The sequence below is a fragment of the Myzus persicae genome, unplaced genomic scaffold (assembly GCF_001856785.1).
Source record: "Myzus persicae strain clone G006 unplaced genomic scaffold, MPER_G0061.0, whole genome shotgun sequence".
NCBI lineage: Eukaryota > Metazoa > Arthropoda > Insecta > Hemiptera > Aphididae > Myzus > Myzus persicae.
Window position 1 is genome coordinate 182,534 of NW_019104289.1, and position 288,358 is coordinate 470,891.

At 31.9% G+C, this 288,358-nt stretch overlaps 10 protein-coding genes across 18 annotated transcripts; 5 read left to right on the plus strand and 5 right to left on the minus strand.

The window, feature by feature from the left end:
- Positions 1–5,487: 5,487 nt before the first annotated feature.
- On the plus strand, positions 5,488–34,453 carry LOC111040904 (calpain-C). 2 transcript variants are annotated; one of them, XR_002605261.1, is made up of 15 exons: positions 5,488–5,684; positions 10,946–11,094; positions 15,487–15,556; positions 20,662–20,920; positions 27,937–28,120; positions 31,046–31,123; positions 31,210–31,379; positions 31,663–31,835; positions 31,926–32,134; positions 32,210–32,328; positions 32,396–32,441; positions 32,561–32,687; positions 32,764–32,822; positions 32,897–33,093; positions 33,493–33,585. XR_002605261.1 is itself a non-coding variant. In XM_022324969.1 (14 exons), the coding sequence occupies exons 2-14, from the start codon at positions 10,957–10,959 to the stop codon at positions 33,841–33,843; spliced, it is 1,983 nt and encodes a 660-aa protein (XP_022180661.1). In that variant the 5' UTR covers positions 5,488–5,684; positions 10,946–10,956; the 3' UTR covers positions 33,844–34,453. The 2 variants fall into 2 exon arrangements, 1 of the variants encoding a protein (XP_022180661.1); XM_022324969.1 differs by lacking the exon at positions 32,897–33,093 and having other exon boundaries at positions 33,493–34,453.
- Positions 34,454–36,995: 2,542 nt separating this feature from the next.
- Positions 36,996–45,721, minus strand: LOC111040905. 2 transcript variants are annotated; one of them, XM_022324970.1, is made up of 2 exons: positions 45,348–45,721; positions 36,996–38,707 (listed from the first exon to the last, which is right to left on the minus strand). In XM_022324970.1, exons 1-2 carry the CDS (start codon positions 45,368–45,370, stop codon positions 37,429–37,431), a joined length of 1,302 nt encoding a protein of 433 aa, XP_022180662.1. In that variant the 5' UTR covers positions 45,371–45,721; the 3' UTR covers positions 36,996–37,428. The 2 variants fall into 2 exon arrangements, with proteins under 2 accessions (XP_022180662.1, XP_022180664.1); XM_022324972.1 differs by having other exon boundaries at positions 45,000–45,719.
- A 9,915-nt stretch (positions 45,722–55,636) lies between these two features.
- On the plus strand, positions 55,637–112,682 carry LOC111040902 (laminin subunit gamma-1). Of its 2 annotated transcripts, XM_022324967.1 has the most exons (27): positions 55,637–56,324; positions 65,016–65,280; positions 72,144–72,261; positions 72,691–72,877; positions 73,635–73,765; positions 74,071–74,249; positions 102,161–102,349; positions 102,473–102,698; positions 103,159–103,268; positions 103,422–103,571; positions 103,661–103,833; positions 104,612–104,744; positions 105,423–105,647; positions 106,462–106,647; positions 106,731–106,928; positions 107,297–107,493; positions 108,479–108,694; positions 109,014–109,284; positions 109,393–109,699; positions 109,795–109,905; positions 110,151–110,355; positions 110,451–110,694; positions 110,759–110,961; positions 111,037–111,195; positions 111,327–111,444; positions 111,682–111,794; positions 111,879–112,682. In XM_022324967.1, exons 1-27 carry the CDS (start codon positions 56,178–56,180, stop codon positions 112,005–112,007), a joined length of 4,890 nt encoding a protein of 1,629 aa, XP_022180659.1. In that variant the 5' UTR covers positions 55,637–56,177; the 3' UTR covers positions 112,008–112,682. The 2 variants fall into 2 exon arrangements, with proteins under 2 accessions (XP_022180659.1, XP_022180660.1); XM_022324968.1 differs by lacking the exons at positions 55,637–56,324; positions 65,016–65,280; positions 72,144–72,261; ... (1 more) ...; positions 73,635–73,765; positions 74,071–74,249 and adding an exon at positions 83,913–84,326.
- A 15,641-nt stretch (positions 112,683–128,323) lies between these two features.
- LOC111040911 (neprilysin-2-like) lies at positions 128,324–144,590 on the plus strand. Its single transcript, XM_022324979.1, has 18 exons — positions 128,324–128,453; positions 129,042–129,092; positions 129,476–129,634; positions 131,246–131,329; positions 133,623–133,840; positions 135,351–135,602; positions 136,277–136,375; positions 136,844–136,985; positions 137,487–137,604; positions 137,685–137,781; positions 137,864–138,040; positions 139,894–140,006; positions 140,122–140,180; positions 141,349–141,397; positions 141,545–141,612; positions 142,122–142,249; positions 142,935–143,093; positions 144,163–144,590. The coding sequence occupies exons 1-18, from the start codon at positions 128,324–128,326 to the stop codon at positions 144,343–144,345; spliced, it is 2,286 nt and encodes a 761-aa protein (XP_022180671.1). The 3' UTR covers positions 144,346–144,590.
- A 2,947-nt stretch (positions 144,591–147,537) lies between these two features.
- LOC111040929 (ATP-binding cassette sub-family A member 1) lies at positions 147,538–189,645 on the minus strand. Of its 3 annotated transcripts, none has more exons than XM_022325010.1 (25): positions 189,336–189,645; positions 162,938–163,186; positions 161,659–161,741; positions 161,469–161,596; positions 161,189–161,342; positions 160,835–161,079; positions 160,191–160,425; positions 158,722–159,077; positions 158,249–158,605; positions 157,983–158,138; positions 157,674–157,884; positions 156,940–157,186; positions 156,726–156,862; positions 156,461–156,654; positions 156,223–156,381; positions 155,851–156,063; positions 155,035–155,311; positions 154,610–154,735; positions 153,602–153,778; positions 153,041–153,338; positions 151,750–152,136; positions 150,779–150,949; positions 150,119–150,297; positions 148,784–148,932; positions 147,866–147,910 (listed from the first exon to the last, which is right to left on the minus strand). In XM_022325010.1, the coding sequence occupies exons 2-25, from the start codon at positions 163,159–163,161 to the stop codon at positions 147,866–147,868; spliced, it is 4,908 nt and encodes a 1,635-aa protein (XP_022180702.1). In that variant the 5' UTR covers positions 163,162–163,186; positions 189,336–189,645. The 3 variants fall into 3 exon arrangements, with proteins under 3 accessions (XP_022180700.1, XP_022180702.1, XP_022180703.1); XM_022325011.1 differs by lacking the exon at positions 189,336–189,645 and adding an exon at positions 179,230–179,348; XM_022325008.1 differs by lacking the exon at positions 189,336–189,645 and having other exon boundaries at positions 147,538–147,910; positions 162,938–163,161.
- Positions 189,646–235,026: 45,381 nt separating this feature from the next.
- On the minus strand, positions 235,027–256,744 carry LOC111040917 (xenotropic and polytropic retrovirus receptor 1-like). Its single transcript, XM_022324988.1, has 10 exons — positions 256,518–256,744; positions 256,233–256,386; positions 248,071–248,333; positions 246,194–246,461; positions 244,662–245,032; positions 243,834–243,981; positions 243,136–243,342; positions 241,823–241,992; positions 239,657–239,790; positions 235,027–236,830 (listed from the first exon to the last, which is right to left on the minus strand). Exons 1-10 carry the CDS (start codon positions 256,584–256,586, stop codon positions 236,542–236,544), a joined length of 2,073 nt encoding a protein of 690 aa, XP_022180680.1. The 5' UTR covers positions 256,587–256,744; the 3' UTR covers positions 235,027–236,541.
- Positions 256,745–256,824: 80 nt separating this feature from the next.
- LOC111040918 (methyltransferase-like protein 17, mitochondrial) lies at positions 256,825–264,322 on the plus strand. The gene is made up of 9 exons (XM_022324989.1): positions 256,825–256,975; positions 257,105–257,264; positions 257,353–257,484; positions 258,010–258,277; positions 258,703–258,871; positions 258,965–259,183; positions 259,267–259,405; positions 259,471–259,609; positions 264,208–264,322. Exons 1-9 carry the CDS (start codon positions 256,940–256,942, stop codon positions 264,302–264,304), a joined length of 1,359 nt encoding a protein of 452 aa, XP_022180681.1. The 5' UTR covers positions 256,825–256,939; the 3' UTR covers positions 264,305–264,322.
- On the minus strand, positions 264,290–266,770 carry LOC111040919 (28S ribosomal protein S35, mitochondrial). The gene is made up of 6 exons (XM_022324990.1): positions 266,471–266,770; positions 266,227–266,317; positions 265,778–266,129; positions 264,781–264,960; positions 264,482–264,683; positions 264,290–264,421 (listed from the first exon to the last, which is right to left on the minus strand). Exons 1-6 carry the CDS (start codon positions 266,571–266,573, stop codon positions 264,345–264,347), a joined length of 1,005 nt encoding a protein of 334 aa, XP_022180682.1. The 5' UTR covers positions 266,574–266,770; the 3' UTR covers positions 264,290–264,344.
- An 802-nt stretch (positions 266,771–267,572) lies between these two features.
- Positions 267,573–270,749, plus strand: LOC111040920 (transmembrane protein 41B-like). Of its 2 annotated transcripts, none has more exons than XM_022324992.1 (7): positions 267,573–267,753; positions 267,997–268,052; positions 268,262–268,418; positions 268,500–268,628; positions 268,717–268,915; positions 268,988–269,126; positions 270,411–270,749. In XM_022324992.1, the coding sequence occupies exons 1-7, from the start codon at positions 267,749–267,751 to the stop codon at positions 270,575–270,577; spliced, it is 852 nt and encodes a 283-aa protein (XP_022180684.1). In that variant the 5' UTR covers positions 267,573–267,748; the 3' UTR covers positions 270,578–270,749. The 2 variants fall into 2 exon arrangements, with proteins under 2 accessions (XP_022180684.1, XP_022180685.1); XM_022324993.1 differs by having other exon boundaries at positions 267,576–267,753; positions 267,963–268,052.
- LOC111040915 (spermatogenesis-associated protein 5) lies at positions 267,946–273,783 on the minus strand. Of its 3 annotated transcripts, XM_022324985.1 has the most exons (9): positions 273,349–273,783; positions 273,081–273,254; positions 272,543–272,992; positions 272,104–272,479; positions 271,734–272,016; positions 271,189–271,662; positions 270,964–271,128; positions 270,743–270,903; positions 267,946–268,193 (listed from the first exon to the last, which is right to left on the minus strand). In XM_022324985.1, exons 1-9 carry the CDS (start codon positions 273,539–273,541, stop codon positions 268,190–268,192), a joined length of 2,280 nt encoding a protein of 759 aa, XP_022180677.1. In that variant the 5' UTR covers positions 273,542–273,783; the 3' UTR covers positions 267,946–268,189. The 3 variants fall into 3 exon arrangements, with proteins under 3 accessions (XP_022180677.1, XP_022180678.1, XP_022180679.1); XM_022324986.1 differs by lacking the exon at positions 267,946–268,193 and having other exon boundaries at positions 270,739–270,903; positions 273,349–273,768; XM_022324987.1 differs by lacking the exons at positions 267,946–268,193; positions 270,743–270,903 and having other exon boundaries at positions 270,979–271,128; positions 271,323–271,662; positions 273,349–273,776.
- Positions 273,784–288,358: the final 14,575 nt, after the last annotated feature.

Below are 288,358 nucleotides of genomic sequence, written 5' to 3' on the forward strand. Positions count from 1 at the left end.
ACCTAATCCTATAAGCCAATGCATAATTGATAGTTTCATTACTTTTCACTCAAAACTATGTCATGTAAGTATTAGTAGCTATAGTACCTTTGCTAGTTGTTAATTGTTATGTAGTACATACTACATAGTACATAGTATACCAATTACTACTTAACCCGTTTGCATGAAAATCAGCCCAACGACCATTATGAATTTCCGTAAAATCGCATCCAGTTTGTTAACAAACGGCATCACATAATTATCTTTCTTACACCTCATTGTGAAAAAAAATGTAAATTTCCTGCATATAACGTGTTTATCAGTTATTGTGTATGCTGAACATGGTAATGGAGGAAAAACACTTGTATTAACCAATAGTACCTAACTTGTTTAACTACATATTTTCAATTATGTACCGGCTCCAAAAGTTGAATAGTTGGTGTCTACTGCCTATTAGATTTTTGTAATTTGTAAATAATTTTTTTTTCAACTAAATCTTTTTTGCTTTTTTTTCTATAACATTATATTCAGACTTCCTTGTATTTCCTAAACATAGTAGGTCCTGCATATAATAAATAATGAGTTCAATTCATTTGCAGCACGCCAGAACAAAATAGGTATAAGCTGTGGGAATAATAAAGTATTAGTCAGATATTATATAGTTATTCTAGAAGTGATTTAAATTAAATGAGCTTACGGGAATAATATTATGCACCTAATAATAAATTACAGATATAAATTTTGTACTCGCGTATTTATGATGAACAGTGTTCTGTAAGTATCGAAATCTTTGTCTATAAAATATCGTTTATTGCTATAAGATCTATAACCAAGCACTAGTTGTATACTTGTACACTTGTAGGTATATACGCACGCATAGAATATTGGTTTCAACTTTTTAATTATTTATAAATTATAATATAGTCAATAGTCATAATATCATTACTCATAATGAATTATAGCGTGTCCGCGTGGGTGTTTACGAATTTGTATATTATTTTCTATTTATCTAGTTATTCTATATTGAATTATTATCAATTAAAATTTTCTGATGTTTTAGATAGACTACCCATGGTATTCTCAAATTTGAGAACTTGTCAATTCCATAATAACTGTGTATTACTTTTTTCTTACAAAGATTATTCAATGAAAATGTACAACAATAATTAATTATTGATCTTTTTTTGAATAATATATTATTATGATATACTATTCAGTAGGTATCTACATAATGATGCCGATGCGGTATCTTAAAAAGTTATATCAAATTCACATTAATTTAGGGAGTTGTATTACAAGAAATTTAAGTACAAGATCCAAATTTATAGATCAAAAAAACCATAAATATGTGAAGATGCATTTTATTATAATATTATAATAGTACCTGTCGTAATATAATAATAACAATAATAACAATAGTAATAATAAAAAGTTATAGTTTATTAAGAGAGTGATATATTTTTGAATATTAATTCTTTGATTATAGGTTGTTGTTTTTAGTAGGTATTTTATTTTTAATTTATGTAGAAATTGAATAAAAATATTTTTTTAAGTACATCGTGCCACCTTAAAATATATTCTCCTGATCTCAATGGTCTCAATATTAATAAAAAAAATGGCACGGTGACAAGAAAAAAAATCTGAAGATTACAAAATCTATTTGCCAGCGCTATGTGGTGAACTACAAAGTGAGCTGTGAACGTAGTTCAAAATGACACGGATAGATGGCAGTTGCGTTATATTATGGAACCGTCGATCGAGTAAATAATCATAATCGTGGTCACTGGTCAACCAGCTGAACCAACATGGTATCAGCTGAACGGTGAACACTGATTTGAAAGTTGGTGTGTGTGTGCGTGTGTGTGTGAAACATAATTATTATTTCTATATTTTAGATAAATTTAGGACTAAAACTGTCAGCGAAAAATTTTAATTTCGTTTTTAAATGTTTGCTTATTAATCGATTAATCTATAGGTAGTATCTATATTCTATGATATAACAAATAACAATATGGTTGTAAATCTTAATGCAATTTATTTCTTACTTCGTTTTTTTAGACACAAACGCATACTGACTGTCAATCATCGGTTAAAGCATCGGTGAAGGCGTGACTACAAAGGTGTTATAACTTATAACTTATAACAACTAATAACTAACAAACACCTAACTTATAAGTCGAAGTTCGAATAGTGTAAGCGGCACCTGGAAAGAAACATGTACATTGACAAGACCGATAAGTTAGTTTGAAATAATAAAATGTAATAATTTCGACCCTTAGGGATTTGCGATGGTAGAGTTTTATTGGGCTACGAAATATATTCCACTCCGATGACGTGTACACTAAACATTTAATGAATCAGTAGGTTCTTAAACAACATTTAGTAGCCCATGCGTGGTCCATAAAATTTTAGTGAACTATTAAATGTAATCAATTTTTATGCTACACGGCATTAGATTCTTAATTACCATAACAACCACAAACATCGGTTATTTTGTAATAATAAATGTAAATTTTATGTCGGTAATTTTATTGATATTCACTTTTTAAGCTGACTTCAAAGCTACGTCGTCTGTCGTGTCATCATATGGATTTGATCTTAAGAGGGACTCACAGCTCACTGTGTCATGTAGAGTTGAATATATTCAACTTGTAGGTAACGTGTGACCAGCATTTTGTTACCTATACGGAACAGTACACGACACGACGAGGCGTGAATCCGCTTTTAAGGGGGGTTTTCACTATAAAGGTGAGTGCATACGTGCATACAAATCCTTTACTGTGATTGGTTGTTTAGGTTAGGTTACCACACGATTAACCACGTTACCGTGTTGTTGGGCATAGCTGAACATTTTTCTTATACACGGTACTTGCATATAGTGGAAACCCGCCTTTATCTAAGTGCCCTGGTAATCACGGTATCATTCACTAACCATGGCTAATGATCCTGGATACTAGGATACATAATCAGAATTGGGTCAATCTCAAATTTTCCACACGAAACAAATGATGATGTAGCTGTGAAGCTTGTTTTAGTTTCAAGTAATGATGTAGTATTTTAAATATTATGATTATACAATGTTGACATAATCATATTACTATAATACTGTGTACAAATAGGTAATCAAACTGTACTCAAACCTATAATTTAAAATAAAATTTGACGCTAAGTATCTTTTAAAGTTTACAGTCTAAAATACAAATATTAAATTTAAAACGGCAATGTTAGGTATCTATTGTAAATCCAAGGATTTGAAGTAAAAGTAAATATTTAGCTAATATTTTGTAAAATATTTGGAAGTGTAAATATGTAATAAATAATTTAGATTAAATGATAATATGATATTATTGTTTATTATAAATCATATTGGTTGCTTAATGGTTTTGCAAGTTATTTTCGGTGTAGGTACTTGAAGATAATGTGTTACAAATATTTTGATACCTTTCTTTATTTATAAAAGATATTTACAATCGGTTTACAGAATAATAATACAATTAGTAGATAGGTGGACATTTATTTTGTGTACTAGATAGGGTAACTTGAGGGGAGGGAGCATCCATCGACTTTACTTCCAATCTTTTTGTTTATTTATTATTTATTAACCACCAGAAACATATAGGCCATTGGGTGATTATTTTAGTAGGGTTTTAACTGTTGTAGAAGGTACGTTTGGTTAGAACACGTGTGTTTATGTTGCTAGGATTTGTCACTAGAACCAGGGTGGTCACTCACACGGGAACTATAGGGTCACTGGCTGATACTTGACTTCAGAACACGCCACACCAGACCACCAATTATTTTGATACCTATACATAATATTATATTACATATTATATGGAACTTGATACATTAAAGTTGTAAACGCAACTTGTAATTTATATTTTTCACAATAATTGTTACTAAAATTTGTCCAATAGTAAAATATATATTAATGTGCGAACGATAAGTGTTCCGCGGTCTACAGCTAAACCTTACAGTAATTTTAAATATGCATTCCTGTAGTCCAAAACAGCCTTCATCACTGCGAGATGTTTTTTCATAGATTATCTGTATTATTTTATATTATCATCTTATACATAGCTCTTGAACAGTAGTATAAGATCTATTGTGTCTATACGTTTTTATAGAAAAAAATTATGACAGTCTTCAAAATCCCAAGAAATTTAATTTTTAATTTTGATACTCTAGACTTGAAAATTAAATACAAAATTCTGTATAAAGTATAAATTGTTCTTAATAGAATTAAAGAAAAAATCAGCATTTAGTAACATTAATTTTTTACGAGTGTTTGATGTTCAAAATTTAGTTCAACGCAATTTTCACGAAGTTAAGATTAATTGTAAGTTATTTATAGAATATAGGTAAGTTTAAGTAACGTTACATGAAATAATAGCCAATAGGTATTATTATAATTATTGTATAATATATTATGCGATTAGTTTTTGGCAAAAATTAGTTCAACACTTCAAATTGAATTCAATTTTAATTTTTAACACTTCCATATTAGTGACATACTCAATGACGAATAATTACAGTCGACACCTACTACACGGAGTGATTTACCATGCACGTTCACTCCTTTTTTCCTTACTGTCATAATAAATTATGAAGTTATTCAAAATCTGATTTTTTGAAATTTTGAAATATAATTAAAGACTATATTTTAAAATTCTTGAGATTTTTGATACTACCTACGTAAGAAATGTTGTGTGGCAATATAAACTTATATTTTTCAAATGAGAACCTCTTTTTTCAACTGTTCCGGTTGTGCTTGAATTTAGAGGATAATTTGTTTTCCAAAAGTTTGAATAAATTCATTTAGAGGTACCTATAGGAAAATATTGAAATGAAAATAATTTGTGAATCAATCAGTTTGTACAACAGAGCAACTTCATAGGTTACCACATTTTTGCGATCTTATTATTTATAATTTATAATTTACATATCAATATATACATTATAATATATAATTTATTGGGTGTACCTTTAATTGCCGATCGATATTTTATGATATATCAATCAATGGGTTTTTCGTTTTTCTAGACGTCATTTGTCATAACTTAAGCCTTTAATTTATTTCGGAAATAAATGCTATTGCAAAATGATTATCGACGGCAATTTTATTTTAAGTAATCGCAATGAATATTTTATGCATCAATGCATCGTTATAATTATAATAAACATTTACATGCAATGGTACCTTTTAAACATTTTAACTCTCATTGTATATAATAATATTATAGTTTATTTCTTTTTTTGGCATTTAATACAATAATACCACCCTTTCAAAAATCTAGTATAAGTAATATTGTTACATAGGTACTGGAAGTGCCCGGAGTTTATAAATTATTCAAAAAATAGTTTGGTTGTACGTAAAGTTGCTCGTGTCGTTGAAACCGGGCTCAATAGTTGCATTTTGATTATTTCGTGGTTCGTCGACATCACTTGAGCTACTCTCGGTATGCAGCGCGGTAGCACAACAGGTCTCTCTTGTACAAGTGCGCGCAGTCCTCCGCGCAGAGTCAGTTAACAGGTGTTCATCCTGCGGTGCGGTTGTGTGTCGGTAATCTGCTCTAGTCGTGTTGTTTTTTTTAAGTCTAGTATCAAATAATAGTTATAATCTCGTGATAAGTTTATTTCAAAGTTGGCGAATGCTATTCGAATTCGGTGTAGTGTATTGCAATACAGTTCTGGAAATTGAAAACGTGAGTTTCTATGTACAATTGATTCAATCACATTGTTATTAATCGATATAAACTGTACACAGCATCACAGTATTATGTGCAGCGGGAATGTTGTAAATTTCCCAAGATAAAATACACACAATTTTCCCAGAATATTTATGTTCAGGTCTAAAATGAGATGTGATGCACATTAAATATTATTAATATTATAGAAATATGATGTGAACTATTTTGGAATTCGGTTCAAGTGTATGGTTTACGTTCGTGGCTATGCGATATTTACTCGTATAATTATACATGAGGCTCATAAAAAATAATAATAAAGCAGGCTAGAACAGACATTCACGGGACTAATAGTATTGTGGGACGCAACATTGCGATCTATTTAATAGTTTTAATCTTTACCAGGTTAGGTACAGAGTGCCATCCATCCGTATAGTACACTTTCGTGTGTACTATCGTGGTTTTGTGTAGCCCCCCACATTTTTCATGACTGATAGAATCATTTTTTTTAAATTTATTGCTCCGCTGACCTTATTTTTTTTTATAAAACGAAAGAAAAATGTACCTATTCATTGTTTCTGAAAATATAAACAATATTAAAAATACCTACAAATAATGTAAAATGTTTGTTGAAATAGATTTTCTTATACTTTTGAAGATGAACGATTCTTAACCGTACCCAAAACTCTGAATTGATTCTCATAAGTATAGTAATAATTCAAAATAATTATCCGTTATTACAAAAAAAAAACCATCTCATTGGAACAAAAAAATGTAATTGTTTAATATCATTTTCAAATTTATATTACTAGCATATTAAATAGTTAAAAGAAGAAAACTGTTAGATCACAAATTCTTTTTTATTTTAACAAACGTATCAAAGTATAAATCTGTCTGTTCCGTCATTTTTAAACAAATAGAAAAATTGCGCATTACCTATATGTTTCAATTTAAATTACTCTAGTTAGACACTTATATTTTTATTATATGTATAAGATAAGATTAATACTATACTATATACATATATTTAGAATGAGTTATAGGAGTCACAGAAACATAATATGATAGGTTAAGTATCCCGAAATCTAGTACTATTTACTTCACTATATATAGGTATCCACTAATTACTAAGTATATTTGCACATGCTCATAGTAGGTACTATTACTCTATTTACCTCTAACTTAGTTCGTGGTTGAGTTGCAATGCAGTTATTAACTATAAGATTCTAATTAGAAATTTATCTTTTAAGAAAAAAAGATATATATTATTTTAAAACCACTCTTTTTTAAATCCTTATTGTAATTTGGAACTAACACAGCAATACGTAATCATATTTCCTTCTACTAGGTATAGTTCTATAAATAATTTTTTTGAGGATTAGCTTTTGTTAAAATATTATGGTCTATCTAAGATTGTGCTTAATTTTTTATGAATTGTTTGTATAATAGAAAACTACTAGATTTATAATCTATATATTATTATGTCTAAAAATAGTCTTTCATAATAACTTTAAAATGTACGAATTCGACTTCAAATCAGTGGTTATTATTATAATATTTTATAATTAAGAAAAATATGAATAAACATCATGATGGTTGTCGGTTTTATTGACACAATTTTATTTTTGGCAATTGTTCTATTGCGTTTCCAGGTCATTCCAATATCTCTCCAAAGTGATCTACTCCAATTAAACTAAACTTATTTTTTTAATTCTATGGCTTGTTGTAAGATTGCAAAAGTTTTAAATATACTTTTTCGAAATGATTGAAAGAAAATTGGTATTGCGAAAATACAAATATAAGCATTTATAGTTCAGTGTAATATTACTAGTATTATAATAATACTAAAACTATGTTAATACCTATATTTACAATTACATTGCAAAATAACGTACCTATAGTAAAGACGTGATAATTATTAGGTACTTTGTCCGATTTATCGATTAAGTGTTTATAAAATATGAATGTAATAAGAATTTAACGAAATCGCAGCTATAGATAACTAAAATATTTATTTACATTTAGATAATAGTTACAACATTTAATGAATTAGTTATTATTACCTGCCATAAATACCCGAAAAATATTTTTAAAGTCATAAAAATCAATCTGATAATCAGAAATTTTAAATTTTCACAGTTAATATAAATAATCTTAGGTTGTTATACGTTGTTTTGTAAAATACATTTCCTCGGACCAATTAGCCAAAATTAACAAATTTGTATACAACTTGTGTATTATACAATTTACTTAAGAGGACGCTACACCCGCATGTGCAGTCTCCGTCTTACAAATGTTGAACATAGCAAAACAATGTTTTGCACGGGAAAGAACCGAGAAAGCTACAGTCATAATTAAGAAACAACATTTTCACCACATAAAAAGGAGAACTTTGGCTGTGCAATATCGTTTTTATTTTTTCGATATCACTTATATGAAAAAAGTTATTATTGTTTCAAAATACATTTGTTTTTGTATTTTTCAAACTTGAATAACTTTTTTTGTACTTCCGATATCGAAAATATAAAAACGATATTGCACAGCCAACGTTCTCCTTTTTATGTGGTGAAAATTTCGTTTCTTAATTATGACTGTAGCTTTCTCGGTTCTTTCCCGCGCAAAATATGTTTTTGCTATGTTCTACGTTTGTAAGACGGAGATAACACATGCGGGTGTAGCGTCCTCTTAAGAAAACATATTTTCGCTCTAATAATACTACAGACGAGTTTGTTATCAGTGGGCCCTTCGATATTTCGTCTTTTTTTTTTGATTTTAAACTTCAATATGGTTTTTTTTTATCAAATCGATTCATTAAGAGTTCTGAAAATTGGCAATGTGAACAGCAAACGATTTAAATTTTTAACACTAAATTGCTTTTAAGCTTCGTTAACAAATACCTAATGCATCCATTGTAATATTTGACCAAAATACCACAGTCGAGATTAAGAATTCCGACTATTGATGTATTCACCTCACGTATTTGGCCCCAACATTAGTGTAGGTACACATTATATTCGCAGTGTTCCACGGACGCGCACAAACGTGAAATGACTGTTAACAGGTGACATCATGCTAACACCTATCCAAAATATAATGCTGTTGAGTATGGGACATTGAACCTTTGTGTATTTCTGGTATAGTTTGTATTATATTACCATCATCATTATAAACCGTGAAATTCTTTATAAACTCACATGGCGTAGATATGTTTTATACGATATGGGTAGTGTGAGAGACTGTGATGGTACTATTTTTTTACTGTTATCTATACAACAATCATTGTAAAAATATTAAAAATCTACTAGCGTATAATGTGTTAGTGACACGCCTAAATGAACTTCTTGCAGTTCGTTAGTAAAAAAAATTCAAAATTAAGCGTTTATAAGTATAGGATGGATATGATGTTATAGAAATAGAAATGTCATAGGTTGTGCTCATATAGAATAGGTAGCAATGAAATTTCTCTTAAAAAAACAAATAACAAAATATAATGTGCTATAAACATACTTATCAGATTTTTGAAGACACGATTTACAAGACGAAGATGCTTAATATCATCTGCTCTAAATTCTGCACGAAATGATTTATTTGCAATGTCACAACAACATGACATCCATCTAAATTGTCGTATCATTTATGTACATCTTTCGTTCTTTGTGCAACTCACATAACTACATAAGTGCATTTAAACTTGTTTTTAGGATATCGTAATTTTTGCTTCAATTGCCATGCAGTCCGTGTATTATCGTGTGTTAATCATTTTACCAGAATAATATTTTTACATTTAATTAAAAAATAAAATATTTTATAGCTTAAAGATTTTTAATTCAGACTAAAGAAATTATAGAGGTCGTTGACGTAGACTAAATGACTTCGTGTATCAAATGTAATATTCATATAGATCATGACTAGAGCTTTATTTTTTTCATAAAAACCTGACATTTTTGTGGGGGCTATAAAAATTGTTTCGGGTACTCGGACATACTCTACTAAACTAAGTCAATAAAGCTACCACCTTTAGTTGTACACTTGTGCTTATGGATAGATTACGTAATTATTTATACATTTGATGACCTATTTAAAAAACATACAACGTTTGAATAGAAAAATTAATTCGATATCAATATCGAATATTATATTCCATATATCATATTATACGGGGTAAATTATAACGGGACACGCACAGATAATTTCATATTTTTCTATTCGTATTATAATTTTATTTTTGGTGCCAAACGATTGTTAGCAGAAAAAAAATCTAATACCAAAGAGGAAAATAATTACTGTAAATGATGACCATGTTTATGGTCGCTCGGGTCGTGGGAGGAGGACGATACGTTGACCTTAGACTCCGGTCGATGATGTCAAACTATAGAACAACGTACAGGCTGCACGTGAAACCGAAATAAAAAAATGACAGACCATATATGCGTTATTATAAAGCAGTCGGCGGAGAAAAATGAAGCCGATCAATTAACTACTTTCCCTGCAAAAATTGACTTTTACTTAAGATGCCTTCCGGGGGGCTGGCTGGGGATCGAATAGGTATATTGGGACAGTCGAATGAACCGCATTCCTGATACTCACCTGAATATAATATGTTACGGGCCTTGAATCCGGAAATCCTGCACGTAACCTAATTTTTTATGCAAAAAAAATACATCGATCAACATAGACGTCGGAGGGTTTGACCCTCTAGCTAATTATATTTATTTTAATTACAATCGCGTGTTATTACTGAATGCAAAATAGCATCATAAAACGATTTTTACCTGTTTAATTATTTATGATAAACAACAATTATCGTAAGTTTTATTTCGATGGCAATATCAAAATTAAGTTGTCTACATTAGTATTTTATGTTGAAATAAAATTAATAAAATTAAACCTATTGTATTTAGTTAATCTTAAATAATTATGTCTCAGTATATTTCATTATTGTTGAAATTTTCAGGGCTTATATTTTATCTATATTGACTAAAATGTTTTCTTTTTTGCTACATTAACTTGAATTAATAATTTTGTTAGCTGTTTAGTTCTTACTAGCTATATAATATTACTATGAAATTCAATACTGTAGGTTAATTTGTATATTAATAATTTTAGAATACCTATGTTAATAGCTTATATAAATTTAAATAATAAATAAGTTAGTTCGTGGACTCACTTGTGCGTGCGTGCATAATGCATAGAGACTGTTGGAGTATAATTTTTATATTTTAACCTCATACCTAAATACTGTTATGATGATCACATACAATTATGCTTTTGTTCTACAGAACTCTTCGTGATGGGTGATTACGACAGGATCCACAGAATGTGTCAAAAACGCGGGGAATTATGGGAGGATCCTGATTTCCCGGCCACCCAGTCGTCAGTGTTTTACCACCAAAAGCCACCATTCCAATTCGTGTGGAAAAGACCCAAGGTCAGTAACATTTTAATGATATTACAAAGCTTCGGTGTAAGATAAGTTTTTAACTAAGTCGTATTAATCGATAAGGTAGACAGGTGATGGTGGGCGATCATATAAATATATATGACTAGTAGGATGATCGAGCACCCACACGGTACTTATTAAAGTAGTAGGCACGAGACGACGATGCAACGACCTTTAAAAAATAAAATTACTTTAAATCCGATAAATAAGGTATTATAATGGACGCCTGTGTTATTTAACAGACTACAACAGTGTATATATAAGCCGAGTGAATGACGTGAATCTGTGTAGTTGTAGTTACAACTTATAGCGTGGTACGTTTACCTATATATAGTGTGTATACACGCTAAATGGTATACCCCGCAGTTTTGATGTAATGAATAGGCACTCTGAAAATGTATTTAAAACTCTTATCGAACAATACTATTTTGACTAACGCATTTGAGATAATATAACGAAATACTTTTCGTACACAAAAATAAAATTTCCATTTCAATGCATATAATATAATAATATATTTTATTATCTTATATCATTTTTTAAACTATGACTATACATATAGTTACGCTTTACTTTTTAGTAACCTTTTTTTCTTCAAAATGTTCATCCAATCGTCCACCATTCTAAAGGATTGTTCGTTTTTTAATGTTTACTTGATCCAAATGATAGTTTTAAACCAATCGAAATTCGTCATTGCTATTTACGAAATTACTATCAAAGAAATAACATAAATCAAATCACCTTAATTATACCAATAATCAGTGTTTAAAATACAATTTTCATAGGTACCTTATTAGTAATTACTAATTACACTGTCACGCTGGAAACACCTATAGATTATTCAGAATTGACAGATAAATTCAACCGATGAAAAATTGAGTAACGATAGCTGCAATATTCAAACAGTGTATATTATATCATTTTTTTTCTGTAATAATTTTGATCACGTTTTCTTTACCTACCATCGACTGCGTACAATCGTTTTCTTAAGGACAGGCAATCATTGTTATTATATTGTTTTAATAAAACAATATGACACCATAGCTCGCCCAAAGATCATGTATTCGAATTGGATTCGAGAATTATTGCAATTTTACGGGTCAATAGTGATGCACCAGCTGTTGTTGAATAGTCGGACGATTATTATCAAACAGGTGGGACGAATGAATTAATTTCGCATAATATTAATTTTTACTGCGTGCACACACGCGTGTTATGTAACGTAGGTAGGTACTGTTATAATAAAATATATTATAATATAATAGGTAACGTGCCCTACGCATCTCACGTCGTCGGATATGTCATCGGCAGGGATGGGTTTTGCGTGTACGATTGTCGGACTTGTCGATATAAGGCCACTCCCGCAAAGTTTGCACCCAACGAGTCGCGAACATTATTGTCGCTCACTGCGAGAGGTCTTCAATATTGTTATTATTATTATGCTCTCTCGTCGTGACTATAATAATGTGTAATACCATTGTTCGCATGGCGATATTGAAATCGTATTTATTGTTTTGCCAATACCGCGTACTTGTATTCAATGTTAATTACTATTACTAGGTATTGGCTGTGCCTATATCCTACGTGTTGGAGTCATTATAATACGGTATACATCGACCGTGGTACATGCTCAATATAATAGCCCCTGTAACCGCGTATGAGCATAATATAATATTATTTATACATGCAACTTGTGCCGCTGCCGCCGCCGCCGCATTCTCTAACGTATGACTAATATATTTTCATCGACACCACAGTCCGTTTATACAATGCGACTAATAACCTCCTCCTCCTCCTCCTCCTCCCCTGAAACCATAAGCAATTAACCAAACTAAATATGTTCCAACGAGTTAAAGACTGTCGAGTGGCTTGTTATATTAATCATATATTAATCAAATTCCGCACGCACATCAGTTCGACTCTGATGGCGACGTTCGAGATTTAAACATATTTGCGTATAATAAACTCAAAATCAGCTATACGTTCTCCACATGAGTTGAGACAGTAACTTTTTTTTTTTATTTAGTCATTAAAAATCAATAACAATAACAACAACGCTGAGATTCGTTGTAATTGAAATGGTACATTATTAATCTACGACGGTTTGTAAAAAGTGACCCAACTGTGCCAGCTAAATTTATTTGACGCCATTCTTATAACACTGTGTAATAGATGTTATTTTTCACTCGAATAATTCAACTAAAACACTCATTTAAATGTTATGGTCTTTCTGCTAAAAAATATAGTTATAAATAAAACATTAACATTTAACAGTAATTGTCTTTTCTGACGTGAATAAAAAGAACCCCCCAATTATGATCACCATTTAATCCTGTGATAATGTACCGATATTTAACAATGCTTGGAAAATTACACAAAATATTAAAATCCCACGCATAGGCTGGCAAATTATTTTTGCATTAATGTTTCGTCATGTTCCGGCTCCTTAACTATGTATCGTCGCACAGTGAAGAAATGTAACTGAAACAAATAAATATACGAATGGCCAATTATTACCTTTTTTTTTCTACTAACTATACGTATGTGCATTGTATCATTGAGCGTAATTATTTTCGAGTTTCGGACCGCCGAGTCTGCAGTAAACGCGACGTCTCTGCAGAGTTTGTTCTCAGCACACAATAATATGTAATATAACGACCAAAACGTCGGCCCGACGACCACATTTTTCACCGTATCACGATGTCTGAATGTCTAATTTCATTCGTTTTGCTCGTCATTGATCATTGATAACCGATGAACGTTTATAAATTGAAAAATAAAAACATTTTACAACGATTCGCAGGAATAAAGAATATTAATGTATCGTATATATTATTACTATGATAATAATATGTGCGTGTACGGTATATATATATATATGTAGGTTTAATACATAAATACGTGTTTCTATATTGCTTGGTATATACGCGTACGATGAAGAACCACTGACCATTGTAAGTAGGTTATATGAGTGTGTGAGTGTGTGTAAGTTGCGCCCAGTGAAACCGACCGGCTGTGAATGTTTTAAACGGGAGATGATATCCCTCGGCCGAAAACCTCTATTGAACGGTGTAGCATACATATATTATATTTTTACGTATTATTATTATTTCTTACTGTTTTCCAAATTCCATTCATGTGTATACACTGTACAGCGTACCTACATATTTTACGATATATAATATACGTACATAATAGATATACATTTATGTAGCGTTGCGTGCGAGGATCAGACAATACGAAACTGCATCTGAATCGCTATCCGACTGTCCATTTTGAATTATTAGAAACGATTTCAATGAACTGGAGAACCGGTCGGATTTTGATGAACTAGGGAGATACACTACATTATGGATATCGGAGTGTTAAAAATTACTTTTTGAAGCATATTTAAATATTTAAAAAAAAATAAATATTATAAACTAAACAATAATGTAACTAAAATTTCATAATATTATAAATTTTAAAAATACTAACCATTCAAAATATAAAATTTAAACATTATCTTAAAATTAAAAAACATTTTGGGTGCGTTTTATTATAATCACCAATACATAATAAGACTATTAGGTATAATATAAAAATATGGTTACGAATAATAGGAACGATTTATACACAAATTATACCTACCTAAGTTTTTTTAGAATATTTTATTTAAATTAATTGAAACAAATAGGTACACTGTTTTTAAAGATTTTTAAATATTGAAATTTACATTGGACATACGCGCGTTTAAAGTTTTTTTATTTTCTGTGTTTTATATAGTGAATTAAACTTACTGGCTGCATTATTTTATTGGACATGATTCAATTAAATTTCACCTTTCGCATTTCGTTAACATTAAAATCGTTAAATAGAGTACATTTTGAGTTTTGATTTGTCTAATTCATACATTTCAATATTAGGCTTACAGATAGCCCAAGAAAGTATTCGATTTTTGTCGTTTGAATATGATTTTAAAATCAGGAATGCTTTGGAATGACTAAAACAAATTTTAGAAATACATGAAATAGATAATATAGGTTTTGTTAATATTCATACAAATAGGTTTTTATACATTAGTTGGACCGCATTTTAATTATTTTAAGAACCTATAAATATTGTACAATATGATAACATCTCCTACTTTAACGTTCTCAATAGATAACATTTTTATTTGTTATAATATTATTTATTTATTAATATCAACTTACCTAAATAAGATATTATATACACTTTACTTAGAATATTATTGTAACATTTAATTTAATAAAATTTATATTAAATAAAATTTAATACAACTTCAAATTAATTTTGTAAGTCAACAAATCCCTTAGACCAGACCAACAATTAAATAGATATCCAATAAATTAATTATAATATTATACCTTTTTGTTTTAGGAAATTTGTAATAGACCGGTTTTCGTCAGTGATTCTACGTCTCAATTTGATATCAGTCCAGGAAAAATGGGTAAGTGTCATTTCTCAATTCATGATGTGTTATAAATATTTTTATTATCACTTCGTATTTGTTAAGAATTGGATTGGAAATAAAGTGTTTATTCGTTATAATTACTACTTTTTTCACTCAAATTCTCTACTTTGTTTTTTTGTGCAACTCTATACAGTTATTAGCTAGGTACCATATTTTTGAAAACTCATGCTTTTTGACTTTCACTTCTATGATTTGTTTCTGTGTCTGTTATAGAAGGGCAAAATAAAATCAGAGAGAGTGCCCATGGCTAATTTCTGATACTTAGTGTGCGTGAAAATTGTCGATACATTTATGTTTTCCAATATACATACCATATTCTGGCAAACGCTTTTCTTTATTTACTTGCCTATTTTAAATAACAACATTAATCAGTTAATCATTATCATTCATGTAAAAAAAACTTACTATGGTACCATTTTCAATCGTCACTTCGAAAGACAGTTTTGCTAGCCTTAATTTAAATTATTTTGGCAAGTACTCAAAACTATGTCGATTTCGCACTACAAATTAAACCATTTAAATTACATTATATAATTTTATGGGTACCAAATAAAAACTAAAATCAAGTGTTTACACATAATTTTTACTTCCGACATTTATTAGTTCACTAAACTCAACTCAATATTATAACAGTATTTTATAAACAGTTTTTTTTTTGCTATACAGAATAGTCTATATTATATTGTACATAAGACGCAATTAATTTTCTTTTAAGCATAAGTTAAAATTTGTGAAGTCTAATAGGTGATAGATAATAAATACTTTTTAAAGAAATTATTAGGTACTTACATAATTATTTACTCGAGAATATATATTTATTATTATTGAACAAAATTAAATACCAACCTAGTTTGAAATATATGATATACGTAACTCAAAATATTTTTATTTTTTTTTTACTTTTATTTATTACTTAAGAAAATAATGGGCTCCACTGGCCATGTGTGTATGCTTTAATTTTATGATAATTTTTATGGTAAAATAATTTAGTCCCTAGGTACAGTTTGTTTTATAATGTACTTGGAGTCTTGGAAGTTTGTATTTATATAAATATTCCATAAATAATATTATAATGAAACACTCAACTTATTATAGAAAAATATGTACAAAATGATTTACGCTCTAGTTGCTAAATTAGGAAACACTAATAAAATTACAGCTTTTTTGAATATTGAATAAAATTAAAATTAATTAAAAATACATTTTCTGTAAAATCTTGTTTAACATTTTGAGAAACTGAAAAATAATTTAAATTCTTAGCTAAATAATAATTTGTTAAAAGTTTATGTTATACAATTTTATGAAACAAGATAATATTTCGTTTGTTTAATTTCTTAACAATAAATAGATAGAGAAGAATACGTTTTAAAAACCAAATTATTATTTTTCTTTTAATAATAGCAGTGAGCAACGAGCGTGTGGCATTATACACTTTGAAAACCTTACAACTATGTTTTAAACTCATGTGATACTATACACAATAAATGAAAATTTATTATACATTAAGTATGATTTATGAAACTTATTTCAAAATATTTTGATTTTTTCATCAGTATATTATCATATACATAATATGTAAACATGTCATTATCGTTGTGTGTCACGTTAAATAGCATTGATGAAACTTATCAATTGAGATTACCTTTACTAAACTGCAGTGTCAAATGTTAAATAGTTTATATTATAATGTTAACTTATTAACATTGTCATTTATCGATCATACCTAAATAAATATATTTTTTTTTTATGCGAACCAAACTTTTGCCATGTACGGACTGGTTTTATCAATTTTCTATAAAACACATCTACAGGTAAATACTAAATGTATAGGATTTAAAGAACGTCGTGACGGTCACAGCCTTGTGTAGGTAGTAGCTGGCGATAATTCCGTTTTATTATTATGTTTGTAAAAAGAAAGGAAAATAATAAGTACATACCCATTTGCGTATTGTGTGGTCTTGTTGAATTTATAAAAATATTTTGTAAAAATTTAATTAAAATTTGGATTTCAATTACTACTAACAGTTTTCTGATTAAATCATCAAAATTTCATAAAAAAAAATTCGAACAGGATGTATAAATATCAAGGCTTTTTGTGTTGATTTATAATACCAAGTTTGGTCTTAAATGTAATAGCAGTAGTTTTAAAAATTGATCAAAGACAAGATATTAAACACGCGTTATTGAAGTCACTATCCATTTTTATTTATACATCTTTGCTGCAATGATTTTATATGTACTGCAGTGCCACAGTGGGTATGTAATATAATACAAAAAACGTATAAGGTATTTTATTTAAATAATATTTCATATTTAAATGTTCAAACAGTTAAACATCAATAAAAAGTAATAACTTTATCTTAATGTACTTTTACTTCACAGTTTTATTAATAAACTTCAATCAGTATATATATATCATTTCAATTTTAAACATATTTATGTAGTGACGTTTTATAGAAGGCATATTATGTGGAAACTGGATTTGTTAGGTCCTTTATATGGGAAGGTTATATATGTACAATGTATACTATCAACTAAATATTATGGATTAAATCACTTACTGGATATTATATTCTTTTGGAGCCCACATAAAGAGAATATTTTTGTGATATGCGTTTTTACATAATAATACAGTCTCCTGGACTTAATGCTTTAAATCTACATTATTTTATTATAATATTATAATATTATCTTTAAATATCACTATCCATAATCACACATGTGATAATTAACTATCATTTCAATATTAACTGTTTGTACTATGTTAATTTAAACCACGGTTTAATAGTTTAAATTGATAGCGTTATTTCGACATTATTTTCAGGTGGGAAAATTGTAGTACATGCCTAGTTTATCATTTAATTAGAATAGATCGCCATTGTGCGGAATAATGTCCAAACCGAATGGTGCAGTATAATAGCCCCCCTCTACCCTCTTTCACCATCAGTCAACACGGTCAGTGTGCCGATCCTCTGACATGTCAAATTATCTGTATAGCCGATGAGTAGGTATTTCAACACAACGGAACTGGACGAAATTATATTATTATTTATTATACACGTGGACGTGGATATTGATCAAGCGTATCTGAATTTGGCGGGAACAATGTATATTTTCGTGCGTTTGTAGGACATAAAAATAATATTATATAAAAATATTTTACACCCGATTGAAACCCACGAAAATATAACGTTACACCGCGGGACGAAGATCCGTGTACACGACCTTGTGGGATGATAAAAGTAAACAATATATTTTGGTTTTCGTGATTATAATAATTCAACATGGTCTGTCGGATTTCGTATATTATTATACGTCCTATTATGCACGTGGATGCGGTTTAGTCGGTAGGTACCTATTGTCAGCATAGCATATCTAAACGAGTACGTTTGTGTATAGAATCTGTCAGTGAAAAAGATCCAACAATGTTTCCCGTAATTTTACGACTGTAGTGAAAATTCGAACAGCTCATCAAAGCGATCACCAAAGTCAATAATAATAATTATAACCGGCCGACAGATGCACGTGTGTAGTATATTGTAGTCAACGTTTTTTTATTCGTCTACGACAAACGTTTTGTTCTTCTAAATATTAAGAATACAAATGTGGTAATTTAAACGTCAGTCAAAAGATGTCAAGTGTATCACGGTGCACCGTGTCTCCAGATGTATATCCATGTGTTCACGAAACTGGAACAAATTAGCCTGCAGCACCTTATATTATTGTTGTGATATTCTCAGATCGACAAAAGATTCATCAAGAGATTTTTCCGCGTGTGCATACTTACCTCGCACTATACTTTCAGTTGGTCGACCACCAACCCCGTTACAGTGGGCAGGTACCAACAGTTACTCGGTTACTGTTAGCGCGTTATTTTCGCTACACTAAAAGTGTTTTGGATACATTCAACGCAACTACCGAACGTTTAATATCATAATATTTTAAGTAGGCAAGCTATTCCAACGTACAAACATACGTACTATTATTATAAAACAAGAGAAATTTCATAACCAACAAACTCTTCAGACCATAATATTATGAACAACGAGAACGATCACTCGCTTTATGTTGTAATATCAGTCGAACGTTTTTGCTTGTACCATAATATACCTATTGCAACGCCGAGATTTCAATGGTGTTTGGAAAAACAAAAAACAAAAATAAGAATAATACGATAGTTATATCAATTGAATAAAGCAACAGCGTAAAATATAAACCTTGTTCTTTAGATTTAAAACGGGATACCGTTTAAATTGGATTATTTTTACAAACACTAAATTATTTCGTACCTTCCCAGTAGAAGACCACACAAATATAGGCACCTAGTACAAACACTTAACTGTTTCGAATCGTCTGTAAAAATGTGTCAATACTCAATAGTATAATATAATATCAAATTATACGTACGTAATAGGTTTATTATATTTTGTTTGTTAGCTCTCGTGGAACGGATCCAGTAATAACATTATACATGTAATAATACTACACAGATTAAAAAATATAAAATGTTCAATAAAATTCAGTTATAGCAATAACAACAATCGGTGTATTCCTTAAAATTAAACTCATAGTATGGCGTAGGTAGATACTTTAATTGGAAGGATTATAACTTATTTTTTTGGTTTGGAAACCGAATAGCTGATTTTTCAATGCAGTTGTAAGTAGATTATTATTTTTTACTATACATTTATATTATACGAGCACAATTTATAGTCCTTTTAAAGAGAGTTGAAACTTGAATCTGGGAATAATATGTTTTCTTGTACAATGTACATAATAATACTATAACCGCTAACGAATTATTCCTATATTTCCCTTGTTGGCAATTTTATTTTGTCGAATCATTCGATGTTTCATTAACATAATATTACATAATATATACTTTAAAATACTTTAAAAAAATAATATATATAGTTGGACCTTTTTACAAATGAAAAGCATATACTATATCGTATCGTAATAATTCACCTATATGGTTATAAATAATTATTATAATGTGAAGATTTGTTTATAATAACCTGTTTTAAAAATGAGACGGTTAATCACTACTAATCGGACGTTATGTTATGTTTGTTTTGCAGGTGATAAATGGCTCGTATCTTGTCTGGGCGTGCTGTACCTTTGTAAAGGTTTGTTTTATCGCGTAGTGCCAGCCGACCAGTCGCTTTCCAGCGAAAAGGAGTACAGCGGCGTTTTCCGGTTTCGTCTGTGGTGGTGTGGCGAATGGATGGAAGTGTTGGTCGACGACAGACTTCCAACCGTTAACAACCGGCTGGCGTTTTTGCAATCTACACATACCGATCAGTTTTGGCCGGGACTGCTGGAAAAAGCGTACGCCAAGTAAGCAAGTGCAATTAAAATAATAATCGTTTATAAAATGGGTGTATACGTCGTGTTGGCATAATCAACGTTTTGATCGGATTTTACTGATAATTGATAACATTTTTTAAAATGTTTTTAATTCTTGATTTATTCATCTTATTCAATATAATATTATAGTCAACGCCTGAAAGGCTCGAGTACTGACAAAATGATTGGAAATATAATGACAGTTAAATTAAACATAATATTAATAGCAGTGAATTTGAGAACGACGAATATACAATATAATACAATTAAAATTAAACACCTACTAATAGAAATAAGTCAGCGTTTAAGGGATGGTAGACTATGTAGTTAATATTAGCATATTCAATTTGTTTGCCGTATACGTAAGCCTAAACACCTAAACATTACCCTACATACCAAATCGCTCCGCCCCTAAACATTATAATAAGTATACAATTAAGTTATAGCCTATAGGTGCTATCAAAACATATCATAAATATATTGGCTGTTTCCTAACTGATAAATTTAAATTATTAATGATTAAACCTTATTATTTACCAAGACAGTTTATAATAAATTCAAAATTTAAGACTTCGCCCTTATTTTGCTGACTACATGTATGATTACATGAAAATTGTGTAAAAATGTCATATATTATCACATGTGACCTCGAAAAGTTCTAAGTGCAATAACTAATAAACAGTGTTGAGAAATGATTTACAATTAATATAGGTTGTAGGTACCTATATGACATACCAATAAATACAACTTTTTTTAAATTATTAACTATTATTACTGAAATAAAATATAATATAGGAAGTTAAGTATTCTTAGCACTTATTAATTTTGCTATCTATAGATAATATTATACACAAACTATAGATCTATAATACTGTATTAGGTACTTATAAAATAAATATTATGCATTCATAATAATTGTATAATACACCTAGGTATAAGAAGTTGAATAAAATTTAAATTAAGTGAAATGAAGCGCACTTTAACATGTATCTAGGAGTTCTTAATAATTATATTATTTTATATTTTGATGAAGCTAGCTATGAATAATTTATCAAAATATCATTTGAGTATAAAAAGATTATGCAAAAAATTATCTGAAAAGGTGGAAAAAATTAAACATGACGTTTGTGTACATAAACTATACACCAAAATATATATTATAATTAATTTCATTCGTTTTTACAACAAGTTTCTTTCCAATGAGTACAATATCAATAATTTATTCAATTTTAATAACTTCGTAAAAAAAAAAATTGTACCTATATCCATCTAAGCGATGAATATAATATAGCTAATCCCATTTTTATTAGACTAGCGGAAATACGAGTAGACACAAAATTGAAAACTGGCAATCGTTTGCTCATAAAAATATAATCGTCAATTGTCGTTTTGCTAACAATACGTAATCTCATTTGCAAAATACGTGCACATGCGTGTCCAATAGTTTTTTTTCAGCCTCGTTGAACTTCCTACGCCTCAGATGGTTTATCATATTTTATACTGCACAGGAACGTTTGTAACAAAGGCGACATGCTGACAATTTAACATAATATTATTTCTGATGGTCGAATCATATAGGTACTATAAATGTTATAACGATTCAAGATTTGAAATATTAATAATATTATATAGATTTACGCACTACTGCGAGACAGCAATGAAAAATAATGACTTTGCTTATTTTCGTTTGGTTTTTTTTTTATGTCATTGAAGAATTACATATTTTATTAAGTGAGAGAATAGGTATATATAGTAATAAAAACACGAAACGAGATTTTTTATAAAATTTACTACACGCCGGCCGACCAGACGAAACGCAGCGACAGTGTTTGTGAAAGTGGAATACGCTCAGAATACACCTATGTACTTACCTAGTTTTTATCCCTTATTTCAAAGTAATAATAATTGTTCGCAAAACGCTTTGCCTGATAATTTATAGTTTGCATATCGTTTTCAAACTATGTTACGGATATTAAATTGTGGTTACCTAAAGGGATTGAACGTTGAAATCATGCGCGGGGTGCGGTGTGGTTTTAAATAATATTATTATTTCTTTCTGAAACATATAGTATACTCGTATATGTATAATATTATAATATTATTATAGCCGTCTACATTATACAAAACTGTACACGCGTTTTTCTTTCTCACTAGACGCGGAGATCGGTGTCTGAAAAATAACGTCTCAAACTCGTCTGCAGCTTGAATTATTTAAATTCCGACCGGGCACCTTCCTTCCCCCTCAACGGGCACCGTATAAATTAATTCTTAGCCTCGTTGTATTGCATTTTGATTGATACCAGTTCATATACAATTTTATACACCTGCGGTCATTTTAGAAACCTGTCGGTCGCTCGATATGAGGTCCCGGTGCAGCGCACAATGCGATCGCTTACTGAGAAATTTGTGAAAACTACTAAGACGTGTCGTCGATCATAATAATAATAATATTTATTATTTACTATCAACTCGCGGAGCAGCACAAAAGCTGAGAAAATAATAATTAATGTCGGTATCGTAATAATATAATATTATTATAATAAATATCCGTCGTCGCGAATCTTTTATCAAATCGCTAATTAATTATCACGACAGTTCCACATAATAATAATAATAATAATAATAATATAAATTATGATCCAATATGATAATGATAAATAATGAAAGGCTCGCGGTCACTGGACTAGGACCGATGACCTTGGGTGTTTCCTTTAGCCCACGCCACCGTCAATACTCGCCGAAAATGGAATCGACGAGAATTAAAATAATATACGAATCCTGCCTACCGTTATTATAGTGTCCGCGAGGAAACGTTTTTTACTTACCTATTACTGTAAAATGTGAATTGCAATTATTATGTTGTATCTTTAGACTGTGGGAGATGTGCTGTTCGTCAGTGGCCGTGTGTTAATCGAATACGATATTTATAATTGCGCTTTTTTGGTCATCGATGCAGTCAGTCAGAAAAAAAAATGTAAATATCTATAAGATTCTAAACAAGATACTGGACAATTAATACCGCTCTCGCAGAGGAAATTTAAAACTTAAAGATGATTATTATATTTATTACACTATCAATAATTCAGATATTCCTAAACCAAAGACATTTTAAGAGGTACCTAACAGGCATTGTGTTCCCAAAAAAGATTTTTTTTAATAATCCATAATTAAATAGATGTTTTCTCGAATTGGAAACTAAAATAAACTAATATATATGATTATAATATGATGTACGATTATATATTTTATATACGATAAAGAACATTAATCAAAATTGAAAGTTATTAAGTGCTGAAAATAAGTCCAATTCAGCCTGATATTGATGTTCTGATATTAAAATATTAAGTAATAACAAATTAAATTTTTTTCTTTATACTCGTGTAATTCACATACTTTTTTTATTCATACCCTATAAAAATCATCACAAATACAAAAGAAATATTTAATTACATAAACTAATATTTAAAAAAATGTAATAGTTTGAACAATATTTAAACCTATAATTAAACCTAATCATCCTAATCGAATGTTTTTAAACTCCTCCTAATTATTTAGCTTTTAGGACGGAGGTAGTACACCACCTATTGATCATTAAAATTTCAAGTGATACACGGTGATAAAAATGTCGAGAACCGCTGATCCATGTATTATATGTTATGATTTACAATTATAAATAATGTACGAAGCTTAAGAAATGTTCGATTGCTGCAGTAAAACAGCGACAGTAGTTCATATTATTTTCCTATATATATCATCATATCTGAGAGTGAACTGCTGTGTAATACGCGTATACGTACAGGTAGTAAGATCATGGTTGTTTAATTTTTTTTTTTATCGTACTTCACTGCGATCGACCTAGGGCCGCCAAAATCATGACGTGTTCCAATGCGTCATTGCTTATATTTTATAACAACCGTGCGGACCAAGCGGTATCGTACGACCCTAAACGATCTGATAAATAACGATTTTCGATCCTATAAAAGACACGATATTGTGATGATGATTCTGGAATGTTTCGTTGGACCCAAAAGATTTGTTCGTAGCCAAACCAGTTTCCTGCAGGACTGCGTGTATGATATGCAGTTTGGGATTTGACGCCAGAATCGCACAATCGCACCATAACGTGATCTCTGCGACGGCCGAGTTCATCCGACACAATAATAATATAATATCATTATAACATTTTCGAAAACATAAATTAAAATATAATAATAATGAGCCCGAGGCACGTCTATATGTACGGCACTTGATACGTACACACGAACAATTAACAGTAGGTAGGTTGGTATATAATATTATAACCCGGTACCTATAATTCTGCGGAGATTGTAACGAATTAAAACCTCCGGAAATCGAGTGAACAACTAAATAATTGCTCCGTGAAAAGTCGATTTCGCACAGTAATGTTTACATCTGACAATATATAACGTGTATACCTACACACTGTGCGTTGTACCAACACGATCGCTGACAGTGTAACGAATTATTTAGGTTTTATAATATTATATACCTGCATGATAATAATAATAATAATGTATCGATGATCTACGATTTTTATATCTATTTCAGATCAAAACATGATCTATAGATTTTTGATTACGAATAATAATACAGGTAATCAAATAATTCAGATAACTAGTATTATAGTTGGTTGATGTATAATGGGTTGTTATACGAAAAAAATTGATTGTTTTGTTACATAGAGAGTCAAAATAATTATAATAAGTTCAAATGATGTAGATAAAAATATTTATGAGTGTAGATTTATGTGAAATTTCAATAAAAACGATTTAACCTAATATAAAATATTTAACAAGTACCTACTAGCCTACTAAGTAATAATAACATAATATGCAGGCTTAAGGTTTTTATTACTTCTTATGTGTTGCATTTTATTCTAATTTATCGTGTTCGTCGACAACAATAAACACAATTTAAAGTAATTATTAATAAATAATGACTAACGATCTTGGTATTGGATAGCTCGTTTAAAATCATCTAATTTTTATTTCCGTAAACAGCGAAGTAAAAAAAATTTATTATTAATCGTCATAACTTAAATTTTTTTATTTTGCTGCTGGGAATTTTAATTTATATTATATATTTTTAATAATATAATGATTTTATAAGCTTCAACAAAATAGATTCATACAATTTAAAATCATATAGGCTTTGCTTTAAAAATGTTATTATTTCATTTTATTTTCTACCATTATTGCCTGTATAAAACTATGTCATAAAGTGGCAATTTTTCTTTAGACGTCTAATCACAGTGATTTCGATGTGTGATTGCAATTAAAATAATAGTAACAGTAATAATAACAATGATTAAAATTATACACAGATTATCGGATTATCCTCGTTTCGTCCAAAATTAAAAAGTTATTTATTGCATAAGATTTTGTGATGGCTGTAAATAGTAAAAATAATAACATCTTACGACCATATAAAATCTATTGCATACCGATCGAGACTGGAAAGTGATACAAACGTTTTTTTAAAGCCCGCAATGCGCGTACGGCGGAGTGTTTTACGAATACGAGGTTTTAAACGATCGTGTCCTGTGTATCGTTAATCGATCACTTTCGAATCGTATTCAAAATGGAAAACGAACGACAACGAAACGCGTTTTGCCAATGAACTTGAATCCTGCTCCGTTGACCATCAATAATACTATACAGCGCGAGTGTATTATCGTTCTATTATTTTTATAACCGGCAACTGCTTTTGGCGCTATTTGATATTGACCCGTTTGGGATATTATTGTGAAAGTATTCAAACCACAGTGGTTTAGGTTGAAATTAAGCGTATGTTCGAAATGTAATATTCGCGGTTTAACCATTAAATACGATACACGATATGCGTACCAAACTGTATTTTTATTTCGCGTTCAGTAAAAGTGCATTTGAAAATAACGCACAATAATTTAATATTATATGATACGAATGACTCAGAATTAGCTATGTAGTTTTATTAATTATCTTCCGTATAATATAATGTAATGTAATGATGCAAAAATGTAACATATTTTTTTTGCAATATTTACATGGTTTTACATATTGATATTATATTTGAAAGTACCTAGGTAATACGCTTTACACTTGACATTAACTAATAACCAAATTAGTTAAATGTACAAAAAGCCACAAACATTTTATTGCTGATAACTATATTATCACATTATTTATATTGTGTAATCCATTAAATCACTTAAATGAAACGTCTTATTAAATTCTCTCGTGTTAAATTAATTATTATGGTTTTATTTCGAAAGTGTGTTTTTTTCGATTCTGAATGGTGCGGCGAGGGAGTGTTTGGTATTTTAATGTGATATTTTCGTTTACATGGTTTTGATTTTAGAAAACATTTTCCCGGTACGATGGAAAGAACATAAACAATGTAATAATATTAATACATTTCCAAGTTTAGTTTATAAGTCAACAATTCTTGTCTTAATTACTATGTAGATGCTCGCGTATAGTAAAATGTACAAGTGTGGCTGAACAAACAAAAAATCTTATTATCTGTATTGGATGAGGTCGAAAAAGTTTAGAACTGTTTTTAAAACTCAATATTAATCATTGCTTTCATGTCTAAAGACGTTTAACTTATAGTATCCACTATCCAACACAACTATCGTAACTAATTCACTTTAAGAGTTTATGTGAAGCTAGAGGAAACGTGTATTTAATGTTAAAACAATGATATTTATAAAAATTATGTCACGAACCAAATTTCACTAATTAAAAATTACGAGTGTCTATACATACGTAGTAAATTTACTTATCGTGCCAACTACGTGTGTAAGCAAATAATAATAATACAACGAATTAATAAATTCTAATATTTATAATAAGTATTATTTTCTATGTATTGTCAAAGAGTTCATTATAATCATTTATTTTACAATATTCAAATTGCATATTATAACAAAAGTTTACACTATCATTATATTACGTTGCTATAATAAATGATTTAGCTGGACTCATATCGAATTTTTTACTCAGATTGCATGGTTCGTATGAAGCTCTCAAGTATGGTACTCTTCTGGACGGACTCGCCGATCTAACTGGCGGAATCACGGAAAGCATTAATATCCGACAAGACCAAACCACTTGCGGTAGAATGATTGGAAAAATGTTGGACATGACATCTATTGTCACATGTACAGTACAGCCGGCCTCACCTCAGGTAATAATTGCCGAGTCAATTATAAGACAATTATAAACAATTATATACAAAATAAACGTTTCTGAAAAATATAATATATATGCTACAATAATACGAAAATAATATATTATATATATTTTATACTTATATAATTACCCAACCTATGTATATGGGTAATAGCCAGTTATATATCTGCAACGATGTCGTAGAACCCAAAATATAGAGCCTATCATTACAGTTTATAATAATATTTTCAAATTTCTGTTATATTTTTGACTGGTACAATATATAATTACATCTCGTAGATGAAAACATAAAATTCTGGACGTGTTTAAGATGATAACAGCGTACCTACATACATTATGTATCGTATTATAAATCATTTTTATGTCAAGGTCCCTCGGAATAATATTCTTTTATATAATAACACACTGGCGCGTATGCACTATAAAATATAGAGTAGACGCTTTCGGATATAGTAGATATTCGTGTTCGAGCGTATGTTGCATGTCTTCTGCAGCCACGTTTGAAAAGCGCAGTGTTATTTTCACCACTTATTAATTTTAATTATTTAAGTATAAGTTTATTATTAAAAAATAAATAAAAACGTACACAATGATAAAACTACAAAGTATGGAAAAAAACTAATTTACGTTCGAGTGAAAGCCTTTCACAATTTTCAAATCGTAAACGAGGTACGAATTTTCGTAAATGGTAACAAATGTAATTTAATGTGCGTACAATAGACAATTATTTCTCAAGCCCTCAGAAGGAATGCATAGTTAACTCAAAAACAAACTAAATAATATTAATAAACATATTTATTATTTAATAAATAAGAGCCACTATGACGTGCTACTTATATGGTAGTGTATAATTAATATTTTTACAAAATTAAAAAAATCACTATAAATTATATATCGCTTTGATTTTAACGATACCGTCTATTAATGTAGTTCTGGACGTACAGAGTATCATAATATCGTTTTTGTTTACAACTTGAGAATAATCACACCAAAATATGATAATATTCTAATATCTCAAACTGTGCCAATTTAAAACAATACAAGTTGATTCTCGCTGAAGCCCGAGCACACACGATTCGCCGCGATGCGTCGGGCATACCTCCACGATAATGATCTTCTTAGTCGAATTAACATTTAGTATCATGGATTCTAGTAGTTTCTCTTTCCGACTCGTGTTCATTTAATTACCACTAAGCTAGTTTCGTTTGTTTAATTACAAGTTTCTTCGGATGTTATGATTATTATTATTACTGTTATTATTAATATATTTTTATACTTGTGAAACCCACAAAAATAAAAAAAACAATTCGAATTTCACTAGAAAATGAAATCAAACGCCACTTCCATCCGTTTAAGTTGATAAAACAATATAATTGCGTAAGTAAAAATGATTCTTGTTGAAAAAATTAATAAAATAAACATTACCGCATCACGGTGCGGGATTATCGTTAGGTTTCTAAAATAATTTCTGAAACTTAGCAAAGTACCTATTTAAATAATGACAGTTGGGTACTTACGAGTATATCGTCAAAGCATTTTTAATAGCAAAATAGTTTTAAAATTCAAACATCTAACTATAGGTACCTAATATTATGATAAAATAATATAGATAAATGTGACGTGTATATACAATATTATAATAGAATTATATACATTATATTTAAGATGAAAATTTGAAGATGTCTTCAGAAAGGTGAAATGAACAATTACGTTGAAAATATATTTTACGATTAGTACATTATAATATAGTATTCAGACAAGTCGAAATTATACAATACTATTTGTCAAATGCTAATGGGGGTACCTATCTATTTTATTCATATCACGTCATGTTTCCATATTATAGCCATGTACTCGTTCCTATTAAGTATCAGTAATTAGTATCTCACAGACTTATATTGTAGCCTGTTGCATTTGGATAACTGCAACATATATCTACTCCCTGAAGTTGGCGAGCCTCTTTAGCGAGTTCAAAGCCTCTGAAGACTGTCGTGGTCATATGTTATACAATATAATGGCCTTCGGACATTCCCTTAAAAGGAACCTAGTAATACCGATTTTCAGGATATCTTAGTTCCAATCACGTCCAAGACAATAAAAGAAAACGTGTCAACAAATCACTTTTCATAAGAAGGTTGTTGTAAATATTTATCATCGGCAGATTTTTTATTTTTTTATTTTTTAGTTCGTACAACAAGTAAATATTAAAAAATATAACATTACGATAGTTTCACATATTTTATGATTATTTTGTTCGATAAATCGAACTGCTCAAACGAACATTTAATAATATTCTACGCGCCGTAGTGTTTATAATTATATACGTCAATGTAACGACGATAACACGTCTTGGAGGCGCTACATTATTATTATTATTCATAAAGCCAGTTTTCGTATTGAGTTCGCATCATGAACTTAAATTGATAGTATAACGAATTGTGTTCACCCATATCAATAAGGTGTATTCAAAGCTATATTATTAATAAACAATTACATTGAATACAACAACCTACATTGCAAATTTGCATGCAAACTTAGTCGATATTTACATTTTTTATTTCCGAATATTTGCTCCGTTAAATCGTTTTTCAGCCATACAAATCATTTATATTTGCTTTGCAATAACTTTACACAGATATATACTATTAAAATTGTAGTACAATATTATGCACTTGACAAATTCAATTTTTCAAAGTCAACAGTTATTATTATCTTTATGGTTTTATGGTAGGTAAGTAGGAGGTACTTACTTTATTTTGCTATTAGTTTATGATGTAATTATACAAACATATTTGACCCCAATTTTATATTCTCGTGGCCTGTTTTATACCTTTGTAAATCATCGTGTTCATTGCGTGTACCTGTACAGGCATATAACTATATAGGTACCTAATATAAATTATTAAAATATATTTTTCAGGCTAATAAAAGCGTACCAGAAAAACTAACAAACGGCATTCAGATCGGAATCAATTACAGGCTGTGCACCGTGGAAAGGGTATGTCGATTGATGCACCAACCTATTCATTTTTTTCACCGGAAATATTGTTATTTTTATTGTTCCCTTTGTGATTAAACCGGTAGTTGGAAACGTACAAAAACGAGCCAATACAATTATTCAAGTTGCGACAGCCCGGCGGTAGCGGCTCTGAATATAACGGTCCGTGGTCCAGGGATTCCGACGATTGGGACAATGTTCCGCACAAAGAAAAAGAACGCATAAACGCTATTCATTTGATGGAAGGAGAATTTTGGTATGGCACATCACTTTTATAAACATAATGTAATAATGCAGTGAAACTTCCATAATATAACAAACTTTCATTTAACGACATTTTCTGTTTAACGAAATATTTTTGAAAACCAAACCAAACCAAATTAGAACAATACTTATTTGTTTGTATCATTTGAAATTTTTTTATACTTCGAATTTTTTTTTTTGTTTCCCGTGATTCATCGTAATATGTAAATTTCACTCGACGATACGCTCTTACAACCTGGCTGTTGATGATTAACCGTGGGTTAAATGTTTTTCAGGATGAATTACAATGAATTCGTGAAGACGTTTACGCACGTTGAAATGGTACACTTGGACAGTGACACCAGCCGAGACGAACCGTCTCTGCATCACAAGAGGACGTGGCAAATGCGTCTTCATCAGGGTACTTGGCAAAGAGGTGTGACGGCCGGAGGATGTCGAAATAATCCAGGTAATTGCGGAACATTATTTCACGTGTACCAACTCATTGTACCTCTTACATTCGTATGAGTACGGATTAAAATTTTTTTTTTGTTTTTAGAAACTTTTCACATTAATCCGCAACTACATTTAATCTTGAGCGAAATGGAAGAAGTTGTAATTTCATTGAACCAACACAGCATTATGGAACCTAAAGTGATCGGATTCACGTCGTACTCGTTACCAAAAGCGTGTATGGACTCGACGGGCAAAGATTTTTTCAAAAAAAATAAATCACTAGTTAACTCACAATACACGAACAGCAGACAAGTATGAGAATGATATAATGAGTTTAATTCATTCGCGGGTAGTTAAATACAACAATTGTTTATAATATTTTTCTAGGTAAGTCATCGATGCTTTTTGGACCAGGGCGGATATTTGATAATACCTACCACGTTTGAACCTGGCCAAGAATCGGGGTTCACGTTGAGAGTGTATTCTAGCAAACCATTAAAACTCAAGTACGCGTTTTTAAAGCACTGCAAATATCATAATTATTATCATTATTATCGGATTTTATTTTTTCAGATTACTCGACACTGTCCCTTCGCTATTGAAATCTGCAATAATGAAGGTAGGTACATTATAATATAAATAATCATAGTGTAGGGTGAGGTTGGCAATACCGCCAACATACAATGATTATGGTTAAGTCGGAATGCGAAATAAAACTAATCGCATTAATATATTTAGGCACCAGTAAATTTGGATGGTAAGACGTTTGTCCAATACGAATCAGTGTTCCTACAGTTGGCCGACGAGCACAGGACAGTGAATGCATTCGAACTTCAAGAGCTCCTAGACGCTTGTCTGCCAAATGGTAAATTAAAATAATTGCTATTGTTTTTTCTCGATGGTCAATATAACGATATTTTTTGTGGTGTACATTATTGCAGATTATATAAAAAGTTGTGCTAGCATGGAAGTCTGCCGGCAAGTAGTCATTACCTTGGATGTGAGTTTTCACTTTTGAATATTATTTCGCATTCGTGCAATGTTTGTTAATCATTTGCTTAAATAAATATTTAGGTTTACGACCTGCACTAGGAATAATGGGAATATGTACCTATACTCACTGAATGCGATGTTTATAAGACGAATAAAATATATTAGTGAACATATTATACGTAACAACGCAGGGAAATTTAATTTTAAAACTAATAAAGGGTTCTCATACTCATATAATTAAAACAAATATGTTTTCTCCTCGGCTGCTGTTTCGACAAGTAATTACTAATTAGTATTTAGCACACATATTGTTAGTTGGAATAATTATTTGAGTCGAGTAGATGTCGTTACTCGTTTTGTGCAGTGTAATATTATTACGTATTGACACATCATCAAATGATTTGAAAATGGAACAGGGACAATCGTGTTTCACCTGATGTGCATTTGAAGGGCATCGAAAAAAATTTCAAATCATAGCTTAAGTTGTTTCAGTCTTAATTTAAACAATAACGCATACAAGTAGATAGTGAATATTATGTAGTTTTTTTATAGAAATAAAATGAGGGTCATCAGATCGACGGAATATCTGGAGGGGGGGGGGTGAGTTGGTTATACATGGGTACCTCTAAATAATTCCTCCTCGAGTGTTCCTATTTTAATTTCAATTTTATTCACAGAGCACAGGCAGCGGGCGACTGAAGTTCAATGATTTTAAGGACCTGATGTGCAGCCTCAAGTATTGGCAGACTGTGTTCAAGAATCATTCGAAAGACAAGACTGGCATCCTGAAAGCCGAACGGCTAAAGGACGCGCTGCTCGAGGTGGGCTTTCAGGTGAACACCGAAGTGTTGTCGATCCTCATACTTAGGTACATGCGGAAGGACGGCACCTTGAGGTTCGGCGATTTCGTTTCCGCCATCCTGCACCTGAGCATCGCGTTCAATCTATTCGAGTCGAAGGATCCTCTTCTCAACGGCAACATCAAGCTAAATCTTGCCGAATGGCTCAAATCAGCGTTCGTGTGCTGACACACACGGCGGTAGTATGCTCAATTCATTTTTTTGTTTTTTTTTTGTCTTTTGTTCGACAAAAGCCTAATTGTGATTATATAATTTTGTACACCTTCCTCGACTGTAAACTTTTATTTTATTTCGTTACCTACGAATATTATAATAATCACTTTATCGTTTATATACTTTCTTCGAAGTCAAAACGGACAACAATCCTATAGGTAGTATAATAATATTATTATGATAAAAATGGGTTGCGATTGCCGTTTTAGCTTTTAGTTAAGAGTCAGAGAACTAATGTATAATATTGCATATAGTATAGTAACGTATTATTTTAATTGCGGCGTTACTACCTACACCTATTGTATAAATAGTTTAAAGATATTGGTTTTTTTAAATTATTATTATTATTATAAAATTTAATTTAATTGTTGTTTACGTCATAATTTTTAAGTATTATTTTACTTTATAGACCACTGTTTTGGAAAAAAAAAATCTCATACTATACTTAACATTATTTATTATTATTTAGTTTAATCCTATACATGCTAAGTAAATCAACCTAATCAATTAGGAAATTGTTAAGTTTTTAGATGATTTATTAAAATAAACGTGAACGAGTATTTTATTTTTCTGTCACTTGTAACAAGATTAGAAAAGTATTAAGATTAAGTAAATAATTATACGTACAATAACGTTTTAAAACTATACTTCGACTGACTTGTGATCATTAAAACAAACTTCTCGAAAATGGTAGTACATTAAATTAAGTACAATACTATATAATATTCATTAATATTATACTATTAATAAATACCATGTATCAATATAGGATTTATAATTCAAATGGCTGCACGACATTATCGGGAAATGTATTTTTTCGATACATCCCACCCACTCAATACCTAGTTGTCGATGGTATCAAGAAAAATGAAAACCTCGTGTCGTAGTCTCATCGGTTGGCTCGGAACGAGAAACCGGAAAGTTAATTTAAAAATCAAAAATCACATAATATGACTACCTATGCGAAAACTAGTGATCGTCGTGGACGCGCACTTGTTGAAAAGTCTGAAACGGCAGCGACGGTAGATGGCGCTGACGTTATCGTCCTCCCTCGTTGACTATAGTTCAGCCATACTCAACCTGCGGCCAGCCAATGGTTTATATTATGTGGTAACAGAACTTATTGAATTGAAGAAAAAATGTCAAAATTATTATAAGTATAAAATAGTTATAACAGAACAATCAAAGTGTGTCCTACTCGATTGCGATAAGGATGATTATGTTTTTGGTATTTTCACTATTTATATTTTATAAGGATTTTGATGCATTTTATATTTTTATCTTATAACTAAATTGGCTCGATGTGTAAATTTGGAAGTTATTTCCAAAGAAAAGAGGGAACAAAAAAATACATCGAATTTTTTAATTTAGTGCCATTAAAATACAAAACCATACAATAATGTGCCCACTTGTTGCCAACAATGTTCACATCAACATATCTATGTGAAACTTCATATTCAGAAATGAAATATGCAAAGGATGTTTACAGAAATTGGCTTACTGATTCACAACTTGACGACTTGTTAAGAGTAGCACATAAATATTTAATTTTTTTCCAATACATTTTCAAATGTTATACAAAATATACAAATGTATTTTTAGTTTTTTTTTTAATCTCCGTTCCGTTCATTTCGACTTGCGTCCAGGATAATATTTTAAAATATTCTATGTGACCCAAATCAAAAAAAGGTTGAATATGGCTGCTATTGTTAAACTCTCCTGCCAAACAGCTGCAGCAGTTAACCCACGATGTAGATTTATGTTGTTTTGATTTTGAGTGGTAAGGAGAGTGGTGCCAATTTCCAAATTGAAATTTGAAATTCGAGATAATGGTGACCTAGATATTGACGTAGTTATGAAAAATAACGAAAAGTTAATTTATTTTAAATTTGCAGGCTGCTGGCGAGTGGCAAGACCTGTGACTTGCCATTTGGATATGAAATTTACGTGTTTTTGTTAATTGTGGTGGAAGAAATATAGACCGAACCTCATTTTAGGCTAGAGGGTATACGGGAAAGGTAAGTTAAATTTTCAAAATGTCAAAATGTACAAGGATAGGGAATAATCTGAACACACAAAAATATCGTTATTTAAATCCATAAGTAAGCATTTTGTGACTTCACAATATAAATACATATTAGGCCTTTTTAAGTGCTTCAGGTGAAAAACGCACAAGACTAAATTAAGTTAAATTACGACACCAAGTGACTCATTGAGTAATATTAATTTATCAGTTATCCATAATAAGTTATTGTTTGCCCAATAAACAATAAAGATGTGATTTACAACTATGATTTTTCACAATAATAATATGTTCATTTTTTTGTTGAATCAACACCTATTATGCTTCGCCTTACGAGCTATGTGTATAGGCAATATATTAGGAAATCTTTCAAATTATTTTGTTTTTGTTGTTATTTACGGAGAGAATGTCTCAGATACCTTATAGTATTTCACTATATTCAAACTTATTAAGTGATTTCACAGAGTCAAGAATTCAGAAATGGTCACTGGTACTTAGATGTTTTCAAATATTATTATATTACAATATTCACAGTAATAAATTGCCATAATTATTTTTAGGGAATTACCTACTTTGTTCATTTCAAATGATTATAATACTATTAATGATTTCTCAATAAACATGAAATATTGAAATACCTACTGTGCACAAAACAAAATACATTACAATAATAATTATTCATGAAATAATATAGTATACTTTAAATTTAACAGAAGTATAAAAAGGAGTGTTCTGCCCCCTCATCCACTGGTAGTAATTGAGTCTTTGAGAAAAAAAACTAACCAAATACTTCAAAAAACAACAAACAAAAATCTATCATAATATTGCATTGTGTCATCCTGGCTCCACAACAAAGGCCCCTGGATCAGTTTTTTGTAAATAAAAAAAACAGGCCTGTAAATAAAAATCGTAACTAAAAATTACGTACTGTTAAATATTTCGATAAATACTTTGCGGAGGGCTCCATATTTAAACGCCAAGGAAATAAAAAAAATTACGAGGCCTTAAGAAACGGATATTCAGGTGATGGACACTATATAGGCGTCGTAAACGCAACGTGGGAATTAATCAAAAACGTGTGCAATATTATAAAATTGTTTTGCCATTTAATAACAATTATGTACAGCACACTGACACGAGTATGAAATAAAATTATAAGATTTTCAAGAATAAAAATTCGTTACGTGTCGATAAGGAATAATTGTACCACACCGTGAAGTCTGAGTCCGATACGGCTCGGTAGGTATCGATCGCTCAATAAATTGCAAATCCGAGACGTATCGATACGCTCCGATTTCTTCCTTGAAAATCTCGATATAAATATAAATAAAATAATTTAAAGACTAAAGTTAAGTATAAAATTTACACACAATTAAATGGTAATAAAAAAAATAATAATAATAAAAATAAAATTCGCGTGGTTCGCATATAATGTGATAAGCAAGGGTAGGTAGGTTATAGATCGCGAGGATCGGGTAAAACGTATGATATTTACACGGATAAAAATGTGGGCGGTCCTAGAGCTGTTTGTCGTGCATCTGACGGCTGCTGCACGCGCGGCGGCGGCGGATGTGACGGGGGGCGCGGTGCCGGCCGCTCAGGCACGGCTTGAACAGTTCGGCGACGAGCGCCTCGACCAAGCGGACGGTGGCCCTGAGCACCTGGTCCACGCTGGTCGGCGACTGTTGGTGGTACATGCGGATGGGCGCCCGCCACGGGCTCATGGTGAAGTGGACGAACCTGGCCGCCGTGGACGACGCCGTGGCCACAGCTACTTGGCGTCGCTGCTGCGAGTCCGCGGCCGCGTCGTCCACGCAACCGTGGTTCTTCATGCGCACCGTCGCGCCCACGTCGTCGAGCTCGGCGAGCAGCGACCGCTGGGCGGCCGTCTTCTGTGCGGCCGTCGCCCGGCCGTCGGCGAGCGTCCGCACCGCCGCCCTGATGCACTTGTCCATGACGGCCATCTGGACCACGACGTTGGTCGGGTGGTAGTCGCCGGCCATGACCGTGTCGTAGATGCCCTCGAGCGCGGCGCATATGCGCTTGGCGTACCCGGTGCAGTACAGGTTGGCGAAGTTGGCCGCCTCGTTGATCTCGACCACGAAGTTTTCCACCGAAAACACGGGCCGCGTGCTGCACCGGAGCGCGGCCACGGCTAGCCCAACGGCCCGACACATGCTCTGCCGGCAGCACGCGTCCACCCGGGTGGTCAGCAGCGACCGGGCCGCCGACCTGAGCGTGCCGTACACCCGTGCCGCGTCCACGCGGGCCGGCCGCTGTTGCTGTTGGTGCTGGTCGTCGTTGGCGGGCGGCCGGAGGGACGTGGACAGTCCGACGAGCTGTTCGTACACGGCTTGGCTGACGGCGTGCTCGGGTGTCTGGTACAGTACCAGGTGCGCGATGGCCTCCAGGTGTTCGCTGAGCACCGCGTCCCACGTCTCGACCACGCAGCCACGCACGTACTCCGATTCCAGACACCCGTCCAGCACGGCCACCAGTCGTTCGGCGTCCAACAGGTCCGGCAGGCGCCGGGCGTCCAGCAGGTCGAACGACGTGGCCGCGGCCGCAGCAGTCGTCCTTCCGGAAGTCAGTCGCCGTCGGGTCACGCCGCCGTCATCGTCGTCGTCGGCTTCTGCGGTCGAACAGCTCGAACACGATCCGCTGGTGTCGTCATCGTCGTCTTCGTCTTCTTCGTCTTCTTCTTCGTCGTCGTCATCGTCGTCGTCGCTACAACAGCAACTTCCGGTATTGCGATTCGCCATCGAACCGGTTCGCGTGTTCTTCCGGTCCAGTGGTCTAACCGAGAAAACGCAAAACAAAAAATCGAAATCAATTTACAGTGTGGAAAAAGAATGGTAACCTACATATGTATTATTATATTAAATTGTGCTTTCTTATCCGGCTAGAGAGAGGGGGATCGAAGGATCCATGCCCTCTCCACCATGTACCATTTTTTTATTAACATTTTTCGTATAAGTTCCTACTTTAGAATAAGACAGGTAAAATAGGTACGTACGTTAATTCCTACGTAATATGAGATGCGTAAGTTCAAACGTAGTAAAAAAATGTGCATTTGTATATTCACAGCAGAAACAATTTTTCGGTATTATATATATTATAATTGTTTTTTATTTTCATAGGTACATTTCACTATAGTATTTCATACAATTTGTACAAAAAAAACATTTATTATATTTTATGTGGTTTATATAAAGTGTAATACTTGTTCCAAAATATATACTATTGTTCATAGAGTGAAATTTAATTTTAATATATAATATTTTTTTATGCAATGTCCCACGAAGAAACTTTTTCCTATCGTCTAGGAACTAACATAATATGTATTTTTTTACCTGATAGGTCTCGTGTATTTACATTAGCCTATTTTAACAGTCGGTACAAGGTCAGGGTTCGCAATCGACTGGTCGATTTTTAGAGGAATCGATCGTATTAAAGATTAGTTATCCCCAAAATCGGTCGACCACGTATTCGCGTGTTTACTCAATACACTTTAATGCATTATGTACAAAGTCAATAATAATGTATTTATTAGCAAAAGGAAACGTACAATTTTCCAATGGAGAAATAATAAAAAAACAATATCGTTATATAAATTTACAATTTATTATTATTACACTCCATGAAACAATATAAATAATTGCCTAAATAAACGGTGATAGATACAAAATATTATTCACGTAGCTCACTTATTGTTGTAAAAGTTGACGACATCAGACCGTTACCTCTGAGAAACAATAAACACAAATGTCGGGAGACATCCTAGTCAAAGGCAATCAGTATACGCCCGGTTTAATGAAGGTAGGTTTTAATGAAAACGTTTAATAAAAAGTATATTTACGGCTTAGAACGTATGAAAATATCGAACAAGTTAAAAGTAAAAATGTTTAAAGTCTTTCGAACATATCGGTGCTGACGACACCTGTTGATGGCCGTTTCAATACATATTTTACTTGTTTTCGAATTTCGCCGTGGAAGGATTTTCGAACGGGTTTCGATACTAACCTAGATGGTTTACAATTACAGCATCGGTGAGTTAAATTCTTGCAAACAAAAAAAAAAATGCAAAAATGTTAGTTTTAACTAGGATAGGGATAAAAATAGTTTTTAAAATGAAGTCTATGACACTTAGATATTACAGTAAAAGGAGAGTGTTTTTGTCTTCCGAACTGGGCTCACAGTTCACGTAAACGGCAGTGTACACGTCGATAAAAGAAAAGTAAACCGTTAGTTTAATTAACGTGGTGTTGCAACACCTGTTGATGGCGAATATAGTCGACACGTCGTTTATAAAAAGGTCATACATATTCCTCTCATTCACAATTAGTTTGACAACCCCTGCAACGCGGAGCACGTGTATAGTAGACTCCTAGATTAGTTGAATGTTTATCTTTTACGATTCTCGATGTTCGAAACCGACTTTGAATAAACAATTGTTTCGGTGCAGCTTTACCGATACAAAACTGATTACTGGCATGAATAACGTAATACCATGATTTATGATACGGTTGCCCAACGAGCTTTGATTAGTATACGTCTATTGTATACGTTTGTTCGTTTGATTCTGTTCTGTAGAGTGTATACTGTACAAGGTACAATTAATAATTATTAATTACTCGTGATGGTTAAGTGGTAAGAAAAAAAAAAGTAAATCTTATTGAATAACCCGTGGGCGCTGATACAGTTATTTAGTTTGTATTAAATTACGGTTGGGTATGTTTTTCCGTCATTTCTGAGCACAAATTAGTGTGGTAATAAATAATAATTAATAATAACCAACGGATTACAATTATTAAGAATTTCAATATTTTGAAATGCACCTGTGAGTAAATTTAACACGATGCGATACGCCATTATTAATACCGATATGTGAACTGCGAGACACGAATATAGATTTCCTACATTCCTATACTAATTACTAATTAGAATTAACGTCTGACAGTTTTTGATAAAAATGTAAAAATAAAATTACTCTTGCAACTGAAACTCGTACCATATATCTATGAAATGTATTGCTCTCTTTTAATCGTTTAAAATGTATAAATATATCATGTTAAAGCGTTTCAGTTTATTTGTGCAAACATTTAATAATATTGTTTAGGTGCAATAAAGCACACATTATATATACACACATATATATACCTAGTCAATTGCATAGCAACTCAAACCAGTAGTTAAACCTATCAATTAAATCTGATTTTAAAATTAAAACCATACATTTATTTTATTTTGAAGTTATATAACTCCTAATATGATTAGGTAGTTTTAATCTAGCACGGTCAATATTTTTCTACTTATTTAATGTTGATTAAATTACGAGACCTTCATTTCTCGTATTAATTTAATAGTAAGTACATATATGGACCGTAACTCGTTCAGTTTTTTTTTTTTTTTAATCTTAATAGATTTTTAAATGAATCGGAAAAGCTTAAAGCATAGGATATATATAATACAAGTAATAAACGACAGAGTATTAAATATATTATGTACCACTGCAATGTCTTCGAGTCATTGTAAAAATAATAAAACCTGCACTTGATCTATTCTACCGCGGGACCTATTTTGTTTTTTTTCCTAAACAGAATTATTTTGGTTTAAATCCCATCAATTAATTATAAAATATATAATTTAATATGTAAATATATATTAATATATTGTACAGATATTATATTTTTATTTTGTTTATTTTTATTTATTTATTTATTTATTTATTATTTTTTTTTATTATTAAATAATTTCATCAAAATCATTGTTACTAATCGTATAATTTAGTTGAAATGACTATATTATAATTGATTAATCAAAAGGAATATTTAAGTTTAATATGTATTAGTTGCAGTATTTTCTCAATATAATATTTATCTGTCTTTGTGCTTAAGCAAATAAATTAGGACAAAAGTCCAATGTTGGTGGTTCGGCGACCTTCGGGTCACACAATAGTGTACGTCTGTTTTTATTCATACCACCAATCGTTGTATCAATTTATAACATCTCTAATAAGTACATGACTAAGTGAACTAATGACTGTTAAATATAATAATTAATACCTACACTAATAATTATTGCCAATATTGAGTTAAGTTTTTGAAAAGGGATCTAAAAAAACTTATCTATTAGGTTAGAATGACAAAATGTATGAAAAAATAAGCTTAAGTCACTATATATAATATTACATCAAATTATTTAAATATGACTGTGCGGTGGACAAGGCACTTGTAAGAAAGCTCTTGAAAAAAGAATAAACAGGTGTTTGCGTAGATGTACAGTGGACTCTCGATAATTCGAAGTTGGTGGGACTAATTTTGAAAAATTTCATATTTTTGAGAGTTCGAATTACTAAATGGTTAAAAATATCTAGAGGGAAAAAAACATTTCCAATACTGAGTTATGGAAAAAATGTCGCGCATACGATAATGATGATTTGATAGTTACCGGGATTAATAAGCTAAAATCATACACAATTGCAAGACAAATAATTACGAACAATAAGGTCATAATAAATGCATTTTGGGGAAAATACCCTTCGAGCGTTGAACTTCAAACTGTCGTATATTGGCGTCTAGTTTTCTCTAAAGTTTTTCTACTAATCGTCGAGTGTACTTAAATGTAAATTGTTTTTATGAGAATGGCTGCTAGATTTTTGGGGGTACTAGCAATTACTTCGAACTACCGAAAGTCTTCGATTTATCGAAGGTTTGAATTCTCAAGAATCAACTACTGTGCAAACAATCTTGGCGTATGCAAATTATTCATATGATGTGTATTATGCGAAACCTGGGCATGTTAATGATAATTTTTAATTGAATTGAGTTGAGTTAAGTTGTAGGAAAACATTTTAAAAATTTAAAGTTAATAGTTATCTAAATTTTTCTTCAAATTCAGTTTAGTTTACAGTTGGGAATTTTGGAAATTTACAACTATTAACTTATGAATTTAAGTTAAGTTATTTATTTATCGATATATGAATAGCCAGTTTTATGTTTTAAAATAATAAAAAGTAAATATGTTTAGGCAATATGTATCACCAATAATAATTATATTACATTTATTATTTAATTGTTTATAAATTAACGAGATTGGATTTGATTAAACGTAACTAGTTATTTATTAAGTTTACATCAACAAAATTCAGTTGAGTTAAAAATTAAGTTTTAAAATTAACTTAACATTAACTTTTTAACTCGTTTAAGCCCAGGCTTGGTATTATATGTTTAGTTTATTCCGAAAACGAGTTAAATTGCGTGAAACAGAAAAAGTGCGTCTCGGACTACACAAGATCGAGGTAACCACGTGCGGTTTTTTAGGACAAAAAAACTGTCAATATGACTGTTATCAATATTTTTATCATTATTTATTATTATTTTCCGGTTCGCCAATCGAGTGTTTCATTAGCGGACAACTGCGGAGCTGATGCTCCGGGCCCGATATAGTTCCCATAAAATCTAACACTTGCGTACAATATAATAATATTTTTTAATTTAATTTAATTCAAATATATAATTCATTATGATACTCGACGTGTACGCGACTACACTAGTCGTTAGGTCCCAAATCTCTGGACTACTGGTGCAGGCAGGAAACGGAGGCGCGTATTGGATTTCCGTGACAAACTGGTTTTTTATTTTTATTATTATCTTTTTTTTTTTTTAGTTTGTCGTTTTTTATTTTCCAACAAACAAAAAGGTTACACAAACTCGTTCGGCTTATCGCGTAAGAAGATCGTCGGCTCAACCCCAAACCCTTTTTTCGGGGTTAAGAAAGACGTTTGAATATACTCACGATAACCATAATAAATAATAGTTATTATATTATCATAATATTACACGAGCCAGGCGGCTCTGTTTTTTGGGGATAACTCAATAACTTTATTTCGATTCGGAAAACGACCAGAAATTTATCAATTTATCATACGAGTCTCGCGGGATCAGTTCATTTTCAATACCAACTTTTCGATTTTTAGCAGCTTATTCCCAATAATTTCAATTCAATCACAAATAAACAAAATGTTTGTTTGTTTTTCTATGGGAGATCAATTAAAAAAAAAACATGAATGTAGGTGTGACATGCATTCCTCCATTGTTGTTATCATTCATATTTTAAGTTGTTTACTTCAATAATAAATTGTAATCGATCGATTTCGACAGTGAATAATATTATAATCATTTAATAATACGAGTAATATGTTTATAACCTTCTCGATCACACTAAATATTTTACTAATTAATCAAAACAAATATCTCGCATGGATGTAAAATGTATGTGAGGTTAAATTCAAACATCACATGCGACTTGTTTCATATTGTATTCGACTTTGGCTTTTTTTTTATCTTATGCGCATTGAAATATAAATTATCGTTAATATATGTAATACCCATAATATGTTCATTGGTGTTATATTTTATAGTAATAATAACGAGAACAACAATGACGGTCATTCAAACTTAAATGTACATTTTTACATTTTTTATGATTTTAATAATATTCACACACATAACTTCGTAATATTATGTATGTTTAGTAAAACCGAAAAATCCTAATACTGTTGCAGTTCAAAATATACAAACACGATAATTCGTTTGGAAACCAATTTCCTAACATAATAGGTGGGAACAATGTTATCCCGGTATATTATATTGTTATCAGCAATCAACTGCTACTAATGCGATTATAAGACTTTTTGAAGTCATACAGGTGGGTACTTAAGTCGTCTGACAACCATAGGTGAATTTTAATGTGTATTTCACCAAAACGATCTCGGCTCATCAGCTGGCCGATGAAAAACCAAAATACTATTGTTGACTTGTATAAGAATATTCTCGAAATCAACTCGTGCGGCCGGAAATCGTCGTTATATCGTCAGCGATAACCACTCAAAAGTGGGACGACGGATGTTGTATTTTAACGCTGTCTGCGATATCGACAAAATAATTATTACATCGTCGAAGCGGCGAGTCGAACTCGTCGGTACATAGTTTAGCCGACGATTTAAATCGTAATTATTATTAATATTATTATTACTTAGGCACACTTGCAGTGCCCAATATTATTGTTCAATTGTGCGGGTACGTACCTGTCAGCTGCGGTTGTGTGCGAGGCCGGTTTACTGCACGCGTCGCAGCATTACAATAACAGACACACGTCGGAAAATGAAAAAGTGAACGCCGAAAGCACGCGACACAACAGCTCTCAATTCATTTTAAACAGCAGATAGGTAATAATATATGAGACTTCGCGCGTACATCGATCTGTGCGCAGGACGTGAGTTCGATTGTCGTACAGGCGTATTACAGTGCAACGCTATAGTAATTAATATTTATTGCGCGGGAAACTCGTGTCTCACTTTTGTTCGCTTCTGCGGCGGTACATTACGACTGTGATAATATCATTGTTGTTGTCGTCGTTAATTATTCGTACCTACCTATCTGCGGTCGTCACGATCATCGTTGTCTTATGATATTATTTTCACCGGACGGAAGTAGCTGGTGCAGGCGCACACGGGCACTGTTGTTGACTGTACGGTGGTCGGTGGTTGTACGGAATAATGTCAGTTCGTCCGCCGACTGCTCGACGACACGCAGTCGCAGCGGTGGTTATTGTCGTCTCGGATTGACTGCGAAATGTGTCCGCAAGACGATATAGTGCCTACCCGCCCGCGCGGTGTGTACGACGCGACGCGAGACGTAAACACTCGTCGTGCCTACCCATATCGTCGTAACAATATCGTAACGAATTTATTGTTTATCGGCGGAAAACGTGAATCACACTGATACCGACGGTGATACGCCTCGCCGCCTGTTCCGAACGGGGCTCGACGTTATGCGTTACGGGTGGTCGGGGGGGGGCGGGTAGGGAAGGTTGAGGTCCACCAGCGTTCGGCGATGGGCGCGTGTGCGCGCGCAGAGTGATAACTGATAAGGTTCACGATTATAGAAAAAAAAAAAATAATGTTATAAAGGTGAAAACATAATATTATAATAATATTGTGCTGACACGATAGCATTATAACCGGTGCGGTCATGAGGAGGTACATCATGTAGGTTAGGTATACATCCGTCGGCCATCGGTCTCGTCTCTAAATATTATTAAAGTGGCGGTGCGGTACGAGTGCACAATAAAAAACATAATATCTAATATAGACGTACCTATATAATAGTGTACTAAGTATACCCCCAATATCGCGTACCTATTACGTTACGGTGGATAATAATAGTTATTAAAATATGTCTATAACACATATTTTATACACTGATACACAGGTATAGGACCTACGAAGTATTATGTTCTGTGAGGTCTGGAGAACGGAGACTATACCTGTGGTATATTATAATACCACGACGATACCGCCGCATGGTAAAATACAATACCGGACATAAAAACGTTAACGAGTTAAAGTTAATTATTGATTTTACTTTTCGACTTCATTTTTTAAAAATCTGATTCTCGCTATATTAATTAAATTTTTAACCCTACTGATTTTTACTGATATAATATCAATAAATAACTATAGTTACTTTTATCAAATCCAAGTCACGTCAATATATTATAAATAATTGAGTAATAATTAATGTAATGAGATGCCTATAATTGACGATGCATATTATTGCATAAACATTTACTTTTTATTATTTTAAACCGTATAACAGGCTATATGTGCATTAAAAAAGTAAAATAAAACAGTAACTCGAGTCAGTAAGTTAATTTTATGTTTCCATATAACTTTCAACTTGACCTAGTTAAAACTGAAAACTATTATGGTAACTATTAACTTTAAACTTTTTAAAATATTTTCAATCGATCGAAAATTATCGTTGACCTGCCCAGTATGGTATAGCATCGAATGGAAACGAAAGACCGAGCTCCTCGTGTCCATAATATTATTATTGGTTATTATTATGACGTGATCTACTCGCTCAGGTGTCGTCGGTTTGTTTTTTACGATATACTTTTTTGGTTTCGGGTTAACGGTGTTTGTTACACAGCCCATCATGCCCATACCGCTGTAGCTTTAAAATTAAACCGCCGACGGGAAAATGGTCGAAATGTGTTTGTTAGAAATATATATATTATTATAATATAAAGAGTTATTACTATATCATTAATTATTACACCTCAAGAGGACGCCGCCAAACCAGCGTGTGTTGTCTCCGTCTCACAAGACGTGCGTATCACATGGCGAATTCGAACTTAGCAGATCACTTTTAAATCCGTCATTAGTTTAAAAATCGGACGGAATCGACGTACAATGAAACTTGACGGCAAGAACGAGAAATCGGTGATGCTGTGTTGGTTTTTTACGATGGTACGATTTTTTAGCAAGTCTAGCTCACAATTAAAATTGCTTATATATCACTCGCTCAGAAATATTGAACCATCTCGAAAAACCAACACAGGAACACGGCCATTAACTTTCTTACCGTCAATTTTCATGACAGGTCGATTCGATCTAGTTTTGAAAGTATAACCAAATGAAACGTGATCTGCTGAGCGCAAATGTGCAGCAATGCTTAAACGTAAGGGTCTTCTTTTAATATCTTACGGACAGTCGTCAAAGTCAACAACTATATAGCTAGGACATGTCGGCAAGTCGTGTGCGACAACTTAAACGGTCGATGATCACTCCGTATGATACGATGCAGGTTAGGGCATTATTTTATCGCCATCGAATTCCGATTAAAAATTCTGTTCAGTGTTTACATTTTAAATGGGTACCAATATAGGTACAATACACCAGCTAACCGATAATCGAACGAATATTATAGTCCAACGAAGATAACATATTATTAACAATGTTCGTACAATTCATCCAAGTACATAATAAATAGTTTATCAAACAGGGTAAGAGTTGAGCGAGTTAACAAGGTCGACATAACAATTTGTATTACAACGTGAAGTTACTATGATATGCTAGAGATCATCATTATTAATTTTTTTCTCAATATTAATCATATTGCTTTTTTAAAAGCTGATAAAAAAAATCGTCCACGTCAGAACAAATATTTACTCGAAATTCGTGTGCTCGCAATAAATCATAATAATATAAAGAAATATAATTATTCTAAACAATATTACAGCGGTATTGTATAATAATAGTTTAACGATGATCTTTTATTCAGATAATATTATTATATTAACCTGGCCAGAGCATCGAAAATGAGTAGGTTTTAATAGGTTTTTTCAATCTGTAAAACTCAATGTACGCGATATCGGATATGGGTACCTACCTATCAATTAATCTATTAATTATTTAACTAATCAAAGTTTAGAAATCTGAGTTTGTGTTATACATAAACAGGTACGGACAAAAATAGAACTGTTACCCAACTAATGACAAGAAACTGACGTATTATTCGTCAATCGTCGCTGTTTTGAATAGGTCAGATGCAGGCCCGCATTAAAATATATAAAAACTATTGATTTACATCTTTAAAACAATTATAAATAATAATAATAATTATAATAATGCAGTTAGTAAAATTAAATTGTTGAAATTAATTAAGACTTAAAAACTTATTAAAAAAAAAAAACACTTGTGACTATTATTTATACCGGTTACAATACAATGTATATGAAATGTTGGAAATTGGTAACTAATTGTACCTCTACAATATTGTTAAATTCGAGATTATTTTTTGAGAATTTCATGGGTACAAAATATTGTTTTTATCTGTGCACCGTGTAAGTTGTACTTTTGAAGGAAGTATGATTGTAAAAAATATTAATACACTTGTCGTGATGGGCACACATTACGTGATATCTGTACATGCGTTAAGCGTAATTTTGAAATATTAAGCACCGTCGTTATTAGTCGTGATTTAAATTATGAAGTTGTTAATAATTACATTTAATCATGTAACATAATACAAGACAATTATTTGGGGTGTACCTTTACTGCTCACTCTGCAGGGAAACTGGTTACCTGTTCACGTACGAAGAGATTTTGTTATAATTACGAATTGATAGAAAAATATGTAGGAAACAACACACGCCATCGCTTGTAACTTATAAATAATAAAAAAATTTAATAAATCATGTATACAATATGTCACATTTTTCTCCGTACAATTTTCACCGAAGAGTTAAAAAGTAGTTTTTAAGTCTAAAACGATAGTTTAATGATTGTAAGTCGCACCTGGCATACAATACTTGTATTAATAGCCTCGAGCAAAAATAGACTTCAAGAGTGCGATGCGTGGCTAATAAAAAAAATGTGCGTGGGCATAGACGCATAGTTTAATCAAAAATAGAGCAAGTATAATGATATAATGCTATACGAATAATGTCGATGCACACATTGTTTGGTTTTGTCTAAACAATACCGTTTTGTAAATCTCCATATCGTTTTTATCTCGATGTGCCTATAATGACAAATCATTTATAACCACAGACATGATAGAAATTATTTCCATGTGTTTATAACTTATTCATGCCTCACCTCGTGCCAATAGTTTTAACACCCAAGTCTTCCAGCGAATATCAATTTTATATTTTAGAAGAATGTAAACTATTATAGGTATATATGACTTATTGCTTTATGCCTTTATTTCGATAAACTGGTCTAGGCAACTAATGTTTTAGATACATTATTTTTCAGATCGAAAGTGTATACTAAGTCTACCTATTTTTTATAAAACAACTTGCCCATTGCAATAATAATGGTCTGTGATGGAAAACGAACACTACAACTATGTAGATAAAACTTTGGCTTTTGAAGACAAAACATCCTCATAATAGGTATGTAACTATATAATATATATATATTTTTTTTCATTAAAGAAAAAGGCTTTCAACAGCGCAGGTTTTTAGCCTACAATTAACTAACATATTTTAGACAAAAAGGTATTAATTTACATTACATTTTGGCACAAATATTGATTCATTGTCTACAGGCAGTTTACCTGCAGTTGCGCTTAAAATGACGTTTTCATATACTAATTTTGCGCTCTAAGAATTTCATGGTCGATAGGCCAATTGCTTTCTACACATTTTACAATACCTGAGGACAACTTATCACTTAGTTATAAATGTATAAATGTATAATTATATAATAAATGAATACACTGACCGAATTTTTTGGGAGTATCAGTAAGTATGATGACAAAGTTTATATGACATTATGAAATATTCGAATAGGAAGACCCTCAGTAGTGTCACCTGACCAGAGATCAATAATTTGTTTAGATTAATTTTTACAATAATAATAACACACTGATTAAAAAAAATTCTTTTCTGGTGATTTTGACAGATCTGTATTTCTCAATAATAGAATAATTGACTCACGATTGTTCATTTCTTTGTTAAATTATTTATCTTTATCTGAACTATTTATTGCAATATACGTGCTAGTCCGTGTTTCGATTGTTGCTTTTAAAAACACAAACAAATTTGGATGGGAAATTAACCAATCATAATATTTGATATGAAAATATATTATAACCATAAGCCACTTTAACCAGTAATCAATTGGCCAGTAAATAAGTTTTTAGCGTGTAGATTGTTTATGTTGATGTTGATGGGATTAGATCGAACAACAATATTTTCATATCTGAAGGGAGCCGGTAAGCGCAATTGGTATAATGACCCAAAAATACAAATTTTGTTTTGGGCGCAATTGGTCCATGTCCATTGTTTACAGTGAATGACTTAGGTTTATACTGTAGAAAAATATACTGATTTCAACTGTATTCTCGTCTTTGAGGGTTTGGTGGAGTGAGAGAGGACTTTTGAGTATGTTTATCTCATATAGCCCGATATAGGTGTATTTGGGACAGATAATGACAATGGGCTCTATTGTTAGAAGTATCGCCATATTGGCGCTAGTTCCTTTCTGATGAGATAAGCATGACGTGTTAGGCGAGAGCGGCCTATTTCAGCTCGAGTAATGGTTATTTCCTCTTTTCTTTTTGTGCCAGGAGAATAATTAAGTTTTTTTTGTGCACAATTTTCCGTTTCTCATTTCGTAAACAGGTTAAAATTCTGCCGTTCTTCAATTATTTTCTGATGAATCGTTTTAAAAGTTTCGAATGAGGATGATGTGTTGATATTTGTACATGGGTTATGGAGATGTGTATGTATTATAGGTTAGGCAGAGTGGCCGTATAAGTAGTGTTATAGTGTAGTACCTATATGTACGCAAACAATAATTATGATGTGAGAATTTTATACCGATCGTTAAAAAAAAACATTTATGTAAACATTTTAGGTCTTTGGTATTAGTATACCGTCAGAATATTACACACAGTATACATTATACACAGTTAGCAAAAAATAACTACCTATCTTATGACGGCATCGATAAATCTTCGTGTTAACGATTTCTCTGCAGCAGTATTATACGTACGTACGTTTAACGTCGTTGTAAAAGAGTTGCACCATGATAGATCGATTTTTTAACGGGAAATATGTATCTATACAGACTATAATATACACCTAAATATAATTACTCGATAAATGTTGATTACACGGAGACGTGTATGGTAAAATAGTCCAAAGCCAATTTCGTACCCGAGCCTGTGTTGTATTATAACATAGTATAGGTATATGGCGCGTGTGGTCTATATTTAATACGTATAATATATTTATTTGTACGGTTTTGGAACACACTGTTGTAGTGTTATGTATATTATTATTATTATTATTATTATTATTATTATGCATAGTGCCGATGCGCATTATCCTACACGTATTATAGGTATACCGCCGAATGAAATCAGAAGATCAGATACACCGATACGGATACTGTTATACTATATGTGTGTGTGTAAGGTGGCTGTAAAACAGCTTTCCTCGTGCTATTAAAATGTAAATCGATTTCGACGATCGTGTGTCCGAAAATAATAATATCGATCACGGCTGATATGATCGGGTTGGAAAATTGATGAGATTGTTTCAAAAGCGTATAATAAACGCATTTTTTTTTTGAATACGATCGCGTTCCGATTTCAGAGATTTCCGATCGTTCGCCGATCACATTTTTTGAGATTAGTATGAGAATAACAGACGAAGCACTCAATATTAGAAACGACCGTTGGATTCTAAAGAACAATAACGATAATACTGTACAACTAGGTAGGTACCTAATATGATAATATATATTTTCAAGGCGGCTCGCGCTATAATATAATCACACTGTAACAGCTAGACGCATGTACACGGCGAGTGTAATAATATATTTTTAGGTAAAATGTCGACATTAAAACTGTATAATATTCGGTTAGTGGTTATGTACTTATGTATATAGTGTGGCGCATCTGGAAAGAGAAAAACGATTAGAATCTGCTGTTGTGCGACGAACCACTTTAAATTTCGGTAAAATAGTATAAAACCGTTGGTTTTTACTTTTCAACTTGATAAATGCTCGCAAACAGGTTTTCCGGAAGACGGCGTCTTATAGTGTAGTATTTTTGAGTCGACGAGGACCGAGTATATAACCGAGTTTCTGTGTAAAAATAATAATATCACGTGTTACGACGTTTAGGCAGTTGAAGGACCTACCTATAATGCATGAACAATTATTATTTTCCGAACAGCACGCGCCGACGGACGTAACCCACGATGGGTATTATTGAATTATTATCATTATTATCATTATTGGAGATAAGAATAATGTTACGTAAAGACTTATTCAGTGCACAGCGATGGAAAAGAGATAACGCGTTTTCAGCGAAACCACGACGGTGTGGTGGGGCGAGGGAGGCAACAGGTGTGTAATTTTTAATAATAATATAATATAATGTCGGATATAGTTTCGAACTCGATAAAGAGTCCTAAAAACCCACGCGTTCGGTGAATGGGAGAGGACTTGGCTGCGGATCTCGTCGGCCGCCGCGCCGGTATGAATGGATGTACTGTCCGAGTCTCCCCCCTCCCCTACCACCACGCCGATTTACGAGCCGAGTGTGCTCTCTACCTCTCCCTCTCATTCTGTCTCTGTCTCAGTCTACTATACATACATACATACATATTATCATATTATTGTGTGGTCAGGTAAACGTGCGTAGGTAGGTGTGCCATTGATCACTTCGGTGGACAACCGAAAACGACTTCCCCCCCGCACGAATTTTGTGGCGAACGTCGCGCCGTCGGAGGACGGCCGCCTGCAAAACGAAACGAAAATAATTATTTCACACACGAGACGACTAAGTATGATACATTATAATAATGGTTAATGTTACGGGTATGACGACGATTGATTTACACTCGTCTACAAGTCAAAAACAAAATATTATACCGTATCATTACGTAGGTAGTTTGTAACTATTGCAGTGTCTTGTACAGTATCAAATCACTCACTGCAGACCCGACGAGCAATTAACGCGAAACTAAGGCTTGCCGACGATAAGTCTGTTTCGATATTTTAGAAACGATCTGCACGGTAATATTATTGTAGGCAGACACTCACAGTTATGGTACCTGAAATATCATGTTTTTCTAGCACCAACCCACGATCTGTACCTACAATATTATGAGATACGTGTGTATAATTATTATTGTTGCATGCGATTGAAATTCGACGGTCGTAATAAATTTCAAAATAATAATTGTCGTTTATATTTTCGTCAATGTCTTATACGTAGGTACAATAAGTGCATGACTCAGAATGACGATGGTTACAATAATAAATTGTCTGATTTGATTTTTCTGTCGACACTTTTGCCCCCTTTACGGATTTGCATAAACGAAAATCGAGTATGATTTATATAAATATATATTAAAAACAATATTTCAACACAACTTTTTATACGTATTAATATTAATAATATGTTGTACTAATCGTGGTATAATAACTTAATTATATCGGGTTGGATATTACATTGTAAAGCCTCGTCGTTGATGGCATTAAAAATAATATGGATACCCGTTTACCGCACTAATAATTTGATGTGGCGTTTAAAATTCTTTCGGAGTGTGCCTACTTGTAATATATTATTAGACATACTTACGGCATTAGAAAGCGAATGAAATCAAAATAGTAAAAACCGCTTGTGATGGTCGTATATAGTGGCGGCGGTCAGACGAGGGTTATTTTAATAATATCGTCGCAAAGTCATAAAACAACAACAAAAAACAATAACATTAATAATAATAATACGTTCACAGCCTCCAGTATACACTATACCATAATAGCGGTATTAACACCTACATTGTTATTACCGCCTTATAATTTTTAACGGATTGAACAGCACTGCGACAGCGACAACAACAAGACCCGAGTTTATACCTGGGTAAAGATCTAAGTAAAAACAATACACATAATATTATGTTAAAAAATCAACGAAAATTATTTAGCAATTATAGCTGTTGAAAATGTATTCTATGAGACTTATATTGCTATTATTTCGTACACAGAAGAATACGTTAAGACGATCACCTCGAAGCGTCTAAGTATAGTTCGGTTGTTGGCATAATTTGTATAAGACTATAATTATTTTTAATTACTCTGATCGATAATTACAAATTATCTATTATGCGCGTGAAGGCTGCTGTGCCGTACCTACTTAGGATTGTGTTGCCCTAGGTATACGGTTACATTTTAGAATGCCGATTCGCAGTTTTTGAACGATTTTCGTACACATCGACCACTTCCTTTACGATCCTTAAATGTACGTATTATTATATGACGTACAATATCATGTTTTACAATGTATTTATGAATATTATTTATAATAAATGAAAATTAGCATTATAAAATAATAATATGTAATTTATTATTTAATTATATAGGCATTCAAATGTGCCGTCCCCCCTCCCTCTCTCTCACTTATCGTTCATAATAATCCTCCTCGGGCACATTGTATGTGTATTATAATACAGTTGACTATACATACGGTTTATTATTATAATAAAATATATAGTAAAACTAGAATAAGATGTAAGTACCTATAGTGTAGCTGAATTTTAACGATAAATGTATACGATGATGACGATTGAATTATTCAGAGTACGCGCGTAATCATATCGTAGATAATGTCATGATAATAGCGATAGACCGCGGTGAACGAACGAATAAAATGTAATAAAAATTCGGTAATAAATTAATAAACCGTTTTCCATAATATGCGAGTGTTTATGTTTTAATATAATATAATATAACTGCTCTTATTTTTCACCATATTTTATAAAACTGGCGCGTAAAAGGCGTTTTGTGTAATATTATAGTTTAACTATAATGTACACATCAACGGAAAAATTCCCACGCAAAATTTTGAATTTAAATGTCAATACCTATAACCTCTGCGAGCGGTGTGCTCGTATTATGGGTATAAGTGCTAATATAATAATAAATACATAAAGACACTGTCGGCGACGACGGGAGCGACACAGGTGCCTATCTATATAATATAATATAATATAATACGACACTATTAAAAGGACAATTTAAGTTCTTCTCGTTATTGTATTGTTATAAGGGAGGCGTTGGAATAATTTTGGAAAAAAAGGCGGTGACTTTACTACATACAGGTATAATATAAATACCTGTGCTCTGCCGTATAACGGTGGTCAGACTGAGGAAGAACGCGTACAAAATCGTAATAATAATAATAATAATAGTAATAATAAACGAGAGTAAAATCGGAGCGAAAGAGAACGATTGATGGCGGGGTGGCGGAGGGTGGAGTAGGCGGCGGCGGCGGCGGCGGTCCGGCTGATAGGAGCGAGCTGCGTGCTGCACTCGACAGTCATCAGACAGCATCCCGTAGCGCGGCCGACAGAAAACGTGCGTAGTGTGCGTTCGGTGGTCTCGGTGTTCACGTGCGTCTCGCCGTCGTCGTCGTCGTCGTCGTCTTTTTCGTTTCCGTCTCGCCGTCTCTCTCTCTCACTCTATTTATATATACATATATATATATATATATATATTTAATATATATTTAATATTTCTCTCTATCTCCGTTCCTTGTCTCCAGCCTCCGCGATCCGTCCCGAACGCGCCACGTTATAATAATATATGCTTGCACACACACACACATCCGTAGACTCGCGCACATTTGGCCGCCACATGTTGGTGGTGACCCTTTGAGATCGCAGCACGCACTCTAGCACACACGCACGCACTAGCTCACAAACGCTAGCCATCCCGCGCGCGACACACAACTATACACTGCTGCTGTTGCTCCTGCCGCTGCAGGACGATTATTTCCAGGACCCGTTTCCGTTTTCCACCCCGTTCGAGTTTTTTTCGAAAAACGATGCGGTTTTTGTGACGACCCCGCGAGTCCCCGTACATCGTCAGCGAGTTCCGATCTGACCGGAAATGAAGCTGATGCCGATGTCGCTGCTGCTGCTGACCGCGGTCGGGGCAGCCGTCTTCGTCGCCGCCGTGCCAGACGTCACCATCCCCGTCGAACCGATCGACAACACGGGCGGCAATTTGTGTTACGACGAACGAAACAAACCTCAGGTAGGTCTCACCCTGCATTTTTTCACCCGTCAGACATCGTATCATCATTATTATTATTATTATTATTATTATTGCTACGATTACGTGATATGTAATCATGATGCAGAACGTCGAATCACGCGACCCCCGTGTGTCTATATACATATATATATATATATCATATTATTTAGGTATGTGTATATAGTAACCCTCACGCAGCCATCTGAAGAGGAAAAAAAAACACTTCGTAATTCGAACACTACTAGCGGTCGTATAGATTTGAGTTTTTTTTTTTTTTTGTAAATAACATGCCGGTCGAGTGACGGAAAAGAATAATATTATCGTAACGCATGTCGTCGTCGTCGTTGTCCGAGACCAACCCTTTTCCTTCTATATTATACTGATGGTTATCAATAATATATTAAATCATATTATACATAAAGCACATAGCTATTATTATTATACACAATTATTACGGTTCGACGTGTAACGAAAAACTATAAACGATAGCGACGGTGCCAAAAACAATGAACCGTAAACGACATTTTATCTAAATATTACTGGTTTTTTTTTTATTATGAGGAAAAATCGAATCACCTTATAGACTTAAAATTTAAATGATTTCGATGAGAATAATTTAATAAACGCGGCCCTGTACGTTTAAGCGCATAAATTATCCTAAGTTCGTGTAGCCGTTCGCTTGGACCACTCGCGATTTTATTATTGACGGTTATTTCCTTCAGAGATTACCTCATACCAAGTCGAGTACTTCAGGAAATATCTAATCGGGTTTGCGTATATTCTCGCTGCAAACTATATAACACACATCATCATCGCCATTCCGTCCTATTATGCGGTAATACCGATGTTTGCATATAGAGTAACCCTGTTGGTTTTCAAAATCTTTTGTTGCTCGACCTTTTTTCTTTCGATCACGAATTCCATAGAAAACAAACCTCGGCCCGAGGCGGAGGAATGTATTGTCTACAGTCTAAGGAATAGTCGGAGAATTGAAAAAAAAAACATTTTTTCCATTTGGGTCCAGTGGTGATATGGTTCAGAAGACGAACATTGGATTTCAGCGAGTATATTATAAGCATGGCTCAAGGGCGTCGGGTTGTATTATATATTTAATAAAGGAGAATATAATTCAAAATTGCTGTAATATCTGAGCTTCACAATGCTCCCATGTGATTTTTTCAACAATTGAGTAGGTACGTCTAATAATATAATTACTCATTATTGTCTAATTTGAAACATATATTATTATCACAGACGGTAACTTATTAAAATAAAAATTATGTATTAAGAATTTTACATCAGCATACAATTATTGTTTTTTATTCATAAATTATTTCATTAAGTGGCATTACCTTATAGTTTGTTATCAATTGATGATTGTGGTTAGCTTAAAATATCAGTCGATAGATTTCTGAGAAACGAGTAATACATTGGCCGTATTAATAGTAGTCATAGAATACGTTTCGCGCGAGTTGCATTAAAGTAATTTTGTATTTTGTAGGTGATTCAAATATTATGCAACAGTCTTGCCTTATCTATATACATGCTCTAAATAATATGTTATTATTATATTTATATTACAGGTATACCTTTGTCAGTAACTTTATTTTGTCGGATTAATCAATAAAAATATTCAAATTCGGTATAGTGTACTCGATAATATATTAGGTGCACAAGAATTGAATTAAAAAATAATATTCATTAAAGCGTGTACACGGTGGGTACATGCAAAATTACTTTGTGATCATCGCACGTACACATTTGAGATTTTATCAAACTCGTATAATGTCTATATAATGCATTGCACTACCCACTTCCCACACACATTGCTACTTTGGTTACGTCTTTACGTGATCAAAACACCTAGATTCACTATTTTTCACTACTCAGTTTCAAATTTATTGACGTTTGATGTAATATTTTAAATGGTGCCCACTGCATTAGTACCCGAAACCCAAAACCCGTCAGTTGTTAATTATTATCTATCTAATAATCTTAAAATTTACATATTGAGTAAGACGGACTTTAAAAAAATATACCTACCAAGAGAAAATTCAAGACAGAAACAAGGTTGTTGACTATGTTATTACTGCTGCAGTTCGTATAAAATAGTATAATCCTATACTGACTCATTAATTTGTTGAAATTCGTTTATTTTATCTATATTATAAACTTAAATACTCAAGGTGGGTACTATCTTTAAAAGTGAAAATATACAGGCGACGGCAGTTTTTGTTTCATTAGTAAAATCATAATATTATTTAAGATATAACCATCATGTTATAGTTTATGAATTTGCCCGCGATCTGTTTATGTTTCCGTCATTCTTCTCGCATTCCGAAACCGGGACGTACAATAACAGATAACAGAGAGATATAAAATGATTATATTTTACAACATTATCGAGTATGGTGCTATCCTGCGATACACAATATTATACTTATAATAAAATATAAAATATCATGTATAATACGGCAGTGTATACGGCGTCGGAGTGTCGTTTCGTGACATCTGTTTCGGGTCGACGATAGTTTCTAGTCTAATTTTATAAACAGTAGCCGCCATGTTCACGGGACCCTTTTTTCCCCGAGCACGATTATATATTATTACTACAAAATATTATAATGGGTCGAACTCGTCGGTTGTGATGCTGATGCACTCGGTAACGGTGGACAACTGACGATCGTATACAAGGTCTGTGGTATACGGTATACGACGACAGAAAAGTAACATAAAAGCGTAAACGGTGTATTATATAAAAATAATTATGATCTACCGGATAGGCGGACCGTATAAAAAGACGACGGCGGCAAACCGTTTATGCTGAGACCTGACAGCCCGTGAAGACATATTACTTTACAGCTCGGCCGCCGTGTTATTTGTCCGTATTTTCTGGGGTATACCGCTGCCCGAGCAAACGGAAAGCAGCTGAGAATTTGTCTCAAAAACCGTTCGGCACTTTTGACAGAAACGATAGTGATAATAATAGTTAATCGTCTCGTTTTAGATGGTATTGCAGGATCCGCAAGACCGTTCGGTCGATTACCCGAGCCCAGCACGGGCACACCGGTTTCCGGATGTTTTTGGGATAAAAATAATAATCGAATCGAATCGAATCGAACTGGACGAGATTAATTTGAACAGCGTTTTTACGCATCTCGGGACGTGAGAGGAGTATTAATATATTCAATAGTACCATACCTACTGTATACTATTTTATACAATATATTATGCGCCTGACGGCTACCAACACGTGCGAGTGGCTCGTATACAAAAAATAATAATAATAATAAAGGATAGTCCCGCGGAGTGTTTTTTTTTTCTGTTGACGAAATTCGAAATGGATCTGAAGAAATGTGACGTCACAATAATATAATGTGTCCACCTTCTCCCCTTCACATCCAATATGTTCTCTTCGACCATAGATTCACACACACACACACACACACGCCAGTTATTTTTATTTTACACACTTGTATAAGCATTATTATAGATATTACGATAATGTGTATTGGACAGCGTACACTTCACGTTTTGGTTATCGTCGTTACATTTTTTTCCCAAGTACATTATATACCTACTACACAAATCCATTTCTGGAAATCTATTCGTCTCGTCATATCGTTATCATATTCTCAAACGACCGGACCCTTTGATCTTATACCGCAATGGTGCGTTTTCCGTGACATCGTGTGCGGCCATGTTATATACCAATCATTAGGTACATGTAGTTTCCTATATGGATTAGAAATAATGAACATGTGGTGATTTGGGCAATGTGTCTTTACTTATCGAAATAAAATACACATACATAAATTTCGAATGTATAAGACTATAAAACTATCGTATGCTCTGCGCGTCGATTGAAACATTATTGTACCTAACCTTTGTGTACGTTTTTAAGTTTAATTTAATCCACGGATTTTTCTTGATCGCTTTTTTGTTATTCAAGTGATCAGTCTCAAAGAGATGACTAGTTATTGGTTTAAAAAAGTAAGTTGTTTTTAAATGAACAAAGCTCAGTTGTATACAATAAAAAAATACATTAGTAAGTAGCAACAGTTAAAATTAAAATTCTAAAAGTCCTCTGCCCAGGGAAATATTACTTTACAGCTGTGAGGAAGAGCTCTTCCTCTCGATGACGATAAGGAATTATACTTCACTATTTACGATATCATTTACATGTTAGTTAAATTTAAAAAAATAGTAATGAAAGTTGAATAAATTAATAATTATAAGAAGAGTAAAAATATATATTCATACCTAATAATAAGTAATAATATGTTAGGATAATGCGTAGGTACACATTCTAACTGCCGTTGGTAATAATTGAAATTAAAAATTCTTTTTAATCGAGATTAATAACCGATCACAACGAATCAATTTAAGGCTCATCGCATAAATCATATTTAATTATTATTATATTATTTCACGCATCAGAAAGCTGCAGTAAACTGACTTTTCATTTTTCCGACAATTTAATTAAGTCGTGTAATGTATATTGTATAAAGAAATATGATCTTCCCTATAATTAACGATTTTTTCTAGTATTTAATGAATTACATTATTTTATTCATTCTAAGTTTACATGTTTAATGATGTTTATCTATTTGTCGTCATATAGTTGTTAAGAATTTGTATTAAAACTGACTGGAGTTTTGTCTTTGATGTATGACATTATATACAGCAGTTTAAAAATTAAAATATACGACGGCGAAACCTGATTGAAATCATTTTCTATAAAATCTTTGCACGGTGTCGAACAATAACAAACTCCAATAGATTTCGAAAAATAATACACCAGGAGGTAGTTATAGTAAATAAACGTGACTAAAATGAGTTTTTAGTGAAATAATAATATTATGTCACGAGCAAGATTATTCCATGCTGCCCAAACAAATTAATGTTTACGTTACACATTTTATTGTTTATGTAGTATTCATCACATCGTATATAATTGCCATTTATAATTTCTCGAATTACCATAATAGTTAAGTAAACTGCAGTGCGCATGCTGCAATGCTCCGCGTGCATTGTTTTAACGGTCGAGTTAATCTGATGACGATTCAAATTCAAGATTTTGACTAGCCTTTGTTGATTTTTAGACTAAACTCAGCATAAAATAACAATAACATGTTTTGTTTTTCTTTGTTCCGTTTTCGATTGTGAAATATTTTTCGTACAATTTCGTTCGCGTATTTGATGCGGTAATTCCCCGCAATCGGGACACGTATGATCATGGAAGGTGAAGTCTCATATTATGTATATATGCACTCGTTGAGGTTTGTTGGTGTATTTTAGAGAGTCATATACATGAGTGGATTTCTGTTAATAAAATATAAAAATTATCATTAAATTAAATTAAAAAACTAATATTACAAAAAGAACAAAAATTCGAGAATTTGTGGCATGGAAAATAACTATTAGCTGTATTTGAAGAAAATGTGATCGTGCTTCTCCCCCCCCTCTTGTTTAGTTTCAGATACGTTAATATGTCGAGTTCGACTGTCGAACTGTGTATATCATGTACAAGATGGTTCTTTTAGGTAAACACTCATTTTCTCAAAAAGTATTAATGTTTGTTAGTATAAAAATCAAATTTCGAACGAGTAGTTAATTATAGTTACAACTTATTGCAAGTATTTATAGTTTAGTTGAGGGGAGACGTGGAGCAGTGGACCAACATTTTGTGGATATAGCACGAGCATGCATGTCACTGAAGTGCCACTGGGCACCTCAATCTTCTAACTATATACACTTTAAACACTTATAAGTTATAATTTATAACTAATTAACTACCTATTCGTTCAAAATGCAATTTTTATGTTAAAAATTAAAAAAATGTTTCATTGTAAGGTGTTATTCAAAAAATAAGGAACAACAAGAAAAATTACATTAAGAAATATTTAAATATATTATAACGCAAAAAGAAAATATTTCCAAAAACATTAGTCAATAGTTTTCGAGAAAATCAATGTTTAACTTTAATGTAATCGTCTTTTTTAAAATATTGAGTGAGTGAGAGAGAGAGAGATAATTTTTATTATATACGTTGGAAACTCGTCGGTTTTCTTCACTTGGATACGGCGGAAGTTGAGTCTTTGGAACGTGGGTCTAGTATATGACTACAGTATTCTTGTTACGAAGTTATATTATTATCTTGTACGCATTGTAAGCGCAGATATAAGACATGTTCTGCTGGGGAGTGTAGGTACATACATATACATAAAACCGAAACGACACATGTTCAATTCCGGTAGCCGCGCGTCTCTCTATATAAAAATAATATAATATATAAATCCAGACCAGAATCCGGCAATTATTCACAGCTACACCGATAATAAAAACGTCTGACATCGTGAGCCTTCTATATTATATTATTATAATGTACCTATCCCAGCTGGAAAGGTAGGGGAGTCATAATGTCTCACTGCAACTCTTATTGCGGCATTCCGTCGGATTTTTCTCTCTTATCCGCCATATTTTAATGCGTATTCTTCCCCGTGGTTTTAAACACAATGCTGCACTGCAGCGACCTACAGCAACAATATAATATAGGCACATATTATGCGCCCAAGTGCGACCCCCGCTCGTGAAAGGTCAATTCATAATGAGCGAAAACATGTGCGACTGCAGCTTACAGGGCCGAGCCACAATAAAAAAAAAAAAAATAACAATAATGATAAATAATATAATCAAGCTAGCAAGAAAGACTGGGCATAAACTAGCTAAAAAGTTAATAAAGTTAAGTTAATTTTAACTTTTTAAAATTTAATTTTGAACTACTCAACTGATTTTTACTGATATAAACTTAATAAATAACGAGTTGTATTTTTAATTAAATCTAATAAGTAAAGTTTTTAAATAATTAAATAATGAATATAATACAATATAATATATATAATTAGAGTTGACGATGAGTGAACATTTAATTGTCATTATTTTAAACCATATTACTGGCTATTAAAAAAAAAAATAACAATGAGTTATAATATTTTAGTGAAGTGAGCTTAGAAAAAAAATAGAATAGCTACATTAACTTTAAACTTTTTAAAAATGTTTTCCATCAACTTAACACAACTCAGTTAAAAATGATCATTGACCTGTCCAGGCTAATATACGAGCGTTGTAGGTACGATTATATATTTTTACTGAATTCGTTTCGATGACCGTGTGCAGGATACAAATATATTATGCACTTGTCCCTTGAGGACATTTATTTACGACGACTAATACTACGACTGTTGAAGGCATTAAAACTACTTACTAAAAACTACTACTGTTTACCTCGAAACGCGATCGAAATAATTACGTTCATTCGACGAGAACCTGTGGCTAAGTGCCTGATCGCCGTACAATAATTACAAAACTATACATACCTACGCAGGAGCGATTAATGTAATAATATGTAAATCGTGTCATTCGAAACGTCCACCGCTCTAACGTCCACACTCGGGAAATACCTCTGTATATATATTATACCTACATTAATTATTGCGTTTACCTATGTTAAACATTTGTATTTCGTTTCGAGATTAATCGAAAAAACCAACATATATATTATATGATGCGTGGTAAAATGTACGCTTATTAATGTACCTACTACGCTTTTATTTATTTATTTATGTGTAAATTAATTGCATTGGAATCAAAAAGGCAAAAAAAAATATCTATTCTCTGCCGATCGAACTTGGGAAAATACTTAAGAACCGTAACCTGCAAAAGCATACGTAAATCATAATGTAAATAATTAATATAACATATTATTATATTACATAATGCCCTTATTGTGTATTAAATAATTACAAATTAGACGGTCTCGTGGTGGATAGATGTCCTAAACCCGTTGCCATACCTGTGCTGTAGCCTGTTCAAACACAATAATCCAAGGTACAACTTACTGATGCGTCAATAAATTTCGTAGATAATTTTATTTTTTCAATTTTCACCATAGACCTTATACTACTCATAGCTGATATTAAACATACTATACCTATGGATGTGGCATTGTCTATCTTCATTGTGCATAGGACTTGAAGCCAAATATAACGGAGAGATAAACGACATTTTCCTGTAGCACAGAAGCTCCAATATCTATTGTTATATCTTTGTTTCACGATTTTGGAATGTTTCAAATGTTTCGATAATATGTTTAATAATAATATAGGTATTCTGTATGATAGTACTAGACAAGAACTTTGCGTTATAAGTAATAACAGAGTTTCGAGCAGCGGAAAGACATCTCGCAGTGATGTAGGCCATCAAGACGAAAAAATACAGTGATGTCTTGATGACAAAATACAATAATCTGTACGTCACATATCTAACTCCACTTATACGTCATATTACCGAGTAAGCGGGTAGGCAAAGAGCTCTTTCTACGTCTTGTCGCTTTCCATACACCACTCATTGCTTGCATTTGACATCAAAAATGTGTAGAATCAGTTTCAGCGGTAAAAGAAAATTTTTAATAATTATTGTCGAGTTCTGGCTACACTGATATACCTACAATTTTTCGGCGATTTCCTAGTTCTCGTTAAGACGTCGAGATCCTTCTGGTTATTCTGCGGTATCGATAACGGCTAATTATACTTTTATTAAGTTCGAAAAAGCTTAACATGTGTGCGTAAAATGTATGAACGTGCAGATTCGCACGACGACTGACCGTTTGGTAATTGTTTTCCATTGCAGAGATGTATACCGGGTTTCGAGAACGCGGCTTTCGGATTAGAAGTGGAAGCGACCAACACGTGTGGCCAATCCGGCCCCACAGAATTCTGCGTGCAGTCGGGCAGCCAAGTGACCAAGAAGACGTGTGACGTGTGCACCGAATCCTCACACTCGCCCTACTACATGACAGATTTCAGCAGCTACGCCAATCGAACGTGGTGGCAGTCGGAAACCATGTACGAGAGCGTTCAGTACCCGAACCAAGTGAACCTGACCCTGCACTTTGGTGAGTACCCGTGAGAGATTTTGTAATCGTCCATGTCCGACACGATTTATTCTACAAAGGGACGGGTTTCCACTGTACCTAAGCGCGTGTGCCGTGCACGCGAAAAATGTTCAGCCGTGCCCAACAACGCGGTGTAACGTGGTATAAACCTATCCTATGACGCGTGCGGTGGTGTTCCAACCTAACCGCAACCAATCGCGGCAAAGGATTAGCATTGCTGAAACCCACCTTAGGTTGGGCTGCGGTATTCGACGGATCTGCCTGGACTAGACCTTGACCTATATATTCGTAGGGATTGTGTATGTATAAAATATATACCTACACGAATAACCCTATATATCTAATATACACGATATTTTATTAAAATTTTATCAAATAATTAATTGTTATCGGGATCAACGTTTGCTATAAAAATATGTCCGTAGGTTATTTACAATTGCCAGATCGTCTACAAATATATTATAAAAACGAAAAAAGACATTAAAAATAATTTGCATTCAGCACTTCCGTCTTACAATGCCATTTTCAGTTATGTTGTTTTTTAAAATATTATTTAGAGTTAATTTTCTATAGTTAAATTTAAAGAGGGTGACATTATTCTTTGGATTTTGTAGAACTGTCTGTAATAAGTAATAACTAATAAGTTATTAGTAGATAAAATACCTACATAAATATCGTAAAAATATTTTCAATGAATTTGTAATCAAAATATTGAGAAAAATACGATAGAGAACATATAATATTATGGTTTTTAAATTTGATAATAGACAGAGTTACTAAAAATGTATTAAGAATTTTCTGAACGTAAATTATTATTAGTATAGGTATCAGTGTATAAATTCGTATAATAGCATTCCTCATAACTTATTGTTTTAACAATAATTCAGATAAGAAAAACTATATTTCCATTAAATAATCAATAGTACCAATAGCTTTTTTTTTGATTTTATTTTTAAAAAAAGTAGCTTTTATGATTTATAAGATATATACATATTTGACATTGATTTAAACGTACACAGAGTTTAAAAGCCATTAACCGAATATAGACTCCCCATCGAGAGACGCATTCACTTTATGCTTCGAAAGTAATTTTTGTCAATTTGTTTAAGCTTGTCAATTTATTTCCAGTTTTACATATTTCTCGAATAGACGTATTAAATTATCACCCACTCTATCTTTGAAAATGGATATTAACTGCAAGTGTAATAACTTAAACCATATCTAGAATCCTCAAAGAATTTATCTTTAATTTACGTTTTTTATTTTCACATTTCAATGTATTATAATTATAATCTGCTATAATTCGTTGAAGATTTTTCAACAGAACGATTATGATGATGTTACAGAATGAGATTTGTACTTATGTTTTCATTATTTCCTACTCGTATTAGCTCTTTCGGACATCTCCTACATGTACATTTTATTCTTTCCAAATCGTAATTTACATGTGTGGCTACTGTTTTGGACGGGCCAACAAGGGCGGACATTATATCATACTGTATTTAATATGTGCAATTATCTCCGTTTTATTTTTATATTATAATATTATTACACGACGAATTCTGATGATGAGTGTTGAGTTTTTAATGCTAAGTGGTGAGTAGTGACTCGAGGCTTATAATTAGTTTTTTCCTTGCATCTATAAGTTAACACTTACATTTTGGTTATTAAGTAATCCTATATTTTCTGTTTATAATATCCATTATCCACAGTAACACGATAGCAGATTTTTGATAGCAGAAGGCGGACATATATTGTGGGTTTTTATAATTATTAGGTATAGTTGTAAACAAAGTTTGAAGACGAGTTTGAAAAATATTATTTTTAAGGAATTAGTTTAGACTTAAAATCCAATAGCATGAAACTATATTGTAAAAGAAATATAGAAATACAATTTGTGTAGGAGGTATATAAGTACATTTACTTTTAAATTTGTTTAATGAAAATACAATACTACAATAATCTGAAATACGGGTATTGCCGTATTGTAAGTTCATCATAATATACAATACTATTATTTTTATCATAAAACCATATTGTTCTATGGTAATATTATCCTCATTTTGAAATTAATCATTTTTTAAACCTTTTTGATTTGACGTGAAACCTTTATTAATACGTATTTTATGCCTATCATCCAATACCCTCCTTTATAATGTACTCTGTGTATTTGTGTGTATGTTATGATTTGAATCTCGAAAACAATTAAGTCCAAGATGCAACAAAATTGTAGGTTATGCCTACTATTTCGTATTTATAAACGTCTTTTTAATAATTTCAAGATGCTATATTTAAGCATAAATCGCTGTGACGTGTAAGATCGTAATACTCGACTGCACGTTTATTTAATTATTTTGTCGGTCGGTGCACACACGTAATATATCTATCATAATAATATTATATTATTATCAGGTACGTTGTACAAATAACAGCTGCTATCGATTTCCACGATGAATAATAATTACACGCTGTTGTTGAGTTAATATTGATTATTATTGATCTGTCAGCCGGTTAAATTTTTCAAATTCGTTCGTGTTTGTACTACGGACGATTACCGTGCATAATGTTTTCAAATCGTTTAAACCACGTACCTAGGTAATTAGTTCTGTCTTCGGAAAACCGAAAAAAAAATTATATATATATTATACACCTCTTGTTTTATTTACAAATAATTTTTGTACTGTAATTCGTTTACAGTATTCTGTTAATAATGTTATCTCGGTTTTTTTTTTAAACAATATGGTTATGTAATGAACACCTTACAGCCTAAACATAAAATAGGTACCTAATAGCATCATAAACTAAATATTGTTACAACCTTTCAAATTATTTTATCGCTTTTAAGAAAAATTGTTATCAAATATTATGATAAATTTAAATTAGCAATGCATTATTTGTACATCCTGTATCACAGAACTCTTTGTGTTGAAAAAAAAAAATTCAAACATCCTATCCTATCGTAATACTACGTGGGCTGACCTTTCCGCTGATTATTTCATCGTTATAATTTATATAATTATTATATCAGGGTTTCACATCCTTTAAAAGTATAGGCCTTCTGAGTTCCAATAGATTCGTAGACCGATGAAAATTAATGTAAACCCATAAAAAGTCAATTGGAGAAACGTGTCTATGAAGCTGTCAAAATTAACAATCAACTCATCATAATACTGTTAGTTTTCTTTGTTTGTGTTGCTCATCCTATACTTAACGTATCTGACGGGTTCTAAATAAAAATCGATTTAATTAAATTTATACCGTCTAGTGATGAATAATAATCCATGTATGCTTTGAAAACAGTTTAAATAAATCTAAAGACTAGTATTAATATACATTTTTTGGCAATAAATTATATACTTATTATTTATAATTAATTATAACCTACAGCTTAAAATATATATAAATATTAGTATAGATTATTATTTGTTCTGCACCAGTAGGTACCTACCTACCATTTTATTCGGTTTAAATTAATTTTCATCTAAAATTTAATTTCGTTAAAATTGAAGTGAACTTGGTACTAAAAATATTATTTGTTTAGTTTTATGTTTTTAATTATAATATGTTTTAAAAAATTTGCACCAGGCGATGATTATGAACAATTCAGTTTAAGTGTTTTTGGTCACCAAAGAATTATTATATTCTACGATAAAAAGCGCTTCGTGTTCAGATAACAGCTCAAACAGGAAACAACGAAACGATGACCTTTGTACTTCCATTGATACCAATGGCAATAGAATTTATAATATGCTTTTAAAAACACGTGGTTGCTATAATATTGTCCTATTTTCAATTTTAATAATTAAAAAGTAAAAAGAACGAACAATAAATTATTGAATTTACTATTATGTTTTGAGGTTAATCCACTTATCCCTGAAAATGTTTTCGTATAATTATACTTACTACAAAAAAAATAAATAATAAAAAACATTCTATTAAATTTTTTTAAATATGGAGACTATAATTACACGCAACAAATACCTCTTACTTATTTAAAGTAAATAATATATATACATATAAATCGTTGAAATATTGTCTTATTAAATATCGAGATTTAAAAAAGATATACTTTGAAGATATATTATAATAGTTGATTTTAGATATTTACTATAATATTTATACTACCAATCTATCATTAATTATTTTTCTAGTGATCGATGCAGACTTGTTCTTCAAAAAATAATATATAAAAACATGGAAGGATAATGAATGATGATGCATACATTACACGACAATTAAGTCGATTTAAAACACAATTTTACAGTTCAATAATCGTGGCATAAATGCATAATAATACAACGAATAACGACGGCATCGAGCTGTAATAACTTATTTTCGGGTTTTTTATGCGAATAACAATAATATTATAATAGATAATATGCATATTATTACACAATATACTATACACTAATTGTTGAACGAAAACAGGCTGTTAATTTGTTGTAAAATAGAGTTATTCGGCTTTAGTAAAGCCAGACAAATAAATAAAAATACGTTGGAGCGTTTGTCATTTCCCGTAGGATGAACAGAATATTTTTCGTCTCCCACGCATCATTTGAATAAAGTAAACCCCACCCGTCGCTAACTACGTCTTAAATGATTGCTCTATAATATGGATATCCAGTTCATATCGTAGTAATTATTTTTGGTAATTTATAATGCTACTGATTTCCTGTTGTAAATAGTCCAATGTTAGTTGAAAAACGTACCTATACTGAGTTCTGTACAACTAAATTTGAACCTGATTCTATATTATATTATTATGTAACTATTCATTATAAGCAAAAATAATATATTTTTGTATCGATTGCACTAAAAAAAAGGCATATGCGACAAGTCTTACTTAAATGCTCAGTGGATATATTATCTTAGAATATGATACAGTTATTTTTTATCGTTACCTTCATTAAAGAATAGAAGAGCGTAGGTTTCAAAATGTACCTACGATTTAATTATTGTTCTTTTTTTACTTATACATTATAATAACATACATAGGTAGATACAGAATAATATTGACACTGTTTAATTTATCACACAATTATTATACGGTTACTAATAATTTATGTACTTATTACGCATGAACCAGAATAATAATTGTTCTCTGACAAACGGTAGTGAATAACATATTTCTCGGTTGACAAAGACATTTGTCGGCTCTGCACAAAGGAACAGCGATATTGTTTTTTATATGCCATTTTATTTAGGTGCGTTTTATTTCTCTGGAACGTCGGCAAAGAGTTGAAGCACACTGCTGCAGTTCTGCATGTATACACAGCGCTTCAATGAATAATGTTGTTTGGATATTTTTTTTAATTGTGATTGTTTCACGTTTACATTTGAATAGCTTAACGGAGCAAAAAAATACATCGACTTTGTTCGATTTTTGAAAACAGAACGGTCCACACTGCAAACTATCGGTATTTTTCATTTTTTTTTTTTTTACCAAACTGCAGATTTCGAAAAATATCTGAACACTCTGTAGATGTAAGTGCGTACTGCGTATACGCGCCGCAATAATAAGTAAATATGTAAATGCATTTGGGTTGTATATCGGATATTATTATAATGTCGTGAGTAAAATTGCATACACAAACCGTATCCAACAGGCATATGCCGTTGTCAGCGGTACGTCGGTATTTAACTTTTATAGACACGATTCAAATAAATATTACATTTTTTTACACGCATGATAACAATGATAATTTTATATCGAAAATTGCATAAAACTGCATTTTCCCATAATCGTTAAATTGATGGTGCAAAACTTTTGTTTAAAACCACTTGTTATAAAAAGTAACTCTTGTATATATATGCGCATAACATCGAAACAATTTTTATCATGATTTAGTTTACACGACTGAAGTTAAATTGAATTAAAAACCTGTCTGTAAATTAAAGTAAGTGGGTAGGTAAATCTCGATGTACCATAAAAACGTTGAAAAATAACAATTTGTTGGTTTTTTATTTTAGAATCAGTTGTGGATAATGAATACAAATTATTTATTTTTAAGTTTACTTAGATTTTTTGAACTCTGAATACCAGTAGATAAACGTTAAATATTTAAATATGTTTATTTATAGTAATATAACATATAACTCTCACGAACAAGATTAGCATACTGTTTATTATTTTTATTTTGCAGATAACCGTGCTGTAAAATTAACATAATTACTTATATAATATAACACTAAAATTGATGAAAATGAGCAATAATACTATCCTGGAATTCTAAATATTCCAATTAATAGCGCAACAACCAGCTGGTATAACTACTTATTGCCGAAACGTATTAAAAACAATGTTCATAAAATTAGGTACTAATTTGCTAACATACATCAGTTCCAATATTGCAATACCGTTATTCTGTGAGCTACTGGTTCGGGTGTGTCACATTTGTGTTGTGATCGATAACAGATGAAGTGTATTTTTGGAACATTATTTTTACTTGATTAATAAATTATTTGCCTCGATCAGAATTTTGAATATAATATCAAAATTAATAATCAATCAAAGCATTTAGAATGCTAAACCAGTTTATTAAATATAAGAAACGTTTTGAGGTACTAAAAAAAAACAGCTGTAATTAACCAATTAAATACTGCCACCGCTATAAACCTATATGCCGTTGGGTTTGTTCAATACAATTTTTAGCTACTGGATGAGCATACCAAAATTACTTAGTAATATTTTAAAATATTGGTACTTACCCATAGCTCTTAGAATAAAATTATATCAGAATATCAGCGTAAAAGTCCAATCGCTCTTAACGAATAATGAATTTAGTTGCAAAAAACAACTGACTACTTGCGAAGAAATGTAAATGTAAATTTTAATTATTTTTATTTTCTTCTTTTTTAATTAGGCAAAGCATTCGATATCACGTATATACGACTTTTGTTTTACTCGCCGAGGCCTGAGAGTTTCGCGATGTACAAGAAAAGTACAGAAGATGGACCATGGATACCGTATCAATTCTACAGGTGAGTGTTAGATTTAAATCGGGTTGTATAACATGGAGATTAATAATTGCTAAATAGCTAAACTCGATTTTACAATAAAAAAAATAAAGTATTTCGTATTTAACAATGGCCATAACTCGTTGGGGCCCGCGAAAGTATATTAGACATAAGATTTTAGTATTTTATAGCAGCACTTATATTTAACCGCATAATATCAATAAAAATATACGATTTTTATTATTATTATTGTTCTTGTAAAGTTTTTTACCTTAAGCTATATTATGGGATAATTGTCTTCATTTTTTTCCAGTCAGAATGCATAATAAGAGGTTTTAAAAAAAAGAAACAAATTATAGTTTTACGCTACAACTCATTTGTGTTGACCGCTTAAATTACCCATACTCATATAATTTTATCTTGTATATAATCTATCGTTTTGTTTGCTTTTAGTGGGAGTTGTAGAGACACCTACGGATTGCCGGACTTGAATTACATCCGTCTTGGCGAACAAGAGACTAGGGCGTTCTGTACTTCCGAGTTTTCAGATATTTCGCCATTGACGGGAGGAAGTGTGCCATTTTCCACACTAGAAGGTAGACCATCGGCTAAGTTTTATGATACAAAATCGGAATTTTGGGTATGATCAACTATATTATGTCGTTTGTAGTTTGTAAATGTAAATGTAAACATAACTAACAATTCAAATTGAATGTATTATAAAATTAAATAATGTAAAATATAAGTTATCCTGTAAGGCTTAATGTTACCTTTGTAACTGTTTTAACATGTGTTCTATAACATGAACTCACTTACAATATTATAATATGTATAAATGTTTTGATAAAAGTTGAAACATTAATATTATAAAACTGGTATTGTATTATAGTGATATTATGTGTGTTGTTCAGTGTTCACATTATTAAAAATTTTAAATGAGTTACCTATTTTAAATTTATAAACTCACCATCACCATAATTATTTAGTTAAAATTAAAATTTTTTTTTTAAATATTAAATATTAATTTTATAATATGTTTACTTTCGTTTTATTAATTATTTAAATAATTATGTAAACAACAAGTCAAGTAGGTAAATGTTTTTATATAGGCAGGCAACTAAGCGTGCTTAGCTAAGGTTTCAATTTTTGATACGTTCATTTAAATTGCCTACATCGAACTCCTTAACATATCTCTTTGCTATAATAGCAAACGTTGATATTACTATTGCACCGTTAAGAATTTATAATATATCTCGTTTGGGCCATTTTAACGATGAAAGTCTTTAACTATATATTAAAATACAATGTTGACAAATGTATATTAAAAATATGTTTAATATGTATATTATTGTAAATATTTGTTCATGATATTGTATTTTGTTGAATTTATATTTTAGGACTGGGTAACCGCAACAGATGTCCGTATCACGTTAGACCGTTTAAATACATTTGGTGACGAAGTATTTGGTGATCCTCAAGTACTGAAGTCATATTTCTATGCTATTGCGGACTTCGCTGTTGGAGCCAGGTGAATAATATTATTTACACTAGAAATAAATTTAAGGTACACTTCAATATTTAGACTATTGATTATATTATTTTTAATTAATTGTTTTTCAAACTTTCATACTACACTACAAAATAGTTTTTTAAATTCAAAACCAATAAATTACTCCACCTTAAATTTTTTTTTGATTAAAAATTGCATCGTTAAATTAGGGAATTGGTGATTTCAATGCTGTTTTATTCAGCTGCAAACGTTTTTGAATTATCTAATCATAAACATTAATGTTTTTGAGATAACTATATATATATTTTTTTTTGTGGCAACAGATGCAAGTGTAACGGCCACGCCAGTGAATGTGTGAAGAGCACTTCAATCAATGGCACGTCCAGGAGAGTATGTCGGTGCGAGCACAATACTGCGGGGCCCGACTGCAATGAGTGCCTGCCGTTCTTCAATGACGCGCCGTGGAGTAGAGCGACTGCATCAAATGCGCACGAGTGTAAAGGTAATTGCATGCACTTATTTGTTTAGTTATTGCGCTAGAGGGCGCCACTTATACTAGGCTACGTACTACTATTATTATCCAATAATTATTTATTCCGATATCCAACGTCACTTGAGTATATTTTATGAACTGATGATAAGTTAATCAGTGGTGTTAGGTCAGGTTATATAAAAAAATGTTTTGCATAATGTGCCGACATATTAAAATATTTTTTAAATTGTATTAATTTGTATACATATATTACACATAATATAGCAAAATATACCAAAATACCCCTCCCCATGTGCCCGCCGGTGAAGTATATGGTTTGAACTGTTCTAAGATATATTTTATTATAAAAATATACCTAACATCCATGCAAACATCGAGGGAACTTTATTAGGTAGTTCAAGAATAGAAGAGCGAATTAGGAATCATTTAGCTGGGACATAATATTTATATTAATATAGAAGAAGAACAACTTAATATTATCATAATATCATATTTTAGTATGATTGTAAATGTGAAAAAAAATGTCTCTATTTAAAGACCAGACAACGGACAACGAATCGAAAAATTGACAACATATTTTTTTTTAAAGGTTCTTGTTATGAAGCAGTGAAAATGCAAGTTATCAATAGGTCTTAGGTGAATTGAAAATTTACCTTAAAAGCTTTTATCAAATTTTAAAATAATATTCTGAAGTAATTATATTCACTATTGAATATCGATAGGTACCAAGCAGGTTCAATTGAGTGATTCTATATAATTTTATATTAATGTTATTACAAATCTTTCTTACCATTGAATAGCCATCGATGTTTTTAATCGTTTAACGAAGTGCTTAGTTAGGTGTATATGTGTAATAATAAATTATGGTGGATTATTACTGTGCGGAGCATTACTGTGATTAACAGTTTCGGCGTCTGGTAGATGATTTTTTTTTAGGTTTATGGACACAAGCCAATTACATACTCGTAATTTTATAACTACCTATATGCTTTTTTGATTATTCATTTTTCATACAATTTTTAAGTCAGTACCTATTGTATACCTTATTATTATTGTTGTTGCTATAAAGTTTTTGTTTTGGTTTACCATATTTAAAATATAAATAAATAATTTAAATAAATTTAAAAAAAATACATGCGCTACTATATGCAATGGATTGATATTTTTAGTGGAGCATTCTTATATCTTCGACTTATCAAATTGCAATTATTTTTGTCTGAGTTGCCCTAACCGAATCAAATCAGTACATTTTATTCAGCTCGACTATTTTTATTTCTGTATGCATATTTGTTTAAATTATTGTTCAAACATTGATATCATCTATATAATATAGTATATTATAAATACCTCGATCAATTACAAAAATCTTCATTAGATTACTTTACATATATGCTAACGACGAACAGGTGTATAAAGCACTGTATGAGACCTTGTTTATGTTTTGTGTACGAGATAATTTATAACACTATTCGGTGTATTTTAGGTAATTGAGAAATTTTTAGTCAAACAAAAAAAAACCAACAAATTGTTGTGATTTACTTAGAAGGCCGGCGTAAAACCGGTTCATTATTTAAATTTATCTGACACAATTGAGTGTAATTTATGTATTGCAATCCAAACAATAACAGTGTTGATAGATACTCTGCGTGCAGGATTCGTGTGTGACGAAGGCGTGACAAAGATTGCTGTCTCTCGTCTACATGGCCGGTACATGATACATACAAAGAATAATAAACTGCTTTTCGCCGATGGACTGCTTTTCGTCGTGTCTGTTCCGAAAAAAAAACACTCACGAGACACGGATACCAGTCATTCCTGGGATTAATGCTACACCACCGCGTGTATGCTTATAGTTATAATAATAATAATAATAATAATAAGATATATAAGATTATGCATAATATTTTAAGAGTGTTACTATTGCATATAATAGACAGTGGATTTTTCAAAGTGTACAACAAAATTATTCAGTACGTTTTTTTCTAAAAAAATTCGTATTCCATGATACGTGATTTGATACATAATATCATATGCTATTAGCATTAGCCACGCTACCATAATTGTATTATATTGTGTTAGCGGTAAGTACGTTTTTCGTATTTGTTATTCCACTCGGCTTTATGTATATAATGTGAATTTGGGAACTCGTTTTAGGTACGCGTACTTCTAATACCAGCCTTTAATGCGATATCATAACAAACGATCCTGAAAAACATTATAAATCGCATTACGTAGCTGATTAATAAATTTATCGTGAATATTATGTGAAAATACATAGCTAAGTTTTAAAAAATGATAATCTATTGCGATGATTACCTACAGATTTTTTTCATGATTTTGTACATTCTAAAGAATTGTAACATAATATAATATAGTATTATCATATATCTTCGAACGATAGACATAGGTAGAGGTTACTCACGTTATGTTTTATTTTTAGTGATAAAACTTCAGAAACTGCAGCCGTGTTATTGGCCCAGCCCATAAGCGTGTCCAGACCTCTGTGGTTGGAGAGACAATTTGTAAAATTTTATTTTTTACATATTGTATCTATAAGTATACTTACCTAATATTTGTGACTCTTTTGTCCTATAGTATTACAATATAAACACCTGAGACTTTTTATGGAAGTATGTAAACATCGAAAATTTAGAAAATCTCTGTTGTACCTACTTTAAAGTTTAAAATATGTCGACTGTCGAGTTAAATGAATGTTAATACATAAAGCAAACCATTAATGTTATTTGTAACTAAAATTAGGTAATTACACCCATTGAAATTGAATAGGTATGAAAAAAATACAATTAAATTATTATTATTAAATAATGATTTAAATTGGAAAAATATTTATGTGTATCGTAAGTAGGTAGGTCATTAATGAAAAAGTGTAAAAATACCAAATAATAAAATACAGTCAGTTGAAAAGTTCTTTTTGCATTGTAGGCCGATTCATGTTCCATAATATTATTACTAACAATGCTTCCAAGCGGTCTTGAAGCATTGTGCTTCTAATTTTGGTTTTGATGAAACTCAATTTCAAAAGATGTTTCTCACTCGAATAACTTGTAACTGGGATGGTTACAAATTCATTTACAACTTGATATATGTTTTTAAATGTGGTATTTCTTCTAGAATAAGCCAACCGCTTTATCCAATTTTCCAATAAATCGTTGGGGAGGCAGGTGACCACCCTGCCTTCCCCGTAGACACGTCTATGGACCCTAGTCACATATTATTATAATATACGAAACGCGTCTTGTCTGCTGAAATGCCCCCCCCCCCCCAAGTCCCAACGAAATTGTATTAATCCTTACGTCATTTGATAATAATAATGTGTTATAGTAAACATCATACCCCGCAGTCGTGAATGCTTGCTGCGGTATAGGAACGGGGAGATAACGGAGTTGCACGTGATGAGAAATAGTGAAAATACGGTTGACATCCTTGGTCAATGCTGTTCGTCAGCGCCACTGTCATTGGTATACATAACAATATCATAGGTATTAATAGGTAGGTATAGCTGGGTATACCTACGTCGTCGTCGTCGCGTTGCATAGGTATAGGATTATAGGTACCTATACCTATAATACTCTCTGCCACCGGTATCGTAGTCGTCGTCGTCGTCGTCGTAGTCGTTGTCGTCGTCGGTAACCCCGTTATGTTGTGTTCGTCATCTGCAGGTATACATGCGCAAGCGGACACGGCGGAGTGTTGGCGCGGAAGAGGGAGTTAAGTGTAAGAAAAAAAATTGTGAAAAAAAAAAATAGCAAACAGGTCTAAATGAAAACGGTACGAAAACAGAGTATACGCGTATACACTACGATGGAATTAAAAGAGACTGGTTGCCGAATATGGTGCAGTCGCAATGGTTTCTCGGAACGACGATGCAGCTCCGCGCCGTGTATTTGTGTGTATACCTTGTGCGTGTAGGTGCGTGTGTGTGTGTGTATGTGTGTGCGTACTTGTGCGTATTATATATACGTATACGCGGTACGCGTTTATCGTGACAAAACGGACATGCCATCGCGTACGGGACATGATTGGAGAGAAGTCAGGACTTCGACAGGAATTTCTTCTCCAAGGTCCTGGATGACACTTTGTCTTCTATATTACATACCAATGCCTATATAATGATACGGAGCGGGCGTTACGGTTCCGCCGAGAAGTCGTCTCTCGCGCAACGCATAATTATTGTACATCGATGCATTTTACTATTATTATTATTATTATTATTATTATTATTATTGTTATACACAGACGAAGTTTTTGCATTTTAAATATATAGTATACTGTTATATACGCGATTGACTGTCTTTTCGATATTATTATGATTATAATTACCTATAGTGACTTCTAAGCGTAATTCACATGAAGGCGGTTGACGAATAAAATACAATTTTGAAGAGTTGTGGACGTATTACAGTTTGGTCTCAGATTTGGAGTTGGCGTTTTCGAAATACATATTATTGTAGCTTTGTATATTATGGGACAATAATAATCGAGTCCAGCCGAAGCATGTGATGTTTGAACATATTTTTTTCCCGTCCACTTCAAAAAACTTGAAAAATCAACAAATTTTGGTCGATAAGGAGAAATGGCCGCTGTTGGTATTTTCCATAGTCGATATCCATATAATCGTCTGTTTTCAACAGTTTTCTTCGCGGAACGTACTGCAAGTGCTCGTTGTATTATATTTGTCACTAGACCTACTAAACGTTTTATTTCGATCTACATAACTGCTCGAACGGTTCGATTCTAATGCACATAATATACTTCCATACAAGGCTCTGCGTCGATATCCATAAATATGATGGTTTCCACTGAAAAAATTGAGGCGAATCCTGTAAGTTTTATCAGCGGACGCTTGTAACATTGCAATAATATATACCTACGAGTCGGGCATAAAAGTGTGCGCCTATGTAAACTGCAAGTGCACAGCATTTTCTTCACTGCTCGTATACAACCATTCGAGTCACCATTATTTCGCGGTTCGCACTAATAGCTAATGTTACGGTCGCATGACTATAATAATAATATAATGTTATTATGTGCATATTATAGACAAAGTGCGCGTATATCGTAGAATAAATGATATAATATCTTGCGGGCCCGTTATCGCAACTCGACAAGAGAACGAGAACAACTACAAATGATTTATCGATAATATTCATAAACTGCTGTGTTATTGGAATAATTCCAAAATACCGGAAAAAGTTAACGTGCTCCGCAGATACCGCAGTTATATAATACCTATAGTACCATAGATGCAGATATTTAATATATTATATTATTTTTTTCCGCCGTTACCTCCCCGCAGAATAGTGTCGTCGTATACACCTCATATGCTCGTGTGGCTAATAATTTGTATTGTACCTACTGACCATATAAGACCATAATAATATCGAGGTGCATTTAAGTCCCCGGGCGAATCTGAAAGCGCGATGTGCGGAAGTAAACCCCGTTTTTTAAGAATAATGTGAATAATAATAGTCATAAACATTCACGTAATATTTTTTATAATAATAATATTATACGTTATAAAACATTTATATAGGTATAATATGGTACGGCGGCGAGTGGTATCCGCTTACTGTATGGCGGCGGCCATCATATAATGATATCTGCAACATTCTTTCGTGACACTATTAATAATAATTTTCCACAGAAAACGTATCGATTGCACATCATTTCAGGTGTCCCGGCCGTAGGTCATCACGACGTTTAAAATATTATTACAACCGCAAGTCTGTGTTTATCGTTTTTATTGCCCAATTTATAACCGCTCGCCACCGGATCCAATACCTATAACCGAGTACGGTATAATATAATAAACGCGGCAAAGTAATATTATACTGGACATAGACCAGCTGGTTTAATGAGTAGGTATATGGTTATGTCGTGTTTAGGATTTTTAAACTATGATTCCGCTACAGCAGCCGGTGGTCTCGGAGTGCAGTGTTTTAAACGCGTGTACTATTTAATAGTATTTATTTATTTACACTTAACCCAATACAACTATTATAATGGATAGGTTTATGGAAGAAAAAAAACGTCTTCTCCGTGGATTACGTCTTATGCGCGATCGAAAATCTAATACTTCAGTAAGGAATAATAATAATTATTATTATTATTATAAGACGATGTGAACAGTGTGCTACCTACTCGCAGTGAGCTGCATGGGAATCGCTTACAAGATAGTTTATCACATATTCTATCTCAATCACTGCGGCGATCTTGTCAGCTTGTCGTCGTCGTAAATCAATTAGTTGTCTAAATCTGTACAGATCTCGTCGAAATCAATATTATATTATTTTAAATACATTTTGTATGAATTACACATAACTAATGAGTTAAATATTGACACAACAAAGTTACAACATATAATTATTGTGAATCTATAGGACATCACATTCATTTGCAGTCATCATTTGCATTATTTCCATAAGTTTTTTCGACATTTCGTTAAACTTCCAAACTTCCAGAACCCACCTCACTTAGTTTGTTATTAATATTATTATTTTTATCTCATTTAAATATAATTTAATTACCGAAGTAAACGTTATACTACCACCACCTCAATAATTGTTATGTCGCCTATTATAAATTAAAACTAAATAATATCATGCTACATGACAAAAATAATAAACCACACACTGCACAGTTGTTCGCCTTTACTCAAACAGTAACTGTTTGAACTCATCATAAAATTGTATTTTTATTGTATAGCACTTTTGCTATTTACTCACTTACCGAGCTTTTAATATGAGTTATTATAATATATTAATATAAGTACTTATAGATCTCCAGTTCTCCACTGTCAATCCTATCCCAGGCGAGCATTGGGTGCAATTATTGAGACTAATATTGTCAATTTAGAGTTTTAGACAGTTCACAATTTATATACTTACGTGAGGGGAAAATTACCCATGTCGGGGTAAAAATTTCCTTTTACCAATTATTATTGAATTTCCATATTTTTCGTAATACGAAATTGCTCTCTAATAACTGTTAAGACACTTACAATTTCACGTATACATACAACTTATATTTCTTTTAATGTGGCATATTATATGTATCGGTGGTACAATGTGTACCAAGGTACACCCATATTGCGTAAATGAAATAATTGATACATTTGATTGAGAATTTCGTCGAGCCTATTCGTAAGATATATCCACCTAAACTGTACGTAACTTTCTTTTTGCCCCCCCCCCCCCGCACAGAGAAATATGCGTATTATTCAAACGGGTTTTTACTTTCCGGGATTGAAATGCGTACCTCGTGCAACATTTTTTTTCTACATTTTATTTTGTCTCCAAAACGTAAAAATGCTACTGAAACGCAATACACGGATAATATATATAATAACGAGCGTTACGTACAATCGAATGTCTAAAGATTTATTTTTAAATGCATTGTGCCCTTCAGTGCGCGGAGACTCTAGTGCTCGGTGCATTCCCTATTTGGAGAAACAGCTTGTCAGAGAAGTGCTGTCGATAAGCGTTTCGGTATTGAAAAAGAAAGAAAATAATATGTACTTGCGGGTAGAGGTACGCACTGCGCGCGGTGCTTTCTCGATTATTCATATACCGGGGTTACCTGCATGCTGCATGCATGCATCTATACCATTATTGTAAATCGGGTTTTAATTAGTGACGACTACAGCTATCATGTGATGGGTATTTTTTTCGTCCATTCCCAAAACCCGAATCGACAAACGGAACACGTGTAACTCGCGTTCTTGTTGTTTTATTTTTTTTTCGCAAGTTCATACGCGTTCCATCGAATACAACATTATTGCGGTTTAGTAGGTATAGTATAATAATAATAATAATAATAATAATATATTATGTCTTCGGGCCGGTGGCGATTTTCCTGGGCGACTCGTGAGAAAACGCTCCTTTGCGGCACTATTCATCGACCTATTGGATACAATTTTCTATCACTGCTGCAGTTATTGCATCTCATCTTTTCTACACTGCACTGCTGCAGTTGTGTCGGGTATGGTCACGTAATTTGGGTTTTTGGACACGACCTGCAACGGCCGCTAGGATCGGCGAACCAAATGTATTGCAGTGATTAATCACGACTATCTATATATTTATGTATGAAAGCGATGGCGGGGCACACGAGAGTAAGTCATAATATAATAATAATAAATATTAACAACGCAACTCCCGGTATTGAATATCAATAAAATATTTTGACAGTTAAACCTGTCTCGTGTACGTGTTAATGTACCTAATACCAGTAGGACTGCAAAGCGCATATATTATTATAATGTTATCGTACAGCGTGGGTGTAAACATTATGATTTCTCGATACGACTAAATACGTGTTTCCACCTAATCGTTTTTTTAACATTATGTTTATGCTACAGGTACCAACTTTCGTCTCAATCCGTCATATTATTCACATCGAATATTTTTGTACGTTCTTATAATATATTATTGTGTTTTAAATCATGGTTTTTTTCGTTTCGTCCGATTTAAGCCCTGTTCGAGTATATACTAGCAACGGCGTTTAAGTTGATAAATTTTGGCATTAAATATAGTAAAAAACTATCAAATCAAAATTTGTAACGAAAGAATATTCTAAACAATATTTCACGAATGCAATTTTTAAAATTCTATAAAATATCAATGTGTAAAATATTGTAGGTCGTATATATATATTACCTATCTAGTGAAACTATACACATGTTGGCACACGGTGCAAGGATAATTTATTTATATTTCTGTTTATACAATAATATTATATCAAAGGTCGTACTTGTTGTATCGAATTGCAACTATCTAATAGTGCTGCTGCAATATTACTCTGATATGGGCAGCAATAATATGCAACTGGTGACTCGAGGAACGAATATTATAATAATATAATATTTACTAATTATTCCCTTCAGCTTTTATAACACATCTTCATCTTAATTCCTCTAATCCTGTGTATTATTCAATCGTTCGCCTGTTGCAAGTGAAGGATTCATAATTTCTTTGTTTTTACAATTCTTATTGTTTTTATCGATTATTTAAAACATCAAAGATCATTAGCATACATTTTACAAGATAGTACAATATTTATAGTTTTACAGTTGTGTTACGTCGTTATGATTATTAACATTTTAGTAAATTAATTTTAATTTTAATTGTTCAATTAATTGATTGTACAGGTTAGTTTTTTTCAAGAAGTTGATCATATTGTTAATATTTCTTGCGTTCGGACCACCTAAAGCTGCGTCTAAATTGGATGAGATATATCGTTATCGTTTTGTAGATTTTTACGTGTTTGAAAAGAAACAAAAAAAATGTTTGTTCGGTGTCTTGTTTCATAGAATTTAAAAGCGCGTCGAGTCCACCGCAGTCATCATCGGCGATAATGATCTCCGCGATAATTATTAATTTCTGCAAAGTAGGTACCTCTAACCGTACATACCTATACCTATCGAAATGCGTTGTGGCGGCCCGCGGCCAAACGGCACGTTGTACAAGAATCCGAAGGGTCGTCAAGTGCGCACGTTCGTTTTTTTGAAAGTATCCCCCGGTGCAGGTATGTTTACACACACATACATACACACACACACACACGTACACACACACCTGTACACACCACCACCGACACACACTACCTGGTGCCGACACATAGATAACCAGTCTTCGCGTCCACGGGCTAGCGTCAGCTCGTGTCTCGGTGCACTATCGCTCGTCGCATACCGGATCCGCGGTCATAACTGCGCGTGCCTATTAATTCGTTTTATTTTTTATTATTTTCGTTGCCGTTCGTCGAATATTGTTCACATCGTGTCCCGGCGTGACGTTATAAATATTGTATCACAATAAAACACCTGTATTATAATTATACCGTTTTCGTTGAATATAATAATAATACGTAATTACGAATATTGAAAACGCTCTCCGAATCGAATCCGACGTCCCCGACGGATCTGTAGTGCTCTCGATCGATGATGTAATCTAATCGGACGATGCGTCATAATGGAACTGATTGCATTTTGCTTGTGGATTTTCGCACTGGTTCCCCGTTGTCAGCTCACTGAATGGGACGGATTCACTCCTTGGTTCACCGGTTCTGGTAAATTACTATTATTATTAATTATTACTATAGTTTTTACTCTTCAATTTTTTTTTTGTAAATTTTCTTTATATTATTTAAACCACATACATAATATTATTATGAAGTATTTTAAAATCTGAGTCGAAAATAACTGAGGTAGTATTTTTTGTACGATTTTTATTTCAGACGATAATTTAATCAAGTACCTACCTATTAATTATATAGGTACATTCAATATTATCGTTATTTAATTTGTATTAATAACCTGTATATTATGATTATCGATTGATATTAGTCTGAATTGCTAGAAACATTAACCAAAAAAAAAAAAATAATAATAATATGTTACAAACTGATTTTTTTTGGAACATTAACCAAAAAAAATAATAATAATAATATGTTACAAACTGATTTTTTTCTTACGATATAACAACCGCGGCACAGTAACAAAATATTGTTAAAACGACAATTGAGTTATTTCAAAAGGTTAGGTGTGAAAAAAATGTTATCGTGATTCTTTTTTTTTTAACCAGCCATTAAACGCGATGATTTTGTAACAAAACAAATTGCCCGACTCCTCGACCAGCAGTCCGCGTCCGAAATGGAATTGGACGCGATGATTTGTTACCCTGCGGTTAAAGCGTTCCTATATATGTAGGTACACACACATACACACACACACACACACACACACACACACACACACACACACACACACACACACACTCGCTTGTCTCGTACGGTGAAGCGTGTGGTATGTGCGCGTGTGACTGTATAACCAGAACGTCGTCCCTCGGTCACTTTGGCCATAATAATACCGAATTCTCATACCTACCAGCTGAGTGTAATGGGATTGTCGCAGCGGCTATAACTGCTTCTAAACGGTGACTTTGACGATAATATTCTCCCGAGCAGCTAATTAGTCCTTCAGGATGGGAAAAAGGATTACTTCACATCACGTCTGACGGAGTGACGCGCGCGTTGTTCTCGAGGAGCAGCGGCCGCCCCCGTCACTGTATAGGTACATACCTATGTATGTAATGGTACATAATCCGTATATTATGGTCCTGCATAAATTATATAATGACCCGTTCGTGAGGTGTGCCTTTTCACAACCGTCGAAAACCGAGCCGCAGCAGCACTCGAGCTCATCTCATTCTGTATATTATTGTAATGTATTATTTGTCCGTTATTAGACGATACACTTTTTGTCTGCGTAAGAAGATTGATGCGTTTTTCACTTGAATGGCACCGTAATTAAAAAATAAAAAATATATGTATATGGACACAAGTGGGAGAGAGTATAATATAAGACGAAGGCGACGGCATATATGTACCTATATAATATTATGTGTATGACGTATTACAAATTAACCATAATCAGTAATGTCATCGCGGCGGCGATTAACCTGAACATTTTGTGCGTATACCTAGGTATACGTAGGTACCTCCACTGACTATACGATACATAATATGCAGCCCGTGAATATAGACGATTTTAACAATTACACGGGTGTTGGAGGAAACTGATTTTGACAAGCAGACGCGTCCGTCGTTCAGATCGATGATTTATCGTGATATTAGTCGTCCCGAAATATCGTTTGATCGCTCACATCGTGGACGCCTTAAATCCCTTTTTTTTATAACCATTATCGTACCTAAATACCTACCTACTTAGCACCCGAATCTCATTACACACTGCATTCGTATATAAACTCGTGTATATATATATATTATAAAGTATATAATAGAATGAAACGACACACATTATAATATTATTATTATTTTTATAATGCAGTGTTCCTTTATGTGTGTATACTGCCGCAGCAGCGAAGGACTTGTGCTCGCATGCAGCCGCCTCGTGGAGGGGGTCATTATTAATGTCGAGTATTATTGTGCGCTCCGCCACCCGATCGTAAATCAATTGTTTATATGTGTATGTATATATAGGTGTATACGTAGGTATATGATGTATACCGGTACTTACATCCGAGGAGGGTATTTTTTCGTACGGACCTGACCGGTTCTTATCTCGCAGGACACGGCGTATTTATTATTATTATATTATTAATATAAGGGAGGGGACGATAATTAGACATCTGTGTATATTCACGATAATGAATGTTCGCCTCGGGTATGGAAAGACCAAAATTATGTAAATTTCATTGTGGCTCCTCCGTTGTGCGATGGTTTTCCCTAAAAATGCCGGCGTGTATAATCGTACTCAGCGGGTAGTGGCGCCATACATACGCGCATATAGTATAAAAAAAAATCCCCCAAAAACAACATTATACTAAAGAAATCGCAGTTAAACAGACTATACGACTCCCACGCGCGATGCACACTATTTAATGACCGGCCCACCACCCACATTTTCCTATTGTTACTTTTAATATCGATTGCACCTGCGGCAAAAACTATCGTTTTCGGCACCGCTTCGGTCTACTTAAAACGAAAACGATAATTTGGACATTTTTTTCAAAAGCGTACGACTATTACGCGGAGGAGTCGTCCGCGGCCCTGAGTATAGGCGGTATATATTATTTTATTACAATATGTATAGTCACGTCTCACATTATGTATCTACCGATGTCAAAAAATATAAATACTATCGTTATATTTACTGTATATACCGACTAAGTTGTCAGCGCGTTCGATAAAAATCACATATTATATATAGGTATACCAGCTGTTTATAATAGGCTATATCTATATAATATAGTAGGTACAGTGTACACACATACGAAGTGTTGCTGCAAGGAAATCTATACCAAACCGTCGCGGTCGTTCCACGATTTTTGGGCCAGCAGCATAGGTGTATACATGCTTGTTGGAATTTACGTTGGGAATTTACATAAAGGTGCATCTGTTTGACATCTCTCAGATGTTGACGACTTACTTGCTTTTAAAACGTTTTAGTCAACCCGACCACGTGTGTTTAAACTGTCTGATTCGAGTGCGTGCTGGGCCGCATATAGGTATAGCTGGTTTCTCTATGTATAATAAACATAATATTAATACACATATTTCATAATAATAATGCCATACATCTCGTGTTTTTGAGAAGATTACGGAGACTTTAACGCACGCGTGATGGACATCGGCACAATTATTATTTGTTGCCGGTACAATGGAGTTTTTCGTGGCACTCGTCTAAACGTATTTCTTTCCTGGGCGTAACGTTTAAAACAATCGATCGTTAATTATACTGTTACGCGTTCGGTTTTCCTTTCTCCCTCACTAAAATACTATTAAATGGGTACCTACTATGATATTATATATTATTATGTTGCACATTATATCCCTATACATTATTATATGTAATATGTATATGCACACCATTAAGAGTTAAATGTATAACAATATATGTGTGTAACGCGGCACTGTCAATGATAGCTAGTTGTTGGTAGCAGAAAAGAAAACCTATACGGCAATTAATGTTGACCTTATGAGGTCATAACAATTATAAGTGTCTTTTGTTGTTACCGACTAATGGCAGATAAATACGTCAAAATACCGAGTAACTTATTTTGATCGAGATCCACAGCAGACTCTTAATTGGTTAAAGAGTATTTACAAAAGTAAATTACGATTCATGTATATTATATATAATGTATAATATCAGAATTTAAAAAAAAAATGTGAATACTTACTTTATTGTAGTAATGAATAAAACAATAAGGGGATAGGCTACTTGACTTGTCTAAATAATTTTAGAGTTTATGGAGGTGGGTAGGTACATGATACGCGTATTATGCGATATGCATATTGTATATATCATGTTAGAGATAATATCTTTTCGTGCTCTAATTTTATAAGAATTCCGTATATAGTGTATAACAAGCCTGCGCATAGTGTATGGCAAAAAACGACAAGACTTTCACGTTTCTTTTTTCGTCGATATTTTCAATAACACGCTGTATAGTCCCGAGCGGTCGACATCATGAGGTCGTGATTACTCGTGTAATTAAATATTATAATAAGGATGATAAAAAAATTAAACTAATGATCAAAAAATTAACGATTGTACTATATAATATGGTGGTAGGTATTTGCAGGAAGGACTATCTACAATGAAAATCTTTTTATTGATAGATTGTCATTGAAATAATATAATAATATTATAAAAATAATTATTTTTTCCAATTATTTTCATACCAAAATCGATATAACTCGATAAAATAATACAAAATAGTATTTTTTAATATTATACTTTTTATTCAAATTTGCTATCAAATTTGTAATCAGGGTTTGTAATCAGCTATTTGCTAACATTCATTGTAATCATTGATCATATTAGATATTATAATAAACTAACTAGATTTAAATTAAATGGAGCGGAACATATAATAATATACCGTTTTCATAGACTGAACTACGGTCAGAAGCAATTTGCACGGATAATAATGTATAATTGTAATGTTACACATTCACTCGGATTAACTGATTCAGTTATTCGTTATAAAAATAATCAATTATTTAGGTGCTTATTTTTATTTAACTATTCACAATATATGCACTTTAAATTATGTATAGTATTCAATATTGTGAATTTAAAAATCATATATTATTCTATATTATTTATAAATTCTTACTTTACTTTGTTCAATTTCGTCCTAGATATACCGTACCTATATAGTTTTAAGATATTACGTATATTATGCTATCAATAATAACTCAAATGAAAACCAATATACATTTTAAAAAAACGGTATAAAATAATGTTTTATTTTTTATTTTTTGATCAAATTAGGAATTGCGTAGTTTATGGTTACTATTCAGTATTTTATGACTGTTGTTTCATATATCATGTAGAAAAAAACCTGAAATGCCTTTTAAGACACGGGGAATATAATGTTTATGTACCTACTGGACTTGTGCAAACGACAAGAATTTGCAATAGAAGATCCGCGTCAATTTGACGCAGTACACGATGTTTATAACAATAATGTAACAGCAGTGTAACAATAATATTAGTATTGAATAATAATAATCACGATGAAGATGAACATTGCTGATTGCGTTCTTATTACAAATTCCGTCCCTGCAAAGCGTGTCCATAATGCAGGTATTTACATTTAAATTTTTTTACGTGATATCGACGCAGGATTGCACCATATCTAAGTGATTGGGGGGGGGGGGGGGGAGGAGGAAGGGGTGTTGTGTTTATAAAATAGAGCTCATAGTATAATTTTTTGATGAAGTTTGAAGTGCACGGAGGTTCGATTAATATAGGTGAATTTTGTGAATCTGAGCACGAGGACAACTTATATGGGTGGACACAATAATACGTATTATGTTGTTATGAAATGTATTTTTTTCCCGAGTATTTCATTCGACGTCTGCAGACCGGTACACATTTTTTTCTCGTGCATTATTTACGACACCGAACGGCTGACGTGGAGTTTCGTCGCAGCATTATAATAATAATAATAATAATAATAATAATAATAATAATAATAACAATAATAATAATAATAAAATGTAGGACGATTCGTCCCGATACGTAACATATATTTGTATATTATGATAATAAGCGCGATGGGCTGCGGTGGCAGAACGTTTATCGCGATGGTCCAGTTGTCACGCACCGACGATCCTAAAGCCGCGCGGCGGAGGTCCGTTTCCGCGAAGGTATAATATGTTTATATACAGTGTGATTCACCCGGCACGATCGAGGAACACATGAGGTTCGTTATTAATAGTTCCTCTTGAAAGAGGATTATTTAAAGGATCGTTTTGGAATTTTAATGTAAACCTACAGCCTGCTGCTCGAATCGCCTCGGTTTTCAGTTTTTTAGATTTTTTATTTCATTATAGTGCTGTGCAGTGGTGAAAAGTCTGTTTTACAAACGAAAACCAACACTGCTTATTGCTACCTTAAACAAAATTATATTTTCGAAAAGTTTGATAAACGTAAATCAAAATTTTAACCATTTGTTTTTGAGTCTTTAACTACAATTCCAAATATCCATTGTGCCTATAATATGTCAACATTTACATGAAAGCCATCTGATAGAAAATTTATGGAAAATAAGGACGATTGTCATTCGAAAAAAAAGAAGTTGATATCGGCACAGGACACTCTTTAAACGGTATAATATTATCTCATTATGTACGGCTTAAGTACCTATTTGAAAATACGACCTTAAAGTATAGATTTCATAAATATAACCTAATTAGTAAAACTTGCCTAATTACAAAATACGAAACATCGGGATTTGGATTAATTCGTGATTAACGGGAAATACACTGCGGGAGTGAGCGTGCTCGGTGAATCACTCTGTATGCATTATACACGTGTTCTATGTTTACTTATATACGAGTTTGTACACCGTCGTCGTCATGTCTCTAATAATAATAATAATAATATCGTATGGATATCGGTTAAGGTTCTCTCGACGTCGTGCAAGGCGGCGTCGCTGATCCTGCACATAATAATATAATAATAATATCTCCTCCGCAGCATCGCCATTTTCGCCACGATGATCGCTCAACGATATTGTACCTACTCGCAGGACACACGCGCACACGATTATTGTATAGCGGGTCAGGCATGGGTGTACCCACTCGTAAATCATCGTGGCATATATACTGTGTGGGCGGCACTTGCCAGAAATTTAAGGGCGGCATCATAAATTTACCCCAGACGATTTAACTTGATTGCTTATTTATATGATAATACTCTATACGTAACTTGCCATTTTATTTCTCGGAAATTAGGCGTCCCTGTATGATAAAATATTATTATCGAAATATGCAGTAGGCACCTATTGCGCAGGGCATATCTGAAAATATGTATGTTCTTATATTATATACTTTTCCCTGAATGACATCAAAAACAGGGGATTTAGTATTGTAGCAATAATGGTTTTTACACTCGTATCCAACCCCCATTGCGATGTTGCATGTCCCAATAAACGTCGGAAACGTTGATATAACAATTCATTGCGCAGTATGTTATCTATCGAGTAGGCTATTATAATTGTAAACGAAAACTATATCAAGTAACCGACTTTTCCGCAGATCGACATGGGTAAATAAAATATCTATGTGTATTATACTTATCGTTTGACCTTAAATCTTTCAAGCAGATCTCGAAACAAGCAGTGCCTGGAAGCTGTTTCAAACATTCGCAATGTTTGGTAGCAATATGTAAATTTTGTCTTCATTAGTCGCAGTACAAATCAATATTACTCTATAGTTCTAGTAGAAACGTATATTATGAAAATAATTCGGAGATGGGAAAATAATTCAAAAGTTTTGATGCACAGAAGTATCAGCTGATGCATTTCGTAAGTCTACAAAATATTGTGCAATGTCTTACCAACAGTAGAAATGTTCAGAAGGACGTTAAAAAAGGAAGGTATCACGAGGTAAAACGCTGTCGACGCGTTGACGGTGTGAGTACAAAAAAAGAGAGAATACCTATATTTTTAACGGTATCGATGTGTAAATAAACGCTAGTCAATTTATAGAAATTAACGAAAAAAAATTAACACAGCCTACAACATGAGATATGAACATTTAATATTACAAAAAATAAATACATCGAAATACTAGAACAGCTGTCTGATAACTGGGTTGCGATTATATCATGAAAAGCGATACATCAATACATCGATAGTCATATACATAGGTAATTATCAGGATATTATAATGTGGTGTAGTAAAATGTTAACCTAATTAAAAATTGTATCATGTCATAGTACCTCCACTGGGAGGCCTCTACAGTTTGTTTTATTTTACTTTAAATCCCCAGTTATTCTTATAGCTCTAAATTTTTGTAGCTGATCGAATAAAAAATATTTAAAAAAAAGTTATTGTGATAAATGACGGTGTGTAATAATTACAATATGACACATACACTGTGTAAATAATACTATATACTGCCAAATAAATAAATAAAAATTATCATTTATGGTTTTTCGACAGTAATCTATAATACATATAAGACATATTTTATTTCATCCAATTTACATTGTTATATAATTATATATTATTATAATACTATCTATTAGAAAACGCATTTAAAAAAAAATATATTGATGGGCCACAAGGTTTCATAGAGACACTTAGGTTGTAGATATGGGACGTTTGGTACATACTGTACAACACCGAACGATTGTTTTTTTGTCTTTTATCACAGCTCATTTATGTTATTTTAATACCGTCAACGCCACCGACTCCCGCGCAGATAATAATATTATAACTCACTTAAAACTGGTCCGCGGACGAGATAGGTGCCACGCTGTCGCCGCCGTCGTCGTGTACGTTCTATGTGCCTTTTTTTCCTTTCCACTTTCCAGTATTTATATACATAACATTATATGAGACAACGTCGCCTCACGTTATCCATTAGACGAGTGTTTCTCACGATCGGCAACCGCAGCTGTGTTTTTTGTTTTTACATTTTTTTTTATCTCCTATACGCGCACACTCATTTCTCCTATGAGTTATATCAGAATTATGTAAATCTAAAGGAAGGCTTAAAATTTTTAAAACTGAGCTCCGCTGCTCCGTATATGACATACAGTCACGCGCTACGTCGCACTGCACAAGTCTCTCTGTTTCATCGTAGATAATATTATTGTTATTGTAGCCGTAGTTCGAGAACCATCGTGGATCGTAGCAGTCTCTATGCATGTGTATTGCATGTCTCTACCGAATTTTCACGAAGAACAAAAGAACACTGTTTCGTTGCTTGGAATTTCGAATGTCAGAAGTATACCTCTGGAAGATTATTATTGACCGTCTAGGTAGACACCTACTTTAATTTTCTGAAAAGGACTTTGAACAAAAAAGATTTTTTAAATTAAGAATAATACATCTTCGACAGTGTAATAATCTAACTCTAGATAGGTCACGATGTCTGAGATTATAGTCGTAATATCCAGGCAACGATTTTTACTAAAATACATATTTTTTGGTAAAGATTTGTGTCATTTGTGATATTTTCCAAGACAGTGTACTAAGTATTTGCATTTCAAACGGATCAAAGTGATAAACATGTCGTTTAAAACTAAACACTTGACACCCTTTTACACAATATTAGATTTCATATTTAACTAGTTCAGAAAATTGATCGTATAATAATTTTGAAAGGAACGTTTATATTTTCAGGGAAGTTAAGGGTTAAATTCTTTTGGACATACTTTGGTCTGTGGGTGGGCGTCTATTTTTTGGTGTTTCGTGGCTTTCTAAAAACTATATATTCGCCACTGAAAAACGACCTTAGATAGGCCATAATGCATTTTGATTTCCCACTGCAGTTAACATAAAAATAATATGTCGTTGTGACTTCAAAACTAATTAGCGCACGGACTCAAATTTCCCGAAAACACGAATCTATTGATATAAATATACTATTATATAATATTACAAAACAGAAATCCGAATTTTTCGAGATTGGCCATGATTTTTCCTAAGTAGTGTTTTTTTTAGCCAGTTCTCACACGCGGAGGTTGTCTATTGCAATCATTCGTGGTTCGTAAAATCTACATAGGTTCCTATTTATAAGAAACCACGACGACAGTGACGACTGCTTCGTATGGTCTCGTTTCACGAATCGCTGACGCCGCCATCGTGGTCTCGGACCACCCAAAATGTTAATATTGTACAGTAATTACAGTTTTTTCTTTTTCTCTCGAATCCGGTGGTGTTAATTGAACTCGACGAATATCCGATCCGTCCGACGAGGGAGAGAGAAACGCGGTGATGATGGTCTTCACAAACATGATATTAATATATACAACAATGTGCGCCGTTGTACAATGACGACGACGATGATAATAATAATAATAATAATAATAATATATCACTCGTGTTTTATTGTACATCAAAACGTGATGGAGGTACCGACGACGGTGCAGCTCATCAGTCGTGGCCGCCCATATCATATATTATTATGTGTGAAATATTTGAATAACGGTCGACTCGTTTGGCTCGCGTAAACGTTATATAACTTATTATAACATTAAATGTTTTCGTGTGAGCAGAGTACATAAATATAAACGTACACACACAATTTTCTCGGCAGACAGCACGCTTATCGTGTTATTATAATAATATATATTATGTATAGGTATTATTGTATATATGCAGGTACAGGTGCCTCGCTTCAACCCTATCGCTGCAAACGATGTCCGGTTTGCTCGCCGGAGAAATTCCGCAAACCCAGGAATTTATCTTTATATAGGTACATGCGATAGAGCGTTGTGCCATCAGACCCGTTTCGACTGAGCACGGGATATCTTTACTATAGAGGCCAGAATTAAACGCCCCAAAACCTTAGAAAAAATACTCTCCAAAAAATTTCTTCTGCCGAAATAATAATGCTCTTAAAAATTATTTACTAAATTAAATTACAAAAAAACATTGTTTTAATATATTATTAAGATTGTTTATAATAATTCTTTTGAAAACATTTGGAATGTAATAGGTATTATTAAAACAATTAAATTACTGATTGGCGTATAGAGTGTGTGGCAAGGTTAGGTGTGACGAGGGTAGGAAGTGAGCTATTACTCAGTCGCGAGCTAGAGGCTGATATTTCTGCCTTCACCGCCACACGTACTATTTTTCGTCACGCCCTTGCCGCCTCCGAAAACCCTTCTGTCTATATTATAGTTATCTACTAAATTCTAGATGTTCTCGGTATCTAGATTCGGAAAAATGTTTAATGTTTCAACCTAACGTGTTTTGAGAGCTGTACTAAAAATTGTGTAAGAAGAATAATGACAAAAAAAAACCTGCTCGCGTTGTATACACATTATTAATATGAATATTAACAACACTCTGTATACCTACACCATGTTACGGTAGGCTAATAATATGGACGTGCGCATACCTTGCTGACAGAGTGCAGAATTATTATTGTGTTTTTAGAGATGATTTATTAGCACCTGTCACGATTCCATATACAAAGAGATTGCCCAATAATATTTGCAACTTATGTTCGGAGAAAAAATGTAGCCCGCAGGAGAAGTGCAGCTGAGGTGACACCTCTAAATCGAAATGTTCACCTCAAAGTTCTTTTGAATAATATTAGTAGTACAGTTAGCCCGACCGTTTGTGATCGAAATTTTGAAATTTTTTAGTCCACACCAGAAATCAGCGTATTTATCTTTCGGGGCGCAGTGTTACCCCATAAAAATCGAGACATAAATTTCGGTGAAGGTGACACTTTTAGGGTTGATATTCTCAAATTTTCGTCATCAAACGTTACTAACACTTACGTCGAGCACTAGTTTTCCAAAAAAACGTTCGAGTTAAAAACGACGTCGTTCGCTGGGTGCCGGGCTAACGGAGCTCATCGTCATTGCGGCTTTGATACCTATGGTCATGTGTTTGGTGAAAACCGTAATCTGTTATTGATGTGCCTGATGCCCTCGTGTGGTTACCGATTATATTATTATTATTGTTATAGCAGGTAGGTACCTATATAAGAGAAATATGCCGTTGCACCGGGCGGCTCCATATTTGGAAAAGACGTTTGAATGCCGGAATGCCCCAAGTATACTCTGGCCGTCGTCATCCGTATGCTCGAGCGAGCGCGTTTTTTCTTTTTCGTTCTATTTATTTACATGCACAAATATGATTTCCATCGGAATCGCTGAATTTTTCACTCGGATACAATAATAATAATAATGAGTAATGACACTATTTAACGACGGTGTAAAACGGTTTTTACGATTCGGCCATAATATAATATACAATATACTGCTCGATGAGATGATAGTAATAATAATAAAAATAATAAAAATATAAAGAAATGGGTACCTATAGGGTATTACGCGTGTATATGGCCCGAACGGGTTTTCGTGTGTCGATATCGTATTTATTTTTTTACGCTTGCGAAGATTTTCTATAAGCTCGCCCGCTGGGAACTCGAATGTCGTCGTCGCCGACGATAGCGATATGCGATAATAATATCATATTGTAAATTTGTTGCCTAATATAGGCACCCGAAACTACCTGTACCCCTTTATCGGGGTTTTGGCGACGAACTTTACGACAGATTTACGGCGCGATCGATTAAAGAAAACCTCCGACACATTCACACACACACACACACGCGAGCGCCATAATGACGTATAACGGTCTGCGTAAATCGCGTGCAGCGTATCGTACGATAGAATGATATTATTAATATATTATTATTTATTATCGTCGTCGTCGTCGTATAATAATAATAATATAATGTGTGTGTGTGTGTGTGTGTGTGTGTGTGTGTGTGTGTGTGTGTGTGTGTGTGTGCCGTGTGCGTATAATTGCGACGTGTACGTCGTCGTGCAGTGGTTCGTCGAACCTATATATATATATATATATAGGTATCGGTAGAACGGGAGCTGCCGGTTTTTTATTTATTTTTTTTTTAAGAGCACACTGGACACAAGGACCTCTAATGAGGTATTTGTCGGCGGCGGCGGCGGCGCACACTATCGGCAGGGTTTAGCGAGTCTGTTGCAATGTGTGTGTGTGTGTGTGTGTGTATGTGTGCGTGTGTGTGTGCACATTGCTGCCGTTGCACTTCGTGCCGCAATAAATCATTATCGACTTTCTACGGACACACACGCACGCACGCACACACATACTCGCGTAGTATACACACTGAACCGTTTGCGAGCACCCCGCGGACCTGTACACGGACTGTTAAAAAATTGTCCAAGTCGAACACCGGCGGCTCGCGATCGGACAGAGTCAGCCGTGCTGTGCATATCATCGGTGAGTTTGTCTCAGACGCACCTACACGCGCCATAGGCACACACACATTGTCGTAACGCACAAGTCATCGCGTGAAATTGTACGGGTGGCTCCCCCCCCCCGCAGAGCGCGTACGCGTGGAATCGTAAACGGTGTACGCTCGTCTTAAATATTATTAATTACGACGACGATAATAATTAATAACTGCAGATGATCAATAACAGCGTATCTGTATGTATAGACCGATAGCGGTAATGATATCGTGCGGAAAGACAATGTTTTTGCAGCGGACAAACGACGAACACGTGCCACGCGGGAGTCTCCGCGATCGGATGACGATATTATAATTCCAGTGATATCTCAAATCTCCCAGTTCGTATGTATATTATGCCCACATCGGTATAATACCGTACGCATTACAATGCAACGTCTCTCCGTGTCATATCGTATCGAATAATATTACGACGTGTATCGTCTGCTGCCCGTCCTCTGCACCGGTGTAGTAGGTACACCTACCGCTGTGTGACATACGAAAAGAGATTTCGGAGGTGTGATTGTTTACGCAGCGAGCGAGTTTTACCTTTTCGGGAGAGATTCCGGTCCGGACTACGGTGTTTTTCTTTGTGCTGTACGCATTGTGTTATTGTCCAAAAGACCCGATCGAATCCTCGTACGTGTATACAGGGTGTTTTTTATGAGAATGCTCGTCCTATTTTTACGCTTAAATTATGTGCATTGTAGTACAATTAAGATTTCTGGAGTTTTTAAATACACTCGAACACCATTTTTCGAATCATTGATTTTTTTTTTTGTATCACTGGACGATGATCCTGTGCCAATAAAAACTTCAGTTTTTCGAATAGGAACCTCTCTTTTTATTTTCAATTACTGTAAGCAGATATTTTTTGTTGTTGAGAATTTCGATGTATCCAAAGCTAGTAGTTTTTGAGCTACGTAACTTTGTCTTTTAAAGATAATATGTCTATGGTAATGGGTTGAGTAGAGAAGGGGGGCTTAGACGATTTGAAAGAGTTAGCAATCACTATTGATTTATCAATATAAATAATTTGGAAAAATGGTCCAAGTATATAAATACCACATCTTACACTACACATAGTTTTTATTTGTATAAAATCATTTTTAAGTATTATTATTCTTATTGTAAAATTGTTAGTAACTCTGAAACTACTCATTCGAACTATGATTTAGATACCTCAATATTTTCAAAAAATCATCCACTAAATAATGTTTGCAGTTGAAAAGGGTGGTACTCATTTGAAAATATAAGTTTGTATCGCCACAGGATGATACTCTTTAAGTAATACAAAAAATATCGGAAATTTGAAAATTCTAAAAATCAAAATTTGCAGAATAGATTTAATACTATTTAAAAGAAAAATGGGGGTGAGCATGCATAAAAAATCACCCTGTATACGCTTGTTTTCGTGCGCTGCCCCGTATTGTCATCATAACACGTTTGTACCCATATTATTTATTATTTTATTCGTTCGACGACGAGCTACATACAAGTAAGGTATGTACCTAAAATAAATTACGTCATATAGAGCGATACACAGGCGCTGCTCTTATTTCTTTTTCTCTTTCATCTTTTATATTAACTTCACAATATTCAGATTTTTTGAATAGTTTGCACCACCTATATTATTCTAGTACTCAAAAATCTTAATTTTGGGTTTTTACACTACGGAGAGTCCTGCAGTGAGCCTTTTTTTTACCAAATGAAAACCGCCTCTTTTTTTTCACTGAAATATTGTCATAAAAAATGATGCATCTATAGATCGGAATGCGAACTTTTTTTAACAAAAAATCGTTATTAATTATAGTTATTGATAATAGAACGGATTACATTCAACAGAAATCTAATGTCCATATCGAGTTTAGCTAGAACTTATTGTACTAGGTCGATTTTTGCAAATTATCAGAAAATGATACTACGAGTATATTTTATCAATATTATATTAATAACTATAATTTCCATATCATCATAGTCCCCAAAACTTAAAACCTGTAATGATTGACTATAGTGCCACCCTTACTCCTTAGTGCACTTTTGTTCAAATTTCGATTTATAAAGGTACATTTATAATTTTTCAGTAATGAATAGGGGTGGTTCTTATTATATTATGAAAACATAAGTCTTTCAAATAATACCCTTTCAACGTTGTAAAAATAAAAGTATTTAAACAATATATTTTGTATGATACGATTATACGATTTTCAAAATTTAGAATTCCAACTTATTAACTACCCATTTAAAGTGACATTCGGGGCGAGCACGTCATCACTCGGTATGCTTATGTTGAGCATATATTATATTATAATACTGCATAAGGACGATGTATTACTATTATTATTATTATATTATAGGCACCTATACGTTACATAGGGATCGATAACGTTTTACGGTTCGGTTACTCAAACAATGATTTTTTTTCTCCTAACGGTGTCGTCGTGACGAGTCGTGTACATTCGTAGTAGTTACGAGTCGAAATAATAATAATAATAATACCAGTAAGAACATAATAGCAGCGAAAAACATAAAAGAAGATAGGTACTGTGTGCATTTGTTGTGCGTTGCTCGACGGGTGACCGTGTGAAAGTTAATAACACCGAGTGTCGTATATAATATATATATATATATATGTACATGGGCACGTTACACGCTGATCATTAGTAAACGGAATATCGCTTTTTTTTCGCACCTATTAGTCCGATAAAAGTCACTAATTGGCAGGCGACCAATCGCGATCGCGTTGGTATTTCAAAAACCACGGGCTCGTTATTAGGTAGATATATTATGTTTCGTCGATTTACTCAAACTTATGCTTACCTACCTTGAAATGAAAAAAAAAATGCAATAGACAAAAATCACAAAACATACTGTAGACACTTAAAGCATCGATATTAAAAAATGTCTACGGGTAATGTGCTGTGGTACAATAGAAAACTAACAAATATTTGGGTGTTATAAATGAAAAATTAAGCCAATAGAGAAATAGGGTGGAATGGGTGTGAAATCATAATTGCTTACATCGACACATACAACGTTAGACAGAGGTCACTGACCTTTGTATATATATATATATATTATATACCACTGTACTAACTTAAAATTTGAACACAGAAATGATATCACTGTAGATAGTAATGAGTGGGGCCAGTGAAGTTGTTGCATTGAAAAACACATTAAATTATGAAATAAAAATGTAATAAAAACTGCCCTAATTAATTTGAAAATGAAAATAAAAACAAAAAACAAATTGTTTATAATATTGTATTAATTGCTAATTTGTGATCAATTCGTAATAGTTTGGAATTTAAAATTAAAATATGACTACTTAGTGGCCGTTAAGTGGAAAACTGATCTTGTGTCGTTGGATGATTATATTTAAATTATAAATTCTAAATTATTACGAATCGGTCACTAATTAGTGAAATCGTTTATGTTCCAAACATTATGTAGCTATAATTTTTTTATCTGATTGAATTTTTATGATATTCTCGACTGAGCTCGATATCATTAATGCATCGGGTACAATTTGATTGCAAATTTAAGCAGCGAATGACTTTATAGTTAGGTATATACATAAACAGTCTTTACCTTAGTTCTACGCTCATCTGTAGTAACTCTTCCATCGTCGAAGTTTGTGATTTACGGACATACAACTAATGTAAATTTAATATGTATATATATGAATAATCAACTAAATAATAAATCAGTTACAGATCATCTAATTATTAAAATCAAAATGTAACAATATCAATGTATTGATAAATGTTGTGATCGACATAATATTATTAAATAATATGAATAATAATGCAGTACCTGTTTGTCAACTTAATATACATTTTTTTGTCAACATTTTGAATTATTGTACATGTAATCACTAAAATCATTACAATATTGTGTCACAATAGGACAACCGTGTAACATAATATTGTAATACATAATATAACATTAAGGGGGGAAAATTATTCAATAATAATATTCTAATTTTGAGACTTAATTATTTTTTCGTCCACTTTATCGTTTTCTACGGCAAATACGGGTTTAAAAAAAAACAATTTTCGTTCTCGTTCCCACACGAACATTTTATATTCCATATATCAAGCTGAATATTTGTAGTTTTGTGTTATATATATACAAATATGTATATACGAATGATATATCCCTATACTAGCAGTTAAATAGTTTGCGAATCTGGTTGACATTACCACCCAGAACTGGTTTATATTTACGACTGGCGCATTACGGTAGTCGTCATCCTTTTTGTAAAATTTAAAACGCCGACCGATTTCGTTTTATTTCTCTTCATTCCGACGGTTCCATTCAGTTTAGGTATAACGACCACTATGGTTGATTATTGTTTTTTTTTTTTTTTATAATTATCGTCTAGAGATATTTCAACATTTCATAAACTATAGTGTATCGCAAACAATGTTTCGCGGTATACGTCCAAGGGTGTCTCGAAACATGTCAGACCATCGATATTATTTTATATTCGTATATTAGTATTTATTACACTTCATAAAAATAGTCGTTAACTTAAATATGTTTTTTTACGGCGAAACGTTTGCATTGTGCCGGCGAGTTATGTATCACAATAATGACGTGTCGTTGAAACAAAACTTAAAATAAAATCAATATTTGGCATCACTTTTTTTTGAAAAAAAGTTCTCTCACAAACCTAACCCCTGACCTAACCATTTGTTGTTTATAACTATTACATGACTGAAAATATTATTTGTTTATTATAGTATTATAGTATTTGTAAGTGTGTGACGTAAAAACATGTATACAGGTGTCATGATAATTTTTAATCAAATACTAACGATTATAAGTCGTTTTTTTGAAATATGATTTTCTGGTTGGATATAAAATTGTGAGTTTAGTTCGATCGGATTTTATAAACCTAAACATCATGCTCAAACGTATTAATCGGCGTAATTAATTTTTTAAGAGTTCTCTATCCTGACACTCAAGCATCAGCCTTTGAATGTGTCTTACGACCCCCCTCCACCCACCATCATTGTACACGGCTAGAAATGTCATTCGAAGCCCCCCCTCCCAAATAAAAGTGTGATGATTAATAATTCACCGGTTTGTTTCTCTATCGTTTTCACAGAATGCAATTGCAACGAGTTTTCTCACCGGTGCTTCTTCGACAAAGAGCTGTACGACCGGACCGGACACGGAGGACACTGTCTAGACTGCGCTGGCAACCGGGACGGGGCGAACTGCGAGCGGTGCAGGGAGAACTACTACCAGAGGAAAGGCGACACGCACTGTTCACCGTGCGAGTGCAACGACGTCGGTGAGTGTAGAGTGCGACGACCGACGGACGTTTTACGGTTCTGTCGAACGGTCTGCAAAGTTTTGGGCTTTTTCGGGGTTTTCCGAGTGTTTTTTTTCTTTTAATTACCGTCGACGATTCCAGGGTCGTGGAGCTTGCAGTGCAACTCCGAAGGCAAGTGCCAATGTCGTGCGGGAGTGGCCGGAGACAAATGCGATCGGTGCGCCGAGAACCACTTCGATTTCGGGCCGTTAGGATGCAAACCGTGCGGGTGTACCGTGGCCGGTAGTCTGGACAACGAGCCGAGGTGCGAGGCTGAAAACGGAAATTGCATTTGCAAGGAGAACGTCGAGGGCATTCAGTGCAACAAGTGAGTACGACATATTGTGCTTACGGCACACCTGTTAACTGTTCGTCACACACGGCGAAATGAAAAAAAAACCGTTATTATTATTTTAAATTCGATTGTTTTTTGTGCGTTTTCCACGATTCTTTGACACTATAAAGTAGAACACTATGGTTAGCCTGACATGATTTGCCCCCCGGTAGACTAATTATTTACCACTGCAATACGGAATGTCTAAAATTCATAAATCATGTGTCGGTCGTATTCAATAACATATAATATATCGTAATATTATTGTTATGACATGATCGGATTGTATACATTATAAAAATATATATTACTCTTTTGATTTATCGACTATATTATACGTATAGTGCGGAAAACAATAAAACAGAATATTACGCGTTTGGATATGCGTGTAATATCTATTCATTTTTTTTTTTTTGCAATCGATAAAATAATATATCGTTATTTTATTGCACAGATGTAAACCGGGTTTCTTCAACTTGGACGAGGACAATTTATTCGGTTGTACGCCTTGTTTCTGCTATGGACATTCTTCGGTGTGCCAGTCCGCTTCGGGTTATTCCAGAGGTATACCTAGTATAATGATATATTGTTTTATTTATTATTATTATTTTTTTACTTATGGTCATTATTCGCTATAAGCGCATAATTAAATCTCGTTTTGTTATTGTACCTGTACCTTCAACACGTTATCAACTGCATATTTACACGTTTTTTAAGTTTCCGTCGAGAGTGTATTCGTCCGGGGCAACGAGCGATGGAACGGATCGGACGTCTACGGTAGAACGGTGTTGCCGGTCCACAGTCCGTTCAAACAGTCGTTGGAGATTTCATCGCCGTCGAAGGACGCCGTTTACTTATTGGCACCGGGTGAGTGGTTGTCCGTATAAAATCCATGTACCCACCCGTTGGATATTCTCACGAAGCTATAATCTCTCAAATATTTGATGTCACTGTAGACAAGTTCCTCGGGGACCAGCGTTCCAGTTACAACCACGACTTGACCTTCAAACTGAGCATCGGCGAAAACAGTCCGGACCCGACCATCAACGACATCATTCTGGAGGGTGGTGCCGGTCTTCGCGTCACCCAAGCGATATTTGGACAAGGAAACACATTGCCTTCCGACACGGTAAACGTCTTGTCAGTGGTTATAGTTTAGAGTTTTTGCGCATTAGACGAAATAACATTTGTACCTAATTACTACCTATTTATATTAAGATCAGTGTACCGGTTGCGCTGCTTATATTTTACTGTCAGCGTAAGCCAATTATTGCGAAGCTTCCCTTTTAATTTTACCTTCAGGCATGAAAAATAAGTATTCTTCCAACCCCGCAATTCCCTTTACTTTGAATTATTGATTATTTAATTAATTGAAAATTAAAAACTGGTAGTATAATGCGATCTTATTGATTATCGAGTGACTGGTAAAATATTTTTGGTTTTCCAAAAATAAATAACATTCTTGCATTTAAAACGTTATTATAATAACTGATTTGCAGCCAACAGCAGTTTGGGGACTTTTATGAAACGTAATTTAAATAAAATCAATATTAGGTAGTATAAATCTGAGTGGTACCTTTATTATAGACGAAATGATGTTTTCATTTATTTTTATAAAAAGTACCCATTGCCATGCGTTTTTATTTGATTCAAGTAAAATAACTAAAGCTGTACTGAATATAATAAATAATATTATATATTCACATGGCTCGTGGCTATTAAAAATTAATGAAATATCGGTCTGTTAACTCTGAAAATGACCAAGCGTGCAATCGGTTTGCGTAAAAAATCGTTTTAAAAGCTCAATTATTGGTAATCCACGATATTTTACATTGACACTACGATAACACTGATCCACAATAAAGTATTATCATAACTATATTGTTTTTCATTTTTCCTGCGTATAGCCAAAAATGTACAAATTCCGCCTTCACGAGAATCCGGACTACGGCTGGCAGCCCAGGCTGTCTGCTCGCGATTTCTTTAGCGTCTTGTCGAATCTGACGGCTATCAAGATCCGAGGAACATATTCCGACAGAGGTAAGTCTGACGAACAAAATGCATTCACACAACACGGGATATGCGTATAGTATTGAGTTTGATTCGCCTAGAAATCTTACCCTATTTTTTGAACACTGCAAAGTTATTCAAAGTCTTATTGTTGGAATTTCTAAATATACTAAAAGACAATATATATGTATTTTCAAATTCTTGAGATTTTTGTTCTACTAAATCAGTATTTTGTGGAGAACTGAGATAACATCTTATGGTTTTCATACAAAAACCCCAATTTTCTAAAATAAATTATTTAGCAGATATATATATTTTTTAAATGTGGACGCATCAAAATCAATTTGACTATGTTATCTATAGTATAAACATTATAATAACTGAGAAATTAGTCGTTTGGATTTTGAATTAGATACATCGACATTTTTAGAAAAATTGTCTGATAAATAATTTACAGTTAATAAGGAGATTCTTAATAATTGAAAAACAGAAATTTTCCCCTCTTCAGAACACTTCTTAAGTAGTACTAAAATGTAAATATTGAATAATTTAAAAGTATCATGGTCATTAGGTGCATTTAAAAATTCAAAAAATCAGGATTTGAATAAATTCGTTATTGAACCAAAGAATGGGGGTGAGCTCATGATTTGTGTGAATCACCCTGTATAACATTAGAACACATTAATTATACTTACGGTTTTCGAACAGGCGTCGGATTCCTGGACGACGTTTCGCTTCAGACGGCCCGGCGCGGCGCTCCCGGATTGCCAGCTAACTGGGTCGAGATGTGTACCTGTCCCGAAGGATACATCGGACAATTCTGCGAGTCGTGCGCACCTGGTTCTCGACACGAACCAACCAGCGGTGGTCCTTTCTCGCCGTGCGTCCCGTGTAACTGTCACGGTCATGCCTCCATCTGCGACGCGGATACAGGTAACGACGATTTTATTTGTACCTTTTTATTATTGACATGACTTACAACATTATTATATAAGTATCTGACTGCGGGCTTGTAAGGTATTTACCTATATAGGTATTTGAGTAATAGTACGCATTTTACTTTCTCGATGATATCTGAGCCTGCAGCTATTTAAGTTCAAAATTTCAAATAATTTTTCTTTTTATAGTTTATTATATTATAATATTTTCTATAACAAAAAAAAAAAAAATTGAGAAAAGGATGCGTAAAATTCGAGTGGAATTCGAGTGAAAAAATACAATCCAAATGTTATAAAAAAATATAACATTATAAAAATTTGCTAGAAGTTTTACTCATATTTGCATAATGTTTGCATTCAAATTTTAATGTATAACAACAACGAAAATTAATAATTTTGTTCCTAATATGAAAGTTTATTTTGAATAACTATTATTAATGTATTTCTGGACCAATGCGTACGCGTTTTATGTTTACATGAAAATGCTAAAAAAATTCGATATACTTTTACAAAGTTCAAAAATTATAATATGTAGAAAAATTAAAATGTAATCGAAACCACCTGTAAATATTTTTTTAAATAGTATTTTCAAATACATGTTTTAAGTAACCGTAAAAATAATAGTGTCTGTATCGGTAGGTAATTTTATTTTTAAAAAGGATCTTTTGCTGCTTTTAGTCATATTATTATCGTGCGTATGCTCTTGTCTTACTTTGCCAACCTAAGTATTATGAATTTATTTTGCGAAAAAATATATTATAACAATTAAAAATAATAATAACAAATCTCGCTAAATGATTTATGCGCAGGTCGGTGTATTTGTCAGCACAACACGGCGGGCGAAAATTGCGACAGGTGCGCGAAAGGATACTACGGTAACGCTATGCAGGGCACAGCTCTCGACTGTAAACTGTGTCCTTGCCCCAACCAGGGAAGTTGCGTTTTGATCGGAGAGGACACGGTCATTTGTTTGGAATGTCCCAAAGGATACGGAGGTAAACACGGGGTGCATCACTGTGCTTGACCACAGTGTCTCGTTCAAGTCTTTCAGCATTTTAACTGACATGATTTTTTGCAGGCCCAAGATGCGACATCTGCAGTGACGGCTACTTTGGAGACCCAACCGGAAAGAATGGACCGATCAGCATTTGCAAATCGTGCGACTGCAATTCGAATGTCGACCCGAACGGAATCGGTAACTGCAATCGGACGACCGGTGATTGTCTGAAGTGCATCTACAACACAGGTGGAGCGCAGTGCGACCAATGTTTACCGGGTAAGTGGTCGTACGATACCGCAGAATCATATTATGTACGTGAAGAACATCATGCACTGATTGATTATGCTCTAAAAGTTGACAATATATGCTGAAAAACGCAAAATATGCATTATAAAACCAAAACTATTTTGTTGGTATACAAACTATAGGAATATTTAAATGTAAATACACTTAAATCAGAATATTTGAAGAAAATATGTAATATGCTTAAATCTTTATTTCTAAAACAGACAAAATAGAAAATTTACAATTTATTACACACTACTATAGTGGTATTGCATAATAACAAATCCCAGCAATGGTCACAGCAAAATAAATAACATGCATTATAAATATATTAAATACTCTGATACCGTTGTTTTTAGGATACTTCGGAGACGCTCTTGCTCCCGAAAAAGGCGATTGCAAACCTTGCGATTGTTTCCATCTCGGTACCACCGAGACGGGATTCGGACCTTTGGCGTGCGATCAGTTGACCGGACAGTGCCAATGTAAACCACACGTGACCGGAGTTAACTGCGACCAGTGTGAGGCTGGTCACTTCAACATAGCCAGCGGAGACGTAAGTCGCGACGAGTCTTACAAAAAACTTTGATCGGGGGAATTTTTGAACATCAATTTTTTTTCTGCGCGCTTAATTATTGTCATAGTTATATAGAAAGGAATGCAAAGATAGCAGAGTGTGTGTGAGAGAGAGAGAGAGAGAGAGAGAGAGAGAGGTTAAATTGTTGAAAAAATATAATATAACGCACAACTTTTATACACGTCATTAAAGTATGATACTATGACAGTAAGGCTTTAAGGGGATTCGATACTTATACTGTAATCGAGGAGTCGAATATAGGCAATTTAAGTCCGTGTGAGTAATGATTATAGTTTGTAAAATAAATAGATGAGTGCTCTTGCACGCGCACGAACAATAATTCATTAATAATTAAACATCAAGTGGTGTTGAGGGCCTGCACGGTAAAAATGTATGCTTATCATCCATATGTACTTGTAGTCAATCCGATTGACCTAGTGTAACTATAAGACTTCTGAAAACCTATTTAGATTCTTTAATTAGTCTACTTGAGATCGACCAACACATTTTGAGATTTTTAATTTCGTTTCCGAATAACCGACGTTTACATTTTCATAAATATTCTCACCTGATGTATAAAAGACCTGCGGAACTGAAATTTAAAAAAAATGATCAAAATATCTCAAGTAGACGTATTATTATTTTTATAACCGATTCAAATCGGTTTTCAATAGTATAATCATCGTATACCGTCAGTGTGATCGACACAAGATCGGTAGACTTTTGGTTTAAATAACCGACCGTTTGCAATCTTCCCAACATCGGAGGCAACTATAGCATAGACTTTAAGTGCTCTCGGTGCATATAGGTATTGATTACAAATATCTCTTTCTAACAACGTTGGCACTTGGAAATAAACTTATAAAAGGGCACGGGGGATGAGCAGTACATAATATACCTATTTTAATAATAATATGTCCACGATTAATGAATAACATTTTAATCATTAAATTATATTTTTTAGGGCTGTCAGTCATGCGAGTGCGATCTGGTGGGTTCCGTCAACAACACCTGCGACACCAATACCGGTCAATGTATTTGTCGTCCGGGTATAACGGGCAAGAAATGTGACACTTGCGAACCTTACCACTATGGATTTTCAGTTGAAGGGTGTAAGTCATGCGCTTGCGATACCATCGGAGCCGTGTCTCTCCAGTGCGACGCGAACGGACAGTGTCCGGTGAGCTTAACTTAATATTCGTACAAAATATATAAAAACACATATTGTACAGTAGCTCCCAGACATAATATAATATAATCGGTGCTGTAAAAAATAATGTTTAAAAGAGTAATTGAGTATGGTACCTTATAATTATATAACAAACTCAAAAACTTTTTTGTGATATTATATTTGAGTATTTTATTAATATTATATACTTTTTTACCTAAACTAATTAATACATTATATTAAATGAAAAATGGCCAATTTGTTTATTATATATTTCCTAATATTTAAAATATCATTAAAATTATGTGTAACACATTTGATGTTTATTTAGTGTTTGGAAAATGTGGAGGGCAGACGTTGCGATCAGTGCAAAGAAAATAAATACGACCGGCAGAGAGGTTGTGTGAACTGTCCGGACTGTTATAACTTGGTTCAAGATGCCGTTGCAGCACATCGTGAAAACTTAAAAAAACTGGAAGACGTGTTAAAAAACATTAATAACAATCCAACTGTAGTAATCGACGATGATTTCGAACAAAAACTGAAAGAAGTTCAGTTGCAAGTCGACGAACTGGAACAAAATGCTAATTTAGCTACCGGTGGTATGTGTAGAACATGCTATTATTGATTTTTATTTTTGCCTATTAACGGCGAATTCATTTAATACAGCCCAGGATGCTGAATGTTTGATATATGCTTGTGTTTTGTAGGTAACATCCCAACGAGTGACAAATTAGTGTCTCTTAATAGCCAAATAAAAGAAATTCAAGAACTAATGGCCCAAACAGTAAACTGGACAACTATAGCCGAAGAAAAATCTTTACAGGCTGAAAATAACATCATGAATATTGAAAAAATGAACGACAAATCGGCAAACACACTGAAAAGAGCTTTGGAGTACATTGAAACCGAAGGAGCCTCGTCGCTTCTGAAGGCGGTTACAAAAAGTAACGAACTTGGACAACAGAGTGACCAAATGTCTGAGATTGCCAGGGAAGCGAGAACGTTTTTAGCTTCGTAAGTTATAGTACTTGAGTATTTCATATCACATTCGTCAACGCTGTATATTATATAATATGTTATATTTTTCTTATTCTTATCATTATTTGCAGAAAAGAGCAAGACATGGAAAAAATGAGAGTTATTGCAGCAAGAGCTATGAATGCATCACTCGAAGCCTATAACATTACCAGAGATGCTGTTAATCAACAGAAAAATATTAGGTATACTAGAGTAGTGTTTAATAATTTTCGTCTGCTTTCAAGTGCCGATCACCTTGAACGTACCTCCCCCCCCCACTCTTTCACTGTTTAAAACGATGGATGACTTCCGTCCCAATTAGACCCACTCTGTCCTATTTAACCACTTTTCACCTATGTACAATTCAATTAATGAATGTGCACCTACATTATGCATACACAACTCGCACAATTCAATGCATTTTGATAAAATGTTAATTTATTTGTAGTGAAGAATTAAAATCTTTGGATACGGAGGTCAACTATGTGAAGGATAAATTGAATACAATCATTACCCAAGCAAACGAAGCACAAGAATTGGTGACTATGGTCAATAATGATTCGTTGACAATATATCGAGATATTTACGCTATAAACTTACCAGATGTCAATGTCACAGTTTTGAAGCAAAATATTTCCAATTTAAACGCAGAAGTAAGATACATATTTTATAACTAAAAATATCATTAAAAAATAATAACCTTATCCCAACATTTGAACGTTTAAAAAAAAAACAATCCATTTTCTAGGCCGAACAAATCAAAAATGATTTAAAAACCCAAGAAACCGACCTAAACATTATGAACCTCATTAAGGAAGTAGCCGAAGAGCTACAACAATCCGAGATTACATTAGCTCAAGGCGAGAAGCAGCAGAGGACCAGGGAAAACTTTTTGGCACAAGCAAATGCTTCTTACGAAAAAGCAGATCAAGCGGTTAAGTTAGGTGTAAAGATTTTGGAAGAAGCTCAACAAACACTGAGCACATTGCAAGGTGAGTGTAGTGTAACATCGTGAAACACGCGTTGTCATTAATTCGGTCTAATTCTCCGTTGTAGCATTCGACAAACAGGTGCAAGATAGTAAAAAAAATGCGACTGAGGCCTTAGGTCAGGTTTCACAAATTAGACAGTTGATAGAAGAGGCCAACGAAAACACCATACGCGCCCAACAAGCATTGGCTGGAGCCGAGCTGAGTGCCATACAAGCCAGAGACACCGCCAAAGAAGCACAAAAAACTTACGCTGATCAAGCGACACAGGTGCCAACGTGACGAAACTGTTTCCATGGGGTTTGATTTACTTATCATGATTGTTTTTTTTATTTGTCTATATAGGATTCGAACAAAATAAAGAAAGCTGCCGAAGATTTGGCGTCTGAGGTTCACAAGTTGTTTGACGAAAGTGTGGGCCAGATAAAACGAGTTGGGAACACTGCCGAACGCTTGAAAGACGCAGAAACCCAATTCGAACAGGATCAAAAAAGCATTGACGAAGTAAGTGGCTCTACAATTATACCTATAATGTTATAAATCGAATCGTTTTCGTTGAAAAACAATATATTAATAATAATATGCTCGTTACAACAGCAACAAAAGCTTTATGTATATAAGTACGTTAATTTTAGGCAAAAACGAAAATCGGTCAAGCTAAGACATCAGCATCTGAATCCAAAAAAATGGTGGATAAAGCATTGCAGGATGTCGAAAAAATATCAAAAGAGTTATTAGATCTGGCTGACAGTGGTAAGTAAAAAAAATTTCAGCGTATACATCACAGTAATGAAAGATTTTTCTTCATTTTTTAACTCTTTTTTTTATTCGTTCAATAGTTCATTTTTATTTACAACTGTTTACGTTTTTAAAAAATTGTAACATAAATTAAGTAATCTTATGACAATAATAATAATTTTTTTTTATAGTTTTCATTATTTTGCTACGGGTATCGTTAAATATTTGCTTGAACTTTTTGTTTGTTAACAGATACTGACAAGCTGAGTTTACTCAGCAGCAGACTGGAATCGGCCGAACAGGAGCTGATGAACGCCGAGTTGGACAAGAAACTTGCGGCTATCAATAGTGCTAAGATTTCTCAAGTGAGTCTCGAAGCCCACCGAAGCGTATAAATAAATTATATTTCATTGCGATGATTGAATAACTATTCGTTACTTTTTGTACAGGCTCAGTTAATCAACAAACTCAAAGAGGATATAAAAACGTTGACAAACGACGTCAAAAATATCGAAGCCATACGGCTGGCACTTCCGAGCGGATGCTGGAAGAAAACGAATATAGAAGAATTGCGTTGAGAGAATATTATCCACCTCGTCAATTCACGGTTTACCATATAGAGTCGTTAATATTAAGATAATTATATAAATTTTAAAATGTTTAAGTCAATTTGATGTGTTCATGAATTCAAAAAAGATAGTCATAATGTTGTGTTATCATCACAATTTGTTTACGCAAACGAATTATTTTTTTTTATAATACGGTAAGCGAGTCCAAATTTTGAAATGGGTGCACATTTTTTCATAATTACTCTTATAGAATATATTACGTGCATACATATTTCATTACGTTAATTTAACACTTCTTTTAGTAACTTACTTAAACAAAAAAAATCAGTCAAACAGACCAAATAATCAGATTTTTTTAATCGGTTTATCGAAAATAGTTGTTATTTTTGTTATTAATTCCGACCAACATAAATTCAGTTTCAATACTTTGGGGTTTATCCCGTAGTCCCTAAGCTCCTTAGAATAACTTTTTAAATGTAAGAATGTACCTATACAAAAGACTTAAGTAATAATTATGCTGTCTTGAGTAGATTTAGATATTATATATTATAATATTTATGTAAGATTATTTCAATGTGCCAAAGACCAATTTATTATTTATTATACATACTATGTCTTACTTATATTGAAGCTTTTTTCCCTATAATAATGTAAAATAAATAAATACAAATAATTAGAAGTGTACTATTTTTGTTGTTGTTGAAATCTTCATCTGACATATTTTTTTCAGACAACTACAATATTTGAGTTCTGCTGCTATAATGAAACAGACATAATATTAACAGGTCAAATAAATAGGTTAGGTTACTACTATCTCTAGTTAAGCAACTAGACCTTTAAAACGCGGGGTGCTAAATCTGTGAATGCATCCCTCTGCACCTAAACCTACAATACTCGATAAATCAAAACTTTAAGACACATATTAACACACTTCACATAAATAAAAGGAAAGAAATTAATAACACTCTTTTTTACTACAATATCAATGCCATATTGGTACATTTTAAGTTCACAATCTTGTAAATAAATAACAAAGGTCTAAGATATCATACATTTTAAATGTACATTTTTAAATTGTTTTTACACAAGCTGCATACTTAAATTGAGTTGTACTGATTGTACAGCTGTAATTGAACCCGACGTTCCAACAATTCTGAATTCCATTGACTCAAACATACCGTACAATAATTAATGTAAAATTTATATTTCGGACTGATCTCAACGTACAAAAAATAATTCTAAATTCTGTGTCGGCAAAAGTAATAAAATATACTGATATCATGTAAATTAATTTAATTATCAAATAAATAAATAGAAAATTGACGTACAAAGCTTAAAAAGCGTAAAAAAACCAAAATTCCAAAAAATTATTCGAAAAACAAAAACAATTTGAAAATAATTTTGAAAAAAAAAAAATTTGAAAAAAAGTATTGAGAAAATTATTTTATTTTCAAACAATATACATCAGAAATTTTATAAATATGCTATTGACATCTCTATGGTTAACTTTATTAATTAAATTTAATATATCAATTGTCAGATCACGACATAAGTATTCATTTACTTTGAGTAGATTGCATTAATATAGTTTATAAATACCTAACAGGGTACAATATTTATATCATTATTGATAGGCAAAATAGTTAGCTGTATCTGTCTCAGTATCGATTTCTGCAGGGCCTGTCGTTCCTGACTGCGTCGTTTCTGAGTTCATTATTTTTGGGTGCATCGTCGCAGGCGAGGCAGTAAAATTTTTTATTTTGTACTTAAGGAAGTACGCCTTAGCTGCAGCCGCCGTTCCTTAATTTGAAAATAATTTGAAAAAAAAAATTAATAAAAAGGGAGGACATTTTTACTTTTATTTTGTGTGCATTATACTAAGTTCATCTCATATAGAAATATTCTTCGAGGACAACAAAATTAGAGATTATCCAAGTACCCGTGTACTCGGTGACCGCGTACTGGATATCATATTTAAAATAGTATACAGAATACTTTGTACTGCATTTCAATTACTGTACTTTTGTGTTATTTGACTAAATGCTTAATAAAACAAAGAACTGTGTTATGGCTACAGAAACAAATACTTAAATATTTACGTATAAAATATATAAAATAATACTAAAACATTTATTAATACTTTTATTTAAATACATATAATGACAAAAGAAAATGTAGATATTAAATATAAATTTAAAAACAATAAAATATTGCGTATTAGTTAGGTATATAGAAAATTAAAGGACATATTAATACTTTTTTCGAAATAAAATGACAATATAAAATTCAAATGTTAAAAAATAAAATAAAATCAGATTAAATATATTGGTACGTTAGAATACAAAATAAAAAAAAATTATATATATATTTATATATCCATACCAAAAATTGAAAAAAAAATAGTTTGGAAAAAAAAATAAAAATAAAAGTTGAAAAAAAAAACAAAAAAACAACAATAATTTGGAAAAAAAAATAAATACACAAATAAATATTTTTTAAACATTTATTTATTTATGTATTTATTTAATTTTTTTTTTCAAATATTTTTTTTTTTGTTCCAAAGTATTTTTTTTTTGTTCCAAAGTATTTATTTATTTTTTCAAATTATTTTTTTATTTTTTACAAATTTTTTTTTATCTTTTTCAATTGTTGGTATGTATATATATATATATATATATATATTTATTTTGTATTCTAAGGTATCAATATATTTAATCTTTTTCTTCAAATGAATCGGTGTATTATTATTTTTTTTTAACATTTTAATTTTAAGTTGTCATTTTATTCGAAAAAAGTATTAATATATCTTTTAGTATATTCTATAAAGTTAATACGCAAATATTGTATTTTTACCCTTGTACTGCATATCAATTATTGTAGTTTTGTGTTATTTGACTAAATGCTTAGTAAAACAAAGAACTGTGTTATGTCTACAGAAACAAATACGTAAATATGTACGTATAAAATATATAAAATAATACTAAAACATTTATTAATACTTTTATTTAAATTTAACATCAACATTTTCTTCTGTCGTTACCTATATGTATTTATACAAAGGTATTAATAAATGTATTAGTATTATTTTATATATTTTATACGTACATATTTACTTATTTGTTTCTGTAGACATAACACAGTTCTTTGTTTTACTAAGCATTTAGTCAAATAACACAAAAGTACAGTAATTGAAATGAACCTACCCGGGTGGGTACCTGGATAATCTCTAATTTTGTTGTCATCAAAGAAGTTCTATATGAGGTGAACTTAGTATAATGCATACAAAATTAAAGTAAAAATGTCCTCAATCGCGAGCGTTATAATCATAACCAGCTAGATTTTTTCAGAGCAGTAAAATATGAATTAAATAACTAATTAACTAGGAATTGCATGCGACCTGCAGACACTTATTATAATATCGTTGGTGCCGTTGGACGTTGGTGGAATATCGCTTGACACATATTATAGTACAGACTGTGTTGATTGTTTTAAGTATAGGAAAACGATTAACTCAATTTATAACTTTTGCTCTAATGTTTAAGCACTCGATATTAAATCTGAATTTCGAAAAATGTCAAAACTTATACAATTAAAACAATTCACTGTCATAATAATATAATATTATCTTTGTTCGCTAATCGAATTATTATTATTTCATCATTGTTATTTTTTATTTATTGTGAGTGTTTAAAGTACTGAATATTTAAACACTATAAGGTACGATACTTAGCAATAAATGTTTTTGACTTTCATCATTATAGAAACTGCAGGTTCGCTTAAGTATTCAAATAAAAAATTTTAAGACATATTATAATCCTTAAAAGTCTATAAAAAAAATCTTTTGAATTATAACCATAATTTGTGTTTATACTACCTATACGAATTTCTAATTTTATAAAATTCACCAATACTGGTTGGAATATTTTTTAGCGGGTTGGACACGCCTGGTCTATGACGTCGGAGAAAAAAAAAAAAAAAATAATAATAATAATAATCCTCTAAAATTGATATCGGCTTAGTTTGTGGAGTTTATTTTACAGGTCAAAGTATTCCGGTGCGGGCATAGTACCTGTACAAAACAGATGGACGTCGTGTATAATCGGTGGAATTCACGACCTACCCCCGAGCGAGGCACACCCTGTTTACGAGTTCGTAGAACTATAATACTCGATATCATTTCGTTTATCTATGATACATATATGTATAGGTACGCAGTGCTATTGAAATCCATTTCCGCATTGTTATAATTCAACACCTTTCATACCTTGTCACACACACACCATATGTCATCGGCTCCTCATGCCACCGTCATCGTCGCTGTTACGTCGATATGAGGCGGCACACGAGTAGTCGACTTACTCACAAGTCTACCGCCGTCGTCGTTATCATAACACCGTTATTATTAATTTTTTTTTTCCCCAGCAGTTTGCGACAATATATTATATTATTTTCAAAATATTTCCGTCGGCGGTCCCCAGCGTTTCCTCGTTCGAACTATACCTATATATGAAATGAATTAAACATCGCTATGTATTTAGTAATTATTCTTAGCCGACCTACAGAGTGCGGCTGTAGTGCGATATGCGACTGCGAAGACGGAGGAGAAGAAGAAGAAGACGACGACGACGACGACGACTACGATGCCCACTCATCCAGCCGAGGACTGAGTCTTAATCTGCAGTAGACTGTATTTTGGACTTTGGCAAGTGAGAAATTAATATTATGTAGGTAGTGAAACCTCTAAATTCCGGACACTATAGGATGTCGGTGAAATATATATCCGCTTTTCAGAGGGTTTGTTACCCCAAAAAACATCGACCGGAGAGTTTTTTTTTAAATGTTTAATCATACGATTAGTGGTTCGATGACCGCGACTAATAATAGAATCACATTATAAAAAGACATGTTCATTCTTTGAAGAAATCATCCAGCGAAAACACTTTAACAGGTGTCTCCGCACCTTTACAGGATGTGAACTGAGAAAGTCCATTGACCACTGACGCTTGAATCTTATTACAGGATTTTTAGGCAATGAGTGACAAGATAGATTTTTTACAAGTGGCTTTGATGGGTTGTGGCATTTTCGCCACTTCTCTTATCGTGCACATGTGAGCGGGTTAGCATTTTTTTTTTTTATTACAAATATAATAAATTAACAATCCATACTCATAACAAGTACAATAAGTAATTTTGGTCGAGAACTTTATAACAAGAATTAACCAGATCGGGAGAGCACTCTGTAGAGTGCCACTGAACGGAAAAGTTAGTATTTAGGGACATATGATCTATATACTTTACTGACCTTGTAATCGTTTGAGACACTAGGTAATACAGAGCGTTGGTAGTGATGAGACAGATTTTTCTAATTGGAAGCTTTCTATCTTTTAGGTAGATTTTCGATGTTTTGGCTGTGTACGTTTCACTGTACAATAATAATATGACACGAAAATGTAAAATAAATAAAATAGTATAACCGCTACTATAAAAGTATAAACTCCAGAAAACAGTGTTTTAGACCAGTCAGTGACGAATAATTGTTTTCGATTAGCACTAGGAAATCGAATCCTTCTAACAAGGATCTATTGCTTTTTAATCACTCCCCCCCCCCTCAAAAAGTAGAATGTGTAGAATACGCGATTACCGATATTGTTGTTGATTTGCCTACAAGGAAACCGCACAGTGAGGAGCAAATTATTTGCAAGTTCACTCTTCGATGCGATTTCTATTTTAAATCATCGTTTCCCAAAGAGTAAAGTACATTTAGCAGTCGTCAAAAATCATAATACTCAGTATTCGTATAGGTAAATGATGAATCGGTATTTTCTTTTCGGATGTTCTGGTTAGCTGAACAAGTGTTTGTAAGTATCTACTACAAAAACAACAACAACAAAACACTACGTACAACCGATGGATATAAATTGGATTATCGCATTACAACGCTATCGACAAAATAATAACGTTGTAATTTTTTCGTTGCGTCAGTCTCGTCATTCCGACCTTAATTAATGTCTTAGGTAATTATTATCAATTATAATAATATAGTATAGGAGGTACCTCCAATAGTGCAAACCAGTTGGCTTGATATAATATTATTATCGTCATTCGTCCGGTTTATGACATCTTCGTCTTGTTTTCCTTATCAAATTGCTGTCAATAATTATCGTAATATTAAATTGACCCAACAATCCCCTGCACGGCGGAGGCGGAGGACACGAAACGTGAACATACATTGTTCAATACAATATTTTACATAATATTGAATGATGAAACGCTTTGCGATGTGTAAGGTTGCCTGCTTTTTATTGATAAAAAACCCTCGGCAACATGGACCATTTGGTTTACAATTAATAATTTATTAATCGATTACATACATTGTCTACGTATTCTACAATTTTTTTTTTTAATTTTGATTTGAAGATTGGCGGCTGTGATGTATTGGAAGTTGTCTCTGAAGATGATTGTGATTTGAGGAGTAGGTATTTCGGCTAATAATTCAAATCCATAACATTGTATCCACATGAATATAATAAAAGGCATAAAAATGTAACTATTTTGCGTATGCGCATTGGCTTCGGACGTTTATTGAACTGTATTGAAAATTATAATATAAATTATAATTAATTATAATTATATTAACGATGAAATTACGGTTATGATTTTTGGTAAGCTTAAGCTTTCAGAATAAAATGAATAATTAAACATTGACTTTAGCATTCGCCAAGCGGCTTCATAGTATATTTCAATATTTTAGAATTTTACGACATTATTACCGCCTACGGTGTCCAAGTCACCATCAAACACATTCTCACTAAATGCCGAATATATCACAACATCAGAATTCAGAACAATTCACAACCTGTCCGAATCACTGGTCAATCCATGGTCAACATCATCATATTATATTTATCAGTGCCGCCAATCTGCAAGCCAAAATTTAAAATCATTTAGAATGAGTAGGTACATTATCTTGTTATGCAATCGATTAAATTATATTTTTATAAGCCCAATGACCCATGTTTCCGTGGGTTTTGGATCAATAAAAAAAAAAAATTAATATTACCGATTTCGAACACATTATTCGGCGTTTAATATTTGGCTCTCCATCTCATCAATACTATAATATATTATGTATTTGATGTATAATACTGTAATTAAATAACAGCAAACAAGTATAAGTAATAATATTTGTATAAATAATAATTATGTTTATTTCATATTATTTGTATATAGGTAGCCATGTCATTGTGTGTTTAGGCAAGCTGCAGGTAAAAAAATAAATACATAATTTCCCGGTAATCAATAATATCCACTCGATTCCACAATATTCTTTATTGTAATTCATTGTTATCTTTTATTTACTTGTCGTCTCCGGAAGTCTAGAAGTGGTGACTTTATAGGAAAATACGATTATATACTAACGTAAATGGGTTTTATTATTTTTATATATATTATGCACAGCCGTCACGATAAGTGAATAACAGTAAGACATTAAAAGAAAAAAAAATAACTCGATTATTGCTTTTTTTCGGGCCAACATAATCTTAACGTTAACCTATAATTGTTTATTCGAGCGCATAAATATTAATCAAACAACGACAAATATTTGTTTATGAGTAACTATAGTTCAATTATCGCGAAATTTATTTATTTAAGTTTTTAAACGAAAAAACTTGTTTTTTTTCACTGTAAAGTTGAGCAATGTTAATTCGAGTTTAAATTATGAACCATCACACGCAGCATTTCGCCGACTGTCAAACATATAAAAAATAATTAGTTATAAACGTTAAATTGGAAAAACAGAAAAAACAATTATAAGATTTTTACGATTTTGCATTTTAAATAATAATTTCAAGTTTAAAAAACATACACTGTTTTAGAGACGAATAACAAATTGTTTTTAATTATTTCATTCTTCGTGAATGGTGTGCATTTCTTTTTATTCATATTCCTTGATTTTTTTTGTCTTTAAATTTCAGCCACTCAAATATAAAAGCTCTGATCACTTAAACTAATTAATTCGGAGTTTCATAAAAATAAATTTGTCGCGAATCGATTAATTTTAAAATATATATTATAAATATTAACAAACGCACAGTTACGTCCTATACATGCACGTATTATTTGTAGTTAATCAATTTAATACGCTTTTAAAAAATCAAAGCAAAAATTAAAATTAATAGCGTTAAGAACACAATATATAGGACCTATATTATAGGTATGTGGTAGGTAGTTATAATATAATATCGAGAAAAAATACGTTGTCATGTCAACAAGTGCAATACATGTTGTATATATAATATATTTTTTATTTTATTAATCAATCGGATTGGGTTTTTTTTATTTTGGACATCACAACCATCTATATAGAGTGAAACAGAAATAAGTGACTAATAACTTTTGCTATAGTCAATATTTAAAACGAAAATTGTTTTTTTTTTTATAACATTTAGTATCGGCTAGTATACTTTTTTTTTCTTGAAACTGAATAAACTAATTTAAAAATTTGATTCAAGTTTTTTTGAAAAATTTCAAAACAGCCAATTTATAAATCTGATTATAAGACTTTTGATGGATTTGACAGGAAACGTTTATCCAAGTCAAAAAAGTAATTTATTTTATAACATTTTTTAAAATACCAACATTTTTTTAGCTATAAATTAAAACGTAAACATTTTTTTCAAAATATTATTTTTGAGATTTTCTTGACAAGAGTAGGTATTTATTAAATTGTTCATCAACAATACATCTAATTTTCACAAATTTTTTTATGCATTTAATTAAGGTCAATTTTTTTTAGTCAGATCTTTCTATCGAACCCTATATAATTCACACACTCTAACATTTAGTAGGTACCAACAATACAATAACGTCAATGACCTACCCACTGAGGATTTCGATTGAAAAACTAGTAAGGCTAATACAATTTCTATAAATCGTAATAAATATAAGTCGCTTGTGAAGAATACCAACTATAATCTGAACACATTAAAGGTCACATCATGTTATAGCAGTTATGATTTTTAAGCCACAGAATACCATGGATGCCATAGCATTAGTCACTTCAGAGTGACTCTAAATTGACATAATTTTGTTGTGATGTAATGTCAACCATGAACGTAAATGTGTGAACATTCAATAATATACATAATGAAACGACTAAACGAGCCTAACAAAAATAATACAACCATCAACCAGGACTTGAAGTCGATGTTAAATATCGATGGAAATCGTTAGATTATATGAAATAAAATATTTTCAAATTGCATTCAAAATGTATATTGATATCGAAAAAATTGAATTCAATAATTCATTCCTAATTAATAATCGTTTTATATTCTCTATAACAATATACAAATCGTTTAAAATTTAAAAAAAAAATTGTGTTTGTGTAAGGTTATTCATAATAATAATATATAGGTTATGATAAATAAGTAGTACTTCGTTTCCTTAAGCCTGTTACACAGCCAAGTCTGTCGTAGTTAGAAATCAGAATTTTAAATAAAAAAAAAAGAAAAACTGTGTTCAAAATCTTATCAATAATCAGTGTAAAAATCATAAGATTATAATATCGATAATACTGATACAATCAGAAATTAAAGAAATTAAATTTTAATAATTTTAATTTAAACCAGAAAAAACAAAAGTCGATATACGAAATTGAAGTTGAATCAAAATTTTCGTTTTGATTACAAGCTCTGGAAATAGCATCACCTGTTGCGGATTGGTAATCTTATTTCTACAAGGCACTTAAACGCACCGATTTTCAAAAATAATTTATATATTCTTGTTATGGTTCGTTTGATAGTTTGTTTCGTACAAACGAAGCGAAATCCGAAATTAGTTGAACTACGTGTCTGCAGTATTTCTTATATTGTGCATCGTAGATAAAGCTGACAAGTATAAACGTATAAAACGATTGAAATTCTTTTGACGTCTCTGTTATGCATTCATTTTGTTCTTTGCAAGGGTTCATATCAATGAAAAGAAATCGGGGGTGCATGAGATATAAGTAGGAGTCTGCGAGATTTATGAAGTCAAAAACACGTATATTGTGCCAAGGCGGACGATACACAACATTTAATGTCTATATATATTATTATATAGAATAATTAAAAAAGCTAAACAAATATTGTCATTATTAGAATGAATAAAAACAAACTTTGCACGGTTTTTTTTTTTTTTTTTAAATATCACTCTACAGTAAACCCTATTCAAGGCAGTAGCTTCGAGAAACCTCTACATAAGCTTTCAAAAACACATCGATGGCTTTACAAAAGTTCAATATTGTGGGTCTACCAAAGTTGAAAAAACGGCACGTGGTCTACGAGGATAAAAGTTGGGGACCTAAAATGTTAAATCCACCAAAACGTGTTCGCTGATCAAATTTTACAAGATGACAGAATATACAGATAATATACATATTTTATGATATTAAAACCGTTGTGTCAGTGCGTCATTTTGTTTCTTCGGAGACAACATATTATTATGCATTTCCGTGCATGATGTTTATTGTAATTGTAGGTATAGTAAAAGGACTGGGAATTTGCATTTTTTGCGCCGAAAATCTTTAATCCCACCAAACGGCGCACTGCAGGCATCGAATGTTTTCACTCAATTTTGCAGAATGTTCTTTTTTTATTGGACTCCCATCACAATGCGAACGGACACTTCCATAATATTATCTTATCAGAAAATCACATATCACAGTTACCGATTTTTTTTCTTATCACTTAGAATTTACGTGCTGCGACTTAAGTACAGCTCATCGTAATAGCCGAACTGGTATGTTTTTTTCGCTCCATATCATCTCACGAAATGAGTTGGTAATTAAGTCCACACGAGTCGACTCGTATCATAAAATATTATCTATTTTTCGCATTGCATATTTTTGCATATAACATTCAATGCAAACAATGTTACACTATAATAATCATACTAAGCGTTATTATCGCAGACACGAACAGCAGCAGGTAACGATAATTACGTTTAGTGGTAAATTTCCACGAATGTGACATGAAATATTATTTGAAAAAAAGGTAATTATTTCTGACAACTACTTCCACCAGGTAGCGTTTCAAATCAAAAAAATGTGTCTACAAACTCTGCACCCTTACTACTGTACTCGGAGGAGGACTTGGCGAAATGATTATCGAAAACGATCTTTAGTAAAATCCGTCTTTGGGTGGGACCAATCGATGTATTTAAAAAAAATAACCCGCGGATGACTGCATTTACACACTTTCGAGGATAAGGGAATATTGTTATTGGTAATTTCGTATCGCGTTCATCTCAATATACACCTCTCATATTCCGATGAAATCGAATTCCGTTTATTTCAGGTACGGTATTTTTTTTTCTCGATTTTTTTATAATTTCATACGCTATTATTATGTTTTCGGTACGTGTAATTTCGTTACGTGCCGGTAAATTCTCGCAGTTTTGCGGCGGTCACGGTCGACGGGGTGAGGTTTGGGAGGGATGCGAATGGGGGTGTGAGCGTGTGAGGGCGAGTGGACGCGATTGATTGATATTTCGGACACACGCAGAGGGTGGTTTTTTTTTTGTAATGCCATTTTTATTTAATACGTACGCGCGTGGCATGGCAGCGACACGTTTTGCCGTCGGACGGTCGTGTTGCACATTACAACATGCATGATTTGCCGCCGACGTGCTGTCCAGCAACCGTCTCGGTCGGTCTTGGTGATGAGTCCTTTGGACGGGACCTTTGCAGCGGACACCTGACGATGAGTGTTATTATCGATGGCGGCGATCACAACAATAATGACAATAACAATTGTAACACAATATTATCGTAACACGACGTTACGTCTCACGATAGTCGGCGACATCGTTAAAATATAATAATAATTGTATCAGACAACAACGAAAAAAAAACTCAATTATTAATTTTCATTTGAAATGCCCGTCGCCGCCGACAGCGAGTACGACGGCGTCGTGCATGTGATCACCGATAACCGATATCTGCGCGACTATCACAGGTCTGCGGAGGAGCAACAGCAGCAGCTGCAGTCCGTAGGAGTCGTCGCCGGAAACGCCGCAGCCGGACCGGAAGTACATCAGCCCGATCGCCCCATGGCGCCGCCGGCCCTGCAACAGCCGCAGCTCCAGCAGCAGTCCAACGGCGGCGATGCAGCTTTCGTCTCGGTGTCGTCTCGGAAGTACAGGTAGGTACTATTGCGCGATGGACGACCTGCAACTCACCTTGACACGCATGAAAATCCACTGTTTTTTAGGCAATTAGCGTCTGATTTTGCACACATCATTCGAGATCCCGATCTTAAGATTATCATAATATATAATAGAAGCCCCGGATAACAGCAATAATTACATGATATTAAAGACAATACACAGGCTAAGGCGCGTGTAATCAAATAATATTCGACGGTTAGGTTGAGGTTTCGATTGTAGGTCGAACCAGTTATTTTAGTTATTGATAATACATGCCAACAATTTGATTAAAATCAAAACCACAACGAATTCGTTCATTTCGCTTTTGCAATTGGTTCACGTAGAAAAAAATGTAATCAGTTATTACCAGAGTTCGGGACTTGTTGCATTTGCATATTGTTTAATAATAAAGAAGTTTAAGAATAGTCTAAGTAAGATATAAGTTTGTTTAAAATCATGACGGATTGACGTACAAAAATTTTAATTGCATATTCTCTCGTATTTCACCGTTTACCGAGCTAATCGATTATTTGACCAATTTTAACAGTTTATTCATAGTATATTTACGCAGTTTTCGATTTATTTAAGTACATTTATTTTAAAGGTTAACATTATTATTTTTTAATACTTTATTCATACGTCGGTCAATCAACCGAATCAGAGAACGAGTCAGGACTGGGCAACTACGGAAATACCTAATTGTTCCTGCGTATAGGTACTATCGATAATCGACTTATCGTTTATAGTGTAATTGTTGTCAAAAAATAACTAATTTAAAAAAAATTGTTTAAATTAAAATGAAGAAATTAAACTTTTTAATTACCATTAACAAAATTATCCAGTTGCATATTTCGATTATTTTAAGTGCATTTATGTGCATGCATATTTCCTACAATTTGTGTGCAATAAGTCCCGAACTCTGAATTAATTATTCTACACACGAGTAAAGCGATGGGATGAACATTAGACGAGTTTTGAAATCTCATCGCGGTCGAGATGATTTTTTCGGTACAGACCGCTGCGGGGCTTAAGGGAGGTAAAATATTATATTGTTACGATATTACTATGAAATACAAACAATGGATAGAGATTGTCTCGAAAATATAGAAAACGAATTTTAATGTTGTGAAACGTTTCGAATTTCTACCACATCGTATATTATTGACAGCAGCATTTTTACTAAGGTTTTGTTAGTTGATAATAGTTTTATAAAATATCAATAAGTATCGTTGGATTCGTTTTATTGTTTTTTGATTTTAAGAGTTGAAAAACAAAATGTTTTTTCTTCCGTTGTTAATCATTTTTATGAAATTTATCAAATTAATATCAATCTTGAGTGAGAGTCCCGAATTTGATTTTACCATACGTTTTCTATTTAATCAATTGATACGATACTGACAAAATGGCATACAGTGTAATGAATTATTGGATGATTCAGTTTTATTCATTAAAAATTTTTCCCAGTCTAGTAGATTTAACTGAATAGGTAAACGTTTTAAAATTGTGCTTTAATGACGACCGAGAGAGGCTAGCGCCACCACCTGTTCAAACATTTACATTTTATTTTTACAAGCAATTAGCATGCAATCAGCATGCATTTGCCAAAATTTGCATGGAAAAAAAATGAAAAATTGTTGAGTGGGTGGCACTGGCGAGATGGTCGTATTATAGTGCCATAATCGGGGGACTATGAGTTCATAAGGCTGTGTAGTATTTTAAGTGTTTTGCAACATCCAAAAATATTATATTGAAAACAGCGTACAATTTTTGCGAACGTTTCAATATTTTATTTTTATTTAGTCGTATAACTATTATTATAGCGATGACCGTTAACGAATTTTTCGTCCGTTTTTTAAACGTTTATTTAAAATAATTAATGTCAAACGATAGTTTTTTAATTATTTGTTTATCAGCATTTACAGACGTGCACACCGTTGTAGTGGAGTAGGGGTAATATTTGAATACAAATTCCCGACGCCTCGCCTGTATAATATGTAAACGGGAACAATTTAAACGGTTCTTATCTCTGTCGTGCATATAACTGCTGCAGTAATGACGAGAGAATTAATATCGAATTTAATTTGAAAACATATCGCTATGCGCACATATTGCGCTATAAAACTTTACGAGTAACAAAACAAAATATTATAACTTATTAATTCTTGGACGAAAAATGTAAATACATTTAGACATTCAGTCGTGAAAATGACATTCTATTAGTTTAATCGACAATGAATATTAGAATGGTCATAATAATTATATAATACGATCGTCAACAGCAAATCAATATCAAACAATAACTATTACGAGCTGTTGTTTTTCAACTCGCCAAGTCGAAACGATTCGTAAATCGCTTTCCAAAGTCCAAATAAATAACTATTAATTGAATAATATTTAAAACAAGTACGCGTCCGTATACATTTCGGGAACAATCGTGTTATTTAAAATAATATAATATTTTAATATTTTATGATGATCTCGTCGTTATACAGGCTGATTTTTTTTTTTTTTGTCGTCGGCAGTATATAATACCTTACCATCAAATGTAATAATATATATTAGGACATATAACACCCATATTGAGAGATTACACGAAATGTTGGGAAAAAATATTAACATGACAGTTTAAAATATTTGAATAATTTTTATGATTTTACGGATATGCGTTTGCACCTACCGATTTGAGAGGGGCTTAATAATGTTTACCGGAAACAATAATATTCATTATAATATGAGGAAACAGTGAAACTCATCGAGCATGCATTCGTTCGTGCTACTTACCTAGACATTTGGAAAAATGTCCAAGTTGATTATCAGAGAAGATATTTGTTGCAGTAACTGCAGGCCACTGGGTGTGTACCAGGCACGCTTGCCGCCCTTTCCCTTTAATAGTGAATTTTTTCGAATTATGATTTTTGGAATAATATTCAACTCTAAAGTTGACCTTCACTTAAAGACAATATTTTTGTTTTTTTAAATACATATATTTTTCCAGGCATCTAAGGAGTGTCCGGCAGTGATACAATTGCCTTTTATTCCAAACAGATCAAATACAATTTACAATAAATGTATAAAATAAAATATAATTTTTTTTTTTAAAGAAAATTGTAATATCGAATGATTAGTTTCTGTATTATTGAACTTTACGTAGTAAAGATAATAGTTTTCATGATAATGTGAAAATTATAGTAATTGATAATGATGAATTAACATTTTATGGTCTGTGATTACAATTTTCTCGAGCTTAATGACTTTATAGTTTTAGGTTCTAAACAAAATATTACATCTACAACCGTCGAGTCTCTATAACTCGATCTCAATATAAATCAATTCGAATTATGTATTCTTCTAGTTGTGTGCCTCAAACACGACATGGTTATCGAGACTCGACTGTATTTTATATTTGTTGTAATACCACAATTGTGTAGGGTGACAATATTACTGTCCTCCGGGCATCGTAAGTATGTATTGAGTTTAATGAATCCGGAAACTATTTCGATTTGCACTCTTAAAAATTGTGGAAAATGTCAACGGCAACAATCTACAAGAAAAAAAATTATGGTTGTTATTTGAAAAATCGATGTTTGTTCAGACCCCTGCTGCAGGAGACCCGTTTAAATGGAATATAAAATCTAATTTTATTATTACTAAACAGGTACTGCGAAAATTGCGATCAAAATCTGTTTGGCTGCATTGTTTAAGGACAAAAGTGCAGAGGGGGGGGGGGGTGAGCATGCTCGGTCGGTTGTTATTTACTACATAATACGTATAACACACGAGTTATTATTATCGGTTTTTTGTCGATAGAGAAATAATTCAGTTAATTGATATTATAATGACGCGCAGGAGATTATCGTAGTCATAATGTCAAACACGAAATGAGTTAATTTTCATACCGAATATAATATTGTAATATCATAATTGATCGACACTATAATGATTAGGTCGTGTGGAAAAAAATCAATCGTTTCTTTTCTCCGATACCGCTCTCGCATTCAGTTGTAAATATAATCGCCTCGCACCTTATTAGTATCGTAATATTTTCTCAATTTTTTTTTTCGGCCGTCAATCGCGGACGTTTAGTTTTGGCGGACGAGACTATTTTTTCCCACCCTCCTCGATAAGACCTTAACCAGATGCATCTGTTCGACAGGAAACTCCAAGACGTGTTGGGCGGCAGAAGCCTTCTGGAAAAATGGATAATTATCGTCGTCGTCGTGCTGTGCGGTGCCGGTTTGATGCTGACGGTCGTGACAATTTTCGGAGGCAAGTCCAAAACCGGAAACGCCCCGATCGGAACTCATCGATCGGTGCACATAATATTTTAATAATAATATACTTATCATAGCCCGTCGCGTGATGACAGTAATAATAATTAGAGCAATGAATTCGTAGAAAAAAAAAAAGCTATTGTTTTTATCTTACCGTAAGACGTATAGATTCCAAAATGTCAATTAGTTACCGGCGAATATAATTTTAATAAATTTTAAGTATTTTGCAATTTTTAATTCAAAGGTCTTGTTTTGGCCTTTTCCGTCATTTTCCCATGGATTCTTTCTTTTCGTTTCGAACATTTTTTTAATCGTTTAACTTTCTCATGAATATTTTACGACCTCTGTGTGCACAGCACACTTGATTGATAATATATTTGATTTAAAACAGATTACACTTGACAGATTTTTATATACTTTTTAGAACTATTATTCATATTAGTATACTTATGAATGCACTATTCGTGAGATTTTAAGATGCGTTTAAGTTCACCCAATTCACAGCCCTAATTATTATAGTATAGTGCAGTTGACAATAGCCGTAGGCACATGTGGCAATTAAATGGTTTCGTCATTGTTTTAGGCATGGGTGTCAAGAATAAGATATGCAAGAGCGACGAGTGCCTAATATCAGGTTTGCATTATCTACATATTAACTAAAGTACCTATACAATATTATCGTATCGCTGAAAACAGTGTTACGAACAGCTCAACTGGTGTTAAGTCCCGACATTTTGTTTGGGCTGAGAAAAAGTAGTTAGGTCCGCGAGTTATGGGTTTTGTGCCATGTGATATATCAGTCCGGAAACAACGTGTCCCGAAACGATAACTGCAATTACTATAGGTGCTCGAGCCCCGAAGTTATGCCCTCCCCCTCCCACCATTCATTCGTTTTGTACGATAATAATTCGAGTCGTTCGTGTTTTAAATATACCTTCGATAATATTTTATGGTTTTTTTTTTGTTTTTTTTTTTGCAATTAATACGGTCGTTGTCGTGCACGATGAAAATTCGCAGCCGAGTCCATATCGAGGTCGATTAACGCGAACGTTGAACCTTGCGACAACTTTTACGAATTCGCGTGCGGAAAATGGCAGTACAGCCATCAGCTTGAATACGGCAAACCCAACAATTGGTTTGCCGAGAGATCGAGAGTCATTTCTGCAGCGGTGACGAGTGAGTATTATAATAATAATTATAATAAAAACACAGAAAATAATAACATTACGTACGCGGCACGATCCATATTGTTATTATTATTATTATTATTATTATTATTGTTGTTGCGACGACGATACATTACAATATTAAGTGGGCGTATAATAAAATGTAATAATAACCGTGTCGGCAAATTTAGGGGTAGGAATCGAAATCGTAGATAAGCCTCGCGGGCACCGAGCTGTGGTCGTGCCGAAAAATATTTTTCCTTTCACTACGATATTATAATATTCCACAAAACTGAATTTTACATACTATTATGTTTTGTGAAAGATCAGTTTCCTGTTTTTTTAGATCCAGTGAATGGTATTATTTTTTAGATTCGGGAGTAATTGTAAGTGGTTAGTTGTGATTTTTCCTAGTTTTTTAAAAAATTATTTTCAAAAACTTCAAAGAATCTCGTTGTCCATAATCCGATACCTGTCGATGTCCCGATAACAGTTTTTTTTTATAAATTTCTTTTTCGTAAATCGTGATTCAACTGTAATGAATGGGCTCGGTCGAGTCATAGTAGTTGTTAAGAGGACGCTACCCATGCATTTATTGTCTCCGTCTTACACACGTACGGCACAGAACATTTTCGTTTACTGTTTCAATAGTGTGCTGTTAGTTTTGATATTAGAGTGGATTGACTTATTATCAAAGTATTGGATAAGAACATATTATCTATGCTTGAGCGTCGGTAGATTTTTGGATATTTTATTAATTTTCACGCGAGATACGAGCATTTTTGATTTGTGTTATTTCACATACTCGTATCTTGCTTGAAAATGAAAATATCGAAAACGCTTAAGCATAGACAATGTTCTTACCTAAATGTTTGATACTACTGAAACTCGCTCTAATATCAAAACTAACGGCACACTATTCAAACTAGTCAACGAAAATTTACCATGTCGTAAGTTGGTAAGACGGAGACAACAAGCGTGTGGGTAGCATCCTGTTAATCTAAAGTGCAAACGAACACGTGATAATAATGCTAGTGATGCCATTGGTCTGATATAAATTGAAAACGAAAATATATCGTACTAAGTTTATTTAAATACAATTATAATATGATGTCGTCAAACGAATTATTTCGATTTGAATCGTTTACACGAATTACAATAATTATACTAAGTCGTAAAAAAACGATATGTATGTAGCATAAACAATATTATTATGCGTCATATATGATACGATTTCGTATGATATAATGTATATGATGTCTCTGTGGCTAATTTTTGTTATAACTGTTTTCACATTTTTATATTATAATATATAACCAAGTTGATAACGCATTCGTTAACTATTATTATTATTACTAATGTATTTTAATCTAATTATTCTATATAGGTACCAATTTATTGTGTTCCTATTGGTCTCAGCCCGTAAATCTCAAATAAATACATATTCAAAAACAACTAACTACCTTTCATACGCCTTCCAACCCAATCGTCGTTAATCGTTATAATATGTTAATCATTATATTTTCTACCGTTTTTGTTCCGTCGTTATAATCGTCGTGCCTGTGTTGAGCAGACAATAATATTACACAATGCTTCAAATAACCTTTTTTTTTTGTTTCAGAGATCTTAGAAGAACCGGACCGTGAAAACGATCTGAAGTCGATAAAACAAGCTAGACGTCTTTATAGGACTTGTCTGGATACAGGTAAGGGAAATATAATATTTCATTGTCTGAACCCCAGCGCAGTGAGAGCAGGAATCGTCCCCCTTCCAGGTTGATAAATGTAAAATGTGCGATGAGTATTACGGCGGCGTCTCCAAACGTTCGGAGGGTAGCAGCGATTTATTTGACAAGTAATATTTATGATAAAAAAAAAAAAAAAATAAAATTAAATACTGCTCATAAAAGCGTAAAATATTATATTATTATTGCGTATAAAAGGCGGCACCGCCGCCGCCGCCGTTTTGGGATCGTATTCTTTTGGTCTTCGACTTTATATCTAGTGCTATTTAATTATTAACGTCCTCTTGGTACCAAGCACGGGTTCTAAGTGCAGTAGCGGAGGTACTCAATCCACCCAAAGTCCGCTAAAAACTGTCTAGAGAGGAAAAAAATTAATAATAACGAATGTACGGGGTGTGAAACAAAATATAAAAAATGAAACACTCGAGAAAAGTATTTTTCGAAGTCACCTAAAAACCAGCATAATAAAAATAATAATAATAATAATAATAATAATAATAATAAACATTTCGATACGAACCGAGAGGGCACCCACGCCACGAGAGTGAGAGTGGGTGAGTGACGGTTGGACACGCTTTACGGGGTAGAGGCGTTGTTATAATATCAGACGTCTCGTTTATTTTAATCTGTAAAACATAACGATTTCGTTGCCGCAGTAGAAATATCATATATTTTATTATTAGCAATTTATTTTTTACTCCGCTCAGTAATAAAATGTAAAAATATTATATTATCATATTACAACAAAAATATAAGCATCATATTATAGTAACGACCAATTATCGTAATATTAATAGATAAATAACAATATAATATATTGATATTATTATTACACAGTGACGAATAATGCCTTAACACAATCTATGGTCTTTGATTGCTAGATACATCTTATGAAATATTTGTGTAAATATAATTAATGTTCTTTAATGACGAAAATCGTATTTACAGAGCTTAAGAATTCCTCGTTTTCTTAACTTGTCAAACACGACCCGTAAAAACAGCTTTAGGTCGATTTCACGTATTGCAGGACCGGAGAAATACAATTTCGCGCGATCCGTCGCTCGCTGTGCAGGTCTTTCGTGATCGTACGAATAAAGGAATGTTTGGTTATTTTATATTTCATTTTTCTGCAACTCGACAGTTTCCGATTACATAATATAATATAAAACAGGAAAATCAAAAAGAGTAAAATTATGTGAATTAAAATGAATCGCAATTCGATGGACTAATGCAGTGTCACCCCGACTCTTTCACGATGTCCATCCGTTCTAGGTCTGTGTGTGTGTGAGGGGGGAGGGGGGAAGGGGGAGAGTAATGTCGTACGATATGCACTTTTTTAGCCGTATGCTCCTACCTCCAGTCCAATGACCAAAATACCACGAATCGACCTGTTTCAATTTGCCAGTTTGGTACTCAAATGTTGAGAGATTTATTTCACTGTTATATTCCTAATCCTCAACGACCACAAGCTAATCGGTTTCAGATCATATTGAAGTAAATAGTGAAATAGAATTAAAACGGACAATATAACAAAATGAAAATCCTTTCCAGAAACAAACACATAAAAATTAAGACATTAAAAAATAACATCTCATCATATCGTACTGCGATCGGACTTCCTATAATACTTTAATTTATGATGCCTTAAGTATGGTTTAAGATTAGTTGCCTCAGCTCATATTTTGCTCCACTGGTCTATACATTATAAATACTGTCATTTAGACATATATCTGTTTCTATTCATATTTGTCTATATTTTGCGTTATCGGTGCAGGTCGCAGACGGCAGTAGTAGAGAAAATATATATACCGATCGATGGTAAACACTGTTGTAAAAGTATTCAGATACAGACGCTTATTTTGAAAAGTATGTTTTTTTCACCTTATAAATCAACAGAACCAAAGTTCATGTTTTAAATTAATCTTTTAGAACATATTTTCACAACTTATCTATTTTCTTTCTTCGAAGAGTTACAATGTTCGGTTAAACAAATAAAAAAATTCTTAATTTAATTTAAGAATTTAAAATAAAAATAAAAAATAATATAGTAACCAAAACGAATATGATTTGATTTATATACCCAGATACTTTGAAAAAGTATTTAAAATACTTTGTCCGCGTATTTGAATACTTTTGCTCACAAGTACTTTACAAGACCTTTTAATATCATAATATAACGACCGATATTTGCACTTTCGATTTTATCTGATATGATACAATATAATGTATGCGTGTGTTTGGTTGTCGCCCGCAGACACATTAAACAAATTGGGATACGAACCGGTCTTCAAGTTCCTGGAGAAGATGGGACTTCCGCGGATGTTTCCGGATTTTACGACCAGCACATACCCCAACGGGACAGTGTTCAACGTGGCCAGGAGCCTGGCGCTGATGGAGAGGTACCTTGGAGTCGATCTCATGTTGCAGATATCCTTGGAACTGAACCCGAAAAATAACCGAACGATCCTCAGTGTAAATATAAACACGGAAGTATATTACAATAGTGTAGAAATTATGCCTTAAAACAATTAACTAACCTGCTAATAAGGCTATAAAACGTTATAATAGTAATAATAACAATATACATGGTGTTCACGTCGTGTCGAGCCAAAAATCGTGCACACGACATTAAACAGCAGTGATTCTGCATAACAGTACAACACACTATGTTTTTATGTTTTTCAACAGGTAAGTCGTGTCAATAAAATATGGGAAAAAACAAGCTGAGTTGAGAGTTATTATTATTTTTTTTTTTTGATTCCCAAAACGTCGGTATGACATATTATTACCTACAAAAATCTAAGAAACAATAGAGGCGATGTCAGCGCCAAGGCTGGGCATTAACACGTTAATAAGTTAAAGTTAAGTTAATTTAACTTAAAAAGTTATTTTTTTTTATGTTTATTAACTTAATTAATAACTTTAGGAGCATTTAAATTAACTTTTAATTAACTTGAGTTAATTTTACATTTAAACAAGTTAAGTTAATTTTAATTTTAAATATTATGTAATGTGTTTTCAATTTTTTTAATTCATGTAAAATTGAAATACCTATATTATGAAATTACGAATATTATCAATGCCTGTTATTTTGCCATCGTCGCCAGTTGGTGGTTATAACTTATAGCTACAGATATTCCTATGAATTATTATAAACTATTTTGGTAATATTATATTTGTTTTATACATTATTATTATTATATTACACTTATTATTAAGAATTAATATCTATATAGAAGATAACGCTAAAAGGACTAGACTGTTATGTGGTAGTAGTGTAATACCCCGTTTATTTTTGTATAATTTATTATTAGTTCTACGTTTTCGTCGATTTCACCGAAATCTAGAATTCCCGCATGGACGCCTAGTGACTAGTGGTTCAGTAACAAATAAAATACAAAATCAATGGGTTCATAAAGATTGTCGGAAAATTGGTAAGGTCGTTAAAAACCAGGGTATCTTACATTATAAAAAAAAAATCATTAAGTTTCAACACGATAGATGCTCGTAAGTACTGCATGATATTTTAGGGAAGTATTAACCTAATCTACAACGACAAATAGCAATGTTGGTGATGAGTATTGATGAAAAAAAATATTGTATGGGTTTAGTTAAAAAAATAATAAAGTTCATTACAGACTTCATCAAACTATTAATAGTAACTTAAATGAAGAAATCACAATGGATATTTTTTTAAACACCATAGGAAAACTTACTATTGTTTTCTTTTATAAATTTATAGTTATAACTTATATTATTATGAATTTTGGACACGATGGGTTAGAGCACCATAATATTACCACATAGTGGGAACAAAACGCGTCGTCACGTCTGAAGTCTGAAAACTGCGAGAAAAAAATCATTTCATTATATAACGTTACCTATATGACAAATCGTGTCGAATGGCCAATGCGGTTTATTTAGTTTCGGCTTTATCGCTCGATTTTTGGTTTCCCCTGAATATTTTTATCCTTGTCCGCAGACTGGGCCCATGACGAACATTATACCAGCATTGCCTGAACCACTGTTCGACTACCACCGCAACCGAGACGGTAGCCAGAGACCTTATCAAGACTTCACCTCCGAACAAGAGGCCGCCACCTCTCGATTGGTGATGGCGAAAGTCCAGTACATGGTGAGGGTCATATCGAGTATGTTCCCCGACGAATTTTTCAACGCCACTTCGCTGACCACTTTTTGCGTCAAAATCATCATTCTCGAAGTGACATTAAAAGTAAAGTTATTAATTTATTATTATTTTAATAGAACTTTCGATATATTATGTATTATAATAGCACTAACTATTCAAACTAATTCAAATTAATATATTTTCCCGGTCAGTTTTAATATACAGGGTGATTTCCCAAGCACGCTCACCCTCTTTTTTCTTCAATAATGCAGTTATTCAAAACCTAATTTTCTTAATTTTTAAATATACTTTAAGACCATATTTTCAAACATTCTTGAGATTTGTTGTACTATAAAAAGCGTAAATTAATAATAAATCTAAAATTAATAAAGAATATTCTTAATTGAATAAAAAGCCTAAAATATTAAAAAATATAATACTAATAAAAAATCTAATTTATATAAAAATCTAAATTGAATAAAAAATATTCTTCATTACATTAAATGTCTAAATTAATAAATAAAAAAAAAATTGTACATTAATAAATTAACTAGATGATTACACAATGTGTAACAAAGTGGCATATATAATGACATGCGTTCTGTAATATATCATTTGTTTATAAATATATTTAAACAAAGATAAATAGATAATTATTAATCTTGAAACATTAAAATGTTAAATATCAATTGGAACAAAAGTTGCTACTTAGTTCATTACGTTAGTCAGTTATTTGTGTTAATCTTAAATATTATTATCTAATACGCTGATTTTTACAGAAAGCTTTAGACTTGGAAAAAAAACCAGAAGAAATCACAATCAGAGATCTAAGAGATTACATGTATTCGAACACGTCAGACCCATATGAAGAGAAACTGGTACCTACCACATCATTAAATCATTTTATAGATTTTGAGCGGAGCGTAATACTGCTTTCACAGTGATTTTAGTTTTTCGTTTTCAAGTTAACAACGACTTTAATTTTGTAAGGACTTAATTTTTGGTCCAACACGGTATTATGAGGACATTTTAAGACTTTAAAAATCGAATACAAAATTAACTATACAAACCTCATTTTTACCAAACCAAAACAGTAAAAAATAAAATCAAATACTTAATTTTTTAATTTTAGAGAGAGATGATCCTAAGAGGCTGACATAGTAAGTCGAGCTCTCTAGTTAATCGTTTTTAAATATTATAATTAATTATTGTTCCCTATATGATTTATAATAATTTAAATATTAATAACCTTTGACTGGGTTTTGCACAGAAATCGTCGAAAGCGCGAGAAGCATTTTTTTAAACGTGTGACTAAATCTCACTTGTATTTCTTCCATCCAATATAGTTTGACTGGCAATCGTTCATCGATCATTTTACCTTGGAATCCAATCACACATGGGGGATGGACGATATAGTGTTGGTCCGAAATAAGGAATATTTTTTGGAACTACAATGGAGATTAATAAACACTCCTCTAGAAGAAATTCGTAAGTCTTGTCTATGTTTTTTTTTCTTTTTTTGATAAAATTTGCTATTTAAAGTTTCAGCATGTCTTGAAATATAAAAACCAAACAATTATAAATATCACGTCAGCTTAGAAACGTAAACAAATGTACGTACCAAATACGCCATTTGATGTGACGTCGTTGAAATGTCATTAATTGGGGTAAAGGTTCTCATTCGACAATATAAAAAATATAGAAAAGGGTTTAAATTTTTTTTTTTTCGTAAAAAATAAAAATAAAAAAAACAATTCACGGACCCCGATAAAAAATTAATAGTATTTTCACTTTGCTCGACCAGTAAATGTGTTAAATCCGACAAACGTGAGAAGGAAATACATAGTTGAACATTGGCGTTCAATCGTTCTACTTCTGACCACTGAAGCCCCTGCAATTGTATACCGAGTTTTGGTTCACAATAATAACAATAATAATTGCAATAATATGTCTGTCAGTGATGATTACATTTGTAACAAAATATTTCAGAACAACTTCTTTGGTGGAAAATCGTGGAAACTTTAATTCCGCACACTACCACGGATATGGCAAACCTAAAATTGGCATTGAACGAGATCGTGGTACCGTCGGCGATAAGAATTACCCGGTATTTAATGCTCACACTTTTTCCGAAATATATTTTAATCAACCCGCCAAAAACGCACTCACCCATATCGTTTACCTTAGACCAGAATTTTGTACCGCAGTTACCAGAGCTTTCGTCAAGGGCCCAATCGCCTACGAGTTCTACGTTCGAGACGACTTGAAAGTCACTACGGAGAAGGTGACTATATTTGCATTATTATACGTAGGCATTGATCGATGGAATCGAGGCGGTTCTTGATGGCGTTTATTTGTCCAATAAGATCCGGATGATGATCAATCAACTGCAAGGTGCGTTCAGTGACATGATCAGTGAATCCGATTGGACGGACGAGCAAACAAAACAGGTGGCCACCCTAAAGGTGGACGCCATGAGAATCGGAGTCGGTTATCCGAAAATATTTGAAACGCCGGACGAACTGGACGCAAACTACAACTACGTAAGAATACTTTAAATAATATATTATAATATTATGATAAATAAATGTGATGAGGGAGGCCAGTTAGTGTTGCAAAACACCTCAGGAAACAATATGCATGAATTTACGTCCTGAAAAATTAACTTGAAAGTACTATCCTCGAGAAATATACAAAAACCTAGGTTAAAAGTATAACCTTTTTTTAAAGTACAATCACTCCGCAGCCTGTGTCAGTATAAAATATTAAATTTTTCGACGAAATGTTTCGTGGATACGTTTTACGAAAAACGAGAATAATGTACAATAATAGTTAAAAAATATATTAGAAAATAATTTGCTCACAAACAAGTACCGTTGTATGAATGTATGATAAGTAGGGTTCGGGACTGATTGCATTTGCATTTTGTTTAACAATGACTGCAGAATAGCTTTAGTAACATAATATAAATTAAAGTCATGATGAGTCATGATGACGGAATGACGAACAAAAATTTTAATTGCAATATTCCCTCATTTTTCGCCGTTTTAAGGGCAAAACGCATATTTGAGAAATATTGGCAATTTAATTAGTATTATTATAGCAAATTTACTCAGTTTTCGTTTTATTTTGAGTAAATTTATTTTGAAGGTTAACATTATTTTTTTTACTTTCATGCATCGGTCAATATACTGAATCATAGAACGAGGCAGAACAGGGAAATTACGGAAATACCTAATTATTCTCGAGTATACTATCGGTTAGGTTATCGACTTGTCGTTTATAGTGTAATTGTTGTCAAAAAATAACTAATTAAAAAAAATTGTGTAAATTAAAATGAATAAATTAAACTTTTTAGTTGCCATTAAAACATTGTTGCATATTCAGTCGCATATTTCGATTATTGTAGGTGCACATATGTGCATGCATATTTCCTAGAATTTGTGTGCAATAAGTCGCGAACCCTAAAGATAAGTGTATAAGAAATATCGTTTAACTTATATTTTCCACCTGTTGTAACCATAACTCACAACAACTGTTATGGGACAACATTATTGTATAGACGACCGAGTTATGATCGATTTATTTTGATAGTACTTCTCCGTCCCCCCAACCACACGCTACCATCCACGACAATACTCTTATCGTTGCACGTCAGTTTAAACTATATTTATAGAAATCGTTGTCTTAAAAATCTTAGCTATGGTGCAACGAGTGCACCCACTGCAACCATAACTGCAGCAGGCGTAGTCAGACTTACGTGAATCGCTGACATGGCGAACAGGTGGCGAAAGAGCATATTAAATTGTGACCGTATTATTATAGTGACTTCGAATACATCGATGTATATTTTAAACACAGTTATTGTACCTCTTACAATAAGTATTAAAACCCTGACGTTTATCGCTATAACCGTGTACTGCAGTCAATGATTCTACGAGTCACCCTGCGGAGTTACTTTCGTCAAAAAATAACGAATTTTCAAAATTAAAGCACGAATTTGCTTCGGCTGAAACAAAGTGGTGGTATAGTATAATATCAGTCTAAAGCATTCTTGAAAACGTTTGGGGAAAAAACACTATTTTTACGGCAAAAAATGTTGATCATTATCGCGTGACGACTGTGTGTGAAAATAACCAAAATAATCAAAATGTGTCGAATAACTTGATACAGTCAAAATAATATTTCTTAACAGATCCCATTTCTCAATTTATAACACGAAATTGAATAAGTTTATACCTCGAAACATATTGGCCACAATTTTTCAGTTTTTTCTCTTGGTCAATTTACTTTTGTACGCTTATCGTAGTACCCACTTTTTACCGTCCGTTTTGAGACTAGAAGCAGAATACAATATTTACTAACTATATTATGTTTTACGATATTTTCCGATCAGATCATCGTCGAAGACCCCCACTACCTTCAGACCATGTTGAACATTAGGTCCTACGAGATCGGTTTCGTACTGGGAAAGGTGGGAGAACCGGTAAAAATGGATGGTGCGAAGTCGTAAGTATACACGACACGACACACTATATCGTATATTATTATTTTCGATCATTTTATAAATTGAAAAATAATTATTGCGTTTCAAACTTTTCGACCGATCGACTATTTGTTGCAGAGTCACGACGGACCCGTTGGAAGTAAACGCGTATTACAATAGAATGGACAATTCCATCAGTGAGAATATTATTATCAACTTACTCTTAAGAGGACGCCACACCCGCATGTGCTGTCTCCGTCTTACAAATGTACAACATAGCAAAAACTGTTTAGCGCGGGACAAATTTTCTCGCACCATATTTGTTGTAGAATTACCGAATTTTCACAACACGTAAAGAAGAACTCTATATGTGCAACAGCGTGCTTTTTTTTTTAACTACACTTTCCAATCATTTTTTATAAGCAAATGAAAAAAAAAAAACAAAAAACAAAATGTTTAGAAGCAAATAACTTTTATTGTATTTATGTTATCTAAAATAAAGGCACGCTGTTGCATAGATAATTTTCTACTCGATATGTTCAGAAGTTTTGGAGCCACTACTACAAACACAGAAAGGTAAAAGTTGTCCCGCGCAAAACAGTTTTTGCTATGTTGTTCCTCTGTAAGACAACACATGCGGATTTGGCGTCCTCTTAATATAAATAATATTTACAGTGTTCTACCTATGAGTACAGTGTCGCAAGAACTATTATTCACGAGGGTGGGCGAAACATAAAAAACCTAATCACCGTTACATTATCTGTTTGCCTGTGATCGATAACAGACAACGTTCAAATTTTTTTTTATGTCTATATAGTTAGTATATCATATAATTAGGTAATCCATATGAACCAAATAAATGTATTCATTTAATTATGTATAGAATAAATGCACTTGTATGGGTACTGAAACAAAACTGAAAACATATTAACTTTATGCCCGAAGTTATGTGTCCAAAAGTAACAATATTTAAATAAATAAATATAATAATATTATTACAATGATTAGCAACTTGGTAGGTACGTCTTAAGAACACTTTCCAATACTGGGGAAATCCCCAGTAATTTGATAGAGCTCTCCTAACAGATAATTTCTAGTTCTAAATTAAACGATATGACGTATTGTGTTATAATTATAATATTATTGCGCACGTACGTAAAAATGAGTCCAATTTTGAATACTCACGATTGTACACGTTTCAATTATAATGGGGAGGGGGGCAAAATTATACCTGTACCCCTTCTGAAGGGTCGATTGCTCCCTGTGCCAAAACCTTCTCCGACGCCACTACCCACAGGACGTGAAAAATATAATAATAATATATTATGTGATTGTTAATTTTTTTCCATGTTCGCCACCACGCAGACATTCCATCCGGAATTCTACAGATACCGTTTTTCAACAAGGGTGTCGAGTAAGTCGAGACCAGTCCGATGACATATTATAATTTTTTAGATCTCTCAAAAACTAAATTATATTTTAATACAAAATTATTGTGTTTCGTTTTTCCGTATGATTTGCCTTATACTATGGATGACTATTATACCACTCGTCGCTGCAGTGTCGTAAACTACGGCGCCATCGGTTCGATCCTCGGACACGAAATCTCACACGGATTCGACATCGAAGGTATGAGCACATTTACTATCGATACTTCCGTATGGTTCCGGTTATTTTAACAGGCGGAACTGGATTGATGGATTAGAGGGGGTGAAAAATGAAAATCAACGGCGCCAGCTCGGAGCTGGGTTTTCATTAGGGGGTGGTTTTATTATTTAAAACAAAATTAACCGCCCCGGTGTATCGTTAACTGTTCTGATTTATTCAGTTTTATCCCCGTGCTTGTGACTCGATTTAAAGGATCCCGTCAACAAAGAGATAACAACCAATTTGAAGTGTTTTGTTCTTCTAAATTTTAAATACCAAAGAAAAATAGAATATTACAATTATGAATGCATCACATGACTTAAAAATAGCAATATATTTTTTTTAAATGGGATTTCGATATTATATTGTAATAAACTAATAACACATCGGCTCTCCGAGACTCAAATCCACGGACCCAGCGCTCCGTCACAGCATTAATAATATACTGTTATAATATTATATTATTAACATATTACGTCGTCGTTGTTTAGGTAAAGACTACGATATCCACGGCCATAAGACGTCGCAGTGGTCTCCAAACACGGTGAGAGAGTACTTGACCCGGGCGCAGTGCTTCGTCGAACAGTACGATCAGTTCATGTTGAACTCAAACACCAGAGTGAGCACTATATCATATTTCAGTAGACATCGGGTTGGGGGAGGGGGGGGGGTGCTTCTAGGGCTGTAGATCCACAGAAAAGTTAAGAAAATTTAAAAATTATTTCTATGGTCCTCGAAAGTGACTTCAAATACAAAACGTACGTATCGATTGCATTCTACCTGGGAATCATGAGCGATAAATATGCGACTAGTACACTCTCACAGATAACGCATCTCAGTGAGAGACTCGTCGTTAATATTTGTGGTTCGGACTGTTTACACGGGCGAGATGGGCTATGGCTCATAGTATATGATCTGAGGGTTTATCAAAAGAGACGCTTTAAAAGTTGTTGCGATAATTTTATACTATTTGCCGAACCGAAACGTCAAGACAATGAAGGCGTGTGTTTAACGCAAAGAACAACAATAATATTACCATCGTTTTTATGAGGGCATTTGACGTAATACCTACCTTGAATATCATTACGATAAAACAATAAAATTGAGTGCCGCGTAGTTCATATTATTATGCTTTAGTGATCCATCGTCAATGCGGTACGTACATAGGGAAATATTTAAGCAACATAAATTTTTTGGGGGAGGGGGATGCCGACGCTTACGTGTCCTGTCTGTACAAAATGGTAGTTGTTACCGTTATCAGTTTACCGCATTATTGCAATATCGGTCGTCCTGATTTTTTTCAGCTAAATGGCACGCACACTTTGGCCGAAAACATGGCCGACAACGTGGGACTGAAGCAGTCGTGGAAGGCGTACAAATCGCATAACATCGGCGGGGAATCCCGTCTATCGGGGCTCACCGAGTACTCCAACGACCAGCTGTTCTTTTTGTCCTACGCAAACGTGAGTGACCCAGAAAAGAATTTGTGCGACGACCGATCTGTCCGATCGGATCAATCGCATTCCTAAATTCCTACACGGTTTCCACTCAGTCTTTCATAAGCAATCACTCTTATTGTTAGTCATTTATTTTTGATCTCCTCTCCCGTCGGTCTAAAAATACAACGACCAAAAAGTTTTACAGTAAATCGGCCGATCGGACGAAGACAGATAGTATCACAGCCGTCAAAATTTACAGTTTTCTTAAACCTCTAAAATTGTCCTAAAACACTCCGTATTGTATAGTCCGCCAAAGTTAGAAGTGATGATTAGTGTTCGTCATATCATTGAGGAATCCGCAGGTGGAGCGTCGGTTACTGTGATGGAACGCTTTATTTTATGGACAGAAGCTAAAATATTATAATATTTGATATCTGCGAATTTGTGTTCTTAGAATTTCTGGGTATTCTTATTCTTATCATTCGATCACCAGGGCGTGTTTACTGATTATCACTTATTTTTGGTTTTCCTGTTTGAACACAAAAAAAAAAATCGTAAGATAATAATTTTTAATTTACAAAGGGTCAACTCTAGTAAAAACAGTGCATTAAGCAAAATCATATTTTGCAGTCCCTAAAATAATAATATTATTACTGTTTTGAAAATGCCACCCTATAAGCGTGGGCCTATTTCACCTATCCTTTGAGATACGAGATTCTAGATGACACGCATTCTGTGTATTTCAAATAAATAAATCACGACAACGCGGCGTTTTGGATAGGCAATTTAGCTACACCCGCGTGGCGGTTGAACGTTTCTCCCGTTTCGTAATAACTGATAACAATAATAGTATAAAACAATCATAAGTCATAACAGATAATAATATGTTATATCGTCAAAACTCTTCAGAGCACTCAAAATATAATAATACGATTACGATGCTCAATTAATGTCGGACGAAACTATAATAATATTATGAACAGTCGATTACGTATGTCCGCGTGAAATATCACGCGAAACGTGTCATCGATAACGATAATAATATTGTAAATGACGTATTATTAATGTCAAGTGTCGTACTACTGCTATACAGGTGTGGTGCCAAAATCCGGAAGACGAGAATTCCGAACAAATTGACCCACTCAGAAACGACGAGCACAGCCCCAGCGCCATCCGGGTGATAGGGTCGCTGAGAAACAGTGCCGAGTTCGCGGACGTCTGGAAATGTCCGGTCGGAAGTCCCATGAACCCTTCCAAGAAGTGCTCCATGTGGTGAACGCCAAATACAACGCCATCGACGTCCAAAACCGTTTGCTCGGTGCTCGACGATTTTTACAATTATTATTATTATTATTACTATTATCATTGTTTAATAAATGTTATTTATGTTGTTGTCATTATTTTCATCGTTCAGCTCCGTACACAACAGACGATAATCTATAGTTGTTGTTCGTTTTGTGCAGTGAAAGTGATAACGCTATAAAAATGTATTATGTAATATAAGTCTGTATTCTCGTCATCTGCAGAGGTCGTTCGCGTTCGTAATGTATAACAATATCGTGACGATAAGAATATAATATTAAATACCAATTGAAAATTGTTTTTCCTCCTCAATTCTAACCCCAACGGTGATTGCTGCTCAACGTTTAGGCGCTTTTTCAGTGCGTACGAATCACGGCAAACCTATATTATCTAAGTTCAAAATAGATGATTGTTGGATTTGTTGTACAATAATACTATGCAGCATTCCAAGATCTACGCAAATCAATACAAGACTATGGTGTACATAAAACAATGTTTTAGGAGATTTCGTTTTACCAAATTGCTAATATTATTATAGTGATCAAAGTGTAAATTGAAAAAATGACGTTAATGACAGGATATTCAATTTACACTGGTTTCTAAAAATAGACAACGGAGGTGTAGAAGAAAAGCTTTTGTGAGTTCAGTTTCATTCAAATCGCTTTCTTTTAAGAAATTTAAATTTGGCGAACGGTCTGCAAATTAAGTGCAAAAATAATAAAACTTTTGGAACTTTGAAAATTCAAATTTTTAGTTAAAACGGGTTTACGCACCGTCCGACGGATCCAATATTTTACGTAGTTCATTTGTGTATGCATTATATTATATTACAATGTTTCAGAGGGAGAGATGAAAAAAAAAGTAACTTGAAATTTTAGAACCACCCAAGTTGTATAAGTGTTGAATTAAAAAACCAAATTTCGGTATGCTACTATGGTGTGTTTGTAATTCGAAAGCACATTCAAAAAATTAATCTGTGATAATACAGCATTTGGTAATTAGACAACAAATTTTAATGTTTATTTAGGTACTATACATTTTAGAGTTTAGAACTTTAGACCAAATCATGAAATAATCGCAACTTTTTACTTAGGTTAGGTTACCGTAGAATTGCCAAATTACATTACCCATATTATGATGGGTAGACGGGGTTTCGTTTTGAAAACGGATTTTTAATTTTTAATTAATTTTAATGTTAAATATTATGTTCCTACAAAGTTATTACTTTTTATTCTCATCACTGTTAATTTCATATAAAATATATAAACTAATATATCCAAAATATTCAGTTAAAAAAAACAAATATTTGAATTTTTTAAGTGTTAAAACATAGGTAGGACACGTCTTGTGAGATGATAAATCAAAATCTGTTAAAAAAATATATTATAAATATCCTTTAAGCCAATATGGCAAAGTCTATAAAGTCACATTTACGTTTAATTGTATTCAATATTATTTCTTAAATCTATATAATTTGTTGTATACAATATTGTATACAACTTAATACTATTGTATCCAATTCATAAAACTCAAAAATGCACTAAAAAATGTAATGCCAAGTAAAAATAACTATTGTAAAAGAGTTCTACGACTAGTTTAAGTCAAAGGTATTTTTTCAATTTTTTATAATCTAAAATTGTACTCTAATCCTATGAGGATCAACATTTTCTAGTAGGTAATCACGATGTAGGTGCACCCGATCCTTTCTAATTTAATTCCATCCTCGGCTTAACAAAATGGCCAAAATATTATGCTCCGACAGCAGTTGTCATTTTCTTTTTTTTCAAAACACACAATCAGTGTTACCTTAATATTCATCTAATACGATTTCATCTCCACTATTATCAAAGAAAAAACGATAATACAGTTGTACTTGTAGGGAATGTATAAACCAGACGAATTGTTAGGCATTTAATTTAGTGGTAAAATAATGTACGCACCTATATAGACTGTAACTCGATAAACAATTAAAAAAATATAATTTGTACAATGTGTGACCTTGGCCGACATCGAACGGCGATTCAAAACTGTCTGACACGGACGGGCTAATATCAATGCAAATATTCTTAGCAGCAATTCAATTCTACGAGATCGTTAAAGTTTATTATCATTAGTAGGTACACCTTAAAATGTGTCATAAAAATTGTATGAACGTAGTTGCCTACCTTCCCATAAAATGTCCGACAGAATCAATCACTTGCTTTCGAGTGCTTGTTAAAATTTTCGTCGACCTCGACCCACTTTTATTTTTATTTATTAAACCTAGTGGATGAGCACATGAGTATAGGTAATACGAAAGATAGCGAATGACGTGAAATCGATGAAAACATTTAAATCGAAACACGAAAAACATTTTATCTCCGTCGCAGGTCTTGTTGTCGAAGTTCCGCGAAGGGTTTTGCTTAGTTTTTTTAATTTTTAATCAATTAAAAATAATATCATTACACAGGAAGCTGCATTGTCTTTTCGAGTACACAAACGACCGGAAAGGTACGGATAATGTTACGACGCGAAATAATACAAAAACGTAACTGTACATTTTGGTATATTTTTCTTAAACCTATTGAACAGATTATACTTAATAAATTAAATAGTTTCTACTCTAAATGGTAATTACAGATAGTTATTAAAATATATTTATATATATATATATATATTATGTATAGTAACTAGAGTAAACAAAAAAAAAAAAAAAAACAAAAAAAGAACAATAGGTAGGTACATTGTCTTGAACCCGATATATATATATATATATATATATAAAGAGAATTTCCAAAAATATATGTCTGTACATTGAGCGTTTAAACAATAGTATTACGCATATATATATATATATAGTATTACACTTGAGGAAAATAAAATAATGTTACAAAAAAACCGAAACTACGATAGTAACGTACATATACAAGTATATTTATATATTGTAATATAATATTATGTATATATACTTAATTCGGTTTTAGAGTGCGAGCAACCAAAAATGCCGTTCGCACAAAGTATTTATAAATTATCACATAAATATTTTTATTTTTTCAATATATATTTCAAAACGAAACTTCTATTTCCAACTCCTTCTCGTCTTTTCTCCTCTTCATCAACTCCTTAATCATCTTCTTCTTATTCTTCTCCTTCATCGTCGTCGTCTTCTCAAAGAATTATCTCTTTCTTTCTTAAAATATACAATTATTCAGCCTTCGTACGAAAAAAAAAAAAAAACGACAACAACAACAACAGTTCATCGGAATGTCGTGTTACACGCTGTACGTTCCGAGGGGAAGACATATAATAATAATATCGCGATAGTTATATTTAGGTTTTCTTTCTATTTCGTTGTTTTCTTTTTTTTCATTGACATGGCACTCATAAACTTATACTTAAAAATTGGGACTGGGATGGGGTTGGGGTTGAGACGGGGTCGGGATGGGGTTGGGTCGGGGAACGAACGTAGGATGAAATGAAGTCGGCGCCCTGCAGGCTGCGCGTGGACGACGTGGTTATGCTATTGCTTGTTGACGATTTCTGGTAAAGCTCAAAAACACCTGTGGAACACACGACTCGGTTATTACATATATCATTATAATTATTTTTTTGGTGTTTTTTTTTTTTTGTTCAGACCACAACAAAAAAGATATTATTGGTCTTTCGATATAGTATTTCAATGGAAAAAGTATATAACTTTATTTTTACATTATTAACAACAAAAAAACATAGGAGAGGACAGACTGAAGTGTACAAAGCAATTCGTCCACTCGAGATCGGTCAGTCCACTTTTCTAAATTTTACCCTACACTCCTCCCAATTTTTAAATTGCCTGATTTTTTTATGGATATAAACTTAATAAATAAGTAAAAAATAATACAAAATCTAAGTTACGTTAATTTATAAATAATTAATTAATAAATATAATGATATTATTATTGATGATGCAATCTGACAAACATTCACTTTCTTTATTTAATATCATATTACTGGAAATGTATATATATATATAAATAATGAATCAACTTAACTCAAGTTTTTAAGCTAACTTTAAGTTTCCGTACTACTTTGAATTGAAATGAGTTTAAAAAAAGTTAGAATAACTATAAACATTTAAAAATTATCGTTGACTCTCCCAGGTTTGTGGCTGCCGCCAATCCCTTGAAATCGGATTGTACAATTTTGATATTTTTAGGAAATTGAAGACCGATCGTCACACAGTTATTGATGTAGTGATTATTATAATGATTAGAATTTTTAAAAATTAAGTAATCATAACAATACGATTATTTTTATACTAGACAGTCGTTGCCGCGGTGGTGGTACCGAAGCGGACACACGATCGACGTGTAAAGACCAACATAGAACTGGAGGAATTGATAATATTGGCGGGAGCGGAACAAAATTCCGGAAACGGTTGTTGTGGTACATACCTGTTCTAGACTAGTCTGTGTTATCGAATAATCGTCGATCAGCAGCTCTTTCTTGGCCTGTTCCATTTGAGCGAAAGCGTACGAACACGGATACTTCTTGGGAATGTGGAACAGCGCCGTGATTTCGAATTCCTCGCGTAAGTTGGCGCCTGAAACGACGTTCACAATGTTATTATTAATGGTTGTCATTTTTAGTTTTCATCGTTCGTGTGTGGTTACCCGTGTAGGTATGTGTGTGTTATGAGCAAACAGTCGTGACCGTCGTAGAAAACGACTTTTCCGACGCGACCGATTATTAATGACATTGCGCTATCAACCGTAAGTAAAAAATAATGTCAAACGGAGTTTTTCGTGGAAAACCAACCACCGAAGGTTAGGTCGTCGGACCGACGATGTTTTTTTCGGCCGACATCTGCGGTATTCCTACGCAGTTTTTTTTTTTTTAATTTTCCGTCGGCTTTTAGTGTGTTTAAAAAAAATAAATGTTTTTGAATATTTAAAACTCAACGTTACGTTGTTTATGAAATATCTAATATTTATGGGTTTTCGAATATTATTAACTTAAAAGTATTTTCGTTTACATGATCGAACAGAATATTTTTTCAAACTTTATCGGAGCTGTGTCGTAAGCGAAACAACGCACAGAGCATTTACAATTTTATTTACACACATATTCGTCTATTATTTTATATAGATAATAACAGAAATCAAGAAAACAACGACGATATTATCTCTAGAGAATGAAATCTGAATTATGTAGTCCGTTAGCCGAACGAGGCTATTGTATAATCAATATTTTTATTAATTAATAAATAATATTATTATGTACCTATAAACTAGTATAATACCTATTTAATATAAACCAAGTGACCGTAAACTGGATTTTAGTGTTGATGTATAGTTCACGGATATTGAATAATATAGTATCTCTTGGTAAACGAGTACATCGTGTTATGGTTTATTACATAATACTATGTTAACTCCCAGTGATTCGATATTAATTGTGTGTCGACAACATTTTTAGAAAAATGAATTCCGCTTACGGTTGTTCAAGTAAAAATATACTACAGATGGTGTTTAAAACTAATTAATAATTTAAATTACAAACTTAGTAGAGCTGTGAGAAATAAGTGTGATATTATTAATCATTAGAAACATATTACGTATTATAATATTGTGTCACTTTCATGACTTATTAATGAACACAAAAAACTGACCGAGGCATTATTATATTTTTTAGTTTTATTACTGTACTGCTCCGTTGTTGCGCGATAGCAAATAATTATATCATTGCTCACAAGATGATATTGTCATATTAATACTTAGGACACTTACCGACGAACGATTTCATCACGTAATCTTTAGCTCTCGTATAGTTGTCGGGGTGGAATTTTATGTGCAGCTGGTAGCCGACGGAGAATTTGTTTTTCAGATGCTGCACAGACCCGATGCAGCACAGGCGGCCGTCCACCATGATGGCCAGACGACTGCACAGGGCTTCGCACTCCTCGAGACTGTCGAAAACAATAATTATGTTAATAAGTTGTTTACTATATTTTATTCGAAGATGGGCGTAATAGATTTGTGAATAGTTACAATAATAATACGAATCGACAAAAGGCGAGATTTTTATTTTTTTACTAGAGATCATTTCAGAAGGTCGATTTTTTGGAAAAAATGTTTTCCCCTCCTGTCATAGGAGAAATAAAACGTGAAATCCAACAACAGTGCACTTACACGCAGTACGAACATTTGAATGTTTTTGTTTTTTTTTTTAATTACAACGCATATTAATGTCCAGAAACTAGAACATGCGTTATTATATTATACGTTTGGTTAAAAACACGAAAATCTTTGCCGACATAACTTAGTTAACCAAGCCATTGCAGTACTTCAATATTATTACTATAATTTATCAGTCTGACATAATGTCTACTCAATAAAATCAACAAAAATCTCTGACAGTATTGTTACTTCGTGATAATATTAAAGTACCTGTGAGAAGTGATGAAAACGCATTTGCCACGATCCCTCTCCTCGCTCACCGTGTCCCAGAGGTGTTTCCGGGCTGCGGGGTCTAGGCCGGAAGTTGGTTCGTCCAAGAACAGGACGCTCGGGTCACCGATCATAGCTATGGCCGTGCTGAGTTTCCTCTTGTTTCCCCCACTATAATCACAAACAATACAAATTCGAGATTAAAATCGATTCTCTTAAACGCGAAATACGCGAACAGAGAATTATAATGCTTATTTTTTTTATACAAAACTATAACATTTGTCGTTTGTGTGTTTTGTTGATTACCGCAGCTGTGAGTACCTATATAAATATTATAAGTCCGGGAGTATTAAGTATTTAAAGTTTCGATGTGCGGAGCGGAGTGGTACAAGGGTCCTCCACTCCGATCGCTTAAACTTGAAATACTATTATGCATACCACTTCCCCGAAATTGGATTTTTTTAAATGGGCATACTCCGAATAACATTCTGCTCGGAAATATGAAATTAAAACTTATGTTGTTATTCAAAAGAGTAAATAAATTATAACCGGGAAAAACATAAAAAATAAATTTAATTATAAGGATTTAAAAGTTAAAATTATGTAAAAAAATTTTTTTCGGGTCTACAGTTCACCCAGTAGTGTAAAATTTAAAAAACTAAAACCAATTAAAATACAACACAGTATGTTCAGATGATAACAAAATTAACTTGAGTTATTAAATTTTACATAAGGTCATAACTCATTATGCATCACTTATAAAAGACAAAAAAAACTAATTTTGATGTGTTCCAAGCTATAATAATGATGAAAACGTAACAAAAAAAAAAAGAGTTGAAAAGCAAAATTAGAATTGTCATTTATAAAATAATTATCCTGAAAAATCTTAAAAACTGAGTTACAATGCCATTTTTGTTGGGTAACGATATTAAATAATACTATTTCGACCCGGTACTGGGTGACGCACTCACCTGTAGTTTTTCGCTTGGACGTTCAAGTAAGCCATGAAGGACAGCCTGGAGGCCAGGTGGAACGGCACAGTGGACGCTTCCTTGTAGGACATGCCTCTGAGCTTGCAGAAGAAATGGAGCGTCTCGTAGCCAGTGAGCTCTTCGATGAGACCGTTGAACTGAGGACAGTATCCTCCCACCTCGTGGATCTTCTCGCGGTTGTTGTTCACGTTCACGCCGCACACGTAAATGTCGCCGGCGGTGTTCTTTATGTCACCTGTTAGCATCTTGAAAGTGGTAGTCTTTCCGGCGCCGTTCGACCCCAGCAGACCAAAACACTCGTTGGATTTCAGCGCCAGGTTCAGGCCTCTGACCGCTTCCTTGTTACCGTATTTCTTCCAGACGTTGCTGCGAAACGAGAGACCACGTTGTTATAAAAAATAAATATATCGCTCGAGACGAAAGTTGGCCCACTTGCGATTTAAGGGCAAACTACTCGAACTCCAATATTGTTCCAAACCGTTGTGTCAGTGAACAATTGATAAGTATTTTGATATTTAAAAACATAGTCAATCATAACTCAATAATGTTTAACTTAGGGTGTATTATTATGTTTTAACAAGTTTTCATTAAAACAAACCAAAGATATTTTAGTCATAACCCGTGTATAAAGCTGATATAATATGCACACAAAAAATCATATTTTAATGCTCTTTAGCAAATTTTTCTGAAAGATATAATCCTTATTTTGCATTCCATTACCTAGTCGATTGAACACCTACCGATAGTGGGTTGGTATATAAGTACTCAGTGAAGTAGTAACCACTAGACGTAATCATCACGATAATTCAGTCAGTATGAATTTAAAACGAACAGCTGAGGAGAAAAAGGATAATATCCCTCAATAACCGATTTCCGGAGTATTAAAAAATACTGTTTATTTATGCAATTAAGTGTTTAACATAATCTTTTTTCCACTCTGCATAAAATACAAGGCTAAATGTATAAACTAGTTGAAGTATTATCTTTAAATGATTTTGGCCATTGAGCTACAAAATTACTATCTCTTTTCGTATTTTTGAAATACCATATTTTTTCTACTCAGTTGATCATTAATTACGTGCATATTACATATTATTATAATATAGGTATATTTCAAAAATCTAAGACGAATGCGTTAGAAAAATTGAAGCCTCAATAGGAAAGCTGGGTACAACGCAAGTGCCATCATGTTTGGGGTACTTATTATGGTAATGTCCATCAATAAATTTGACGTTTAGGGTCGCTATGAATTAGGTGGTGCACAACTCACTTGAGGTATAGACAATAGTTGTGTGGGTCGGCACTGTTGACCACTTGCTTTTCGTGGGCCACGTCCGATTCATAACAGTTCAAGTCGTACTTGTCTTCCTTGACGGAGTTCTTGAGCATTATGTGGCTGTAGAGCTTCATCAGAGTGCAGTGGACTTTGTTGCCGTAATACGTGAGGTATTCGCACGACAGCAGTAATATCACGCTCACGAATCCTAACCAGAACAGGTGCGTCATGTTTCTGCCGATGCCGGGGCTGGTCCACGACAGGTTATCACCATCCCATCCAAAACATGTGGCTAAGACAACAGCAGTTATAAACCATTAGTTCAAGTTCAAAAAAAAAGGAGGAAATTATTTTAGATGTTTTGGTTCACAGCAGACTCGCGGTCTGTCGGAACTCACGGTTGACAGGAAATGTCTCTTATTTAAAATAAATACTTCCAAGTAGACGTAGGTACACATTGAGTGCCGTTTACCACGATCTCATAATACCTATAGGTATATTTATTTATTGATAATTATATTTATTATCTACGATTGCCTGCGGCACGTGACTTACCGTTCTTTTGGAAGTTGCAAATCTCGCTGTACTCGTACGAAGAGTATATATTTTTCAAACCGCTTCCTAGAGCGTAATGTGGGAAGTAAATCATCATGTTGTCGATAAACTTGGCCTGGTCCTTCAAGCACAGTGGTTGCATGTCCAAAATAAGCACCAACATGAAGCAAAAAGCACCTGTATCGTGATTAGACACACACTGTATAATATTATTTCGTAAATAAAGCCATCAATCGATTGGAACACGTCCGTATACATAATAATTTATATTATATTATTTATTATTTCATAGTAAGGTGTGGCTCAATGTACTATGTAACAAACTCTGATTTTTTTAAATATAAATTATTTTGATTATTAAAAAAAACTAAAAATTATATTTTAAAATAAAAAAATAAAAAATATAATCATATATTTTTTTTTTTAATGTATATTTCCTATTATATAAAAATATTTAACACAAGTTTTTCAACTGAGTGTGAAAATGTTTGCTTTTGGACAACGAAATATGTAAATTATAATTTAAATAAATTAATATTAGGTTTATCAAACAATTATGACAATGCAATACTCAACGTAAATATCATTCACTGTACTCAGATAAATTAGTTTAATTTTTCATAGTTCTTCGACCAATTTAATTCAAATTATTATTATTGTTAAATTTATTAGTTGGATTTTGGAAATTATTTATAATTTCGTTAGGTTCGTTTGAAAATCGAACCGTTTGTAACGTCACTATAAGCTGTGTAGTGTATATTGGTTAGGTTATATATAATACATTGGTTATATTGGTTTAAATTTTTTTTCTATTAGTTAAATCTTTTTAGGTACTTGAGATAATAATATTTTTGGGTGAAAAGTGGTAGGGTGGGTTCAGGAGGGTGTAGCGAACATTTTTAGTCCTGTATTTTATTTTTCTAAAAATGGTCAACCCAAAAGCCATAGAGTGTAATGATAAAAACAATTATAGTATATATTATTGATAATGGTATTTTTTATCCTTACCGGTCATAACGCTAAACATAGATATTCTCGTGAAACTAGTAGACGGGTTTGAGAACAGGTACGAGAAAAGACTCATCAACGGCATCGTCGCCCACGAGAAAGCCACCAGCAGGCTCAGCATCAGTCCTGCAGGTGAATCAAAATATAAATGGTAACAAGTAAAAAAAAAAAGTTGCAGCCGACAATAACAACTCGCTACCATATCATTATAATGTACTTCTGCTGTTAAGAGGACGTATACTATTATTAAACTATATTCACCACTCATCATTCTAGGTATGATGTAGTAAAATTGCATTGATGAAAATCAAAAATTTTAAATGTTATTTGAGTTTAAACGCCCAATTCCATTTGGTCTGGACAAAACGTACGTCGTCTTAATACAATATCGTGATTGGTAGCGATGGCCATATTATTATACTGACCCATTTGTTTTAAGCTCGAATATCCCGGATCGCCCCACCAGAAGAGCAACAGCAGAATGGAGAATATGACGGTCAGGTAAGTTATCCAGTCCCACAGCAGAGACGCTCCCCAGTAGGCCAGTGGTTTGACGCCGGCGATCTGTTGCATGTGCTTGGCGCCGGTATGTCGTTCGTTGACGGCGAACAGCACGTACACGGCGCACACGAACGCTTGTGAAATGGCGCAGTTGAACGCCACCTGGTAGCCCAAGTTGCTGCCTCCGGTTAATTTCATCAGCTGTGTAGACAAACAAACGATTGCGTTAAGGTTGGCGTTGGTTTAAAACAATATTACTGCGGTATGTCATCGTCATCCTGGATTATATTTTATGACGGACGATAACGACGTCCACGAGTCTACTACCCAAAATTTATGACTAACTCTCAGAAAAAAATATTCTCTTTTTAGTTAAAAATCTATGAAGTCATTCAAAAAAATAGAACTATAAAAAATATGAAGCAATTATCAATAAATCAATACTACAAAAATAAATATAATATAGTTACATAAATAATTATTGTTTAAATACAATATATTGTAAGCTCAATTATTTATGATGCATCCGGTGCTCCAGTAAAAAAGTGCATCGGCATTTATAGTATATTAGTACCAAATTTCTCATAATTCGAAGGGAGAGTGTACTTAATTTAGGTGTCTCTTTGGATCACATGATCAGGGGCTAGAACGAGATTCTTAATTTGTCAAGAATATTGACTGCCAATCATAGGGTTTTATCGAAATTATGCCACGAAAACCATAGTTGACAATTTTCTCACCTTGTCCACTCCTTGGTAGGGCAGTGGATGATTCACTACGAGTATCCCGTAATCTTCTCCTTTGTAACTTTTCAGTATAGCGTTGTGCACCATACTGAGTGCCAACGGTGGACCGTGGTAAGGTTGGTTATTGAAATACGCCGTGATCCTGTCTTCGCCGAATATTGCGCCGACAATGTACTTCTGTGTGAATGGCGATATCTTTTCTGAGGCCTGCGGATAAACATCAAACGTAAACGTTATTTTCCATTGATATGAACGGAATATATTTTGCGTTTTTATTTGTCAAGGTGCTCACGCGTGGTTATCGCATAACCAGATAAGTGGGTTCTTAATATTATTTTAACTATCCGAGGGAGAAAAAATACTCACTACTCGCAGTAAAAAGTCTTCGAAGTAACTGTACGTGGAACGGTAATTCAAATCCAAAACCGGGTTAGGCGCACAGGCATTCTTGTACGACTCGTAAAAATTGCCAATCTGCGTGTTATTGGTGGACAACATGACCGTACTGATGGGTTCCCAGTAGTTCTAGAGAAAGTAAAAAATAAATGATTTTCATCGAAAACATAAACATTGAAATCGTAGGCTGACGGTCGTTGTTACTTACCGCTAGTTCGGCTGCTAGGGCCGGCAAATCTTTCATGCCCTGCCAGGCGTTAACGACCAGCAGCGCCAAGCATATGAAAAACATCGTCAGCGTTATTTGTAACGAGTGCAATATCAGAGAACGGTATGACTGCAAGCATTTCTTTTCCATGATCGCTCCGCATTGGATCCAGAACAATTTCCATCCCCTGGCCCCTGATCAAACAACAGTGTTATTACATCAGAGTTGAACAAAACGTACAATGATCGGATTCGCAGATCCTTACTTTCAGATTTATAATCGGTAGAGTCGCACTCGGGGTCGTAGAACAAAGTGTCGAAACGGTTCTTCAGCTCCATTGACTTGTGTTTGATCGCGTTCATCTGGTAATCCGATAATTTCTTATTGTCTTCTTGGCCGACTCTGCAAGCGAAAATAAAATAACGCATATTAAATAAACTCGCACCGTGTGTTTCTCTGGCCGTGCTCCGCCCACATACCGCATGAACACGTCCTGCAGCGTAGTCAGGGTAACTCCGTATTCTTTGATTCCTAACGTCTGCTTTGATTGCTCCAGAGAGTTGAGCAGATCCGGGAACAACGACGAGTCCTCTAGCTGATACGTGACTTCCATGATAGTCAAGTTACTTGGCACCGAATGCGGGTAATATTTGCGTATGAAGTTTGTCACTTTAGTCAAACTGAAACCGACTACATCTTTTACCAGAGTTAAAGTGTAACCACCGCCTAAAAAGTAAAAATGGCATTAACATTTATTACTATCTTTAAAAACAATATTCAATTCTAAATATTCGCACATTATGTATTTTGTCAGTTTTTGATTAATATAACACACTGCGTTATCGATTCAGACGAATAAAAGAATAAAATATTGAAAGTCAATACTATATAATATCGATAGTTCATCAAATATTTAAAATGTTACTAACAGTATAGAATTTAAAAAAAATACGAAACTCTTTTAAACAATTCCAACACTATTTTTGCACGGAAGTGGAACGTTTTAATTTATCGAATTATTGAGGAAGATAACAATGTGTATCCGCAATGTCTAGAGTCAAAATTATTCGTTATATTTTTTCATACGTGCTTCCATTTTACGTCTGGTGACGAAATTAATTAAAATTGAATTTAAGAACCCTGAAATCAAGTCTTAATTTTTTTTTGCAAACATTATAATAATAAATTAGCATAATACGTATAATATTCTTACCATATTCTTTTTTCAACGAATACGGTGTTCCGACACAACAAAGAGTGCCTGCTTTCATAATGGCGACACGGTCACCTAGCAGGTCCGCTTCATCCATTAAATGCGTTGTCATCACCATTGTTCTTCCTTCCCGTTCCGATTGCAAAATATTCCACAGAGTACGTCTGGCCGCCGGGTCCATACCTGACGTCGGTTCGTCCATCAACACCACCTACGAGCGAACGACAGGATCGATTAATTTTAGTTTTGTCTGATAAATGATGAAAAACGGACTGAAACCGCCGAGTTAACTACACGGCATGTGCGTACCTTCGATTTGCCGATTAGCGCTATGGCCACAGAAAGTTTTCTCTTCATCCCTCCGCTCAGATGTTTGGACTTCGTGTTGATCATCGATTCCAGTTCGAATTTTTCAGTGTAACTTTCGATTTCGCTTTTCAAATCCTCTTCGTTCAAATCCTTCAACTAAAAAATACATACAAAAATAACGTATTGTAATATTTTATACATTTACACTACTCGAATATTCTATTGTAATATTATTATTAATACAATCGAGATTGCGGTATACTAACCATTCCGAAAAAGTACAAATGCTCTTTCACGGTCAAGTCCGGTATGAGTAAATTGTACTGTGGGCAAAGCCCCAAGGAATGTCGTATGGTTTTCATGTGGGTTTTGATATCGTAACCCTCTATCAAAGCTGTGCCGGAAGTTGGACTTATCAGTCCGGTCAACATGGACATGGTAGTGGATTTACCGGCACCGTTGTGGCCCAGCAAAACGGTTATTTGATTCGGATGCATGTCCACGGATAGCTTGTTGACGACGAACTTTCCGGCCGTGAAACTCTTGCTGAGTGATTGGATATGTATGCCAGATTTTTCGGCGATTTGTTTAGGGCTGACTTTTTTCTCGAACCAAAATGACGGCTGAAACATGCACAGTAAAAGAACATGTAATCATTGTCATAATATGTATTGTGAACGACCAAATTCAACGAAAGAGTAGTCAAAATGGCGTATGAAAACGGACGGGCGATTCTCACCATTATCGGGAAATACCACGGAGGATGGAAACCGCTGTTCCTCGGGAAAGCTGTTTCCAGGTATACGGCGATCAATAGGTACAGGACCGAGTCAAACACCAACATCAGCATTATGTCCGCAATGCACATTTTGTCATCCGGCGACACCGTCACTGTAATGTTTTCCCACGTTAGCCCGCTTCCGATGCCTTCGAACATGATGAGACTCTGGAATATATATCCCAACGCCGTGTTTGGCAATATGGTGGACGCCAGGATTTCTCTGTTGGTCATGGACGAGTACTTGGGTTGGAAGATCATAAACGGGGCATAGGTCCCGAACCACAACACTCCGCCAACGGTCGCCGCTGTGTTGGCTAGAACAAAACAAAACAAAAAAATTATATACAACCGAATTGAATAAATTCAGTCTCACTTATTCGCATACACACACAAACAAATAAACACAAACATATGCGCGGTAGACGGAAATTCGAAGGTCTAATTATTTAATACATGTTAAAATATGTCATGTGTGAATGTGTGTACCTATATATATAATTATACGTATATCGCATATGTGTACATAATATAATTATTAATATATTTTTCTTTTATATATATTAAATATTATTACATACGACGTGATACACCTTGACGATATGTTAATGAAACCTTAATATTGTTATTTTGTTTACAAACGGTTATATCGTAATATATGTGCGACGACGATCCGTGACACCAAGCAATTCTCGTATGTGTTTGTTGTATGATCTAGGGCTGTATTTTTAAAAACCTTAAACATGTACGCTAGCAATATGTCCTCAAAAACTACTAAATGGACTCTAAAAAATATGCGGAATCGCTTAAATATGTTCAAAAATATGTAGCCATAGTTTTTTTTTTTTTAAATAAAATTTAACAATTTAAAAAATATATCTGGTAGGTACACATAACCTTTAATGCAAGTTTTTTTAAATTAATTTGTTGTGTTCATAAATTATATTGTTATAAATATCGAGCGATAACAATCATAACATAGATCTACTATCATAAATGTTATTGGTGAATAATTAATCATTAACTTTATTACACTGTATACAACCATAGTGCTTATATAGTGATATTTGTCGATTAATTTAAAGATATTAAAGACTTATTTATAATATTTATTAAGTATGAATTCCAAATCATATTCGAAACAGGTAAGCGCGCAATTATGAATGAAAAAGAGTAAAATCTGAAAGATAATAATATAATATCACATTATACTTATTTTGTAGGCACTTAATATGAAACACACTCTCCGATATCAAATATCTAACTATACAGTGTTTTGGATAAGCATTGAAAAATATTTAGATTCCTGAGTAGCACAACAAAAAGCATCGTGATATAATTTTGTAAAAATCCCTCAACATACCTAATAATATTATACATACATTACACATATACGCGTAGAGCCTTTGGTCTTAGTCATAGGGTCTTACCTTTTTTGAAACAGGCGGAAATCAAGAAGCAATAGGATATTCCGGCTGTCACGTACAGGGTCAATATCGCCATCAGTACCAGCGGGTCGGAATACTGAAATACCGCGCCCGTGGGCCAGTCGTACGTTATGAAGAACACCAATATCAACAGAGGTATTATCCATACAAGGAAACTCTTCAGGTACCATGCGCATGCGTGCAACCAGTTGTCCAATCCCATGAGCATCATAGCTTCCTGCAAAACAAAAAACGGCTCGACGTATTATTAAACGCACGTACCGACACTGTTAACGAAAAAAATCGAAAAAGACTTCGGGTGATTACATAGGTGAACTCGTTAGGAACTTGCAGTGACATGTGTGAGACGGAACTTCAGACACTTAGCCCCCCCCCCCCTAGTGGTTCCAACTCCATAACTACAGTGGTTACCGAAATATTCATTTTATTGAAAAAATATCTTATATTATGCCTACGTGGTACATGAGCTCATTGAAGGGGGGGGGGGATCTCAAATTCTAAAAAAATTGCTGCCGTATACTCATAACGTTGATCAGATGACAGATGGAGACTTTATAAATTCATTGTTGGTTCCGGAGGTCGCCTGAGTCATACTCTAAAATCATGTTTGTCATCCATTTACTCACCTTCATTTTCATTTCTTTTTCAGCCGAGATCACTTTGATGGTATTGATGGCGGTGTAAATGTAACTAAGCAACACCACCGTGGAGATGAACGACGTGAGAGCCGGGAGCAATGGATCTTCGATGTACTTCGGATACGGAAACCTCTGTAACTCGATTTCCGGTATCACCTCGCCGGGAGCCCAGTATCGTATCAAGGCTTTGGAGATCTGATTTTGCAAGTACAAAAACGATTCGGACAAATAACCTAAACACGTGAAAAAAAAACGTCTTAATATCACGTATGTCCAACGGTCGACTGCGCACGCGGGTTGTGAACTCTTGTGCGTCACGGTTACTTGGTTATGGGTTTATACCTGGTTCGCCTCCGTCGTTTTCCTCTTTATGCCTAGGCCCGAAAGTCTGATACAGAGGAAACATTAAGTAAGTCCGCCAGTTCGCTTCTACCGTGTCGAAGCTCATCAGACTCTTTTTCGTTACCCGAAGATGACACGGATATCTCAGCTTTACCTGTAACAAAAAACAAACAAGAAAATCATATCGGTATCCGTCACATAATATTATCTACATGACTACGTAATACGATATTATGCGGTAAAAATGTTAAAAGTTGACAAAGCTTATCGTTGAACTCACAACTGCATTTTTTGGCAACGTCGAGTTCGCTTTGATGTTTTCGAAACGGACTCCAACCAAAAATTTTTTCATCGCGAGATCTTGATTCAGCCGCTCCTCCATCTTATCGCCGTCTACGAACGACTCGACTGAAAAAAATAAAAATATTTTATTTTGTTGTTTCGTTTTGGCTTCATACCCGATGACTTACGTTTCATGTTGGGGGTGTGCGAGAAAGCGTCATTCATGATTTTTTCCAATTCCGGGTTATACGGAGCCCATGCTATGGACCATCTAAAACAATTACAACGTGTTTTTCTCATAAAACGAATCATCTATTATTTACGGTACCACAGCTACCTTGTACATATTATAATATATGTGCGACGATAAAATTATTATTTGTGTTCAAGGGTATTGTGGATTGTTCATTAGAGACATCATCGCATTGACGGCGAATAAATCAACAACACCATTATTATTATTATTATTATTAAGTATTATATTTGTGTTCGCAGTTTGATTTTCACCGCCGAGACGCTAATACATTCAGTCATCACACCAAATTTCATTTCCTCATAATATTACCGAACTCCTATTGTAGCATTCCGCTTTTTTTTTTATCGCCTTTGGCGTTTGATGGAATTATTATTATTTATTTGTTATTATTGCGAAACTCGGCGAATGCCACGCTAGGAGGTCGATGTCGCGTTTTTTAGTGTCCCAATATTGGGGAGAGGGTCAGGGAAGGATTTGTGCTGATGGCAGATGTTAAGTTCCTACATAAGACGACAATAGCAGGAATAAATCACACAGAATACGAGTATATCAAAGTTCATTCAAGTGATAAGATAACTGATTTTAATCTAAATAAAATATCAGGATATTCGATAGTGTTAAATGTTTGAGTTATGTTGTTAAATGTATATTACAGGTATAGTGACATAAAATATAAGTGTTTGCTATGGTTGTAATCCTCTAATTATAATAATATACAGATAGACATAAACAGGGACACAAAATACTAACGAATTTTAACCACATCAATTTCATAATAATATTACAAGTCTGATTAGAGTGGAAAGGGAATTTGTTCGTAAGAGAATATTTTATTAACGAATCTATTTGTTGACTATTTTTGTAGTAACTTACACATGTGACTGTTTTCCTATACTATGGGTTTTATAATAATATAGTGAAGCATATAATAATACATGCCTTAGTGGTAATTAAAAACCAAATTAATTATTTATATTTTGTTGGTTGAATTGAGTTAATATTTTTCTCTGTAAACTTTTAAAGTTCACCAAAATATTTATCGTCAACTATACTTTATAATGTCTACGTCGAATTTCTATCATTATTTGCGTACATCTTCTGAAGACGGAGCGAAAATAAATTAACTTTAATCCCATACCCCCAAAAAAATGTACCAATCGGGAAAAATCCCTCAGGCCAACCAACAAAAACAAATAAACCACACGACTTACCCGTGTCTGTAGCCCAGTATTAACGGTGGCACCGATATGGGAAAGGGTTCGAATCTTGTGACGGTGTTGAACTCGACGGGCTGCACCCACGACCTGAACATGACCATTGTAGCGGCCATGATGGCCGGCAACAGGAGCTCTATGAACGACTGGATGGGATGTCGCTTCTGAATCAGTAGGTTCTTCCATAGCAGAAGTTTTAACTTCTTGAAGTCTTTCCACATCGCTGCTATTTCGGAGGCAGCTGGTCTAAAAACAAAAATGAGCAAACGAAATCAGTAAACGCGTATGGTGCACAATATTGTCATTCATTGGTACAACATAAGAGCAGAGAACACAAATTTTGTTTCTCTCGTCAAACTTTAATAGATTTTTAACTAATCGCGGGTAAACGCGCGTTGAATAAGATACAGTTCGAAGCTTTGCTGTTGATTTCTCATTATCATGAGATTTTATTTTTCGTTGTTGTCCATGCCAGTACTTGAATAAAATAAGTACCTATCGAATAGAAATAAAAAGTGTACTACATCATAAAACTTTATATTTTTTCTATTGCACGAGATAAGGTTTTTCAGATGTCTGTCAGGCCATATTATTTCCAATGAAAATCGACGAGGCAAAACTAGTGCAAGGAATACACTGCATTTTTTCAAACTCAAAGCGAATAACAGATATACGACTATTTACTGAACGAACGCAATATTATGGGTTTATTTCAACGAACTTGGTAATTGTATTTTCAAAAAAAAAACCTTTCACAATACCTAAACGTTACCCGACAGCTGGTAGTACAATGTTATGTTAATTTGAATTCACGTGAATGTTTCTACTCGCTGTGCAGCCTAATAATATCATCAACTTGTTGCACGCGAAGAGCGAAATAATATCGAAATTCCAGACCAATCAAAATACGATAAGATTGATAATATTTTCGTAAAAACCATACGAATTTTTTGTTTTTAAATACAAGTACAGTTCGACAATAATAATATATCCATATAATGTAACGCAAACCAAAGCCGATATTCTTCTAGCAAATCATTCAAAAGCCATTCGAGAGAACGGCGATAATGAGTAATAGATATTTTGACCTATTGAACGAGCAATAATAATGGAGTGTCCTAGACGTCGCGGGGCCAAACGCAATATAAACTGAGTGTGGAAAAAAATACATTCGCCCGGACACGGAAACCGTATAGAATAATTGTTGTTAATTATTATTAAAGAGTTTACCTCGAACCTCGTCTTTATTAGCGTTCGGTCTGAGACGTCGTGAGAAAATAATATTACAACGACCGGAGCCGGCAGTGCACGCGAACGAGATCGGATCACTGAGTGTGTATAATAAACGAATAATAATAATATTCGAAGCGAACTAATAATAATAATAATAATAATAATGAGAGAGGAAGTATGGAGACTACCTGCGCGTATTGTTATATACCTGTTTTAAAGGTTTTTTTTTTTCTGTTTTTGTCTCCCCCCCGAGATTCCGTTTGACGTGAACAGACCTCGTTTTCATATAATATTATACCTACCTATTATACGCACTACCTACAGCGCTAGCGGAGATTTTAAGATTATTATTGGGTAGTAGAAGAATTTTTTTTTATTCCACTTTTTTAAACCTACACGCCGATGAGCGAAAAAAAACCGACGAGATTATATTATTATTATTTTGATCGTGATGTGTGCTCAGGTACCTACGACGGACAACATCCCGCGCGACGACCGTAAATTATTATCAGACGAAAAGGGGTTGATCAACCTGAGGGGCAGTGGTTCTCAGTCAGCGGACGGTTCGATTGCTGTAGTCATCGTAGACCCGATGATATTAATTCAAGCCCGGGCAAGTTAATGATAATTTTTAACCGATTTGAGTTAAGTCGATAGAAAACAGTTTAAAAAGTTTAAAGTTAATATTTATCCTATTTTTTTTTTTAAACTCAGTTCAGTCAAAAGTTATTTGAAAACTTATAATTAACTTATTAATTTTGTACCATGCACGGCGACTGCTCGAGATTATAATATTATCGGCTATATCCGCGACGTGTATGCGGCGACCGGAGATGTGGGCAAAAATTTCGTCGAAAACGTTGCCGTAATAATAATAATATTATAATTATTTTATCGGAAAGCCGGAGACGCGTCGTCGAGCTACTGCAGACCGACTCGAAACCAGCAACGGTTCGGCGGACGGATGGAGACTGCAGCGGGCGAGCAGAAAAAAAGAACCGAATCAACCGTTATTTAATTATAATATTATCGTACTAAAATGTATATATTTTAATACGTCGCCGACCGTTTCGAGGACGACGTTAATAAGCGTACTATATATTATTATATTATGTACGAGCGTAAATCGTCGAACGGCGTGATGCTTATAATAATAATAGGTAATAATAATATTTAATATCCTGCATAATATTAATATCGTTACCGGGGGTCGGGACTTATAGCACTTACAATCGTCGAAATAAGCACTCAGAAATATTAAAATGAGCAACAAAAATAACGACCGAGACTATGGATACATTTTTTTTCGTCATATTATGGTTTAATATTTATACTTATAGAAACACTAAAAAAATTCATCTTTAAACAAAAACAAAACTCTTAGCCTTTTTGAGTCTTCGAAAACATTTTAACACCTTCATTATACTCCTTGTATATTTTTGGAAAAATTTTCTAACCGAAAAAAATTGATTAATTTGGTCGATTAGTATATGTAAGCGAGCAAACACGATTCCGGTGTTTATTACTAAGAAATAATAAAGTACAAAGGAGACAAATTATTTTTAGTTAAAAAACATAAAAAAAAAAACAGAAATCAACTAAAATGTCTAATTGTTTGTCGGTGGCACTTGTTTATATCTAGGGACATAGAATAATACATGAAAGCAGAGATATGTCTAAAAGCAAAACTAATCGGAAAACATGAAATAAGCATCATTTTTTTTTTCAATAAAAAATCACATTCATATTTCATATAATAATTGAACGGGTTGTAACAAGACATGCACTTCCATAGCACTCTGCTAGATTTTACGTCAAACCATAAAAATAAGCGAAATACCTTGATTATTGCAGTTTGTACAATTTTATTATGTCACCAACAGGTGTATGGCAGCCTTAGTGGCGACGAGTGAGAAAAAAAAAACGCCGACGCGACGATTATAATATCGCCGTTATCTCGGTGCACAACTTCTGCAGCACAGCTATCGTCTCGACCCGATAAGCGCATAATATCCGAATAAACACCACTTCAAAACCACAATAATGATTAAGAAAATATAATGCGCCATGCTCGTCGCGTCGACAGTAGATATTACCTACACTGCGGCACAATAAAACAAACAACAATAAATTATTGCTATCGTTAATATTCCTCTACAAGTCGTTTTTTTTTTTTTTTTTAATGTCACACGGACGAGTGGGTTCCGTAACTTATTGTCATCATGTTTTTCGGTCGGCAGGGTGGGATGAGGCGGCGGCGGGGGTTCGATTACCCGGTGCCCAATGGTATACCAGACGATCGAGGACGATCGATTCCAATACGTCTCGACGACAAGCGATTCGTCTGACAAAATTTTCTTAAATTTCGACGAGCCCGTCCGGTACGCTTTATCACCATTACCGTCACTGGTATTAATATTGTACTTTATCGAAGTACTAAAGTACTCGGCAAAACGAGCTGAGATAAGTCTCGTCGTACACCTCGAGTGGCCGATTCCGATCAAGGCCGGCGGTACCCCGTCGGTGGCCGGCTCACTCTCTCGATCTCTCTCACCCGTCGTCTTTCACAGACTGCGCGCGTGCGCACACGAAACCGAGTGTTGGACTTCCGAAGAACACAATTTTTTAATATTACACTTGAACGACCGCGGCGCACTGCTCCGCCGACACACGTGCACACTGCACACTAGCCCTGGGCGCTGTTTTTCAATAATAATAATAATATTACGTATGCGCATATCATTATTATTATCTTTGTCGTCGTAGTCATCGAGTAAATAATATATCATAAAGCGTATCATTATAATATATTATAATATTACCGAACCGAATGTGACACTCGACGCGGTTTTCTGTTTACACATTTTCTTTCACTTTCGAGACCGATCCAGAATTTCATATAAGACAGTATACGAGTATAAAATACCGATTATTTAACTACTGTACACACACACACGTGTGTGTGTGTGTGTGTGTGTGTGTGTATGTGTGTATGTGTGTGTACGAAATTGCGCCACGGCGGTTTTGGGATTCGGTTTTGGCCTACTGACGATCAAGGTCGCCGCGAAACTCCCGTAGTAGTAAAACAATAAACGCGCGAAGGCACGCGCCGCCGTACATATAAAATATCACATGACGTACAGTATAATATACCTGCATAATAATATTATATTATTGTTACGATGTAGGACGCGTATAATATTATATTATTATGCCTAGATTTCAGCCGTATGTTGCGATGCGTCGCCGCTCGAACACCGCAGCAACAGGTACAACACGCGCGGCAACAGGTAGGTACCACGCGCGCCCAGACCGCGGCGCTTTTACCGCGCATAGGTAATAACCGTATATCGTAGGTATTATAATATTTTATTATTATGTACGAGCGCCCATATGCTATTACACTGTCACGGCGGTCGGAATTTTTACTTCCTCGGACGACCATAATATATAATATCATTATGTAAGAATGACTCTTGTGATAGTATTATTATTATTATTATTATTATACGTGGATATCGGCGGCTCGGCGTTACGTCAGAGCGAGGCGGCGGCGGCGGTCATATTACGTCCGTCGCCCGTGGACACATAACACACACGGCTGCAGCCAGTGAAGACTTCGGAGACTCCACGTGCGTATTACATATACAAATATATAATGTGTGCATATTATATATGTCTACTTATATGTACCTAATAACTATACGTACAACAGTCGTCAGCGCCGATCTCGACCGGTTTTCCGGCCGACGAACCGAGTGTTACGCGTCGTGTATTAAACACGTATTGTGTTACATTACCTACCTGTGGATATATTTACCCATATAGGTTATATCAGACGGGTAGGTGAGATGTTATACCTACTATTATTGTAGGCATCTGCGAGTGGGAACGGGTGGGCAACTGTAATAGTGAGTCCGGAAAACGAGCTAGGTGTACCGCTCGCTGCACGGACGACACAATACGTCATATTATTATGATGATAATAATAATAATTGTACAAACACACACGGACCAGTATTATGAGCATTAGTTGTTCGTCCACTATAATACGACGATACAATAATTGGTCTGCGGCGCCCGAGTAAGTGATAATAATAATAGTATTATACAGGTAGGTGAGTACAACAAGTGTGTGACGAGAAACGAGCTTTCGCGGGTTTCTGAAACATATTAAGTTCAAAACGCCTTATATCCCCGTCGAGACAGCAGCGGAGTTAATGCCGGGTGACCAAAGTGGGCAAACGCTTAACCGACAACAGAATATTTTTGAAATTAGATTACAAATTTCACAATAAAATAATAAATGTACGAATAATATCGTTTTGGTTTTGAAATGAATTTCAAATTCACTTGAATCTTTTGTTTATTCTTAAAATTTTACCGGCCTCAAGAGCTTTTATGCCACGAGCCTCTAAAACCCTGGTTACATCACTGTGTGACAGCCTGTCCGTCCGTCAGTCACCAGCATACAAGATTTAGTTATGATTATTGTTGTTAACATTTCGCAGATAATAATATTGTTTGTCCAACGTTGCTGTACGTCATAGCCACAATATTGATTATTACGGTTTTAATCTGTGTTGATAATAACATATTGGTTAGTGGTTACCGGAATATTTTTAAATACTGTTCATGAAACGATGGGTACGTTTAGAAACCGAGGTGAATCCGGCCCGCTCGCAGTGCGAGCTTTCCCGATTTGTTTTTATTCGATGTTTTACCACGATATTATCTTTTACTCAAAACGCTCGCTCCGACGTCATAATATGATAATAACAATATTATAAGTGCACTCTCTCGACCAGCAAACCGCGCACAGTAATCGATCCTGTGTCTAATCTCGAGACTCTCGTACAGGCGTATTAACGACGATGATAATATTATTATTATGACAAAGATAATAATGTAAGATATTCGAATGTACAAATTGCATACTGTTGCTTTTGCTGTTATCGTATTATGTTACGACGCCGCCGCCGCGTGTCTCGAGTGTGCCATAAAATAAAACGGTTTTGCACGACAAGAACGGCAGAGTTTCGCTTTTCTCCTACGACGTACGTTGTATTATTATTGTGATACCGCGGTAACTCTAGGTACATACCTAATATTATCCTTCGCCGCTTTTTCGGAGCACCTGTCAACACCGGATGGTTCTAATGAAACGCAGGCGCCTGCGTCATAAAGTTAAATATTATCATAGTGTTTGACCTCTCGAAGCTCGGTGGGTCTGCTGCGGCGGGTAGGAGGTATATACTGTCCGAGACATTTTTTTATCGAATCACGTTTTTCGACGACGAACGTCAAAATGTAACGAATTTAGTACAATATTGTTACACGTCTATGATGCTACTTGTTTAATTGCTGTACCCGTACGGTGCACGCTGTTTTTATTTTTTTTTTTTAACTGTGTGCGCTATGATTTTATTCGAATTTCTCAGAAATACGATAATTTATTTTATTACTGTAGTATAGGGAGTGTCTATTATTGTATTGGTGCATTACATGATCAAATAATATATCGTATTGTATTGTATAGCGCCATTATTTCCTTTACGATATCATAATAAGACGATCGTCGCCTTTATCGCCGACGGTTTATAATATTCAATAATTTTTCTGATCCTCACATGCAGAAAATGGAAGTACAATAATAAAATATTAAAAAAATAATATACATACATGTATGTACATTGTACATGCTGTCTAGGAAATGAGTACGATTCATTCGCCCGGACGTAATGATAAAAAAAAAACATAATAATAATTGCCGACAGTCGAATAAAACGGGTTTTTCGATTTTGACGCGGAATTGTAAATCCAAGCCGAACGCAAGCCTATCCTACAGGTATTGTGTAAGCGCAACATAACCTGCCTATACACACGTCTTCCTCATACGAACACAAGTGCACGAAGACACACACACACACATACACACACACACACACACACAGGTTAGTATAAATCGTATACACATCAAATACCTATGTAGAATGTACGACGAAGTACTCTCGCTTGATATATGGACACTAATTGGATTTAGACATTAGATCATTTTTAATTGAGTTGAGTTGAGTTGACGGGAAACATTTTGAAAAGTTCAAAGTCAATAGTTATCCTATTTTTTTTTTAAACTTATTTAAGTCAAGGGTCATATGGAAACTTACAGTTAACTTGTGTTGACCCGGGTCACGTTATTTTTTTTATAACTTATACAAAAAGCCAGTGGTATGATTTAATATGATAAAAAGTAAATGTTCAAACAATACGCACCATCTATTGGATTCGATCTACAGTACCTATTATACTGTACTCGTCTTGTATTAAGTTTATATCAATAAAAATCTGTTTTTGTTAAAAATCGAGCTGACGAAAATTAAATTAAAAAAAATTAACTTCTTTTCGGGCTCATTCGTTACATTTCCAATGCGATAGCATCAGGTAGGTGCGTGGAATCGAACGATGAGCTGTAGTCGCGTGCAGAGGAAACCGCTCGCAAAGTCCACACAAGACGTGTTTGTTTTTCGATCGTCCGCCTCGCACCACGAGAATCTCGTGCGATATAATAACATATTATTACCTTCCCATACAATAATATTACGTATGTCTGTAGAGGGTTAAGTCAAAATATGTAGGTAAGTACCTATCTAATTTTCCTTCACGGTCGTTGGGTCCGGCGCAAGCACCGTTCGATTTCGCGCCGGTCACCGGTTGACCTTCGGTCATCGACGCGTCGAACGGCCGACAATAAAAACCATACACATATATGTATAATATGTGTGCACGTAAGTACTTGCAAAATGATAATAATAATAGTAATATTACAATGTTGGCGAATTACGGGTATGGACTTTACGTTTCAGCGCCGATCGGTTCGATCTTGCGATTAAAATAAAACGCGGTCTTGAACGACGTGAAAAAGAAAGACGTTTCGGGGGCGACGGGGAGGAGAGGGTTGGGGGGGAGATGCCGCGTTTACGATGACCGAACTGTTACACCGAGTTGTGGGCACGACGGGCGAGAGTGGGCCGTCGCCGCCGCCGCCGCCGCCGCCTCCGCCTCAGCTGTCGTCGATATTGTCGCGTCGTCGTCGTCGTCGGGTCGTGTCAAACCACCGAGCGAGTGAAATCACTGCACGTCGCGATACATCATCAGCTGCATCGGCCGACGATGAGTTGTGCAGTGTTGTTTCGAAACGCGCATCGCGTTCGATATTATTACCTGTTCGAGGGTCTGTTATTATTTTATAACATATATATTATTATATAATAATATAACATTAGAATAATATTATGATAATATGTCAAATACGATCACGGTGTACTGTCATAACGCGCGATTGTCTTGTGATTCACTCGTCGTAACCTCTGACACATCATGACAACAATATATTATATTTAGTATAGGTACACATTACAGTAGCGCAACCAAAATGTTTTCGGAGGCCTTCGTCTGGCGTGCCAAACGTTACGAAACGTTCTCCATAGTTGTGTTATAATAATAATAATAACATTGTTGTTATTATCATGATGCGAATAACTATTACAAAATCGTTATTATAGTTGATAATTAATCCACACAACATAATATTATATATTATCCTAGATTAAATAAACATACTTAATGCGCGATGTAATGTTATGCCGCCCAAGGGGAAGGGAATGTCCGGACACGCCCGACCCCCATGCATAATATAACAGGCACAACTGGATCGGATATACTCACCCCCCCTCCGTCCACGTTCACTACGCCAACCGCCCTCTATATGTTTTGCAACCCCCTCGCTGATGTTTTATCTAAAAAGATTTCAACACTCAAAACTTTCGTTATATTTTTTTCTCTCTCGGTCGCCATGACGGCGGTCATTGTTAAACGCTGAATAGTATTTAAAAAAAAAAAAAAACACTTTACAGTTGTCGCAATAACATCCGCCGTATGTTTAACCCGAGTAAGTTTTCGTAACCATTACCGTAAGTATATTATAACAGCTTTTTAAAGGGGAGTGTTTTGATTTAATTTTTAAATATTAGTTTGGTGGTGGGGGGAGGGAGAGCTGTTTACACAACTAGTACAGTGACACCTCCAAATAGCGGACATTTTCTCGGGAAGCAACTACAAATTGTCTACAAACTGAACCTTTTGAATAGTGGACAAAATGTCTGCAACCGAGAATGTCGGGTATTCACCCCCTCTCCTCCCCCATCCACATAAGAGTGCAGGTAGAAGGAGTTCAATATACGCGGTTACAATGCGATTTCGTTGGGAAAATAACGGGCTTGATTTTTAAATTATTTTTCGTCTCGTCTTAATATAATAAATAATAATATTAATATGAGGCTCGAGTACCATAATATCGCAGAAATTACCGTGTTGATGCGGATATTGTGGTATGATATGAATTATTTAATCCGTTAATAAAATATGTAACACAATAAATATGCGCCTACAACGGAGGAAATCGTGACCCAAAATCGAGGTATATTGTCGACCACCGCATAATACATGTATATGTTTTTATTTTCCACTCCTCGTGAACTTTATTTCTGAAATCTCGACCGATCGGACGCTAGTTCGTTAGGCGCACCTGATAATAATAATAATAATAATAATAAAAAGTAATAGTGACTGCAGACTGCAGTGAATGTGACACGCGATTTTGCGCATATACATATCTATATATGTATACCTTCATATTATTAAACAAGCGCATTATTATTAAGCGTATTATCCAATCGCACAACTGTACGACTTACATTAGTGTATAGGATACGTCCTATATAATATTATGGCATAGGTAATATTATTATACAATAAGTAATAGTCGTGGTAATCGAAAAGAAAAAAAACCGCGCGTGTGTGTGTGTGTGTGTGTGTGTGTGTGTGTGTGTGTGTGTGCGTGTAAGGCGTACCTATATAGTGTATATAATATTTATGCGCACAACCGAACCAGTTTCCGAGGCGGAAATGTGAGTTCGGAGGAGATCGTTACCGTTACGAATATAATAACAACATATAATGTATATAGGTAGGTACGTGTAGGTAACTTGCGTCCAGGAATGGTTTGATGAAACTAATGTAGTATAAAATTAATATAAAACACGAAATATAAGTACTATACTTGGTTTGTCTTGTGTAGGCACGAAACAAATAATATCTCATGTACCTATCACGACGCGATGGTGATGCAAACGAAAATCGAAATCGTCCGTCCGGCCGACGACTTAGGGAATTTCGAGACGAGAAAATATACGTAATTTTTGATTTATCGCTGCGTAGTGCGTGCCTGTACAAAATATGCAAATCTCGAACACGATATAATCTAAAAATAATATAATATTATTGTTATTACTATTATTATAACATGTCATGATAATCTCAATGTATAAAAATCACGCATACAACGAGCGATGCACTCCAAAACTACTCAACCCATTTTGATGAGATTATGCTCGATGTGTGCGATTTGGTCCAACTTAAAATATGAAACCATAAAGTCTCGATAAGTGGTCCTTAAATTTATTTCATTGAATGTTTAAGAAAGGATTTTGAGATTTACGGTGGGAATATATTTGTTTATAAATGATTGCTATATTGGTTACAGCTCACAGATTATAATACCATAATAGTAATGGGAGAAATTAGTATATTTATGGCCAATTGGGTTACTCGGAGGCAGATGAAGTAAATTAGCTAAAAGCACCATTACACCGGATATTCAATAACGAACAAAGTTTGAATCAAAAGAATTGGCATTTTTAAAGGGCGACGAAGTGCACAGTGTCAGCTAGTCGAGTCTGGCCATAAATGAGTTAAAAAGTTAAAGTTAAGTTAATTTTAACTTCACTTTTTTAAATTTATTTTTAATTTACTCAATGTTTGACTTAACTAATTTTTATTGATTTAAACTTAAAAGATAACGAGTTATACTTTTTATCAAATCCAATTTCTTTAATATTTATAAATAATTAAATAATACATGTGTGTGTTATTGATGATACATATTTCACTTTTTATTAATATAAGCCATACAACTGGCTTTTACTATATATATATATATATGCCGAACAATAAATGACCTAAGTCACCAATTTAATCGTAAGTTTCCATATACGTAACTTTAGACTTGACCGAGTTTAAAAAAAAAATTTGAATAACTATTAACTTTGGCTGTTTGCTTTAAAAAAATGTTTTCTACCGATTTAACTTAACACGATTAAAAATTATCATTAATTTGACCAGGCTCACAGCTAGTATAATATCATGTGGTGACCACTATAAAGGTTTAACACAACTGCCGTCGGTGGGAGGGGAAACGGCGTTTACACGAGGCGTTAAGCTAATTATGATCAGTGTCCTCATGGCGATCTGAGGACAAGGCGAATAATATTCCGTTGTCGATCCAGTTCGTCCAGACGTTGGACCCGCGAGCGCATAACTCATGGGTAAGTACCTATAACGGCACGATGAGCCCCGACCAAGTCGGTCAAAATTAAAATAATTCAAGGCGAGGTCGAACGGATACGGCACTATGTGCCACGACCATTGCCGCGCGGATTCGGTAGCAAAATTATTATATTAATGTTTACAGTTCGAATGAAAATAATAATTGAGTGTATACGATTTTACATATTATACTACAAAAATTATGTAATGCAATTCAATATTATAATATGCGTAAATCCTTGACGCTTCGAACAATAAATTATTTATAACTTACAATGTCCGAGCACGTATCGCGGATACCGAAGTACAACAGGTCCGATCCGCTCAAATATCAATGTTTTTTTTTCTTTTTCGAGTGAGGTTGTGTTGTTGTCGGTGGGGGGGCGGGGTGAGGGTGTCGTATTAGAAAAAAAAAAAGAAAGAATTCGACGCACAACACGTCTATATTGTTTTAATACCTACGACACACAGCTATATATATTATAAAGATACACGATGTCGTATATTATATTATCCGAAAAAAACCTCTGAAAACTCAATGAAAATCACTCGAAAAACGATAAGCACTCGGCGACGAAAATTCGGTAAAATTGTTCGAACACATCGTAAAAATATATCGATTAGCTTCTACCTATCATTATTGTTCCACGTAACTATTATAATAACACAACAAACAGCAGTAATGATGATTGTATTATGATCGACGTATAATAATCAATAGGTTTCAAGTGTGTATTTCTCATAAAAAAAAAAAAACAAAAAGTAACAGAACTAAACATTAACTAAATTTATACCGCTGCAGCAGGTACTCGTCCTATACGTTTTTTTTTTTTTTTATTAAAGACCACTCGACAGCAGCCATCGTTATTTACATTTTGTTCAACGATGATGACTAACCGATATTAAAATGTACAATAATATAATAATATTATATTATTACGATATACGACAAAATATACAGTGCACACGATAACGCCTGTAAAATAACAGAACGATGCGTACAGCACGCGATGAAGCCGTGGAGTTTTTTAGTGTTTTATCACTATTAATTAATAATGTATTAGCAAAGAACATATTTTTAAAAAAAAAAAATTGATTTCCCACAAGGCGTTAACGCGTAATGATTGTTGTAAAACAAAATGCGCTTATTATGTATCAATGTAATAGCGTATTATTATTGTTATTATTTGCGGTTTGGCCGTGCAGACCACATTGCATTATTATACAATAGTACAATATTTAATAATATGTATAACAACAACTGCAACATTTCTGCCTACCTACATGCATAAGAATATTAAATAATGCTTATCGGTAATCCAAAGTCTTTTTCAGAACATGAAATTATGAAATTTATGTGTATATATTATTGTGATTTGGTGCGAAATTGCATAACTAAAACGGCGGTATATAATGTGTCATAAAACTATACATTTTTTTTTTCTACGCTTGGTGAAATTTTTGTTTTTAACTGTGCAATATACATCGGTACTTATTATTATTATTATTGTATATACCTATACCCGGTAGGTATGCCTAACTGTTATTATTATTTTTTTTTTTTTATGAATAAATATCTAATCACGTACAATAATCCAAGTGTTTTGTGCAATAAAAAATTATTATAATTGAGCCGATATATTTACGATACAATAAAATGTACGGTTTTTGCCTGGCACATTATTATAATATTTTTCGCCGATATAGCCGGTACGAGTAGTACATACAAATCAAATATTTTAAACAAAGCCATTAATCAACGCGGTGTTATAACTATCGATTTTTTCACATAATTCAATAACGATATTAATTTATAGTGACGCTAAAAAATCAGCAATCGGCGGCGGTCGATGCATGAAGCCTTCTAAATAAATCCAAATTAAGTGCGTCGAAATAGCTCGATTATGAAAACTGAGGAGATTACAATAACAATTATAACCTAACGGTTGTCTGTTTGTACATATATAGATCAAAGAAAATGTGTTAAACCAAATCGTACTGCAGGGACATGATAACAATACTGTTCTTAGATGCCTAATTTAAATATTTTACAACCATACGCCTACACTGCAGCTGTGGATATTTTGCTGCAATTATGGTTGAAATGATCAGTTATCTGAACAAAACTATCGATTACAGTCGGTAAACTATATCTCATGACGATTACACATATGCATACCTCAGACTTAGGCTATAGGATTTTCAGTGAAAATAGTTGTAATGCTGTTACGAAAGTGTACTATGTACTCGCCCGCTGTACAATAATTTACTATATTGTATGTTATTACCTATGTTTGGTTAAATAATTTACATATTATAAATACGTACCTATATGTATGTTTCGTGACTAATAACATTACGTATATAAATACCTATTGCATAATTAGATCACAATCAATGTTTATATTATGGTCTATGGATATAGTGAACAGATCAGTTTTAAAATTAGAATTTGTTTACCTCACATATTATACTCGTCTGAAAATCAGCATTTTAATGATATACATTCGTCAAAATGATCAAGGCGACAATAACTTCACAACAAACACTTCGAAGAAAAGAAAAAAGTTAAATAAGCTATTTGAGAAATTTAAAAATTACTCGCGAACGATACGCGTAAGTAAATGTTCTCTCACACACACACATTATTATATATTTGAACAGTTCAAGCTGCAGGTGTGGTGCATTTTCTTTACAATAGTGTAACCAAAAACTATAGATAAAAAACGGTCATTATACTTCTGACCACATTGAAGGTATACATAATATAGTATTATATTATTATAAAAAAATACATACTCATCCGTAAGTCGTAAGAGATAACCTTCCCCGGCAGTTAACACGAATCATTTTTGTTTATTTTATTTACCGGTCTATAGTGTAATATTATTATGGAATAATACAAAGTTTATGTAATATTTGATACTATGATAAACCGATGCATTACAATTATTTACAATACACGCACTAGTATCGTTTAGATCCTAGGCCGATCGATGTCAAGTTATGGACAGGTCGAATCTGGGCCATGTCCACCCGGGTCCAGGCCGACGATAAAATAATAATATGACGTGTTCTCGTGAGTGGATAACAACGGTAAAGTTATTTCCTTTGACAAAAGCGAGGCCAATAACGGAATGCCACTAAAAATGTTGGTATACAACAATTATACAAAAAAAATCAATATTGTGTGCGGTGCCGCTTATATATAATATAGGCACTATATGATATAATCTCATATAGCCGAACGGAGATTTTAACGCCCTGCGTCGACGTCTAACCCGCGGACCACACTCGACGAATTGTCACGTATTGTACGAAAGCGATCGTTAAGAGGACACACGACGACTCACCTTGTCCAACAGACCGATATTATAATTTACAGAAAAGGACAATAAAATATGTTAAATAATAACAAAATAATAGCGTAAAATTATGTAAGTTAAAACAGCCAAAATACTACCTATTCGGTTTATAAACGTATTATCAATAATTTCCTTTTAATCACTTATTATTAAAATAATAATTAACAACATTACTATAATATGTACCTATATAGTTACGGAACGATTTCCAAAAACGACGATTCGACCAATGGATTTCTAAACAAAGTTTACGGAATCGATTAAATCGAAAACAATGGTCGCGACATAAAATATAATAAAATAATCACCTCCGTTTGGCGATTTACATAATATATATATTAATTTTATGAGCATCAGAGCATGATAATAATTTACCCAAAATAATTTTTTCAAATATATCATTATTATTTATTAACTGTAGGTATAATGACCGAAATAGTTTTAAAATCGATGGAATTAACGTTCTTACATAATACTGCTGTGGCCCTGTGACAAAAAATAATACATCATTCAAAAACGGTTTAATGCAACCGACTAACCAAGTACAAGGTATACGTTGTTGACCTTAAATGTTGTGAAATACATCTACGCTATAAAATATAATATAAATAATAATAATAATATAGGTAGGTACCTAATATTATACGTATGTATACACACTTAACGGTACAGTTCGGCAAAGGATAAGTTAATTTATAGTTTGTATTCAGTTTATTAACTTGAGTTCACTAAAAATACACTCTGCTGGTAGATAATAATATGTAATTTAATTGATTACCTACCTACAACTAACATATTTTTATCTAATATATAAATAAACGTGTGTTGTGACATGCAGTGACAAATACATAAAATCTATGGGATAAAAATATATATAAGAATATAGATCTCAAGACTCTGTAGCGGTATTTTATATTTTATAATGCACGATAAAAGCAACAATTAAAATAAAATTCACGTTAAGTGGTCGTCAGTCAGTCTCAAAGACTTAAACTAATAATAATTTTAAAACAAATGTACTAGAATAAAATGACAATCATGAAAATTAAACTATTAAATTACTACCAAAATAAAATATTATGTGAAACCACGGTTTATAAAATATAAATACGTGATGTATTATCATTAGAAAAAAATGTAATAACTACCCAAAAAATTAGATAAAATTAAAGGTCAAAAGATTTTTTCAGTCCAAGTCATTCATCAGACTTTGGTTTCAATTTTTTAAAGTGGTTCTGTAATACTTACATTAACTGTTCGAAAGACGCTTCTTATACTGTATTACATACATTATTGTACAATGTACACGTCTTAATCTTTTCCATTTCACTGGCTTAAATATTCAATGACTACTCGAAACGTGGCAATGCAACACCGTATGAGATTTTCGAATCAACGCTCTATCAAAATGAAAAGTCTGGTTTCAGGTTATTTTATTTGACATACTTGTTCGTGTTAGTGAACTTTGGACAAGAATGGTGACTCGCATTAAATCCAATCGGAAAGGCTTAACTTTTGGAAAATGTACACATGCACATTATTATCTCGTCTTGGTATTACAATATTATATTGTTATCAAAAAGATAATTACGGTTTTCTCACGGTCCCGGGCTGCCATCAATCAAAATATTATGCACACGCACATTATCACGTGACTGCAATGACTAAAACATCAAATAATGCACCATAGGTACCTCTTGTAACTATATACTAAGTAATTGATGACAAGTGTTATACCCCTTCTTTAAATGACCTCTTTTAATTCCAAGATGAATTAATAAGTAGTACCCACGATGAATAATAATAATAATAATAATAATAATACTATTCTATTAACGGGATTATCTCCATTTCGGGCGGGTGCCGTTGAAGCGAAAACTGTTTCAATATTATTTTGAAGTTTTTAATTCTGATTATTCCGACGGTATTGCCACTCGAGTTCTTCGAATCAGATTGGTGACTATAATTAATTCAACTTTTGCGTTATCTCGGTTCAAACGCAAAACTCGTAACTGTGTTTATTTCTTGTTGAAAATCCAATTTCCCAACCTAATCTAACCACTTGCGTAAATAACGGCAAAACGCTCAAAGTTGTTGTCATAAAACGACGACGACGACTGCATTGTAATATTATAGACAAGAGGCAATGAATTTTGACGAGACGAGCCTAAACATATATATATATACACACACACAGTAAAGCATACAGTATAATATATGTATCGTATATCACACGAAGGTTGTTGTATAACGTCACCGCGAGTTCATCCGGAATGAACCTGTACAGTCGAAATTAGTGATTAGACAGTTTTTGATGTTGTCAGATGGACTGTATTATTTGTTGGTAACAGTAAAAGAAACAACTGAAATGCTTTAATGTAATTTATTTATACGCATCGTGCGTCACCGTTTTAAGTGTAAATGCGTATCGTTACTCTAAAATATAATATATTATACGTTTATATGCACTTCTATCGTGCAGCGGAAACCCGTATAAAACGAAAAACCGTCAACTATAAAATGTGTTATGTATGGTCATTACCAGCAGCTAGGTACCCCATAAATTCCTTAGAAAGCGCGCAATTAGAGTCAGAGGATTAGAAAAAAAAAATCACCAAACTCGATGGGGCTTAACAACAAAAATCATTACATATATTACGTACGCGTATAGTCTTCCTGTTAAATAATACTACTACTACTACTACTAATAATAATAATAATAATACTAGCACATTTCATTTGAGACGTATGGAAAACGTCGGAGACTGTACTATTGCTCGTTAAAACAAACATCAAATTTTTAATACGTATAATGCGGTACGACAAAACCGTCGGGGGAATTACCATGATGTGAATCGTAGAATCATATTATAATTTAGTTACCAGACATATTCGTTCTCGAGACCACTGTAGACGTTGCTATATTTTAAATTCGTGTGATATAATTATGAAAAATATCTTTGGTAAATAACGTAATAATATATTATATTAATTATAATAATTATTATTAAAATATCATGTCATCATATTATATTGTAACGGCAAGCGTTTTTACTTTTTTTTTTTTTATCTCAAACTTTTCCAATAAATTATTGTTCTTTTCCTAACGCTTTAACGCCGCCGCACAGTATGTATATAATATGTGCTATTACAGCCTTGTACGATTTATGTCTGATGATGTACTATTTCAAATAATATTATACATGAGCGTAATCGAAATAGATTTCTTTACATGTGTGAACAACGTATAATTGTATTATTGAAATGAATGTCTTATAATAACTATACTATAGAGATAACACAATAAACGTATACATTATTGCGTGTACGACTCTGTGTTATATTATAGCTGTATTGATATAATTTATTGAAAAATCGATTTAATGTATTATTATTATTATTATTTACTTGATGCGCATTATTTGTAAAGCTGAGTTTCAATGATGATGATGAGAGAAGTCTATAACATTAATAATAATCGGTCCGAAATATTCGTCATCACATCGGTATATAATAATAATAATAATAATATTGTACGAGCTTGACATGCATACCTATATTATAACAATGTATTTTGAGCAAACTGTACTCGACATTAGACGCTCGCATCCATTGTCTTAATAAATCACTAATTACATATTATACACGACTATTATCACATTATAACACGACGTATTTAGATTATTGTCGTTGTTGTCGCCGTTTGACAACAAAACACAAATATTATAATGTTTGAAAATCGATATAAAAAAAAAAAAAAAAAAAACGAAAATTCGGCCGTCTCAGACTACGCGCGAGTGTCGGTTGCGAAACTGTCGCCGACAGACAGACAACCGCGGCGAGTACAGTTGGCGGGCAGACGTCTACGGTACGCGTACCCGGGTATACGTATAGTAGGTATATACGACGACCTAGGTTTAGGTACCGGAGAAACCGCGTTATTACGTAGGTACTCGCTTGCGAGACAATGGCCGGCGCACGCGTACGGGGTACCTGCGGCGGGAAATGCGAAGGACGAAAACTTTGAGATTGTCGTCAGCCGCGGCGGCAGCGAAGAAGCGCGCGAGCGGGAAGGTGAGCCGAAAACAACCGTTTGGCCGAATCGAGGACAAGTCGCAGCGGCGACTGCGGGCGCGATACTGTCACTGACGTCGTCTCTTGATCCACTCGTATAACATATAGGTATATAGGTATATAAATACAATAATAATAATAATAATATATCGTACGCGTCGCACATTATTATAATAATATATTGTCAAAGGCTAATGTCAGGGCCGTCCAGATCTCCGGTTCGCATAACATTATAAACGCTGTTGCTCAATATCGTAGGTACTGCACATAATACCTGTTGTATATGTATCCGTGGTATTTTTTTTTTTTCGTTGTTGATATTTTTCGTTTTGTCGGCCGTTCGGATATTATTATTATGATATATCGATAAATTATACTATTATTTTCATAACGGAATTTGAGCGCCAGACGTAAACCCGTATATACCTATACCTATACCTAGGTAGGTATTAAAATATAACGTCTGGTCGAGGTTAAACGCGTAGGGTGACCGAAATATTTTTATTTTGCGCATTAGTCGACGGATATAAAATAAGATTGATAATTCAATTCGAATTTTCTTTCGTTTACTTTCGTGTGAAACGTTATTTGTATTGTTTTAAGAGCTGATATGAAATAATAACATGTGTTAAAGTTCAAAGACACATTACGTCGAATTTGATATATATATATATTGTATATAGGACTAAACGCTCTGCAGATTGTACACCTCGAGTATGGGTTAGACTATATGCGTCGAAGTGACATTCGATTAAATAATAATAATAATAATAAATATTATTACACGCACATATTATAATACGGTTTAGGTCAAACTTATTATGGCGAAATAACTAATTGACTTTTTGATAAATTATAAACGGAAATTTAATAAATAAACGAACAAACGATAGTTGTTAACGAATATTATATATTCTTAATTATTATTCATACGAAGTGTATGAAGTGTGATGCCTATCTGTTTAGACAAAAAAAAAAGCCGCGAACACATCATCGAACATTGAACTTATGACAAACGAAAAATCATTAACTTTTTTTACATTTCGGTAAATACTCGTTACTGATAATAGATAATGAGTCGGAGTTATATTTTAAGCCTTTACACTAATCATTTGTGCATTTTCCTTCAAAATGTATAACTCATCAAAGTCAGTATAATTAAATAATATTATAATAATATATTATAATATAATTACCTTTCTACCGTATATACGAATGGCATGGGCATGTATTTCTGAACAATAATTATTATTTACCATCGTAATAAATCGTTTTCGACCTCACTGTTATTTAAATTTTAAAACTAAATAATATTATTAATTATATGACATATAAATCTCGTGAAAATGCTATGCAAGATAAATTCATGTTGAAACATCGATTATGATTTTGAATAATATACTGCAGTAAAGTTTAACACAACACTTTAGGAGTTCGCCTACTCGATTTGCCATATCATAATATTTTAGCTGACGATTTTCCACGCTCCAATTTTGTTGATTCTGTTTTGTTTGTACTTGATATAACGTCATAAAATATGTATTAAAGAGAGAGAAAAAAAATAGTCCCCGAATATAACAACCTAATGACCCTATTCGCCTAGTCACGGGGACATAATCAGTTCACCAAACACGTACGCGTCTCTGATATCCATCGCAAAATGCGTTCGTGACAAATTCTAGCCACTGACCACAGAGAGCACCGTAAAAGTTTCGTACGCTACGCTTGTGTGCACAGCGATAAATTATTCACCTACGAAAAAAATTTAAAAATAGCCTGGAGCTATTTTAGAGACGTATTAAATAATAATTATTGTGATATCTAAATCATCCACCTAAACGCACGGATTAATCGAATGTTAGTATAGTGTAACCTTTTTTAAATATTACGACTTGGACTTGTCAATATATACGAGCTCGTCGTTAACTTATCACAATTTCGTTCAGGAGTAAATACTCTAAACAAAATATCAAATATAGTCGTCCAAATAATATACTAATATTGAAAATGTTGTATTTTTTTAAACACAAGCACAGCAGCAAAAGCAGTTATAATTAAATAATGGTTCTGATTTCTGATCGGTTGTTTAGGAATCATCGAAACGATTTCGGATGACAAAAATAATTATCTATTCTAAAGTAGAAGGTACACATTATATTGTGTGTATTTTTTTTTTTTTTTTTAATGCCTACTCTGTTCGTTTGAGAGAGACATTTTAGAACCAATAACATGGTTTTCGTTAGGTACTTCTGCGAATGTTAATAATATTTATTGTAAGTATTGTGAATCGTAAGTACAGGTCAAAATGGCTGACCATGATCGCACGGTGAACTGACAATAAGAATTAGGATTTAAATGTTTCAAAAAATAATTTTTATATTTTTTTTACGACGATGTAAAATCAGTACCTATACACAATACACTTGGTTGTATTTATAGTGTTTTAACGTCGTATGAAATATTATTGTGATTACGCCGTGATCGAAAGTGTAATTGCTTGGCAATTATTTTTAATCACATTGTGTTTTTTTTTAATTTCAATTACAAATAATTTGACATTAAGAAGATATCAAAAATAATAATAGTTGAATACATCTAAATATCTAATATTCTACACAGACGGTTGTAGTGATTTCGAAGAGCGCGGATTCATAATAAATCAAAATGAAAATAAAATACGTTCTGATTGTTTTTTTTTTTTTCATTTGTTGATCTACCCACGGGTTAGTCCAAAATGTGTTATCATCTCTCGTGATAGGCCTGCAGTAATAATTAAAATATATTCTCACAGCGGTAAAGCAGACATATTTTTACATCTCTAGTGCAAGTAAATAATATGTTTACTACGTATATGTATCAGGCACACTTTTTAATAACGCTACAACATGCAATAGAATATAATAATCGGTAATATATTTTTTTTAAATGTTTTTTAACAATATAGAAATAAAAAAGAAAAAAATAACAAATAACAAACCATAACGTTAATCACGTTAATAGGCCATTTATATATAACAGCAATTTTCTAAAATTCTTTAAAAACACATTGTGCCTCTCGAACAATATATCGTGTACAATATATATTGTCAATTATTATAAATCAACATATTTAAAAAAAAACAAGGTTTCGAAATTTTGAACCCTAATAATGGTAAAACTAGGTTCAGGTACGTATCAAGCGAAATCGCACGATTCGCATTTCATTATGCATAATATAATATAATAATAATATCTAGTCTTTGAAAAACGATAGATTGATGAAATAGAAACTCAGGCCTAGAATTTCAGTTTCAAAATACTATAATTATAATATGTTTTTAGAATGGGGAAACATAGGCAGAAGAGTAAAAATCACACCAAGACGAGCTCGTCACAAGTATAGACATACTGTGACATATTTTAGACACTTAGGTCTAAAAGAACTTTACAATGCCAAATTTGAAAACTCGTCGAGTAGGTAAACGCGTCGTATTGGGCACTGGCGGTGGTTCGAAATCGGTTCAGAGAATATAATTCTATGACACTCGTCAGAGAAATCGCAGTAGGAACACGGCTCTGATGATAATTGTTGTCCAATAACAGATAAAAACGGCAATTTAGAGTATTTATTTATTAATTTCCACAGAGATTGAAACGACGGTCGGGCGGACAATTTTATCGAGTGATTAATTTGTAATTTCGATCGACGGCTGTGTCGAAGCGTATAATAATATTATAACAGTTACATATTATATTATCATAATAATATATAATAAAATTATGAGAGTGTATGGTGACGACAAAACCGCAATTAAACACGCAATCGTAGAAAAGTTTGGCGAACGAGACAGATAGATACTACACGTATTCACGTATTATCATGATTACACGCAGGATTATATAGGCTAATATTGTGTGTGCGGCTCGCCCTTTACTTAAAAAATTTGATATTAAGATATTGTATTATTATTATGTTAACCACCTGCAGTAATATATAATTATCATGGTGTTTATAATAATATTATTATATCGCACATGGCAGGTACACGCACCGACGAGAGATGACTTCCGCGTACGAAAATTAATTATTGTAATATTACCGCAACATAATAGGTAGTACCTATTCAAATCCAACTCACTAAAACCAGGTAATAATAATAATATTATCATATTGTGGAATTAGTAAACTCGTTTCTCGCGCACGATCTTCGCAGTGTGGCTTGCGCGCGTTCAATTTCGGACGCAATTAAAACATTTCCACCGTGTCCGATGGGTAGAGGCATACGCCTTGGTAAGACCATATTATAATGTGAGTTATACACATTATAGTACCTATATGTGTATGCGAATGCACCGGCGCGTGTTAAGGAGGAAATAATAGTAATAATAATAATAATAATAATAATGATAATAATGTGCATAATAATAATGTTATACCGTCGTAATACGTGCATAATGTACGCGATAACCGCGACACAGTGTATCGTTTCTCCAAAGAAAACGACGTGTGCCGTAATATGGGTCCACCCACCCATGCTTGGTCGATACCCACATACCGTGCAGCGATGATTCCATCCGCGGGTCAGCAAAATTTACATTTTCCCGATTTTTCCGATCGATTTCGCTGGACTGATTAATCGCACGACCGGCAAGACTCGCAAACGACGAGTTTTCGTGTAATATTAGACCGCTGTGTTATTGAAGTGATTCGCATGCCCACGCGGTCTTCATATTATTCAAATCCATCTGTTACCAGCTATATAATATTTTTGTGAGATCAAGAACGTGCGTTGCGGGTCCTTATCATGGCAGAATTCCTTACCAAGTGCAGCTCACTCAGCCTTCTCCTGCACACTCTCGTAACAATGTTGTGCTCATGTTATTCATACTCGAAATGCCACACGCGCGCACCCTGTCTGACGTAATATTATACTCGAGTCTCTGTTGTACACATATCGATGTCACAGAACGAAATATGTTATCTTCCCTTCGAACCGATACAAACAACTCTCCAGCAGCTTCCAGAGGCCCACGCGCTGCACCGGATCCGGGGTGCACTCATTCATTCCGGTGAAACCTGCATGTCGGTCTCGCGACGGCGACTGTTGTAGTGGAAATCGTCTATAAGAGTACCGGAAAAACCAGCTCGTTCGACCGCGGACTTGAGAGACTTGAGCACTCTTCTCTCTGTGTAGGCATATAATATAGTCTTTCTCCCGATGTCCCGTCCTATCCGTCACCGTGAGTTAAGTATATGACCACGTGTCATCACTAATGTAGTATTCACATTACACCAAACACGCACTCGCGGGAGGCGTACGTGTGTATTCGGGTTGAGCGTGTGTGTTCTAGAGCGCTGAGTATTCCTTTGTGTGTGTGTGAGTGCATGTGTGTGTGCGCTCGCTCACTCGTCGACGACGATAGTGAGTTAATTGCAGAAAGTGAAGTGGAACGATTATGTTTGGGCCGCACTAATCGTTTCGGATTTTGGCGAAATCAATAAATTAATGACGTGCACATTAGCGACCAGCCGGGGCTTATGTGTGCGTGTACCCATGTACAGTGTAATAATTTTACATATTATAATAATATAGGCATTCAGCATTTTTAATGAACATCAATGAGCTATCGCTGCAGTGAAAGCGTATCGTGTCAAAGTCAAACCGAATAATAATATCACAATGGGTGAAAAAGACAAAAAAAAAATAATAAAATAATAACACAATATTAATATCTACTATATACCTCTATACGTGGAACCCGCCGCCTATATTAATTTGATCGTAGCCGAGTATGGGTACCAGCTATACCTACTGGCGCGCGAGCCAACAATTATTGCCCTTTTGTTTACCGAAAAATACAGTCGTGCAGAGATGGCCCCGAGATGTTTTGGATTTTTTGTGTTTGTTATTATTGTCATTTTTTTTTTTTTATTACTATTCACGCGATTAACTTTTCTGCGAAAACGTCAACACTCCGACGACGCCACCGACATCGTAATAAATTAAAATCGAATATATTGTGTACCTACGCGCGTTGTCCAGTGAATTTCCGCTTCAATATTACATTATTTGAAAGTCCGTACCTATTAAGGTTTAACCAGATAATAATAATTATTATGCACAAACGCGCGGTCCATATAATTTAACTACCAGAGGTACCTGTATAATATTATGCACAAGATCAATGATTATCGATTATTAGTACACCGTTTTCCGTGTGTATACGTTTCGATGTGATTCTGTGGCCAGAATTATAATACATATATATATCTAAACAAATGAGATTCAGTCAACCAATAAGAGCAAACAGTGAAATAGATTTATATTTTTTTTTTTTATCAGAAAAAACTTAAATGCATTCAATTTATTAATTTATCACGACGCACATAATAATTATTTATCAAGCCATTAAAATAATATCGTTCATTAAATTATATATTGAAATGCTATTATTTTAAGCAATACAGTATCGCACAATGATTTCGATTAATAATAGTAGCCTTAAATCTACACCTTTATTAATATATACATGCTGCAGTTTACTGAGTGCGTAAATTAAATGGCAAGGAGGGGATAAGGGGAAAAAATTGGCCGACAATACGGCAGTATATACAACAATAGAACTAAACCTTACGAAAACCGTGGACTGGTTACCAAACACTATGTTAATAGAAAAGAGTCGTTATAATATAATATTTGGACGCCTTTACGACACGCATACAGATCGTCAAGAACATTATATTACAATAATTTTCGATAAATATAATATTAAAAGAAGGAAGATTAAAATAGATGTCTACTGCCGAGTTTCTTTTATTCTGCACAGGCCTACAGTCAACATTTGAACTGTTATTGGTAGTATAATTGAGTAATATTATAATCTCTACACCTACCAGGAGTATATCATTAATTGTTTTTGTATACATATGTTTACACAATTGTATCGTTTTTGAAAATCGGGAATCTCTCGTAAAATATACAAGCGTCAACACCATAAAAGTGTGCTATACATGCTATATGAAAAAATGTCATCGTACGGTAAAAGTAAAGAAGAAAGAAGAATAGAAAGCCTGCAAAAAGCCGCGAATAGGTGAACATACCATCGAAAACGTGTAAAAGATACCTACATAACAATGGTATACGGTGGTATAAGTTTTTTCGAGGACTGCCACCCTTGGGTTAACGCCGCCAAACTCGAATATAGTACCGTTCGGGGGTGAGATTATTTGCTACATTATGCAAATGTACCTCTTAACTATAATGTATAATATTAATTGATGAGCATTTTTATATATTCACCTATGGAATCGTTATTGGTCGATGCAGTCCAGTGGCGAAGGGACGATTATTCCTGTGCGTACGTGATTTCCGTGGCTGACTGTGATGCTGGCACCAATAACAATAATCAAGACGGAAGTAAAATTAAAAAAAAAAAAACAATCAAAAAATTTGACGCGTCGTGGACAGATATGAGGGTGATGGAATGCGAAATTTATTAAAGACGAGTATGTAGCAAAAAAAAAATTTCTTAAAAACGAGACGATACAAATATATAAATTTACATGAATAAAAAACGATAAATATAAAAACAATTATAGTAAAAATAAATCACAAGCGGCACAAAACGAATAACGAAATATTATTTTCGAAAAAAAAAAATATATATTATATAACAAACGAGACGATATCGGTAATAATAATAATTTATAACAATTAATATAATAATATATTATAATATTAATAGTGTAAGCGCGAGCGGGTGCATGTCGTGTGTGCGAAGAGAGCGCGAACCTTGCGCGGAACGACTACTGCTTATTTGCCCGCGACTACACGACGTACGACGGCTACGGCGGCGGCGGCGGCAGTGGCGGTGGCGGCGGTGGCGGTGTCGGCGGCGGCGGCGGTAACGTGTTGACGACGTGCCCGCGCAACGGAACTCATGCCGTCTCTATATTGTACAGAAATGAGATCTGACGGTGAACTCGCGAGGCGGCGCAACCGGTACTCACACACACGCACACACACGCGCGCACACACGAGCACACACACACACACACACACACACACACACGGGCGCGTAGCGACACGGACGGACGACGGACGTGTGTTGTATGTATTATTATTATATTATTATTGTAGTAGATAAAAAAAAAACATATACATATATGTGTGCACAGACAAATATAAATGAATATTATGAGCGTATAAGTGTACGTATAACATTATTATTAGTGCGGACGCGAGGGGGAGATGCGAGACACGGAGAGTGTGAGCGAGAGGAGACTGTCCGAGTCGGAGGGAGGCGGGCGACTGTAACACTGGCGTGTGGGACGCCAGTTTAATACGATATCACTGCGGTACCTCTAAGTATGCGATGGGTAACACGTCGGTAGAAGACGTGTGGTGTGGTATTCGGTATACGGTATAGGCATATATCGTGATATACGACCTACGGCGCGGCGATTGCAGCGCGCGAGATGTGCAGCGTGACGAGGGTTGCAGGGTTGCACATCATCGGACGGTTCGATCGCGCGGCGTCATCATCCCCCTCTCGCGCATCGCCGCGGTCCATGGGATTTTTGATTTTTTTTTTCCAACTAGTGCCACCGATTTTTGCAACGTCACAACAATTTATATTATATTCGCTGCCGTATGGTAATTGGCCCGCTCGTGCGTCAAACGAAGCGTAGAATCGACGAAAACCGTGGAAAAAAATCTCTCATACCTATACTGCAGTATTATCTGCCTCGTTCGGCGACTGAAACGTTTTCCGTTATTCCGCCGCACACGCCAACAGCTATAATATTATTATTACTATTATATGTAATGTATTCGTGCATCATGTTATATTACATAGTGTCGCGTCGGCTGAATTTTATAAATTTTTTTTCTTGCCGAGCCGCCGCCCGCGGAGAGGGATTCCGACCGAGGAGTAACTACGCGAAAAACGTATAATCCAAGAACGCACTATAAAACAAAGGTCCACCCTTATAATACCATATTATTATATTATGTGCACGGTGACAGTAAAATTACCATGTATGCGCACAATAATTGTTAACAGTCACAATGAGCCGACGTTGTCACATGCATGTGCTAATTGATTTTTCCGACGTGTTAAAGAGTTACAATTATTGTTTTCAGACCACTCGGCACTGTGTATTCTATAATATTATGTGAGTCGACGTTATGTAATCTTCCATATTATTGTTATTATTTTACTTTAAATATTATAATATATATACAATGCATACAATATACGCGAATGATACTTTCTTGTAATAATAATGATGATAATATGGATATTTCACTATTAAATTACACGTTTATATAGTTTTCTTTGTTTTACGTCACGAAAATCATCGTGATCAACATTGATTTTTAACAATTATATTATGAGCTCTCGATGGATATACGACCGTTTATGAGAATCTACATGTTATTATTTTTCATCAAAACATCGCAAGGCGTTTTAATTGAGAATCTGCAGCCATCCGCGAAATATGTGTCTCGAAGTAATATCACCGTTTTTTTTTCAATATCCTGTTCATACCATACTAAACCTATATTATGTAAAAATTCCTGTTATTCATTACGTAATTTAATAATGACTTAGATACTACAATATGAAACATAAATATTCATCGTTAATAATATTCTACACTATAGGTTGGTATAATCCTCAAAATACTTAAATGATAAAAAAAAATTATATTACCAGTGCGGTACCTGTTTTATACGCATATCCACCGGTAAACATAATATTATGTGAGATTTTATAATAAATATAATGTACATTTATTGAACATAGATAATGTACAATATTGTTGCGAAACAACAGGAAATTCATAAGCCGACTATACTATAATATAGAATAAATACCGAGCCATTTCTTATCATTTTGAGGACACAAAAAAATAAATAAATAGTAGTAAAACAATTTGATTAAATCACTGACGGTAATATGGAATATATTATTATGATATTATAATAGAAGAGAAGACAAATGAATCAACTTATTAACGTTAATTTAGTGTTGCTAAATTCCACAATTGTCGACTCTATTTTTTCTGCCATATAGATGGCTTTTCAAAAGGCTTATCCAAATAATACTTCTAAAATGTTAGATAAAACTCAGTTTTTTCATTAAATTTATCCATTTTTAATATTTTTCGAAGAGGTACCCACTAACGGCTTTAGAATAAAATGTGATCGATTGATCTACATAGCAAAAGCTATGTATTTGAACATGATATTACCAAAATGCTGATACGACATTATGATGTGACTTTTATCAAAACCAATATTATATCATCTACACATTTCAGATTGTCCGGATTTTGTAGTGTAATAGCTGTATAAAATATTGAATACAGATAGCATTTATTGTATTTGACATTACACGATATTAAATTGTAGTGACCATTTTGTCAATTGTTGTGAAATATTTTTGAAGATCACGAAAAAGGCCTTTTCCATTTCATGAAACGGACAACTCTTCTTGAAAAGATCGATTTCGTTAAGCGGCTATAAAATATTAATTACAATATAAAAGAAAAACATTACCTGATAAATTTTCCTATGTTCAGTTAAACCATAAAACGTCTCTGAACGTCTTCTGAACGTCTTCTAAACGTCTTCCGAATGTCTCTCACTTTCCTAAAAATAAAAACACGACAAATGTTTTGGTCATTTACAATATAATATGCTCAAAGTTAAGTTTAATAACATAACGTTCAATTATAAATAAATAGCATTTCGCGGGCAAAGCATAAGATCGTTAAAAAAAATATACACGATAATAGATTAATCTAAATGATGTAAATAGTATAATAATAAACAGTTTTAAGTAAATCTGAACCTTTGAAGCCTGCGATGGTGCAATGTACACCCGATCGCAAACAATGATTTTATTAACTTCAAAAGAGGCACTTAAATTATTTTGTTCTTTTTTTTAAAGAATTACGTTAATTTCCAAACTTTATACTATAAGTCTTAACTATAGTTGTATGATCAATATTTAAAATGATACGACACCTGCTATACATTAGGTACCTACATTTTGTTATTATTTAATATTAAATTAACTGACATAAGTCCTATACACGCAATTAAATTATAAGTTATACTAACCATAATTTTCATGATTTGATTATAAAACAACACAATTAACGATTTATCAAAAATAAAATGACGAAGGTCGTAAAGATTTTAAAAGTAGTATTATGTACTACCAATGGAAAATATTTAGTTATTATAATGTATATAAATAATATATAAGACATAATACAACAAATACATATTGTGCAGCACAAAATATATATATACTAAAAAATATATTTAATTCCTAGTACATGACCTTCGAGTCATTATTTATTTAATAAACAATTTTAATATTGTATTAGTTGGTTTTCTACTTTTCTATACTGATCGAAATATATATAACATAATTGCATTTACAAGTATTTTTAATGATATGAATTGAGTTTTAGCTCATAAACATATAAATATAAAGCTTACATATACTAATTAGTATATAAGTCTTTTACATACATATTATACTTGTATGAATCTTCTTGTAGGTTCGTTCAGTTCGACTTATAACCGATGATCTATAAGGATACATTTTTTCATTTTTTTATTTTATCTTTATTACGTTGTTGTCTAACTACAGGATGTGAAAATATTTTATATTACACAACATTTCAGCTTTAATTTCCAATATGATATTGTGTATTTCATAACATTTAATGTGAAATATTTCATATTAATTAATAATGGAACATAACTATTAAAAATTACTATTCGTATTAAAGTAGAAAAATAGAATTCCTTACTTAGGTATTTATTAGTTTAGAACAGAGGTTCTCTGAATTTTCACGGCATGGCCCATTTCGAAAAATGTTAAATCTCAACAACCCACAATAATATTCTAATGACACTCTTTTTTTTCAATTGTTGACCGCTATCTCTATACGATAACTCTTAGTCCTTCAGCGTCGTGCAGGTGACAAATCACTCATAATCGTCCCGAATAACATTGTGATAAATTATAAAACTGGATAAATTCAAACGTGAACTAAAATCAATAACATATAATGTACAACAATTTAGCTTTACGGAAAACACTGAATCATAAACTCGTATATTTGTACATAAAATATATATTTTATTTTTGTTGCACATATTTTCTATGCCGGTCTAATATTAAATACTTTATATTTAAAAAATATATTTCCATTTTTATTTTTAAACTGTACGCGACCTACTTTTGGGTCACGACCTACGGTGGGGAACCTCTGAATTTACTAGAATTTAATGTTACATATTTGAATTTATATCTCATGTGTTGTCTATACCTTCAAAATTCCAAACCCTCCCGAACCAATATTACTGTTACGCTCCGTAAAATATTTTGAGGAATAAGCAAATCCACAATGGTACGCCACAGGCACGGCTCAAGGGGTAGGTGACCTAGGCCCACGCCTGAGGCTCCATTTTTCCGGTGGCGGCATTTAAAAATATTTGACTTACTTAGTATTTACAATTAAAGGGCGGAAAAACTTAAGTTTGCTTAGGCGCGTTTAAACGACGGTGCGGGGTCTGTGATTTAGTCTTCTACAAGACTGGATGATTAAAACCCAATATTCAAAAAAGATGTCCATAAAATGAAACTCGAAACCGGTAGGAAGGAGCCCGGTACTGCAAAACACTGCAAAAAAAGGCACCCCAACTGCTACGACTCACAATACGGACTCAAATACCGGATGACACGGCAGATAACACTTATTATGACTACAGTAACACCTGCACACAAACTTCGTGTTATTTATTGTCACTTATCGAACACACCTCTTCTCGAATTATTGATATGTTATAAATTTATGATAGGTATTATCAAACTTACAATATTATGCAATAATATGTTGACATAGTATTTTCAAATATAATACATAAAACGCTATACTTCTGCAAATTCTACTATTCTGCGTTATCAGCTTGTGTACATAATATTTTAATACAGTCGATATAACAAAATGGGGTCATTTATACAAAAAAAAGAAAAAAAAGTAATAAGTCTTTTTTCATAGTTCAAATTTAAAAGTAATTTTCAATACCGTCACGGATTAACCAAAAACATTATTCTGTCATTATACCCAAGAATTTATGCTATAATGACGATAACGTCATAAACTGTTGAGATATGAAACGCTGTTATCTATATAGTTGAAATCGGTGGAAGATGTAGAATTATATGATAATATGGCATCTAAAATAATCATGTCAACCAGCACAACTAAAAATATTCACTGAGTACTGAGTCACCGAGAAATAAATTTGTAAATTTTTTTTTTTTAACACTGATAAATAGTAATAAATACATTCAACATATTGTTTTGAAAACTGATACTTTTAGTAAAATATTTCAATTTGTCATGAATGCTGTACACCTATCGGAGAGTATATAAAATAATATATACGTTATGGTAAGATAAATCAAATTATTTAAATGAATGATATTTTTTAGTGATAAATATCTCCAGACCTCCCTATTTATATAGAACACAAACTTAGACAACAAATTATAATAAATTATCCTACGTAATAAGATCAAATTTATTACAAGATAAAGCGTTCTATATTATCTCAAATTCTCAACAAAATGTGGGTTCCTACCTACATTTCAAATTGTAACAATGTGTGTTTCTATTTATTTTATGGTATTTATCATAATTTATAAGGTGGGTGCGACAATATTAATAGAGCCCGTTTCTAATATTGTCCAGTCGTTTTCGAAAATATGGGGAAAACTGTCGAATAAGCTAATAGCTTAATGTAAATCACTATTATTTTTTAGATATTGTTCGGGAATTTTCAAGAACCTGCCTTCAGTTATATTTATCACGATTTAATGCACCTGATTAAAATATTAAACCCAAACAAGTTATTGTGTCTACATATTAGTTGAAACATACATTTTTTTCGTGATGAGATGAAACCTAAACGTCTACCAACATAGCCCAAAATGCATAATATATTATTCACACTTACGGCACGGAAATGCGCAATTACCAATAGCATTTAAATTATACCCATACACGACTTACTAAAAATTCAAAAGTGGCTTTTGAGAACCCCTAATCCTAATAGAATAACTAATGAAACATGGTAGCTACAAGTGGATTTGTCAAACGAAATATTCGTATGAGGGTTCTATCGTTGTCGTTGATGCGCAGATTATTTACAAAAAACATAATCTGGACCGAATTTCTATCATAACTGTGAACAAAATATGTGGGTTTGGAATTCCAACTGATTTGTAAAAAAAAAAAAATGAAAACGTTTAAATTTTTAAGTCATCATTTCTGATTGGTGGTAGGTGCATTTATAATGTATATAATTTATAACAAAAGTGTAAACAACAATACATTTATAATAATGACGTTATTCAATTATTCACAAAACCAATATTTGAACGCTAATTTAGAACTAATATGAATTACCAAAAACTAAGTTATCATCGTTTATCAAGTAAATTATTTCACTTCTCATAATGTTATAAATACCATACAAGTACAGATTGTCATTGTTAGATAATAATGTTGCGTGAGTCAGAAACGATAGGAGATGTGCTTGTTTTTTTCAATCGTATATTAATTAAAACACAACGATTTACTTATTTATTAACACAATTAGATAAATTCAATTAAAATATACTTTGTAATACTCAAAAAGTCCCATGAACCTATGTCATATTGACAATACTTATCTCGAATAAAATACACCGAGAAAACGTTTATTAAGATAGTCAGTTAAAAATTTTAGATTATAAAAAATATATTTTAAACATACAATAATATTTTGAAATTATGCGTTTCAATCTTATTAAAACTAGAACTAAACCCGAAGGTATTAATTAACATAGATACTTCGACGTGTTGACTTAATTTTTATGTATTACTACAGTATTATTTTATGGATAAAATTAAGCTTATTATAATTATCAGGTAACTAGGTAGTTAAAAATAATTATTCTTTTTTACTTTTTTAAAGTACAAAAATTTCAATTTTTTTATACAATTGAATCCTTAATGCTCAATTTTAAACTAAACAAAGATCGTTTCGTTTTATAATCAAAGTAAAATTAGCTGCGTATTGAACTTCAAATTGAAACAAACCGATAAAAAGACAACAAATTATGTAGGTGTCTAACTATTTACAAAAAAAAAAAGATGGAGTTATTTATTTTAGACCATTATGTCACCTATTCAACTGTCTATAATCTATATAGGTACCTACTATTATTATTTACTAAAAATTACAAACAAAATAGGTTGATACTAGCTATAGAGAATCTTGATTTTGTATCAATGTACGTGTAATTTTATACTGAACGTCCATATTTTACTCCAATTAATATTTCATTACTTAATATTCCTTTTATTTCTTTTTAATATGTTAAAAATAAAAAATAATATCGTTGGTTGGACACTGAACATTGGATGTGTTAACTAAATAAATCTTTTAAAAAAATATTTACTTAAATATTTCAACCGTCACAAATTACTAAAACAAATTGTGACGTTAATATTTGAAAACATAACATTCAATAATATAATATACGTCACACTCACAATACTATGTAGACATACATCGTGTGACATTACGATGGTACGTGATCATTGTACATATTTTATAATTGTTAATTTTATTTATATTATGATATTTTGACATACATCTTACGCGTTATAAAATCAAAATATTGTACAATACATAAAATATTATGTAAGTATTATTTTTGAAACTTTTCCGACTGACGTATATTTTAACGTACTAGTACTTGCACATATAATAAAACATGTGTTTATAATGTCTACGTATACGTATCCAAACATTTTAAAATTTTTTGTTTTGTATCGATAAGTTTTACATTTCATGGCATATGTTTGAAAAATTGTACGAATAACAAAATAATTGTTCTCCGCAAAATGCCTGCAGTACCTATATAACCTATTTTGCATAATAATTACTTCAACAAAAGTACCTATACACGCGACGGTGTCAATATTTTTTCATAGTTGCCATTGTGTAGCTAAATATAGTTTATTATTATACTCCTCAGCCCTCGCCCACCAAATAAAACCTTCCTTAGACTCCGACCGCAACAAATATAACAACACACTACGTCAGTCCAGGTGCTTATCGGGGAGTATGATTTATCGTTTTTTGTTAAATTTCTTTTTACCTTTTGTTGCCAACCGGGGGGATCATTAAACCTACATCGTACAAACTCTCCGAATAACAGGTGAACAGAAATCTTTTCCCCGCTTTTTTTCCGTTTCTCGTCACCACCCCATCAACAGCCGGTAACACGCCAGTGCGGGATGATACTCTACAGACAAGGGTCCCAAAGGAATGTCAAGGTTATTGCCAGACACCTACCACTGGACCTTCTAATCGGTGACCGATACCTTCCTCCCCCCGCCGAAAAAAGATTTCGTCACACAGGGCGTTAAAAATGATTTAACCTCAAGTGTTATTTGAAGTACTTATATAATAGAAATACATCATTGTAATAACATGATTAAACGATGATTAATTATTAAGATAATTGAGAAATATTTTACTAATTAAACAAAAACACACGATGTGGAAGAAACCCGTCAACGTATACAAAATAAATTGAACCATTCACACAGTTAATTTTTTGATTAAAAAAAAAATAATAAAGACCAAATCACCGAAGTGTGAAATACCAATAATAATTCGTATGAGGAAATTTACTTACTTTTATTTAAAAAATCAAAATACGAAGGTACATAACGACTTTTTTTTTTAAATATATTATAACATAGTAAGTAAATGTTAGTAACCACGATAACGTAAGAGAATATTTAAAACAAAGAGTTCAACACTAAACACTGATAAAATATTATGTAATGGTCTACGATGAAATGTTTTAAAAATAATGAAGACAAGAGAAGACGCCAAAAAGTAAGCGAGTATAATGATAGGTAATCGATTGATTTCAATACTATAAAATTGGCTCTTATCTAAAATTATTGAAAAACTATTTTGTCGATTATTAAAACTCCGTGTTAAATTAAAAAACGAGTAAATGCATTCATTACTATTATTAATATTATGAAAAGAAAAGAAAACCAAGATCTTTAAACATTAATGAGACCCAGAGGAACAAAATATTAGATAAAACGTTAAGTGTATATTATAAATTTAAATCTAAAACTGTACCAATAACGTTCAATGTTCACATTATAGGAATGGGTAAGAACAGGACGATTGGATTAATTTTTTCGAACATGTAGTTTTATTTTGAGAGACGATTTTTTCGTATAGCCGTACGCTGATCTATGATTATTATTAAAGTGGGGGCTATATTCAACTAGGCGAATGACCTTTCCAGTGGTTAATAAAATTTATATTATGTCATTTGGATGGATTTATTACAACGTTTTGAGATGGATTGGGTAGATAATGGCTCTCAGATATATCCGATAGGCGTACTGCTCTGTACAATTTATATACTACATTATGCTCGTTGTGTTTTCGGCATTTTCAAACGTAATTATCTAAGCACAAAAAAGTTACAACTTAATAAGTATAAACAGCGTCAGTCACCGGGTAAACTCACCCCTGAATTTTATTCAAAATTATGATTATTGGAATTTTCAAGTGCCTATTATATTTAATTACTCATTTAAAGATGATGAAATCAATAATGAGCATATTTTAAAATACAATTTTACACTATTTAAGAAGCATCTTTAAATAACTATGATTATTCGAAGAAATACAATTGTTTACATAATATCCAATATTTTTCATAAAATATAATCCTCGTTTTGTGGCTATCCAAACTTTTTTTCTTCGAATGCAAACTTATTGTCCTTTTATTTTGTAAATTGTTAAGCAGATAAGTTTTAAAAAAAAACATTTGTATACAAGTAATGATTTGAATGACTAGATTCAGTGTCAAATTCTAAAAGATAAATAGATTTAAGGATTTCATCACGGCTGTACACTCAAATCATTACAAAGTTTTATAAATTACATAAATTAGGTAATGTTAATAATATATTGCCATTTTATAAAAAAAAAATGTATACTTATTATAAATACTAGACTGAATATCACATATATTTTATATTTGATCAAAATAATTACTATGGAGGAAATCATTATAGGAGGCAGGAACACAATCTAATAACTCAAAAATTACTCTTTTAAAATGTAAATTTTTATCGCGCGCTTGACTGTTTCATTGTTTTTAGCTAACACGGTTTGTTATCATTTGTAAAAAAAAGAAGTTCGTATTGCCACAAGACATATTCTAATGTAATAAAAAAATCTAAGTAATTGAAAACAATGTCTTTAAGTACACCTAATAAAAAATGTCTAAAATAAGAATTCAAATAAATGCACTTCGATAATGTTGGATAACTGTTGAGACTAATGGTTTGTTCCCCGATTCTACTGAAAAAAAAAAAAATAATAAATACACTATTAAAGAATATAATGAAGGTGTGCACTGTGTATGCTTGCACTGATAATCACTCTGTATAAATATATATAATATAAATTATTTATTCTGTAAAGAGACTATATTATAGTAATATTTTATGGATATTTTTTTTTTTAATTTGATAAAAACGTATTTTCATTATCTGTTTGTTTATTAGTATAGACAAAGACTACTGCACAATATTATAACAACTATAAACAGTTTAAATATGTTTTAAGTTCATGAAAAACAATCTAGCGTTATTATAAAAAAAAACTACCTATAATTCAGATTATTTATAATACGTAAACTAATGTATATATTAAGAGAGTGGCGGCAGACTAGGATTATAATATTATGAATCCAAAAGCATGTTAGTACACTCAATGAACAACATGCAACATCGCATTTTTATTTTTCATCGACACAAACAATATATTTTATTTTATTTAAGTAATAAGCCAGTGATACCCAAAAGCAAAAATTGTCTAGTTTGTTTGATAGCCCAAAAGCTCAAAATCGATTTGCGTGTTTGTTCCTTAGTAAGAAGTGGAATAAAAGCGCAAAACTAAATTTTATTGCCGGTGGTACAATATTACATTACAAGAATGAGTTTAAAATTTGACCCTCATTATATCCAGTTATTAAATAAAGAGACTTTATCTATTCCAAAAACAACAGTTCATCATCAAGTTCAGTTGAAATTTATTTTTATTTCATAATCGTATTCATCGTAACAAATTACGCACCACGACATTTAATATATCAATTATTTTAAAATCAATTACGGCAAAAACTAATCTGAAATTTCTTATTGGAAAAAGCATTTCTCTGGGTTGGTTTTTTCACCATCTATATTATACTGACATTTCTGATGTATTTTACAAACTATTTTCTATTGCTCCTGACAGCGAAAAATTCTAATTATATATTTTAGCAAATTTTATTGAAAATGACAGCAGATATCCACCACACCTCGGGGCTGAGCCACCTTCGAACGAGCCAAGGTCCAGAATTATACCACTGTCACTTGAAAGACCAATTTTACGATTCACGCCCATTCATTTATAATTACAATCAAGTGCTTATATAGAACATCAAACAAAAGTTTACTTCAAAGTTAAAACTTAATAGATGAATAACGATGAATAACGTAGACTTTACGTCGTCTCTAATATTAAAGCATTGAACACGTACACAGAAAATGAGTCCAGGTTGGATTATTTAAAACGGGACTTCAAATTTCGAGTTTAATTTTAAGATACTCATTATCGCACTATTGTAAAAGCTCAATTATTAGGAAAAATAAAATAAACTGTATGTTAGAAAAATGTATTGAGTTTATGATGGGATGTTTACCTTTATTTTTACTCTAATTGGGTCGGGTTTAGGTCATATTTTTTTACTCATGGCCTGCCACAAGACTACAGCCAATAAAAAAGCTTGTAATTATAGACCTATGAAAAATAAATAAACCGATTTAAAATTATAATATGCATATTAAAGTGTGATGTTGAGTAGGTACTATGCTCTGAGTGTGGTTAGTATAAAATGTATACGTATTGCTCGTAAAATGTTTTTTTTTAAATACTTATTGTTCTAAAAGTCAAAACTAAAATTGTTGTTGAAAATTAAATTAACAATAAATGTTAAACTACTCGTTTGCCCACTATATGGACGAACTTATATAATTTAATTTGAAATTATATAATAAGTGTTGCTATGTATTTAACGTGCAAATATGTTTGGAATAATAATAATAATAATTACCATTCTTTCGTCAGACGGCATTAGTATAGAGTATGTGTATTTTTATTATTATTTATGTAAAAATTACTGTAATAAATAGTGGTAGGTTCCGTGATTGTTTAAGGCATTGAAGAAACGTTTCGCCACATTTCAAAATCGTTACTATTCTGACCGTTCGTCGGATTCAATGAAATTCGATGACATAATACAATTATATCACTGTGACCGCATGATAGAGGCGGCTTGCAGAATACGGGACAAACGCATCAAAATCGTGAACATAATAATATGTTTTAATGGACATTGATTATAAATAATAAATAATTATCGAGAGTACGTTTGTAAAAAAAAAAAACGAAACAAAAAGACACTTGTCTCGCGATTCGGACGAGGAATCAAACTGAGAAATATCTGGTATCGCCTTGGACGACGACAATCTGAGGACACCGAGTGTGCATTATAACTACTATTAAGTGTATTAAATGTGGATACACGTATTATACGTATATAAAATACATATTTGTATACCCATCTAAAATTCACGACCTCGAAGCCGATTGTACTAGAAACACACATATATAATAATAATAAATAATAATAATATAAAAATATAATACATACATAGCCACACAGGTATATACATGCATGAATACAAAAATATATACTTACATACATGATACACACATACATATGATATACGTATATATACATGCACACATGCTCATATACAGCATATACATACATAAAGTGCATCATATACAGTGGCTATAATAATATTATAACATTCGTTCACGCATATTATTATTATTATTATTATTATGCACGTGTATCACTAAAATATTATGTGTACAATATTTTGCGACGAGTCGTCGTCGTCGTCATCGTTGGTTTTACCCGCAGGCCGTTGCACTGCTTCGATGTTATTAACGGCCGGTAGTTCAAAAGCGGTCTCGAATGGAATTTAATTTGATGTCAGCTTCCTGTTTAACGTACGGTATGGCGTTTACGTAGCACAGTCGTACAACATACGTCATGTATACAGGGCGACCTGATTGAACAGCACAACGGAGTTGCACTCGTCCCCGTGGCGATCCTGCAGTCGTAACAGTGTCTGTTTGCATTTCCCAGACAGCCTGGAACCGGTGGCATCCCCTGGACGTTGACCACTGAAAATCCTTTTCCTCGCATAGTCCATTTTTCTTGGTTTTCGTACGAAATACTCGTGTATATTATTATAATAGTAACAAACGCGAATGGTCGTCGTCGTCCTATATTGTAAAGGAAAAATTAGCGCTGCTATCCGTGCGCTAAACTGGTTTTGACGAAAATCCTCTGGTTAAGGCGCGAATAACATGAAACTCGTTTGAATAATATTATTCCGTGTATGTGCAGGTGGTGGTGTCAAGTGAATCTGGCAAAAACAAATTTTAAAATCAAGGAAACGAACGTCAAAAATTGATATTGATTTACAGAACCCACATTATAATAAATTATTATTATAACACACCGAAACTGTGTTTACCGGTTTTCTAACGTTACAACTTACGATATTATGTAAAACCTTTGAATCAATAAAAGAATGTTTTACGTTTTGTTTACTGTCTAAAATAATAATTATATGCAGTACGAGTAGACTCATGTAATACTTAGAACTATTATTTATATAATATCATAATGGTAACTTTAGTGCAGTTATAATGTTTTACACTTTCAGCTGTAGTTATAACTAATATGTGCTAAATATAATTTGTATACTACAGAGGATAGCAATAACATTATGTCAAAAATGTTTCCGTTTTGGTTACTACCTACTTATTTATTAGTGAAGTATACACGAATAACCGTTCAAAAAATGTCTATCTCTTACAGTTTTTTACTTCAAGCAACAAGGCGTTAAAAATGTTTTACTTCTATTCATATAAATTATTATATTTATAATATAATTAATAATGTATGATGATGATGTATGTTAATGAAGTGCAACGGTCGTGGCTTATCACAATGAAACGTTTACCAAATGTGTATTTATTATACATATATTACACGCAATACCCAATAAAATAATAATGTTAATAGCATAGATAATATAATACCATATTATTATCAACGTTTTTAATTTTACTAAAAACGATTTATTTAATAACAAAATGTAAATAAAAAACAATTGTAATAAAATGTTAAACCGCTATTATACCGGGAACATCGTCTCTCTTTATTTTACAAAAAATCACTTACAGTACCTAATAGAATACAGTGTGTACCTATAAACTCGATAAAAATGTGACTTTATTATTTTTTAAAACAATTTCAATACGTAGAACATTTGAACAAATTATAAACTATTTGTTATTTGTTAGGTACTTTTTAATATATATATTTTTAATAATTACAATGTAATTGTGTGTGTTTATTGCGATATTATTAAATAATTCGTGTTAAATAATTAAAATATTCTAGAAGGAAACACTATACATAAACTATTACGATATTAAAATTTTAATATGCCCCAATTACAATACAAATGCCTATTATTAGTTATTATTAACAAGTTGACAATATATATTGTGTGAGTATATATTTCACCCATTTTGTTCAAATTTATAATAAGTTTATTATATGTATAATATGTACCTATGTATAATATATTATAGATGTTTGACCTAATTGTATTTTATTATTGTAGGTACTAATAAATACATTTTGTTATATTACTCATATATTTAAAAAAATTAAATTATGCGTAAATAGCATATTATTAAGTATATTTAACACTTAGTTAACATTATAATAATATATAAATTTATGGAAGAATATTATTATGATAATATATTACCTCGATAAACAGTTCCAAAAGAATTTAAATGTTTGAAATGTGTTCATTATGTTACGAGTATAATTAAAATTCAATTATATAGGTACCTACATAAAATTGATTTGATTACGATTTTCCTTTATTCTTTTATAGTATGTGATAATCTATTTTCGGTAGTATTGAAAGAGAAAGTAATATACTTTAAGATGTATAGTCCTTTGAAATGCTGAATAATGTACAAACCAAAAAAATATTTTTAAACCAACATTATATTATTTACGAAAATATGAATTTAATACTGCATAACTTAGACATATTACATAATATTATGTATGCAATATTACAGTGTAAGTATATATTATATTATATAAATTAATTAAATGCTCAGGTACACTCATGAACTCTGTAGAATAAAAATAGCTAAGTAAACAGTTAAACCTAAGGCCATGACATCATATTGTTTAATGATTATCTCGAGTTATTAGATTAAAAATAATATTATTAAACATCATATTGGCTAAACTGCTTTTACTGCAAGTTTTTGGAAAGTTTTATAATACAATATTATGATTAAATGTATACCTTCGTATTATTGTAGTGTGTGTGTGATGTACCTCATCGACATCATCAATAGAAATCATAACTTACCAGTTACCGAGTATAGTAAGTCGTTAGCGATCGGTACTATATACCTAGTCATGTAGGTGCATCGATTTTAATCGAATACAATTGAGTTGAATTAACCAACAAATTTAACCTTAACACACAATTATCGAGTTAAAAAAATGACAAATTCATGTAATCATTTAGCATCGACAGTGAAATCCATCCAATAATACATTATATTTTGTATAAAACAGTAGCCACTCGGTTTAATAATATTATTATCAACGTTTATAATGGAACACGGATAGCATAATTAACCACCGCCGGGTATATATTTTGAGCAATAGAAATAGTTGAGCTAATTTTGGTTATATTGTAAGCAGGTACTGTATGCCTAATGATTTTATTATTTTTTCATTTTGCTGATATAATAGGTAAGTACCCGGTAGCCGGTAGGTAAGCATACAATTATTATACTGATCACATTCTTTATCATTCAGCTGATTATTTGTTATTGAAAAAAAGAATATACTGACCATGAACTCGTATTTTATTATTATTATTATTATTATAATTTTTTTTTTTTTTTGTATTCGCAGTGTCGTTTTCAAACATGTTTACTCGTGTTGTACTCGTACTCGCCGGCACATCTCGTGCAAGTTAAAATACATAATATATATTATAGTTGACAATCCATAACATAATAATATTGAAGTAATGAAGTACGACGGATTAGAGGTGAGAACGAGAGAAAAATAATGTAAACCTCACTCTGCCCATCTATCCTTCACTCTCCTCCTTTCACTCCATCGCGTTCTTGACCCGTTCTTAACACGTTAGTTACTCGCCATTATTCAATTTTATATAATAAACCTACCTACCTACGTAAATATATAAAGCATACTCGTCGTTACGCATAGAGTTTCTGTGAATTTTCACGATTGATAAAAAATATGTTTTAGAAGTACTATAACTAGTACTCTACCGTTGTTAAGTATCCACAAAAATGTGAGCAGCAACACTCTACAACATATTGATTCGCGCGAAATTAATTTCGTAATGCTATAGGTACTATTTCTAGGTAAAAAGAAAAATAGAAATAAATCAATAATATATGATTGAGAATTTTATCGATGCAATTTATAAGTACACGCGTGACACATCTTTAAAAATATTATAATCTCTCGAGTAAATAATATTGAATATTATGTGCATTGTGTTTCCGCGAACTAATAATACAGCATTATTATTATAGTTTGTCGAGAGTTGTGAAAGAATGATTACAGATATTTCATGAAGTAGTTAGGTAGGTAAGTACAGAAATATTATTATTAACACAATAAATTCGGATCGTATGTATAGCGTACATATACCTACCTGCGTTATATTTACAGGAATTGAATGGTAAAAACGCACAGGATATAAATGGTCGGACATCACGTAACCAAAACGGAATAAACCGGTAAAAACGCTAGTGTAATAAAAAAAAAACCCGACTGAAGGTGAAAGTTCTGTAACTATGATTTTTCAAGGCAAAAAAAAAATCGACGGTTAAGAGTCGTTTAAGAAAATATTTGGGCTCCCTATTTTTGGTTTATCCATCATACTTAGTACATATTAATATTATTATATTAGGGCGGCGCTGGCCGCCAAGACATTATGATACGAATAAATTAAACAATTATAATATTATTATTATTATGATTAAAACCCCCAAGGAGATAATAAATTAAAAACTGAGCTTTAAACGACACTATCGAAAACAAAATGGACAAGAAGATGAGTCTTTAGGGAAATCAGTAAGTATGTCTATATAAGTGTTAAACTATGCTGTAGTTGCGTGAAAAATAGTTTGTCGCTGACGATGGTTTGAAATAAAATTCAAAATACGTAGGTACATAAACACCGTATTATAATATTTAATCGTATCAACAATTATTGCATAACTTGAGCCAATTAAATTAAACTGTTCTAAGAGAAATACAGTTACCTACTAAAATGAACAGTTTATAAAATAATAAATATTTACCAGATTGTTTTGTACTCTATATCATTACTATAGTAACAACGAAGATGACTTTGTTAAAAGAAACTGAAATGTTGAGTTGAATTAAAAATACAGATTCTCATATATTTGAATACCATATTTACTCATATTACAATCTCATACCCAGTTGGGCAAACTTTTAAGGAAATTGTTTGGTATCATTTTCTACGTTTAAATCATTTTTTTTTTAAATATCTACAAAAAAATGAGTTGAAAATAATAATAAAAACTATAAGATATTCTTGAAGAATGAATAAAAATTATAAGCGGTTGAAATTATCGGTGTTTTATATTATTAAATATGCTAAACACGCTCCTGCAGTTATATCAGATCAAGTTTTTTTCTACAAAAATCTTTTATCCGACCAAGTGACAAACGATAACGATAGTTCTTGGCCATATTAAACAACATATTTTAATTATATATTATAGTACGTCGGTGATGTGTTACAAGTGAAAATCATAAAAAAAACTTGGGCACTATCATTCTGCTGTATGATACCTATAAGACTATTAGATTTCTAGTATAGCAGTTATTGGTACAAGTATAATCTGTAACAGGTGTGTTGAATTGAAATTTAAAGAAAAAACGTTGTATATGAAAAATGATTTCGGAGTAAAGGATATGGGTGGATAAGGGGTTTTTTTGGATATTTTATAATAAATTTTTCTATAAGTCATACGGTACTACGATAGGTTATTGTGAGTCGAGTATCCCTATTTTTAATTGTAATATCCAACATATTAATTTAAAAAAACAATTAAAAATTATGCCTATGTTTTAGTAAGAACAACTTATGAGGAACATTTCAAATTGAGAGTTCTTAAATTCTTATGCATTTTTGACTACATTATAATGTACATATCATTGCTATATTATGATTTTGAAGATTTACCCACGTTATTATTTTATATACAATTAGATATTGTAATCAAAAAATATAATTAATTTTATAAAATTGATAAATATTTCAATCGGAATATAATTATGTTTAATTGCCACGAATATATATCAAACGTGAAAAGAGCAAACATTCTAAAAAAATATATACAATTTGAACGATTCCACAGAAATAATGGGCCAACATCAAATTCACTAGGTAGGTAAATATTTTTTTTACAAAAACAAAAATCATACTCGTCAATAAATCGTCGATTTATAATATTTACTAACTCATGTAATTTAATTTAGGAATTTTTTCTTTTTGTTAATTTTAAATTTTAAGTTAAAATGGCAATTATTTAGTCCACAAAAAATTACCCGCTACTAGTATAAACAATACGTATAATAGTATTATAGTATAATCATACGTCTAAATTATTTAACATCAAAAATAAATATGCATACAATTAATTTGCTCACAGACATTCTATACATATTTTATTAATGTTAGCATTAATTCCCCGACATCATGACCAGTAGGTAAGTATATTATAACTATTATTATTTAATGCGTTTGCCCGCTCTCCCTCTCCAATGTAACTAAACTAATCCAAAATCCCTGGCTATGCCACCGATGGTAAACTTGTAAAAAAGAGACAATTATAAACAAATCTGAGTTGGTCATAGGTTATTAAAATTAATGTTTTAATTCGATTTTATAAATTTTATTTACCTACAGTCAGCTTAACAGAATATTTTCAACGATAATACCTACCTACCTATTTGTATAATATCAACAACATTAATAAATTTAATAAGATAATTATTATTATAAATATAAGCATAATTATTCTCAGAATTTCGATAGCAGTAGGTCACCTAAAAAACTTAGAAATAATCCAGAACCGTTATTAGCATAGGTAGAAAGGTAGTACAAAAATATTGTGGCCTTGTTCCTTTAAAAAATATTATGATTTAAAAATATAATGAGTAGTAATGAACAACATACAACAATAAATTAAAAATATTACATTAGCTTAGTCATTTATAGAGTGTAAACTATCAATAATAATTAAATTCAAGTATTTAAAGCATACAAATAACTTAAATTAAGCAAAATAATCAATTTATATTTTAAAACTATTTATTGGGCTACGATCAAAGTTTTTTATCGTACAAAATAGATGTATTATGAGTTGAGATATATGACATTTTAATAAAAAATTCTTTGTTACTATAACTGATGATTATAATTTCAATAGTTGTCTAAAAGGTTCAAATTAATTAACGAATATACGATTAATAGATTATTGTATAATTATTATTAACAATTATTATGTCAAATGAAAAATTAATATTAATTTCCAAATACATTTTAATAATTTAAATTTAACTTACATTAATTTTTAGTAAAAATGTCATTATTATCCACAATTTGTATTTATAGTTATATACGTTATAAATTCAACCTCACCTTATAGGTACCAATATAAAAATTAATTTTATAAAAAAGTAACAAGAACTGACTATAAAATTAACTATTATCAGTTTGTACACAACAGAAAATAAATTGAAATAATTTGACAATTTATCAATCGGTTTTAATATTATCGAGACTGGGGTCATTCTCAGTTGTATTTTTTATTTTATACTTTTATTAATACTTAAGTTTAAAAACTTAAAATGTATTTCAATAATCTCCAATCTATTTTATTTAACAATTATTGGCATTTTTATAACTAGTAACTTTTAAAACATTCTATACATCACACTGTTGTTTTTTTTTTAATTGTTACAACATATTCTTGTATTCATGTGAAAAAAAACTTAACGTCCTTCCTTCCTAGACAAAATTCCGGATTTAAGAAACATATATAGCTTATTATGTATACTGTATAGGTATAAATATATTGATATTCCAACTCAAGATACATATGGAAATATTATGGAATTAAGAACGATCCACGCTCGGTTTTCCCTTATGTACGCTTGCATCACGAGCAACATTCAAACATTTGATGACAAATTATTATAAACCAAGTGAAATGCATAAGTCGTTGACACTTTACAGAGAAAGTTAATTTACCTAATTGTATATTATGCATTATAAGCAGAGCGATTATAGAATCCTCCAGGACACCTACAACCGTTGTTGTTCGACCACTGGAGATGAGCCAATAAAATACACCAATTCTTGGGGAGAATCGAATACTTATGTGCACAGGTGTGAGGATGTCTAAGATTTATAGATAATAATATTATGTATCTATAATTTATGATAAAAATAAACAACTGACTAAATGGCACACAGAGATATTTTGAGAGCACAAACAGTTAAAAAAAGTTACCCACCCACCCACTTGTTTTTTTTATTTAAAAAAAATATTTTTGCTGCATTCCACTCGATCAATTTACTCGAATATGCTCACTAATTAATCACTGGAGTTCACGGAAATTAATTATTATAGACTATAGTCTATATTATAAACGAACAAGCTTCCATGTGACACCAGTAATTTACACCCTCTCGATACACATGCAGTTGTAAACAAAAATTAATGCAAGTGGGTTGCTTGATATTTAAAATATTATGTTAAAAACAATGCATTTCCAAATGCATTATGAAATCCATTGATTAGCGTTGAACGAATATTTTATAATAATAATAAAAAAAAAAAACAGTAAAATTTAATACAATGAAGATGTATCTGAAACTGCTAAAGAAAGCTATTTAACGATTACACAGAATAAATTACAATGGTTTGAACACGTTTTGTGTTTACACTTAATTGAACAGAAGATCTTCAAAATGATATTTGAAAGTGAGCTAATAAAAAATCTATTGAAAATTAAATTGAAAGTATTATGATAAGATTAGGGGACAATATTCGAGATATGGCGAAAGACACGAGACAATTGAAAACTTTTGTGTACTAAAACCTCTACGATCTGGGTCAATTGGATTAAAAATACATTATAAAATATAATATATGAATATTATGTATAATGTACATTACGGTACAGTGTGAAATACTTTAATCAATACAAATAAATAGATTTTTGATGTTAATTATTGATTTCCGATTTATTGAGTCCATATACTTTATTGTATTAAAAGCGTACAATTTAAATCGGATTAATTCCATCGTCTCAATCAACACAATATTATAACTGTTGTGCTTTGGTTTTCGTGCCTACTTTATAATCGAAACAATAACCCAGATCTTTATTCACGTAATAATTTACCTGTATATAACTTATAGCCCTATTTTGGTAAAATGTGTACCTGTCGTGGTGTGTCTTCGTTAACACACTAAAGTAATAATATTCAACTGATACGTCATACGACTTTGACGTAGCTTCCGATAGATACTATTATTCAATAAAATGTAATTTAAAAATAAAAACTCATTACTGTCTTATTATACTTATTATAAGTAAATCGTTGCTCCCGTAATATTTCCGACCATAAACAAAGTATGATTTTCACATGCATTACATTACATTACATTACCTATAGGTATAGACTAGGTATTATAATATTGTCCGAAACACAAAAATCGTTACATAACCACGGCAAGTATTGCCTAACAAGGTTCCCCTACTTATACTCTTAAGAACATATTGACCAAATATCATGTATTCATGTCCGGCTGTTTTTAATACCTCTATACTTATAGTGCGTTAAGTACGATTAGAAAAAAAAAAGTAAACGATTTGAATTGTTAGATAATCAATGATAACATTGCATAACGCAATATCTTCGTACAAATACGTTTTCGGTTTAAAGCATTCTTCCTAGAACTGATTATGATCGTGATTTCGATACAAATGTTTTTTCCATTCGAAACGTGAGGACAGCACATACGCGTGCACCGGTTTTAATATAATATGCAAGGCACTGAATATAATAATATATATTACATAGTATTCATAATTATTAGCCCATAAATTGTTAGACTCAAATACAATAGAATTAAAAGAGGATGTCAGCGAATTTTTTTTCTCTCTTTCTCTGATCCACGAGCAACATAGGTAATTTTAGATTCACAAGAACGATTGTAATCATAATAGTCGCTAAAATTTGAGTGAAATGACCTCTTATGAAATTTTAATTTAAGATTATTATCTGAGGCATCTCATAGGATTTTAATTATATATTTTTTTTAAAGCGTGTTATGAGTATTTTAAAATTTTAAATTGTTTGAACATCTTAAAGTACTCATAGCTCACTTTAAAATTAATATTGAATAACAAGACCATGAGGTATCCTAAATAATAATCTTACCTTTAAATGTTATAAGAGCAATTATTATGATTATAGTCATTATTGTGAACATACAATTGGTTGCTGTGGATCAGGGGGAGAAAACAAATTCGCTGACATCTTCTTAATGGTATTAACAGGTCATAATCATATTTACTTAATTTTTAATATAAAGTGTCTAACTTAATTAATTACAACGAAGTATACCATTAAATCGCTGACAACGTTTCTCTCCGAAATCTAGAAGCCAATACTGAACTCTAAGAAAAGTGTAGGTGCAATGAGCTGATGCACCGCATTTTGGTCATGTATGCTAAGTGTATCATGTACATTGCATACCTTTGATTGGAGCGAAACTTTTGCTGACCGAACACTCAACAATACATTGTATGCATGTATAGTTCTAACGTTTGCACATTTTGCATACAATCATATATCTTAATATAATAAATTATATATTAAAATAATTACAAAAAACATATTGAGATATTGAATTAATTGCAAAATAACAAAACTACAAGATATAAAATATATACAACACTGGCACACCTCCTATAAACAAACTACTTGTATTGTTATGTGTAGAGTTCTTAAATTAAATATATTGACAAAAACTATACACTATGGCATAAGGTGATACAACACTTCTCTACGGTATTTAGAGCTAAAAGTATATGCACTAGTACTAAATCGTCAAACAATTAGATGGGTATTATACTCGAATAATGCCCGAGGTGTAGATTTGTGTGACATCCAACACCTCCTGATATTATAATCAAATCAGATAAATTTTCTAAGGAATGTACGATTGTAATTTGTTGTATAATAACCTATTAAGATTAACTATAGCGATAAATGTGTGATGGGAGACGGGAGTAAAATAAAATCGAAGAACCTTTGTAAACATTATATAAATCGTCGTCGTCAAGCAAAAAGTGATTTAAACATACAAAAATTGACCAAGTGAAATAATTAAATAATTATGGAGCAATACAAATTTCAAATTTCAAAATAAAATCTTAAAAATGTTTACTTGGTCACTTTTTGGGTGATGACGACGAAATTATGTTATATTTCTACATTAACTATTAAGCATTAAATTAATAATTTTTTTTTTATCAAGTTTGAAAACCATAGACTCCTTATTAGGTCACCTATTTTTATTTTGATTTCAATTATCCTGATGACAATTATACAATTTAGGTATTACATTAATATGAAGAAAGTTATACGATATTACGATATACTTAAACGTCATCGATTTCGGTATATATGTTGGTAAATACAGGAAGTTCTCAATGTCATTGAATAAGCCATTTGTTGTCTATCTATTTTTATTTTTTTATCAATAGAACAAAGCAATTAGCGATTTTATAAAAATAATTCATATTAATCTCGTAGTATTAAGCTTAAAATGCAGTATCGATTTCAGACGTACTACGCTACAAAGTCATAAAGTTAATAATAATATACTTAAATAATATTATTCAAAAGCTTATAGAACACGGTATTCAATTTAAAATTTCAATCTCAGTCGTGCATAATTAATAATTTAATTAGATACTTTATTGTTATACATATGATTATCCATGATTGGTTTCATATTTAAAACGAAGCTACCTCAATAATATACGGTTTTCTATATTATGTACTATACTACTGTAATAAAAAAAAGAAATACATTTAAGTATAATATATACCTTGCACACTTAAGGGGTGGTTTTCCAAATAAGTTAATTTCTAGTTTGTCCATATCCCATATTTTATTCAAGTTTTAGTTATTTGAGTTTTTATGACTTATATCTTGGGCATTTTTACTCTGTTATAATTTAAAAATTAAAATGCACGAGACACTTAATCTCGAGGTCTTGGGTTCGAGCCCCACATCGGGCGCCACTTGGCGTTATAATTATTTAAAATAACGATATTATTAAACTCTACGAATTTAATAATAATAATAAATAATTTTTTTTTTTTTAATTGATCCTGAGCCCGGCAACTGTGGCCATTAGCTATTAGTAGGTACTGTAGGTTTTTGTATTGATGGTTTGTAGGTTTTTTTTTTGGAACGGTAGGGGGAACACGTGTGTGTTTGTTTTGGCAGAATTTCGAATGGGGCACCCGTAGGTTTCTGCCATGCCCCGGGGGTGGGGGATGGCAGCACTTGCTCTCCGGTCACCGCGACTTGTCCGGAGAAAAATGCCACCCGGTGGCCGAGGATCGAACCGCGACCGGCTGCGTCGCAGCGGAAGAGTCAGACCACTCGGTCACCTCGTCCCCCGAATAATAAATAAATAAAGACATTATGCTTACATATTTCCGTAACGGGAACACCACTCCACGCGGCCTTCTCCTGAAATACGTTTACTGTTCGCTGTCCAAGAGATAGGTGTCCTGTGTGACTTCTTCTAGTAGTCTACTGATTTGATGATTAAGCTGATCCATTTGTCTTCATAATGCCGACATAACGTGTAGTAGTTGTTATGTCCCAGTTTTGGGTTGTTTATTAATTATTATTTATTGCAATATTATGCTGAATCTATTGCATTATGATAATATTATACATAATTGATATCGTGACAACTGTAATTTACTCTAAGCAAATGCATTTTTCGAATAAAAACTATTCGTTCGAATTCAGGTTAGATAGAAACTTCAGAAATGTCAAAGAAAATCCTAGGCTTTACAATTTACAATTAAAAGAAATCAGATCTCAAAAATACATAGGTACCTATACTTCATTTTAATAATAACAAAGCTAATAAGATTTATAATTTAAAACAGTTTGTCAATAATAATTACTGCACGATTATTCTATGATTATTTTACAATGTATACATGATAAATTGAGTTTCATTTTTCGAAAAGTTTCGTTTTTAAAAACATTACTATAACGTCAGTGTACCAACTAGTATTTTAATGAGTAGTCGAGTTAAAATCAGCTGATATAACATTGTAATACTACGTTGTATAAATGTACATCTTTATAATAATAGATACTTAGTTTAGTTGATGAATTATGTGTAAACAATATTATTATAATTATTTTAATAACGAAAAAAATTTGATAAGATCAAACCAAATGTTTTTCTACTCTAAATTAATACAATATTAAATAATATTCAAATTTCGAAAGAAGATAATAATATATTACCTATATATTTACGGATATTCCATTCAATAGACGGATTATTTTTGATCATTCTAAACGTATAAAAACTATTCACAAAAAATAATGATTAATATTGATGACATTTAATTGTACGAAATTGTATTCTATCTGTAATGTACACATGTAAATGGCAGTATTTATTGTATTAAAATATTAATGAATCGTTGAACGTTCTTGAACTTAAGAACCCTCACGGTCATTCTTCGCAACGTGGTTACGACGTATCGTAATGATATATCGATTTGTGAATAGAGATATTGCACACAATTTGGATACATGTGCAAACATATTTTTAAAAAACGCGAAATATGTGGCCTTTGATGTCGGTGTACGCCAATGTTGATTTATTTATATTTAAAAAAAAATATTTATCATAATTTGACAAAAATAACGTCAATAACTTATTAATAATAAGTGACTAGTACGAAATCCGTTCCCAAGTACCATCACATTGACATATAAATGGCATACATTTATATAGGATTTAATTTTGTATATTTAATTTTTGTGCTCTAATATTGACCTGGAAATTCTCTTATAATATTATACCATATTGTAAAAAAATACCTATTCAAGTTGAAAAAGTTTTTAAGACGAAAATTATTAGAAACTCGCGTTTTAATGAATGTCAAAAATATCTAATTAATTACAAATTATGTTATGAATTTAAATGTATTACATTACAATAGTAAATACCTATACAATATAAATATATCAGTGTTGTATAATCATTTATGGTTTTAAAATTTTAAAAATCCCGCTTAATTTATTAACTAAATTTTAATAATTTATAAAAAAAATGTATTTACTTAGAAAAAAACTCTTGACTTTTTATGGGTCCATGAGAGCAGATGATGCATAATATTTCCCTAGTATACCAAAATGTATCAATCCACAATTGTTTCGATTGGTAAAATATTTGTAATATAGGTAAGTAGGTAATATATTTTTTAAGACTTGCCTATTATGAAAAATATGACAACCTATTCCACTTTTCTAAATTTAAACAATTCCTATTCATATTGATGGTTTATGTCAATACAAATGACCTGCACTTTTTATCAAAAGATAATTTGATGACGAAAGTAATAATTTATATCGTACAAATAATGTAAAATACAGTATATATAAACTTAATAGATTACAATGTATGTACCTATCTTAATTAATTGATATTATAAACAAATTATAAACCTATTATTTATAATTATAATTTATTAACAACTGCTGTATTCGTTACAATGTTTATAGAACTCTGTGCAGATTCACTTAACACACAGTACTATTTATAATACTAAAATTACGGATATGGGTTTCAATTATGTATTTTACTTCCTGATTTGAGTCATTATATTTACAAGAGCCATAGTAAGCATATTAAATATTAACACAAATATATAATTCAATATTAAAGTGAATTGAACTCTAATAAATTATTTTAAAAAATATTACATTTTCTAATTACCAATGTTGACACATCACACCTCCCCAATCTAAGCTTTATAATATGCTTCTTAGTTTTCATTTAATTATAGTATGAACTATTCGTTCAATATTTTCAGAAAAGCTTACTGTTTCATAATATGAGATTAATAATTTTGCACCAACTAACGTAAGGGTGCAAATACATAGTATATTTAATTAGTCAATTGCTGTTAATTTGTATTACATTAATGAATTTCTATGACTTTGGGCTCCAATCTGTATTTAAAAAAAATTAGGATAACCATAAACTTTAAACTGTTTAAATTTTTGTCAAACAACTTAATTTTAAAAATTATCATTAACTTGCCCGAGCTTGTATTTCCAATATGAAGAGTTTAAAATTATGTATACACTATGCGTAGGTAAGCGAATGTATAATGGACCCATATTATCATATACTGTGGAGATAACTACGGATGTGGGTGGGGACTGAGGAGAGGTGAATTCCAGTCAAAGTGTATAAATTTAATATATATAAGTATAAATTATATGTATAGGACACCATCATAATATTATGGCGATGGCACTCCATGATGTGCTAACGAATAATTATTGTTGAATCGAGATGAGCTCCGGAATTCTAAACGGACACTATAAAGAACGTGAACAATGACCATTATACATGTCGGTGTATATAGGTACCTAGCTACATTATATATTCAATGTGTAACCACGACGGTTATTATAAATTGCAAACTATAATCGCTAAAATCCAGTGGGTACATGTTATACGGCGTGTTACGTCAGAGTTCTCTTTTACAGCTCGTAAGATGCAAAAAAGAATCACTTATAACAACAATGAAATGGTGTCAAAATATTGATTAGGTAGTTTTTTTATTTTCTTGTTGAACGGTACGGCGTATATCTATACCCAGCCACGCCTCAAATTTAGGGCCCCTTACTAAAGGTTTTGTCGAGCCCCATAAAATATTATTTATAATATAAAATAACTATTCCAATCAACATTTCAAAATTTCTAAAATTATAAATTTATTTCAATGATCCCTTAAAATAGCATTTAGCTGGGCCCCCGAACTCCAGGTCAAACATTCCCATCACCTTATATTGGCTATGTCTAAATCGATATAATGGTGTTTTAAAAAATTTGATTTAAATAATATTACATGAAGACGAGACGCAATAAGTATAATGTGCCTTGAAAAATAAGCAACACTCACTTTTATAATGTAGTCCTAAAAAAAATCATGGGTTCGGAAGGCAATTTCTGACAATCTGCAGGACACTATTCGATTTCGACAAAACCAAAAAGCCCATATTTTCATTTTTGAAAGTTGAAATATATTTTTTCTGAACGCCACTGATCACCATTTTTCTGTAAATAATACGTAAATTCCATATCATAATATTATTGTATGTGTGCAAACTAATTCCGCTACTTATTTTAAATCGGCCGTTGTTTTGAATTCAACTTGAAATTATATGTATGCATATTGTATAAAAGTCTAACTATTAACTCTTCTTTACTATTGATTAATAATTAATTTAAGGATTTTATAGACGCAAGCCATGATATTTTAATTTTATTCATCCCTCAATTTATCTTATGTTTTTTAATACTAATTTATTAATGAAGTCATCATATAATACCACTTTGAGGTTAGTGGGTTATCCGTACAAATAAAACAAAATAAATAATTAAATGATTATCAACGGATAGTAGGTACCTAATTGTTATTATTTTGATTTTAACAATTTAGAAACTAAAATCAAAACACCACACGAATCTATTTCTTATTTGAATTGATTCTAACGTAAAAAAGTGAGATGTGAATTTGGTGTGGCCGATAACAAAAATAGAATGCAAAAACGATTAAAAAAAAAATTTGAACCAATTTGCGAAATAATTCTAAATAAAGCTCAAATAACTATTATATAGTTTTAAACTTGTGTTTATTTAGGGCTTTTTTCATTTCTAAATTCAGTGTAAATCGAGAAATGAACTGGATGTGATAATTTTTAAGTACTGACATTTTTTATTTAGCTCCTTTATTTTAAAAAAAATTAAATGTAGATGACGAATATTAATGATTTAATAAATTAAAGTTAAGTTTATATTATAATTTCTTAATTTAATTCAATTCACTAAAAATTGTTTATTAATTGTAAATGTTCATAATAATATATAATGATACATGGTAAATGGAATAGGTCATTTTTCAATTTTCTTAATAATTTCTCTAAAAATAAGTACCTTTGTGCAGACAGCCGTTGACAATTTTTGAGGAAACGTCAAACGTGGTTTTAGCAAAGTTTGTTCAAAATATTGAGAATGAGCTTAGTTAATACCACAACAAATACTATACTGACAGAAGTAAGCGTCAAAGAGAGTCAAGCAATTTTACGTCTTAATACCCAAAACCAAAAATTATTTTAAGATAAGAAATTAAGTCATGTTATACGTTTATAAAAACATAAAAATAAATAATCTATAAAGAAACCTTGCCATCGTTTGTATAAAAAACTCAATGATTTCTTGGAACTGAGAAAATGCACAAATCATCTATACACATCCAAAATAGTCGTTTTTAGTGCCAAGTGGTTGATGGTCTATGCATTTTTCACCAAATATTATATTTTATAAGATATTTTTCTTGTCTGTGAACTGTCATGTGGATGCATAAGCGAAAATCGCAAGGCTCATTTCCAAATATATCCCATTAGCTCCTCAAAAAATATACAGTTTTATAGTTGTGCGATCAAGGCTCCTCACTCACATTTATGTTAAAATATTAGCCCTCCCAACCCCACCCCGAAATTTTAATGGATTTATGGATGGTCAAATGGTTAGAAAATATCATTCATCGACAGAATACGATAAAAATTGTATTTGTCAATATTGAGTCATCGACCTATAAATTATTAGATAACAGTAATAATGTATTATATAATCATGTATTATCTATTATATACGTAATTCACTCAAAGTGCTAAAAATGTAATAGTTAGATGATTTAATAGAAGAAACAAGACAAAAAAATAATGAAAATATCCCAGTGAATCTTATTGTATGTTTGATATTGTTGTAGAGGTACTTCAAAATTAATTCAATAACAATACCTAACACTGTCATCGAGACTGACGTACGAATGGGAAATTAGATATAAGACTTTGATAACTTGCAACACACTATGTACATAATTACAATTAATCAACAATTATTTGACCAATCAATTAATATTTATTATTAGAAAAACACTGTGTCGATCGTGTCAGGTCTCGCAGATATCACAAGTTTGATACCCGGTGGACGGCCTCCCGAAACAACAGTCTAATGCCTTAATCGCAGTACAATACAATAAATTGGTCACTATTATTATTATTAAATGTTTTTATTTTTTATTTTACAATTTCACGTGACATGTACCTTATCAACATGCATACAAGAGGAAAGTAAAAATATAATTTAAAAAAAAAATAGTGAATATTACAATCAACCATGATATTGCAATTAATGAAAGTATAGCACATTATATTATCTATTATCTACCCTTAACTTTACCATACAATTAACTTAATTCGGAATAATAGATAATTTTTTTTTGCATCCTTACAACACTAAATGTATTATTTGAGTATTACTTATGTATTGACTTAATATTTACAGTCTATATGATAAATTCAAATAAGTGCATATACATAATATGTACGTATACTGTCCTTGTAACTTATTTTAATTATGTATAAAATAAGATACAAGGACAGGGCGACTTTATTGTCCATTGACACTTCTTCAAAAAAATTTATTTTGTTTTTTTACCTTAATTTGATAACTGTATAGTTAAATACCTAAATATTACAATAGTTGTGTAATCAATAAAAAAAATTTGAACATCTCTAAATCTCTATTCTATATGTAAGGATTCTAAAACATCATAAATATTGATCAAATATAATAAAATTATAATAAATATGATAAATTAATAATTTTAAGTCATATTGATATTAAGCAACAATCCATACTAACTATAAACTATCTGAAAAGCTATTTGATACCAAAATAAAAACAGGTATAATTTGTTGTTTATAAATCATAACTCCTATATTATATAAAATATGTTAATGATGGATAAGAATATAGTGCCATCTCATCATCATTCAAGTTAAATATAAATCTTAAATTTCATCTCGATTTTTTTTATTTTAAACCTATTACCTACCATATTAAACCATACACCACCATCAATGTCTATCAATGCAAAACAATATGATTTTAGGTTTGAAGTATAACAAGCTCATCTATATTATATAACGTTTAAAATTTAAAATGATGAGTCTTGTATGAAAATTTTAAATTGTAAAAGCTAATCAAAATTAATTTCAACTATAAAAGAAACGATGAAACAAAAATCATAAAAAGTACATAAATTATATACTCATAATTATTTAGGTATAGGCACTTAATATTTGTTTTATTTATATGAATCATTTTTAATTTGAGGAAATACTAATGAGAATCTATATGAACATATTTTATTTGTCATTCAAATTGCCATCTCATCGTTTTCAAGTCAAATTTATCTTAAATTTCACCGCATTTCTTATTATCAGTGTTCGGGACTTAAAGAATTTAAAATGATCAAAATAAGCGCTCAAATGAACACTCACAAATATTGAAATAAGCAAAAAAAACCACAAAGACTATTGATACATTTGTTACATATTTTGGTTTAATTGCTATACTCAGAAACATAAAAAAATGAATCTTCAAAAAAATGATAACTTTTAGCAGTTTACGGTTTTTTAAAACTTCTTTATTATGCATCTTATATATTTTCGGAAAAATTTTCTAATAACTGAATAAAATTGATTAATTTAGCCGATTAGTAAATATAGCGAGCAAGTACGAGTTCCGGTATTTATTACTAGGAAATATAATACAAAGGAGAAAAGAGAAAAAATATTTTTAGTTCTAGGTTTAAAGTGAACAAGAACAAGAAAAAAAACAAGAATTAACTAGTGACACCTATCTACATCTAACCTATGACGTATAATATGACAGCAGAGATATGTATAAAAGCATATATAGTTGGAAAAACTTGAAATAAGCATATTTTTTTTAAATCGTCGAAAAAAGCAAAAAAAAAGCACTTTCATATTTTATAATTGAACTTATTGTAACATGATATATTGTAGTGTAGGACGTGTTCCTTAGCACTCTTCTAGATTTTATGTCGAAACATAAAAATAAGCAAATGCTTAGCCTATAAGTCTCGAGTCCTGCTTATTATTATACACCATCATGCATATTAATGCAAAACATAATAATTTTAGATTAAAATATAATAAACTTATCTGTATTATATAAACACTCTAAAACAGAAAAACTTTTTAAAAAAAATTTAAATAATGAGTCTTGTATGATAACATAAAATTAATAAAAGCTAATCAAAGTTGATTTCAACTATAAAATAACGATATAACTTTAGCAGAAATTGAAAAAAGTACATAAATTATATTATATTCATAATTATTTCGGTGTAAGCACTTAATATTTGTTTTATTTGTATGAATCATTTATTTGAGGAAATACTAAAGAGTATCTATGAACATTTATTTGTCATCCAAATAGCCACGTAACAATGCAATTACCTACACGTTTTCGCAACTGCTTAGCGACATATTTTAAAAACACTTATGATATATGAATTTGTGATCGAGCCCCAGGATAGTGTATTTCAAATGCATATGAAAAATACAAAAGTCATATGATTTCTTCAAAAACAATATTATTGAAAAATATAAATTTCTACATTTTAGACGTGTTTAGTGCTATCATTGATTTTATATTATAAAATCAATTAGCCATAGGTTCGTTGAATAAATAGCATAAATTGAAACGAAATATATTGAACATTTATTAGGTAAATAATAATAAAATACTTTGTGTAGCAAAGTATTAAGTCCCTACGAATAATACTCAATAAAAATCCATTATAAGACATCCTAGAAATCATAGGGTATTACTTCTGTCACCCGACACGTTTTCACCTCTTAGAATTATTTTTTGTAATCAATTAAAATTTTAAGATTTTTACCACAATATTCATTACAGCGATCTACTCAATGACGATATACAATCAAAACTTAATGTACAGCTGAAGGCAATTCCCAATTTTTTTCCAGAACCCAAAACTATATTTTGTAAGTAAACCTAGGCTGCTGGCCAACCCTACTCTAATATCTTTTTTAAATAGTTTATAACTAGGTATCTAGTATAAAAAATCCAAACGGAAACTAGTATAAATATTAAATATTATAAATCATTAAATAAAAGGTAATACACACATTGACATTACATTACTGTTATACCTCATCTCTCATTCTCTCACCTCGTATACATTATGAAAATATAACATATTATATTTGACCATGTGAAAATAATATTATATGAAAAGAATATAAAAAGAATTCTTATATTGGTTACCATGGTGATGTATTAATTTATGAAACTTTATTTCAAAATATTTTCGTACTATAATTATAGAGAGATATTAATAACAATTTAATTTAAAAATATAAATAACCAATAACTGCAATCATTATAATTAATTGTTATCTATAAGTTAATTTTTATTGAATGATAACGAAGATGAAATATGGGCTAACTAGAAAATAATGCTCAATATTGAAATTATTTTAAATTATAAGTCTTATAATATATGTTATAAGTACAAGATCAGCGAAAAGGAACATTCATGAATAATTATGTACCGTCTACTCTTAAACTGATAAATCTAATAGTCTCGTATCCAGACAAATTAAACTCTGGTCACTAGAGTATAATTATCGTTAGTATGAATTAGAAAATACACATTTAGAAGCTGTTATAGCCTATAAGCAGGTATCAAAGAAAAAAATAAAAGCACTTGACACAAACAGTTTACGGTAAAAATCGTGTTTAAATGTTTCGCCCTGTGGGGCTAACGGCTGTGTATGGCCACTGGTCCCGCTTGCGTCCACTTCATTTTTCTCTTTCAAACAAAAGTAATGTCAAATAGGCAATAATTATAATTTATTGTATCATATATAAACAGCGATATGTTGTGATTTGTGTTGGATATTACTTTCTATAATTATTGCATATATAGATTAAAATATATGCTAACCTGGGGTTTAACCTTTATATACTCATACCTATAGGCACTGACAGCTTTTGCTTCATTTATATCTAAGAACATTTATTTAAATACCCTACTTATACATAAAAATTGTACGGGAATCCGTGAATCCCAATACCAATACCAATTATTATTAGAGTAATCAACAATACCGAACACCAGCACATCAACAAATAACAATACCAATGTTCAAAATAGCTGCATTTAGACTATTACCGAAAACAAGTCTTAAACCACCTAAATTTCCCTAAAAATGTACCAAATTCTTTTTTTTTTACCCTAAATTCCCTGCAATTTAACATTGCTGACTACGTACAAATTAAGAAAGAACCTCGGCAGCAATCAGTTTTCGTCGAGCGGGATTCTGTTTATCACTACTAAATCCTAATAAATCTAAATACAGCAACATATCAAAACTTAATAACTTCCTATTATGAGCCAAAATAAATAGCAAACATTCTTTTTTTTTTGTAGTTTTTCGTATGGACTTTAATCTAGTTGTTCTTTTGGTAAAAATATATTATGCTGATCCGCACCCGTCTCCTTGGCACAGAATAGTTAGTTTTTTCGTTATGGTACAAAATTTAACATTGAATTCAAATTGAACACACTCATTACCTACCTAGTACCTACCTACTCAATGACGAAGTACACTCGAAATTTACTGTATAAGGCATTGCGAATTCCACGTTTCTATTTTCAACTCTGAGTTGACATATTATGAACAACAATGTAATATGAACTGTTGCGAAAAAAAAATTATAGCTTATAACTATATGGGCTATGTAGTATAGGTAAACTATAGCTAAGGTTTTTAGATAAAAGTGCTTTTCGTTTTCGATAGCTATTGGCTATAAGTGGTAGTTATTTCCTAACTATCATTATATTTAGTGTATACGTAGATATTGTTATTATACACAGATGGTTATTATAATGACTAGCATATGATGCTAATTTAACAACATACTTAAAATGAAAACGATGTACAGACAACCATAAAATATGTTTGGTTGTGCGGATACAAAGTTCAGTAGAAAGTGAAAATATGTGTAAAATGCTTAACTCTGAGCATTTAAAATAGAAAATTTAAAGACATAATATCATATCTAAAAACGACGAGTTCGGTTTATTAACTGCACAAAATAAATGTGAAACTATCGTAGGTACTTATATTTTGTTAGTAGATACCACCCATATGTTTTAATTAAGACTTTATAAATATTGATGAAGTTTTAAGTAGCCCCCAAACGAAACAAACCGTAGTATAACAATTTAATTTATCATAAACATTGAACGTACTTTTTACACTAAAATAAATTAATATAATATGTGTGAGCTCTATATTTAGCGCAGTTTTGTCCCAGATGTATCTTAGGGGTGGTGATTTTATATGAGGTTTTTTGTGTTTCAATATATTACGACGTAATAAATGCCGTAAGTAATTAAACATTTTTCGTAGATACTGTATTGTCGATTTGTGATTGGAAATTTGAAAATTAAGTATGTGGTGAGAAAGTAAACAATAAATGAATACCTAGGCAAATGGAATTTGTAATATTGTACCATTATATTACTATTTTATTAGAACAAAGAATTATACGTTCTATTAAAATATTTTTAAATATGCACACAAATGCAGTTATGCCAAAGCACCGGATTATGCCATAAACAAATTGTAAATTCTAATATATTTAAAATTTCCATCAAAATATTATTAAAACCACTACCTATGTTTTTAAAAATCATGATTAAAAAATGTGATTACCTCAAAGCCATCAATACTGGTTAGCTTCTTAGCCTTGTTATAAAATAATTCTATACAACTCCATACTATTTGAAATCCATTTTTTTTGTATAAAACAAATTCATACTTCATTTTTTTTGAAATATTGTCCTTGAATCTGTTCTGCCACTCTGACAAACCCATAAAACGTTTATTTACTTTGTATTTCACGATTTTTTGAGTTAAAAAAAGAACACTAGTACAACTTACGGTAGGTATGTATAAAAAATATTAAATATGAAAAAAAAGTTTAAAATGCAAAAAATATTAAATTAAACTGTACATACAAAATTGTTAGGTCAAGCAACACATTTTGGAATAAACACGGTATTTTTTGCACCAAACAATAAAAAAATATATAAACATTAAATATCTTTCCGAATTATTTTATAGATAATTATAATTTATATAAAATACAAAAATGTATGCTGTTATAATTATAATTTGATAACAGTCTGGACAGTGGACCCCAACCTAAGTTTGCCCTAAGTCCTTTTTTGACAGGGACTGCATGCATCAGTTTTAAATTTAGCGTCCCCGTGTCCTAATAAAGTGTTCTAGAACCACTTAGCGCTTATAATCCCAGAATTCAACTATAATTATTACATTTTATTAAATAATTTTAAGTTCCTTTTATGTTAAAAAAATTATTGATCACCACTGAACAAGTGATGCAAATGTTAGACAAGTCTGTGACACCCAAAATCAAAAACATGACATCATAGACATCGCACATTACTCCTTACATAAAGCACGGCTAATATGCTGAGTGTGAGGAATGGCAATTGGTAAGTGTGATCAAAAAATGTATAATATGCTTTTTATATGCCTAAAAAGAAACTTAATAAGTCCCCGAGTCCCCGAGACCTCGTAAAAATAAACAGAGCGTACACAGATACGACGGCGAGAGAGCGACCAGTAAAAGACAGGACGTTACAAGTAAAAGACAAAGATACCCCTCTATCACCAATGTTTTTCAATCCATCAATCAAATTAATGAATACCTTATTAGAGACCAAATTGGTTTTAACATAGAGAAGAGTACTGATAAAAGTGAAAAAATGGTCAGTTAAAGTGTATGTGTGAAATGGGTGTGAGTGCTGAAAAAATTGGAACAAAAGTTTCGATTTTTGGTGCTAAAAGAATTATGCATGTGAGCTAGATAGAACAAAGAGCAAATAACAATATCCTAAGCGAAGTAAATGAAACCGTAAAGATACCAGAAAATAAAATTATAGATACTCAAACAGCGATGATCAAACAGGGGAGGGTAGTGAGAGAAATAGATTCCTCATGACTTTTTTTTATGTGTTCTTTTTTTCAAATATCTGATGACCATTAATTATATTTTTAATAATCAAATAGTGAATGTTAATACATCAGCCATACCTATTCCCCTTCCCACGACAAAATCATTTAACCACCACTATACTCAGAAAAATCAACGATATAAGATGGAATATAAATGGACATGTATTCTGAGACACGAATAGGAGCTTCTACATATTATAATAGAAGGGAAGATAAATGACCTAAGAGTCAGAATACGACGAAGAACATCTCACATCAAAAATATTATGTACGATGCTAGACTAAAAATCTACGAAGAATTGAAGAGGCTAGCTGATAATAGAGATGAGTGGAGAAACTATGGGAAACAGCAAAACCACGATCTGGTTGTAAATTATTGAAAAATGAGTTGTAAATTATTCTTTACATTGATCATACGGAGATGTATTTAATAATATTATCCTAACATATTATTGAATAATAAAAAATCAAAATATACATCTGATTTTAATTTCAGAGGGAAATTCAATAATACTTAAGTTTTTTGATGAAGTTGTCTAATTTTTAAGATTTGTAACTAAACAGAAACATCCTTGAAATAACTACTTATATAAACAAACAATCTTCATAGAAATAATTTTACAATACCTGCGTAGATATATACTTAATTAACGAATGCATTGGATTAAGTAAAACGAATATTATGAACCAATGTAGGTACCATATTATTGCGGTGTTAGAAAACTAGAGAGCAGATTATAAAAAATAATTTTTTTTTATGTATGGAAACATTTTTTTTCAAATAAAAGTAAATCTAATGGGCAGTTATTTAATTTAGTAATTGTTATTAACAGTTTGGTTTAATAATTGAAATGATCTGTTAAATATATGCATTATATTGATCTAAATTTTTAAATAATTAAGTATCTAAACTGTTAAGAATTGGAAAAACTTGTATGAATATTATTGAACATAAATCACAATAATATGTATTATAATTAATACTTATAATCAGTTTAAAATACTTATAATACAACACTTGTCACTCACTGTAGATACAAATATCATAGCCCCCTCTCCACCCCCAGACTAAGTCTCTGTACATAATATTATCATTAATCAATTCGCGGCCACTATTTAATTATGTAAGAAATATATTTTCACAGATCACTTAGTAACTAACCAACCTGGAATAAATTATACTGAACGATATTTTTAAATTCTAAAGTGAATTGATTAAAATGTTATATTTTGATGATAAATTATGCAACCAATCAACTCGCCCGTTTCGATAGCATTGACATATGTTGTGTTGAGTCATATTTTTGTAAATTTCTCGAAATTATTATTAAAAACGTAAGTAAATATATAACAACAATTTCAATATATCACTTGACAGTATTGATTATAATAATAATATGTGAGTACTTAGTCGAAAACTTTATCAAATCTATATTATGTATTTGTAATTCGTTGGCTAAATCAACTTGGATAAAATGTACTTGTGAAACTACTCAATAATAGTCAAACGTTCGTAATTATTGCTATAATTTAAAGTTAAAGTCAATATTATAATTTATTTAAAACCATGGAGATTGTTTACTTTAGTTATTATATCATTCGGTTTCCACCGAATTGGAAGAACACTTTATAGGTAGGTACCTACTCAAAAGTTACTAATCCAGTGCTTACGCTTTAAATATACAATATGATATATATAAATTATTGGTATTTGAACTGTTTGGAGTATTATTGATATTATCGTCAATCAAGCATCATCATTCATAATCGTCAACATCATCATCAATGTCGCCTGTAAAGGCTATTTAAAATGAAAATGTACAAACACTAACACAATAGTCTATCCCCAATATTTATTGACATCCGTACTGTACAGGAGCTCCTACAACAATAATAGTATTATATTCAATCCTGTACTTAAATTAATTAGAGTTAAGTTAATTTTAACTTTTTAACTTAACTTTTTTAATTTAATTTTAAACGTAACTGATTTTTATTTATGTAAACTTAATAAATAACGAGTTACTTTTAATCAATTACAAGTTACGTTAATTTATAAATAATGAAATAATAAATATAATACAATTATTGTTGATGATGCATATTGAGTAGACATTAGTTACTTTTTATTATTTTAAATTATTATAAAAAAAAACAACTTAAGGTAATTGTAGTTTCCATAAATTTTAACTGGACTGATTTTAAAAGATTAGGATAACTTAACACTTTTTAAAATCTTTTCTATCAACTTAACTTAACTCAGTTAAAAATAATAATTTACTTTCCCAGGATTTTAATGTTGAAAACATCTGTGAACAATTTTGCAGTTGAGTGTAGTTCCGGGGCGGTCGGCTTATGAATGGACAGTATAATAATATAATATAACTAATAAGAGTGTTATACATACATACATTCATACATAGGTACATACATACAAACAGACAACCAAACGGGAACGCGCGTGCTACCTTTCACTGCTCAATACAAATGATTAAGTTTACTTTTACATGTCCGTGCTTTAACGATATTGAAGATTTAATGACTTGTGAAATATCGGTTATTATCTGATTGAATTATGTGGCCAAAGTAAAACGCCACTTGTTGAATCAATGAAGTTCACGACTATTTAAGTATTTAACCATATACCTACCCATGTAATATATTATAAAATTATACAAGCGTAATGCAGTTTTATTTTTTTAAACATTTTTTATCAGCTGTCGTATCATATTATATCACCTATGTACCTACATATGTTGCGTATGACAAGTCTCATAATAATATTGTAAGGACGTTAAAAAAATGTTTCATGGGCCGAACATTAATCGTGTAACGATTTTTGACGGAATCGGGCGAGGAGGATGCGGGAATAATAACCACTGTGATGAGTGTGAATATTTTTCGAAAACACTATACGTTTATATACGAATGTTACTGTAAAAAAAATACAGTCATAATAATTATCGCAAGGGAAAAACGTGAGACTGCATTATTTTAATAGAATCACTCAACAAGTCTTTACGACTCTTACACTTTTCTAGACTATATGCAATCGTAACAGAAATATATAATATTTAAAAACGTACGTTCCTACCTATACCTAATTCAAAATAATATACATAGGTAGTCTATCATAAATATAAAATAATTTCCACTGTATATATTTACATAATTATACGCAGAATAGAGAAGCCTGAAAAAATGGACAAAAAATAAGTGTTGAAAATCAACAATCTTCACCGCCGACTGTCAATCCCTTAAAAAAATTACATCTACTTTAAATAAGTCTTGCTACTCGTATGTATAAAAAATACTGTGAGTTTGTTTGTACCTGATAATCTCGAAATCTACAGAACTAATTGGCACGCCAATTACCACACATATTCCTTATGAGTTATGAGTTATGACACTAGGGAAGTGTTTATAGCGTCGTTTTTTTTTATCCCAAAAGGTGGCTCACGCAGGAATTTCGTTTTGGCTCACGAAAATCTAATATATTTTTGTTTTTATATTATACAATAGACATTGGTTACAGAACTAAAAGTGACTTTTATACAATTTTGAATTTATACACATAAAAACTACATTTTGTTTAGCATACTTAAGTTGTTTAAGTGTATATTTTTATACCTACTCAAAAACTACTCAACCGATTTTTACGAAAATTTCAAAAATTATTTTCAGAATTCTTGGAGAAAACAAAAATAGTATAGTACGTAATTATAACCACATTAGTAAATAAACCTAATCTGTTAAATGTTCTCGTGTGATGTGTTATACCAACAGCTAGAGGTATACTTATGTAATATAAATCTATATTATAATAAACAATACAAGTGATAACTTTTAGTAATTAAACAATACACAACTTATCAGTTTTAATTTCATATACAGTCGAGTCTTGGTGTCTAAAATTTTGAAATATTGTCAAGTTCTGTTTGAGGTATATTAACTCGAAAAAAACATTAGTTGAATTTATTTTTATTCCCCTTGAGATTCGAGTTATCGATACCAGTCTGTGTATTTATTTTATTTATTTAGTGTATTATTATATAACCTACATTTAAATGTATAATTACTAATACGCCCTTATATGCATCGAACCGCATACAACAACACTATCAGATCTTAGACTTCAGACTGTCGACGAAGTGGCAGTACATCTTCTTACAAACTTTTCCATCCTCACCTTACGAACCACAAGAATCCGATTATTCTTGAACTTAACTGGGTAAACATCCCTGGAAATCTGTAGAAAAGAATTAAGAGCTGCTAGTGTCACGGTTCAGCTTGACTAAACTGATACAAAAAAAAAAAAATACAAAAAATGTTAACTCATAGTGTATGTATTTTATAAAAAGCTGAACAAATTTATCATGTCTGGGTGGGTAACTACTTTCCTCAAGATTACAGGTCATATCTATTATTTTTGTTTTTGTTCTATGCTCAAATTGTTAAAATTACTTTAAGCTCTATGATTTTAGATACTTGAAAAATTCCTCTGAGAAGAGTTACACATTTGTGTAACATTCCACTGACTTATACAGCACTATTAACCGTAATACATTGACGGATTTTTTACTATATTAAAACTACAGTGCGTGTGTGTTGATTTATTATTTAATGGCTAACCATAAAATGTATAATGTTTATGTAAACAGACGAAAATGTTGAACATATTAATATGAACCATATTGTGGTAGAAATTCGTTTTTCTTTTATTTCGTTTGTAAGAGTTATTATTAATTTAGTACATTTTTACATAGTACATCGGTATCGTTGAATTCGCCAAATCTAATTGTTTTGATTTTTAACTCCTAATTTCAGGGTGTACAACAATTTAAACCTATCCAAGTTCCCAAATATATTAAAAATAAAATTACTATTTTTTTGATGACTTGAAACACACGCATATTACAATAATGTATTAGTTAATTTATGATACAATAATGTCATGCAAACAAATTAACTAATAATTATATAGATGACCAGTAATTACGTGATCACGTTGAAATAATATTATGTTATAAATGTATAGTAATACTATATTTGATTTTCTACTACTATAATATGCTTATAATATTTATGTTCATTACGGTTTACGTTTCTACCATTATTTTTGATCTGAGTAAACAGTAAACAATTAACATATAGGTTTATTGAAAGAAAGCTTCACAACTGAAATACAGTTAAACAAAAAAACGATTAGTAATAAGTATTAAATATAATAAGTTACAATACATTAATATGTTTTAAATAATACTTAACGTATGTCCATATGCTAATAAATACTATATAAATAGTAAAAACAATAAACATAAAATTACTATATCCAATGACAAAAATAATAACCGTAAAATTTGGCTTACAGAATTTTAAAATATTTTATTACTTAACAATACCTTGTAATAGTTATAATATATAGTAATAATAGATAATAATACTAAAATAGTAAATAGTTATAACTAAATAATAAATCGCATTTCAATGATACCTAACTATTAAATGTTTACATTTCATAAGGATTATTTCAAGGTAAACATTATTATACGTGCCCAAGTATACATTATACAGGGTGATTCACCAAGTACGGTCAGCTTAAGACTATCAATTTAAATTTTTGAGATTATTTATACTATTTATTAGGAGTGTCCAGTGGCAAACCAAACTACTGTTTTGACATTATTATGTCTTATGTCTGGGGGTCAAAAAAAATTTGTGTAACGAAAAAAATGCAGCAACGTTTTTTATGCACTTGCCGTGTGCTAGAAACTTGAAATTTAAACCACAACTACTTATAATGGTCTCGTGCAAAGTATGATTTTAAAAGTTGAAATTCATCCCCTTTCACCTCCATTCATAAGACATATTAATTATCTTATTTTTTCTCAAAAGGTAGAAATTATTTTACCTCCCGAATTCACCAATGCCTAATATACCTACATAATATACATTAATACACATTATTTGTTTTACATATTAATTGGTTAGCATAATGCATAATCCCGAATAGATATATTTTAGTAAATTGCTTATTTAATTAACTGCCACGGTAACAAACAAACCGTGTTTAAATACACACGAAAAAAACTTACCCACCAGTAGGTACGCCTATATTGGCGTCATCAATACAACGAGATGTGTTGACTAAATAAGCTCTCCATAAGCTTAACCCTCTGAAACAGTTGATAGAAGGAGTGCCGCTAGAGAGTTAGATTAGAATCCTAAATCTATTTTTCACATTTACGAACTGTATGTTTTAGAAAAAAATAGTGGCTATTTAATCCACTCAACGTGAAATCTATCGATTTTAATCAACAGGTAAATAAACGGAAGGTAAGTTATCGACCCCCAGGCTATTGGCAACATTTCTTATTTATTTTATTATTTGTTTATTGATAGACAAAAAAAATTTCAAAATGAGAACGCCCTTGTTTACTATTTTTAGTGAAAAATGTTTATAAAAATGTTGATAGGTACCTAATTCCAAATTCCAACGAGTAGTTTTTCAAATATTTAAATGTTATTATACACCAATTAAAAAATCCTTAACAATGGTTGTACCAAAGTATAAAATATATGTAGGTAATATTGGATATAACGGATGTTATACTTTGTCTATTTTTACAAATTATAAATGTTGATAGATTAATATTAATAACAAACATGTTCAAATCACCGAAGCCCTCATATCATTCAAACCCATTATTATGGATCTATTATCCATATCTAGTACACAATTAAATAACTCAAAAAATGATAGTTCGAATTTTTTGATTTTGATGCATCTACATTTTTAGAAAAATTATTCAATAATTAACAGTTGAAAATGGAATTTCTCTTTAGAGAAAACAGAAGTTGGTATCTCCACAGAAAACTGCTTAAGTACTATGCAAAATCTCAATCACTTAAAAGTATAGTCTTCAAGTGTATTTAAAAATAAAAATAAATCAAATTTTTAATAACTGAATTATTGAAAAAAGGGGAGGAACATACTTCATAAATCAGCCAGTACATATGAGTTTTTTTCAAATTAAGATTTTAAAAAGTCATACCTAATTAATCACCTAAATTAACACAATAAAATAGAAAAATTGACATTCTTACATTGTTACTTAATAAAATAGAAAAATAATTCTCTATAATATGATCATAAGTGTCATGTTTATTATACTTAACTAGAGTTTTGAAGTACCTAAGTATTTATTACCATTAATGTTTTAATTTAATCGTATGTTTTTAAAAATTAACCACACTATAGAAAAAAGTTTAAAGAAATATTTGTTATAGCAAAGTAACTAAGTTACTGGTTAAACTGAAAAATTATTTATTATTAAGTTTCAATATGGTTTTATGAGTACAATCCAAAATTAATGACCGAAACTAATTTTTAGTACATACAATAGCTTCACATATAATATGCACATTCCACATAGTTTAAAATTATAGTCGAAACACTTTTATTAATGCATATTTATACTACTAAATATATGGTTTAAGATTATTTCAAACATTTTCATAAGCACGATAAAATCATACAATAACAGTATTATACAATTTTTGAATTATACCTACTGTTATTAAATACCAACATTTTTTATTATTAACTATTTATAATACCTACACATACAGAATAAATATATACATTAAACCTATTGGAAGGACATGTTTCAACAATTTGATTTTTATTATTTTTTATTCATATTCACCTAAAACATTCTCAATTTTTTAAGGAAACATTATCATTTTTATCATTGTTTGAATACCACAATAGATATATATTTAATAAATAATAATGCATGATTTATATTACAACCTCTCACTGTGTTTTTAATAAATATAAATTTAATTCATTTTATTGAAAGTATTTCGATTTAAAAAATATTTCTACTCTCAATTTGGTTTTTTTTTTAATGAAATAACAAAATGAATAGTGAAAAAAATTTTAATTTTTAGCTAAGAATAAAAATTTAGAAAAAAACATACCTGCGAATTTTAAATAGAGAAAATAGGGGGAAAAACAGTCTGTATTTAAGATAAAAGTGATTGTTTTTTTTTTGTTATTTGGATTTATAATTTCTTGTTTCGTCTTAAGTTATTTATGTTTTTTAGTTATTTCAACAAAATTTTATTTTACATTATCTTTTCAATAGTGAAATCTTTCGTAATTTAACGGTACAGGGTAAGGACGAGCTTTTGAAAATTAATTTATCGTAATTTTGAAACAAATTACGAGGTAACAATAATTTATATTTCATATATAACGACGATTAGAAGATATTTTTTTTGATATGTGTCAAATTATTGGCACCTTAACATTTCATAATATATGACAGTGAAAAAATTCTTCAAAGTTAAAACTAAATATATAATAATAAAATATATGGGAAGTAAAAAAGAAAAAAACATTTTTATAAAAGAAGAGAGTAATATACTGAGATTGATCTTTATAGTGCGTAGGAAAAAAAAACCAAAAAATTGACACTTAGTATGTCACCCAGTGGGAGGGGAAGGGGACCAGATGACCTTCTTAATAAATGACCTATTATATATAAGTGGATACCAGCGCCTCAAGAAGTCTGTTCCCCAGTAGGTCATGGGGTTCGGTGGAGATACAATATCATAGTTGATAGTAGGTACATAGGTAGGTACACGACTTATATTTTGTTTCTAAATTATTTTCAAAGGGGAGGGGCCCCTAAACCGCGTCGGCGGTTCGAGCAGCATATCAGCGTGTTCCCAAGCTGGCTAAGATGAGCGATGCCTGTTCGTCTACCGACCGGCTGGGCTGAAACGTGAGATTCGGTATCTTCTTGCCAATTCCACCACCGCCGGTCATCTTGTTCCTCCGGTTCCGGTTCAGATCGTGAGGTGTCAACGGTTCGTCCATCAGCCGCAGGATGTGAGTCTGGTCCGAGCTGTCGATGGGCGCCACAGAAATGTCCCTGACTGCTCGGAACCGGCCGCAGTTGTTCAGATGTTCGTTCTCCAACCGGAAAAAATTCCAAACGAATCTTCTGCAGTATGCATAGAACATAATAGAAGTATACACAAATATTATATAAAATAATGTATAGTAACTAGAATATAGAGCAACGATTTAGATTTATTTTTATTTTATTTTTTTAACTAAAAGGTATCAAAATATGCCATATAATATACAATCAATATCGTGAAAATATGACAGAAATATACAAAAAAAAAAATCTTAAATTGTGTATTATGGTAAAAAAATCACAATTTAATAGTTTATACAATTATGACTCAAAAATAATTTTAAAAAAATTAAACAACTTATAATTATAATTATTGGCATCCACTTAATAAACGAAAACTGTTGTAATATATAATTTAATATTATTAAAATGTATTATCACTATTAGTCCCCACAAAATATATTATTCAATTTTATGCTTGACAAAATATTACTTTATATATTGTTTGTACATTTTCGCTTCAATATGCAATACATTTTGAATTTTGTCAAAATATACAGTAATATTCAAAAACAAATCGTCATTAGCTTCAAACTATTTTAATTCGTTAAGATTACTGACAAAAATCAGAAAAGTGAGACTGCATCTGCATTTGTATAAAAATCAGCACTTAAATTCATCAAACTTAATCGACCTAATTTCACCATTGATCCGTATAAATGATAATGATAGTTTTTGATAGAAAAGTCAGGATATTTTAATATAATATATTAATTATTCGTGTTTTTTTAGAAGCCATCCATTAGGTACGTACCTAATGTATGGTATTATTCGCATGTATAGTAAATACCATTATATATTATGTGTTATTGTGGTTTTTAATTTCTTTTATCGATATTGGTAATTTGTGCAGCGACACGCGTCTAATCAATGTCTTTTTAAACGTCGATTATTTAACTACGACGTGATTTTGTTTTGATATATTATTCTCAATATGTACTATACCCACATAATTACGTATAACATTAACACAACGTCCGCTACTTAACCACAACGTTTTTAATAAAATAATAAAATACAATTAATAAATAAGTAAATAATACTAAATATAGGCATATTGCTGAATGTAAAATAACTCCAATAGTTTCCTAAAATATAATAAATTGTAATTTCAGAGAAAACGACTGAAAAATGTCATCTATTCTAACCACGATGACCATACAAATTCTTAAAAATAATGAGTAGGAAATAAATTATTATTAGTAATTTCATTTTTACAGATTCGTCATAATTTTTATTTTTCATTGCTCTAGAGATACTTAAAAAAAATTTAAAATGTTATTTGTAATAAGTGACTAATTTTATTTCTTAATGTATTGGTACATAGATGCAGAGTAATATACCTACTAGTTAGCAGTGTACTTACCTATTTGAAAACAAATTAAACATAAATTGCTTATTATTATTACCTAGCTACACCTAAAAAGGTTTAAAGTATCGGCAAATAAAAAATACAAAAATTAATTTAATTTAAGTAAAAAAATTTTTTATAAATCTTTAATGCGATTACATTTTAAACATTTTAAATTATTATCTGCGCACAGTAAATAAATACATACTGATATATTAATTGCGTGTTGGGCAATAAAAATTAATAACTACTCTAATAATTATAATTTTATTTAAATACATTTTTGAAACAAAACAAGTAAAGTTTTTATTTGTTGATTCTATTTATTATGTAATATACATTCCAAAAAAGTACACTAACGATATAAAATTCTACTTTAGAATATTAAAACAATATAGGAAATTTGAATGCACTCGATGAATTTTACGGATTACATTGAATTATAATTTATTGACCAATTAAATTTTTTACCACTAAAATAATTGTCAGTGTTAATGGTTTATTTCTTCTTTCCGACCGTAATACAAAAGAAGAGTACCTATGCATGGCGAAGTATTTAACTAATAATATAATATTACAAATAACAATGCTACAATTATTAATGAATACATAAGGTTTGTAATATTATGATATATCGTCTATGATCAATTAATATCCTAAAAATAATTCTCCTTATTTTTTCTCGCATTCAATTATCTTTATTCATTAATTAACAATTTTTTTTTTTACCTTGTAATCTTAGTAGTAAGTACTCTTATATATTTTTTTCAATGCAAGATAGTAAATATAGTTATAATAATAATATAATAAAAAATATCAATTATTTCAGAACATAAAGTGAAACTGAATACTTATCTTTTGATTTTGGACTTTAAAAGGCAATTATTCATTATGAGCAAAAATACACAATGAGAGTATTCAAGGCCGAAACACTTGTATGATATATTGTATAATTTTATTAATTATTAATATTAAGTGTTTTAAACAGAAATTAATGAAAAAGTGTACGAGTACAATACATTTTACCTTGGGAATTTAATAAGTACATTTTAGTACACCCATTGATTGATTCTATCATTGATTTAAAATAATATGCATGATATCCCAACAGTTACCTTTGTGCGCTACATTGGACTTCAACATAATGAATATACTCAAATCAATTAACGGATTTTAATAATTTCAAAATTCTTTCAATTGCCATTAAATACTCCTAATACCCTGTAGTCTAAACGTCATATAAGTAGATGAGTTATATGTAATTAAATAAATCACGTAGTAGGTACTTCAATAATTAATCGCGTTTTAAGTTAATAGATTACCACGGAACTTAAGATACGCGAATGTATAAACAAAATCGGTTTTACCGTTAAACTAAATTTTAATGGTCTTTAAATTGTTTTATAATACATTAGCTAATTATAATTAAAACAATATTCAATTGTAACCAACATTGAAGATGCTATAACTTATATGACACAACATGGTGAACTAACCTCATTACTTCAAGAGGCGACAAAATGGATACCATTAAGTCACCATGAACATAGCCCATTTCGGTTAGAGACATCGATAGCGCCCAACCGAAACGTAAGACAAAATCTTCAACGATCGCGATGTAGTAAAATGCCTGAAAATAACATTTAATTCATATTAATAGCCGTCGTAAAATGTAAATATTTCTTTAGAGTTTAGACTAAAGTTAAACATCATACGTCACCAAAATGTTGGCATGATAATAATTACATTTTCTATCCAATTTTCAACCAAAAGTTATTCCATCACAAATGAAAATATGAATACATACGCCACAAATCAATGTAAGGATCATTAAAACAATAAAACGGCAAAGAGCATTTGGGAGGTAAATCACCCACAGTCGTTCAATCAAAATCCATATTTATTTATTTATTTATTTATTTAGATATACGGGATATAAACAGCTTTTACATTTGTGACAGTTTAATAAATTACAGTATGGAATATGATAAACTAGTAAACATAAAACAATAAGCTAGTAACAATAGTAGTAGGTGGTACGCTATAGACAAAAAGAGAGATAATAGTTATGAGTAAAAGTCTAAGAAGGTAAGGTCATTATTAGCATCAGTCATCATTATAGAGACCTAAGTGGTTCGTTTTGTCGATAAGTCGTAGAAGCTCTAAGAATATACAAATTAAATCCCATAGTACCTATTATTATAACGCTTTAAGTCACTAGAATAAAATTATAATATAATTCATTATAATATCGCTTTGACCCTCTCCATCGAGAATTTAATGGAACGCCACTAATAAGTTGCTTGTTATATGCGTATAATAGATGTATGTACACTCACGTTAGGTACACGTTTTGTTCAAAATCTAGTTGTATTGAAAATTGAAATTGTATAGCATGTTATATTTACTAACTTAAATATGAAATTTTCCACAATAACGTAAAACCGTAATTTGTTTTGAATTATGTCATTATCGGTTAATAATGTTCTATCCTGTTCAACCAAAAGGCAGATGTAATACTCATTAATACAAACACTGACTATCGAGCAGTATTACATACATACCGTTTTTAACACACAAATATATTACGTGTTTTGTGGAATACCTTCGGTGCAATTAAACACGTATAAGTAAAATTACGTAAAAAATAATTTTCCATTTGCAAACATTTATTGTACAATTTTAGTGACTATATGGTATTTATTCTAGATCCTAAGACAAGGGTTTTGTTTAACTGCTTAGCTATAAATGTGTACTGGTCAATACTCAATGGTCTTACAACTATATATATTTCAGTTATTTTTGTTTGTGTGTAAACATCTATACACGCCCCTTCCAGAAAATATATGGCTGTAGTAATTTTATGCAAATGAATGAAAAAGAGGTTATCGTAACAAACAAAATGTTCTGATAACTTATCTCAGAAACTTCTTGACCGACCGATTTCAATATAATTTATATTATTATAACTTTTTAGAGACTCGAAGGGTGATTTTAACTCATTTGTTCAACCCCTATAATTATATACGGCCTATTTAGCTGATATAGGACGGGTCACGCCTGAATTTCATTTTGGCTCACCTCGAAAATCGAATATTTTTCGTTTGTATAAATGGTTGCCATTGGTTTTAGATTATATTACTATACAATCCAGTCTCGATAACTTGAATTTGAAGGAAACTAAACATTAATTCGGCTTAGAAATTTTACGATTTATGTACTTCAAATACAACTTAAAAACACTTCTAAGGGCAAGAAAAAAACTCAAGTTACTGAGTTATTCGAGGTTTGCGTTATCACAACTCAACTGTATTACTGAAGTATGGCATATTTTTCATATTTTTTATACACAATATATAGTTTCGCCAGGAAAGCGTTAAGATGTTTTCACATAAAAAAAAATTACCATGAAATTACTCACAAATAGTTTATAATATATTAATATCTACCTACCTACCAATACTATACGATATTACGATGTATAAAAATACCTAGTTTACGTAAGACTATAATAAACAAACTCTTCGATTAAGCATAAAATAAAAACATTATCAAAAATATTAAGACCTGCACAAACTTGTATTTTCACAAATAAAAATTTTAAACGGTCTGCGATCTGCGAGCATCCTAATTCATAATAATACCAGTTTAGTATAACTTACCGTCGACGAATACACGATTTCTTCACGAAGGAATCTGTTCTCACCGGCATTTCGGTCGAAAAGACCCCAGTCCATTTTTAAATCCCATATGTAAGAATACAGCGAACTGAATATGGATGCTGATATCCACAGGTAGAAGTATACGCTCGGGTCTTCTTCAGGGTTGTCCTCTATATGAATATTTAAAAAAATAATCAACGACTGTTAATAACGCGTTTAAATTTTAATCAATTATATATTATGTATGTAACAGGTACCTATCACAATACAGTTTGGGGTGATACAATACGCCTTAGTATAATAGTTATAGCTTATATCAAACCGGTAAATTTAAATTTTATTTTTTCTTAACTTGTACAGTTTAGAAAAAACGACGTGCTAAACTTTTCTGAGCCTCGTCTCCGAACACATAATTTATGGTGATTATTATAACAGTGCACCGTAGTATAGCCCCCTTAAGGGGGGAGATGGTTGGCCCGTTGAAATGAATTTGCAGTTTTTGAAATTTAGATAGGAATACTTCTTTAATATTAAATATATATAATATATAGATATATGTAGTACGCCGAGGTGGCTACCCAAAAAGTATCGTGTATGGGCATAGGCCATAAACCTTATACTATTAGTTAAGAACTGTGTATAACAACAGCATGTAACAACATCTCGCAGTGATGTATCTTTAAGAAAATAGTAAATACCATTATCTATGTATCTGTGTATCTCACCCTGTTACTCCGCACTAGCGTGCGTACTAGTAATCAAGTAATCAAAAAGGGGCCATCTAGGTTGTTAGTTTGTTACGCTTTCCATACACTCATATTCCTTGTCTAGTAGTCTAGTAGGTTAGTCCTTGTCTAGTAGCCAGTAGGCATAATATATGTATGGGACACCCGTATCGTTTCACGCTGGTAATGAGTTGTATTTAATTATTGAAAGTTTTGTACAGGCCTCGCAAAAACACTCGGTACAGGGAACCACAATTTGATGTGGGGGATCTGTAAAAGTAGTTATTTTTTCAAAAAGTATTTAACATGTTACGGGGGAAAATTAAAAATAAATTCCAATTATTTTACCTATGTTGTCATCAATTTTTTCACTCGTATGTTTGTCAGTGAAACCTCTAGTGACTTTTGGTATTAAAAAAATTTTAATTTCTGACTTGAAAATAATATTACTATTGAATATACAAATTTCGATCATACCAAAAAAAGATGTAACATATAAAAAGGTCTACAGCAGGTTTATAATATACAAAATATACATTATACAGTCGGTCATCGACGTTTTCTAGTGCTTATGGAAATTCGTCTTACTTGCATATTGAAGGTTTAGAAACGAGAACGTTATCACGAAGAAGGTAGTTGCGTACTTGGCGGCGTTGGCCAAGTGAGGGAATGCTTCTCGTGAGTCCCGGTACCTTCTCAGGCACTGCATGAACCGGAACCACGCAGGCAGACACGCGACAAATGGCCGCAATAGCCAAACGCGTTCCACGCACTTGCTACCGTCTATATCGATTGCTATACAAAATAATATAAGAAACGAGACAAAGGTGTGTTAGGTTTTAAATTGCTTGATATATTAGAAAAATTATGTACTCTACGAATCCGGGTAAATATGTCCAAACATAAATTACAACTCTCAAATTGTCAAACTGTAAAAAAAAAATATATATATGTACAATAACAAAAGGTATTTTTTAATTATTTATAGCATTTTTAGTTAAACGAAATGGACGAAATGACAATAAAAAATCGTATAAACGATTTTTCGTATCATATTTCCACTCTAAACATATTATTATAGTCTCTTCTGATGCAAATAATTAGTGTTTATTCACTTGGACATGTTTACCAGACACCACACATTCTACAGTCTACATAATACATATTATTATAAGTTATAACATTTATATTATAATATAATATTTTTTCAATATATTATATTTAATTACGATGTATATAATACATTTATATTATTAAATGAAATGTTTATGAGTAAAATCCGTTACTTTTATTGGACATCCACTTGTCGTTGGTCAAATAGAAGCACACGAGGTACTGAAAGTCCAGCAACGCGGGCACTAGGCTAGTGAGTTGGTCGGCCAGCCAAAAGTCCGCGAAACCCACATAGAAGAAAGGTGCGAACAGTATACGTACCTGCGACATAATAATACACGAGCGTGTATATTATACGAAGTTGTTTTCAAAAGTCAAAACCCATCAGTGATTTTGGCCGAGGTAACATGTAGCAATTATTTAGGCGGTCCAATGTGATATTTGGGGAAGTGTTGCGATTGTTTATAAAAAGTGTGAGTACTCAATTAGTTTAAGTGGATTATGATCGTGTTGTTACCGTAAGTCCTCGATTATGGCAATAAAAAACGCATGTGACTATAATATTATTATACATTTCCTGGAGATCGACTTTTAGAAAATTATCCATATAAGTTGATTACGAAAATGAATTGTTAAAGTAAACAACAATTTTTCTAGGTGGATGGAATAAAACTTCCTAATATTATTCTTTTTAAAACGCCAAGTTTGATTTATCATGCCCGATGGGTGGGTGAGATAGGTTATCAAGTTTGGATGATTGTGTTTTAAAAACGTAACGATTTCGTAAAAACCGTATTTTATAACATCCGGAACTTTAATGACACAGGTGCAGGCAATCAGTAGGCAATAATAATTGGTACCAATTGATTTCTGCACCCTTGATTTTTAATGAACAAACCATTTTTGAGAGGAAAGCAATATGGAAAACAAAAAAAGCACAAACAAAAAAGGATCCCCTCCTCCACTAGTATGAGTTCGTAGAACATTACAAAGCAGCTTACCGCCACCCGCAGTACCCAAAACCGGGCGTCGTGCCGTAACGTCTTGGTGGGATTGAACAGGAACGCAATCATGAGCACGGCCAGGATCAGCGGGTTTATGTACGGTGGTATGTGCAGCGCCTCGCTGTACAGGAAAATCAGCGCCGAGCCAGCCCACACCAGACCAAAGACAGTGGCCAACTCCATGATATGCTGCTCGGTGAGATGGTTCCTGGGGTCCAGCTCGAAAATGAGCACGTGGTTGACACCCGACGAACGCCAGCAGTAAACGTTGATGCCCATCAGGAATAGGAATATGACCAAAAGCAGCGGACCCCGGTATAGTCTGACCATGACCCTCCAGTCTGTGTTCTCATTGCTATGTGCAATGCCTACGAATCAACGGAAAAAAAATATATGGCGAATATAGAAATTGTTTTCCAGCCGATCGGATGATTCTGCAACAGGGACTTATATAATACTTGACCTGGCTCAAGGATACCGGTAATAAATTTACTCTCACTGACGGACTTCTGTTATGTATATGTATACAATTTATTTATAGTTATGACAATTTATTATATTATTAATAAACAATATTAGATACTGTCAACAAGCTTTTAGTCTTATCTGTAGATTTTCTATTGCGATGATTTCACCACATCGATTCATAATTATTGTCAGCAGTTTAACACGAATACTTAAAAATATATATTAAAGAAAGGCAATCCTAGTTGTATGTGTGTGTGTGTATCAAAACCATTTCTTTTTTAAGGGCTCGCAACACAAGGATTTTTTAGCTCACAAAAAAACAAATATTTTTCCGTATATAAGGTCGCAAATATTAGTTATAGAACATAAAATAATTAATATGGTTGGATATCATTTTAGACCTGTATTTTAAATTAGGTCAAAACCACCCAAGTGACTGTGGTAAAAATATGTGTAGCTTACAATTTCATGGAGCTTAAAAATGGATCAATCTCCTGAAATTATCATTACATTGTCGCGGGCAACACCACGCCGTGCAGGATCAGCTTCAGTAATCAATAAATATATCAACTGTATAAAATCAAAGGCATAAAAAGGCTATTATGCAAATCCAATTTCGATCGACTTTCATAAAATGTTAGTAAAATGTTATTACTTATTATGATTGTATATGGTTTTAGACCTGTAATTTATATTTGGTCTAAACAACTCGAATAACAGTTTTAAAAATCTGTACCGAAAGTGTCATCGATGGGTGGCTTCTTCAATCAAATTTTTCAATTTTATATTTATTGTAGCTCTTACTCTTATTGTGCCGGAGGTACATATTGTGTATATATATTAATAAAGAAAAAAAAAGTCTGTGCAATTCAGATTTAACGGTGGAGTTTAAGAAGGGGTAAATCCATTTAATTTGTCACGAGCAACGCCGTTTAGGATCAGCTAGTACATAATATGTATACGGTAGGTTAGGTTAGAGTGATGTTATTCATTTTCACGGTGTTTTATTTATATAGGTTAACTAGCAGGCAGATGCAACAGTTTTTAAATATTATACTTACCAGTGATGATAACCGCCAGCAGCATAACGACAAAAGCGCCTGAAAACAAGCCGACCTTGAACGTGATCCAAGGTGATTGCTGTTCGCCGAGTGGCGGCACTCGCAGTCTCTTCATGGCCCTCTGGCGGTCTCCTCCTTCCAGACCCTGCGTGACGGTGGCTTCGGTCTCGCTTATCAGCCGGTCGATGTCTTTGTTGCAGTAGAAATGAGCGTTTTCCACTACTTCCGATCTCCACCGACCACCGGAGCCGCCTTCTGAGCCCAGTAACTTAAACGAACGTCGCACACATATAATACAGGTAAATGTTAAAATGCTGAAAACATCTCAAAGTTGTCGTAGCGAAATAAAATATAATAAGTTTAAATCTTGAACTAGCTATGTATGTAGAATTAATTATGTAGTACGATTGGTTAATAATAGGAATTTGGACTATTTTTTAGACACAATTTTAATATTATTTAGTTTATTGCCCATTATCCATAGGTAAAATACTTTAAATATTCAAGCATAGTTAATATGCATAATAATGATACAAATGTATATATTTGTTTTTTTTTAACTAATCGTGTTTACTATTTAGCACATTTTTAAAACGTTGCATCTAGTGGAAAATTAAATTTTCTTTTCACCCGCCTAAGCACGTATACGCATAATTAATGCATTTTTTCGACATATCTAACGCGTATTACAACTGTGGCAGACATTATAACTGCAGGCTTCGAAATTTAAAAAATGTAGAGATAGGTACCAAGGAGCAGTTTTGATTCGCAATTCATACGTTATTTAGGGATCGGGCCGCAACTCACCAACACCGGCATCGGTATATTGTGTTGCAATCCGAGTTTAATAGACCAACAAAAGGTAACGTAACATAGTAATCTATGTATCTACTTAAGATTAATAAGGTTTGTCGACTTTGTATCATATATATAATAATATAGCATAATAGTTATAACGTCGTCATATTATATTATATTATATTATATATTTATATTATAAAAGGTATATTTACTCGAAAAATATATTGTTCACTCCGTAAACTCATCAGACTTAACACGCCTCATTTATTTATCATATACAATTACAATAAGATACGTACTAATTATACTACTAACCTGCACATTAGATAAAAATTAATATATTTTTCCCTAAAATCTAAGGGAAAATAAAAATGTATATCCTCAGATTCTTCATGCACCCAAGTATAACGGCAATTGCATATTAAATACTTATCGAACATTATACATTTTAGGGTTTTTTTTATAATATTACACGATCCACCGTTTATTTACATAATATAATAATGATGTAGCGAATATCGTAGAAGGTCACCGTAATAATATGTATTAAACCGAAGATAGTTATTTAGTCGATACACGGTTTACGCGAACATACAAACCGTTTAATTTTACGGCAATAATTGATCAAAATATAGCTGGTTAGTGGTTTGAATAATAACAGTGTATAAAGCAAGAGCAGTTCATAATAGTGTGTAAGACGTGCCGAATAGTGTTGTGCGAGAATGTTTAATAATGTTTTTTTCAAAAACGATAACATTTATTTTAAATAAGACACGAAAAATTATACACGGTGCATTATAATTTATTAATCATCGTGTTCACACGCTACACTGTTCTTAAGACATAAAATACGTTTCAACCAGAATTATTACATTTACAACGAGGACGAAGACGCCTGAGGTGATCGAAATTGATTGATATTGGTATAAATTGGTAACCCAGGTACAAATTTCTAATTAATATAATATATAAATCAAAGTGCATATAATCATAACATCGAGTCGTCGATTATAGATTGGCATAAGTAGATAGGTACATCGTACATAATAAAAAATAATATGAAGCTCTGCAGGTACCTTGTCATGTTTTTTCATAATCTTCCGAAAGCCGGTGTAGTTTAAATTTTGATAGTTCTGCAGCAGAATCAAACTCAGATAGAATTCGCTGAAAGCTAACTTCAGTTCTTGGGTCTTACGCGTCGTGGTGTTTTTTCGAAGAATTTTCCGTTTTACCGGCTTCAGATTACCGCTGGAGTCTTTAGGTTTGATTTTGTCATCTTGAGCCTCTCTCAGGTCACTCTGAAGGTTGGCAAATTTTCTGGTCGCTTCCGCCAATTTTTCTACAACATAGCAAATGCAATGCTATGGTATAGTAGACAGTGGACGTAGTACAGTATATGATCCTATTTAGGATCTTTTTTTTTTTAAGGGGGGAGTGAGTTTAAATAAATTTGGATTCAGCTGTTAGTGATTAGTGGTTCAACCCCTCCCCCCTAGAAAAAAAATTCAATACTATATACACCTCTAAGTTTGATACTAAATATGCCTACGTTACAATTTTGGGGTTTAGACACCCTAAATCCCCTAATATATATCACCCTGATACTACCTACAGCTTACTAGGTAGATTTTAGTTGAAAACGTGAGTATATATTATTACTATATAATTTATTATACGAGAAGTTCGATCAAAATTTCAAACATGATCCATCAATTATTCGCATTTTAAATAATTTGGTATATTACCTATATTAGTATCTGACACAGTAAATCGTGTCACAGTGATTGTAATTAAATCCAATTCAGGTGAATTTCGAAAATTTTGAAGTCAAGAAATTAGTAACCTTACCTATCCTATGATTTTAGATTCTGAGGAGAGCAATGAATGTATTGGTTCATCGATCATGTGTTTTTTTTTTGTACCTATTAAGGCACTTTTTAATTAAGAAAAAATGTTCCCACCTTCAAGGCTTCAACTAAGTGCGAAAAGATCTCTGATAGAAAATGTATCAAAATTATAATATGCCGTAGATACTTGAAATTTTCAACAAATGTCTAAACATGCATTTCTAAACATGATAAAAATTTTAAAATATTTTCAAACTTCTTGAACTAACTAGAAACATTTTCGATATTTTTCAATTAATTTTAGCTTTTATTCGATTTTTGTATGGTAACATTCGTGTTTGAGAGGAAAAAAACTTAAAAATTTAAAACATGATTCCTCATTAGTCTTGTGACTAAAAACTAAAAAAAGAAGTTTAGATTAAGCCCACATACATTTTTTATGATCGATTGAAGTTCAAATTTGGAAAACATTCGATATTCACACACCCACTTAAAAATCTAACGATTTTTTTGTGGTTTACATACTTGAAAAATTAAACATAACATGATTATTTAAATTATTTTCTATGCACAAAGACATTTTCAAAATATTTACTCTAATTTTAAGCTATTAACAATTTAAAATCATCGATTTTTTTCTCTTTATGTAAATAAAACATTTTATGCTCAGCCAGAAAGTTTGAAGATTAAATTCAAAAACATATTGTATTTCTAATAGTTTTTTTTTATAAGTGTTTAAGTTTCAAATTTTGACGAAGTTTGTAAAAACTACAACAACTTATAAACTATTTTAAATATTGAATTTAACATTTTGACAACATAATATTTAAAACCCGCTTATTATTGTTATTATTATTATTATTATTATTATTATTATTATTATTATTATTATTATTATTATTATTATTATTATTATTATTATGTAGACATTTGAGCTGAAAAGGAATCTCCTTAAGATCGTTTTTTTTTTCATCGTATACAATAATAATTTATCACTGAATTAAAATTTAGCCATTAGGATGACCTACCTACTTACTGCAGTACACTATCAACTATAGCCTATAGGTACTATATAACAGAGCGAATCTTATACATATTTTAAGCTTTCAGTTGTACTCTATACCTATAATAATATTATTAAATATTAATATTTAATATTGTTAAGGAAATGCAACCATAATTTATTAAACAAGTTAGTTTAGACTGAATTATCAAAAATGTAGATAAGAAATAGATATGGTTATAAATAAACAAAGGAAAATATTAAAAGCTAAAAAGTATTTAATAAGTAAGTTATTTTTATGTCGTAACAGCTGGTATACCTACTTCTAAGTATTTTTGCCAGACAATCAGTTATTGTAGGTATTATGTACCTATCAATCAAGTATAAATACAAAATATGGTAATTAGAAGTCAGTAATTTCAATTATCTAAGTTCGGTCTAGTCATGAATTTTCGATTTTCGATTTTGAACATAATCCATAAAATATAATGTAGGAGTGTTTTATGAAATTTTAACCCCCTCCCCACACAAAAAAAAAAGTTTATTACCTATATAGAATATTAAAAAATTATTTATTGGTATAATAGCTAATAATCACACAATATTATGTAGCTTTTTAGTATATATTTTTAACTCAATTCTTAGAAATGAAAATAATTTATTTTATATAAATAATTATTATTATTCTACGAGTATGGTCTGCTATTGTTTTATATAAGATATTATAGTAAGTACGATGCAGTATATTTACACGCCGCTTACGAATAAACGGAATGAAAATAGATTTTTGTAATCGTCATCCTTATAATTCAGTGATGAAAAAATTCACTGGAAAATCTTGGCGAGAGCGCATGTCCCATGGATAACCATAATAATATATATGTGCCGTGAAACTTATTGGCAGAGGTTTGCACAAAATATTATGTTATTATAACATAAAATATTTTAGTCGTCATATTTATTATGGTATATTCATTGATATAGAGTGGTTCATACTTCATAGAGTGGTTTAATAAAATATTATTGTATAAATATATATATTTATATTATACTTGAGCCCAGCCGACTAGCTAAATGAGTTTGTTTGCCAACAATCGGACTCAAGAAAGAAAACGATTTTAAATTATATCATGGCACAGCAAAAGCTGGCATTAAAACTATTCCTTGTGAATAATTATATCTATCTATAAATATTATACATGGTTAAACATATTAAACTATAAAGGGTAATTTTAGATGTCGAAATAGTATTTAAGTACATATTTAACGTGTTATGATTATCTATATTTTACGGTGTTGCATTATATTATATACTGCAGGTACCTAAGTATATTTTTTTAATAAATTTATTTGTAAGAAAATACGAAAAATCAATTATATATTATAAATTTATATCCACGTTATAGATTCTAAATTTGCATAAATAACTTACCTACCATAGGTAACTAAGTAAAAAAAAAATTCGAACTCAAGTAATTTAATTTGCATTTTTAAATGATTCATATACAACACTCCACACCTATCTATTTATTTGTTCGTAATTGTAATATTGAAAGTTCAAAGAGAACTACATAAGTAGGTGAATCGAGGAAAAAAGCCCAAAAAAATTAACATACCACCGAAAAAAGTATTATGCAAATAAAGCTCTCAGAAAAAAGTTTAAATATAAAATATATGAACACAAACATAATATATTGTGTTATAAGTTAAAATTTATAATTAAAAATTGTTTTATATTGAGTCATTAGATAATTAATGATATTATAATATAGAACCTACAGTCAAAAAACCATCAGTCTTAGCCCTTAGGCATATAGTATATACTACATATTACATACTAACAAAAATTACACAACTATAAAAATAATATTATAATAGGTCAATACAAAACAGACGGTAGTACCCATAGTATTAGTTCATTGCTCAAGTTTAATGCAAGGGGAATAGATATACACCAATGGACCTATTTTATTTTATTTTTTATCTTAGTACCTAACATCAGCAGCTACTAGGCCATTAGTTGTTATTATTATCTATGATTATTATCTGTTATCTATATTATTTGCTATTAAGTATTATGTATTATGCTTTTTCGAATAAAAATCAACTAAAAAATAATAAAAATAAAATAGTACAATATTGTATGGTACTCGCGTGGACCTTTTATTTCCTTGGGCTTTTTTCCGACTACTAAGTAGGTACCTATGACCTACACTATGCTTCGTTTTATAAAATCCTCTGTATTTACTTCTTTTTTGGTCACACAAAATATACTGTTTTCAAATAATAGTTATTAAATTTCAAATCGATTCGTTTAGTTAATGTACCTAACTAAAAAATAATCAATAATAATTGTACAGATCATCTATCATACATTATTATTTAAATGAAAGAAATCTATAATAATACATTAATACTAATACAGTAATGCGTTAAGACAATTAAGTATTTTAAAAATACTTCATCCCACCACTTTTCTGAACTAAATCAACAGGAATAAAAATTAACATAACACAATATTTCTGCGTCCATTTTGAATTGTTGGGTATTTAATTTCCTAATATTCAAGTAGGTACCTACCATAAGAATATTATGAACGTAAATCATAATTACGCGCATTTATTTGTAAACGTATTATGTAACAATGTAACAAATAAGTTATAAGTTATTATAGGTACTATTAAAAAAAATTATGTACATGCTTTAATATACAATAATCATACAATTAAATTTGATGGAAAAAGAACTGATTAAGTTTAATTCACGTTCGACAAAGACAATTTCTATGATACACTGAATTTTCATCATCCGTTATTGAACAATTCTACTTTTAATCATCAATGCATTGATGTATACGTTAGTATTTAACTTTTATCAATTAAATTGTACAAATAATGTAGGTACCCATTAACAATGTATTTTAATATCCACAAGTCTATAATATAATATATATTATACATAGTATATAGGTGCACTTATCATAACTCATAACTCATAACTCATAAGTAACTTACCTATGTATCTACATTGTTCATGTACATTATATAGGTATGCAATTATGCAAACTCCGTAAGGTATGCCAACATTGTCAGTGACATACAATTTTTTTTTAATGCTGATGAATATTATAATGTACTTAAGCACATTGTGTTTTATAGATATACTTATAGGTAAGTGATTTTTAAATAAATAAAGTGCAAGATACCTATCAGGTTTAATCCAGTATAAGTAGGTACCTACCTACCTACTTAATTACTTAACTTTTATTATTTTATTTTATTCAAGTTTTTATGTTTTCGGTTAAATATACTTGTAAGTAATTCAATTTGCCTCAAAATATAAATGACAAATAATTATCTTAGCAAAAAAGAATAAACAAAAAATCGGGGAAATGGCTCTGCTGCATAGTAGGTTTGGAGTTTACCTCGTCATTGAGTAGGTAAGTCACTGTAATGGATGTTTTAAATTTGCATTCAATGATAAGTCGATTGCATACGAAAAATGACAAGCGGATACGTGTATCAATTATCAGCCTCTATTTTTAAGGATATTTAATAATCAATTTATATTGCGTACTTAATACCTACCCATAAATAGTAATTTTTTTTTACATTATAAATAGAAGTAACTTTTAAAAATACAAAAACTTCAAATGTCAATAAAAAAAGGGGGCGGATGTATTTACTATATTTTTTAATTCATGTACGACTGATGAGTATCAGCATGCATACAATTAAATGCCAATAAAAAGATTTAAATTAGTCTAAAACCATTACAATTTATTAGATCCGCACAGAATCTAAAATAATTTGGTACCCACCCAAATCTAAAACTTTAATCATTACAATCATTTATTATATTTTAATATGAAGATAAATTGCACAGTAAGATACCTAGAACTCAGTAAAATAAAAATGTTTTAATACATATTTAGTTCGTTCTAATAATAACTATCATATCGGTACTATTATGATATGTGGTAGGTACTAACACACTGAAATTAGTACTTACTTACCTACCTTCCTATTTATATATTTCGACATAAATCCTTCTACATTCTATTAGAATGTTTCAAATGAAATAGCTACAAGTTACCTACAACTACTATAAATACAGCTAGATGCTAATTACTTTGAATAGGTGGGTAGGTAGGTACATCTTATAATTATTATTTAATCTTTAATTTTTAAATTAGTATGAGGTCAATCGATTCCAGTCAAGGTGAAAACTGAAAAGATGGAAAATGTACCAATATTATTTTTACAAAACGACTAAATTAAATCTTGTAAGTGTAAATGCAATTTGAGCTTTCGATGTTCAATTTGTTGTCCTTGTTAATAAAAATGAAATTTTCATTTACTCAACGTAACTTGTGCGCTCATTAGTACATATATATATAATAGTTGTGAGTTAATATAGGTAGGTTATATGTACATACTTTGTCTTTTTTATAAATAATCAGCATACAATCTTAACATTAAAATGCTGTGCATCATATACTGTAAGAAATCTAGAACTTTTAACAACTAATTACAAGTCGCATACTACGCAGTAAGTACATATAACATTATAACAAGTAGATAGTTGAGAGAATGTCAACTATAATATCATTTTTGTCTCTCAATCTTAAACACCCTTAAACAATGGTAATAATAGCAAAGGCCTTAAAAAAATGTAAACACAACCTGTTACAACAATTAATAAGGATTTAACAATTTAGTGTTCATTTCTATACTTAAATTATTAAAAAAATTAATGATTTAATAATTGTGAACTTAATTGACAAAGAGTCTAAAATTATTAAAAATCAAATGTGGAAAAACACTTACTGCCAAAAAATGTAATTTCATATTTTCTGTTCTTACTCCTTAGTGCATTCTATCAAAATATGTTTTGTGTATCAAATTTCAATAGTTCAGCCACAACATTAGACATTCTAAGCACAGTTTTGCTGTATTCAATAAGTATGAATTTAACTATTAGACTTTTTTTAAATTTCTTAAATTTGAAGTCAGCTATTAGATATTTTAAAACTTTAAAATCATTTAACGTATTATTTTATATCACAATTTTTGTACCGATTTGATAGTTTTACTGTTTTTGCAACAACTTATGAATATAGTATTAAACATCATTTTTTTTCTATCTTATTCTTGGTCTTACATTTTGTATCAACAATCTATAAATAATAGTAACAATAATTAATGTATTTATTAAAGGTTATTAGAAATATTAAATGCAATTTTTTAAATGTTTCATTGTCTCTTATGATATTATCTCAAATATGGAATAGCGTTCACATTGTGAAACTTGAATTCATATTTTTGATCATGGGTTATTATATATACTGGTTTTTGTTTTTATTTCTGGTTTTAATGGTTATCAGATATTGGATTGATTAATGATTTGGATTTTGGGTGCAAAGCTCTGATTTGTGGTAAGAGTAAATTACAGTGATAGGTGAAATATTTTAATAGGTATGCCTTGAGTATGTCGAAGTTCAACATCAAAAACAATTTACAGTGCATAAGTAAATCTAAAAATAGCAATTAAATAAAAAATATAAAATAATTAATACAAACTTATATTAAAACTCAATAAATATACAATATTTGTATATCAGACTTTTTGTGGATAGGAAATTTATAATTTCATTAAACTAAAATAAATGCATGAATAACTTTTAATTATTAAAAATAACAAACGAATAATTAAATTAAATATAAATATAAAAACATTAAATCTATATACTTTTAATATTTACTTTCAGGAACTTAATAAATTCAATATAACATTCTTTTAAATTACAACTAGGAACTATAAGTAGGTATATTTTTATATTATAGCAACTGTTGTAATTAAAACTAAAATACTGAGATATACTTATATATCAGCTGATGGTATAAATTATCCAAATTTAAAGATACCTATGTGCTATATATTCAATCAATTAGTCAAATTATAATTTAATAATGAATAGGTTTATAAATTAAACAACCCAGTTCAATTACTAGAAACAATATAGAATTTGATATTTTAAATATAAAAACAACGAATTATAACTTGTGCACAGTGAATCAGTATCAGTACACAATGTTAGGTTAAAAGTATACATAGTATAAATGCACTCATGATGATACTTTGTAAGAGTTACAGAGTTACACAAAACTATATTGTGAAGTTGGAAGTGTTCTACGCACTGTTAACCGGGAACACCCTCACAAACTATTCTAATATTCATGCAACCGTAACATGCACAAATGATACAATTCTACGAATTGATGAAATAGCAGCAGCCTTCAAATGATGAGAATCGGGTGAACTCTAATATGGGGGTGAACACACACAGAGGTAGGTGTCAAACAAAATCATAAATGCTGTTCGAAACCTGAATAGAACGTGTTGATTTTAGCGAGTTCTTTGTCGCAAAAACTGAAAAACTTTTCGTCGAATTTGGCATAATATCGTGAAAGAGAATCGGGGTCCACTTGTTCGGGCGCCGGCACCTGTTCGATGGCAGCGTACAGCATTTCCTTCATTTCCTGCAAAACGCGACAGATTAGCTACACATCCGAAACATTGTGTTAAAAAATGAATACCGTCGTGCATCGTAGTACCTATATTGTTATATTTTATTGTCGTATAATATTATTATTAAAATATTTTGACCTACTTCATAACTGATGTATTGTTTTCTCCACTCGGGAGTGATGTGCGCTGCCAAATGCTCGGCGAATTTCATCTTTTTCGCTTTTCGACAGTCCGACTGTAATGGCGTACCCGTGGATTGGGAAACGCGAAATTAAACGTTTCCTGAGCGAATGCAAAGCCAATTGAATTGCCCGCCGTTTACGACTCGGTAACTCAAATCGATACGAGTCGTCGTGAATGGGAATGTTGATAAATGATCGGAAATCAAAATCAAGGAAAAAACCAAAGCCGTGGAGGAAAAACGCTGCGAAGGGGCTGATAAATATAAATAGATAATAAATTGTCTATGCTGATAAGACATTGCCTCTGCCGCCGGTTGATAAGGCGTTAGGCGCAGGGCACCTCAATTTTGAATATTTGAATTTTCCGATTCCACAGATCACGATGTCGAGTTGCTGCGTCGCTTTTTTCAAGAGATCTGTGAGTACTCACGGCTAACGGATTATATTCATACTATGTTAATCTAACCCTTGGTTAATTATCCGGTTACGATTTGTCGTAGATTTTTTCCTCCTATTTTGTATATTTTTATTTTATTTTCGCTTTCAGTATGCGACCAAAACGAAATTGACTACCATCTTCAACGAAGATGTACGTCAGATGATATCTCGTGAAGAAATCAAAGCCAGGAAACATCCTGGAAGGTGTAACCTCAACGCCAAACCTTTTCCAGAAGACTTGACCGATGCCGTCCTAAAAACTCTAAAAGGTCAAAACAATAAATAAACATGATTTACCTATTCCTTTTTTCATAAACATATAATTGAGAATTCTATTTCAATGCTATATTTATGTAGGCGGGCAGTTGAAAAACGTGATGAGTGACAGCCAGCTATTGTTGAACTACCTGCACAGCAGACACAGTCCTGTTGAACAAAGTGAAATAATGGAAAAAAAGCAACAGAACAGAGTTGAATTGGAAAAAAAATGTATGTACATTTTGAGTAAATGAGAATTTTATTAATGTATAATCTAGTGTTGTACAATATGGTGTTGTACAATTTTATCCTATAATACATTTGTAACATTGGTATATTATTTTTATAACAATTTTCAATATTTGTGTTGTAAGTTTTTAGTTCCATAATCCTAGATTATTTCTTGAAACATAATGAATTCCACTATTAAGAGAATTTATTTAATTTATTCATCAGAATTACGGGTAATTATAAAAAAAGACTCCCTTAGATAGTAAAGTTCATAAGATTGGTATTAAAAAAAAAATGTTATCCAACAGTTTTTAAGTATTATTATTAGTTATACATTCCTAAACAAAAATGTGTCATAAATACTCTCTCTTTGAAGCTATTGGTTACAAGTGTAGTTAGTAACCCACATATTTTATGATGTGTTATTTAATGATATTAATGTACATTTATAAAATTGTGGGGATTGAATGCCAAAATTATTTATTTTCTATATAATTATTAAGACCAAATATTATGAGGTTTCAGATTACACTGAAAACATGAGTGAAGAGCGACAGATCAAATTTGAAAAATTCATCAACAACCGTGTTGAAAGACTTGTCGCTCAAAGGACATATAATTGGAAACCAATTGATTATAGCAACAAACATGTATGCCACCAGTACTTGCTGTCACGTATTGCTCCAGAATATAATGTCATAAAAACAATATTTAGTGAATTACAACAGAGAGATCCAAAATTTGCCCCAGAGTCACTGTTTGATTTTGGTTCTGGTATTGGTACAGTTACCTTGTACGTTTAATTACTTTTTCACTAAGGAAGACGTTAGCGTAACATCTTTTACTGTCTCTATCTATCATGTACTTACAACAAATCCAATTTATACAGTACTCATTTAGTAGCTAGCCAACCAGTGCAAAATAGGTAAGTATGATATATTAAAACATTTACTCTGAATGTGTTAGTGCAGTGCCCTATGTATAGTTTTTTCAATATTAGTTGGAATAACTTCACTTGGTTATAAGTTAATAACTATACTATTAAACAATTTCTTTGTAAATATGGTATTCTTTTAGCAGAAATGCAAGCAAAGAGCTGTTTTTCACTAATGAGTATCTGAAAAATAAAGATAGCTAATGTTACGCTGACATTATCTTGGTGTTTGCATTCTTTAAACTTAATTGTTTTTTTTTTTTTGCCCTTTAAAATATTTATAGAAATGCAAAAAATATCTGGGAGGACTCATTAAAAGAATATTATTGCGTGGACACTTCATCGACTATGAATGATCTGGCAAAACTTCTTTTGCAAGAAGGAAATCCAAATAATGAAAATATATTGCCTAAAGGTCTGTTTTACAGACAATTTTTACCAGCATCGCCAAATGTATGGTTAACATTATATATTAATTTTCAAAGTGTCAACAATATATTAAAATTAAACTGTTTAAAAATAATGGCTGTTCTGTTATGTTCTCAGTTAAAGTTTGATCTCGTCGTTTCTGCATACACTTTGTTTGAACTGCCAGACATTAAAAATCGATTTGAGACACTTTTAAATTTATGGAACAAGACAAAAAAATATATTGTTCTCGTTGAAATGGGAACGAGAGCTGGGTTCAACTTGATAAACGAAGCCAGAGACCTTCTTCTAGAAATATCTTCACAAAACAATACCAAAAGTCATGTATTTTCACCGGTAATATTTTAATAACTGTTCATTTATTATTTAAAGCTTTTAACAATAATTAGTGATTTTACCAATGATTCAATTTTCTATAGTGTCCTCATGAACACTCTTGTCCACGTTATGATACTGATGACACACCTTGCAATTTTGAAGTGACTTACTATACACCAAGAATAGCTCAACAATCTGTAATCAAACGAGAACATTTTTCATATGTAATCATTAAAAAAGGCTAGTAAATATTTCTGAACCTAGTTTGGCGATTACCTTTTTAACCCACTTTTTAATCATTATAGGGGAGAGACCAAAAACTGATGAACAGTGGCCACGCATAGTAAGACCAGTTTTGGTACGTTCAAAGCATTCTATCTGTCGAATGTGTACAAGCAGTGGCAAATTGCAAGAAATTATATTCACTGCTTCCAAAAATGGAAAGTATGTAATTCAAATTTTATTACATGATAGAATATTATAAGTTATTTTGAAACACTGGCAATGTAAGTTTATGACCATCCACCTCAAAGTGTGACATTACTTGAAGGCGCTTCTAGCCTAGTAGAATACTGTCAGCGTATTGTTGAACATTAGAGTTTAGAATAATTTGAGTGGTTGAGCATCAAATTTTAGAAGTGTATATTTTTAAAACGAGTCTTATTTGATAGTCATAATTTTAAATTAACTTTATAAAGTCAATCATGAAGACATAAATGTGCATTAAATATGAGATCATAATATTTATATAGATAAAAACAAATAGTTTTTCTTAACTTGTAATAATTTATATTTTAAATGCATGGTTATGTTTATTGTAGTTTAAAAAAAGTTTGTAACCCGTTTAATAAAAAATGTAGGAAATAACTTAAATTATTAAAAATGTTATATGCATATCTTTAGTCTTTATCATGCCTACCAGCTGTGGAAAATATTATTACAGTTGTATGGTAGGTACATTAGATACAATACAAACATACTACCAGTGGCCAACTCAGGAATGGGTTTCAATGGGGGGGGGGGGGGCTAAACAAAGTAAATCAAAATTTTATATCTGTTACTTTATGCTATGTAGTTATTACTATATCCCGTAACCATAATTACCTCTACAAATAATTGACAATATGCAAAATGTTTCGTCACAATCGTTTTCAGAAATATCATGGTTTGTACTTTGCCTTTTATTAAAATGACACGGTCAGTGGGAAGGGCTGAAGTCTCCTTAGCCTTCCCCTGAGTATGTCACTACATAGGTAAATAATTTAGCTGTGTAATCAGTATCATAATACTCACCCAAAACACCGAAAATGGGATATGACCTACCAAGGTATTTTGTGACACCTATTCGATATAATCTTATGAATGACTAAGTTATAATTTACATGGTCTTAGTAAAAAAGTAATGTGATTGGCACATTTTGTATACAAGACATCAGTGGCGTGCTCAGGAAATTTCAATGGGAGGGGGAAATATGTTATAAATGTTTAAAAGTAATATCCATAGACATATATAAATGTTTATATATGTCTATGGTAATATCTAATAAGTTGAAGTCAACAAAAAAAGTCAATGGGGGGGGGGGGGGATATAACCCCTAACCTCGCCCCCTTGGGCAAGACATGCATTAGAATAATTTCTGAAAAGCATTGAATGTGGCGATATGCCATAAAATATAATAATAATAATTTATTGTAAAAAATAAGACAATTTTCAATAAGGAATAACGCTCTTTATGGACATAGAGTACAGACTGTATGCAGTAAAAACTAAAAATTATAAAAAAAATGTAACAAATATTGATATTTTAATTACTGACTAGAAATCCAAAATTAAAATAAGAAAATAAAATATAATTCATAAAATGCAGCACTTCTTTGTGTATCGATTAATCGTCTAAGTTTATAACAAATTACTTGTTATATTGTACGGATATCAGATAGACAATGTAAGTTGACATCTGCAATATGTTTCATTAAAAAAAAAAACTAATGAATTTTTGGATAAATAATTATTATTAGAGCTCAGATTTCAATGCATTTGCATCTCTCTTTTGGAATGTCTCTGAGCTTTCCAAGCTATGAATATGTTTCATGTATTCTATGTTGCAACCAAAAAATATTTTGGGGGCATTTGTATAGGATTTTATACTTTTTATGGAATTGTTGACCTTTTTAATGCATTTTTAAATTTTTTTAAGACATTCTTGACATATTTATTGTGTTATAACTAAAACAATTGACTTCATTGAAACTTGGTAATTTAAATCATTTTCATTTTGAATTATACAACATTAGTTAATCTGGTTTTAAATTAGACGAGGCTGAAATTTATCTTTTGTAACACCAACCAATTAGCAGATTTAAATGCAGACAACCTTTATCGGAATATTACTGCGTAACACAAATGTAATTTGTCAAGTTTAATTTTCTACTCATTTTTGTATAATATTCTACATAATTTTGCATGTTAAATGCACTTTTTGATATTTTTAGGGCATTTTTCATTTTTTAGGTCGTAAATGCACTATTGAAAGGTCATTTCACTACGAGCTTTAATTATTCTCGTATAATAATCGTGAATTTTTCTAAAATATATATTTTTTAAATAAATAAAAACAATATATTTAAATCATTAAATAGCGTTAACGCGGAGTTACGACCTCAAGTTGCTCTCAAAAAACGATTTCTAGTACCAGGAATTCATGGGGTAAGAGCGCGCTCGGAGCGCAGCTCGACGACGATCACCGGTTCATGGGTTCCGGGTACCAGAAATCGTGTTTCGTATCACATGCGTGTTTTGGCGGCACCCGTGCACCGAGCGAGGCGCATTCACATGAGTTCCTGGTACCAAAAGACTCACCTCAGTCGGGTGCTTCGCTTCAAACACTACTATTTCGAGATAATTTTACCGATGTTCGCCAGTTGCCGGTGCATAATGCACAAAATTCAGTGTCGAATTGCACAAACCAAGTGCGCCGTGTCATAACTGCGTGGGTCTGGGTGGTGGCTAAAAAAATATAATTAATCGACCAAACATCTACTAAATCTTCACAATGTTCTTTATAGATTAATACTAGATTCATTATAGAGTTGAGTTATTATTACCAGAGCTCTGGTTTGACATAAAACCTATCGTGTCGTGTTAAACGCGTTCAATTGTCATTCAATTTGTAAAAAAATTGTCTATTTCCAGTTTTTCTGATTATTGTTGATTTATTGTTGACCCTGCTCAATTATGATCTATGAAACGACAAGAGTCTCAAATGTATAGTTAATTTCTGATTTTTTTTGTTTTTCTTCGTGGTAAAAGCTTGGACTGAAAATAATTTTTCCCCAGTGTTTCATAATAATAAACATCAGTACTCGTATTTGCTCGCTTAAAATCTTATCGGTCAAATTAATCAATTTTTTTTTGGGAGTTTTCAGAAAAACTTTAAGTAGTTACTTAAATGTACTTTGCCGAATTTCACTTTAAATGTTTTAAAAATAGCCAAAAATATACATAATTTTTTTAAAGATGATTTTTTTTTTTTTTGTTTCAAAGTATAAAAATCAAACGATAATATAGGGAAAAATGTGTTGAAGATTTTGCGGTGCTTTGTTTTGCTTATTTTTATATTTTTATAATGAAGTATTTAAGTGCTATAGGTCCCGAACCCTGCAGTTATTACTAATGCTCAGATACACATTTGTATATAAATCATAATAATTATTAATTCATAATTCATAGTATTTGGATATTGCCGGAAATATATTGCATGAATTCAATGCTCTGAACTTCATGAATTTGCATATAAATATTAGTACAAAATCTGTTTTGCCACAAGGTTTTGTAAATACTCAATAATAAAAACAACTCCAAAAATGTGTGTTGAATATTTTACCAAATTTTAGTGACTGCGTATTGTAATACCTACCTAATTTTATACATTATACAACATAACTTTTATAAAAACAAAAATTTGTTTTTCAATTTTTAAATAAATCAAATTTAAAGAGTGTATATAAATTGTAAATGTGTGGTCCTCATGCGCCTGCTGCATTATGATCTTCCATACATTGAATCACTTTATAGATTTAATAATTATTGTTTCTTGTAGTAATACCTATTACAATTGTAATGTTTATTAATGATTTATATTCAACTAAAAGAGATATGTGTATTTGTATACACACGTATTTTATTATTTTTAGCACATTATGTTCCTAGCCCAGTTTATTATTTTTATTATATCTATTGTATTAATAATATAAAAAAGTTATAATAATGACCACCGTAGAGGTAGTGTGGGGTTTGAGATTTGAATGAATCTGCTTTTTAACTGAGCTTGACACTACAGAAAACCAATGACGATACAAAATAATAAACTTATTTACATACAATATACAAATATACTTCATGACTTTTAAGTTTTTATTTACACATTGTATTATTGTATCAAGTATCAACAATATGTCCTTAATAAGTTTACAGGTTATGCTTTTAAACACCTTGTAGTTTTACATTTTAAGAAGACATGTGTGTCTTAATAATAGAGTAAATTAACCCATTATCAAACTTAAAGCTAAGAACATTATCTGTTTCCACAGGTTTTTATTTAAATTTTAATTCTTAAGCAAATTATTAAGTACCTATGTAAATAATATAAATATTAAATAAAATATTTCAATAAAAAAACTACTCATAATGCACTTAAAACGTCATAGAAATTCATTGGAGTTCTTAATGTTCTCACCTTTGAGTTTTATAATAGGTCACTCTATTATGAAGCTTATTACACCAAGTTGGAACGACTTGAGACAAATTTGCTTTTTTGTGTGTTATTATGACAATATGACACTTGCAGGTAAGAGGTTCTATTAAATGGTGTACAGCCCTTAAGCACTTGTTGCGTTTATGTAACAGATTACACAATATGTAAATAAACAATATAAATTTTATCATGATAAATCTAAATGAACTTATTAGTCATGTTATTAGTTAATAATTATAGTCATCAATTTATAATTTAATATTGAAATTGTTTTCTTTCATTTTACAGAATTCCTTATTGGTGTGCACGATCAAGTAAATGGGGGGATAGATTGCCAGTAGTGATCAAAGAAGAAGAAGAAAAAGAAAAGTCTGAACAAAATTAATTTTATTGTATAAAATAACGAATATCTAATTTTTAACTATCTAAGCCTGTATGGTTTGAGGTAATAGCACGGCAAGTGCAGCTTCCTTATATTTATTCAAAGTGTAAGTATCTTCGCCTAAAAAATAAGATAGATTATTGAAATTTGTTCAACCTTTTAAATATATGTTAGTTTTACCATTGTTTAATAATTCTGTAACCGCTTCTTTGTATTTCTGTCCCACCGTATCGTCATCAATAGAATGTGATTTTACATCATCGTCTGAAACTTTTTCTGGCCATCGAGTTAATGTAACATATGCTTTTTTGGATGGGTTGTTTTCCCAGATATAATGTTCCATGTCTGCCTCTTGTTTTTGTCGTTCCCATTCCTCAAAGGTCTGTAATGCAAATCAGCGATACAAAATTTGGTAAAAAATATTTTGTTCATAGACATTTTTGAATACAAATAATAATATTAAATATCAAATAACTTACATTAGATTCGTGATACAAGGCCGTGAGAACATAAACTCCGTAATCGTAGTTTTGTTTTCTTGTTGGACAACGATCAGTGACAATAGTAAGTATATCTGATTCTTCGTCATATCTGTCGCCAACCAATCTGATCATTTTGTCTCTAGCATGTTTATCCAAGTTTAACGTGCTCACTTTGATCTAGTTAATATAAAACAAACAATGTATGAGTCTACAACTTTATGCATATTACAAATAAATTATATTTTTACTGTACCTACACCGTGAGTAATGTACAGAGAGCAAATATTTAATAATCCAAAACAGAAAATTAAATAAAATATGTAGTTGGATTGGTGTAAATAACCTATTTTATTTTGATACTAGGTTTTATGAATTCTTTTCAACTAACCACTTTTACTTTAAATGAAACTACAAACTCAAACATATTAATTATGACTCATGATCGAGTTGTACTGAAGTGCAAAACGTAATCTATGTTATTAATTGATTAAATTTAAAATGTATGTATATACAATATACATATGACTATAAGAGTATACACATAGGTATATAATTTAAAATAGGCTGGTAGATACATACTAACTGACAGCAATTTCAAAAATGTAAATATATATATTATATATTTGGTAATATGGTATTTATTATTTAAATAGATTTTAAGAAAACAGGCAAAATGTGGTCAAAATAAAAAACAATTTAATCACCACAAGATAAATCAATAGAAAAATATATCGACAATTGATATACCCAGCGTGGCAATTCAATCAAAACTTGGTATACTATTATCTATGGTTCCAAAAATCCTAACAACTATGAGGTTTATGGTTCATAGATATTGTAAAATGGAAAAATACTCCAGCACTAGTACAGTACACATTTAAATCTTTAAAATCCAAATAGCAAAAACAGTCTGTAGGAGTAAAAAAGTAGACTGATAAGGGTGAAATTATTCTCCCATATCACTCTAGTAAAAATGGCAATAATTGCTACATACTTTGATTGTAACTATTCTAGATTTTGGATCTTTGATAGTCGGTGACGAATGACAATAATCTGTTGTGATTGTTGTCATTGGAAAATGTCTATCGCAATCTTCATCAGTTTCTAAGCCTTTAGGCCATTCGGTACAAAACTGTTTTAGGGCACTGCAATGTTTTTTTACTGCCGGTGGTGTAAGATGCAAAAAATTTGGAATCTTCATTAGCTCAGCATTGCCATATTTACCAGGCGATGCTCTTTTCTGATCATACCCTTGTCGTAGTGCCAGGGGCACAGTAGCTGGATGAAATGTTCTTGGACCAGGCCATACGTTTGACCACTCTTGATCAACAGGCATACTCAGCGCTCTGAAAGCATCATACAATTAATAAAATTCATATAATTATTATTTTTAATTCAATTGATAATATTGTACCTAATATCATCAAAACTTTAATATGTTACCTGGGCGGTAAAGTGATGGTCTTATTGTACTTCTTCTTCGCATGAGGCACAAATGACTTTTTCTTCAAGTCCAAGACTCTGAACTTGCCGTCTGCAAAAAAATATTGGTGTACAACCGATATAAAATCGAGGGGAAAAAATGAAGGGATGGACCTGTTTCTCGTGTCATCGGCTTGTCATAATTTAGTATCGCTCCAGGCCGCCGAGATAATTAAGCTAAAAATAATAATAATTTATAACTCACCCGAAGGAACAGCTCTAGTCGAACACCAAACCCGGGTACTGTGGTAACCGATAGGCATCAACACAGACGTCGTTCGTCGAAGCGTCGTTTGAAGCGCAGACATTTTTATTTTTGTCGACGTATCGAATGGATGAACTGAAATCTCAAAGTTGACTGTTATAGACGGTTAGGTTAATTTTTCATTCGGTGTTATATATTTTTATCTGATGATGAAGACTGGTGACCGGAAAAGCACCTCTCGGACAGTTGTGTAACAGCCGCGAGTTACGGCAAAGAGATGTCTTATCTATAGTATTTGGTTACCGTCATGATAAGACTATCTTAAATCGTGGTTGCGGTTACTGGTTGATAATGACTCGAAGTTTGGTAAAAAGAACCAAATTTAATATTTTCCACGTCTAAAGATAGTCAAAAAACTTCAAAATGCTCGATTTTTGGAATTTTCTTTTTTAGGAAATGTTAGTATTTTTATACTCAACGTATTGATTTATTCAGAACTTGTTTATCTCTTTCTTTAATTACCTAATACTTAATTATAGGTTTTAGTGTTTTACGTGGTTTATTATTAATAAAAAAAAAATAGGTCATTTATTATGATTTTACCAGCGTAAAAATACTGACATTTCCAAAAACACTGTTTGGGAAGTTAACTAGATTTGTTTCTCAAGGGTTAAAGTATAAATATGTTATTTTATATAATAAAATATGAAAATATAAAAATATTATTTAAATTAAATTAATCTTTATTTAAAATATAATTAAATCTTATTTCAAAAAAAATTTCGGGGGTGTTTGAACCCTAACCCCCTCCCCCCCAAATGGCTACGGCCATGACTTCACCATATTATCTAATCGTCGTGTCTAGTCGTAGTATAGGGTCCATGGTTGCTACCTTTAAGATGGAGGGTTAATGAGTGACGAGAATCACATTTTTGGCAAACTAGATAATCCAAGCACATTATCATTACCTATTGTAAAAATGTAAGCTCGTGTGTTTAAAATTTAAATATTTAATTTGCACGTAAATATGAGCTAGTCCACATGGAGCGCTGTTCATTCTTATATTTATTTTTCTTCATTTTCACAGAGATAAGATAACCCCCGTGCTAATTGATAACGAGTTGATAACTGTCCCATAAATCTTTCGTGATATTAACCAGTTTTGAGTACTCACAATTCATATTTCGGTTTCTCATTAGGCCGATGTTCGATAACTAGAAAGTCGAGTATCGATAATCCCAACAACTACCCGTTCTGCCGTTCGTCTCAAATCTGGAAATGACGTATGTAAATTATTGTTAAAAGTTCAACTGCTCGCGTAAAAAATATTATTCAATTATTATCAACAATACTATAATAAGAATATTATGCTCTACATGCGACGACAGTCAATGGACTATTTACGAAACGAAGAAATGTTGTCCAACATCATCAAATAGTCACTGAATAATTCGTATTTTTTTTTTTTTTTTTGTCACCGACGAATTAACAGTTCACAGAAAATACTATCCAATTTCGTTTATTAGGTCAAAAGAGACGACAACGCAAGACATGGATGTGGATCAAAATGTTCACGAATCTGGTAAACTTTGGAATATATTACAAAATTAATAAATTAACAATTAACAACACATATCAAAAGAACAATAATCGATCATTTTACACTCCAAAATTTTCAATTGCTTCTTTTTTTCGGGATATGCCAAGTGACAGTCTTATTCATCTGAAACACAAACAAATATTAATATGATATGGTTATTAAATTACCAGTTTTTATGATTTAATTTTCAGTGTCGACAGTGGACGACACAACAACAATAACAGAACCTAAGACAGAAAATGTACAAACAATGTCTACCACAAAAGCATTGGTCATATTAGTGATTATATTCTCATTGTTCATACTAATCTTGGGATATTTGTATTACAGTTTCCCCCAGATGACTGAGTATGTAGTACCTAGAAAATATTTGATACTTATAAGTACCAAACAACATGCAGCATTAATTATATTTATAATTGTTTACAGGGAGGAAAGAAAATACATAAAAATTCCACGTAATACCACAGACATGCAAAACCTGGGTAGAGTCTTGGAAGATTACAAGGATACATATTACACTCAAGTGTTTATGTCAATTTTCTTCTGTTACATATTGTATCCTTTGAAGTCATTGAAATTCAATAATTGAACAAATTGTCTTTTAATTTTCATTAATTAACCTTAACTATTATTTAAATATTAGTTTGCAAACGTTTGCAATACCAGGTTCAATTTCATTATCAATATTATGTGGATTTTTATACCCATTTTTATTAGCATTAGCAATCATATGTTTTTGTTCGGCAATGGGTGCATGTTTTTGTTACTTATTGTCAATGACAATAGGAAGGAGATTAGCATATAGATACTTCCCAGACAGAATCAAAACATATGCAAATTTGGTTGGTGAATATCGAATACATGAATACAATCGTTGATAAGTTAAAATTGTATAAGAACATATTTTTTTTCAGGTTAAGAAACATAATGACAATATGTTTTGTTATATGATGTTTTTGCGAATTACCCCATTTTTGCCCAATTGGTTCATAAATGTGTGTGCACCACTAGTTGATGTTCCGTTAATACCATTTTGGTTGGGAACTTTTTTTGGTAAATATTTTAATTTATTAATAAACTTATGATTATATTGAAAAATACATAGGTACAAAGTACAAAGCAATACAACTTTTGTATAATTTAAGATACATGAAAAATTTAAGATTTTATATTTTATTAATTTTTTTGAGGTAAATTTGTTAGTTTTTGAATTTTAAATGGTTCTAATCTTATTTAGTTATCCAAATATTCTTTATGAAAAACTTAATTCTTGAGTTGACAAATGAATTATTTTTTAAAGTAATTAGTTAGTAGATTTTATTTATCTATTATAGCTAGTCATTAATGAACGATGATTCACTCCAAAGCTATGATTATAAAATGTCTAATAGTTAGTGCTATCTAAATTGTTAATGGTTTTAGTTGATAAACCACTGCATTTCATCTTATATAAGCTATATGGACACAAATAATATATTTCAGTTAATTATCAATAATATAAATTTTAAATTTAAGATATAAAACTAAATTATTATTTATTTTAAATGGAATGTGAGAAAACTGAAACAAAAAATCAAGAGATCAGTACTTGTTGTCTGGTGGTAGTTTTTAGAACTGGTCAAAATATTGAATAGCCTAACTCAATTGATAAATACATTAGATACTATATTAAATATTAATATGATCTAGGACAAATAGATGTAGCCATTTGAAAGTAAAAAAAAAAAATACTAAATCAATCAATAAAAATAACAGTATTAAAAATTAAAACACAATATCAATAAAATATATTTGCTATGATACTCTCAATTTATCAGTATACAAATATTTGGAGCAACTTAAAAAAATTGTTAAAAACTAATAATTTGATATTAAATAAAATAAAATAAAATATTTTAGGTAATTCTTCTTACAAACTATGTTTTAGTTCTGGTTTATGTATAAATTATAAAATCAAAGATAATTGTTTATAATACAACTATAATAGTATCATTTGATACTGTATTGTTCATACTTGGATATTATATATTACCAAATTTTATCTTTTTTACTTGGAATCAACCAAAATATTTTACTTCTTAAACATATATTATAACTTCTTAATTAGGTAAATAATATGAATAAGAATTAATATTTTTTATATTGTACTTTAATTATTAACTTTTACTTCTCATATTTGTATTGATTGATTTATTATATATTTTTTAACTTACAATTGTCTCCATATCATAACAGCTACATCCATCTCTCTCTATTCATACTTAATAACCAAACTTCATGATTATTAATAAAATATGTAATGACTATTTGTTCACAATCCTATTGTTTTAATTCCAGGAGTAGCGGTACCATCTGTATTGGTTGTACAAGCTGGACAAACTTTACATCAGGTCACAACAGAATCCACCTGGTCATGGTCTTCCGTACTACTCTTGGCAACATTTGCTGCCCTTTCTTTATTGCCTGTACTATTCAAGGCAAAATTAAGAGACAAATTCGACTGAAAAAATGTTGTTGACTGCCATATCGAAGGACATTCCATTAGTGTAGTCTAGATTCCCCACCCATCTAATGCCTCTTCCTTATGTCACAGTGTCTCATTAATTATTACATTTATAATATATAAACATCATAAAATTATTTATAACAAATAAAAATTGTTTTGTTACCTTTGGATTCCAGAAAACTTTTCATATATTTTTAGTAACCATGACGGAGTCTGAGGCTTTAATGATTGAAGTGAAACTTCAAAGTGACTCATTTTTACTTGATCTGCCTTTATATTGTCTTCTAAAGCTTTCAATGAAGCTTCATGACAGATTGAAATCACCTTTTAATAATAATTTGAATATTTAGTATTTAACAACGTAAACATAAAATTGGTTCTTACTTCTGCACCAGAATAGTTTTCAGTAAGTTCAACTAATTTATTGATGTCTACATCAGTTGATGTTGGCATTTTTGAAAGTTTTAGTTTTAATATTTCCAAACGTGTAGTCTTGTTTGGTAATGGAACATACACTTTACGATCTAATCTTCCAGGTCTCAAAAGAGCCTGAAAAAAATATGTTATTTAATAATAAAATTAAAAATTAAGTTTGAAAATTATAATTACAGAATCAATAAGATCTGGCCTATTGGTTGCAGCTAAAATAGTGACATTCCCTAATGGTTGAACACCGTCCAACTCAGTCAGTAATTGGGCTAAGACTCTAGAGTGAACCCCACTAGAACCACTGTCTCCCATACCTCTTTCGCCAGCTAAGCCATCCAACTCGTCAAAAAATACAACACAAGGAGCCACACTCCTAGCTCGCATAAATGTTTCCCGGACAGCACGTTCAGATTCTCCAACATATTTATTGAAAAGTTCAGGTCCTTTGACTGATATAAAATTGAAGTGACTCTCTGTTGCTACAGCCTTAGCAATCATTGTTTTAGAACAACCTGGAGGCCCGTATAGTAGGACACCCCGAGGGGGAGTGATACCCATGCGTTTAAAAGCTTCTGGATGTTGAAGTGGCCATTCAACGACCTGTTTAAGTTTTAATTTTATGTCGTCTTGGCCACCTATATCTGTCCATTTTACCTATAACATAAATTAAATAGTACAAAATATTTGTATAATAATAATGATTAGGATTTAAGTAGGAAACTTACATTAGGCACTTGAACCATTACTTCTTTGATGGCCGATGGTTTCACTTGGGTTAAGGCAGTACACATATGTTTATAAGTTACATTTTCATTGTTAATTGCCGCTTCAGTTTGTGCTCGGTTAACCACGGCTAACAAATCAGCTCCCACAAATCCTTGAGCTCGATATGCAATAGAAACTATTTCGTCTTCACTTATTTCCTGTTGAATATGTGATAACTGTTTTGTCAAAATATCTTTACGTTGCAATTCATTTGGCACTGGTAATTCAATCTCATAATCAAACCTAATTTTTAAATCAAAAATTACTTTTTAAATGGTGATGATATGAATAAAACAAAATTTCAGTTCATAATTAATTAAATCAATATACCTTCCTGGTCTTCGTAAATTGCTATCAACAGAACTCAAATTACTAGTAGTACCAATGATAGCTACTCCATTATGTTTAGTCGATTTTAACAGATCAAACATAGTTTGAATTGTGTTAATAATCCTTCTTTCAAGGTCTGAAGATTCATTTGATTTGCTTAATGTTTCTAGCCTATCGATCAGGATAACACTAGGAGAATTAATGATTGCTTCTTCAAAAAAAAGTTTCAATTTTGCTTCAGACTGTCCATAAACCTTGCTTAGAATTTCCCAACCTTTTATTTCAACCACGTGTCTTTTCAATGAGTAAGTTATAGTATTTGCCAATAATGTTTTTCCAGTTCCAGAAATACCATGTAAAAGAAATCCGCAAACACCTAAAAATTAACACATATTTAGTAGTTTGATGTTAGGTACCACATTAAGACTTGTTAGCTTACCTTGGTATTTTGATTTTTGTATTACGTTCATTACTTTTTCATAAATATCACACAATCCACCAACATTTGATATAGGATACGTAATATTAACTTTGTCAAGGTGATCTTTTATATTCCATGTAGTAGAACATGAAATATGATAAAATTGTTCATCATTTATGTTCATAGTTTGCATTTGTTCATTCAGTCCAATATTTGGAAAAGTAGAAATTTTTGATACTTCTAAGACAAGGCTACGTCCATAAAAGTCAAAACATAAAAAATCCGTAGGTTTGATAATACGTCCTTCATATTTATTAGAAATGTGAGTCAACAGGTGGCGTATGAATTCTCCATCTGGTAATTGATCATTGTTAGACAAACGTATTTCAATGTTTCGGGCTTCACTAGGTGGAATCTTAAATCGCTCCACAGAAACGTGTTCCAACTGATCTAGTTCGTCTGCCAAGACTATAATAACAAAAATAAATGTATGCAAGTGGTGTAACAACAGGCAAATAATAAATTCAATCATTAAGTTGCTGTAAAATGGTTCAACCTTCTTTGGAGAAATATACGCTTGACAGTGGCAAGTCGTCCGAAGGCCAGATGTGTTTTACAAGAGTCTTGTTGCCGCACCTCACAATGACCGGTTCACCGAGCACAAAGCCGCACAACTGAATCGCAGCAATAGGCACAACCACATTGTCGTTGCCCACCATGTATTCGTCATCTGTACAGGGGTCGAAATTCAAAATAGGTATGTGAATAAAAAATACTCGTGTCTCGATATGTAAGAACACGACAAAACACTCAAAGTATCGTACCTTTCGTGTACAGCTTGGCGTACGAGTGAAGACAGTGGTCCTTGACGAAAGCCTGGGTCCAATTCGACGAGCTAGGTGGAGGACAGTGGTCGGTGAAATGGGTTTCCAAATCCGTGAAGTACAACGTCGAATTGCAGGCGTCGCACGTGCGGTACTTGATAGCCGGTCCGACCGAACGCCTAGGCTTCGTCATCTTAGACCCACAGCGATTCGTGGCAGGTAGCTGCGGCGAAAAGAAGAAGACCGAAACAGTGAGCTGAGTCCGCCGTAGACCGTAGGGCCGTCCACGTCGTTTTGGTTTTCGAATTATTCTAATTTCGAACCAAACAAATAACTACTTGTACGTTTATCATATTATTCTGAACTGGCCGAACCGCGAAAACTGATCCGGACTCACGCAGTGTGACCACATTCACATTATAGTTTTTGCAGCCTTCAAAACGGTCATATCTGAAAATCCGAAAATAGAATAATTCTCGCACCATGATCATTAGCAAGTTATTAGTCACGATTATATAGATTATAGAATATATACCAGCTATATTCCATAATCTTGTTGTTTCCAAAAATTATTTAACAACAAACGACATTTCCAGAAAGGTCAATTCTTTGAAATAACTTATATAGATAATCATGTTGATAATAATAATTATTAATCATCTGACAAATTATAAGCAGGTATTTAAGGGAAAACCTTAGAAAATACTGTTTCGGAACTTAAATAATATAATCCTAGATAATAATAATACTAAACTATTATCGTAAGTAGTGTTTCAAAATAGATTGACTTTAATATTTATAGTATAAATATAAATTTTATACCCTTATAAGTTAAAATCTAAAGCCGTTTGCTCATTTGCGATTACTGGTTAGATTGAATAGGTTGGATTGACACTTGGAAGTTGTAACTACTGATGATTTTTATTTATTTCATATGTCTATTATTTAATTATAATGTTTATTATATTAAAAATATATTTAAGGTATTATAGAAGTAAATATTGGAACAAAATATACACAGGTACAAGGTACCCACCTATTTATAATAATACAATTTAATATTGATTGAGTGTATCATATAAATAGGTATAAATTAATAGGTACCTAAAAGTATAACTTTAAAGGATAAATTGGAAGGTTAAAAATAAATAATAATATTACTTTAGGCAGTAAGTCGATTTATTTATTCTAAAGAAAATAATAATATTTTATCAAACGATTCGATTACAAAATCTAGTAGGTAATTTGAAATAGCCAATAGGTATTGTACAAAAAAGTGTTCTTGATGCTAATTATTTTGACTACCAATACATTTTTGCTATCATATTTTATTTAAGTATACCACAGAAACCTAAATTTCAATCAACATGATATTATGCAAGATATAAGAGTCGTAAGGTCATATTAGTACTATGATATCGTAATTTTGTATGTACATAGTACATAAATCAAAATCGTGAGGTGAAACTGAAAATGATTTTGATTGAGTTTGCTTAATTTTAAGACACTAATGCATTAATTTTTTTTTGTTTATAACATTACATTATAATTGTTTTATTAAAATCATTAATGCTAAAGTACAATTCACTATTGTTCCATAACAGTCTTATTAATTATTGACATCACATTTGTAAGGTTTTTTTAACTTTTTTTTTCTTATACTTTAACAGAGTAGAAAAGAAATAAAAAAATATAATTAGTATTTCAAATTAAAACTATTCTTCCTCAGATGATGGTAAAAATCTTTAATGATCACATCATTTATCCGTGTAAAATAATAAAATAATTATTGGTAGATTTGATTTATAAAACAAAAATTAGATACATTTAGATAATTTATATGACTAAATTAAAAAGTCTTAGCTACATGGTACATATGCCGCCATTGTACCTATTTAATGGGTAGTTAAGAATATCACATTGAAACAGTGGCACAACAAACAAGATTAATCAAAATGTCTAGTAAATCCAATATTATTTGAAGTGTATACTGTGTCTGTGTGTGTATTTGTGTATTGTATTCACAGAACCACAAAACCGATTTTGCAGCGAAACGCGCATTTATGAAAAACAAACACTGTGCCAAAGCTTTGTTCACACACAACAATACAAAAAAAAAAATACCAATCAAAGTCAAACAATTCTCGGTTATGTATATGAACCCACCTTTATGTGCAACCTATGGAAAAAAAATGCCTCGCAGGAGGTTAAAAATGCAAACATACAGACTAATTAAACTAACATAAAAACTATTATTAGTGCTAAAAGATCACAAACACTCAACAAACAGAACAAAAATATTAAAAAAAAATTACAGGATTTAAAATGTCACTTCTGTATGTATCACGTTTTCATCAGAATGTATTTTATATAATGTAACAAATTGTTGACTTATACGCGCTGCAGCCATGACAGCTATAAATTAATTCTTGATGAAAATGTGTGAATAAATCCATTTCCGGATAACAAACATATATTTTTCCAGATCAAAATCTAACTCTTAAGTTTTTTTTGGTTTACCTTATTATAATTACTTTAATATACCTAATAACCACGAAAAAGATTGTTTTCGTGTTTTACTTAAAATCTAATATGGTAAATGTATATAAATATTTTTAAAACTTGAAAATTATTAAATTTAGTTGGAATCAAATATTTGTGTAGATAATAATATTATACAAGTTATAAATTATAGACAGGAGGCGGGTCACGTGTGGTATAGATAACACAGCTATAATGCATATTATATAGGTATTGAATATAATAGGCGGGTGCGAGTAAGTACGAGGACAAACACCACCCTGTATTAAATGTGTATATACGTTTAGTGTTTACAGATAAATCACATCACAATAATATACATATAGGTATATTAAACATAAATATACTTGTATATATATAAGTACCTACTAAAGTACCGAACCTACCTATTGACTATGGTTATATATGTGGGTGGCGGAAATATATTATAACAACGACACGTTTATTGAATGCATGTTTATATTTATATATATTTAACCATATAAAATTATGTATAGTACACGAGGTCGGTCTATCGACTGCAGTCTGCAAATATAATATATATTATTATGTGCACACGCGCGTATGTGTGTACAAGTCAGCTTTATCATTACCTTTTGGCTTTTATGGATTATATATTATATTATTACTATATGATCGTCGTTAACGCGGTAATTTCCATTGATGGGACATTTGCCGTTATTACATCGTTAGGAGCTATAAATTACGAGCATTAAAAAATAATCATAACGATAATAATAAAACAATAAATAATCGTTCATCGAATCAATAGATTGAACATAATAAAATGTTTAGTAATAATATTATTGTTATGTCAGGGTACAGACATCAGACGACAGTGGGCACACGCGTGACTGACAGGTCGACTTTATGCAAATGATACGTCAGCCCGACTGCATCGTGAGCCGTGAGGTACACATTATAATACTATTATGTATAGCCATATAGGTACTAATTAGTAATTCTAATGGATAATTATTAATTCCTCATCTATATATAGGTGCTGCATGTGACGACCACACAACGTAGTTTTAAAATAACATTTAGACAAAATTTAGAATTTGTTTGCTGCGTTTTTCACTCCCGACTAATATAATATGTGTGTATAAGGTATATAGTATATTATATGGGTGTACAGCAGGTACTCTATTACTTCAACTCACGGCGAGGCGTTCGCGATACTTTTCCTTAACTTTGAGTTATATTGATACTCGTGTGCTAGCCGTGTTATAGTTTCGGCGCGGAATGAATTTATTGTGTGTTTGTGTGTGAGTGTGTGTGTGTATATATTTACAGCAGGTGGCGAAATCGATTGGTTCGTAAACATACTTTAAATATACTCTTTATGGCACCGGAATCTATATATCTTTTTGTCTATAGCAAAAAAAAAGACTTCCTGAATCACTGTAATACTGAAATCTCAAAATATCTCCAGGATTTATTTTATTCTGATAAATCGATTTTCCAACGAATACCATAAAACTAGAAACCGCAAAAAGTAAAAATTCCAAAGCTAAGAGTACCTATACTCAAAAATATGCATCAAATCCCTACCCAGTTCCCGAGATCCATGTTCGATATATCCCCGGACGACCCAGAATTATAGAATATTTAATTTATTATGTATGCATAAACAATATTTACTACTTAGGTCATTGGAATTATAGAGCACTAATAAGTGCTCAGCAATAGCTAAGTTGTGGTTGTAGATACTGATTAATACTTCAAAAAACGACAACTATATAATAAATTATTTATATTTAAGTATTTATCATGATTCATGATCAATCAAATTAGGTCGTTGATTCATGGCGTTTTTAAAAGTTGTTTAAATTAAAATAATTTAATGCATTATCTTGTATATACGACACTTACTTATTGTTTTTTATTTCTAATGCTATGCGTTTCAATGGTGGTTGTCAAATTGTTTGCATTGTCTTATAGTATACCTATTTTGCACTTGTTTTATCCAGAAGTCAAGTCAGCCGAGACTTTATTTGGTATCTCGTTTAATTTGGAAAATTCTTCATATACCTTGTGCTTGCAGGTTTCTAAAAAATTACATTTTTATAAATTTTCATCTACAGTTTACATTCGTCTACTATCCTTGTTAGTAAAAATATCTATATATTTTATAGATGCCATTGTTCATCAATTTCTAATTAACCCAGGTCAAGAAAAAATGTCCTCTATAAATGACTGTATTGTACTACAAATCTTACTTGATTTCCTTTTTTAATTTAATATCTTGACAAGAAATTCATCTTATATAGTAAGTTGTATCCCGGTAACAAATTGTCAAAAATGATTGTTTTATGGCTGCAGTTTAAATTCTTAATTCCATTTTATATTCTGTGAAATAGATATTATAATTTTTATTTAGAATAAAAAACTTTTTTTTGTCACTAAGAATAGGTAGGTACATAAAAGAGTTTCATTTAAATTGCATATCGATTGGACATTTGAATATAATTAATTCTTAGAATTTTAATGAAGCATCCGATTTACATTAGGGGTTAAAATGACAATTTTCAAAGGATTTAAAAAAAAAATTCTTGAAATATGCAGACAAAATATTTCATTATGAGAATATGTAAAACTTTAATTATTGTAGACTTCATTATACTTAAGAATGCAACCGTGATATCACCTTTTCATTAATTTTATTTCCATATTTTTTTCAATGTTCATCATATGAGTGGCGTAGAAAGGAATTTGAATTGGGAGGGAGGGGATATATATTCATTATTTCTAAAATAAATCGCGGGGTAGTGCCCCGAATTTTATGTTTATAACTACATAAGAAAAGGTCGTGACTTCCCCTCGTGAATACGCCCATGCATCATAATGTAATAATAATATAATGTATGATAATATAAATAATGGTATTATTATTATTTATTTTAATTATTTATATCTAACTAATTATACCATAGATACCTGCTGCTGAGTATCTAAATGGTCTACTGAATACACTCATTAATATTTTTGTAGATTTTTTTTCCTCTCCTACATGTATATTTTATACAACTAAAAAACTTTTTTTTGTCTTGAAATTGTATAATTTTAAAATAAAAAGGTTCTAACTCTTGGTTTAATTTGTAAAATTAAAATGTTTGGGCAATATAGGACCCTGTCCTAGTGGCATAATGATCTGAAGTATAATATATTATCTAACTTGTATGTATTTAGCCCGATTTAGGTAGCTGGAAAGAATTACGTCCTGCGGCTTGTCAAGCTTGTGTGTCAAATATATGTGATTAACACATAATGATAAACAATATAAATGGTGTCCAGTGAAAATAAATACATGTATTGTGAGTGTTGTTCCTACACAAATAGTACAATAATATGTTTATATGTACTTATGTCTTATAGTATGTGTGTGGGAATACCGTGTACATAGCTAATACTGTATTAATTCAAATATTTGTTTTATTTACATTTTTTTCCAGGAGGATAGGGTATATTTTTGAAAGCACTTAAGCCACATTAAATATTTCAAATAGTTGTATTGTCAATTTATAAAATAGATATTAATACAAAGAAGGGATGATATAGAATAAAATTCAGGGGAGTGGTCCAGTCTTTAAAGTTGCTGACTAGATTAAGAAATGGCAAATTTTGTTCTTTTAATGAATATCTGTCCTATAATTTGTTAGGTACTCAATAATTCATATAATATCAGTATTGATTCCATCATTTTCCGGAAAACCATTAGAGTTTAAATATTAGTTAGTACCTATACTAATTTTAAGTCTTCAATTTTATAAATATTATTTGTTTAGTTCAAACGCAAATTGTTTTTTAATGAAGTCAAACATTTTGAAATTTTAATTGAACCATATAGGTACTCAGGTACATAGAAACCTACTATTTAATTAGAGTTTCAGATTTAACATACATAAATATTACTATCATTAATTTTTTTTTTCATTTGATATGGTATGAACCACAAAATACCTTATTGTTATATTAATGTATAAATGCACTGTCATTTACTGTAGGTGATGTAGGTACCTTGTAACTGCTATGTCTCTTTCAAAATCAATATCAATTTTAGCTTTTAAATTAAACTTCCCATACGTATATTGATGATTTGCTCTTGCTAAAATATTTACTAAATTATTATGCCAACACTTTATACTTATGAATATTATTTCATTATTATTTTATTTGATTAAAAACTTTAACTTTTACGGGTTTTAAAATATTTAAAAATTTAAAGATTTTTACATAAATTATTAAAATAACATTTAAAGTTATAAATTATAATATAAGTAATATTATTCTAAAACCTTATAGTACTTTAAACCATTCACCACTCAGTATAGTATCTATGTTTTTCATTGTTTACTGCTGTAATGGACATAATATATATTATAGTTAGAATACTAAATTTATATATAATATCGATGATTATAACTTACATTAATTGAGCTTTGGTGTTGATAAAATGAAATAAAAAATTTCACATATTATTACTATTTATAATATTTTAAAAATTTAAATTTTTTCAAGTATGTTATGAATGAATTTTAAGATAAAATTTTATTGTTGTCACTAGTCTTAAAACAAAAAATATATTCTCACAAATGGTCTAACAAAATTATATTGAAAACTTAAATTGTGCTTAATTAATTTTAACACGCACTGTTTAAAGTAGGCAGGTACGTGATTGACCACTATCACTAACTTTATACTTACATTTTTTCCCCAAATGCACTACACATTTCAAAAAAATCAATTAGTCAAATGAATCTGATGTTGACCAATTCTGTGTTTTTTGAGTTGATTCCAATTATGAGCAAACTAAGAACTATATTATTATGCTTATATAAAGGATCTTCAATGGTCAGAAATCTATATTTCAAAATGTTCTATGGAAACATCGTTGATAAATTACTTTTTCTCTAAGAAAAGTAAAACTAATGGTCTTACAAAAATTTAATATAGTTGAAATTGTTATGATTTAAAAAAATACCGACTAAATTCGCTTCATAATACGAGTATTATACCCATCTATACCTACTACCTACAATAATGTTATACGAGATTCATCATCATAATATACGATATACCTATGAGGTTCACGAATAAAAAAATTCAATAAATTCACATAATTAATTTTTTTTATGACGGCAAAGGTTGGCATTTTCCATATATATATATCGCATACATAAAACATATATAATATTATATACCTATGCATCACGTTTACTGTAATAATGTATATTATTGAGCGGAAACCGGTGGTTTCCTATATTTCCTTGGGTAGGTAGGTATACCCTCCACGTATTATATTATGCCAAAAATATATCGAAAAGTATAAACCCCTGTCCCTCCAGCACTGAATATATATGATCCACCGCATCAGGTACATGCATTTATATTCATAAATCGAAAAATATTGGCTATCGTCCCGAATCTGCACCGATGCGCACGCATATATTTACACAATACACCGTGTATGATATTTTATTATATATGTAAACATCAAACAGATCCTTTCGTTGTACATTGTTATTATTAGTATTATTATTATAATACATACATTTGTAGTCTACAGCCACTCGTGTTTTCAGTATTCACTATACTCACTATAATTTTATATTACGCAGCTCGTGAACACTAAAATATTATATAGATACCTGTACATAATATAGGTACGTTATTATTTCGTTCACTATATTATTGCTACTCACTAACAATATATTGTATACCTATACTCTGTCTCCGTCACTGTCTCTCGTAGTCTCGTGCACGTACATACTTAATGCAATTATATTATATTGATTGCCCTTTGACACGTCTCACATCGTCAGTTAATTATATAATACTGTCTTTACTCACACCCTCGCTCACACCTAAAGGTACACCCACCATCAGGCTACGTATGCATAACAATATTCACGACGCACCCATATAATACTTATTATTATGAATTATCATCATCTATACAACTTCATTATATCTCGTACCCATTTAAGAACATTACAAAACTCTGTTTTATTAACTAGTTATTTGTTTTGAAGCTCAGTTTTTTTTATTAACACAACATAAAGTATATTTATTTGTCGCACAATGAAAATATATTTAAAACGCAATAAAATCTGTTATCGATGGCAAATGTTTCAGTATTTTTAGTATATTTTATAATGCCTAAATAATACAATAATAAATAATAATAATAATAATAATAAATTATTTTAAAGTCAACATAATATTATGTGCCAACAATTAAACTTATTCGAGTTACAACGGGGCAAAGTGGATTGGCATGGAACAAAGTGCGTCATAATCTCCTACAGACCAACTACAAACGAAGAATCCCGTGAAGTGCGCTAATCCTTTTCGGTTATACAACCAAGCACTTCAACATTTACAAAACTGACTAAACCACGGCGTTGTACATATAATAGAAGTTAGAACACGTAACGCGTACAACAATATAGAGGTATATAAAAACGCATTACAGAAAATGCACCGGCAAGAGATTACTGTACGTTATCACTTATCATTTATTATTATATTTTTTTGATGTAATTACCTATATTAGTATTTAGTTTATACGCATATTTTGATACATAAATAACTGATATAATATCGTAATCATATTATGATTATCTGAATAATATGTATAAAGTGAAAGTATACAGCTAATAGAGCTTTCATAACACGAATGTAATGTGTATGAGTATAAAGACAATATTATAATAAATTATGATATACTACCTATATAATATATTATATACTATATCCAAGCATTGTAGTATAATTTTATATTTTATATAGATTATAATAATATAATAATGGAACGCAAAATATCGAAGACAATTTTGAACTACTCCAAAATCCATTTACACCTATACACCCAACAATCCACACTGTATTAACTACATATTTAGACATAAGTATATATTTGAAATATGTCATCGATTTTAAAACGAAAACATTATAGTACAATATTAATATTTAATAGTATCACTAAATTATCATTTGACATAGTATATTTATGTACCTACATAATATTATACAATATACATAATACATAGAAAAATCGAAATGTTATAGCCCGCGAACGCAACATTATAATATAGACGTGAAACTTGCGTGTTTAGGAACGGGGAAACTTGACTTATAATAATTAAAGCCGATAAACGTTTTGCGGGTAGTGTATTTTATCGATTATTGTACAAAATAATTTATTATTGATTATTGTCAACGACTCCACACAAATAGCTATGTACCGGTTACTATACCAATTGTATAAACCGAATAAGAAAGTGTAGGTGTTGAAACACTTGAAACTAATGAGCACTTTATTATATTGTTTAGTATAATATACAGTACATACAATGATAATAATTAGGGCTCGGATGTTTATGCACTTAAAACTACTGTAATATGCATGCATTTATGCACTAAAAAATTACGAAATATGCAAACAAAATATGCGCTAAAAATTATAAAATATGCATTTTTAGTCAATAAAAACACCAAAATATGCACAAAAAAATGTATTACAATTCATAAAACAAAAATTAGTTAGTTCATTTTATTACATTATTAAATTATCAGCGTTACACTGTGATACAATAGTTTTTTTAATTTGATCAAACTTGTAGCTGCGTCTGTTATCGGAAAGTAAATTTTTGTAACGTGAAAAACTTCGTTCTACATCTACCGACGTTATTGGAGCATACTTGAAGAATGCAAGATCCTCAACCTTCAAATCTTGTTCTATTCCTTCCATAGTATCAACTTCACCAGAATGTATTTTAGAAATCTGTACCAAAGTTTTAAACCCAGCATTCTTTTCAATTACGTTCTGAAATTTGTCGTAAATTTCTTTTCCCACTTTTCCATTAGCCATTTTGAGGGTTTCTCTAGTATTATTGACAACATTAATTGATTCAAACAAAGTTAATCCAGATGATTCTAATTTAGTTATATTGACTGGTAAACATCTAAAGTTGGACTGAATGAATGTTAAGTTTGGGCCTAAATTTGGCTCAGCCATAATGCTAATACTTTTTTCGATTGAAACTGCGTCATCTGGGTTTAATTTTGAAAATACATTTTNTTTACAATACAAAACTGTTCCATCCGTAGAAAAAACATCGTTTCCAAACTCGTCTACAAAACTTTTAAGACGAATTGAACAAGACGACTTACATTTCGGCATTTTTAAATAAAAGTACAACTGACCGCGGAAAAATATAAATAATAATAGGTACTCTTAACGACCGACCGGGAAACACGGCGATTAAAATCGTACTAATACGTGGCCTGGTCGTCGCCACATACTCATGGCATGAAGTGTATACAAAATTAAATCGTTATCTAATAAATATTCCAGACAAGCACGATATAAAAATACCTAATAAGGAACATTATTAATACGTAAATTTAATATTTACGTTAAATTGTCTTGAAATATGCATTTATATTCTTAAAATCAAAAATTATGCATTTAAAATACAAAACCACTAAATATGCAAAAATATGCAAAATAAAAATAGCATTATTTTATTCAGTAGAACATGAATCAAATTTGTATCCAGGTTAGCAATAAATTGGATAAATAGAAAAAAATATGCAATTTCATAAACATCCGAGCCCTAATAATAATATACTCTGGCGCATAACAATAAATAGGCAAAACGTATAACAATATTTGTATCAGGAAGAATGCTGTAGCCTGCACGTGACTGCCAGCAGACTATTGCAATTTAAAAATAAAAAAATCCAGTTCTGTGCATAATATTTAATGTCTGCAGTAGTCTGTACTTACCTAGGTATATTATACATAGGGGAAGTAATGCTAACGCGGTCCCCCCTCTGGTTCTCGATACCACAAAAAAAAAAAAAAGGTATATTATACATAAAAGATAAAGATGGGTACTGATTGCATAAAATTACTACGAAACGGGTGTAATTTTTGTTATTTTTTTTTTTTACTTACAAACGTCCCAAGGGGTTAAGGTAAAAGGTACTGATCACAAGCCTCACGCGCGTATAGTCACGCCACCGTACATTTTGAAAAAATCCAATGTGCAGTGCAGTGCAGCATGCATAATATATTTATACATGTAACATTACATCTTATTATGTACTGCAGTGGGTAGGTATAAAGAGATACTATACCTACAATGTGTGCAGCATTATCGTACATCAAACACGAAAATTCTAGAGGTCGGACCCCGACTATCATTCACAACGTGACCGACCGAACAATGAAGACTATTCATCCAAGTATATTGTATAATATATATATTACTTGAGGTATGTTCGTTTATTATAGTCTGCAATGACGCTAATTGTCGGTAGTCAACAAGTCGTTTTTGCGGCGGAACAGCCGAATGACGATAATATTTTACGCGCTTGCGGTTTTGGCAACAATCGCCTTCCAAGACAATTGCAGACGATGACGACGACGGCGACGACGGCGAGAAGCCAGAAATCTCGGTGGCGGCTACTCTGCACGATTCGCGACCCCTTTCGGTTACGTCGGTGGCGGCAGCGGCTATAGGGTAGGTGTGCACTGTTTATGGCATGGGGTCGAGCAACCCCAAACGGCCATTAATTCGACCCTTTTGCGAGATTGCCACTTTGACCATTTTTCAAACGCCTTTCCAACACCACCACTGCCGAGCTGACATCTCACTCTCAATCTTATCCACAATTTTTTCCATTTTTTTTTTGTTCTCTTTTCGCTGTAGTAGTAATAGCAGCCGCCCTTTTCTCTCTCTCGCTCTATCGTTTTTGTTCTCCGATAGCCGTTGACAACAGCTCGTCGGCGGCAGCGGTAAAGAAGAGGGAGTGACAGACTAAAAAACGAGCAAAAAAAAATTAAATTATAATTCTCGCGAGTCGTGACTATATTATATTGTACGTATTGCGGTAGCGAAAAGCTACGAGTGTGGCGAGAACGCGAGAGGAAAGGGTGAGACAGAGAAGCCGAGATAGGGTGAGCCTACATAATATATATATAGCGGCGACGCATCTATATGATAAAAGCGAAGAAGTTTTACGCGAGCACACGGGGAAAAAACTGCTGTGCACGCCGCTCTGTCGTATATAGGAAAATCGACGACGACGACACAAAAGCGAAAAGTTCAACGAACAATATATATAGAATGGTCGTACATATACATATATCGATGACACCTCCACCACCGCCTGTTTATAATATATCGTCTTCGAAAGTCGAAACGACCCGATAGATATTATTATTATTATTATTATTATTATTGCCGACAAACTATACCAATGCATATTATATGTGTACCTATAATGTATACATACACACGCCACGTATACCTAGGTATCCATTTATAATACATACTATATATTATAATATATTGTATGCATATACTATACTCAAAGACTAATGTATATATACGAGCTCCATTCTTATACATATAGTACATAATATATATTTTATAAATATACGATCGCACAGCCGGTGGTCACGCACTGTTGCAGACAGTCGGTTTGTGAAAAGTTAAACCGATCGACGAGGGTCGCACACGCCATGTCTGCGAATTGTTTTTTGGTGGTATTTTTTTTTGCGATACTACTTTTTGTATACATGTATTGCCATATAGCTATATTATGGCTTGTTGGTCTAAGCAAATTATTTGAGAGAGCTTAGTAGCCACAAAAATATCCCCATAATCCCCCTTAAAATAAGTTAAGCATGTTAAATTAAAACATTGTATTTTGCAATAAAATATTTAATATTCTTACTTCTAATAATTGTTTGTAAACCGTTATCATATTACCTAATATATTATACGGCATAAGTCGGTTTACCTACACTATATAGCGATATAATATATACTAAATATATAAATATAATATTATGGATGGCGTATACAGTATACATGTAATAATTCAAGTATACAACATTATAATATATAATAGACTCTTTGAATACTGGTACAGACATACCATGAGAACATTTTCAAGGAGGGGACAACTATTAACCTTCCTTACTATATGAAATTATGAAAAAAGTCCAATAGCAATCCTAGGCCCTAGCTACACAAATTTAATGAGGAAAAAACTTACAACACTAAATAAACATAGTATTAAAATACTTGTTGACTTATATATTAAAATCGATTTCTTTTTTTACAAACTAATGCACGTACTATTATAAATACATGTTTATAATAAAGAATAATAATTAATTATGATATAAAATCCATAGTTGTGTTTTTTTTCTCTTGCAAACATTTCTATTACTTCATCAACTTGAATAACTATATAACATGGAATAACTGATCACGTAAACATACGAGAATTAATAATAGTAAGTAGAATAAAATAGTTGTGTTCGGGGCGCCCGGAGAAATATAAATCGGGATGGAGGGCGAAGTAAAAAAATGTTTGATAACACAACACATACTATTTTTTTTATTCTTACAAGTGGTAAAACAATAATTGATACTAACTAAGATAGTGGGATCCATGCCCCCCCCCTCAGCATCCCACTCCGGGCACCACTGGTTGTGATAAGGTAAAGTTAAGAACTTGTATCATTCTCTACACCAGCGTTTCCCAAAGTGTGTTCCGCGGAACCTTAGGGTTCCGTGGGACAATGTCAAGGGTTCCGTTAGATGTATGAGATTATTGAGAAAATTATGTTTATTTAATGTTTGTTGTTTAAAAAATGTTTGATTGAAAATTTTTTTTTTAATTAAGTTTAATAATGAAAAGTCATTAACAGTATCATTAAAATATTATTTGGACTTGAGAGTTTAAGGAATTGATTTTCCTTTTTTAATTTACAAAAATTATAGTTGAGTTGGATTAGGCATTAGGGTTCCGCGAAACACAAACAATTTTTTAAGGGTGCCATGGTCGTAAAAGTTTGGGAACCGCTGCTCTACACTTATAACTTTATAAGTGTTGGAGAATAATATCAGATACAAATATTAAATGTATACTATTATTTTCCCCAGATGTTTGGAGGGCTCTCGAGGTCATCTATTCGAGAATTTGATCAAATACACCGTACAATATATTTGTACGTAAAATATATGTAATAAACATAATTTATTATAATATAATGAAGTGTCTTACCTGGTTTGCTGGTGCATATGAACTATGCTGTAGTACGATTAGGTGACACAAAGTACTCATTATTCAAAATACGAATCAATTGATAAAATACACTGATTACTGTTCTTTCAAAGAAGTTCAGTAAAGTTATCGCTCGAGGGATTCGGTAATGGAAGGTTGTTACTGAGATGACTAGTGCGTATCAGGGAGTGGCAGGAGGCTTTATCAAAGGTTTTTGCGATTCCAAGAACTAGTTTTTTTTTTCGACGGCAAAGCCCTTATTCGACCAATCAATTTCTCTGGCAACATAATATAAGAATACTACACGCCTTATGTTATACTGTTATAAATACGTGTTGATTTCTTAATTCATAATCGCATTATCGTCCCTTTT

Bases quoted from the DNA above. Each gene is read 5' to 3' on its own strand.
- LOC111040904 (XM_022324969.1), top strand. From the start codon at position 10,957: ATGGGTGATTACGACAGGATCCACAGAATGTGTCAAAAACGCGGGGAA. The intron at 31,380-31,662 runs GTATGGCACATC...AATGTTTTTCAG, and splicing joins TTGATGGAAGGAGAATTTTG to GATGAATTACAATGAATTCG. The intron at 32,823-33,492 runs GTGAGTTTTCAC...TTTTATTCACAG, and splicing joins AAGTAGTCATTACCTTGGAT to AGCACAGGCAGCGGGCGACT.
- LOC111040917 (XM_022324988.1), bottom strand. From the start codon at position 256,586: ATGAAATTCGCCGAGCATTTGGCAGCGCACATCACTCCCGAGTGGAGA. The intron at 256,387-256,517 runs GTAGGTCAAAAT...CGCGTTTTGCAG, and splicing joins AACAATACATCAGTTATGAA to GAAATGAAGGAAATGCTGTA. The intron at 246,462-248,070 runs GTACCTGCAGAG...CGTTCGTTTAAG, and splicing joins TTATGAAAAAACATGACAAG to TTACTGGGCTCAGAAGGCGG.
- LOC111040929 (XM_022325008.1), bottom strand. From the start codon at position 163,161: ATGTGGAAAGACTTCAAGAAGTTAAAACTTCTGCTATGGAAGAACCTA. The intron at 161,742-162,937 runs GTAAGTCGTGTG...TAATTGTTTTAG, and splicing joins ATACTGGGCTACAGACACGG to ATGGTCCATAGCATGGGCTC. The intron at 150,298-150,778 runs GTACTTTAATAT...TGTTTTCGACAG, and splicing joins GTTTTCATCACTTCTCACAG to TCTCGAGGAGTGCGAAGCCC.
- LOC111040905 (XM_022324970.1), bottom strand. From the start codon at position 45,370: ATGATCGTGACGACCGCAGATAG. The intron at 38,708-45,347 runs GTAGGTACGAAT...TTTCTCGGTTAG, and splicing joins ATCGTGACGACCGCAGATAG to ACCACTGGACCGGAAGAACA.
- LOC111040911 (XM_022324979.1), top strand. From the start codon at position 128,324: ATGCATCTGTTCGACAGGAAACTCCAAGACGTGTTGGGCGGCAGAAGC. The intron at 133,841-135,350 runs GTAAATATAAAC...CCTTGTCCGCAG, and splicing joins ATAACCGAACGATCCTCAGT to ACTGGGCCCATGACGAACAT. The intron at 140,181-141,348 runs GTGAGAATATTA...GCCACCACGCAG, and splicing joins TAGAATGGACAATTCCATCA to ACATTCCATCCGGAATTCTA.
- LOC111040918 (XM_022324989.1), top strand. From the start codon at position 256,940: ATGTCGAGTTGCTGCGTCGCTTTTTTCAAGAGATCT. The intron at 259,184-259,266 runs GTAATATTTTAA...AATTTTCTATAG, and splicing joins AAAGTCATGTATTTTCACCG to TGTCCTCATGAACACTCTTG. The intron at 259,610-264,207 runs GTATGTAATTCA...TTCATTTTACAG, and splicing joins ACTGCTTCCAAAAATGGAAA to AATTCCTTATTGGTGTGCAC.
- LOC111040902 (XM_022324967.1), top strand. From the start codon at position 56,178: ATGAAGCTGATGCCGATGTCGCTGCTGCTGCTGACCGCGGTCGGGGCA. The intron at 110,962-111,036 runs GTGCCAACGTGA...TTGTCTATATAG, and splicing joins ACGCTGATCAAGCGACACAG to GATTCGAACAAAATAAAGAA. The intron at 111,795-111,878 runs GTGAGTCTCGAA...CTTTTTGTACAG, and splicing joins ATAGTGCTAAGATTTCTCAA to GCTCAGTTAATCAACAAACT.
- LOC111040915 (XM_022324985.1), bottom strand. From the start codon at position 273,541: ATGACGAAGCCTAGGCGTTCGGTCGGACCGGCTATCAAGTACCGCACG. The intron at 273,255-273,348 runs GTACGATACTTT...ACCCCTGTACAG, and splicing joins CGCCAAGCTGTACACGAAAG to ATGACGAATACATGGTGGGC. The intron at 271,663-271,733 runs GTAAGTTTCCTA...TTTATGTTATAG, and splicing joins TAATGGTTCAAGTGCCTAAT to GTAAAATGGACAGATATAGG.
- LOC111040920 (XM_022324992.1), top strand. The intron at 268,419-268,499 runs GTATGTAGTACC...AATTGTTTACAG, and splicing joins AGTTTCCCCCAGATGACTGA to GGAGGAAAGAAAATACATAA. The intron at 269,127-270,410 runs GTAAATATTTTA...TTTTAATTCCAG, and splicing joins TTGGTTGGGAACTTTTTTTG to GAGTAGCGGTACCATCTGTA.
- LOC111040919 (XM_022324990.1), bottom strand. From the start codon at position 266,573: ATGTCTGCGCTTCAAACGACGCTTCGACGAACGACGTCTGTGTTGATG. The intron at 266,318-266,470 runs GTGAGTTATAAA...ATTTTTTTGCAG, and splicing joins GACTAGAGCTGTTCCTTCGG to ACGGCAAGTTCAGAGTCTTG. The intron at 264,961-265,777 runs GTATGTAGCAAT...TATATTAACTAG, and splicing joins CTAGAATAGTTACAATCAAA to ATCAAAGTGAGCACGTTAAA.